This window comes from Mixophyes fleayi, chromosome 5 (assembly GCF_038048845.1).
Source record: "Mixophyes fleayi isolate aMixFle1 chromosome 5, aMixFle1.hap1, whole genome shotgun sequence".
NCBI classification, from domain to species: domain Eukaryota; kingdom Metazoa; phylum Chordata; class Amphibia; order Anura; family Limnodynastidae; genus Mixophyes; species Mixophyes fleayi.
Window position 1 is genome coordinate 231,730,974 of NC_134406.1, and position 288,358 is coordinate 232,019,331.

The 288,358-nt window shown below is 39.4% G+C and overlaps 1 protein-coding gene across 1 annotated transcript; it reads left to right on the forward strand.

Moving 5' to 3' along the window:
• The first annotated feature begins 836 nt into the window (after positions 1 to 836).
• Positions 837 to 216,480, forward strand: C5H8orf34 (chromosome 5 C8orf34 homolog). The gene is made up of 14 exons (XM_075213619.1): positions 837 to 1,214; positions 60,557 to 60,701; positions 68,695 to 68,826; positions 79,317 to 79,445; positions 81,241 to 81,269; positions 86,082 to 86,254; positions 100,276 to 100,442; positions 124,469 to 124,604; positions 130,575 to 130,660; positions 147,436 to 147,509; positions 172,097 to 172,211; positions 178,696 to 179,201; positions 190,841 to 190,934; positions 212,957 to 216,480. The coding sequence occupies exons 1-14, from the start codon at positions 1,146 to 1,148 to the stop codon at positions 212,962 to 212,964; spliced, it is 1,863 nt and encodes a 620-aa protein (XP_075069720.1). The 5' UTR covers positions 837 to 1,145; the 3' UTR covers positions 212,965 to 216,480.
• Positions 216,481 to 288,358: the final 71,878 nt, after the last annotated feature.

Sequence of the window (288,358 nt, forward strand, 5' to 3'; positions counted from 1 at the left end):
ATTCAGTGCAAATGGGACAGGGAGCAGAGAGGAGGGGGCTCCAGCACTGCGATTAGGTCATTTTTTTTCATTATATTTTTTTTAGTACTCTGCTTCGCCCCCTTCAACAAAGATGGCTTTGCCATCAGGCATCGGGGGCTACGGGGAATACGCCGGCGGGCCAGTACGACCCTGCCTGCTGTCAAATTCTATGTTTCAAATTCAATGTTACAGCTATTTATTCAAAATTATCAAAATGCTATCTGTGCCCACTGTACAACCTGATTTCATGCCCAAAACATAGTTGGGTCAGGTAAAAGTCAAGTGTTTGTATGTAACCTACTACCCTGTGTTGATTCCCACTATCAAATGTATGACCCAATGCCATTTAACCCTTGCAAAACTACAACTACTTATTCAGAAAATGCTATCTGTGCCATTTTACTACCTGATTTCATGCCCAAAACGTTGTTGGGCCAGGCTGATTACTATTCCTATGTGTGTAAGGGACACCCTTTATTGATAATCTAATGTGAAATCATTGATCCAACTTAATATAATCCTTTAAAAATAACGTTTTCTAAAGAAGGTAGAGCATGAATGAGAAGGGAACAAGAAGCTAACTTCAGCCTCGTGTTAGCCTGTACATTACCATATACACCTTACACACATATATAATAAATTGCTAGAGAGAAAGACAAAGCACAAACCAATCAGAAAGAGGTGCATACTAGACAATACTGAGCTGTCTACCAGCACCCAATCAGGGATTGCTTTATCTAACTTGCAAGAGCTGCATTACAAGTGAAGTTGTCCTGCATGGAATGATCGCTGGTGCTCTGCCTGTTTCAGCCTGGGAGAGGGCTGGAGCTGTTGTTCTTGTAACCAAGCACCCACAGTAAGAGGGAAGGAGGCGGGGAGAGGAGGGTTTACACCATGCACTTTCCCTTTCCCTGCATCCTTATTACAACTCTTCTTTCACAAAGGAATGCAACTAGAACTCCTTCATTCATCTGATTGATTATATTTGTGCCTGGTGCATTTGCTAAGTTTGGACACTTCCTTGAACCCGAGCAGAGGTGTAGTGGAGAGAGACTGTCAGTGAGAGGTGGTGACAGACACCCCCCAACCCTCCAGGAACAGATCGGAATATATTGGTGGTTCTGATGGCGTCTCGACAGCAAACCCGGATTCAGGTCTACCTGGAAACAAACAGAATTGGTCCTCTCTTTGAGGTGAGTGTATACAGCAGCATGTGCAGCCTAATCAGAAACACTGATATTCCGCTGCAGTACAACACATTGCAGCTCTCTTGGTAGGGAAGGGGTTAATGTGATTTTTGAAACCGCAGCTCAGGGACCCTGCACACCTTATGGACATAAAGAAATGATTTCAAGCCTGACATGTGCTATGAATGGGACCAGTTGGTAGATGCAGACTGCATATCACTTGCACATCTCCTGTATATGGGTCTAGTCGTGTAACGACATTATATTCTACACATTGCATTGATTTACTAGTAGATTTCCTATATTCTACACATTGCATTGATTTACTAGTAGAGACTTCAATAATCTGAACCTTGTTAAGACGTTTTCGTAGCTGGAGATCTGTGTAGAAATCATTGAATGTGTTTAACAGTTTTCAATAAAAAAATATTACATTGATGTGCATATTAGCATATGGATAAAGAGCAATGGTCCTTTTATGTTGATAATAAAAGGGTGATTACAATGAAAGATATAAATTTTAATTGTGAAGCTTGAAATGCACACTGAGTCGGCTTCAGGATCCGTGTTTTTATTTAACCACCTTTGCTAAGCTGTAAAGCATTAGGATTTCCATGCATTCTGATTCGCTGCTGTTAACTGTAAGTTTCGGGAGGGAGCAGCTTTTGTTTAATGTCATATATATAAAGAGCTATTGTGTGCATGAAAATGCTGACTCCAAAGCGTCCTGTTTGTTGCCATAGCGAGGAGAGCAGCACCCAGGTGTGTTAGTTGTGGAGTTACACCAGAGCCCCTAGCGACCATGTGCTGCTAGTAAAGCGTCTGATTATACTGTGCACAGAACGTGCCACACCTGCCTTTCACAGTTGAACTTGTCATTATCAGTCCCTTTAATGTATTCAGTGCACGATATGTTTCGTTGACTCCAAAATGTCGATCTTTCTGAGCATGATAAATATGCAAGTTGCTTTTACACTGTACCTGTGAAACTACAAACTTAAAAATCGTTGTGTTATTATGTTGTATACACCTTGGTTTGCTTATAGCAGTATGTCTACCAGGGGCTGCTAACCATCAGTAAATCTACTGAACCTAAATAAATGGAGATGACCACACACTGTTCTGTAATACAACAGTGATTATAACCTCAATGGTTTCCTGATCGTGTGCAGTTGGCATTCTCCTCGTGTCCCCAACCACATTCCAGATATAAAACAAGTAGTAGTCCTTTTTCATTAGAGGCACATGCGCTGGGAAAATGGGCAATAAAACTAGCACCAGCTTTAATCATGCGTTGTTAACGTGTTTTCATGCAATTTTTATGCACGAGTCTTTCGCCATTACAATCTATTGTACGTGTAGTGAGTTAACGTTTTTTGCATGGAACGGTGGAAACGCAACATTGACTTTTGTTTGTTCTGTATTTAATGCACTTCTCATGCATGCTGTGAAAAGCAGAATGTTGTGAACCAGCCTTGAACTTACAGTGGAGGCACAGACATAATTTAGTGTGCAAAATGTGTTTATAAATGATCACTGTTTTCCAGTTACTAGGTTTTCATGCATGTTTTCTGCAGTTTGTTGTATAATTGACATAACAAAAGGTGAATATTGTTCTAGTCCAGTTTATGGACATGAAGTATAGGAGATTACAAATTATTTTAGGAAGCAGGGACGTCAATTATTCTCATGCTTTAGGCAGTGATTATTAGCAAGTTTGTTTGACAGTATGTATGCTCTTCTAAAATGACCTTTACCATTAGAATCTCAAAAGCCCTGAGGTTAAAACATTTATGTGTTGTTGGCCAATTCTGCTAATAGTGTTAGATAATGTTCACAGGGCATTGATGGTGTTACTATGTTCAGCTGGTAAAATGCCTGTTTCAGAAAGGCAGCCAGCCTATAGGTACAAAATGGTAATCATTTTACTGAAAATAATCAGAAGCATTCAGACTCTTAAAATGTATTATGAGCTATCATGCAAATGTAAAAATGTAACTTTTTGTTAAAAATAGAATTACAGTCTCTTTAATAAAAAGTTGTATTTGTTTAATATAATTTTGCTTTTTTATATTGGTAAAGGATTGTCCTACAGTCTCCTCTGTGTGACTGCCAGCATCTCTGATGACTGTTTGCTAGTGTGGCTGCAACTTTGTTATTTGAAGCAACAGCTGCACCTGTCAATGTTAAGGACATCATAGAAATGTTATCTGGTTTGGCTGGTCTCACTCTCTCCAACAATCCATAGTGATTTTGAATTATTTTACTTTCCCATAAATTAAACTTAATCAGCTGTTAGACCTAATTTAAAGATGTCCTGGACCTCCGCAGCACCCCTCTTCATAATCCACTTCTTCCACACATGTACAGTTCCTTGAAAAACTATATAGTCCTCAAGACTTTGTTATTTTGCTGCTGAAGATTCTGCATGTGCAGTAGAATGATTTAGGATTATGTGGCATTAATCCACATTGTATTATGTACTGTGTTAATGCAAAATAAATATGCGGGTCACACAATTTGTTCATTGTGATGAAAAGTGGGCATGAAGCTCCGTAATAAAAGTCATGCCAGCCTAGACCCTGCCTTTCCCCTTATCGAGTAATAAAGGAGTATGGCAGGCCGAAATGTCTCTGTGTGACCTAGGTCTTATCCATGACTATGAATAGCTGCTCGCGCCTTATCAGATTTACCTGCAGCACCCTGGGTCCTGTTACTCAGGCGCCATAAATATTAAGAGGAGTGTAAATATGACTTAAACTATTTTAGCAATCATCGTGCACAAATAACCTGATTATAGAACTATGTAAACTGTAATAACAAGACTGTAGGAAGATATGTATATTTTCTCTTTATTAGAGTTGAGTACAGAGTTCTTCTTGATATAGGCTTTTCTTGACATGTTCTTCATTACCCCTACGTTCTTTCCTTTCCTCAATCAGTGAATCCGTCCTTGTTTGCTGTGCCCATCCTCCTGGACACAGGATCAGCTTTCGCTGAATTGCTCCCTATTTTGTCCCCCTCTACTCAAGTTCTAGTGAGAGGCTATAAACCACCTTGCCCCTCATTGATACTGGTTCAGCTATTTGTTGCTGTGTTTTGTACTATTTTGTCTATATTGTACTGTAATGTTATGTTCCACTGTTTTGCTGTAGGCTCTCTGTACCGGGTTGCGGACCCTTTGTGACATCTTATAGCTAAAGATAATTATTATCCACCTGAACAAAGTAACTATATTCAGCTTCATAACTAGTGTGTCAAATGGCAGTCTGCTCTACAGGGAAGAATTGGTTTATGTCATAGTTGCCTACTCTTCCGGAATGTCCAGGAGACTCCCGAATTTTTGGGAGTTCTCCCAGACTCCCGAGAGAGCAGACAAAAATCCCGGATCCAACTGTCGCCGTTCTTTAAGATGGCGGGGGGCGGGGCTAAATGCGGCATTGTGGCCCTGCCCCCTGCTGCAATTAGCTAGACTTGCCTAAGATTGACAGGGGTGGAGCCTAACAGCGGCCCGAGTGTGGCCACGCCCCCTTGACGGATCCCCCCTCCCGGCCAGCTGCCTCCAAAAGTAGGCAAGTATGGTTTATGTCTCTTTTCAGCAATATTACTCAAATACATGATAAAAAGGCACGTGAATTAAATGATAACTCCGGTCTACTATAAAATGTCATATACACACCCCTAACAGTCAGTAGTAGAGGTTACTAGGCTCTTTGTGCTAGTGATTTTAAACCTGATGAAGTTGGGCATACTATACAGCGTTTTGGGTTGGCATATGCACATAATGTCCCACTCCTGAAGACGCATGTGCTGCCATAAGTGATGCTTGCAGGGGCGCACGCAGGATTGTCAGGGGGGGGGGGTTGTTTAATAAACAATGGTTAGATACACACTACCAGAGTGCATCTAATCATTGATAAGTTACAGTAGGCATTATACAGTATGTAGAAAATACAGTATACCGTTTTGGGTCTGTTATGCCTATTTAAGTATACATATGTGCAAATATAGACTTATCCTTTAACAAATGAAATGGATAGATTTCTGACTTAAAGGGGCATATTCAATTGTTGACTATGCCCGTGGCGTTAAAACTATTACCGTTATTACGGTAATAGTAAGCCGGATTTCAGCTCCCTGAGCCGCGAGCTGAAATGCAGCGAGAAATGTACCGTAATACCAGTATTTATGCGCACTATCACCGTAATGACTGTAATAGTGCGTGGGGTGCGTTAAATTTGGCTGTAACACCAACAATTAAATATGTCCCAAAGGATTCATATTTAAAAATGATTATCTGGGAGGATTTAACAGAACAGAAAACAAGTTGTTTTACCTAAAGGTAGGTTTCATTAAGATGGAAATTAAAATGAAACCTTTGATTAAGTACATCAATGAAATACAATTATGAAATATATTTTTATATTTGAACAAAGGAAAATGCTAGACCCGGGATGCCCCTTTAATTCTTTAGTCCTATTACAAATACCTTTTTACCCTGTCCCTAAAATCATCCCTGCAAGAACGCTCTTTATAAAAACAAAGTGCTTTAACATATTAGCCATTCAATTTTTTTTTTTTAAGCAGACAACTCTTCACAAAGCAGATAATTTCTTTTGACATTGGAAAGACAAGCCAGATTGGTACTCTTGAACGAATATGAATGTGTGTACTGTAATATAAATTGCACTTTCCACACTGGACATGGTGATGAATTAGTATACAGTATATGTAACTACTGCATCGGACAAAGGTGAAAATGATGCATATAAAACACTATATTTACTACAGAAATTGTGTTCTTCATCAAATGATTATTTCAGAAGCAAACTTCGATCGGCTCTCCTTCTTGGCTTGAGAAATATAATTACTGACTTTGCTATTCATTTGACTACAAATTAAATCACTAGTATTTTGGCCAGAGCTTACCTCAATCAAACTCCATTAAGCATTTCATTGAAATGCTTTTGTCTTTGGAATATTAAGCAGGAATTACTGCTAGTGTTTAATTGAAGAATTTAAGAGTTAATGAGCACAGCGCTAAGGTTATTTTACAAAAGACGCATTTGTTTAAATCAAAGTAATAACACTTAACGCCCTACACACTGTATGAATACAAAGTGTGCAACACAACTCTTTGGTAAATTTAAATATAAAGTGTCAAATACACATTTCAGACTTATTTAAGCACGTTGTAATCTCACGTTCCTGTTTGATCTTTCATGTGCTTTTTTTTATATTCCCCAGTATGTGTATTTAGTTATTTCCCAACATTTTATTGAACTCAATACAACAATAAAAGGGATATATAAAAAAGGAAAGGGGAAAATATATTCAAGGGGAATAACATTTAATAAAGATCAGTGAGCATGACAAGAGAGACCATAAGCCACAAGCACTTAAATGCATGTGTTTGTGTTCCTCAGCACATACCCATTCAGGGTTAAGTTTCTCTGCATAGCAGCCAATATAGTCACTGGAGGTGTCCTAGTCCTCACTATAAATTACACTCCCAAGGGATGCTGGGTCTCTTGTTTCCTGTATCTTTCAGATAAGAAGCAGCTCCAATATCTGGCTTAGGGGTCTATTTATCAAAGGTCCCCCCCCCTGTAAAATCCCCAAAAACAAGATTAAACACTAAATTGCTATTTCTGATTGTAGCATTGCAGCAGATATCATAGATATCTGCTGCTTTGCATCTCTTATCGTTTTACTGAGCATTCCCCATAACAGTGTATGGGGAGTGCTCAGTAACGCTATTTAACAATAAACTAAATTAACTTTTCAATCATGTTAATGTACGCCAGCTTTTCATAATTGAAAAGTTGCAGGGCTGTCAGCTCTGCTCCAAAGAACAGAGCTGAACAGCGCATGTGTGGAGGGATCACATGATCCCTCCCTGTCACTCACCGCTCGCTCTCTGCAACTATAATTGCTGAGAGAGCAGAGATGTCTGTGCGCATTCCTGAGGGTTTCATTAGGCGCATGCGCACTGGAGTGAGAAGAGGAGCCCTGTTGATCGCATACTGCTTCGGGAACGAAGAGGCGTTGGTAAGTATGATTTCCACTTCACAGGAACAGCAGTTTTTCGGAACTGCTGTTCCTGTGTTGCTTTTTTAATAAATATGAGAAATAGTTCAGTCCTTATCAATGCGATAAGGATTGAAAACTATTTTTCATATTTTGTGAGTGTTGATAAATGTGCCCCTTAGTATCCTTGGCCTGTATTCTCCTTGTCTTTGCCTATATTTCCCTGCTCTGCGTATTGCTTGTATTCTCTCCGCTCTCATACTTTTGCTATACTTTGTTTCTCCCTAACCTCCTGCCCTCCCCATTTTTCTTCCTCTCGATGCCCTGCTCTTAGTCATCCATCCCCCTTATCCTGTCCTCCCTGTCCTGTCTCTGTCACCATGCACAGTCCCCACCGTGAGGGGGAATAGGCGAAAAGGCATATCGGACGTTCCCAAATTGGTTGACCGAATATTGTGTCTTTGTTGCGTCCTATTTAGAGACCAGACCAGGGGCTCTTAAAGACGTATGGTGTTGGCTCCATTTACTCAAAGAAATGGTGATTATTGATGGGACTAGTGTCTGGTGCACATACTATGAACGCTTCAGACGCTATTTATCCCCTTTGACTGTAAGAATGTGGAAACATGGATGGTGCCCATGTGTCCGCCCAGAGTGGGTCACTCAAACCTCAACAAGCAACAGGTTTCCAGGTATGGAGAGGCATAGTACTCCCCAAAGAAATAAGAACTAATGTTTGCGTTCAACCACTCCTGTAGATAGACATATCTGCTCCAACTCTCCCATCCTGCATGAGACTGCCCCAGGAACCGGGTGGGTCCCGGTAGAGGTCACGGGCTCCCGTGAAATATTGCTTAAAACCCCACCTCCGAGTTTATATAGCGTTCCCATATTTCAAACAATTTTTTAACCTGTTTGTCTTTATAAATCAGTGCTTCTAACCAGTCCATTTTGAACAGGTATACCAGTTTTTCTTTGAACAGTGCAATAGTAAGAGGTTGCGGGTGTAACCAGGATTGTAAAATACACTTTTTGGCAGCTGCCAAATTAATGAGAAGTAGCTTTTTGCTTGCTTTTGGCTTAATAGTTCTGTTAAGATTCCTTATAAAGCCCATTCTGGATATAAGAGGATGAAATTGACCAGTTCTTCAGTGGCATACTCTTTGATTTGAGACCAACATTTCTTAATATATGGGCAATTCCATAAACAGTGGTATAGAGATGTGTCGGGATTATTGCACTTTGAACACTTGTTTATATATCGATATTATGAGACCTGAAGGGTGATAGGAAACCCCTATAAAAAATTCTCGCTACAAACTCGAATTAGGAATACAAGTAGAATACAAAAAAACTTCTTGTATAGATGATAAGTGCAATTGTGGAAAATGTAATAACTAGAGGTGCGCGCTGACCCTTGTGTTTTGGATGTGGTTTAGGTTCTAAAACGTGTTCGTGTTTTGGTTTTGTGACAGGTTTTGGCAAAAAATCATGAAAGGTTTTCATTTTGGATCTGGATTAATTAAAAATTGTGAAGAATGGGTAAAATATTGTCATTTTGAGCTGTTTTTGCACCAATATTACTATTTATAGCATTATCATTAATTTCCAGTTGTTTTCAATTATCCCTTCACAACTGTTCCAATTTTCACTATTTTTGGCCAAAGTCTGCATAGAGCTGTCTTAATGAAGGATTTTGTAACTTTGCCATTGTTGCATTTGCTTTCTCCTGTTAAAAGAAAAAAAAAACTGCATAGTGTTGATATCTCCCTTTCATTGCACCCGAACCTCCTTTGCATGTTCATACTTACTGTTGCTGTAATTGAATAAACAAATAACCACACAGACACCAATGTAAATTTGGCAGTTTTTATTTAAACAAATATGGTGGTGGAGCGAGCAAACCAAATCAGCTGAAAACACATAGCAAAACCAAACAGAGGAAGGTCATATTGCTATTACACCACTGGTCCCAGGATATAATCCTTTACAATGTTACGGCTTCCTAGTAACTGTCTTAAGTGTTTATAACTAGCAGCAGAGGTCTTCACCTATAGCCAGGGCCGCCAAGAGGAATTTTGGGCCCCGGTACAGCCACTTCATGGGGCTCCCTATAGGCGATTAGCATGTAAACGTATGCGCCGCCGTGTCGTCAAAGGGGGTGTGGCCATACCATTGGGGGTGTGGTTGTGCATCATTGTGGGCGTGTCTAGCAGGTGAAAAGCACTAGGCCACCCTTCTACACTCGTATGCCCTGGATGCCCCCAGGACTTAACTCAACATAGTTAAAGCTTATAAGCAGGAACCGGTAGCATGGAGATAGGAGAAACGGGCCTAGAGTGCGCCCTCCACGTCCACTCAGGAGGCTGCAATAATTTAATTACAGACGGCTGCCCTGGGTGTCTGTTATTAGCTGGCACTCAGTGGCAGTGAGAGAGGTTTCCCGGTTGCCCTGGCATCAGAGTGACTACTCCCCTTCTTGGGGACTACCTTCGCTGCAAGTCTTGGGGCAGTCCCGTTTAACCCAGGGTTTGACAAAGCTTCCCCCGGGTGATTGATGCTTGAGCCCTCCTCTTAAATATGTATGAGCCCCCCCGAGTTTAGTTCAGAAGGGCTGCATTATGGCACGGAGCATATAAATAAATGTAAAGGTATGAAAGCTCTGCTCTTGGAATCCGATGAATGCTATGCCCATTGAAACAATAAATTGTGTGCATAGTTTATGAAGTTTTGTAGTATAGCTGCAGGCTACCTTCGTTTATTTATTTTCATAAATGTCTAACTCTATTCATCATCATCATCATTTATTTCTATAGCGCCACTAATTCCGCAGCGCTGTACAGAGAACTTACTCACATCAGTCCCTGCCCCATTGGGGCTTACAGTCTGAATTCCCTAATATACACACACACAGACAGACACACAGACTAGGGTAAATTTATTAGCAGCCAATTAACCTGCCAGTATGTTTTTGGAGTGTGGGAGTAAACCAGTGCACCACGGAGGAAACCCACGCAAATACGGGGAGAACATACAAACTCCTCACAGATAAGGCCATGGCCATGGCCATGAATTTAACCCATAACCCTAGTGCTGTAAGGCAGAAGTGTTAACCACTTAGCCACCGTGCATACCACTGGCCATCCAACGCCCCGGCCTGATTGTTACTGCCTCTTCCCTCTCAATGATGCGTGCTGTCTAACATTTCAAATTTAGTATGTGCATAGCGTTTCAACACTTTTATATCTTGCACCTTACACTAAATTTTTTGTTATTGTTTAATTGATCTATTGGGCTTGCTTCAGTTGGTGGCATGGCAGATGATTTTTTATTTTTTTCCAGCCTCTGCAATGTTCTACATGACTGAATGTCGAAAATGTCCAGAAAAAAACCCTCATATGCAAACACTTTATTTAATATATATGGCTGTCACTGAAAGACCCTTTCAAAACTGACACGTGTTGAAAAAAAGAAAATATTAGAATATAATATAGCGGTTTTTTTGGAGTGTGCAGCTGCATTGACACTAACATGCAAACACCCAGTTTTTTTTTCAGAATTAATTCAGATGTCATTTCCCACAACAAGATTATATTCACTAGAATAGATTTAAATTTTAAAAGAAATTTATTTGTTTTTTGGATTCTGCTGCTAATAGTCATACAGCAAAAGCACACTGTTTTCCTCCACTATTTAGTTCATTTAGGCCCGATTTTCGGAGCCCCGCCCTCTGCACGCCCACCTTCCTTCTCCAACTCCCGGATCATACTTGCCATAAGTTGGCAAGTATGTCATTATCACAGCCCCTGATGACAGCCAGCACTTCTGACTGAAACGGACATTGGCCTGAATCTCTGTAAAGCTTCTTATGTATATGATTTTTTGTATTGAATTTCAGTTCAGGGTTAAACCCTAAATCACTGGTGCTGGTTTGTTCTGTTTTGTTTAGAATATATGAAATGTATATACTATTGTTTTTAAACAAAAGATTTCAATGTTCTGTCTTGGTCATTTGAAATATGGACGTGTTCTCAATGTCAAATGTCATTGAAACACTCACATGGGCAGCTTCTCTGGTGTGTTACCTCTTCATCTGCACAGATCTTGCATTTAATAGAAATTCTTAAATACTTTAAACCAGTTTGAAATTCAATTGATTGTTCTTAAAAACATTGACGTAAAATTAAAAACAGGGAACATCTATTTAGTTTATTATAAAATTTCCACAGCAATCACTGTGTTCACTGTTTGCCTGGTAATCTATTAAAATAGTATACAATATAGCCATTTCAATGGAACATGTTTGGAACAAAATTAAAGCAAGGAAAGCCAGTTCAATCTTTTAGTTTATCTAAAGTTACAGAATTTCCTACAAAGTTCCGAGCTTTAGAAATGATTCGACATTGTTCAAAAGCCATTTTTTAATAGAGATAAGAGATGCTCAAACTTATCAGTATTTACAGAGATATTTAATTTAAACATTATGATTTGTTATTTTTGAATTGGCATAGGAATAAAAAAAACTATTACAAGAAAGGTTCTATGTTTTGCATATATTCAAGAGAAGTGCCCAGCATAGCCTATGGTTTGGTATTTCTACAGTGCTCTATATAATGGCTTTTTTTTAATTAATTTATAATATTAATAACCATAATATACAGTTAGTCATTAAGTAAGAACGTTGTCAGCAGAACCTGATTATCTAAGATAGCCTACGGTAACATTTAGGGCCAATAAATAATAAGAATGAGATTTGCCAGCACAGAGGCAATGCTGAATTGGTTGCTTATACCTTGAAAGGATCCATTTATATCTTATATTGATCAATAATGGTCATATCTACACTTACATCTAGGATGCGTTCTGTAACTATTCAGTTTGATATTTTGTTGGGCAGCATTTCAGAAGAATAACCGTTCAGGGTCAGGTGCTGTCTTTGGGAAGCAGAGTTTGCTATGCAGCCAATTATCATTAAAGAAGGTTTTGATATTCAGGTTGGTTTGCATGTAACACACCAACACAGCCCTATGTGTGTGGTAATGTTGGCAGTGTTCTCGGTTTGTTCCTTTAGCTCAGATTAATCCAGCTTCTTTTTGCAAGATCCAGAATGATTAATTTAATTTGAGCATTTCAAGCTAGTAGAAGAAGGAGCTTGTAAGTAAACTGAACACCAGCTCCAATGGCCAGAACTTTGTGTCACTCTGGTTTCAGCCCCTCCTTCAGCTCTAGAGCATAAATAAAAAATACTGAGCAGCTCCATGTCTTGGAGCTGGCTCCGAGCTTCAGAGCATCGACCATCCCCCCACTAGGTAGTATCGCAGCAAAGGAACTTGTTTTGTAAGAGTGATCAGGAAAAGTAAATTCAATATTCGGAGCACTGAAAATTATATCTAGCATCTTGTCCTGTCAGAGAACACAGGACATACAGTGATGTCCATGAACAGTGGGGAGAGTTCTGAACACTTCATGTATGTTATATAGTTGACTTAGTAGTTTCTGGAATTTAAATGGAGAAAATGAGTTTCTGACCAGCACATATACTTCATTTCCTTTCCTTCTATACATTTTCTTTTGTAATCCACCTGTTGTACACCGAGCCATGTGCATAAATCTTGGCAAACTGTCAAAGTCATCCCTGTTGCCAAAATGGTGATAAAACATCATATTAATAATGCCTACTTCTAAAGCTAATCATATCTTCTTCAGTGCAGTGATTATAACTAGGATTTCTGGTTTTCAATTAATTTCAGTTTTTTTGTTTTTCTTCCCCCACATGCACACTGCCTTCAGTGGTAACGATTTAAATCAGGGCCTGCTTAAGGGTTCAGGCCACCCTAGGCTATATGCTAGTTGCACCCCCTTGCCTTCCACGCCAGGCTAATGCATGGTAGGTAAAATCAAACTCCTCCTTAATTTAAAATCCAGGTTCCTTCACGCCCGCCCCCCTCCAATGTTCATGTTCCCCTGGTCTCAAATCTCAGCTCCACTTGGCTTTTTAAATAGGGTCACAGCCCTTGTTGTCACTCATTTACTTTTCACTAAAGTAAGAACTGTATAGTGGTACGGAGGCATGAACAAGAACTACTGAGGGAGAGGGGCCGGTCAAGCCAGCGCCGAACAACATCCTTGTCTCTCCTCCTCGCTTATCCACAAGCGCCCCCACTCTCCTCCCCAAAGATGACTCATTGTCTCCAGCCTTTACCATGGCAATACACCAAGATTACAACCTTACTATTCTTTCATGTTTTCTTTTTACTTTGGAAAATAACTATCCTCTTATAATTTCAAATTAATCTCAATTTATATCTCTCACTGTCACAATTTTGCACCCCTAAAAATGTTGCACCCCCGCAAAAAAAAATCCTTGTGCCCTAGCCTGCAGCCTAGTCAGCCTATTGGATAATCAGGTCCTGGATGAAATATACTATGACTAATACTTAGATATAAATTATTTTTTACTTTTACTATATTGCTCCCATTGTAATGGAGAGTGGACACCTTTATATTAATAAGCTTGGTGAGCTCGGCACTGGGAGACCTTCCACATTTTACTGGAAATTCAGCAATGTTCCAATCCCCTTTTGCTTCTCTATTATAGGAGCAGCATATCCAGTTACTGCTTCATCACAGTTTGGGGAAGCACTTGTGGTCTCCTTTTGAATTCTCCATAAGTCCAAGGTACCTCCGTGATTAGTGTGATGATGAGGCAAGAAGTAGATATGTTGCGCCAGTAATAGGTCTGATTAGACTCTCTAGAGTACCAGTGTAGAGTGTAGAAGGTCTCTGAATGCTGCTGACCACAATCAGATTTCAGTATTATTTTAGTGGCCATTGAAGCTGTCAAAGACAGAATGAGGGTCCGGTCTTGGCACTTTTACGCTACAATTGGGCGTCCAGCAACGCCATGTCACCAGCATCTCCCCTACTCTATTGCTGGCGAGGGAGAAGCAGTGGATAACTAATTCAGGCCTCCACTATTAGACTGTAGTAATAGATCTGGGTAAACTGGATTTAATAGCTGGTTTGCCTTTTAATATTAGTCCCAGTTAACGTTAGTGCTAGTAAAATAAAATCATATTCTTTTTCTCCCTGATGTGATGTGTAGTATACATTTTGGTATGTCCTCAGGAAAACTAGTGAATTAAAATCTGGGGTAAATTAATGAATTGATGGGGCCGACTTAAGTGTAACCTTGGGCAGCATCTTGCAAAAGTGTTTTTTTTTTCCTTTCCTCTTGCTTTTGCCTTTGCTTTCCTGTATATTACAATTAAATGAAAACTATACTTATGCTACCAAATAAATGCCCTACGTATCCTTAAGAAAAGAATATTACATTTGCATGGGTCAGTTTGACACATCCAAAAACACGTGTAAATGAGTCTGGCTATTGAGGTGCAAAACATCTCCAGTCATTAAGGGGTTAACGTGGGTTCATGCCGCTGTACCAGTAATTGGATAGTAGTGGTAACCACTGTTCTAAGGGAAATGTGCCTGGGTCAGTCCAACACATCTCAACCACATATAAAGGAGTCTGGTTAATCGGGGTCAAAATATTTCCAGTCATTAAAGGGTTAACATGGGTTCATGCTGCTGTAAGAAGGCGAACTAAAGCAATATGCTGAAAGCGAGACATGAATGTGCATAAATTACATTGACACAAATGCTTATGTGACCAGAAAAAGGTGGGAGCATTGTCACGTTTGTAAGTCATATTATCCGGTTTGATTATAGGCCCTGTGCTTGAGGAAGTGCCTGAGATTCCATTAATAAATGATGAGCATGGCATAGTTCATATGATGTTGTGTGCTGGAATCCGCTCTTACCGTTCCTGTGTGCCTGCACATAATTATACTGCTGCTCTGCAAGGGATATTCCATATCATGCTCTCATGTGGCTCGGCATCCAGCCTCCATTACCATGTTTATTACTGTGTTTGGCACTGGCAGTTAATTAAAGTTTTCTTCTTGCATGCAGAAATGTCAAATTCATTCTCACTGGGACTGACTTGAATATATACTCGCGTTCACACGCCAAGGCTCGAAACTAGCAGACGTTGCATTTTGAACTTCAGATGGTTTTATATTTGGAATATTTTTTTTTTAAACCATGTAATGCTGCAAGTAACTTAATTTTATGTTCAGATTTTTTTCCCTCTAGTTTCATACAAAGTCAAGTGGTGCAATACCCTCGGTAGCTTAAAGGCACACAAAACCTATGTTTTCTATTTGTATTTGGCGAATATAAATATTAATTTAATAATATTCAAATGGTATTAACACTATTTTCCATTCCTTGCTTACCTGAACGTCCAGTCCCCCTCACTTATTGCAGTTTTAAAATCTCGGAAAATAGCTTTGCATAAATTAAGAGCAATGTTGTGTAGGTATCTGGATTGCTGTATAAGATGTACTGTATATGCGCACATAGTTTGTCATGTCCAAACAAAAGAGTTTCACACATATTGGTCTGCAAAGCGACATGTACTTTAGCAGACTATTATAGAATATAGAAGGCACATACACAAGCTCTTTAAATAGTGTTCCAATTTTCCTTACATACTTATCACTTTGTAGCAGAGTAAAATAGCTGAATAGCCTCATATATTTGTGAATATAAAGTATCTGTAGTTTGTAGTCAACTGTGGTATGCGTATCTGTAAGGAACAAACACAGAGAAAAATCCCCAGCACACTGCTATAGCCAGCAAATGAGCTGCCTTTTCTACTCGTATAAAAATGCAAAAGTCTCAGATGCACACATTTGCAACTGAGACTCTTGCATTTTTATGTACAAGTAGAAATAACCTCTCCTTTGCTGGCTATAGCAGTGTGCTGGGGATTTTTCTCTGTGTTTGTTTCTTTCAGGGTAACCCCACCCTTTCAAGCACCTGCTATCAGGGCCGTCTTTCCCATTGGGCACAATGGACAGGTAACCGGGGCCCTGCAGCCCAGGGGACCCCGTCGGAGGCAGCACAAAAAAAAAAAACCTGAAAAAAAAGAAGAAAATACTTACCTTGCTGTCAGCTGGCGATCCGGCTCCCTCCCTGGTCTCCTCCTCCGTGCGGCGTTTGCAGTGCATGTCGGGCGTGACGCCATCACGCCCGCCCGACATCCATTGCGGAGCGCGACGGAGGAGGAGACCAGGGAGGGAGCCGGATCGCCAGCTGACAGCAAGGTAAGTATTTTCTTCTTTTTTTTCAGGTTTTTTTTTTGTGCTGCCTCCGACGGGCCCCCCTATATATATAGCCACATACATATATATATATATATATATATATATATATATATATATATATATATATATATATATATATATATATATATATATATATATGTATATATGGGGCCCCGGTGCACTGCTTGAGCCTATAAGAGGGCCCTGCCTGCTATGAGCCTATAAATTGATTGAGCAACTTCCACTTCTGTATTGTTTGTGTATCTGTGCCAGACCAATAGTAGGTTCAACTCAAGATTTAGAAAAGTTATGTCCACACAAGGGTATTAAACATTGTACAATAGCAGGACACAATTTGTGTATATTTCTCAGTTTGTGGAACTGGTGTATATTAATTTTTAGACTTGTGATTTAATAAATGTCCTTTGAGTATGCATTGTGAACAGGGATTGACTGGGCTGGTGGGCAGGAGGGCACTGCCCCCTGGGCTGGTCTCATAGTCGCCTATCTTTGGCTTTGGTCACTGGGCCACCTGCATTTTTTTTTTCTTTAAAATGTTCCTAAAAGGCTGCTGAGTCGAGTCTTACTCCCTGGGCTAAAATTTGCCAGCTCTCCCCTGAATGAGCCATTTCGCTATTGTGTTATTTACAATTCTGCCACATTTCTCATATATTTTCTATCAATTTGGTAAATCCCACACAAGATACTATATGTTTGATCCCATACTGCTAGATGTCTTCTATATTCTCTAGTAACTAGAGGTGCTCAGGCTCGATTCCCCGAGAACCGAACATACCCAAACTTAGCAGATCCGAGTACAGAGCCACTTTAGCACGCCCTCGGAATTGAAAACGAGGCAAAACGTCATTGTTACGTTGTCGGATCTTGCTAGCTTTGGATTCTATAAGTACAGCCCTTCATGACGATACAGCGCCATTTCACAGAAGGACACAGAAGGGGCGGCACAGTTCTTGCCAGTCTCTAGTTGGACAGCGTTATAGGTAGAACAGAAAGAGGAGGGGTAGCAGTGTTCTTCAACGTCTCCAGTGACATTCAGGAGAGCTCCATTGCTAATTGTCATTGCTGAAATACAAATAATAGGTCTGGCAGGCTTGATCTTCTAAATCTGCAGTCATATTGTACTGTGTTATATAGGCAAAACACACAGAGGAGAGCTACATTGCTAATTGCACCACTTTTCTTTACTGACACTGCTGTGTGGCAGTGTTTCCTAGATGTGCTAGGGTCATTGCTCTAGATGTGTTTGAGTCATTACTCTGTCGCTTAGCACCCAGCCAGCTCGCTACAGTCTTTGTTTGAAAGTGTATGAAAATAATATTGTGACCTCTGAGGTGGTCAAAATTGACTGCAAATGACTTGAAATTAGTGTTATTGAGGTAACAATAATGTAGGGGGGGGGGGGGGGAAGCAAAAATATGTAATTTTAGCAAAAAAATATGAATTTTAGAAAAAAATCAGAAACCAAAACACGCAAGGGCGGTTTTGCCAAAAGAAAAGTTAATTCAGATCCAAAACTAAAACCAGAACACGGGGGTCAGTGAACATCTTAGATGAACTGACTGGCAGTTGTTTTGTTGGGTAATTAGTGTTTATCTGGAAAGTGTTAAACGATAATAATAATTTTTTTAGGAGCGCCTATATTCTGTATGAGACTTAGGTGGTATATTTACTAAACTGCGGGTTTGAAAAAGTGGAGATGATGCCTATAGCAGGCAATCAGATTCTAGTACATTTTGTAGAATGTACTAAATGAGAACTAGAATCTGATTGGTTGCTATAAGCAGCATCTCCACTTTTTCGAACCTGCAGTTTAGTAAATATACCCCTTTGTCTTTGCTCAAGACCTCTACACCATTAATGTTGTTAAATAATTTCAATAAAGTATGAATACCTACTGTTACTTTTATCAAAAGGTAATTTTTAAAACTTACTTGTGTGAATAATGTAATGTAATTCAGGTCAGGTTAGTGTGACATTGGATGCTAGAGTGCGCCAGAGTGTGATTGACAAGTAAAAGAATAATTTGATTTTCTTTTGATCAATATTTTTTCTTATTGTTATTGTTGTTTTTATTGTGCTGCTGCTCAACACTGACAGTCATAAGCTTATTTGTTGAAATACATTGCAGAAAATATTAAGCCATTGAAATTAAATCCTGTTTTTTGGAAAGTCTCTGAAATATAAATTGTAAGCAATAATTTGCCATTTGACCGTTTTTTATTGGACCCAGCCATCGAATAAAAAATGTAACACTTGGTTTCACTGCCATTTTAGGTGTGTTTAACCAAAGATAAAATAACTAAAAACAACAACAGTTCTGTTTTTATGTCAATAATGATACATCTTAAAGGCTGTAAAGACAAATTCCGCTGTAGAATGTACAATAGATTAGTGAAGACAAAAGAACAAAAGTATGTTGTGTGCTACATGAAAAAACAGTCAGTATTTAACTTATGTGCAAAACAGAATACTAATTTGCACCCCTTGCATTGTAACATGGTTTTGTCCAGGAGACTGAAATAAGAAGTTTCTTAAATTAAGATCCTTAATTAATCAGGCCCAAAGCTTTTATTTAACTAATGTTCTTCTGTTATCGCCATCTGGAAATGTTTGTGGACTAGTATTCCCAAAGCAAAAAGTCGGTGAATGATATTGCCTCCAGTATCCCCTTGTGCAGGGCAAAGCCCTGTCCCTGGTTTAAATACCCACTTGGTACTTGGGATAAAAAAAGGAAAAATTTCAACAGGGAAACCTGTGAAATTTTGTGGTCAAAAGCGGAACATTTTTAAAATTTCACTGATCTATAGAAGCACGACATGCATGATCCCGTCCAGTAGTGCTCACTTCCAATGGCAGCTGTGGAATTGCAATTCACCATGGACGTGCTTTGTTGTGCTTCCTGAGAAAACGTGGCAGAGAGAATGAGATGGGAGTTTATTTGTTAAAATGACTATCATTGTGGTAGGTTGGAATTAAAATTAATGGGCTAATGTCAAACTAGCAAGAGTCAGTCTAGCAAGAAACTGCAACAGAGTATTCCCTTGTTTCACAATATTGTATAAAAGTGTTAAACGGCCCAATATCATGCTCAATGACATATCTATAAAGTAACATAATATAATCAACCCTCAAATTCTCATCTAAAATAAGGTGAAATATCCCTTAAAAAGGTCTAACCAGTTTTAAATGAGTGAGGAGTTATATTTTGTTTATTTTTTTTACCCCAAAATGTTATGAAATTCTAACAGACTGGACAATTTTTAACATCAAACAATACAGGCACCCAAAAGAGTCTCCTTCCTACGTTTACAGACAGTGTTCACATTACTGCCATAATTTTCCTAAACTACAGAAGGATGCATTAAAAATTGTCTTAAAGGGGATCAGATTTGCCATACTTCCATAATGCATTTCACCACATAGATTTTTATATACATTCTCTTTAATAGAGGTATTTATAGAGGTTTTAGCGAGACATTGTTTAAATAGTGACCATCCCTCCTGATCCAAGTTTCCTGTATTATTGAATCTGTAAATGTTCATTTGAGGTGCTAGTAATGGTATCTTTTCAAGTGTAACATTGATCTTCCTGGTAGACTTTGCCTCTCATATCTAGATCTTGGCACTAGTTTCTGAGTATGTGTAGGGCTGTGGGCACCAACACGATAGGGTGGATGTACAAAAGGATCACCCACCAGTTATTCTTCTTACAGAATTGCTTTATTTGGAATAAGAACAACATTCTATGAGTTTCTCTTTTACTCTCCAAAACCTCTGTAAACTCGCTTTAAAGGGCAAGAAGTAGCTATTCTTCAGGAGCAGAGCTGGCTTTCTTAGGCTTGGTACAAACTACAGGCTTTTCAGCCAATCATCGGTCCAATTACACGATAAAGGACCGTTTGGCTCGATATCGCATTACTGCGTATGAGCAATTATTGTTCCAAAGCTCATCGTATCGTTTCATTTGATTTGTATTCCGGACTAAAATTGCTATTTTGCAGTGTGTATGCACTTACGACAGGCAGTGTCCATTGATCTCTAAGGGGTGTGCAGCCGATGGTTATGGCCGATGAAGAGCACAGATTTGAAGGTAAATCGTGTAAAACGTGTATAGTGTGTACTCATGAATCATCATGCTGATCGGGACTTTTGTTTTCTTTAAATAGTTAGTAAAATTGTTAAGGATATTCCATCGGAAGAAATTTTGTATAGTATGTGCTCAGCATTAGATAGGTATTGCTCTCTTATCTTCCTTGAGTACTGCAGGGCTTCAACCCAGGGTTAGAGTGAATCAATACAAGAGTGGAACGGCCACTAACTCTTAAACGATGATTGGTCAGCTTAGTTAGTCAAGACTGTTGAGGCAATTCTTGTCCTTGAAACCAACTACCTTCAAATATCGTATGTATCCTTTACTGATTGATCAGGAGTCCAGAAATCATGACATACGCAATTGAGGTCAAGATAAACTGCACTGATGCATCTTTAATCAAAGAGCGTTTTATAGTCAGATCACAAAGCAAGATAATTCTGTTGATTATTGCAAAAAGCACTTATCCTATAACTTGTCCATATATTAAATTGTTTATCACTTCTGTGAGGAAACACATCCCAGTTGTGGTCGGAACAGTTAGAACATCTTATGGGTGTAACATCTTGTGATTTGTTGGATCTCGCATCTTGACTGCAGGGGTAGATGTTATCACCTTTCAGGCTTGTTCCTGTAACAAAGATCTTATCACATTCTTGTCGCCAAACTTGAGTTGCTTATAACTGTATTCTTATATGCATACATATAAGAAATCCTATATCTGAATACATATATTTCAACACACACATTATTTTATAAAGAATCGTATCACACATTATTCCCAAGACATAAGCCACTTTAATGGTGGGATTTGCCCAATGAACACCCTCTTACAGATTTCTATGACCGTACCCTTACAACATAAAGCTATAAACCTGTGCTTCTGTACGCACATTTCAAGCTTGTAAACATTATAAGTAGTTGAGTTCTAAGTTAGATGTTTACTCTCTGAAAAAAAGTTTTGTTATGTATGTACTTTATTGGAGCTGTTACATTTGTAATAATAATTTCAGTAAACATCCTGTCCCTCTTGTGTTTCCACTGAATCACTTTAATTGTTTGGATGTTTGTACCTTTAAATGTAGATGGAAGTAAGTCTGCAGAATGTACAGTACATTTTTATTATGGAAATAGCTAATTGCTATTGCAATATTGTTTCTGGATTTGTGATTGTATATTGAACCATTTCTATCCTATTTGTGCAGCCAGTGCATTTAGAATCTGTTCGTTTGGAAAAAAAAAATCCATCTATTTTATTCCTTGGTGATTTGTGGCATAACAATCTTTTATATGAGTGAAGAGACAATACTATCTCGCTACATAACAGTCTATTCACTTCAATTTTGTGTTATATTTGCTATAAAACGAAGTGCCAATACCTAATAGATTTCATCATATACAATAGTTTCATTTGAATACATCCATTTAGCCGAAAAATATAGACAACCGCATGGGGCGGGGGCTGGTGTTGAGCCTTGTTCTCTTTTGAGATGCTTTTTATAATTTTATATTGTTGGCTATATGACAGTATTACTAAAAGGATTTATTTTTACATAGTTTACACTCCCCTGCAAGTTTATTTTTCTACACTATGGTGAGATGAGCTGACACTCTCTAGGTGCAGTCTTCACAAGTTTATTTTAGCAAAAGTTTAATTGAAACAGCTTGGTATCTCCTGTTCTGTAGTCACTGTCAGCTTGGTTAGATGAGTTTCCTCAGTTGTTACTTATTAAAGTTACTCTCTTCTCTGCCATGTACCAATGCTCTTTTCCAAATAGAGAAGCAGTCTTCAACCATGGACACACATCAGGTTTTGGGCTGTATTGTTCTTTAAACAACATGGCTACAATCAGAGATCCCTGCATCTGGCTAGAGCCCCCTCAGATACTCTCCCTGGGGTCCACTTCCCTTTGAACCTCTTCAACTTTGCACCATGGATCCCCTAAATGGTTCTGTCCTCCAAAATTCTGGAGGACCCCAGGCAGCAGCAGGGATATACCATAGCTACTGGGCAGAGATATGACCTACTCCCACCCTGGGACTTTCAAATTTGGCCACATTATCGAGAAGGCGTTGCAGCGGGAGACTGGATGCCACATTACAGGTAAGGCAGGGGCATTATCTGGGAGTACCCAGGTTCCCATATCATTAATCTAGTCCTATATTGTAGTTAAGATGCTCCGTCATAAATGTTGAATTGACTAATAAAATAATGTGTTATAACTGCTTTCATTACTTGGATACTATTCTACCACTAAGCATGATGTGCTGCCGCTTGTTTTATGCTCTGACAGGGTTCCCTGCCTTGTTCCCACTTTCACACCGCAACATCTGCCATTGCCCAATCACAGGGCTCCCTCTCACGTGGGGTGGAGCTAGAGAACAGCCATGTGACAAACATCTGTGTTTAGTTTCCCTCCTGCATGCGAGTGAACTTAACGTATGACTGTTGTGCAGTCCCCAGGAGCTGCTTCTGAATGAATACAACTTGCTGGATAAGTCGCCACTAATATTATTTACTAGTTCCCCGTTCTGCATATGAGGAGCTGCGGAGGGATTAGAGATTAATAGGCATGCAATATTCGATTTATTAATACAAAAAATGTATAATATACGGATAGTTTCAATCTCGTTATTAGATAACATCTTATACTTTGTGAAGAAGCAACATCCTATGACTCAATCATACATGTTAAATACAGTGAAACTATTTGACTACTGTACAAAAAAGTGTCTATTGCAGTAGGTTTTACTTTAATTTTTTTGCTTCATTCGGAGATGAAGCCACTCTCTAGAAATGCTGTGCTTCCCTTTGTCCGAGTCCACTTTAATAATAATTATGTGTGCTCTTTGCTAGCCACAGGATGGAAAGATCAAACAGTTTGACCAACTTCTTTTTAATCAATATTAAGTAGATTGTGTGACAATTGTTCCTTTAATTGTTATTCAGGTTTCCTCTAAAGCAATGAATGCAATTCCATCAAAACAGAATATTTGTTTAAATAATTTTGGTGGTCACAATGTCTGTTGGGTCATAATTATTTGGGCATGCGCACCTTGATATCTAGAAATGTCGATGCTTAATACTATAAAGATGTGTAACACTCAAGATATGGTTGTTTGTACACGTATATCCCCCTGATGACGTCTTAATTTAGACAAAACGCGTAGGGTGTACTACAATGTATGTTTTAGGTATTGTTATTGTAATGCGATGGAAGTCATTAATTCGGCTTTAACAATTGCATTGTACAGGATTACATTATACAGGCGGCAGGCCGCACTTTGCCGATTTAAAAAACAGCAATCTCACTGTGGTCATTGTAACAGATGTCGTTTCTTGATCGAAACATTTTACAAAGTCGCATAGGGGTGGAATGTTAGATGTCTGTTATACAGTAAGTCTGTATTTACTGCTTGTCGGCCTTATAGTAGTCGCAATTTTGCCATCGCTCAAAGTTTTGTCAGGATTGTTAAAGCCGGAAAAACCTACCACACCCATGTAAAGTATGAATGGTTACTCTTCTTGGACATTATTGGGACATTTTAAACATTTTACTGTTCCTGAGCCACCAGAAATCACAGGAGCCAAAGCATCTTTGTTTGGAACTACTGGAGTACATCCCTGGATGTTTGGTCCAGATAAGCTTTATATTATTTTATGTTATATACCTTTTAACTTGTGTAACCTTTATTAAAGGTGCATGTAGAATACTACGCTATATGGACATCACAAGGTGTTGTTAATACTTTCAAGAAACTTAACAAACATTGCAGATAAGCTTATTAATTTCTCACTATTTGATATGCATCTAATTGCACCTTTTTTCTTTTGATCCACTTGGTTTTCCCATATATATTCTACACTATCAGGTGCTGTTATTTGTCTATTTGTCTACTGAGTTCACTAAACCTGACAAACAAGGGGTCCACTAACGACGGCTGCCACTTTGTATAATTGAAGGGAGTGTTATTTCTATTATTGATCACAAATTAGTTTGAAACTCAAGGGAAGTGCCAGCTTCACAGACACTAGTCAACATTTATAAGACATGTTTTGAAAATTTGACCTTCAGGTCAAGGATATATTGTAAGCACACACATATCTTCATGTCATAGTTTTTATAGACCTTTCACTCCCTACTCTAAAAGTTACTGATGTATTTTTCAGAGTGAAGCTTAGTAGTAGTCATCTGCTTAATGAATACAGTCATTGAATAATAGTGGATATTACTAAAACGGTGGAGGTAATGAATTACTGGAGATCAATTACTTGGTACAATGAACTGTCATTCCGTGACACAGAATAAATATGCAATTAGTGTGGCAGGGGCTAGTAAAGTGTACATTCAATAATGAAAACATATAATTTATCTTAAAATAGACAGTATTGACACACTCTGCTATATCAATTTTCACAAATGAGAGACTATTGCCCTGCTGGAAACATAAATATTTCATAGTTCTCAAGTGCTTTTTTATGCTCCATGTATTATGAATTTAAATTCTGCACCTTGGGGAACATTGCAGATGGGATGATAAGCTTAGTATGTTATATATTTTTATAACCAAGATGATTTAATTCTCCATTTGTCAGCTTGAAGTTAGCAACCCAAACTCTTTTTTTATTTTTTTTTATTTTTCAATTTCGTTATTATTACAGTAAGTCATCATTTTTCCTTAAACGTCTTATTCTAGATTTTAGTTTAGTCAGCAGTTCATGGTTTTTATAAATCATTGCCACATGGGCTCATGACATGTATAATCTGCAACAATAGACTGTGCGGTAAACCCTTTTTGATGTGTTTTTCATGGCAAACATTAATAATTTGTTAGTATATCCTTATGTCTATCCCAAGCATGTTAAAATTGCTCTTGTATTATCCTCTACCACCTCTAATGGGAGGCTATTCAACTTATCCACTACCCTTTCCGTGAAGTAATTTTTCCTCAAATTTCCTCTGAATCTACTTCCCTCCAGATTCAGTACATGTCTTTGTGTCCTAATATTTCTCTTCCTTTGAAGAATGTTTGCCTCCTGTACCTTGTTAAAAACCCTTGATATATTTGAAAGTTTCCATCATGTCCCCCCTTTCCCTTCTCTGCTCTAAACTATACATATTAAGATCTATTAGTCTTTCCGGGTAAGTTTTGTGCTGTAGGCCATGCACCATTTTAGTTGTCCTTCTTTGTACAGATTAATGTATTTATATCTTTCTGGAGATATGGCCTCCAGAACTGAACACAGTATTCTAGATGAGACTGTACCAATGAACTATACAGTGACATTATTACTTCTTTTTTTCTGCTGCTGATTCCTCTCCCTATGCAACCAAGCATCTGACTTGCTTTCCTCATTGCATTGTTACATTGCTACCTTCCCTCCCAGAGACTACCAACTCTGAAATGAAAAGTACTGGGACTCTTTCTACCCCCCTGGGCTCTGGGGGTAAGGTTACTGAGAAACATTGGGCAGTTTTGTTTGTCTGTCTGCAATCTATCACTATAAGCAAGATTAAATATGTATAGTTACTATACTGGAAAGGTGAAGAAATCAGTGTTCACATTAATAGTATAAGTGAAAGATATATTGCAGCCAAAAATACTTAAGGAATCTTCAGTCCTTAATACAGTAGCTTTAGGTAAAAACAATACTAGAAAAACCCGTCGGTAAATTAAAGTGAAATGTAATGACTAAATTACTTTATTAACAGAATTTAATACCCTTTTTATACACCACATTACATGTAGAAATTTTAACAGCAGAGTATAATGAATAAATAACAATATTATCAATCACTATATTAAAGGAACTAAAAAAATTCTTTATACACTACTAGATATGTATAAGTTTTTCCATCGAAAAATTACGTTGCTGGGCATGTTTCCAACAAGACGCGCTGATATGTGGCTGCAAACAACTGTCACAGTTTCCAGACCACCCAGTAGGTCACATGATCCAGGTCACCCAGCAGGTGCACAGGGAGAATTCACTAACTGTCACAGTTTCCAGAGCAATCAGCAGGTGCACAGGTTTATTGCCAACTGTCACATTTTCCAGAGGACAATAGTAATGCATTGGTGGGCGGACGTTTTGTAAAATAACTCAAACTATAAAACGCCAATATTTTTCTGCAAATCTAAAGATCAAAACATTAAATTTGCTAGATGAAGTGCGCTGCTCAGACAACGGCATCATAGAAATAAGTCACTCATAAAAGTTGTACTTCTGCTATTTACGTATAGATTTGCGCAAAAAAACAAAGAAGGGAAGCTGGTAAGGATATAGGGTGTTCATGTAACTAGTGATATCTACACGCTAAAAGCATACTTACCAATGTTTTACATTTTCCATCCAGCTATCCCAGAGGGAAGGTGAAGGGGGGGGGGGGGCGGGGTGAAGACGAAAGGGGGCAGTCCTGGTGAATTGTGTCATTTTGGCCCTGCAACGAAATTATGCAAAAGCACAGTTTGGGGGCCAAATTGACGTTATTCGTCACAAATCATGTCATGGAGGCTCCCATCCTGCCCAATTCACTAGGGAGTGGGCAGGATGTGAGAGAATGCCCTGCTCTCTCAGGAGTCTGGGAGACCTACCCAGTATTTGCGATTCTGCTGGACATTCTGGGAAGAGTGGACAAGTATGGCTATAAGGGATAAGTGTTACCCAAAACAAAATTTCTTTTATTGGAACTTTTATTTATATTATAACCATTATACCACCAAGCATGGAGAGTAACATTTAAAGTCACTAAACTGATCCCAAAAGACTTCTGGGACCAGTAGTGCATCTACCAACTACTCTGGAGCTTTACTCCCTTAGGCCCCAAGATTATTGGCTCAGCATAACCCATTGTTTTTATTTATTTCTATTTTAATTATTTTATTTATCATTCATATCTTTTTTTATCATTAATTTATCATTTGAACCCAACATTATATACTTTTCAATTCTTCTTTGTTTTATGCATCAAATATATATATTTTTTTTAACCTATATATACTATAGTCAATATAAAATGGCAAAATGTTTTAGCTCATGTTCATGGGGCCAAATAATAGTATTTTATGTGGATTGGACTTTTTCCATTATGGTTTGGAATAATTGCAACAGTATACTGATTTATGAATAACTGTAATCTAATGTTTTCCTGTAATGTTTACGAGAACCAGCTGCACAATATAGGATGCTTAGGGTGGATGACAAATGCCCCTGTAGTGCAATAAAAACATTGGTGCTTGCAGCATGGGAGTTGGGGCACCAGGAGGGTATATTTTCAACTGTGGGAATCCCAGTCAATGGGACAAGATTTCAGATAAGATAAGGAGAAAATTATATTTTTGTTTGTGGGTTTGTGGTTGTATGTACAGTTGGAACAGATCATTTTCCAGATGTTCTGTTCATTACATGCCTTGATGCGGTTTAATATCTTTTTCTGTAGGGCTATTATTTAATAATATTTCAGCATAAGGAAATGTATTTTCGTTTGCTCTCAGATCCAGTCCATTAAATATATTGCTTTTTAGAGTCATCCTTTGGCCATCAATTTAATAAAATGTGGAACTTAGTCATAGACCATTAATCACAAGTCCAATTAAATGGAAGCTTTAATTAGCTGTGTGTAAATGTACCTGTAAGGTGTTATGGTAATTAATGACTCTTCATTCTCATAATTGATTAACATAAGGAAACATGTATTCAGCTGAGTTTGTAAAGCAGTTTTATTCTGACCACGGCGTCTGGTAGTGTTTTACATCAAGTGGGGTGTATTGTGTTAATAAAATCTGTCTAAATCAAAGACCTGAAGCTCAGTCATGTCTGATCACGGAAAGGTCTTGAAGGTTTTTGCTAATTTAATATGTAATAATTTACTTGTCTTAAATGAACCGGACAACTCAAGCTGAATTACAATAGGCTGGGGGCTCTGTAGCAATGATATGTGCCTGGCCAAAGAGTCAAATGAGTGAATCTGATACACATGTGATTGGCTCACACCCAATCATGTGACTCCCTCTTTTGCGAAGTACTCCCCGCTGTGGTTGGTCCTTTCAGCTTGTATCCTACTAGATCGTAAGCTCTTGAAAGATGGCCCTCATTAAAGTTATATTCTATACTGTAATCCTGAATTTGCTAATATACACTTACCTCCCAATTGAGCGAAGCTGCAGAGTATGTTGGCGGTTTATAAAAAAGAATATTAGTTTTTAAAAATAGTTGCGCTTTAGATATCATCTGAGTCTGATCGGTAACAGCATGATTTATCTCTCTGCAGGGCTGCCATCAGAAGCTGTGGGGCCCAATACTATTTAATCTGGTAGCCCCCCCCCCCCACCTCATTACAGTAGTCTTAAAAAAATATAAATTATTACGAAAAGTATTTTTTATGGTAAATCTATTTTTATTTATGATATTTTTAAAATAAAAATAAAATTGATAATTAAAGTAAAATAGAAATACAGATCAATAGACATGTAAAATTAAATATAATAAACTATAGGATATATTCGGGATATAAAAAAAAATCAATATTAAAATGTGTACAGAATATAAATATGTATTATACAAATAAATATAGAATTCATTTAAATTATGAAGAGAATTAAAATAAATATAAGGTAGATAATCTGATAAAGTATGGTGATGAATTAGGCTAGAGAAACTATTAAAAAAGAAAAAAGGGAGTGGAAAAAGTGTAAAAGTAGGTAAGGCTTAACTTCAGGCTTCAGTGGTGGTCAGCGGTGTTTATGTAGTGGCGCCAAGTGTCTTCCAGTTCTGGTGCTTGGAACGCAAATGTGCTCCAAAAGCTGAACTCCCTGTTTTCTGTGGAACGCACAGGGGCCGGTGCGTTCCACTGTCTGCTGCCGCGTGTTTCATACTGCCAAAGAGGACTCATCGGGGAGGGGAGGACTAGGTTACCTGGTCAGACCAAGGGGCCCGGACATATGGAGGAAGCTGCCTCCTAGTCTGTCCGGGCCCCTCACAGCCGTACTGGCCATACCCCCCTGATGGCGACCCTCCCTCTCTGGCATGTGCAACCTGTACAGATTAGCTTGGGTGTTTACAGGATTGTTGGTTTAAAAGCAACAGTTTACTATTTTTTTCCATTTACTGCAACAAATTGAGGGACATCTGGGACACAACTTGCCTTTAAAGCCGTTTTAAATTTCCACTGCAAAGTCGCTGAATATTGATGACTTGCAAAATCCGCACTTTAATACATTTTCCCCCTGGTGGCTTCTTATTAGGCCCTCAACCTATTTGTGGTTAGTGTTGACTAAATCATTTACACAGGACTTTATCATAGCTAATACTAGCCCAGGGTCAAGAACTGCCAGCAACTGAACAGTCAAAGGAATTGGTTAACGTATGAAAATAGTAAAAGGTTCTCTAATCTGAACATGGACAAAATAGTCTGTATTGGAGGGACATTGTCCAACTGTCCTTCCAGTTGGACCAAATTCTGACTAAGTGAGACAGTCCCACAAATTCAGGACTGCCCCACCAGATTCAGGACAGTTGGCAGACTTAACTGCTCTCTCCTACCTGTTCTTGTCACTTTCACGACCATCGATATAGCACCCACGTTTAATAATTAGGCCTCCCTCCAGCATCAGAAGTAAAATAATGGTATTCACGGTTAATAAATAGATCTATTTCCCTCCAACCAGCCCAGACATTAAATTAATAGTATTCCTATTTAATAAATAAACCTATTTCCCTCCCTCCAAACAGCCCAACCAATAAATTAAATTGCCCCACCATCACCCCACAAATAAAATGGCACACATTAAATAATTAGTCCCCACCTACACTCCACCATTAAATTAATAGCCTACCTCCCATATTATATTAAAAAAACCCAATTCATATTATGCCACACAGTAGTGCCCACAAATCATTATGCCATACAGAGTAATGCCCTGGCCCCAGTTCAAGAAAGGATGGTCTAAAACACATTGCACCCAAGAAAATATATGAACCTACCTGATTATGGCATCCTGTGTTCTGTGTTCTGTTCTCCGCGCCAAGCGAGGAGGGATCCACAGCTGTCAGCTCACACAGGCAGTCGGGAGCAGGGGACAAATGCAAGAAGCAGGTGAGGATAAGGAGGGGGGGCGGAGCTGATGTAACAAGGTGGCTGGTTCTTGGGGAGTAGCCAGCCACCAGGTAGCCAGTGAGTGTTGGGGCCTGTCACTAATAGGCTAGGGCTGGCCCCATTAGCTTGGCTTCATAGACTTCTGGCATTGCAGTCGGGTCCCAAAACAACGGAGCAATCTAATGGACAAACTGCCTGTGCTTGGGCCAGTCCCTACACCAGACCCTCTAGCCATCGGCCCTTCTGGCAGAAGTGCCAGATGGTCAGTCCACCCCTGCATCCACTGATGTTTAAGACAAAATGATTCTTCATCAGTTCTGAACACTGAAACACTGCCAGCTCCTAATTCCTTGCGTGACATGAACAAGCAGCCACGTTAAGAAGATAGACCTTACTGAAAAGTCTTCAAGCTTGGAGGTATACTTGGCAGCAGTTTAATATTTTCCAGTGGGCATGTGGCTTACTTTCTATAAACTTCAGTAGCCACCATTTGTTTCCATGAGATGTGTCTTAGCAAATGTTTTTTGCTGATTTAGGATATGGCTTGGGAGTGCACCTAAGTTTTGTTTAATAAAGCTATAACCAACTTCCATACAACCAGGTGTCTGCTGCAGTCATTTGAGGTGTTTTTTTTGGAGGCAGGGTTTTAACTCATCAAAGGATCAAAAGACTTACGCTTTACCTAGAGTGTGTATAACTCTATTACTAGAAGACACTATATTGGTCACATGCATATAGTAATAGGGAGTATGTGGACAAATCTGGTTCTAGTTAAAGGCATAGTCACCTACTCTCCCGGAATGTCCGGGAGGCTCCGGCAATGTCCGGGAGACTCATAAATTTTTGGGAGTTCTCCCGGATTCCCAGGAGAGCAGGCAACCTCCCACATCCAGCTATCCTTTCTGATGAAGTGGGTTAGTGGCAAGTATGGTTAAAGGACAGGTTCACCCAAAGGTCTGAAATTGGCTAAGATGTAAGGTCCATCCAAAAGGTCTATCTTGCAAATATAAGCCTTAGCCTATATTTATCTATTGGCTGGATACACTCTCTATCACAGTATGTCTAACTAGATCATTTTAGTGAAGTGCCCTTTGCATAGCAGAAACGATTGCATCATCTGCCCCACGTTAGAGGTTTCAACTGACTAGCATGAAGAACTTTTGACTGTAGTACATTGATACCCCGGTGATGTCAGCACAGTGTTGCAGCTGGGCCCGTGTTATGAACTGCACATTCCTTGACCACTGAAGAAACAAACACTTCACCAAAAGTAATAGTTTAACTCTATAGCAGAATCTATCTAATAACCATTATTTTCAGACATTACACTGCACCACACATCTTTAGGATGGTGTCCCAGTAGTATATGACAAAAACAAAAGAAAACTGAGAATACAGGCATTTGAGTTTCTGTGACATCACTGGATGGAATTGAATTAATCCACCAATCCACACAGTGCACTTGTCAAGCTGTCAATCACTTTGTCTGCTCTTTTAGAGAAGTGCCCCCTACTAACATAGCATCCTGCTACGGGAGTGAATGAGAGCATGGTGGACTTATTTAGTCAAGTATGAACACTCTCCATTGAACATTATATTATTAAGCTCTGCAATATATGATGATTACTAGGTTGGCTTGTTGTTTACATTTTCCTATACTATGTTTTCTCTTGATGCAAATGTAAAGTAATAATAATAATAAATGTGAATACATTTTCTTGGGTCTGTATTTTATTCCTGGTTATTTTAGATGTGTTTTTTCTGGACCATAATTCCTCTTTGAGTACATGCAGTGAACACTTAAATAAAGAAAATCTACACCCCTACACCATATGTTCTTCTAGTGCAGATACGTGTGTCTATCTTTGTATAATGTGTTACTGGCAGCCTTCCTGCAGGTGCACTGATCAGCGGGAGCTGTCATGATGGAGGAGGACAACATGTTCAGTGCAGATGCAGTTACCATAAGGAAGACTGAAAGATAATATTTGTTGCCTTTAGGTGACATTATACTGAAACCTCACTTACACATTTTGTTGAGCTTGACTTCATAAACATGTAAAGGTGTTCCAAAGTATGGGGGATGTTTTGTTCAAAATGCATTGCTGAATTATGCAATTTGAGTATTTCATTACCATTTCTAGTAATTTAGCCACAAGATTCATGTAAAAAGTATACAAAATAGAGAGGGCTAAAAAACAGTACCCACAACATATTCAGTCATTTAATAATCTAAAAGGCAATAATTGGCAGGTGTCACAATCACAACACAAGACTCACATGCCCCATTTTTCCCCGAAAAGTCCCATTTTTTGACTTTGAAAATGTAATTCAGTGGGACAGATTCAGTTGACTGCGTTATTCTCAAGAGTGATTATCGTTAGTGCGGTAATTTCAACACTGATTTTGTTAGCAGCTCAGGGAGCCGCGAGCAGAAATCCAGGTTAACATTACCGTGTTACAGATCATGTTAACCAGAGTGCAGGTCGTGTTACACTCAAGTGTAACGCGGTCAATTGAATTGGGCCCCATTACGTTTGGACTCGTGTATATATACCTCATAAAACCTTGTACTTTGTGCTAGCTGTTGAAAGAACATTCAAATTGAGTTGTCAAAGGCTCTCTGCAGGATAGGATAACTAGCCGTCCCATAGAATTCCATTGTATTGTACAGTGTGTTATTACTCATGAAGGCTGCGGTGGAAGTTAAAATTGATGCAAAGTATTTGCTTGTCAACAGTGGTCCAAGTGGGTCGGTATAAGGTGGTGCCATACTTCATGGTAAACCTGTCAAATTCCATTCACTTATATTTTCCACTGCTTGTCGGAAAGTGTTTGTGTACAGGTCCGTTCTCTTTTCAGAGTGTTTTTGCACTATCCGCATTAAGGTGCATTTAATAAGCTTTAAGTAAATGCATTGAATCTCAGGTGTTTGATTATTTTTGTACCTGATTTGTCTTTGATTTACTGTATTGTCACATAAAAAAGACTTGTGTTGGATATTTTTGTGTTCGGGAATTTAGACTGTAAGTTCCAATGGGGCAGGGACTGATGTGAATGAGTTCTCTGTACAACAATGCGGAATCAGTGGCGCTATATAAATAAATGATGATGATGATGATGATGATTTGATCTTGCCCTTTCTGCTGCTTCTTCTGGTATAAATGAGAAGCTGCCTGACCCTTCCCCATCCAGATTAGTGCCCTTTTCATTTTAACTTTACAATCCTTTTTAAAGTTTTTATGGTGTTCACTGGGCATTCATGGGGTCAAGGGGGAAAGTAGGTAGTATAAATTAGCTGTGTTTGCTGATGTGGTACTTTTTTTTTTTTTTATCACCTCATTCCTCATGGTCTTCATTCCAGTGCATCTTTCAACAAATATTGATCAAAATATCTTTCTACTTCTCCATGCACTTCAAGCAGACTTGACAACCATAAATGGTTTCTCGGTTTGCTCTCTGCAATATCCCACCCAAGTGCTATATGTTATGTTATGGGCAGCACGGTGGCTCGGTGGTTCACATTTCAGCCTCACAGTCATGGGGTCATGAATTTGGCTTTATCTGTGTAAAGTTTGTATGTTCTCCCCATATTTGCATGGGTTTCCTCCGGGTGCTCCAGTTTCCTCCAACACTCCAAAAACATACGCTGCTAACAAAATGAACTCTAGTCTGTTTGTATATTAGATCATTTAAACTGTAAGCTGCAATAGGAAGGGGGGGGGGGGGCTGATGTGAGTGACAGACAGGGCACTTCTGGCAAATGCCAGAAGGGCCCATGGCTAGATGTGCCGGCCCGACTCCTCCTGTCTTCCTGGTGGCTGGTTTCTCCCCAGGAACCAGCTACCTCTGTTGCATGCTCCTCAGCTCCCTCCCCCCTTATGCTGTGCACTGTTACATGTAATCTGGACAGTTTCCAGATTTGTTTTTCTGAATGGGGTGGGGGTTTGCGGAGATGCCGCGATTCTCGGGGGGGGGGAAGGTCTCGGGGTGCAGAGATTCTTGGGGGAGGGGTGGGGTGTTGCTGCCGCGAGGGGGAGGGTCACAAGTGCGGGAGAGCCAGGGGGGGTAGGAGATGCTGCAAGAGGGGTGAGAGAGCCAGGGGGTAGGGAGTGCTGGGATAAGGGTGAGAGAGCCAAGGGACAAGGGGGTGCTGGGAGAGGGGGTGAGAGAGAGCCAGGGGGGAAGGGGGTGAGAGAGCGCCAGGGGGGAAGGGGGTGCTGGGAGAGGGGGTGAGAGCGCCAGGGGGGAAGTGGGTGCTGGGAGAGGGGGTGAGAGAGCGCCAGGGGGGAAGGGGGTGCTGGGAGAGGGGATGAGAGAGAACCAGGGGGGAAGGGGGTTCTGGGAGAGGGGGTGAGAGAGAACCAGGGGGGAAGTGGGTGCTGGGAGAGGGGGTGAGAGAGAGTCAGGGGGGAAGGGGGTGGTAGGAGACGGGGTGAGAGAGAGCCAGGGAGGAAGGGGGTGCTGAGAGAGGGGGTGAGAAAGAGCCAGGGGGGAAAGGGGTGCTGGGAGAGGGGGTGAAAGAGAGCCAGGGGGAAGGGGGTGCTTGGAGAGGCGGTGAGAGAGCCAGGGGGGAAGGGGGTGCAGGGGCATAGGTAAAAGAAACTGTAAAGGGAGAGACATCTTAAGAATGGGAATGTCAGGGATGCAGCCATCATAAAACACAAGTAGTAATGAAGAATGGGAATGCACAGAGGTGACAAGTGTTAAAAAAAAAAATTAAAAAAAATCAAGTCTTCATAATCCATTCACTTATATTTTCCATACCCCTACTTCTAAATTTCCACTTCGACCACTGCCCTCTGTTCCTGCTCCTGACTGGCTTTGTGAGCTGACAGCTGCTGATCCCTCCTCGCCCAGCGCGCCCAGTAGGATAACTGAACACAGAATGCTATAATCCGGTAACTTCATATACATTTTCTCATGTGCAATGTGTTTTTAACCATCCTTTCTTGAACTGGGGGCACTACTGTGTATCCACTATGTATTGCTCATTATTGCGCTGTGATGTTTCTTGCATATTTATCTGTACAGAGAATTTTAATTAAGATGCATGGAGCCCACAACACGTGTGCTTTAAATGCCAGGGCTGATTTTTAGACCCAGTCTCGGCTTTCATTCCCCGGCCATTCTTATGCCTCTGGTAGGTCATGGGGGGGTCTTCTATTCACATATGTTTGAGTGGACATTTCATTTTATTTAAATTTTAAGCATATGTCACAAATGGTGTCCCTATTTTCAACTTGGTATGGTAATAGGCTTGTATGTGGTTAAAATGTCTTTAAAATATTTAAAATTCCTATCTGCTCTATTAAATAGTAGAAATAAGGCTTTTTTGTCTTTCTTTTTAACATGTGTTGAAAGCTTATCGGCGTGTTTTGACCTCTGCACTGAACTATTAATTTTTTTAGTTGTCTCTGGGGCACTCGCTATATTTCTAAACCTACACTAAAGCACTGCACTGACTCTGCAGCACTGGCCATTTAGTAATTCAATTTTCCAGCAGTAGAATTTTAATAAAATAGATATGTGTCTGTGCTGTGGGGTTGACAGTCGTGTGATGAGTAATGATCTGTGAAGAAACAAGAGCTTCCAGCAATAACGGACAGTTACCTCCTTGTTCTACACGATTAAGTTGTCATTATTGCTCATAGTAATGTGTGGCTTTGTTACCTAGGTTATTTTTTATTTGTTAATAACGTGTTGGTGCTCAAATTTTCTCCCTGTCAATTTCACATGGAAGCAGTTACATGTGTAATACAGAGTCTGCTGTAATTACGGCTTTAGAGGAAAGGATTTATTTAATGAAGGGAAGGAGGAGGGTGTAATGCATACTTGCCAACTCTCCCGGAATGTCCGGGAGACTCCCGCATTTTGCGAGAGTCTCCCGGACTCCCGGGCGAGTGTGGCAATCTCCCGAATTCTGCCCACTTCACTAGGAAGTGCCCACTTCCTAGTGAAGTGGGCAGAATTAGATCCCAAACGCCGCGATTCCCGATGAATCGCGGCGTTTAGCTCCGCCCCCCGCTGTCAAATGACGCAATTTGCGTCATGACGTCACAGGGGGCGGGGCCGAAATGCCGCGATTTTGGCCGCCCCGCCCCCTCACGCCCCCCTCCACTGGCTGGCTCCCGGAAGAGAGCTGAAGAAAGTAGGTAAGTATGGTGTAATGCTAATATTAATCCAACATAAAAGGGTGATTAAATACATAAGGAAGACAAACTCTTTATTATTGGTATTAGAGAATACAGTAAATTAATGGTGATTAATAATTGTTGAATATGCCTATATTTAGTAGGATCCATGTTGTAATGTATCCCCCAAAGTAAATGCTTAATTAAGGGGTGTGTACTTCCTGTGGGCAGTATATAGTAAAACTATAGTACTAAACTGGCCGAATAATTCCATAGGGCAGTGGTTCCCAAACTTTTGCAGTTCACGGCACCCTTAGAGTCTCCATAATTTTTTCAAGGCACCCCTCAAAAATAATTACTGAGCAGTCCTGTTTTAGAAGTAGTTGTGTCAAAAAATTGTAATAAGTATTTAGGTCAGGACAGAAATACCTATGTAGTTGTATGCAAAAATGCCCCCTCTGCCCTCAGACACTCTGCCCCCTCTGCATCCAGTCCCTCTGCCCTCTCTTACGCTGTCCCCCCTCCTCTGCCCTCTCTCACGCTGGGACCTAGCATCCTCCTCTCTCATGCAGCTTGTCACTGAATGACAAGCTGCGTGAGAGAGGAGAATGCTGGGTCCCGGCGCCGCGCGGATTGATAACTTGTTGTGGTGGGTTTTTTTTTTCTATAGCTTGCCTGCGGCACCCATGTGACAGCGCCGCGGCACCCCTGGGAGTAGCGGCGCACACTTTGGGAACCGCCGCCATAGGGTGTATAATCTGAGATTAGAATGCATCTAACAGGGTCAGTGCCGGTATGTCCATCTGCCCTTTCAGCCCCCCTGCTAGTGTTTGCTCATGCGCAGCGAAGAAACACTCTTCTCTTCTACCCCATACCCCTGTGCTTATTCTTATTCCTGCTCTCTTCAGAGCAGGGATCCGAAACATAAGGGGACACGTTGCTCCTGCCTTGCTTACCGTGCTACGCAGACACTGGAGCCCGATGAACAATGAGAGGATAAGTTTGGAGTGATTCTTTTTAGTTATTAAAAAAATGGAAGATTTTTTAAAATACTTTATCCAAGGGTGCCAGACTTTGTTGAATTATGTCACTGAATTATGTAATATGCTTTTTATAAATTCCATGTTGTAGGTGAACCAAATCTGATTAATTACCAAGTCTCCATGGCTTCAAGCGTTCTCTGAAAATCCACGTCTTCAGGAAAGCTTTGCTTACCTGAAGAGGTGGACAGCAATATTGATGTGTGATATGGCTATATAGCACACTAAGCACTTTTTACATTTGCAATCTGGCTAGACCGATATGCAATATTAACCTCATGTATCAAACTCGTATTGTTCTATAGATTGTAAGCTTGCAAGCAGAGCCTCTCACTTCTATGGTTGTCTGTAATACCCAGTCTTGTTTTATTATTGTATTTGTTCCCAATTGTAAAGCGCTAAGGCATATGCTGTAGCTATGTAAATGAATGAATATAATAATAATCAATAGTAATGGCAGCACAGTGGCCTAGTGGTTAGCACGTCTGCCTCACAGCACTGGGGTCATGAGTTCGATTCCCGACCATGGCCTTATCTGTGTGGAGTTTGTATGTTCTCCCTGTGTTTGCGTGGGTTTCCTCCGGGTGCTCCGGTTTCCTCCCACACTCCAAAAACATACTGGTACATTAATTGGCTGCAATCAAAAATTGACCCTAGGCTCTCCCTCTTTGTCTGTCTGTCTCCCTCTCGGTCTGTCTGTGTGATTGTGTGTCTATAGTAGGGAATTTAGACTGTAAGCTCCAATGGGGCAGGGACTGGTGTGAATGAGTTCTCTGTACAGCGCTGCGGAATTAGTGGCGCTGTATAAATAAATGATGATGATGATGATGATGAATAATAATCAATAGTAATAGTAAATGGTGGTCCAGGTCCCTCCCATGAGGCTGCTATTTAGTAGGTAGGTAGTTAACTGACATTGTAGAAGTAAAATTTACCCTCAATATCCAAACAAGCTAAAGTCAGCTGTTTAAACTTCCAACCCACTAAGGCCTTCTTGGCCTTCCAATGCCTACACGACGAAGAGAATTTTCCTTTTCTTGCCAATATTAGTTAAGTTTATTGTCTGCCTTGTGTTGTCTAATGTTTGTCATCTAGATTTAAAGCTAATGTGGATTGGACGTATTAGGATGCGTATGACTAGATTTAATGCCAGTTATTTCACAAAGCATTTTAAATCAACATTAAGGAGCACTATATTTTCGGATAACTTGCACAGAAAATCGGATCTTTCTCGGGTTTGTGGATGAAGAGGATTTTGGTGGGAGTTGTGGCAGGTTCAAAGATTGCTTACCGTTCAATGATAGAAAGTGGGTCTACTGTAGAACTATAATGTCCATCTTCTCCTTTTTAAATGTATTCAGGGTGGCTCTTCTTATCTGTGGACATTCATATAGAAAATTGTAATACTCGTGGGGGGATTATAAGGGGGAAACCACTGCAGCTATCCTGCAATGATGGAATATTGGCATTTTGACAGCCAAGGGGGAAGGTGAGGTTGGAGGGGAGAACTGGAAAGGCCACTTTAAGCGAGGACCGATGTGACCCAACACTGAACATCACCTGTAATGTCAGGTGCAAAATTGCAAACACCGGAATATCACGAACAAACATTGCTAGGTAATTGCAGGAGGCGAGCCAGTGTCAACCAAAGGAGGAGAGATTGCATATGGTAGAACTTTGAGACCTATTTCAACCGGAACTGACCTCTCATGTTTAACTTAATTATCTAGTTTAATCTTGATAACTAGGATAGGTACATTAAATTAGTGGGGAGTACCAGATATCGAAGTTGTAGGCCAGCTGTGACAATTTGAAAAAGAGTACATCCCTGCTACCGTGAATGGGTGTTGGATCTCTAAAGGCACCTTCCTCCTTGCTGTCCCTGAAAGGGGGGATCTTGGCCAATTTGTGGGGCCAAGCCGGACCAACAGAATAATGACCACTATTAATTTAATGGTAAACTGCAGCAATACAACATTTTCTATCACTGTAAGCATTGATACAAAATTAGCCCCTTCGCTGCTTGAGGTTGAGGTGATAATTCAAGATGAAATGGTAGAAAGACCCTCTGTAACGGGGTCCGACTCAGAGGGTGAGAGATCCAGAGAGGATAAATTTGGGTATCATCCTATATAGGGGTGATTCTGAAATCTGTAGAAGATTATTAGGTTTCAAGAGAAATGTTATAAAGAAGAGCCGAGAGCCTAACACCAAGCATTATATTATATACAACTGATGGAGGAGTTTGATACAAAGGAACAAACAATCACTGAAGAGTTTAAAATTAGTATGAGAACCAGGGTAGGACAGTGAAAGTCTGACTGAAGAGGGTAGCACAGCGGCACAGCGATTAGCATTGTTTTATATATGAACTTGATCCTCCTCCGTTAATTCAGAAATACTCTGTTTCTGAATGGGTGTGCAATTTTATATTCCATAATAATTTGTATTTGTGTATTTGTAATGCAGGACAAATATACAACCAATCAGCAAAGTCAGACTGTTAATGCTGTTGGCGTAGAATAGAAATAAACAAAATGTCTCAGATTACACAGTGGCAATTATGGCAAATTAGTAACCAATACTATTCTGGCTTCATAGCAAATTGTACGCGCACAGCTAATGGTAAACAGCATAATATCCACTTAGTTAGCAATACCCAATATAAAACATTCATGTTTTAAAATCCACTTATACAATATTGAATTTACTTGATATACAATTGCACTGTGCCTACATGCAACACAGATTGCTTTGCAACATTTGTATCCACTTTGGTATACATTATGCTCAAATCACAACTATAATTCACCATCTAACAAATTAATAGCAGGAGTTTGTTCCTTGAAAGCCCTCAATAATATCAGTGTTCAATACTCCAAATACGGTATTTAAATTATGAGTATGGTGAGGAACAAGTCATGCTTGGAATTTCAGGGAGACAATTCATCCCTAAGGATAGTTTTGAGGCTATCACACCACTTTGTCATAGAGGCCTTGACACGTTGCAATAAATCAGAGTGGTGCACTTGTAGATTTACTAGTACAAAGTTGGATTTCTTTGCAAGGCTATTAGTACTTACAATTGCTTATCTGAAGTGTTTTGAATCTAATTACCTGTTAAAAATTCAATTGAAAGCATATATAGGACAGTTACCCACAGCATATGTTGTTAGGTGCCAAGTATGATTGGTTTGTTTTGCATCTCTTCATGCAATTGATCTTGTCTGTGTCTGTGTCCTTGGCTGTGTGTTTGGGATCATTGTCTTGCTGAAATCCTGGTAGACGGCAGCAGATTTTTTATCAAAAATGTCTTGGTACATTTTTCCATTCATCCTTCACTCAACCATATGCAGTATGTCAGTACCGTGTGCAGAAAAACAGCCCCACACCATGATGTTCCCACCTCCAAACGTCACTGTTAGTATGGTAATTTAGGTATGATGTACAGTGCCATTTCTCCCCCAAACATGGTTTGTATTATGGCATCCAAAGAGTTCAATTTTGCTCTCCTCTGACCACACTATATTCTCCCAGTATTTCACAGGCTTGTCCAAATGTTGTGCAGCAAAGTTTTAACGAGCTTCAAAATGTTTTTTATTCAGCAAAGGAGTCTTGTGTGGTGAGCGTGCATACAGGCCATGGTGGTTGGGTGCATTACTTATTGTTTTCTTTGAAACAATTGTACCTGCTAATTCCAAGTCTTTCTGAAGCTCTCCACAAGTGGTCCTTGGGTCTTGGACAACTCTTCTGATAATTTTTTTCACGCCTCTGTCAGAAATCTTGTGGGGTGCACCTGCTCGTGGCCAGTTTATGGTGAAAATATGTTCTTTCCACTTTCGGATTATGGCCCCAACAGTGCTCACTGGAACATTCAGCAGTTTAGAGTTCGATAAGATCAGTTTAGAGATCAAATGCCATCAGTATGTTTTGCAACAATAAGGTAGCAAAGGTATTGAGAGAGCTCTTTGCTTTTACCCATCAGGAGATGTTTCTTGTGTGACACCTTCGTAATGAGACACCTTTTTATAGGCCATCAGTTGTGGATGAACCAGCTGGCAGGATTGATTTCTAATTACTGATAAATTTCAGCTGGTGTCTTGGCTTTCCATGTCCTTTTGCACCTCCCTTTCTTCATGTGTTCAATACTTTTTTCCTGTGTCATTTCACATTATTACACAAAACTAAATTTATGGACATCTATGGTTTGATTTCTTCGCATGTGTGGATTGCAAGGGTTGATGCTGACAGTTGGTGTAAATTTCAATACAATAGCCACATTAAATATATATGTACTGATAAAAATGTTGATGTACTCAATACTTATTTTAATATAAATTATTTGCATATATATATATATATATATATATATATATATATATATATATATCGTTTATTTGTTAGGCGCCACAAGATTTCCGCAGCGCCGTACACAGTACAGACAGTAGTAGTAGTGTGTATGTGTGTGTGTGTGTATATATATATATATATATATAATTATATGCAAGTGGAACTGAAAGTTTGTGGATGCGCATATCCCCATGGAGTGGTTTGAGTGGTGCTGCTGATCTGCCCCGGGAACATTTTCTTAGCAGTTTGAAGGAGGCTTTACTAAGCTGCCTCCAACCCCCTCCCCGAAATACACCCTTGAATTGCCAATATACCAGCTGTTCTGGCCAAGCATTGAGTTACCTGGGTGCCCCAATTGAATATGTAAGTGAGAACTCTTTGGCCCAAGCAGGTAGATTTTACTGGGGCATGTTAAAGGCAAATTATCCTTCTTCTCCCATAGCGAACATTAAAGCGTGCCAATCAAACTCTGATTTCCTACCAATTTGCTGATATTACAACAGATGTTTTGCCAGCTTTATTCCTGTGAACATCTACATCATTAACAACATTGTTGTACCATATTTTAATATGTTTACTAATTAAAAGTTATTAACTAACTATGCAACTCTTTTCTGCATACACCGTCCTCAGTTGAAATACAACAAAGAAACAAGTTGGTATTAATCAGTATGCATATTACATCTTGCATCTAGACCGTTGTGTTCCGACTTTTTTGTTCCACTTTGGTACTTCAACATTCGATGTGCCTGTGTCATCTTTAATCAGAGAATTTATAACTCTCAAGTGTAGGCTCTGGAAAGAGCAAAAATGTTATTGAAGCACATTGTGCATTAGTGTGGCATCATGGTACACATTCTGTGCTGCAGTCATCTTTATTTTAAAAGAAAATGTGCTTTTGTAACTTTCACACTTGAATGTTCTCTTGTCACTATTTCTGTACACACTGACATGTCAAGGCCATGTGAGACATGTTTGTGGATAATGGACCGTAGAGGTCATTTCTTTTAATGTATTTTACAATTTTCTTTATATACACTTGTTTATAGGATATGTAAAATTGTCAAATGCAATCAGCATAATAAGAATTAGAAATGTGACCATTGAATAAACACTAAAAAGGTTAAGAAGCTGCAATCACACGGCCCGCTGCATGAACACTTGTGATGTCATGTACTTATTTTGCATTAGTGCACCTGTTTGTAGAGTAAAGATCATTGCATAGCGCATTAAGCTGGTGGCAACGTTGGGATTGCAATTCCTTGTTGGATGTAGGAAAGACTCCTGTATTATGTCCAAATGCAAAAATTAGATTTTGCCTTGTGGAACAAGATATGTAAATGAATTTCATGGGGTGGAAAGAAAGCGTTTAGTAGACATTCTAGGTTGTCTAGCTTTATATCCCCAGTAAACTAAATTACTTGATTTTTCAAATAACATTTTCTATGGAACACCTTGTGCAACCAACCAGGTGCGATTTATATGGGTATGCGCCTTCATCGAAACAAATCTACGAATGTAAAATAAGACCCAAATCATTAAACAATACAAATGAAAGCCATAAAGACAGTCATAGTGTCTCATTGCTGACTAGTGTAGGGCAAAAGTTAGGCTCAATCAGTATTTTGTGTTTTTACTTGTGCCGACATCTCTCTGACTGTATAGCAGTAAATAGTCATGAGAACCATCTATATGGTACTTCCAAAGAGTGTCCATGTATTTGTACTAAACTACAAATTCTACATGCCCGTGAACCTTGTGGTTAGATATTATCATACCTGGTATTCTTTTAATATTACACTTTTAATGAAGTGTAAACAAATCAGTGAAGCTTTATGAACACAATGGGGCTTATATATTATAAAACGGCGATAGGACTAGTTTTCTCTCCCAGCGATAGAAAACTTCCTATCACTGCAATGTACCATTACATTTTCGATACTGGCTGGCAGACTTTTGGGAAATCAGTCATCATTGATAAGCAATCTATCTTCCAAGCAACTTTCCTTTAGCACAGTTTATACAATACGTATACAAGTTTTCAACTTTCTCCTTTTTTATTTTACCTGTTTTGCTGTATGTTATGTTATTTTTTATTAATTGATTTTATAATCTGTACGCATTGTACTTTTTTCATATATTAAATTTAAAGTTTAATAAGTGATGTCCTTTATTGCTCTAAACCAGTGTTTCTTAAACCTGGTCCTCAGGACCCCTAACAGTGCAGGTTTTCCATATCTCCTTTCTTTGGCACAGGTGTATTCATTACTGAGGGACATATTGTAACAGATCCACAGGTGGTATAATTATTTTTCTTGTCACCTAGAAAATATTCACTGTTAGGAGTCCTGAGGAATGGGTTTGAGATACACTGCTCTAAACAAATTCACTGCCTGATTAGAAGAGGATGATTGCTTGGCTGTGTTAGTCCTTTAAATACCAGTGTGGGAAGTGTTAACTCTTTTAGCTATCAGAGGGTAGAGTGTGCACAATTGGGTAAGTAAGTCATAAGATTTCTATGGGCCTTTTACGTAGATGGTGGCAGTTGAGAGGTATGGAAGAGGGTGCCTCTGTTAGATCTGTAACCTTAGGGATAGGTGAATGCATGATTGAGCGCTGGAATCCTGTGTCCCTTTACAGTAAAATTCATGAGTGCGTAGAGTGCGGTTTGTGACCGGTTAATATAAGATTCCACAAGACCGGTGGTATGGTAGAGAGGCAAAGGTCCCCCCAGTATCATTGGAATTAAACCAGGGACACAGGGCTAAAACTGTATAAGCTTGTGGGTTTATTCTCTCTACTTGCAGCATAAGGTTCTACTACGGTGGCAGACTGGTAGCAGTAGTGTAGGGAAGTAATACCACAAGGCCTTTAATATGGAAGCTTATTCAACATGCCATTAAATAAATTGGAATCTTGTTTCAACAATATCCGCAATATGCAAGCATAAATCACTACTACACATTGGACCCTGAATATCTCACTTTGAAGTTAGGCACTAGTGCTTCAGTGAAATGAGTTTCACCGTATAAATGCTTTTGAGTGACAACTGGTTGCTAACGAGTTAGGCTATTGCACTAAATGCTGCTGCAGCAGTTTATCTAAACAAATCAATCAGAGTAGACTTTTATTGCAATTATACACATTTATCACACACAATCAGTAGAGATGCAGCAAGAATTAATCCAGCTTGCTCAGGTTAGATGCTTTAGTAGAAATGATTGTATATTAGGGTCACTTTACAGTAGACTGAATCCATGGGGATAAATTGAAATCCACAGGTTTACTTGTACAACATGAAATCAGTAATCGAACTCTCCCAGCAACTGTATTGTTAAACAACTTGCAATTCTCTCCTCAACAACCATTTTATTTGGCAGTTTCACAATAAAATCAAACTTCTGATGCAATATAGACAAACTATTGTAAAAAAGTATTTCCCTCCATGTCCCTTGCATACTGCATCAGCTTGTAGATAAACTTTAAATACAGATAGCACTATGGCACCTCTCAATAGCAATATTACAGTCCCAGTCAGAGATTTTAATCACACAGTTTCATGTCTCACTTGTTTCATTTCAATGACTTGAAAATAGCAAAGTAAAATACACGATAAACTTATCTGTCTTCATATGAGCTCTGCTGACATCTCATGGGCAGTGACAAGCTGGGTCTTTTCCTGTACTCTAAAGATGCTTCCTTCTGGGCTGGCTTTTACATGCTTTTACTGCAAACATCCCTCAGGCAATAGTTCAGCAACACCTTTTTGTGGGAAGATCCTCCACTTTCCCAGCCAGAAGTCCCATGGCATAACTCACTAGCTTCCACCAGTTTGTTTTTGGCTCCTCCTCTTTCCCCCACGAATCTTCTTATCCATTCTAGTACATTCTGGCGCCAAAATGTCCATTTTTCATGGGCTTTTTGTAACTTATTGCAGTGTCTGCCACTGCATGCTTCTAGTGAACAGCCTGAGGTTGTAGTTTGCAGTTTGTCCACAACAAAATGGCTGGCTCAATTTGCAATGAACTTCCCAGAGGCAGGCTTGGGAGATGTAGTTTTCTGAATGAATGCATGCCAAAATATATTTGTGATTTGAAGGGTATTACATATTGTTTGATTGTTTCATTATTTCATAAGTTATCAGATAAGTGAGCCAGCTAGTCTGGTTGCCTTTCCGCATGTATGACTCTATAGTTCCGGTTCACACATGTGCAGTGGAGCTGGAAGCCATAACCTAATGTTTTTGGATTTTAACACATGCTTATTCTATTAAAAGTAAAAAAGAAAAATGCCTCCCCAAAGAAGAGGAAAAAAAATGTGTAAAACAAAACCAAAACTCCATACCATTTATATATAAAAAAAATTTATAACATTCAGCCTGCATAATCTGTAATAAAAGGTATCTCTGTAATAAAGTTAGTAATATATTTGTGGCATCCCAATAACTGTGGCAATGAAGCATGGCTAAATGCTTTTTTTTTTTGCTAATTTTTCCCTGTAATTTCCAAATTAAAAAAAAATATTAATCTTCATTTCGAAAACAAATTTTGGCAATTTTTTTTTAAAATTCACTTGGGTAGACTGCAAACTAAGTTATTTACAGTGACTTATAGAGACAATGTTAAAATGCGTGCCTGGAACTGATGTTTACACAAATGAATAGGCTTCCGAATGTGGTTTACATGGCCTACCACAGAACTGACTTTGCCAAGTTAGCACTAGATGCTGGAAGATAGGATAGTGTCTGTGCAAGGCAAATGGGATTTATAACGTCACAAGTGCAAATCATAAAATGTAAACCGTACTTGCCAGACGCAGCCAACTCCCCTCTGGGAGATTCCAGAGTTGATTTCAACTGTCTAGTGTGGAGTAGGGGGTAGTGGGTTGGAGAGTGATGTGTGGTGCACATGGACTTTTTTTGGCCCTGTCCATGGTGCATTGCTGCAATTGCATCTTTGCACAGTGAGGGCAAGGCCAAAATTACACAGTTTGTGTCGAATCATGTCAATGAGGACCCCCATCCCACCAGGGCCAGATTTACCGCTAGGCAACCTAGGCACCTGCCTAGGGCCTAGCGGCTCCCCAGGGGCCCAGCTGAGGGGGACAAGTGAAAATATAAAGAAAGAAATAAAAAATAAAAAATAAAAAAAATAATTGTGGCCCCTCCCCCGACTCGCGGCACCCCCTTCCCCACTGTTTCTTGTCACCGGGGGCGGGGTTGTGATAGAGCCGGTGGCTGTATTCTTCTGTGATGTCCGGCTTGTGGGACTGCCTGTGCTGACAGCTGCTGTTCCTGTCTCGGCTGGTGCGCTGAGTAGAAGGTGAGTACACAGGGGGTTCCTACACTATGCACATATGTAAATGTAACAAAAATAATATGTATTGAGGATATTATGTGTGGTGTGATATCAACTGGGGGTACTATGTGGGGCATGATATGATCTGGGGGTACTATGTGTGGCTTAATATGATCTGGGGGTACTATGTGGGGCAATATATGATCTGGGGGTACTATGTGTGGCTTAATATGATCTGGGGGTACTATGTGTGGCTTAATATGATCTGGGGGTACTATGTGGGGCATGATATGATCTAAGGGTACTATGTGTGGCTTAATATGATCTGGGGGTACTATGTGCGGCATGATATGATCTGGGGATAATATATGTGGCTTAATATGATCTGGGGGTACTATGTGGGGTATGATATGATCTGGGGGTACTATGTGTGGCTTAATATGATCTGGGGGTACTATGTGGGGCATGATATGATCTGGGGGTACTATGTGTGGCTTAATATGATCTGGGGGTACTATGTGGGGCATGATATGATCTAAGGGTACTATGTGTGGCTTAATATGATCTGGGGGTACTATGTGGGGCATGATATGATCTGGGGTTACTATGTGTGGCTTAATATGATCTGTGGGTACTATGTGGGGCATGATATGATCTGGGGGTACTATGTGGGGCATGATATGATCTGGGGGTACTATGTGTGGCTTAATATGATCTGGGGGTACTATGTGTATGATATGATCTGGGGGTACTATGTGTATGATAATATGATCTGGGGGTACTATGTGTAGCATTATATGATCTGGGGGTACTATGTGTAGCATAATATGATCTGGGGGTACTATGTGTATGATAATATGATCTGGGGGTACTATGTGTAGCATAATATGATCTGGGGGTACTATGTGTGGCTTAATATGGAGTCAATGTAATATACCCCGCACTATACATTGGGAAGGGGGGGGGGGCAAACTTTCGTTTGTACTGGGCCCCACAATTTCTGATGGCAGCCCTGCGTGTGTGTGAGGGGCCACTACTGTGTGTGTGTGAAGGGGAGGGCCCAAACCGATATCTTGCCTAGGGCCCCATGAGGTGTAAACTCGGCTCTGCACCAAACTTCCACAGTCACAAAATACAATAGATAGAGGGTGATGGCGCTAGTGATGAATATAAACACACATAAACCGATTAGATGTGTTCCATGGTATCTTTAGAGTTTTTCCATTAAAGTTCCATAAGCTTAATGTAGCTTCAGGTCTTGTTTCCACTCAAGAAAGAAGATAAATTCAACTAATCTCCAGCTTTTTATCCCATGTGACATAGGAAAACCAAGCACTAAATATAGTGTATTATGTAAAGGAGTAAAGGAAGTCACACCACTATATAACCTATCAATTTAGGGGCTGTGACGATCTAGGTGGTTTTTCATATTGAAATCACCAGTTGTGTCCTCTTTAACTAAGCACTTCTAAACCAGTTTATGTGGGAACAGAAGCCGCCCCCTAAATCTATGCACTTACTAAAAATAATTATATGAGCATATGCCGGGGCTTCTTCTTCTCTTCACATCTCACAACACTGTTGTCTTTAAAAAAAACAAAAAACAAACAAAAAACCTTCTGTTCTTCCCAAGTGCCAGACATAACTCCAAGCTCAATATTATAGATTTGTGTTTGTAAAACAAAACGCAACAGAATAATACAAGTAGTCGTATGTATCGAAAGTATATTCACACCACTGTGAAACACATAAGGGGGGATTCAATTGCTGGAATTGTGCTGCCAGAAATCGACTTTGATGTCCGACTTCGCAGATTGACGGCCATTATGGTGCACAATACCTGCTCACTGTCTCCTCACATCCTATTTATGCGAAAAGGAAAATTAGTGGATATTTGAGTAACAACATCCTTATTCCGTGTTCTGGAGGCACTTCGCTGCACCTCTCTGCCAACTGAATTTCTCCCAAATATATATATATATAAAAAGCTGTGAAACTTTCAATCGTTCAAAGTGAAAAACACTGATTTTCTTCTATTAACTAAAACCTATCCAAAAACAATTTGTGGGATAGGAACCTATCCATATGTGGCCTAGCCATGTTATTGCCTGAGGTGGAGCCTTTTTTCTACCTGTAGACCAGGCATGTCTAGCTCCAAACCCCAATTGGGCCAAATAATCAAAGTCTAAGATTCCGTGGGCCGCAAGAAAACTAAAAAGAAATAAATAACAATCGTCAGCACAAATGGTAAACAATTGACAAACTGTCATATAAACGTACTTGGACACCAACTTACCAAACAAGTAATGATGCTTTGAGCACAGTCACAGATTGCCAAGTACCAAACCGTTTGCTTGAATTACGAAAGCATACTGTTCTGGCTGCGTGTGACAACATACTGCGTAGCTGGAGGGAGACTAGCAGAATCGGCGTGTGTCACGTGTAGAGATGAGTGGGCTCGGATTTCGGTAATCCGAGCCCACCCGAAGAGTGCGGATCCGACGGGATCCGAGCACTGTTCAGGAACTTCCGGACGGCAAATGAAGCCAAACCGAGGCTATGACATCCAAGTCTCGCGTCGGATCTCGCGAGACTCGGATGTCATAAATTCACCGCTCGCGACCGCCATCTTCATTCTGGCTGCGATCACTCGTGAGGGAGGTTGTAGTTAGGGAGCTCCTGTCCTGCTTTTCAGTTTAGAGTTGCTTTGTGCTTTGTCCAGTGCTCTGTTCTGCTGAGTCCAGTGGTGCTTTGTCCAGTGCTCTGTCCTGCTGAGTCCAGTGGTGCTGTGTCCTGTGCTCTGTCCTGCTGAGTCCAGTGGTGCTGCCTGTGTCCTGTGCTCTGTTCTGTTAAGGGCATTGTTATTTCCAAATTATCCAAAAGTTATAAAAAATGTAAAAAAAAATTATAAAAATAAAAATAAAAAAAATATTACAAAAATTATTAAAAAATTATCCAAAAATAATTGAAAAAAAATATAAAAAAATTAGTTAAAAAATACTAGGTACTGCTATTTAAAAGTCAAACTACGTTCTCTGTTGCTGCTGTACCCAAAAATGTTGTGCTGTACATAGTTGGTGTATGAATCTATCTTCTGTGCAATGTGTTTTCTGTAGTTCTATAGAAAAGAAGTGTGCAATAACCACTGTGTCTTGGTCACTAAGAAAGCTTTAATTGAATTATAAGTCACAGACTTAGCGATCACCCTCCCTGCTCCTGTGTATGAATAAACCAAAGCACACAGGTGTATTTATGCAAAGCAAGTCTGCCTGTCAGTCTCACTTTCTGCTGGTTTAGAGAAGAACCTCCCTCCTAACATGGCACCCTGCTGCAGAGAATTGAAAGGCAGCATGGTAAGCTTATATAGGAATACTACATTTATTTTATGAATATTATTCAGCTCAGCAATACACAGCCTTTGATAAATATTAATGTCAAATAGCTCTTAAAATTCCCCCAAATCTTGCTGCCTGAGACAACTGCCTCAGGCTATCTCATTATAGGCACAGCCTTCATACCTTTAATAGACAAGCTGCTATGCAATTGTATGCTCCAATTTTAAAGTAATATACTAGATATAATAAAAAGAAGGAAATGTTGATGACAAAAAAGTGGATATTGTGCTGGCAAAATAATGTTTAAGAATATAGCTTTTATCAAGAGGAAATTAGCTTTAAAGTAGCATTCTACTTTCCACTGCTAGAGATTCAAACTAATCTATTTAAAGAGGGATATCGGAGGTCCCAAGTGATAACACATTCTTCATATTTAGATAAACTCTGCAGAGTCCAAGCTGTACATAATACAGCAGCTTGAATACGGATCAAACAAAAGGGCACTTAAAGTTCTAGGGATCTATTTACCATCAGATGGCGATTCTCTCTTGCCTTAATTTGCTAATAGAATGTTATGGGGCAGCTGATTAATACTCAGCTCTCCGGTTATACTGGCTGGCAGCATTAATAAGAGTCTTACTGCTTCACAAGCCAGTCTTGGGTATGTCTGCACATGCATGACCAGTCTTCTTGACTCTCGCATGTGCACAGTTCTACTTTTGTAAAAAAAAATAAAAATAGGAAAAAAAAACTTTTAATATAAAAAAAGAAAAATGCTTTATTTTTTTTTTCAGCTACTGTACCCCTACTATTGTCTTCCTGTGTGTTACACATATTTGCCAACCCAGGAGACTCCCGCATTTCAGGTGAGGCTCACAGACTCCTAGGAGAGAATGGCAACCTCCTACATCTGCCCACTTCCTAGTGAAGTGGGCAGAATTAGGTCCAAAATGCCACGGTTCTCCGGGAATCGCGGCATTTTGGTCCTGCCCCCACTGTAAAATGACGCATTTGCGTCATTATGTCACGGAGGCGTGTTCAAAATTACCTGATTTTTGGAGCCACGCCCACCTCCCCCGGCAGGCTCCCGGAAGCCAACTCCAAAAAGTTGATAAGTATGGTGTTACATCCGTAACTATCGTTTAAAATGTTCTCAGATTGTTGTGGTTCCAAAGCAAATAGGTTTTATTCACAAATAGAAAACAAGGCAGGGTTTGCTATGCATAAACATGCGCCTGCTAGCACTAGCACAAACTTCTATGAGAACGCTCTGGGTTCCAAAGCAAGAGCTTAACAATTTATACACTGTAGAGTTGTAAAAAGCAGTGACAACACAGAGATACACAGTTACAGTATTATAGTCTTCATTCAATGTTGTTGGGTCATGACCTCCCAGTAACGCAACGTGGCATTGGTGGATTCCTCTGGTCATTGTTCCTTGAAACTGCCATCTGTCCTTCAGTTTCCCGCCTCTAGACCTGTATAAACTGTTTTTTATGATCCCTGTGAGCTGACTTTTTAGTGTATGAAAAAGTGATATTATTTTGCAGAGTTCGAACGCTACACAAATAATACCAGAAATTTTCTCATACAATTGCAAACAGAATGATGCTAAACTCGATGTCATTTGTAAGTTGGAAACATATTTTAGCCTCTTTACCACTTTATTTTATATAAAAAGATTAGAAAACGTTAAGCTTAATAAAAGGTTATTTTGAAAATAATTGTGTTTCGTATAGATCACATCACAACTGATTGTGGCTTTTGTAATAAATGCTTTATTTTCTGTACACTACAAAGTTAATTCTAGTACAAAAGTGGAAGCTGCTCAAATCAATTTATAGGCCATAACAGGTGCTGAAAGGGTGGGGTTATCCTGCAAGGAACATACACACAACATTTTTTCCCCCAGCACACTGCTATAGCCAGCAACAGATCTGCCATTTCTACTGTAGATAAAAATGCAAAAGTCTTTGTTGCACACATTTGCAAATGTATGTTTAAGCCATCCTGCCACGCCAAGGCGCTTTTGCATATAGGATGGTCCTACTCTAAACAATGAGAGTCCCTATATTTGGGCCATACATATGTGTTTTTAAATTGAGAGCTAACTTACCAAAGAGGTACCCCAGAAGCCTCCAAATAGCAATCCAATGTCAGCACTCCCCCTCAGCTACTGACACCAACATGCCTCTCAGACAAATACAAAAGTGGAAGCTGCTCAAATCAATTTATAGGCCATAACAGGTGCTGAAAGGGTGGGGTTATCCTGCAAGGAACATACACACAACATTTTTTCCCCCAGCACACTGCTATAGCCAGCAACAGATCTGCCATTTCTACTGTAGATAAAAATGCAAAAGTCTTTGTTGCACACATTTGCAAATGTATGTTTAAGCCATCCTGCCACGCCAAGGCGCTTTTGCATATAGGATGGTCCTACTCTAAACAATGAGAGTCCCTATATTTGGGCCATACATATGTGTTTTTAAATTGAGAGCTAACTTACCAAAGAGGTACCCCAGAAGCCTCCAAATAGCAATCCAATGTCAGCACTCCCCCTCAGCTACTGACACCAACATGCCTCTCAGACAAATACAAAAGTGGAAGCTGCTCAAATCAATTTATAGGCCATAACAGGTGCTGAAAGGGTGGGGTTATCCTGCAAGGAACATACACACAACATTTTTTCCCCCAGCACACTGCTATAGCCAGCAACAGATCTGCCATTTCTACTGTAGATAAAAATGCAAAAGTCTTTGTTGCACACATTTGCAAATGTATGTTTAAGCCATCCTGCCACGCCAAGGCGCTTTTGCATATAGGATGGTCCTATATCCTATATGCAAAAGCGCCTTGGCGAGGCAGGATGGCTTAAACATACATTTGCAAATGTGTGCAACAAAGACTTTTGCATTTTTATCTACAGTAGAAATGGCAGATCTGTTGCTGGCTATAGCAGTGTGCTGGGGGAAAAAATGTTGTGTGTATGTTCCTTAAAGTTAATTCTAGACCAGATCCGACTGGGTGCTATTAGTACAGTCAGACAGTGACATGGCCACTTAGGCTTAACAGAAGATTAATGACTACTGCAAAAGCCAAGGGAAGCTTGTCCCAAAATTACTGAATGACTGTAAAGCATCATTTTTATGGGAAATCTTGAATGGTCCAGGTGTCACTCCCAAAAGCTATAGATTCATGTATAACAAAGGTATTCCAATCATTACCTGCCCTCTTACGACTATTAGAGGTGCTGCTAAAACATATGAAGACATCCCCTTTTTGGTCCCATCGTTTGTTTATTTTTTGAGAACTGCTCCCCAAAAGTCACTCCCATCCCCATTCTCAAATATCCAGATTTTCCATAAGGTATTACAGGGCAATATAGGCTAGCATGGGGTTGACTACAAGTTGTGAGGTTGTTACTTCTTTGTGCAACAGGCAATATATGACCTGCCCCATTCAAGATGCTCCATGTGGGTCCCATTGGGTTTGAAAACCAGGTTGTCAAGTATACTGCTTGTTAGAACCAGGCAGATAGATTGCTCTGCCTGAATACAACAAACATGGCAAATGGGATATTGATAGAAGCCTCAAATATAAACAGTGGGTACTAATCTTTTCATCATCATCATCATCATCATTATCTATTTATATAGCGCTACTGATTCCGCAGCGCTGTACAGAGAACTCATTCACATCAGTCCCTGCCCCATTGGAGCTTACAGTCTAAATTCCCTAACACAGACACAGACAGACAGACAAGGAGAAAGAGACTAGGGTCAATTTTGATAGCAGCCAATTAACCTACTAATTTGTTTTTGGAGTGTGGGAGGAAACCGGAGCACCCGGAGGAAACCCACGCAAACACGGGGAGAACATACAAACTCCACACAAGATCCTGGGTTGAAGTTTCTCTCTAGATGGTAGTGTGCTCCTGTGGCATTAGAGAAAATATTTCCACATGTGTTGCTGGTCTCCTGGAGATGGAGGCTAGATAGGGGAGTACTCCTTTACAACTTGTCTTTCTTCCCACATCTATACAGGCGGGGCATAATCCCAATCATGAAAGATGTCATAGGTACTGACATTCCTTTGGCTCGGCAAACCTCCTACTCCGTCATAATGAAAAGAAATTGGGCAAATAAAAGAAGTCGCTACTGATCTACCAAATTACAACTGCTAAGCCTGGTGTACCTTCCATGTGAAAGCAGTCCGCTACCCGTCCTCTCAACTCTGGGTGGCCAAAGTAAATTATGTGAAGTATTTGGAGCATCGGAATCTTATTTGATGACTTATCAGCCTATATCGCTGCCTGGTTCCATGGTTACAGTTCAAAGAGTCTGAGATTTACAGGGTGCTGCTGTGACACCCGAGTCCTGACCATCAGCTCATTCTAATTTGGTGCCCGTTTCATTGGAGACTCCTCTCGAAATTTGTAAGATATTTACTTTAATCTGTGCATACTTTTTTTTTTATCTTTTCCTAAACCCACAGTTGTCTTTATGTAGGAACTATTTTTTTTATCTTGTGAGCATTTGCGATATGGTCTCCTATTTTAGGCCCTCATCCTATAGTACAGACATTTGTTCTGCTAGTTGAATGTGTCATTGAATCTATATGCGCTGAATACAGAATATAAAAATCTCAAAGGTCCGTTATGTAGAACAAACATTAGATGAAAATATTTTCCAATTACTGTATAAGAACATCTGTCCTTTTTATAACAGAGACGGCCATTGTCCTGTAGTATAGATATTAAATATCTGCTAGTGATGAAATTTTGTTCAATTACTTTTGGGGCAAATGTCCTCAATGCAAACGAGTGGTGGCCATTTTCTTAGAGTCTCCCAGGCAGGAAATTGGGCTAAACAGCTGCTGAGAGAAAAACAGAAAATAAATTGGACTTGTCTGTGCATGCTCCGCTCCTCCCTCTTTGCTCGCCCCACAGTTTGCTAACCACTATATTATGTATAGTTAATTTGGACAGATAAACAGAGATAAAGAGAGTGTGGTCTTCACCATAAAGTTACAGGTAGCCTACTGCTTTATGGAAGCAAGATAGCAAAATCTAATTTGCATACATAAATAGTGTGTTTGTGGCTCAATGTACTTGTTACAAATGTTTAGATCATAATATTTCAATATTATTAAACATCTCAAAGTTACTTAAATACTATAGGATTCAAAACCTTAAAGGAGCAGGCAGCAATTAGAAACCATTCCCCACACACCATACATATACCTGCCTACTCTACCGGAATGTCCAGGAGAATCCTGAATTTTCTGAAGTACTTAAGTCCTTTCAGACTCCAGGGACAGTAGGCCACCTTCCCGGATTCTGCTTCACTTCCATGTGTAGTGGGCGGACCTTTATTATACGATTTGCATCATCCGGCCCAGCCCCTGCTGTGCATGGACCTGATTCATGCCATTGTGTAGCAGCTGACAGGGTCTGATTATGTGAATTACATCATTATGGCCCCATCCCGCTGATTGATGATGCAAATACACATCATCACGCCCACCGTACGTGTCTCTTGGGAAAGTCAGAAAAGTAAGCAAGTATGCCCATACGATTTATTCACTTAGGCTGGGTACACACTACAGAAAATTTCCCCCAATGCGATATCGTTAACTATTTTACAAATGACTGAAAGTCCCGATCCGCGTGTTGATTCATGTGTGCACACTATACACGATTTACAAGATATACCTTCAGATCTGTGCTCTCCATCTGTCAACCATCGGCTGAAATGATTGTGACTCTAAACTCTATGGAGATCTGCCTACACTGCTGGTCGTGAGAACGTACACACTGCAGAATTTGCCCGTTATCGTTCCAACGCTAATAGAGATTTTTAGTCCATTTATAAAATCAAATGAAACGATTTGGTTTGCTTTGGTGCGATAAAACATGATCGTGGGAATGTATACATTTATGAGATATTAAACCTAATGGTCATTTATTGTGTGATTGTCACGATTATCGGTAGTGTGTATCGTGTATCGGTAGTGGTAAAACCTGTGATGGAGTGAATTGAACAAGGGATAATTCCAGCTACATAAAGCAATCTTACAGATAAGCGCTCTATTATATCTTTCTGGTACACACAATCTAAAGTGGCTGGGTATATATTGGCTCCACTTGTTAGACGCTATTGCACTATTTGGTTTTCTCTTCTCTTCATTTGAGTGCACAAGACTGGAGTGGATCTATATGACTACAGTAAAGTACCTAGGGTTAGTGTACTGATGAGCGTGCTTTCAAGTTTTCATTTGGTATGCATATGTACACACTTTGGTCTTTGGGACTATATTCCCTAAAATACTACACCATCGATGCCCTTCCCTTCTGCTTTGTTCTGTGTGTGTATGTGTGTATGTGTGTGTATATATATATATATATATATAATATATATATATATATATATATATATTACACTTCTGCGGTCCTGCACCGAATTTCTATGTTTATATAGTATCGTATCTGTAGTGGGATATGAATAGATAGTATGTCTGCTGTACAGAAAAAAATAATATCTAAAAATGTCAAACAACTTAATTATATCTTCTCTCTGAGTAAGGGACAGATTTGAAGGAGAATCTCCTATAGAAGTATAAATCTCAGGTTCTTACTGTTCGTAGACCCAACACAACCAATTTATCAGTTTTGAGTTATTGTAGAAGATTTGGCGGGTCTTTATCATGGGGAATTAGACCACATTTCACTCGGAGGTTTGAACAGAGTAGTAATAAACCACTATTATCATTTATTTGTTAGGCGCCACAAGGTATCCGCAGCGCCACTATAACTTTGTTGTCAGTCTCTTTAATAGAAACATTCCTGCAATTGTACTCATTTCTGTACACAGCTATAGTGTCAAAGATAATTAATTCACTGAATAATTTATGATTTCAAACATGCTTCCTACTGTTTGTAACAGAGTGGGAAATATATAATATTATAATATTTTCACCCATGAAGTGAATTTTCAGTAACCAGACCCCTCCCCCAACTATCACCCCTCAAACAATCTGTATATATATATATATATATATATATATATATATATATATATATATATATATATATATATAGTGCATGTAAGAAGAAAAAAGTGATAATAAATATATATTATATATATATATATATATATATATATATATATATATATATATATATATATATATATATATATATATATATAAAAATATATCGCACGGTGGCTAAGTGGTTAGCACTTCTGCCTTGTAGCACTAGGGTCATGAGTTCAATTCCCGACTATGACCTTATCTGTGTGGAGTTTGTATGTTCTTTTTTTTTTTTTTTTTAAAATCCCCCTTAACTTACCTTTCAGTCGCCTTGTTCTCCGAGTTCGATCCCCTTCTTTTCTTCGTCGCTGTCCTGCGCTCTTCCGTGCTACGCTCCTCCGTGCTGTGCTTGCAGTGAATGTCGGGCGTGATGACGTCATCACGCCCAACATGCTAGATTGCCACCTGACCTGAACGGTCAGGTGACCGCAAAAGGTATGGTTTTTTTTTGTTTTGTTTTTTACAGGATTCCTGCCTCTGGCCCTTGTCCCCTGGGCCCCCGGGCACCTGCCCATCGTGCCCAGTTGGAAAGACGGCCCTGGTCAGCGGCAGGGGAGAGCTGGCAAATTTTAGCCCGAGGGACAAGACTCGACTCAGCAGCCTATATTATCTGAGCTATGGCTCTGTGATGTCAATGTCTGTATTAGAAATGAACACAGCGCTGTGCTTATGATAATTTGTACTTCAACAAATATTCCAGTATGTTTTGGTTCTTATTTTTGTGTTCTGGAGGAGCGTTGAGATGAACTTTGCGAGAGGACTCTGTTTATTATTGGGGTCTGGTAACCATCATTATGTATCGCTGCAAATTGCAGCTGAACATAATGATGTACGGTATAGTGCCGTAACCAGACATCTTAGTGCCCTGGATGAGACAGGGCACCGGCACCCCCCATCTAAGTAGGAGTGGCATTTGACAAGTGGGTGTGGCCAACCCAATCTGTGGGTGTGGCTAGCACTTTACTGAAAGAATTCTTATATATATATATATATATATATATATATATATATATATATATATCTTGTAAGTTAATATCTCTCTCTCTTCAGCCCTTAAGCGGAACTTAAGGGCTGAAGGTATGGAGGCAGGTAGCGGGCGGCTGCTGTGCCCCCTTGGCCTTGCGCCCTGGGCTACGGCACCGCCCGCACCACCCTCGTTACGGCCCTGGATATACCGCTGCTATTAACAATGCCGGAGCTGCGCTGGGAGCTCCGGCAAAGACTCCCCCCTAACCCCCGCCCCCCCTCCTGCGTCATGACTTTCTAATTCACTGGCCACCTAGCACTGAATGGAGGAACTGCTGTACGATGACGCATGTGCATAGCGCTGTGTTCAGTTAGGGATCCAGCAACTCCGGAGGGGCTTCAGTTGGATCTTATGCTAAAAAGAATTAACCCCATTCTGGTCAGCTTTATAAATTGCCTAACGCTGCTGTATAATGGTAGAGGTCTATGGGGACAGCTGTAAGTGCTAGTAAGCAGGTTTCTGCTTTCACAAGGAGAAGCTAACGTTGTCTGTGTGATCTCTACTAATGTATAAGAGGGAGAAGTGAGAGAATATTGGTTTAGAATCATTAATATGGGATTGATATCATGATCTCCTTCACAAGTTCAATAAATAAGCAAAGTGCAGTATATGATACATAGTTTAAATATTCTTCTGCTATTGTTTGATCTGTGGCTCCAATATGTATTTGTATTATGTTCTGTTTGTGTATTGCTGACTGTACAGTCAGACATTTATGGTGGAGCAGTGTCTTGCAAGTAACCTGAAGTAGCCTCATTGCCATGGCCAAGGTGTCTTGTACCCATATTGATTTTGACCATGAAGTGATATCTTGGTAATACTTAATAAGACTAAATAAACTACAGTTCCTTGCCTTTGCCATAGGCAGTTAAATATGCGGTTGATGTTGGTGTTCCACACCATCTAGACTTACTAAGAACTTAAAAACAAAGGTAATTTTGTCATGACTGGTACTTATCAAGCATTAAATATAGATCCTGAGTAATTCTTAGTAGTAAAACATCTAACAGCTGCTGAAGGTTCCAAATTCCTTTTGGCAGAAGGTTGATATTGTGTATTCAATGCAATACACAAGCTCACAGTAGGGTATGGAGGGACGTGTGCTGTCAAACATACACAATACAATAGTACAATAGTAAAAATCTTGGGCACATTAACACTTTCATGATAGGAAATATTTGCATTGCATGAAATAAATGAAATTACATGTTGTGTGGAAAATCCAAAATGACTTTACTTCTTAGTTTTCCAGGATGAATTTCATATAATGTATTATTTCTGGTTAGTTGAACACACATGTTTTTTAATTTTAATTTACATTTTTTGGACCAGTGAATCTAATGAGCCAAAGCAGAGTCTTCACTCTTATCGATGTTTTGATACTGGGTATATCGAAATCACGCTTTGTTGTGCATGGAAAACCCTATGCAACTCTAGGACACAATACCTATTAACATGACCACCCGATCATAAAACTATTCCATCAGCAACCAACCTAGCAAGTAATACTGGTCAATATTAAAGAAAACAAGGACAAATCTTTAAATCCTAGGACTGTCCCTGGAAAGAGGGAAATATGGCTACTATGCATTGTTTTTATTTTGTCCACCTCCGTCAAATACATATATATTTTTTTTAATACTTTTATCCCGTTCTTAGGAATTGATGACCAAGCTGATCACAGAGACACCAGACCAGCCGATTCCATTTTTAATTAACCATCTTCAATCAAAAATAGGAAATGTTGGCCAACTTCACAGGACGTTTTCTGGATCAGCTGCTCTGTGGGCAGAAAGTGAATCAGGTAAGTTACTATATTCTCACAATTAACAACAACGTACATTCCTGGTTTAATGTATTTACTTGTTGACTTCTTGACTAGAATACAAGTAACCCAAATCCATGGAGCTGGTAGGGATCCTGGAGGTCAGATATGGCAAATACCTCATTATTGTTGGTGTGAAAAGGTGGAGATAAAAGTGATGGTACCCGTGCTTGTGTTATATTTGGCTCACAGCCTCTTCATGTCCCATTGATAGACCATGATTAATAGTTGATTGATCAGATTTTGAATCTCTTTATGATCCCAGATCTCTGCACTGGGATCATAACTTCAATTACTGACAAGGATCCTCTCTGTGTGAAATCTGTATGTTGTTCCTGGTTTTGTGCAAGTTTATTCCAGGTATTCCGGTTTCATCCCACAGGAACATACTGATACATTAATTGGCTGCTAAATAAAATGGACCCGTGTGTGTGTGTGTGTGTGTGTGTGTGTGTGTGTGTGTGCACACGATATTATAGGGAATTTAGACTGTAGGTTCCAATGGGGCACTGATGTGAATGACAAATATTTTCTGTACAGCGCTGCATAATATGATAGTACTATATAAGTAAATGAAGCTAATAATAACAAATTCTGAGTTTACACAGCCAGCCATTGGCCCTGATCGGTATGTGTTCAGACATCTGCCGATCACACTGATTTATCTCCATGTGATCCTGTCATCTATCCTGACGAAATGACAGGATCTGTCCAATTTTGCCACAGATCCCGTTCATTGGCACTGGGGTTGAATGTGTGGGAAGCCAGCTGCTGACGTGCCAACACTAATCCCAGAAACCATGTTCACATTTTACACAACGGCCAACACGTGTTTAACCATAGAAACAAACAGCAAACAGGTCCGACAGGAACATAACTCATCCTTAAGCCTCTGTTCCAGCTTTCACCTTACATCCTCCACGTTACCTGGAGCAGGTATTCTCCTGAGCAGTGGTACTTACATGTGTACATTTATAATGTATCATCTAAATGTTAGCACTTAACAGTTAATTAAGTTTTTAATATCTTCTATTATATAGAATATATTTTATATGAGACTACTTATTATTACCAGCCCCACCGCAGGGATAAGTATTATTACTTTTTTTTAATTACAGCAATTACAAAAAAAATCACTTCTCGCTTGCATTTATTAAAAAAATCTTGCTGAGTCAACTGTCCTGGGGATACCAGCTCGAATCAATAAGTGAACTTACTGCTCGGCCAGTCTCTGCAGTTGGGCACAAGTGTGAGCCGGTTTGAAACTTATTTAAAGCATTTAAAACAGATTTTATTTAATTTTAAAAATGAAATACATATTTTTTATCACATTAATGCATTAAATAATGCTTTATTTTAAGAATAGAGCATATTTTAAATGCTTTTGTTCTGTTACTACCGTCCCGAGAACAGGCGCTGCCGCAATACTTATTAGGTATTCATTACTAAACAAAGTCAAAGTGTTTTTTGCTGGCTCTCACTCTCCCAATTTCAATAATTAAAATGTTAGCAGGTACAGTATGTGTTTCACTAAGTCTTGTGGGGCTCATTTATGAATGACCTCATCTGTCCCCTATTGATTATCATCTCTTACCACAACAATAAGGGATGATATTACGCTGCCATTTATTACAAAATCATCCCGGACAGGGCATCTGATAAGAGGCTGTCCCAGCGATGACTTTGCTTCGCTAACAACTCTGGGTTCTGACCCGGAGTCTTTACTGTGCATGTGTGACCTTAGAGCTGAGTTCACAGAGCGTCTCTCACCAGTTAAGGCAGGGGAGAGCACAAAGGCTGCTCAAGATGGCGTCGGCCATCAGAGTCAAGCTCTCAAAATCGAGGCTTTTTGGAGCTTGTTAAATTGGCCCAGAGTGCAGTCCCCATTGAAAATTTTAGGGACGGGGATTTAATGCGATACTTAGTCTAATGCAGGAGATATCATAGATATCATTGTTTGTTAAATAGATATGTTACTTAAAAATGCCTGAACCATGTGGAAAAAAACATTTCCACATTAAGGCCTATAAATAGGCCCCTTGATCTGTGGACATAGCAACAAACTTAATTGAAGCGATCTTCTGGCACAACTGAAATTAATCTGCATTTATAGTATTATTTAGCCTTTCCCGAAAATATATATTGTTTTCATATAATATTATATGTTCATTGTACTTTCTACCAGGCTCTGTGCAACAGAATTGCTTTTAATGTGCACTTATCAAATATGCCCAGTAGAGCAACTATTTTCTGGGAAAAACCTAATAGTCCTGAGAATGCAGTTCATCAATTCACTAGGGAGCATTGATTACCCTGCAGCAAGACTCATTTCTCGGTGATAGCTCTGGTTCCCAATGTATTCATAGGCTTTTGTATTACCATAAATATTGTTTCAGGCCACAAAATGGCCTAGTGTACTAGACAACAGGTGCACTTTAAATGGTTAGTTTAGCAATCAATTAAATAAATTAAATGAAGCCAGAGGTCCACGGTCATGGTGAATTTGCATCTATTCATACTGCATTGCTGGCATTGAATTTTGTAAATTAAATAAAATAAATGTGCTTACACAACCGCTGAATACTTTGGTCTAAGCAATTACACACACTGAATTTTCTTACATGAAAAAATGGTGTTTCAAATAAATGCACTGTCCAATCTAAAGGGAATCCATAAATGACCCATTTTCATGTATAATTAATGCAATGATGAGCCTTTGATTACTGGGTGATTTCTACTACTCTGGGTATCCGAATAAAATAATCATTAAATGTGTGTAGCATGGATGGATGAGTTGGAACATACTAGGTAGAAATATTTAAAACTAAAATAGTATTGGTAGGATTCAGGACAATAACCTTCTAGGAGTAGTTAAAAGTCACACACGCACATACACACTTAATTGGCTTCTTTTTTAAACTAATGATTTCTATAAGTGTTGGTCATAACATTTTTTAAGAGGCCACACATTACCTTTGCAGAGAAGGATTAGGTCACATGATGAGAATAAAGCTTGAACAGTCAGGGTGTTATGGCCATGAGGCAATTTGTGTATCTCTCCTCAGGCTGCGTGGGGAGACCATCCTTCTACTCGCTATGCCGCCCTCCATAATCAACTTTCCAAGAACGTGTGGGACACTCCGAAAGATTCCTGACAGATTAGGCCACACCCCTGGATCCTGCTTCACTTTCTTCTGAAGTGGGCAGGGCTTGATGATACAATGCAAATCGTGTAATCCATTGCTCCTTTCCCCACTGCAAGATGACGCACTTGTAACTTGACCTACCCTCTGGGAGGTCTCCAGATAGTAGTGCTCTAGACGCAGATGTATATAATGCCTTCCTCTGCTGGTTTTCACTGCTGCTCCAGCTCCTCCGAAACTGACAAGATGACGCAGGCGGTTATTGATCAGAAAGTCATTCAATCAGTTTTTCACCCTGTGAAGACTCATGGGGCATTCAAATGGGTCCTGAGTGTGGAGTTTGTATGTTCTCCCCGTGTTTGTGTGGGTTTCCTCCGGGTGCTCCGGTTTCCTCCCACACTCCAAAAATATACTAGTAGGTTAATTGGCTGCTATCAAAATTGACCCTAGTCTCTGTCTGTCTGTCGTGTGTGTGTGTATGTTAGGGAATTGTAAGCTCCAATGGGGCAGGGACTGATGTGAGTGAGTTCTCAGTACAGCGCTGTGGAATCAGTGGCGCTATATAAATAAATGGTGATGATGATGAATGGCCCTCTATACTGCTCATCCCGAGGATAACCAGGACTCTTCTCTAATCTTCATTATCTAATTACAAACAAACAAACAAACCTGCTATGTAGATAGGATGTAATAGGGTAGCATTTGCCTTCTTACACACACTTCATCATCATCACCATTTATTTATATAGCGCCATTATTTCTGCAGCGCTGTACAGAGCACTCACTCACATCAGTCCTTACCCCATTGGGCTTACAGTCTAAATTCCCTAACACACACACACCCACAGACAGACAGAGAGACACAAACTAGGGTCATTTTGATAGCAGCCAGTTAACCTACCAGTGTGTTTTTGGAGTGTGAGAGGAAATCGGAGCACCTAGAGGTAACCCACACAAACACGGGGAGAACATACAAATTCCACACAGATAAGGACATGGTCGGGAATTGAACTCATGACCCCAGTGCTGTGAGGCAGAAGTGCTAACCACGGAGCCACCGTGCTGCCTAAAACACTTGAAAGTCCCCATGGTGACAACTATTGGCTCTTTAACTTTTAAAGGTTATTGTGTTAGTGGGCTGAAGTGGCAGCATAATGCAGCAAATTAGCTCACCTGATCATTAGTCCCTCATTAGTCCATCTGTCACTTCTAGACTTGTATATAGGAGAGGACAGTTTTTAAAATATATATATTTATTATTTGCCCTTTCTGGCAAGCGACATTTTTCAAGCTGCATGCAGATTCAGCTATTTTTGCCAGCAAAACCACATTTTCTTAGAATTGATTATTCAGTGGCGGTTTGCCATGCACTGTGACAAACTACCGCTTGATAAATGGGATGTTTTGTATCCCTGCAACATCCCCAAACCGCAAATGCGGTTTCAGACAGTGCAGTTTTGTTTTCTTGAGGTTTTAATGTTTGATTCACGGTTTACAAACTGCACACCCAATTGCATGAAAACTGTCGGTTTAGTAGCACTCTCCCTTAATCCCCTATGTGACTCCTTGGTGGCGGGTGGATTTAATTATATATGGTATTTGTCTCCAGTGTGTGTGCATGTGTGCTGGCTGCTTTATCCACAAGGCCATCTGAGCCCTGTGGTACTGTTGTGGGTTAGTGTTGTATACCTCGGTTGTGGATTGCCTGGCCCTTGAAATATTGTCTGTACTGCACACATTATTTCCAACAGTGTCCCCAGTATGTGATGATAAAGTCACTGCATCCTTTCGATTAAATACCAGCAGAGGTGCTCACTGGTGACATTATAACAGCAGTGCCCGGAGCACTAAGGGTGCCCATATAATTAGATGCCCACTGCCTAGATGATTTCATCAGTGGAGCATAGATTATGCCAGAAGTGCCCAAAGGATTACATCACAGTAGAAGTTCTCACTGCCTAGGTTATACCTCCAGTGCCAACATGTTTAATACCAGTAGAGATACCCAACACCGGGATTATACCAGCCCAGCATGTGTGATTAGATACCACCAGAGGTGCACATAGAGCAGATTATTCCAGCAGTGCCCTATAGCTCCTTGCACAGGTACCCGCGGTTCTGCATTTGGCAGAGCTGAGTGGGCAGGAGGATGGTTTTGTGTTGGGATGAGAAGTGCGGTACAATTTATGAAATCGATGTTATTCCAGAATGTCATCCCATAAGCAAATTTATCATTGACTCCTTGCACTTCAGTACCACCTGCCCTGTTATTTCCGCACACGCTGGCTAGCTAATACATAGAGTCAGACATAGATTTGTACACATAACGATGTGACATTATCCTCTTGGCATAAGGATTAACCTAAAAGGATAGTACTGCTGTAAATGCTGAATTCACGCCTTTGTTTTCTGGCCTTAAGCAAAGAATCAAGCAAAAAACATGTAACACTGTGTCCATGGGAGCCTGTACCTCCATAAACTGAGATTTAAAAAAAAATTACTTTTACCCCCCCCCCCCCACCCCAATTCCATCATCAAATGCTGGTCTTGAAGATGACACTTTTCATGGCACAATAATTACATACACGTTCTAAGATTTTGGGACACAATGACCCCTTCAGCCAAGGTTTTGATAAATGACCAAACTGACCTTGCATCTATTCTGCTAGTTAACCTGTGCGGTGCTCTGACAACATGGTACTATGACACCATGGCACTATGGCACCATGGTACCATGCTCTTCCTGCCCCAAGAACTGCAGAAACCTGACTTTATTGTAAAGTAAATGTAAAGACTAGAACCACACTTTTAATAAGAGAAAACGGTAAACCAAAAAATTGTTGGACATAATACAGCATGAAATAAGTGTATATGTAAGTTTGATAAAGAACAGGTTTTGAATCCTAAATTCTAATAAAGGAATAATAGCACCAGATATATTTTGTTGTATTTTATTACTTACTACTGGTATTGTCCTCACACAAATGTCATTATGGGGGTGCCCGCCTAGAACAATGTACAGTATATCACACAAAATAAGAAGAGAAAGTTCTGATATTGGAGGCACTGCCAAGTTTATACCTGTACTATATTCATCAATGCGGTCAGGATGAGGTTAAAATTGTTCAAAGTACATAAGTACTATGTACTCTGACATCATTAATGAGCTCAGCTTCCAGCATGACTAGTTTTTATTTCATATTGCAAACCATAAAGTGTAACAAAATAACATAATTCTGACAGAATAGATAGTGATATAGGATACTAGTAGCTACTCAAATTTCAGTGCAACAAAGTCCATTTGTATCTTTTATATAAGTAATGCATTATATATTTGTGAAAAATGTATATTACACTAGCAGTGATTATCAAACAGTACTTTACAGCAATAATAATTTTTAGCAAGGATTGATGTAAAAGGATATTTACCATTTGAGAAACTATATGAGATAAATTACTTGACATATGCACATGTAATGGCTACGGTGTATGTAACACCTATAACTCTTAAGCTATGTATACGCTACAGGTTTTTCACCCAACTATCGGGCCAATCACACGATAAACGACTGTTAGGTCTGATATCACATTAGTGTGTACGCTCTAACGATCATGTTTTATTGTTCCAAAGCGCATTGTATTATTTGATTTGATTTTATAACTGAAATAAAAATCTAAATAAATGACAGAGAGATGTCCAGGAAATTCTCCAGTGTGTATTCACCCACCACCAGCAGTGTAGGCAGATCTCCATAGAGTTTACAGAGTCACAATCTTTTCAGCCGATGGTTATGACAGATGAAGAGCACAGATCTGAAGGTAAAACGTGTATAGTGTGTACACATGAATCATCATGCTGAACTGGACTTTCAGTCATTGGTAAAATCATTAACGATGTCGCATTTTCTGTAGTGTGTACTCAGCCTAAGTCAGGGTTTCCCAAACCCAGTCCTCAGGGCACCCCAACAGTGCAGGTTTTCTGGATCACATTTGACATAATTAGGACCACCTGTGGATCTGTTACAATGTGTCAGTCAGTAATGAATACACCTGTGCTCCAGCAAGGAGATATGGAAAACCTGCACTGTTGGGGAGACCTGAAGACTGGGTTTGGGAAACCCTGGCCTAAGTGAATACATCGTATGGGCATACTTGCTTACTTTTCTGACTTCCCCAAGGGGCAAGTACTGTGGGCGTGATGTGTATGCGTGTAATCAGCAGGGTGGAGCCGTGATGACATGATTCGGATAATCAAACTCTGCAATCCTGCAAATTAAGTCCATGCGCATTGATGATGGGGCTTAATGAGGCAAATCGTTTCATCAATCCCTCCCACTACAACAGGAGGTGAAGCAGGATCCCGGAGGGTGTGTAGTCATGAATCGGCAACTCATGAATTGTGTTATATTTTGCGGCAGAGAACTCATTACTATGTTATTGGACATAAAACCTAATACTATTTTTTCAGAAACGTAAATAAAATTTGTTTTATATTATAAAAATAGATAAAATTGTTGCCCTAGTACTGGTAAAGAGTTGACTCCAATATTAGAACTTTCTTTTTGAATCCTACCTTCTCCTATAGGGTTAAATGACAATCATACTATTACATACTATTATTAGTTAGACATTTGCAACCCACAGATCTCCAGGCGATCTTGGGCAATCCCATGCTGTGCTGATTAGTACGGCATGCTACAGTTTGTGGATTGTCAGCGGGTGTCCGCCTTTCTATAAGAGGGTGCCTAGATGTTCTTTTGTTTCTGACATTTCAAACAGCAATGTTACATATGATATGGGAAACTCAGAATGTGTTTTATTTTCCACAGAAAACAAAGGAACCAGGCGGGACTTTAGAAGCTATGATAAACCCTGGCAGGTGAATGCAAAGAAGCCGAAAAAGTCAAAGAGCGATCTTGCCGTTTGCAATATTTCACCACCATCCCCAGAATCCAAGTCTTGTAAGTATAGTGTGAAAGTAAACTACACTAATCCTTCCTTCCGTCTTGTAGCAAATGGAATATAAAAAAGCAATTTATTATAAAGCGTGGACCTGTCGCCATGAATTTACATGATCGAATTCATTAATGCAACACAAACGAAGTCTACATTACATTATATTGTCTATCAACATTTTGTTCCACAATGCTTAGTTTTTATTTTATTTATTTTTTTAAATCCTTTATGAATTTAAATAAAATTAAACCCAACGAGACTGTGAACATGAGAAGCAGGAAGAGGAGTCTGTACAGGAAAACAGAAACTTGTGGTGTCAGCGGATAGGTAAAGCTAGAATACAATGAAGCGCTAGTGGGTGCCCCCAATAAACCTGATATTTGTTTGCTGTACAAAACAATGGAATAAATGTGTTCTGCAACTAACTCAGAATAATAATCAGTTATTAACACAGCTCTATTACGTTCATAAAACCGGACCCCTGTTCCTCAGTGAGATCAAAGACTCCCCTGGTAAGGAATTTGAACAATGACTCAGAAAGAATAATATTTAATTATTCATTGATCATTATCTCATTGTGTTTTCAGTGAGTCATCCTATACTAAGCCAAGGCCTCTGAGGACCCACCAGGTAACAACTAGATTGATGAATAGTGGAAAGCGTAATGTAAATAAATGGCAGAATCCTTCCTAGTGCAGAGTAAGGGAGCGTGTTTCCATGGAACCTTTGAGCGGAACATTAAGAGAAATCAACATTTGATTAGTGCATTAGGTTACAGATATTGGACGAGTAATGAGCAAGAGAGAAAGAAAATTAATGGTGGGTAAGAGAGAGGAAATTATGTCTCCCAAATATAGAAATGTATCAATGTACAAGTTAAATATATAACCAAAATTAAGTTTTAAGGCAGTCAATGAACCATAAAGTAATAAGGCATAAAGAGGTATTTCTACATAATAGTTAACCCCCCCCCCATAAAGAAAAGTAATAAATAATATAGAGGAGGGGGCCTGATACTGAAACTTTTTAATGTTGAAGACTGGACTGCTTTGGAGGATTGAAAAATTGGTCAGAGTGAAATATCTAATAGTGAAGTCCTCGGGTTTGATGAACATGGTCATAGGCAAACCGAGGGGGGTTTTTACTAGTGCCCGGAAACCTCCCTCCAAGCCTGGGGCACTGTATAATTGAGGTGGTTGGACACTGCTCCCACTTTACCCAGCTCTGCATATTATATTATGGGAATAGGAAGAGTTGGAGTGCAGCCAAGCACTGTCTAATATTATAGCCACGCCCCCATGCATGCTGGTCACGCCCACTGGGGGCGTGGTGTGGAAACCTCTGATGGTAGTGGCAACACTTCAGTGTATTGGCTCCACTCTTTACGTGCCAGAAAGAGCTCCTATTAGTTACTAGGACTCCCGTCATGTTCCCTGCAGATACTATTTTCAGACGAGCAGCTCTAAGTAGTTTGTTTTTTTTCTAAAGCAAAGGTTGTTTTGTTGTAGAAATCCTTCAGACTTTAAGTTCTTTTGTTTTAACTTTCTCTGATATTTTAGTTCTTTGTGACTGGAGTCTTTTGCCATTGTTGTAGTTATCTTCCATACACCAAAGGGCTGGTGCAAAATTGGTCCCAAAATTGTAAACTTCTCTTAGAAAAAATAACCACTCAAACATAATGTCCACCCATATGTAGAGTAGTATATGGGCCGGGTTTACCACAAGTCATCATCAGCATGGATTTGCACCAGCCCTGCTGTCTCTGCATTAGCCCCTTACTCTGTACTTATTCTACCTTAGAACGCCCCTTTCCTCCCCTGTCCCGCCTCTCAGGACGCAGACGAACATAAGTGTCAGAAACATGCAAGTCTGCATTGGCGCATATGAGTGCACCTAGTTTCTAAGCATGCACAGAGCGATTTCACACTTGATGCAATAAGCAAACTGCGGTACATCCCACTCTGCATCAGCCCCCAAGTGATCTTCCTGATGATCAACAGAACCAAAGATCTTTTATAAGACGCTACCAACGATATGGATCTACATCAGTTCACATCCAGCCAGTATGGCACCTTTGGTCTGTTTATTTGTCTGCATATCTCCTTTGATGATAGTTCCCCTCCAGCCAATGTTCAAAAGTTAATCTAGTTTGCAATTTGAAGAATATTGCTGGCTATACACCCTGTGACTTCACAGCGTGTGCATCATAAAAGTGATTGGTGCTACAAAATTTAATCTAATCTAATTTCCATGAGGATATTCCTTCACAGCACACAGGGGGATCTAAAAGGTGACTTTTTATATCTACGCTCAGTATACTTTTAAATAATCTATTTAAGAATAATAAATGAACAATTATACCTATATTTTGAATAGTGTCTTGTTTATGTTTAAAATAAATATGGTTCTGCAGTGACCGTCTTTGCTTTGATGTCTATACTATCTATTCATGCAATAGTGGAACTGATTTTAAAGCCTGAATCACTATGTAATGTGTAAATAAAACACATAACAAAATTGGTTCTCTTTAAAAGACAACTTCAGTTAAAATTCCCTTCATGCACCTAGAAGAACTGTAGGGTCCTGCAGATGTGGGCATCAATTGGATGGAGACACGTTGATTTAGCTTTTTTTTTTGCTTTATTGTCTCAAAGGAAAAAACAGTGCTATAAGACCAGGCTGTTAAGGTTACTATTAACCCTTATCCACCTGTTACATTCCTCCCCTGTTATTATTATTATTATTATTATCAATTACTTGTTAGGCGCCACAAGGTATCCGCAGCGCCGCACACAGTACTAACAGTAGACTATACAGGGTGAAACCATACAGAACAATGAACAAAAAGTACCAATACTTCAGAAACTCCGGCCAGTCATATGCAGTAAAGACGGAGCGGAAGAACAGGTATGGAGACAGGAGGGGAGGGGGCCCTGCTCATACAAGCTTACATCCTAAGGGAGGGTAAACAGACCAGGCACAAGAGGAGCCAGTTGAGGCAAGAGGAGAGAAGGGAGGACAAGCAAAAGGGAGGAGATGGGGGTTAAGTAGATGGTTGGCAGGCTTTGAGGAAGAGGTGAGTTTTGAGTGCACGTTTGAAGGAGCACAGAGTAGGAGAGAGACGTATGGAATGAGGGAGGTCGTTCCAGAGAAGGGGGGCTGCATGGGAAACTGGATTATGAACCCCAACCACCCATGGCCAAAGCCCAGCTCTCCCATCTACACTAGGCAAATAAAAATATCAACGTTCATATGAGTGGTCTCTGACTGATGAACTAAATCAATAGAGAAAGGCTGGAGAGCCAGACACAATCTAGTTAAATTATCATTACCATATTTCATGGAGTTTTACCAATTTAGAGGCACATGGTCTGTAACGAACTCAAATCTAACCCGTCAAATAACATCTTAAGGAATCCATGACACTTTGCTGCTCGGCATTCCTTTTGATTACTGAATATTTTGTTTCCTTTGGGAAGAGCGTCCTATTAAAAAAGAGCACTGGGTGCTTCCAGCCATTCTGGACTATGAAATCACCACCCCTAAAACTACATTTGAAATATCTGCTTGTAAGACACAAGGCAATGAAAAGTCAGAACTTCTTACAACAGGACCTCGAGATAAAATCAACTCAATGGAATCAAAATCATTCTGGGCTTATGGGAAGCACTTCAACAAATTAGGTCCTTTTCCTTTGTTTGTTTCTTAACAGAGCCATTAATTAAGTCGCTTTTATTGAGATATGGGGGTATATTTACTAAACTGTGGGTTTGAAAAAAAATGGAGATGTTGCCTATAGCATCCAATCAGATTCTAGCTGTCATTTTGTAGAATGTACTAAATAATTGATAACTAGAATCTGATTGGTTGCTATAGGCAACATCTTCACTTTTTCAAACCCACAGTTTAGTAAATATACCCCATGGTCTCCTGGTAATAAGCTATCCTAAAAGCAACCTTAAATCCTTCTCTATAAGCGGCTCTGCAACTCCCATTACCCAGTAACTATCCCAAATACTTGGTTTCTTTCTTTGCAATATGTATTAACTGGCTGTCAAAATATGCTTGTCTCAGGAGAACAAAACACTGCCTTCATCCTATTTAGATGACTCTCCCAGTGCTTTGCTAAAAATGCCAATGTCATTCAAATAGTCTGCTGCATAGTTTTGATGTGGATGAAGAACCATCCATTATTCACTGAAAGAAAGCTGGTGCTCCATGTAGACTGAAAGGCACAACTCCTCTAAATCAATCTGCAAATATCCCTGTATTAGATCAAAGGTGCTGATAAATCTGGTGGTGATAAGTGTTCTAACAATTCATTCAATCTTGGCATGGAGTAAGCGTCAAGGTGAGAGACTGCATTGACCTTCTGAAAGTCGATACAGAATTACACTCAGATTATTTTTGGGAACAAGAGCTATGAGGCTACATCACTGTCTTCGGATTGCTCAGTTACTCCTAACTAAGGGTGTGCACCGGGCACTTTTAGTGTTTTGTGTTTTGGGTTCTGATTAGCTTGAGGTTTTGGGTTCTGATTTGTTTTGCCAAAACACCTGACGAAAGGTTTTGGTTCTGATTTATGCTTTTGGGTTCCGATTTATTATTAAAAAAGCATAAAAAGTGCTAAAATCTAGTTTTTTGTTGGTTTTTCACTCCTACGCTATTATTAACCTCAATAACATTCAATAACAATCATTTCCACTAATTTCCAGTGTATTTGGAACACCTCACACTTCACAATATTATTTTTAGTCCAAATCGTTGGACCGAGGTAGCTTTCTGGACTGCGTAGTAGAGTGTCCCCGGTACCCAATTTGGTACCGAGGCCACAATAAAAAATAAATAAACTGGTCTCAATTCCACTGCACAGCTATCTGGACTGCGTAGTGTAGTGGCCCCGGTACCCAATTTGGTACCGGGGCCACAATAAAAAATAAATAAACTGGTCTCAATTCCAGAGTTGTTTGCTGTGTTGTTCCTGACAGCATAACTCTTTTTTAAATTTTTTGGAGGGGGGTGGGGAGGAGGGCTTAGATCCTTGGGTGAAGCTGAACCACTAGTGCTGAACACGGGCCAGGGCCTAAGCCGTTGCTTGCCACTCCGTGTCGTAAAGGGCATATTGGCAAGTTTACGTTTCTCCTCAGATGTTTTCAATTTTATTTTTTTACTCATTGTAGTGAACTTTTGCTTTTTGGATTTTATTTTACATGCCCTCTACAAGGAGATTGGGCATCGGCCTTGGCAGACGACGTTGATGGCATTTCATCATCTATGTCATGACTAGTGGCAGCAGCTTCAGCATTAGGAGGAAGTGGGTCTTGGTCTTTCCCTACTTTATCCCCCAAATTTTGGTACTCCATTATATGCAGCACACGTTGTATTACAGTACTATTTTTTAAATACTGCAAGAACAGTGAACACTTTTTAATAGATTGCAGTATTAATGTTAATGGACTGCAATAATTTTTTTTAGACTTTTTAGAATATTTTTTTTTATTTTTTTAAAAGGATTTTTGTTGAATTATAATTTTTTTGTAAAATTTTTTAATACTTTTAAAATAAAGATGCACTTAGCAAAACAAAGCACAGGACAAAAGCACCGCTGGACTCAGCAAGGACAGAGCACTGGACTGATGCACCACTGGACTCAGCAAGGACAGAGCACTGGACTGATGCACCACTGGACTCAGCAAGGACACAGCACTGGACTGATGCACCACTGGACTCAGCAAGGACTTTTTTGATTTTTATTTTTTTTATATTAATTTAAAAGGATTTTGGTAGAATTTTTTTTTTTTTTTATTTTTATGGAAGTATTTTTAATACTTTTGAAAGAAATATGCACTTTGCAGAACAAAGCACAGGACAAAATGCACCGCTGGACTCAGCAAGGACAGAGCACTGGACTGATGCACCACTGGACTCAGCAAGGACAGAGCACTGGACTGATGCACCACTGGACTCAGCAAGGACAGAGCACTGGACTGATGCACCACTGGACTCAGCAGGACACAGCACAGCACAGCACGAGAAATAGCAGGACAGAGGACCACCTAACACACTCTCCCTCTTCCCTGATCAATGCCCGAGTGAAGATGGCGGCGGCAAGCGGGGAATTTAAAGGTTCCGAGTATCGCGAGATCCGACAACGGGATTATGACTCAGAGCCTCGTTTTAAGTTTCTGAATCGGCGGGAATACCCGGACAGTGAAAGTGGGTTGTAACAACTGGCAGTGGCACCAAAGGAGCCAATTAACCCATTGTCACTAGTAAGTTGACATTCAGGGCAGGCTGAACATTATCTGTCAATTTTGGTATATGTTCCACAACAAAATATAGCTAAACTTCAATCCCTAGTTTTATGTTAGCCCCAGGTGTGTCAGTGAAAGTACCTTTATCCTTAGCTCCCTAGGTATGAACAGTTGTTGAAACACCTGTGTCTATCCCAGATCATCTTGTCCTCCTTTATTTCTGGAATATATGGAATCATATCTCCCTAAAGAAAAGGAGTAGATTTTGTAGCATCTACACTAAGGGCTAGATTTACTAAGCTGCAGGTTTGAAAAAGTGGGGATGTTGCCTATAGCAACCAATCAGATTCTAGATATCATTTTGTAGAAGGTACTAAATAAATAAAAGCTCGAATCTGATTGGTTGCTACAGGCAACATCCCCACTTTTTCAAACCCGCAGCTTAGTAAATCTAGCCCTAAGTCTTTTCTGACCCAGGGGTAAATGTATCAAGCTGAGAGTTATCTGGCGGGTTTGAAAAACCAATCAGATTCAAGCTATCATTTTGTAGAAGGTACTAAATAAATGATAGCTAGAATCTGACTGGTTGCTATAGGCAACATCTCCACTTTTCAAACCCGCTGGAAAACTCTCAGCTTGATACATTTACCCCCCAGTGTCTATTATCCCACAGACCTCTTTACCTTATATTGTAACTTTCATAAAAATGGGAGGAACTTGAGTCATGCGTGTTTGGGATGTACACAGCATGACAAAGGCGCATCCATTTGTGGGCATTCTGGCTCTGCAAAGACCAGGTTCTACAGAGGTCACAATACTGTGCAGTGTACATGTCATTAGTATTTTATGAACATTTAGGAGAAAAAAATGGCGTTCTCCCTTAAATTAAGGCCTTTTATTGGCTGAGCAAATATTCTTCAGAATGCAGCCTATCAATTCACAAAGAACTAAGGACATAACTAAGGCATAAAAAATGTAAGTGACAGCACAGGACTAGGAGGTGGGGGGAGAAACTGCTTGTTTTCTACCTAAGAAACATTTTATCATATATTCATGTAAGCATAATTGCATAAAAATATAGGCAATTCTAACATTTCTGTGTGGACTAAGAAAATAGGGTAACGTGTATAGTGGTTATAGAGTAAACAAATCTGTCTTTACATTATGCGCTGAATACACAACATTTTCTAGCCCCTGCAGTAATCTTAAAATAAGAGGTTATCTCATATTTCTATATCTTATTATTTAATAATCTATCATGACAACTGCGCATTATTTATTTTCGGAGGATAGAAACAGACGTGATGGTACTTGACACTTCTAATCTCCTGTATATTGTGAGACTGCTGTTTCTTTTGACTCCGGATACAACCCTCAATCCGACAAACCCATAAAGGAACCTGTCACTTCCAGGAGTTATCTCTTGTGATTGCTTGAAAGGAAAAAAAAAATAATAGCTGTGACATGTGCAATACATTAATTTTGTGCCATCCTTGTTATCTGAAAACATAAAAATGTGACATACACCTGTTCGTAACACAAACATTTATAAAATATATTGTAAAAAATATACCAATATGCACTGTTGACAGCTGATTTGTAATGAAAACATGGTGCATGAAAATTATTTTATTATTTATACAGTAAATATGTATATATTGGTGATAGCTTGAAAAATGCCAGTGAATCTTGGAAATAATGTTTTTTTGCCAAAGTTCCACCAGTGTTACATCTATTTCCGAAGCCAATGTAGAATAAGACACTTAGGGGCATATTCAATTAGGTTTCCGGTCCGAGGGAACGCGCCGAAACGGGGCGTGAAGTAAATTCACGGTACCGCAATAGCGTGGATTTTTGTGCGCACCCCATAGGGTTGCATAGAAAAATCTGCGTTATTGCGGTACCGTATTACTGGCAATACTGCGCAGGTTCCACGGTAACGCGGACCGGAAACCTAATTGAATACCCCCCTTAGGGCTCTTTAGACAGCAACAGAACAGTGCCACCCAGTGGTCAAATTATGACACAGATGCTTTCAGTAAATTAATCAGTCTGTAACTGAAACCTACAATCTACTGTCTGAAAAAAATAAATAAACATACAGCACCTTTATTATCTTCAGAATAGTTAATCATTCACTGTAATGTGCATTTAAGGACCATTATGCAAAGTTTCATTTGTGTCTGCTTTATAGAAGTGAATAATACATGTTTGTAGTGAGCTCCTACCAGGGCCGTCTTTCCGACTGGGCACGATGGGCAGGTGCCTGGGGGCCCAGCGGACAAGGGGCCCCGAGGCAACTTACCTTTTGCGGTCACCTGACCGTTTAGGTCAGGATACGATCCGGCTCCCTCCTGGTTCCCTCTTCTGTGCTGCGCTCGCAGTGAATGTCGGGTGTGATGACATCATCACGCCCGACATTCACTGCGAGCACAGCACGGAGGAGCGCTGAACAGCGATGAAGAGGACCGGACTCGAAGAACAGGGCGATTGAAAGGTAAGTCATGGGGGATTTGAAAAAAAGTGATATATATATATATATATATATATATATATATATATATATATATATATATATATATATATATATGGGCCCCTGGTGCACTGCTTTGCCCGGGGGCCCGTAATGTTGTTAAGATGGCCCTGGCTCCTACACACTGCAATTCACAGTGCTGCAATTATAGTGCTGCAATTCTTTAAACATAGTCTGCAATATTATACTTTGCTACTTGTGCCAATAACAAAACATTGAATGAATGAAATGGAGTAAAGAAACGCCCGCATGTCTTCATTTTCTAAATCTATTCTAATCAATGTTTTAGAAATCCCTATCTGACCATAACCTTAAAGGGATGCACACCCCCTTTAAAATAGTATTTAATAATTGTGTTCCATTTATTTAGTGTTGCACATTCATCGTATCCATGAGTTATCTTTTAATGCATATAATTATTGTAAGTAGCTGATCATCGGTCATGGAATGTTACAAGGGATACTGTATTTGCTATGGACTCTACAATCAGTGACCACATTCTGCGACTTAGAGAAGTGTACCTGGTTTGCACCCACATGAAGCTTCCAGTAACGGAATTAGCTATGCAGTGAAGTGGTTTCCACTGAGATTATCATGTTCCTGGTGATGCAGATCATTAATATATTTATAGGAGAGAACGGTTTGTTGTGTAATACGAGGAACACACTGATAAGAGTATTCTAGTTTCTAGCAGGCTGTCCATGGACTGAACCTGCATTTAGTAATTAGTTATAGTCATAAACATTCTTATCAAAGTTAAACTGACATTCACCTTCAGGTATCCACATCAATACAATCCATAGTCAGCATTGATATTTTTTCAGCAACATCGCTTCCATTTAATACTGTGATTGCTCCCAAGAGTTAGAGTGACTACAATAGACCTGTTATAACAAACTCCATGGGGAAATATACTCTTTATATTAACTGTTGTTTGTATGGCACCCACATATTACTCTGTGCTTTATAGTGAATGTTTTCAATCATTCACACAAATCCCTGCCCTAATGGAGTTTACAACCTTAGAGGCCAATTTAACATTGGTGGGCAGTGTGCGGTGGTTCTTATATGTGTCACCGCTGCATAGGCAAACCGAGGGGGGGGGGGTTACCTAGTGTCTGGAAACCCCCCCCCCACCAAGCCTGGGGCACTGTATAATTGAGGTGGCTGGACACTGCCCCCACTTCACACGGCTCTGCTTGAAAAGGGAGAGCTGTGCGCACCTAACAGTAGTGCACGCAGCATTGCTCATGTATATTATGGGGATAGGAAGAGTTGGAGAGCAGCCAAGCACTGTCTAAAATTATAGCCATGCCCCCATGCATGCTGGTCATGCCCACTGGTGGCGTGGTTTGGAAACCCCCTCTGCAAATCCTGCATTTGCCCCTGCACTGATCGCAGCTATTTGGTACTTACTAGCTGGGAGATCGTCTGTCAAAATCCCTTTCTACAATGAAACTCTTGTTTTGTCGCGAAAGGGACTTGGGGGGGGGGGGGGGGGGAGCAGATTGCATGGTCATTGTTAGACTATTTGCTTGTCTTTACCAAGCATTGACTTTTGAAGAACGCATCCCTCCTACATGGGAGCACTTATGTTCTGGAATACAACAAAATATTGTATTAGTGATATGATTTCCATTGATGTGTGTTTAAATTTTATTTTCAGGGAACGTTCGATTGATGCCAATTTGTTTTTACCGTTTCTCAGTGCCCAGGTCAATTGAACACCCTAATTGGGATTGGCGGACGAAACCTGAAAGTCAAGATTTTGATGAGCTAAATCACATCCTTCAAGAAAGCAAAAAGTTGGGGAAAGCTCTGGAAAATCTGTCGCGCAGTAAGAAATTCTAAAGCACTTATTACAAACTTGTATTTACTTATTCAAAATCTGTCCATTGTTGACTTTTTCTACATAATTGTGAAAATTAACATTATGCTCATCCATTTCATCCCTAGACCAGGTACAATATTCATAAAAACCGACCGACCCTATTGGAAGGAAACAAAAATAGCCAATAACTAGGTGGTAAAAAGTGCACTCCTTTCTCCCAAAGATTAGTATACCAAATTATTCATAAATTATTACTCTGTTTAGATGAAACATATTGCAATAGTGTATTAAAGGGACTTCAAACAGGATAGATATGAACATAGAAGGATTAGTACAGGATAAATATACATAAAAATACAACAGAATCTCATGACCGTAAAATGTCTTATTTCATATAATATCAATAAATGGAGATTCAGCGCTCAGCTAAGGATGTGAATAGGACCAGATAGGGACATTTTCACATTCTTAGATGGGTGCTGAGTCTATATTTATTGGTGTACTAAAGGGAATGCCTACATTTATTTAATGTTTAACCATCTCTCCTCCCTTTTGACTATTGCATTGATAAGGAAGCCCTGCTGATACAGGGGTCTACTTATAAAGGATTGCATTTTCTTCACGTTAATTATCTTTTCTTATCGCAATGATAAGTTATATAATACGATATATAGCCAACAGGCAGGTCATCGGAGTCTGCTGCTGCTGGTGCTACCAGGAGGTAAAGCTTGTAAGTGATGGGGGAAAGGTACAGACTAGATTCAGTCGGTAAGGTAAAACAATGTGTCTGATCACAGGTTATGAGGTGCAAGACAGGACAACCGGAAACCCAGAGATGTCACCCAAACCGTATGAGACAGATCGGAACATGGCAGATATATGTTCCCCGTGCAAAGTGACATGTTTCTATATGGTTACTAATCCTTTATAAGAAGATATAGTGGAAATAGCCCCTTCTAGTAAATTGGGTATACCTATTTTTTTACATTTACTTTAAGATACTAAACTATAATTTAATTGAAATCTTATTTTTTGTGATGAGGAAATCTATTAATTATAGAGTATTTTTCCACAATATATATTTTCTGTCTGAGATATTTGTAAGTGTCGCTGTTTTTATATTAAATTTTTCACAGTGTGGTTCTATATCCTCATCATCATCATCATCATTTTTATTTATATAGCGCCACTGATTCCTCAGCGCTGTAGAGAGAAGTCATTCACATCAGTCCACCATTCAATCACCCATTGGAGCTTACAGTCTAAATTCCCTAAATTACACAGAGAGAGAGAGAGAGAGAGAGAGCCTAGGGTCAATTTTTGATAACAGCCAATTAACCTACTAGTATGTTTTTGGAGTGTGGGAGGAAATCGGAGCACCAGGAGGAAACCCACGCAAACACAGGGAGAACATACAAACTCCACACAGATAAGGCCATGGTCGGGAATTGAACTCACTCACTTCTGCAAACTAAAGTGATATTGGGAGTCACTGAGGAGTTCAAAGGCCATATAAAAGCCCAAGGCTGTAGTGTTATCATACAGCACACAGAAATCCTAGGTGACATATCTGTAATAATTTATAGTAGGGGTGCATTATTCCTACTTATACACAAACTTTTATAATGAACACTGAATCAATGAAATAAGAAGTTAATACAGATATTATGTACAGGATATATTACCATTACTTGTGTGTTATATTACTAGCAATTTACATTAGTCTGTCATTTATGTACCCCAAACATGTGACAAAGTTTATTATGTTTTATATGTTTTTCTTATATTTATTTTTTTATAGGTATTGCTGTTACAGATGAATTGGAACAGGTAATATTAAAACATTCCAGTCAATGATTTAGTAGTGAAATAATAAGTTACTTAACACTACAAACAAATGTAAAACACAAGCACATATTGCATGTATTGTAATGGAAATAACAAAATATTTTGGAGCTCATATTCTAGCTAATGTTGTTCCTGGATGAATCGCAGAATGTCCTAGTGTTAGGTTTGGTTGTTAGCTGAAAACGTCTTTATTTGATCAGATTTATCTGTTGGAATCTTTAAACCCCCAAAAACAGGAAAAGAGTGTTACAAGTAAAAATGCTAACACACAATAGCTGCAATCCTAACACAAACAGGAAATTGAAGATACAGATGGGGCTATGGTTAACACATATTTTTACTGGGTCTAATATCCCAAAACTTAGTTTATCTTAAGTAATTTAGTGCAATTGACTTGCATTAGTTGTCAAGTTAAATAACAACGTGATAACCAGTAAGACTATGGGGTATATTTACTAAGCTGCGGGTTTGAAAAAGTGGAGATGTTGCCTATAGCAACCAATCAGATTCTAGCTGTCATTTTGTAGAGTGCACTAAATAAATGACAGCTAGAATCTGATTGGTTGCTATAGGCAACATCTCCACTTTTTCAAAACCCACAGTTTAGTAAATCTAGCCCTATGTGTAAAATGTAACTTTTAAAATATGTATTTAATAGAGAAGACATGCTTTGTTATTGGCACCAGGGGTGCCAAGAGGTGTAGGGGTGGTGCAGCAGGTACAAAATATTGGGGCCCAGGCCTGTCTGTATAATGGGAGGAGCTACCATCCTGGTGTGGCCACGCCCTGGAAGGGGCCCCAAGAGGATGCTACACCGGGGCCTGAAATTCCTCTTGGTGGCCGTGATTGGGACAGTCCCTAAACAATATGAGGGTGCAGCATTCTAAAGGGATTTTAGTACTAGGTTCAGTTTCATAATCTGCTGTAATATATATTTTTTTTATTATTATACAGTATTTATCCCAAGTATATTTACTTTATTGAAATTTTACGGTGCACAAAAGGAAAATGCTTATTTGAAAGTTGTTTCATTTCTAAGCAAAGCACTTTAAGCACTTTCTGTTTAAGCTGTATTTGCAGCTACAATGTATAGTTTCGCCACCACACTCTTTCATACTATCCTCTGCAGCCCGGGGTTTTGCTTAAATGCTTATGCTGGAGCCATCGAATGCATTAAGGGGATTTCTTGTAAGCATTCCTAACACCTCAAAGTAAAAAAAAGGCGACAAAACATTCTTTGAATACATTTGTGAGAGAACAAACAAAAGTGAATACTAAGGCGAAAGACTGAAGTGGACGAATACGTTGAAGGAGACAATGCCTAAATATATATATAGTTGCTTTATATAAACTGTTGAAGATTCCAAGGGATCAACTGCACTAGATGGGGATAATATGTGGCTTATTGTACTGTAGAATCAAATATATTTAGTACACGAAAGGTGTTGTTTGAACTCTCAAAATTAAAAGTAGATACGTCTACGGATTATGAGGATGTAGATCCTAGAATGATAAACAAACTAAGAGTAATGGTTATAGCATCATTAACCAAATACCTAAGAGGTATTATTCCTGGTTATTGGAGAATGTTCCCTTACACAATAGGGTAGTATTGAGAAATACATTAACTGTAGCAATGTGAGTTTCACATTTAATATAGAGAAAATATTGGAATCCATTAAAAAAGGAATTGTGACTATTTATTTAGAGGCAACCAAAGCTTCATGGATTTACTGTTAGAAAAATCATGTCACACAAATCGTATAATGTAATATTATATTATGTATAATATGTAATATGTAACATCAATCATAGCTCATTGTGGATCAGTGGATATAGATCAGCAATAGACACCTGGAATGCTTCAGGGGCCACATGCTGCAGTCCTCTAACGTTCAAAAGGGCCGCCCAGTACCCTCAGTGAGAAGTTATTACATTTATTCAGACACCTATCTGTAATAACACATCAGAAGACATTTTAAACAAGTGTTACAAGTTATAACAATCAAATCTGACAATAAACCAGGAAAGAGCTGGGGCCATAGGTGAAGGTTCGTAGGACTACATGTGGCCCTAGGGGTGCCTGTTGCCCATCACTGATATCATTTATTTGTTTTCAACATATTTGATACAGTATCCCACAGTAAATTCAGAAAATAACCAACTCAAACATAGTGAAATGGATAAAGTTTTGGCTAAAAGACAGGAGACAGTGTTGTAGTCAGTTTTGTAATCTTAGATGACTGGCTGATAACCTTTAAGGCCTCAGTCCTAGGAGTACTTAAGGCCTCGGTCCTAGGAGTACTTAAGGCCTCTGTCCTAGGAGTACTTAAGGCCTCAGTCCCAGGAGTACTTAAGGCCTCGGTCCCAGGAGTACTTTAGGCCTCTATCCCAGGAGTACTTAAGGCCTCAGTCCTAGGAGTACTTAAGGCCTCTGTCCTAGGAGTACTTAAGGCCTTAGTCCTAGGAGTACTTAAGGCCTTAGTCCCAGGAGTACTTAAGGCCTCGGTCCCAGGAGTACTTAAGGCCTCGGTCCCAGGAGTACTTAAGGCCTCGGTCCCAGGAGTACTTAAGGCCTCGGTCCCAGGAGTACTTAAGGCCTCGGTCCCAGGAGTACTTAAGGCCTCGGTCCCAGGAGTACTAAAGGCCTCGGTCCTAGGAGTACTTAAGGCCTCGGTCCCGGGGGTACTTAAGGCCTCTGTCCCGGGGGTACTTAAGGCCTCTGTCCCGGGGGTACTTAAGGCCTCGGTCCCGGGGGTACTTAAGGCCTCGGTCCTGGGGGTACTTAAGGCCTCGGTCCTAGGAGTACTTAAGGGACTGATTTTTGTTCAATGTATACATTAGTGACATCATTGTGATCTGCAGGGGAAGGTATGATTTTTTGCAGATGATACAAAAATTTGGAACATGATAGATGGCCTTATGGGGTAAAATAAATGTGTAGCGATCTAGAGAAATTAGAGGAATGGATTAAAGTGTAGAATATTTTACATTAAAATGAAAAATAGAGCACTTGAGACAGGCTGAAAGTAGACTACAGAATGAATGGCGATGTAATATCAACAACAGAGGAAAAATGCTTTGGAGTTATGGTTTAAGATGACATGGCTTTAAGTGAGCAGCACAAAAAGCCAGAATACTTGGGCTTATAGGGTAAGAGGCATTAGTAGCAGAGAGAGGAATGTTTTATTGCCACTTTATAGGTCACTGGTAGAACCTTACCTGCAGTGTTCTCCCCACGCTTTATTTGCTGGGCTTTCCACCCGGCAAAAATACCCTGCCGGTCGACACCAGAAACTCACTACTCACTGTGACAAGCCGACCAACAAGCAGTGACCCTTTCCGTCCGGCACTCATGTGATGCGACCGAAAGTAGCGGTGCACTCGGGGGTAAATATGGGAACCTGAGTGGGGCGGTGAATATGGTGAACCTGGGGGCGTGCGGTAGGTGTCAAACACAGGTGGCTTGTCAATTTTGCGTCACGGGAGGGTGTCAAACTTCAGGGGAGAGGGGGAGGGCACCTGTATAAAAGAAAGCGCGTGTTTGCCAGCAGTTCACTTGCTGGTAAACCATAAAGACAATTCTTACTTGGGGGTCTATTGTGTATAGCCAGTATTTGTGCATTATCTGGGCACTTAAAAAAAATATTGGTGCCTAAATAGCATTTGTTCAGTATCTGGGTACTTAAGAAATTATTGGTGTCCAAATAGCAGTTTTGCAGTATCTGGGCACAGAATTTTCTACTCTAAAATGAATTAAAGCCTGTTTAAGGAATCGCATGAAGCAGAGCACACTAATCTGAGGAGGATTTCATTAGAGGGACCAGATCCTACAGACTTTGATTATGAAAACACTGCAGATGACTGGGCCTATAAGAAGAAGAGAAGAATATATAAAATGTTAATCTAGAGGTTAAATTAATATAAGGTCAGAATTTCAACATTTAATTTGGGCAAAGGTCCCCACCCGGCTACTTTTTGATGCCATCTGGCTGGTAACATGTTCTGGGGGGAAAACACTGTACTATGTGTAGTTCTGAAGGCTCTATCTCTAACAAGACATGGGAAAAATTAGAAAAACTTTAGAGAAGGAACATGGGCTGTGTAGCAAAAGTTATCAGGGAACACTTCAAGAGCTAGATAGGAACAGCTTAGAGGAGAGACGGGACCGAGGTGATATGATAGAAGCGCTCAAATATAGCAAAAGTATTACAAGAGTTCAGGACGGCCATGTTTTTAAAAATAAGAGGCTTTCCAGAACAATGGACATTGTGAAATTGGAGGGAGGAAGACTTCAAAGTAACATAAAGAAGACCTTCTTTGCTAAAAGGAAGATAGATTTGTGGAATAGTTGTAGCACGGACTCGTACAGTTAAATAATTAAAAAATACATGGGACAGATGATGTTGCTATTGTTAAAAAAAAAAAAAAAAAAAAAAGAAAACAATTAGAACCCTCCCCAAAACTAAGCAAAAAATCAACACATACAAAACGGGCCTGGGTGGACCTGACATCAAATAATATGTTTCTATTTTTCTTAACGTCAGCCACTCTGTAAACTTATCAGCTATATACACCTTTCACCAAATGCTGCGTTCTGATCTGACACTTCTCTCACAAACACTCTCTTATGTGGTTACAAATTTTAAGCAGTTTTACTTTAAAAGTCATACTGTCCATTTAACAAACATTTTGTAATGATTTCCTTCTGATTCAACTTTTACTTGAATAGGGTTTGCAGGCTTTGAATATATATAGACTCATTTCTTTTGCCCGTGACTTTTTTCCCATTAGGACACACGGGCATTTAACTCCTCCCTTCTAAGACCCTGTGTGATTGGAGAATGGGTTGGACGTGAAGACCATGACATTGACCCTTTGGCTGCTGAAATGATACAACCTCCTGTACCAAGAAATAAAAATGAACAGCGAGAAGGAGATGGAGGCAGCGGCAGTCCTGCTGGGAGGTGGGTAACGTATTTAAATAACATTTACCCGCTAGTTTTAGACATCATCTATGTCGTCATAGGGTCGTAGTGCCAGACTCGCTCAGCACTCATAGCACAGAACAGTCCCAGAACATCCCAATAGAGACCTGTTTATGGTGTCTCCACGTCACTCAGATGATGTCTGGTGGTTTCCACAGTCATTCAGCATTATGATATTGTGCTAATTGACCCGGAACCTCATGACAGCATATATGTGATATGGAGTTTCTGGAAGGATGTGAAGACACCATCATTGTAAGTTTTACATGGTAAGTGTCATGGGACTGGCAGTGGGGGATGCGGACAGGCAAACTGCAACACATTTAGCTGGCATTGGCTGGAAATGGTGAGTATGTGTGTAGCATACATTACCTAGAACCGGTGGTAGTCGGTTTCACGGTACATGACTACCCCGCCAGAGAAGACAACGACATGAGGAGTCTGATTCAATAGTACACCGACCTGCAAAAAATCTACTTACCGGAATGCAGATTACTTCATATCACGACTCGCTCTGTTTCCGACTGGAGAAAATGACGTCATCACCACCCGCGACTTGACTTAAAGCGGTGATGGACGGACCCGCCTGTCATTTATGTCATGTAAATATTATTTTAGCGGTTAAGGTTAGGGTTAGGGTTAACCCTAATCCTAATCCTAATACCCCTAACACTGAGTCATGATATGAAGTAATCTGCTTTCCGGTAAGTAGTTTTTTGGGCAGGTCGGTGTACTATTGAATCGGACTCCTCATGTCGTTGTCTTCTGTGGCGGGGTAGTGAGTACCGTTAATAGGTACTACACCCACCTAGAACGTTAATCCTTCTAGTCTTAGCTTAGGAATCTAACCATATTCCAAGCCAAAGTAAGCTATATTTTTCTATATAGTAATATACTTAAGCTATGAATATGAGGATTCATCTACTAAGTAATGACTACAGAAGGCAGTCATACTGGGTATGATGAGTGGGAGGCCATTGGCTGTGCCGGAGAACGGTGGGTTACTTTGCTGACTAGTAGAATGCCATGTGCTTGGTAGGAGAACATTGGTCATTATTGGGTATTATGTGCTATGTTATGCTGTCCCCTGCCTCTATGCCTTTGAAAGGATTTTTGAAAGGATATTATGAAAAACAAAATACAGTCATACATCAAATAGTCACAACTGCCCGCTCTCACTTTGAAAATTGACCCAAGGGAGCATTTAATATTCCATTCAGGCCTCCAAAAACAAGGCAAACATCGTAATCTGGCTTTAATGGAAAGACCTGTTGACACAATTTTAAATTAAATTCTAACAACCCTATTAATACAGATCGATGGCAGACTAAGCATAAAGCAAACATCAACAAGTTCCTGGATTTCATAAAATATTCATAGTGTAATGCTGTTAAAAATAATTGTGAATAAGTTGTAGAGGCTGCTAGGTTTGCTGTGTTTATTGACTTGAGTCCACAAGGAAAACTGTCTTTGCTATAAAACTCATCATTCATCATCATCATAAACATTTATTTATATAGCTCCAGCAACTTCTGTAGCGCTTTACAATTGGGGAGAAACAGTAATAAACAATACTGGGTAATGCAGACAGACAGACAGGTAAGAAGGCCCAGCTCACAAGCTTACAATCCTGTGGGATAATAGACAAATTGAAGAGTAAGGTAGTGAATTTGCCTCTCATATTTCCTGCTCTGGAGCACCTCTCCCCCCTTCCTCTGTTCTCTCCCCTCCCCCCTGGTCTCTTAAGCCCCTCCCTCTGGTCTCTCAAGCCCCCCCCCCCTGGCCTCTCAAGCCCCCCCCTGGTCTCTTCAGCCTCTATACTCCCCATTTGTCTTTAAACTTTGGGGGGTATTCAATTGTTAGCGAGATCCCCGGAAAAACGAGCGCTCGAAAAATATTAGCGTTAATACGGTAATATGCGTGTAAATACCGTTAATACGGTAGTTTACTCGCTGAATTTCATCTCGCAGCTCAGGGAGCAGGGAGCTGCGAGATGAAATTCAGCGAGTAATTACCGTATTAACGCTAATATTTTCCGAGCGCTCGTTTTCCGGGGATCTCGCTAACAATTAAATACCCCCCTTTGTGTCTAAGTAAATACACATGACATTAACTTTATTATGTGTTACCCATCTATTAATTAGAGCCAAGCAATGTACAGTACCATACCTGTAACCCCAGATAACTTCCTGGAGTCTAGACACCATTTTCTTTTAACAATGTTTATCTTTGATCAGTGACATGATGGTATATGCACTGTAATGATTTGTTTCCCGTCTTTCTGTTAATGAATTCTGTGATAATGAATGTGACTCCTGGCATCTAATCAACTGCTTTTTTTTCTAATCAAAAATCCTTATGTTCTGAAGAAAATCCCCAGTGTTTGATCTGCAGTCTGTCATTGATGCTGATCTATCTTATAATTTGTGAGGGAAATGCTATTTCTTTTGGGATTTGGGTCTTCAGTGAAAGGAATTACAGGTCTTTCCGCTCCAAGAACACTTTGACTAGCTGCCTTCACTATTGATCATGATTACAAGCAACTCGCATATGTTGCTTCTGGTAGACCGTGTTCATGATGTGCAGGGAAAACAGGGAGACTGACCATCTATACCCACATGGCACTTCATGTACGCTTTATGACTACATAATACATTAGTTATTATGATTATTAGTGTCTTCAGTCTGGATATCTTTCTGCCACAACATATAACATTAAGTAGACTTTATTTAGCCACCAGCCTGTGGTGGTCAAATTTCCGATAGAAGAAATCCTGACACTTATTCCGCTGACATGACAATGCTGGCATGGTAAATGCCGACATTTCCATTTGACCTTCACTCGGAAAATGCCGACATTAAATGTATAGCTGCAGGCATTGCTCATCTAATGTCGGCATTGTGATTGTCGGCATTCTCATAGCATTTTCATGCCAGCAGGACAAGTGTCTGTATTTCTTCTGTCGGGATTTTGTACCCAAACCATATTCCTCCTCATCATCATCATCCATTATTTTATATAGCGCCATTAATTCCGCAGCGCTGTACAGAGAATTCACTCACATCAGTTCCTGCCCCATAGGAGCTTACAGTCTAAATTCCGTGACACACACACACACACACACACACACACAGACCAAGAAAGACTAAGGTCAATTTAATAGCAGCCAATTAACCTATCAGTATTTTTTGGAGTGTGGGAGGAAACCCACGCACACACTGGGAGAACATACAAACTCCACACAGATAAGGCCATGGTTGGAAATTAAACTCCTGACCCCAGTGTTGTGAGGCAGAAGTACTAACCACTACACCACCGTGCTGCATATTACCCTACCTGTGACCCTCATTTCCATCTATGGGGCCAATAAAGATTCCAGTTTTGTGAAAAAAGTGATACATTTTAGCTTCACACAATTCTATTGTTCATCTTTTTTGAACTATCATGAACAAAAAATGTATTTTTTGTGCCCGTTAATTTCCCATAGAAAGTATAGAACAAGCAGAAAGAGTCATAGGGGTATATTTACTAATTGGCGGGTTTGGAAAAACTGGAGATGTTGCCTATAGCAACCAATCAGATTCTATCTATCATTTATTTAGTGCATTCTACAAAATGAAAGCTAGAATCTGATTGGTTGCTATAGGCAACATCTCCAATTCTTTAAACCCGCAGTTTAGTAAATCTAGCCCATAGTCTATTATATTTGTGCAATGTTTTCCCTCACGTGAAATGAATTATCATTGCATGAATCAGCCCAGTGGAACAGTACCATTCCTACAATGTAATAACAATTTACTATGGTAATCCAATCGGTGCCATGGGATGAAAATGTCTTGTTGGAGAGCATGTTTGGATTGAATGCAATCTGGGGCAATACAGTGGAAGAATAATTATACAAACATATCACTTTTCAGTATAAAGTTACTTTAAACAATGTATATAGTATAATAGAAGTTTTCAGATGACTTTGCAGTAAAAGTGGTCATGATTTTTGTCCAGTGTGCATTTATGATCAAAATGATAATTTATTATGCTGCATAAATTATTTATTGATATTTTTATTGAATAACTGTACATGTTATTGACTGATTGTAAAGAGACCTTTGTGTTGCAAAGACAATGTAACCTGAGAGCTATAACAATAGCTAGGAGTGAGGGCATTAATTGTGGTTAAAACCCCAGGTGAGGAGACTGGAAGAAGAGGATAGGGGTGAAGAAAATGGGTGCACACTGGCTAATCGGTACTGGCATTATTTAGACATCATACAGTGTATTTTTAATAAACTTTTTGTGTGGATATTATGAAAATAAATGTCTGGAGTGGGGCATTAGGACAACATTGGACCTTGCAGAGCTGAAGGATAGATAGTGTTCGCCAAAGATTTGCAAGTTATATATATTGTATGAAGCATTCCTAAATATGTATATAGATACATCTGTTCTGGAGACTGGGCAAACATGCCTTATGATTGACCATCTCCATTCTGCTGCTACAGCAATAAGGGGACACAAATCTAAATACGGTTGCATTTTGGGACACATGCACAGTATAGAAATGTGTATATGTGTACCACAAAAACTGACGTACAGCCAACTCTAAATAAGCACCGTAACGCATGTTCAGTATTTTGATATTATTATGTAGAGTAATGCAAACAAATTGAAATTTACCGTTTACTATCCAATACCGCCTGTGCACCTTATGTGTATTTTTAATTCAAACCTATTTCTGTGGATAACATAGTGAAGAGAATCCTATGTATGAATAAATTATTCCCTGGTACCTAATATACCTTGTTAAACATTTATTTATCCCACTCGCTTCTTTTGGGGCTTCTAACTCTTTGTTAATCAGTTTTAGCAAAATTACTCTAGTACTTTTTAAAAAAAAATATATACATTTTACTTTGTTATACCTTTGATGTTGTAAAAGGCGTCAGCGGAGTTAGGTGGATGTGAAGCCACAAACACTTTTAACTTAAACAGGTTGCTGTTTATTGAACTTGGTAACAGATGCAGGTACTCACATTTGTATATAGCAGTTGTAGTAAAGCAGCAGCAAGCAATGCACACATGTGTATGTAGCAGAGGATGGTTTCCTTTAGACAGTTGTATGTACAGGTACACTCTTGTATGCAGATGGAGGCAGGTTTACACACTGCACGTCCATGCAGGTTTATATTGTGGTGGTCAGACTTCCTATATTATCACGGGAGCCTCCGGTCACTTAACTAGATGGTTTGAGGGCTTTTTCTTTATAACGGTACGCAGTTAGCAAATACTGCGTCCATCATCTTACAAAGTCTAATGGAAGTAACTTCTCAAAGCCGATCTTCAGGTATGCGCAGTAGCGCATTTAGGACGCTAGGCGTTCTGTCCCACTTCCTGTACACTAGACCAGCTGGGATTACAGGGATGCCATGGAAACAGAGCGTAGCGCTCCTATTCTAACATTTACTGCTGTGTTTTCGTTTTGTTTTTTGTAAAATAAAAGGCACCTGACCCCCCCCCCATAACCTCACCTTCAACATATGGCAGCATGGCGGCTTAGTGGTTAGCACTGCTTCCTCACAGCACTTGGGTCATGAGTTCGATTCCCAAACCTGACCTTATCTATGTGAAGTTTCTATGTGTTTCCCATGTTTGCGTGGGTTTACTCTGGGTGCCCCGGTTTCCTCACACACTCCAAAAACATACTAGTATGTTAATTGGCTGCTATTAAATTGACCGTAGTCTCTCTCGGTCTGTGTGTGTATGTTAGGGAATTTAGACAATGATTATAAATTGAATGGTTCATTCACCTTAAAAATAAATGAAGTGATGTGTTCACTATTGGCTGTGAGGACCATCAGCATCAGTTGATTACAGACAGATTGAAGAAGGGTCATTGATAATAGTTTTTATGTACTTTATTAATAAGGAAGGTTGTTTGTGTGTTTTATTTAATTAACTCTTTTACATATATATCAGGTGGAGCAGTACCTTGAGGATAAATTTAGTACCATTTGTAGGGTTACTGTTCTTTATTAATGGGTGATTCATTTATCTGCTGGCGTAAAGCAAGGGTTATGTTACGGTGCTTTATATCCTGGAACCTCTATATCAGTAGGCCCAGGATTCTCAGGAAATGATGAAACTCGCCGACATTCTGAGCTTTGGTAACTGCAGTTTTCCAATACTGGACATAAAGTTTGGGAACAGAAGCATAGTAAATAGTGGGACTTGGATTAATAGGTTTTGCTTTTTTGAGAGGAGGGTTTGGAACAGAGAAAATGTCTCAGAATGTTTTTACAGTTAAATTCATACAGAAAGAACTGATTTACAATAGATAGATGCAATTTCTAAAACTTGATTTATTTCTTTATCAAGAGAAACTGGAGAAATATACAAAACTATATAGTTATACACTCACATAGTTTTAGGTTGAAAAACCATATATCCATTAAGTTGACTTGTATCATAAAGAACAACTTCATACAAGGTCAGCATACTGTCACGTATACTTACAAATACTTTGCTTTGCTAGGGAGATGCCCAGTTCTTTCTCCAGTCTACTTACAGTGACTGCTAATATGAGTTCCTGTGGGGATGCCTTCCACAATATTACTGCTGTTTTTATAAAGAACTCTCCTTTTCTTTCAACCCAGGGGGCCTTTAGTGAGGATCTTAAGTTGAACAGGTTGTTACAAACTTCACTGTATGGACCACTAAAATGATTATACAAAATTAAAGATTGAAATTGTTTTATATTATTTCTGAAACAAATTCACACAACCTTATGTGTTTCAGTTCAAATTTTCCAAAGATCACACTCTTCATCAAAATACACAACACAGATTTAACCTCTAACATAAAGTACACACCCAAAAACACATTATATATGGCTTATCGTGTAGCCTTTGCAAATTGCATATTGTGACTTAGGCGCTTTTGCATATTCTTGTACGGCGGTATAAAACCCCAAAACGGAAAAAAGTGTATTCTGCAGTGTATCTGCCTTATTTCTGAAGCGTAGTAATACGGTTAGCAGATTACACATGATGATTCATTTGTTTAGCCTGATCTTAAATAGGTAGATCTATGGGCAATTTTTCTACGCAACGGAATACCAAACTGCACAGATCCAAAAGATCATGTGACAATATGCGCTGCTGTGTTCATTTGCTGAAAGACTTTTGGACCTGTCTGACCAAACCAAACCACAATCTGATTGGTTTAAAAAGAAAAAAAGAAAGGAAATATGTTGCACAAAGCCTCATTTTCGCTTCAGTGTTTCATGAAACGTGAAAAACTGTATTTAATATTTTTTAAAAACAATCTGTGCAAATGATTGCAATAGTCAATTGGGAAATATAAACATCAAGTGGCATATTCAATTAGGTTTGGTGATAGCGGCTGCGCGTGCAAAGTGACAGTACGGTACAGCAACATCGCTGATTTCCCTTCGCAAAACCCTATGGGGTGCACACAGAAATCTGCGGTGTTGCGGTAACGGGACTTGTGCAGCCGTACATAATCGCGTTTACCAAACCTAATTGAATATGCTCCTAAGTGTGTCACATTCTACTGCTCATATTTACTCTTATTGTGTACATGCGTTAAAAGGATATCATTTAAAATTTTGGCTTGGAAAAGAAGAAACATTATTTCTTGATTTATGAATTGTATTTAGGTGTCTCCTTGAATTAATATTTTTAAACAAAATTAATTTTATTTAGCATATATGTCAGTGGCAGGCACTTTGAACCATAGCTGTCAGAGCATGATGGGGGTTATAATTTAATAATCTCTCATTGCTGTGTGATATGTTTTACTAAAAGTATAACCTGTGCCTTTATTTAAGATTGATGTTAGAGGAATAATCCAGCAGACTGACTGTTACAGAGTAAGACCATTCTACAGTTTACATCTCTCTTGGAAATGACTTTTCAGTTATTCAGTTGTTGGTGCACGTTACATAAACCTCAATGGAGATATTCATCTTTCTACAGATCAATGGCAGAATAATGAAAATAAAACAATTTTCTACATGTATTATAAGGATTTTGATACAGTTCGCAAATTTTAATTGCTGTGGCTCTTATGTATTAATGTTTTAGGTATGACATTTTTCTTTTTTATACAGTCATGTAACAGTGATGTAATATTATATAGTAGTAATACATTAGTATTCTATGTATTAATATATTATGTAACAAAGGAAGGCATTTAGCTGGCAATATGCAGAGAAAGCAGGCAAGCTTAGCAGCGTAAAACATTTGTGCAGTAATGCACCTAGATTAAAGATAAACAGGTTGAAGACATGTGTGACGAACAATAGTTTAAACTTTGGTTTAACTTTCATGGTTTGCATGTCTTTTCCCACCACAGATTAGAGTGGGCCTGGTCAGAGCAGCTGATGGGAGCGCCCTCTTAAAGAGAAGGTGTGTCACCTGCCCATCAAGCTAGGGCTGTGGGAGGAGTGTCATGTATAAAAGCCTGTCTGTTTCACTATTCAGTGAGACTAATGCTGGGGAAACTGGCTGGTCTTTGTCTAGCGAGTGGTTAAGGGCGCAGGAAAGTGTGTGGAATCTGTTGTGTGGAATCTGTTTGGTGTCAAAAACCTTTACTATTTTGACAATAAAACTAAGTAAAAGCCAGAAGTTGTTTGCCTGTGTTTCAGCTGTAGTGTGCGCATGCTACAATTAGTATTCTGTAGCATTGATATATACTATAGTAGTTGTGAGGAAACGGGGTGCTACTGGACTGAGAACATTGTATTCATCACTCGTTTCTCACGGTTTAATGTACTTTTTAATCCTTGGCCCAGTCTTAGTATACACACTAGAGCATCGGTGTATTATGGGTATTATTATTTCATGTTATTGGGTACATTTTGCCCTTGCTATTACCTGCAACATTGTATGTAGTATAAATATAAAGAATGTTGTCATACTGTGTGAAAATAACAGGACAGCAGCAGTCATTTTGCTGGTGTTAGCTAATGTAATTACCATTTGTCTCAAATGTCCATTGTTATGAGGTGCAGCTTAGATTTGGCTTGTAATCAGAACAATGTCTGAGTTAACTAGCTGGCATCCCATGTTAATTAGCTAGGTCTACAGGTAATCTGAGTGGTAATGAGGTTAGAACTTCTAAATGATATGCAATGTGCCTCCACAGTAATATATTGGGTGAAATAGCATTGGAAAATGTATCAATATAAATGTATCAAAATGTATCACAGATTCAGATGGCATAACACTGCTGATACAATGTGACAAAAGTCTTATTGTTTCATGTAAGCGTACAGTGTCATTCCCTGCTGTAATATTGTAACCCCATGTTTAGTGTATTCAGCCAAAATATCTAATTGACTCAAGCCATTCTATTGTATAATCAAGGTAACAGGGACAGTATGTCTAGCAGCTAAAGTGTCCACTGAGAGACCCCTGCTGTAAGGGGGAGGTTTGAGACATTTGACCCTACTTCCTGTGTGTACAGGGAAGAATATAGGGAGAGCAGAATGCCAAGGGAGCTATTCTAGCTTGGAGGTTCCTGGTGTACAAGACAGCGAAAAGGTCCAGGCATCGTGGTGCCGCTGGAGGGAACCCTACCAGGAAAGGGTCGGTGTGAGCTGGTAACCCAGGCTGGGCGACACCGTAACTGTTTTGCTATTCGGTAGTGGTAATATTGCGGGAGGATAAGACTTTGAAAGAGACCAAGATTATTACTTTGGAGTGCTGACTGCAGGAGGCTGCTGGAGGAAACATTCTACCATTTACCCTGTAACTTGTGAACGTCTTGTGGTGTTGTGCTATCGTAATAAAGTCTTATTTTGGATATATTCTGGTCTACCTGAGTGAATTGAATGCCACAGAGGGTAACTGCCATCCCAGCTAAGGGTGGTATCCTCACAGTAGTAATGTCATCCTCATTAGCAGCTATTTATATAGCGCCACTAATTCTGCAGCGCTGTACAGAGAATGCACTCACATCAGTCCCTGCCCCATTGGAGCTTACAGTCTATATTCTCTAACATACACAGAGAGAGAGACTAGGGTCAATTTGATAGCAGCCAATTAACCTACCAGTATTTTTTTGGCATGTGGGAGGAATCCGGAGCACCAGGAGGAAACCCCAGTGCTGTGAGGCTGGAGTACTAACCACTGAGCCACCGTGCTGCCCATAATATAATTGTATTCTATAGCTGTGATAGAAGATTTTATAGTAGTAATATATTAGTATTCTGTAGCAGTGATAGAAAATGCTCTAATAGTACTATATAAGTATTCTGTACCAGTGATGGAAGATTTTATAGTAGTAATGTATTAGTTTTCTATAGCACTGATAGAAGATTATATAGTAGTAGTATATTAGTACTTTGTAGCAGTGATAGAAAATTATCTAGTAGTAGTATTATTCTATAACAGTAATTGAAGATTCTAATAATAGTAATATATTCGTATTCTATAGCAGTAATTGAAGATTCTACAGTAGTAATATATCAGTATTCTATAGCAGTGATGGAAGATTCTATAATTAGTGATATATTTGTATTCTACAGCAGTAGTTGAAGATTCTCTAGTAGTAATGTATTAGTATTCTATAGCAGTGAGAGATAATTTTCTAGTAGTAATATATTAGTATGCTATAGCATAAATTGGAAATTCTTCAGTAGTTATATATCATTATACTACAGCAGTAATTGAAGATACTATAGTAGTAATATATCCGTATTCCATAGCAGTGATGGAAGATTCTATAGCAGTAATATATTAATATTCTATAGCAATATGAATTTTCTAGTAGTAATATTTTAGTATTCTATAGCAGTGATGGAAGATTCTATAGTTGTGATATATTCGTATTCTACAGCAGTAATTGAAGATTCTATAGAAGTAATATATTAGTATACTATAGCTGTAGTGGAAGTTTCTACGGTAGTAATATATCAGTATTTTATAGCAGTGATGGAAGATTCTATAGCAGTGATATATTCGTATTCTACAGTAGTAATTGATGATTCTCTAGTAGTAATATATTAGTATTCTATAGCAGTAAGAGAGAATTTTCTAGTAGTAATATATTAGTATGCTGAAGCAGTAATTGAAGATTCTACAGTAGTTATATATCATTATTCTATAGCAGTGATAGATGATTCTATAGTAGTGATATATTAGTATTCTACAGCAGTAATTGAAGATTCTATAGTAGTAATATATCCGTATTCCATAGCAGTGATGGAAGATTCTATAGCAGTAATATATTCGTATTCTTCAGCTGTGATTGAAGATTCTATAGTGGTAATGTAATAGTTTTCTATAGCCATGATAGAAAATTCTCTAGTAGTAATATATTAATATTCTATAGCAATAAGAATTTTCTAGTAGTAATATATTAGTATTATATAGCAGTATTTGAAGATTCTATAGTAATAGTATATCAATATTTTATAGCAGTGATGGAATATTGTATAACAATAATAATATATTAGTATTCTATAGCTGTGATGGAAGATTCTATATTAGTAGTATTTTGTAGCAGTGAGTAGAATTTTTTAGTAGTAATATATTAGTATTGTACAGCAGTAATTGAAGATTCTATAATAGTAATATATTAGTATGCTATAGCACTAATTGAAGATTCTACAGTAGTAGTATTTCAGTATTCTACAGCAGTAATTGAATATTCCATAGTAGTAATATAATAGTATTCTATAGCTGTGATAGAATATTTCATGTAGTATTCTATAGTGGTGAGTAAGGATTCTCTAGTAGTAATATATTAGTATTCACTAGCAGTGATGGAAGATTCTATAGTAGTAATATATTGGTGTTCTACAGCAGTTTATAGTATTGATCTATTGATAGTTTAGTTTAGTGATAGACATTTTATTGAAGGTATTTGACACAGCACAAAATTTCTTTTTGGTGGTGCTGTGTGACTCGATTTGCACAGGTGTGCTTTGTTTTCCACCAAAGCTCATGGATTTGTGGAACAAGATGTCTGGGTTTGCAGCGTAAGAGCAACAGCGGTGCTGACCCCACAGTATCATTGACTCCTGCTTGAATCTGCCTCAAACTTGCGGAACAAAGTCTACAACAGCAGAAGAAACACAAATTAAATGGTGTACAGATAGGGTGGGGGTGTATGATAGGGTGGGCGTGTACGATAGGGTGGGGGTGTATGATAGGGTGGGCGTGTACGATAAAAGCTGTCTTTCACCCAAAGACCTCTCTTTAGTGGTAGCATCTAGAGGAACCACAGGTGAGTACCACCTAAACATCCTTCCTCACAACTGAATGAGGGCCGCAAGTTGATATGCATCCCTAACCAACAATACTCACCAAGCTAAGCGTCTGTCCAGGGAATGGCATCCACTTCTTCGCAGGCTTCAGTTTCCACTACTATGTTTCTGCGATACCTACCCACTCTGTCTTACAATACCGTCCCCTGTGTACCTTTAAGAAGCGCACACATACATCCTGCCATCTATGCTATGCTTAAAATGTCTAAATCCTATGCTAACCTGTCTGCCCACGCCTAACTGCTAACTATCACTTTACAGACTAAACTAAAAGTGCTGAAGAGCACAAAAACAACAGTACAATACAATAACAATACGTTAACAACAACATAACAATCAAGGTAGAAAGCAAGTGACAAAGGACCTACTTCAAACTGGGGTCTTGCAGGAGCCCACTAAGAGGGCCCAGAACAGCACAATCTACACAATCTAACAAGGGTGGCAGCCAAAAGGATGTGAATCAACTCTGACAAGTCAGAAGGCCTGTGAGAAGGGGTAACAAGTGTCAGGTGACTTTATGGTATGGCGAATGAGTGAGGTCTGAAGTTTACAAGATAGGCTGTTCTCCTATCGTCATCTCAGGGTTTCAATAGCTGGGTTTACCACCAGAAAAAATGCTTTATTAATGTCACCAGGGAGCAGAGCATCTCGGCTGTCCGGTCACGTTTTCTACATAAATCGGATGAAAGAAGATTTTCTATCACTGCGATAAGTAGCCCCCTGAATGTAAGACGTTCACAGACATCTTACATCCGACCTTTATCCAAGAACTTTGTGTTCATCAGTTGCATAAGAAAGATTTACATTTGGTTTCATTTCTTAAGATTTATATTAAAAGTTAACTGAGCTGCAATTTAACTGTTGCAAGTTATTGAATGCAGTAAGTTATATCTCTACTTCTATATTACACTTTAGAAATAATTAATAAGAAATGAACAAAGCAATATTATAACCATTTTGAATTGGATGAAGCAAAAAAATTCTATATAATAGGAAGATAATATTTTCAGATGTGCTGTAATCATTCTGTGTTACAAGAAAATGCTGTATTCCATAGGAATAAAACATAAATTAACTCCATGGGGTAAATGTATCAAGCTGCGAGCCTCCGGTGGGTTTGAATAGTGGAGATGTACCCTATAGCAGCCAATCAGTTTCTAGCTATTACTTTGTAGAATGTACTAAATAATAACTAGAATCTGATTGGTTGCTATAGGCAACATCTCCACTTTTCAAACTCACAGACTGATACATTTACCACCATAGGTTTGAACTGGTATGAGTGGTTGATGTGAGTTACTGCAGCCATGTGTACATTGTTATTAAATATGCCTTTTGGTGTCCAATTGCTATGAAACCATGGTGCAGACATGAACGTGGTGGAACTACATCCCCCGCACTCCCTGAGGCTCCCTATCAGCTCTGAAAAGAGCAGACCAGAGTCTCCTGATTAAAGTGAAACAGGGAACTTAAGAAATGAATAAATGCCTCAGTGATGTCACTAGTTCCTATTGAATTGATAGGCTCAATATTAATTCTGTTGAAAAAATGTCTGCCTCCAATTAGTATACGGGACTATAACAAATTTTTGATTTTAAGAAATTGTGAAACTGTATACAAATTATTTTTGTTTGCCGCTCTCTCCAAAGTTGTGATTACTCTTAATTGAATTGAAGCATTACGATTGATGTTGATTTATTTTTCTAGCTTGAAGATGGAGCCAAAGAATAAAGGTCTGAAGCAACAGCAGCAGCAGCACAAGAAGCTACTGGCGGCCATGCTCTCCCAAGACTCGTTCGACTCCATACACAGCACTCCGGCCTCTCTCACAGAGGAAGATATCGATAATGAGGATGATGCAATGGAACTGCTCGGTAATTTATGAGGTCACTCACTTATTTATAGAGTGCTTAGATGGAGATGAGATTCGTTCTCTTGTTAACTAGGTACAGAACAGGTAGGGTCACAGGATGTCGTCTTATCCCTTCTGTCTGATTTTTTTTTTTTCCAGGTATATGTTTCACTTTGTTGTAAATTGTGGACTATAAGCTGCAAATGTTTCCTGAAGCAAACTCATGTTGTGAATTGTCTTCAGGGTTTTGTAATGCGCATGTTTCTTAGATTGACAGATCTGGTTCTATGTCCTCAGGGAATATTAGTACTTTGTAGTACTTTCATTTAATATTTTTGTAGCAAAGTCAGTTAAAGTTATTTGCACACGTGCAGACACGACCCCTGCAATACATTTCTCTCTATGTAAATGTATATTTGTACACGTCACACACATATATAGGGGTTCTCCCATACAAGGTTTTGGAACTACCCCAGTAAAATCACCTACTTTTGCAGGATTGTGGTTCAGGTAGAACATATTGTGGTAGTTGACTAAAAATGTCCCACCAGAGTCCTGTCTACGGACCACCCCATTCATTAAATAAAAGGTATTTTTTTTAATTTTCTCTTAAAATGCTTCCCTCGTGTATGTCTGAAATTGAGGGAATATTGGGACTGTCCTTGTTACAGGTGTCATTTTGTCACATGGACAACAATGAAATACGTGGCACAGAGGAGGTCTTGTGTGGAACATCTTTGGTGGCTCACCATAGAGATTATAGATCCGAGTACTGCAATATTTTCCTAGCGCTTTCCATTTGGAAATCGGCCATAGAAATCAATTGGACACTATTTCAGTGTGAGACAAAATGCTGGAAGAATGTGGTCTCCTGTGTCACACAAATCCAGACTCTTTCTCTATCTATAAATTCATTCCTTGCTATTTTTGCAATATATACACCATAGTGCTTATTTCTGTAAATAAAGTTTCAACAACATTTTGCAAATACACCCTAGAAGTAAAAAAGTAGCTGTTGTCTATCTCAAAAGAGATTACACCTCAATATACCATTGAGACCCCATGGCCAGACCAAGGTTCACATTTTGGTTACATGCCAGTTTTAAAGGGAATAACTTCATTATTTCCTAAGTTACCAAACTGCCGGACGGCCATAACTTCCAAATATTAAAGATCTTGCTGTTTGTCTCGCAGGCTAAACGCCTGGATCCAAAACAGCGCTGTTTGTGCGGTCAGATGACGACCCCATATATACGGTCAGGTGCCGTCATCATCTGACCATGTTTAACGTCCATCTCAAATTATATTTTGTTACAGGTCAGATGTAGACCAGAAACAGTGGTCTTTCTGGGTCCACACATGGTGGGCCTAATTTATTAAGGAAAATAAAGCAAAAAAAAGAGTAACTTTTCACTTGGACAAAACAATGTTGCTTTGGAGGGGAAGTAAATTAAAAATGTGGAGACAGATTTATAGCTGGGATAGGGCATGTTCTTTTTCTAACCTGTGGCACTCCAGGTGTTGTGAAACTACAAGCCCCAGCATGCCTTGTCAATATGTAGCAGCTTATTGCTGGAAGGGTATGCTGGGACTTGTAGTTTCACAACACCTGGAGTGCCACAGGTTAGCCAACACTGTCCTAGATTAACTTTAAATTTCAGTGTACAAATAAAGCTATCAAGTATTTGTGTGCTAGATGAAAAAACAGTCAGTATTTAACTTATGTGCAAAATAATAAACTGATTTGCAGCCCTTGCATTGTAACATGGTTTTGTCCAGGAGAAAACTTACTCAATTTTTTGCCTTACTTTCCTTAATGTATCAGGCCCGATATAATTTATGGACAATTATGCCTAATATGGCCTGAATGGACTGACTACCAAATCCCAGCATGTGTGAGCACCTTTTTTTAGAATGTTATATTGTTTTTTGCGACATATAGGGTGTTCTATATTCTATATTGAAATAAAAATATTTTTGTTTTACGGACATTATGTAGATAAAATATAGTGACAAATGGAAAAATAAAATGATCTTTGCGTTCATCAAAATTATTGCAACCTCAGACATCTGCCCTTTAAATGAAATCCACTGTTCACTATAGGGATACCACAGATGTCCCCACAGAGTAGCGATGATTGAATCATAGGTGGTGTGAGATGTGTTGTGGGACTGGCATCATTTGGGGAGTTTGAGGTGACCTTAGTTCTGTGTAACATACATGTATTTTTACTTGTGTGTGCTTCAATGTCACACACAATGGGTGACCTAGTTTTATTGAACTGGTGTGTGGTAACTGAAGGATGGAATTTTTTATTTTATGTTTGAAATTTTTAGCTTTCATAGCTCAAGAAATTTATTTTTTATTTTTTTGTTTTGTTATTTTTATATTACCTTGTTGTATCATATACCAGTAATCTACTTAATGACAATAGTTTTTATTCCATTGTGACATCTGCCGTTTTAGTCTTCTTTGACACGTGGGAACATCCCCTACATCTAATGTACATTGTAACAGTCATCCTCCTCTTCATCAGTAGTTCCCTGAAGCAAATTACATACCAAGTGAATTAAAATGTTATTGAGAATCCATCTGCAAGTGTGTTTAAAATTGTACTGTAATCTGAACCCTGCAGGACTTTCACTGTAATGTGTGTATAAATACTTCATACATAAAGTTTTATTACAGGTACTAAACTCACTGAGTTATTAGTTTATATGTCACAGAATCTTGGTTTCTCTTTTATGTTTTGTGGACATATGGATCATATCAATGCAGTGAATTGATAAACTCTAATGATCCAGATACTTTGTAGTTTTGTGACCCGACTCATTTAAGCATTTTTGCTATGAGCTGGTTAAACAATAGCTTTATTTATTTTCCATGATTTAAATCTCTGGATAATATTACAAATAGGTGTTTTTCTTTCTGTTATAGAAATAGCATTTATTTGCTATAACAAGGTAAAATAAGGTACATTTATGCCCTCTTGTGGGCAAGTAGTATATTGCATGTCTGAAATCTGAAAATTCCATATTGAAAAGTAATTTTTCACAGTGCATTTGTTTCTTTCTTGAACAAGACAAAGTTGCAATAGAAACAAAATCAGATCAGTTGTTTTACTAATTAGTTCAATGCAAATAAAATAGAAAGCTACCTTTTAAAGGGAAGTGTAATTCATTATATAAAATATGTACTCTAAAATAAATTATAATTACATGTAAAGCTCACTTCAATTTCAATTTCAGCAAACATAATGTGTGCCCTGTTCCTCATATACACCAGTCATACATTCATACTACAGTTCAGAAAAAAATAAAACAATAATTAAAGCTAACTTGTCACATAAACACAACAGATAACCAAACATGTGGCACATAAGTATATTTTATTTACAACAACATTTATTGTATGTGGTTGTCTATTTTGTTCTCTATTTACCTTTTGCATCTCTGCCTGAAGTTAGTCATTTTCTGGGCAGCTATGAATCTTCACACGTATTAAAGGAATAGTGGAGAATATAGCTTATTTAACTGAGGTCAGGCATTCAGGCTATCTGGTAGATCCCCTGACTTCATTTGCATGCCTACCTCTGCTCCAGTCTCTCCCTCTTCCAGTGTGTTGTCTGTCTAAAGAAAAAAAGGACAGAGTCCTCAGGGGCGAGGATAGTCCTGTGATATCTGCCTTGATGCTGCCAGTTTGATCATTTCCCAGAAGGGGAGTATGTTAGCCACCTGTAGCACATTTTGAGCTGCAGCACTGGCTGAAGTAAGCTAAGCAGTGGAAGTTAGGGGACCCACCAAATAGCCTGAATGTAAGAACTATTTTTGGGCCCAGGATGGTCTTAGGATTTTCTGCACAAAACTGCCATTATCCTTTAATGAGCGTATGAACAGCACATGTACTGGTAGGACCATACTTTGATTTTTGTAGAGAAACATCTTGTTACATCCTCAAGCTGCCAGCTTTCATTCCATTGGCTTTGAATGATCACATGAGCAGAGTCTCACATAAACATCTGCCCAGTAATAGAATCATGGAGAGTTGTGTTAGTGAAACAAAATGTCTTTATTATAGCAGAGATACATGGGAAATCAAAAAGTGCAGTCAAAAATAGATTCCAATAGCAAAAATAATGGTAAATACAGATTAAAAAAAACAGGGGTGAACTGCAGCACAGGGTAGCAGGATTACCAGGTTTGGCTCTGAGGCAGAAGTGGAAGGGTCCCAGGCACAACAGATGAACTGGTTCAGCCACTGGAGCAGGTAAGAATGGTGTCCTCTAGAGAATCAGAGAAAAGGAGGGTCAGACAAGCCAGAGGTCAAAAGTCGGAAAATCCACAAAAGTATGAAGGAATAGCCAGGAACATGGTCAAAACAAAGCCGGGATTTGGATCACAAGAGGAGGTGCAGAACGTAGAAACAAGCAGGAGTCAATTACCAGGGAGTCAGTCAGGATCAGAACACAGATGTACACTGAGGAAGCAGTAGCAACAAAAACAAATAAACTGGCACAGATTGCTGGGAAAGTCAGTCTCTTAAAGGCCAGACACAGGTGAGCATGATCCAGCTCGGATGAGGGCTTACCCCTTAGCAGGCAAAGAGAACTGTCCAGGTACCACAGCAGCACCTCTGGTAGCACAAAGGTACTGCAGGCCTAATACAGAATGAACGACAAAGTCTTAACAGGGGCACTGTTTTCTATAGCAGTTTTTTCCCCTTGACAATACTATGTGTAAATAGAAAAAGAAAAAATAACTGTGCAAGTTATAGTGTAGTATTCATATACACATTAAAAGCCCTGAGACATAATCATTTTTCCATACTAGACACATAAATTGAATAGGATTATATATAGGTAGGATTGTCATCACTGCATCTCCTTAATGGTAGCGATGTACCAATGATGCAGCTTCTTTGAGGTTAAATAACCATTGATGGTCTGAGATTTGCGAGATAAAAATAGTAGTACTGCACCCAGACTGTGTAGGTTGAGTGGGAACGGAGGGAGGGAGTCATCCTCCCCGTGCTGTTCCGCAATGATCTCAATGGTGCAGCTGCCGATGGCTAAGGACGCCTATAAATATGTGTATTAATAACTTTACTCAGGATGTACTAATATACAGTTCACATTTTTATGAAAACTAAATGAGTGACAAAGATTTCCATGACCCTTTTAAAAAGCCACGTGGAGCTGAGTTTCGAAAACACAAACGTAAACATTGGTTGGAAGTATGAAGATAGCTGGTTTTAAAATTAAGGATGAGTTTGTTTTTATCTACCTCGTATTAGCCTGGTGAGGAAGGTGAGAGGTTGCTATGAGCATATTAGCCTAAGGCGGCCTGAACCCTTAATCAGACCCTGCTTTATTTGATGTTTTAATTAATTTTAACCTATAGTTTTTCTGCTTTACATAACAGATTCTTGGAACATAAGTGGTGTTGTATGTAAGGGGCATTGACCTCAGATATATCTCTCAATGTTACATAAAGGTACAGCGGACTATTTGTTTTTCTTTAGAAAAGTAGCTCAAGTGTCTGTTTATATTACACAATTACACTGCAGATATTGTCATCTGTGTGCAGTTTGTTTGTTCTCCCCGTTTTGCGTGGGTTTCCTCTGGGTGCTTCGATTATCTCCCACACTCCAAAAACATACTAGTAGGTTAATTGGCTGCTATTAAATTGACCTTATTCTCTCTCGATCAGTGTGTGTATGTTAGGGAATTTAGACTATAAGCTTCAAAGGGGCAGGGACTGATGTGAGCGAGTTCTCTGTACAGCGCTGCAGAATTAGTGGCGCTATATATATATATATATAGCTACTGCTGCTGGTGGGTTACCTTGTTGTAAAGCAAATCATACTGTCCAAATGTGAGCTAAGATACATTTACTAATTTTTTATACCCGGGACTTTTGGAGGGTTACTCCTGCGTCCGACCCAGGTAGCCTCCAGTCTGAGCGGTGAGACCTCGGTTGAAAGACCCGGGTCTCACCGAAACCTATTGGAAAGCTAAAAAAAACAAAAAAAAAAAACATCACAAGAGGAGCCAATCAAAGCTCCTCTTGTGATGTTGCCGGTCAACCCTGGAATTTGCCGGGGTGTCCTGCACTGTCCCGGGTAATATCCCGGGTTCATAAACCCGGGAGATTGCCAGGGTTGGCAGTATGAAAGTGGTATAAATGAGGTCTAATATATCTAGCTTTGAATCTTATGGAATAGTAACTCTGAAAAATGTGTGGTAGTCCAAATTCATGGACTTAATGCAGAGCAAAACTGCAGCTCATATCTCTCAGACTAAAACTAATAGGAAGCACAATGCGTTTACTGCAGATTTGTGCTTTGTTGGTAAGTAACCTTAAATGTTTTCCCTTGTTTCTTTATTTTACTTCTTCTATATATGTCTTATTTGTAAGAGTTTACTGTACACGGGAACAATTTTAGATTTAACTATATACTTTCCTTTAATGCTTTTGCAAATGTTATATTTAAAAAGGCATTTTTGGTCAACCCTCATTGCTGTCTGCTACAAACCATACTGTCTAGTTTGTGCTATTGATTCGTTTATGGATTGATCCTTATTGCACATATTTTAATGACTAGTGAAAGCTGAGTATATTGCAGTTTCTGTTTAGGCTGGAATTTTGCATTGCTCATCAACTTTTATATTGTGTTTCAAAGTTAAATTGCCCAATTTAAAAGCCCCATAGTACTGGAAATGTTTCAGCCAAACACAAGTTGGCACCACCTTTGCTTTCAGAGGATTACTTGGCTGTTATGAGATTGGTAGTAAAATTAGTGTAATTTTGTGTAGCTGCCAGTGCCTCTTAATGGAATAAAACACTGGCAAATTCAACAAAGGAAACAAATTAAGTGTTTTGATTCTCATTTCGTCTAATTTTCATTAAGTGGGCATTACATTTATGTAAAATACTGTATTTGAAAAGTGTTTTAATTAAATTTTACTAAGACATATACATAACAGCGACTTATGCAGACTGGGAGTTTGGCAAAGTGATTTTGTATCTCAGAAGGTGGACTTGATCCTCTCCTAATACACCTCCAACAAGCTGTCAGGGTCTTTTATAAACCAAAAAATATATGCACCCACAATGCTTTTCTCTCTGCCCAGCAGCGCCTTCTTGTCCTTCAAGTGGCTTTTAAGGTGCCCACCCATTTCACGTTGTTTGGGAGCACCCACCTGTAAGAGCTTTTTGTGCCTAGGTTTTCATGTTGGCAGATAAACCTGAGAAGACACATCATAAGACCAGCAAAACGTTGCATCCTACTACTCCATAAGTCTGATCTACCACCAATTTAGGAAGCGCACTTTGTTCACTTAAATTTTTACTCCTAAAGTACTGCTGGATTTAGCCTCATTTATAGTTTAAGGTAATTATGACAGTGAGGAGATAGTGGGACTCTCTCTATATGTCACTTTTGAGTTTCTTTTAGAGCTTTTTATTGCATGGGTTAAAGCAATGGTGGTGGTTAAAGCAGTCACTTACTCTCTGCAAGCAGAGAAGAAGAGCGAATGGGAGCGTCTGGCTTCCTCTTCATGTGACCTCCTCTGCACACTGTTAGGAGATGGGAAGTGGTCTGAGGGGAGATCCATGTGGCATGGGGGGGGGGCATATGGGGAGCTCGAGTGGCATGTCGGAGTTTGAAAATGCGTTTTGGGGGTGTTTTGTGGCAAGTGGGGTGGTCTGAGCGCATGTGATGGAATTGTGATGGTTTTTGGGATGAGTAATGTGTTTTGAAGAAGTAGATTTGAAATGAAGGATAATGTGTGGCTGGTTGGAGGTTGAAGGGCCTCGCATGTGGCCCTTGATATATATCGGGTTGTTCGCCACTGAGTTAAAGGGACACTTAGAAATGTGTTTTACAGCAGAAGTGCAAATTGAGGGTGTTAAATGTGTCCCATTGTAAGTAGTGGCGAAAAAATCTACTCTTTCATAATTGAGGTTCTGGTGAATTGAAGACCTTTGGAGAAGAGAAACAAATTGTAGATGACCTCCAGGAAAGCAGGAAGCTCCCCGTAAATGCCCCTTTTCTACCCTTTTATCTCATTTAAATAATCCCATTCCGCAAAATGAAATCTTGTTTCTTGACTTAAATGGAAAAGTAGGTGCGCCCATGTGTCTAGTCAGCACTTAGCAAGAAAGCACAAAGCAAGAGCACTTCCTATCACATCTGTACTGGATTAACAAAATAATTTCACAAACTGTTAGTTTCCCCCAAGTAAATGTTACAGCCACATTATATCTCCATATGCCGGCATTTACAGATGTGGAAAACTCCCAGCAAGCCTCAGGAACTCTCAAAATCTTGAAAAACTACTTAAACTGCAAAGGCACCTGCTTGCTACAAGCCCTGATCCTGACCATGGAGTCCAAACCAACCTACTGCCATAATTATGGCTTCATGGAGACAAGCTTTTTCTCAGATTTTGTTTGGTAAGTCCAAGAGAACAGGTGTGCAATCACACCACCGAAACCTGCAGAGCAGCAGCACATTGTGGGTGCCTCAGGAGAAGAAGAGGGAATAAACAGACAATGTCTTGTGCACTAAAACATATTTAAAGGAGCTGCAAAAGTTCATTCCATGCAGAAAGATCTTACTAAATTTATCAAAGTTTCAGCCCTAGTAGAAGGGTAAACTTAACAGAACTAGCAGGAGTTGTTGATGATGACTTGGGCAACACAGTCGTCTCTTACAGCGAATTTTTTTTAATTATTTGACAGCCATTTGTAGATACCTTTTGATTCAACTTGGCTTGCACTAATGAAGTTTGTGATATAATAGCCCAATAAAATCTGATTAGCTCTTGTAGTCTAGTTACTATATGTGACCCCTGATGTAACTTTTTTTTTCCTTCTTTTTTGGATCCCAAGTCCATAACCAGTGTTCTCTTCTTTTCTTTCAGTGTTTTAAGTGTCCAGGGGAGGAATTGGTGGCACTATGCCAGTAAATTAACATTGTTCTGCAATGTACTGAAATTGTTCACCCCAATGGTCAATGCAAGTCCTGTTACTCTTCATCATCATCATCATTTATTTATATAGTGCCACTAATTCCGCAGCGCTGTACTCATTCACATCAGTCCCTGCCCCATTGAAGCTTACAGTCTAAGACACACACTCACACACAGACACAGACAGACAGGGAGAAAAAGAGGGAGACAGACAGAGAGAGAGACAGAGTCTCGAGTCAATTTTGATAGCAGCCAATTAACCTACTAGTATGTTTTTGGAGTGTGGGAGGAAACCAGAGCACCTGGAGGAAACCCACGCAAACACAGGGAGAACATATACAGACTCCACACAGATAAGGCCATGGTCGGGAATCGAACTCGTGACCCCTGTGCTGTGAGGCAGAAGTGCTAACCATTAGGCCACTTTGCTGCCCTCTACTCTTCATGGATAACTGATGTTTTTTGTTGCATACTGTTAGGGGGTTTAACACTCTGATGACAAGGGCCATAGCTACAATATGTCCTGTTATCACAAATATAAAGCTCAGTTTTTATCCTAATGGAAACCCATTTTAGTCAAACCTAGTATCCTAAAAATTTAGATAAACATTTTAGTGAAATCCATGTTTCCAAGGAGAATAAAGCGGTGTTGCCATTCTAATTCAGAGGTCATTTGCTGTATAAAACTGGGGACTCTGGAGAGTAGGCATTTATTGAACATAGATTGTAAGCTCTCTGCCGAGCAGGGTCCTCCCTGCCCTTTACTTTCACATCTTCATTTATTTTGCCTACGTTGAATGTCACTGTTTAATGTATGCTCTGCATTCCCTACTAGCCAGCGCTGTGGAGCACTGTGGTTCCTTACAAATCAACAACAATATTATGGCTAGATGTTTAGGAGCCCAACACAAACGTCTTCCCAGAAATTCTCAGTAAGCTTTTCCCGTTGCTATATCAGTTTACAGACCACATTTTTGTTCTAGGAGGAGACTTTAACACCTCCATTAATCCACTGCTGGGCAAGACTCACTTTGGAAACACTGTTCATACAAATATTATTTCTGCTGACTCTAAATCCTTCTGTAAATGGATGAAAGAATTAGCCCACATTGATTAATGGAGGAACGGCTCCTCTTTTCTCCAGTGCATTTAGCATAATATAGGATCTTTTTTTTTTCTGGTGTAGGTTTATATCATATAAATGTTCAGGTGAGTATATACCTGTATAATGGTCTGATCCTTCTGTTATCTATTAGGCAGGATGCCGTGGGGTAGTTTTATCAAACCTTCTGAATAGGGAAAGTGAAGGTGTTGCCTATAGCAGCCAATCAGATTCTAGCCATCATTTTCTAGAATGTTCTAAATAAATGATAACTAGAATCTAATTGGGTGCTAAGGCATCTTCACTTTTTCTTTATAGAAAGTTTGATAAATCTACCCCTTGTGTTTTTCATTCAGGCCTATGACAATTAAATTACTCATTTTTAGAGGAATATTGTTATCGGTCCTATCGCTTAGGAAATTAAAAACTTCATATATTTCATTGATCTGGATGAAACTTCCACACTTACTTACTGGTCAGTCTTATGCTCCTCGTAGAAACCTTATAATCTCTAATATTTGCTTTTGCTCAAAACGGAAATTACAAAGTGATTTATTGTCTCAAAACGTTCAGTCCCTCACAGCGACTCGCCAATCCTCAAACTCTGAACCAATAACTCCGGTTCTTTCAATAAACAGGGTGGCTTTGAACAGGAAACTTGAGGAAAAACCTATTAGAAGTTTCAGGAAGGAATATTTTATATGAAGAGGAAGACGCCTGATTCACTACTAGCCTGAAAATGTGAGAGATGAACGTTCTCAGAACAATATCATTTTCAGCAGGCACCTTGATAGGTCCCTAGAATATACCCCTAGTAATATTCAATATTAGTTTTTCAATGTTTACTACTCTTCATTTGATGGGTGAAGGGCCTCAAATTCACACCCTACAAAGATTTCTTCCCAGGAGTGTGTGCTTCCTCAGCTCTTGCCCAAGTCTAGAGAAAACCTGCAGGTTCAGGCCGTATTTTGCGCAAAATCGAACTGCGCTTGTCCAGAGATGGACTATATGCCAGTGAACACAAGAACATCCAATTCATCTTCAAGGGCAAAGGACCGAATTTTTCATGGCTGGAGCGGGGAGGTGACGGGCTGTATGCACTTAGTCAATGTACAGTAAGGGCATGCAAAGCTTGAGCACATGCATCAATGCCCGATTCAAGCTTCTGGCATCTCTCTAAGGTACGTTGTTTTTCTGTCATACCACTTGCACCAGCTGCAGGTCAGGTGTAAGTGCAGAGTGATAGTGCTGACGGTCCAGTATGCGGGATAGAACCTGTGTTTGCAATCAGGAGAAACTGCAAAAATGCATTTTATGTACAGCAGACAATAATAACATCCTGATAAATGTATTTCACTGAAGAAAAAGAATTGTTTTTCATTAATTTCTATATTATTAACCGGTTGACGATAATATTGGAACTTGGAAGCAGACCTCAACTTCCTAATAAAATAACCTTTAAATGCCCATGTCAGATATACCCACTACATTTTCTGATATATGATCTGTATGGGAAGTATACTAAATCACTTTGTGAGGACACAGTCTTCTTTAGATCACTAAGACCGATGGTTCAACAGCAATTTACTAGTACTAAAGGTGTACTTTAATATGGCACAGAAAAATATCAACTTTACAAATATGCCATATACGATAGCCAGGTGAGCAACAGCGCCCCTGCAGATGTCAGTTCAGTGTCTCTGGGTATGTGCTGACAAGGTCTTTGAATAGAAATCTATACTAAAAGAACCACTAGCACTATACCTTATGACAGCATTAGAGGTTAGATGTAGAAAATTTGAAATCTTATATCTAATGATAGTCTTATATTATATTATATTATATTATATTATCTTCTTAGCTGAACTTTTTATGCATATATTATTCCCTCGTGTCATATACTATTTTTAGTAGTTCTACTTTATGGTTTTAGATCAAGAGAGTTTTAAGTGTTTTATGTGTAAAAAAAGCCACTCATTTTATATAATTTTATGTTCTATATGTCTATGCGATAGGGTGTGCACACTTGGGTTGTTATATTTAAGCTCTTTGAATAGGGTAGATCTCCACTCAATAATTCCACACAAGGAATAATAATGATGACATAAATGAACACAGGAACAGACATGCAAGTCCACACAGGAGCTGAAGAGCAATTTCACATAGGAAACTTAGATGCGATCCATAAGGTCCCATGGCAGAGTATCACTCCTTAGCCAAAGTCAGTGACTAACCAACTCACAGCAGGGGGTAAATGTATCACAGTGCGGGTTGTACAAGTCGACGGAAATCGACGAGATGACAGCTTAAATTTAAAGCGGCGCTGCCTTGTAAAGGGAAACTTCCCTTTACAAGGCAGCGCCGCTTTAAATTTAAGCTGTCATCTCGCCGATTTCCGGCAACTTGTACAACCCGCACTATGATACATTTACCCCTAGATGTTCTTCCCTCCAGCTCCCCAGAGTTTACATTGTACCTAACATTAACTTCACTTCTTCCTTTCATGCTTAGATTACCTCTCCCAGGTGCAATTAAATAATTAAGATTGTATTTTAAATAACATTCACATATCACAGATCTTGATTTAGACCTTGTCCTAGACAATAGAATCAGAGACTGCTCACAATAGCCTAATTAGCATATAACTAGAGGTGCAAAGACTGGCTTGCCATGAAGTTAACTGTGGACAATCGTCTATTACCCATTAATTATTATTATTATTATCCTTTATTTGTTAGGCGCCACAAGAGTTCCGCAGTGCCGTACACAGCACAAACAGTAGACTAAACAGGGCGAAACATTACGAACAGTAAACAAACATACCAAAACTTCAGAACCTCCAGGCAGGCTAAGAGACGGAGCAGAAGAACAGGTATGGAGACAAGAGGGCCCCGCTCAAACAAGCTTACATCCTAAGGGAGGGTAGACAGAACTCAGGCACAAAGGGAGCCAGTTGAAGTAAGAGGGAGAGAGCAGGGGGGCAGGTAGGAGAGAGGGGAGGACGGGCGGAGGAGATGAGGGGGGTGGAAGGTTGGTAGGCTTTGAGGAACAGGTGAGTTTTAAGTGCCCGTTTGAAGGAGCACAGATTAGGAGAAAGACGGATGGAGCGATGGAGGTCGTTCCAGTGAAGGGGGGCTGCACGGGAGAAGTCTTGGATACTGGAGTGGGAAGAGGTGATCAGAGTGGAGGAGAGGCGACGGTGATTGGCCGAGTGCAGGGAGCGGGCAGGAATGTGAATGGAGAGGAGGTTAGAGATATAGGGGCAGTATACTGGGAGAGAACCTTGTAAGTGATAGTCAGGATTCTGTAGGGGATGAGGAGCCAATGTAGGGCAAGGCAGAGAGGGGAGGCAGAGGAGGAGCGGCGAGAAAGGAAGATGAGTCTTGCAGCCGCATTGAGTATAGAGCGGAGAGGTGCGACATTAATCTATTGCAATATCACTGACCTGGCCTACAAAGCGTAATCATATTACCCTGGACATTCCTCACACAGTGATACATTTACAATAGGTAGCAACATAAATTACAGGTTACAATTTTAATACAATGGTGCCTTACTCAAAGAAAGTCAGTGCATCTAGACTAGATCTATTTGCAGATTGCAAACGGCACATTTTACCATTTATACTACAACATGTGACTTATACCAGCCAAGTATTAAATACATATTGTCAAGTATATAACTGTTACTAAAAGCATAGGTTTACCTTAGAAATATATCACAATATTGGCATACTGTATATATTGTAAGGATATTTTAATAACTGATCAATGTAATTTGTATGCTATCAGTGTTTATATACACACTGTATTACCTACAAACAAGTTTCAAAAAAGTGTGAGAAGAAGGGGCTGAGGGAGGAAGATACCAAGTTTGTGAGAGGAGAGAAAGCAGAGCTAAAACAGAGAGTGACCCTGTGAAAAGAGAAAAAACAGAACCCTCAAGCTGTCATTTGGGACACAATGGAAGACAGCAGCTATTGAGGGAGAGTTCAAACATGGAGCTTTGGAGTGGAGGAATTGCAGATGAGTATAACTGTTTTTATATTACTTGTTTGATGGTGGACGGAGATACTTCTCTTATAGTAAAGCGATAAGGGATAGTGTGGGGAGTCCTGAAGATGTGGATTTGTGTTTTGCCCTTTTGATAGCGCTGGACTGGGATATCTTTTGCAAGACATCTACATAGATTAGGGAGAGTGGATGGCTAAGTTTGATAGACTGAGTTTGACCTACTTGAAGTGAGATACATGTTTGCTGAGTTAACTAATTGCTACTGCTGTCAGAATTTCTAACACTAAATAAAGCTGCTGAACAAAGAGATGTGAATTTGCCACCCACCATTTTGTGTGAATACAGTTCAGCCCGTGAGGAGCAGACATTTTGAGATTACAGATAAAGTTGTGCTATGGACTTGGACTTTGGAAATCTGTAGCTGCATTTATTTTAAGAGTCAAGTGATTTATCATCTTACCTGCTGAGTGTGATTACACATCATTTAAGTTTCTCATCTGAATAGAGTGAGAGTATTAAACTGTGCTATGGTTACTAGGGCAAAGTAATAACTGGATCACTAGTGATGTAAGACATCTCTATTCAAAAGCCTCCTGAGTAAAATACTCTATCCAATTCACGGATTACCTGCCTAGTTTAGGCATATCATCATCTAGTTATATAACGTTACTAATTCCGTAGTGCTGTACAGAGAACTCAATGACATCAGTTCCTGCCCCATAGGAGCCTACAATCTAAATTCCCTAACATACACACACAAAGACAAAGAGAGATTAGGGTCAAGTTGATAGCATCCAATTAACCTACTAGTATGTTTTTGGAATGTGGGAGGAAACCGGAGCACCCGGAGGAAACCCACGCAAAAATGGGGAGAACATACAAATTCCACACAGATAATGCCATGGTCAGGAATCAAATTCATGACCCCAGCTTGCATAATCTGTGTAAAAAGTTACACTGCTATGGGAAGGCCTGCTGAGCAATCAAACCAGCTAGAGTAATTAGTGTCAGCGGTACCTTATCTATAGGCACTAAGTGAGAGGTAAAGGTAGTAGTGCAAGGGAAATTATAGGAGTTGCTATGCAAAGCTTCTAATATTTAAATGATTGTTGTCTTTATTATTGCATGTTGATTTATTTTATGCCTTGTCAATATTTCATGACAAGGATATATTTTTACTATAAAATACAGAAAAGTTGTTGCTGGCCAATCCTCATCTATGCCATTCTTATGTCCCGCTAAAGTGTTTTCATGTTTGTGGTTATAGTTATAGTGGTGGGCAAGGGATCCCCCAAGTTTCTCCTCGGTGTTCTTGGTTTCGGACTCTCACCGGAAGAGAAGCCAAGTATCAAGATTTGGGTGGAGGCACTGTTCTGAAGGTGACACCCATGCCACTTACATACACCAATTCACAGAGGAACCTGGAAAAGGGATGTTACATTTAAACTTTATATTTTATTTTTTTTATTATATATTTGAAGCATGTTTCATATGCTTCCGAATGAAAAAGGTTAAGGTTGCTCTTTATAGTTATATGTTGTGGGATAGGTTTTTTTCTATATATTCTTTATTCTTCTTTATATCTGATTTATTTGTAGCATTGTACACAGTGCTGAAGAGTATCTTTGTGGTTTTGTAATGTGTAATTTCATAACAACTGACTTGTATTAAGGTTTATGAACAAGGGTTTCCACTAGAGGGCACTAGAGCTTTTCACTATGATGCTTCAACAAAGTGTTTTCTCTAAGAAATTATCAGTATGGTAAATTGAGTAGTTTCAACACCAGGGAAGTGATCTTAAAGATTTATCTCTTACTTCAGCAGTAAAGAAAGGATGACTATTTTAATAGTTTGATTTTCTTCATCGTGTGATTCCCTAAAGGAATATATCTATTTGTGTGAAGCTGTTCCTAAATTGTACTTATGAAGTGTGTGTGGGCTGCATAAATATGTGAAGAAATTAGAATGGTTCAATAATCCAATAGTATCACGGGGCCTCCTCTCGTTTTAATGTGTGTGGTTCAGTAGGCTGCAAATAGAAAAGGAATTGCAACGCTTCTCGTCTATTTTGTTCTGATTTATGCTACACAAAATAAAGCGCATGTCAATGGTCGACCTCTATTGTGTCTCACTTACAAAAGGAACCCAACACTATCACAATCCACTAATTGGATTTAAATGTAAAGTGATATTGGATGACTCTTTACCAACAAGGCTGATTACCATGAACATGTGGAAAAGAGAAAAGTGTTTTAGTCGTCTGTTTTACACCCACACTACTGAAAAACATGTTTACCATAAGAAACTAAATCTTTAACTTTCTTGGTTACTGTTCTAAAATCAGTAATTGCTTTTGTTTCCTGAATATATTTAGTTGTTTTAGGTGTAAGATAGAAGCAAGCTGTGGGTGTATCCTGCTCATATGGAACTACAAATCCCAGCATGCATGGACAGGCGTGCTAGATACACACCTGGAAAGCCACAGGTTGCCCAAGTTTAGAGCAATCTTATCCCCAAGTCTGGCTTAAATTAATTCTGATATTATTAAATAAATAATGTGTGCTTTAACAATTCTTAACCTTTTTCATAAACAATAATAATAATTAAAAAAAGTATTCTAAATATGTTTTTTGCTTTGTTTTGTTTTTTCACCCATAATTTAATTGTTATTTAGTGTTGGGTGAACTATTAGACTGACACTGGAAAAGTGAATTCTATAATTAAAAGAATTGAATATAGGGTCTATTATCCCGAATGCTTGACTTAAGCTTTTCCGGTTCAGGTATTTTTTCATGTCTTGTTTTTTTATTCTTATTATTTTAGAGTATACACAACATTGGAACATTACTTGTTTTTGTCTCATACGTCCTCTGCATTTCCCATCTCATTATATTGTTTAGCAGTGCTCCTCTCAGTGAATTGCACCTTGGCAAAACCATGTTGCATTGGAGGGGGAGGTCAATTTAAAATGTGGGGACAGATTATAGTTGGGGTAGGAAATGTCCTAGATCTACTTTAAATTTCACTGTAAACACTTATTACGCATCCTCTGACAGTAAACAAAGAGGCACTGCCATCCTTATCCACCGCAACATCTTTCTCGCTGGAATCTGCACATCCACTGGATAGATATTTATTCCTTTTGGGCTCTCTTGGCCTTGCTACATTAAGTTTAGTTTCATTATATGCTCCCAATGTTGGACAGGGTACCTTTTTCTCAGCTTTTTCTCGGGTCTCTCTCTTCCCTGGCCCAAGGTTAAGTAATCATAGGTGGCAATATCAATTCCACATTAGACCCCGGTGTGGACCGCTCCTCTATGTCCTCCTTCCATGCCTCCTTTCGCCGGGAATCTAGAACTTTGGCTTCCCTTCTTAAATCTTACGACCTACACGATGCCTGGCATCTATCCCATCCCACTGGTAGACAATACACCCACTTTTCTGCCCCCCATAAGCTTCACACCCGGATTGATTTCATTCTTACTAACCGCTTAACCACCCAACAAATTCAGACATCTTACCAGTTTTCTGGTCCGACCACGCCTTAGTTATCCTAGAAATTGCCTTTCCCCACACATGCTCCTCCCTCTCGAAATGGCGTTTAGACGACCCCCTACTTTTGAAAACCGACCAGATCTCCATTTCTAATTCTATTAAGGAGTTTATCTCCCTGAGCTCCTCTCGGATATCTCCTCTTCCACGTTCTTTAAGGCTTCACAAAGCTACCATACGTGGCACACTTATTGACTTGTCCTCCACTAGATGAAAGGCTGAGCTCACACGTATTGCAGAACTCGAAACGCAAAATGCATCTCTTACAGCACTACACCAGCGCTTCCTGAAATGTAAAACCCGCCTCAAACTGATTACACTACGTGGCCAGCTACAACAACTCCTTAGGCCATCAAAACTCTTCAGTGGTTCCACCAGAAGTTCTACGAGAGAGGAGATCGGGCAGACAGTCTCCTGGCACCGAGACTACGCGATTAGGGAACTCGCAACTATATCTTCCATCAAAACGCCCTCAGACGACCTCACCTATGAGCCTAAATGTGACATTTTTTTAGAGATTTCTACTCTACTCTGTATAATCTCCCATCCCAAATCTCAGACCCCGCCTCTCTGCAATCCAAAATCAAAGTCTTCTTGACCTCATTTGCCGTGCCCTCTTTCTCCCCTATGCAAGCCGACTATCTCAATAATACCATTCCTAAGGATGAGATTTCTCGGACAATCAAGGAACATAAAAATTCTTCAGCCCCTGGACCTGATGGCCTTACAGCCATATATTACAAAACTTTCATAAACCACCTCATGCCCATGCTCCTTGAGCTCTTTAATTCTATACTGCTCGGTTCTAAATTCGAACCGGCCACCACCTCTGCAGACATTGTAGTCATACCCAAACCTGGTCGAGACCCTCAGTGCTGTGGCAATTACAGGCCCATTTCCCTTTTAAACGTCGATCTCAAATTATTCGCAAAACTTCTCGCCATCGCCTGAATGCAGTCATGACATCACTGGTTCATCCTGATCCCCGGCCGACAGGCATCGGATAACACCAAACGAGCCATTGACTTGACCTATGCCTCCAACCCTTGCTTATAGCACAACGCGGAAAAGGCTTTCGACAGGGTGGGCTGGCCCTATATGCAACAGACTCTCTCAGCCATGGGCATAGGGGGACCCTTCTTATGAGGCATCGCCTCCTTTTACTTTAATCCTACTACTTCCGTTCTGGCCAATGGTTTCTAATCCTCTCCTCTCCTTTTGCTATACATAATGACACTTGCCAGGGGTGCCCATTATTCCCACTCATATTTGCTTTAATGATTGAGCCCCTAGCCCATAAAATCCACACTAATCCCGATATCTACGGAGTCCACGTGGGTCCCTAAGAACACAAATTATCCCTCTACGCGAATGACAGTCTTTTGTCAATTACAAACCCCCACATTTCGTTCCCAAATCTTCTTAACAATATATCTCTTTTCAGCACTCTCTTTAACTATAAATTTCAGGGCAAAACATTGCATTAAAATCCTGGGCAAAAAACCCGCTGCCCACGGCCAAAAAGCTCAAACTAGGAAGATATTTCGTCTTTCAACAGGGCAATCATCCCAAGCACACTATAAGAGCAACATTAGAGGGGCTTACAAGGCAGAAAATAAATGTCCTTGAGTGGGCCCGGCTAGAGTTCTGATCTTAAGTCCTTCAAAAATCCCTAATCCGACCTTAAACCTGCTAATTTATACTGCTCCCTGCCCAACTTTACATAACATGAGTAATGTTGCAATTAGGAATGGACAAATATTGTTCCATCTCAGTGTTCACAGTTAATAGAGACTGGCTGTAATAGCTGCTTTATCTAATTATTGGCCAAGGGGGATGAACACATATTAAGCGATTTTAGTTCAGATTTATAATTTTTATTACTTTACGGGTTACAATTGTCTTTCCTTTTTGGGGGAAGGGGTGCTCTGTGAAAACGAATGTATGACTCGCAAATAAAAAATTCGATTTGGGAAAAAAAAAAGAAATTCCAGGCTGTGAGTTTCTTTAGTATGAACACGGGATGGGGTCTGAATACCCTTTTAAAGCGCTGCATACTGCCCATTGAGTGTATATTAAAGTATACATGGACTTATTACAAATATTTGAATGAAAAGCACTTCCTATGTTACTGTTTTGGAAATGTTGCTCCTGTTAGCAGAGAGAGACGGAATTCAGTACTTCCGATCAGAAAAGGATGAGCATGGCAACATGTTTATATTACTTCACATAACTTTTCCAAATGCTTGAACCACTCAGAGATACAGGTCAAACTTTTAAATAGATTTTATCTTACCCTGATAGGATACACAAAATGTTGCTTAGCCAATAGAAAAAGTGTTGGCGTCAGTGCAATGAGATGGGAACTATACTATATATTTTCTGGAACTGCCCAGTGATCCGCCCCGTGGCATGCTGTTTTCAACCTGGTAAGTATGTTCCTTAATATTAAAGTAAAGCCCTCACCAGAGATCGCACTTATACTCATTCTCATCATAACCAGAGCGGCCATAGCCCAAAACTGTGAAAAACCCTTTGCCCCCTAATCAGCATCTAAAATTCAGTTTTTTTTATATGGAAACTTCAGGTATACCCCATCTGACTTCAACTTGCTCACTTATTATTAAATGATCTCCTTAGCATGAACATGTTACTGACCGAGAGAGCTCAACGTCACCTGACCATAGTGCTATTTCTGACCCCCTACCTTTTAGCCTAAACGAATCCCCCAAACCTAATAATACTCAGGTTTTCTTTTGTTCCTGGTTTCATTGTTTGTAACAGTTGAGCAAGTTATGCACATCTTTGTACTATAATGTGTTTACAATCAACGGTTTGTCTCCCCCCTGTACACCACGCGTTTTGTCATCTTTCCCCTCTTTATCTTCTCTACACTTCATGTTTGCAAACCTTTCTTAATAAAAAATCATCGAGGATGGAAAAGGATGAGAATGTAGAATTGCTAATGTAAATTAATACGTTCTAAAACCATTCCCAGGCCATTCTACTTCATTAAAAAGGTTGACAAAAAGAAATAAACAATGAAAATTACCCCTGCATAATAATAATTTCCCTGCCAAAATTCCTTCAGGGTCCTATGAGAAAATGGGAGCTTATATACATGGCCGAAACAAAAGTGAATCATGATTAAAATCCGTTAAAATCAAACGGCGTATATTTGGAAGAACAATCTATGGCGCTGTATTCCGACATCCCAGCTTCTCTTCCTGGCGCCTGTGAAGTGGCTGCTCGGAGTATAATGCAGAATGTGTGACGACTCTCAGACATAATCCCCACATTAACATACCGGACTTGCATTTTGTAATAAGCTTTCTCCTGAGTGGTGGGCGAAAAATGCAGGTTATTTTGTACACTTATATGTAAAACAGCTTTATTCATATCTCCAAACTCTGAATGTACCCTCTATGATATGGTCATCAAACGAACATTATTTGGAATGTCTCATTTTGCTTTTTACAGGTTTTTTTTTTTTACATTAGTGAGTGTCTTAATATGTTAATTTTTGACAGCTAAAATCCATAGAAACTGCTAAGTAGTCTTCTCTGTTTCAGACCTGGATTATCTTTTCTCCTGCTGTCAGTAGATATACCATACCAAAGGGTCTCACTAATTTGCATTGTCGCCACTTGCACTACAACTCAGATTATCAAGGTTCTGAATGGTCTGTCTTTCATAGGGTGTTCTAATATTTAGAAAAATCACAAAAAAATGTTACTTTTAGATTTTATCTATGCACCAATAAACACAAACGCTGTGTTTAAAAAAGAAGACACAGAGGGGGAAAAATGGCTTTTTATCCCTTTTTAGTGTAAATGGTAGTAATGGAATTGTTAGGTCTTAAAGAAGTCTCAGGCCCATTCATAATTAAACAGTGTCTGTCAAAAAGCCAGGTCATTTCAATTGATAGAGAAGCATGGGAAACTGGTATTGCCAAAAGATTCCTTGTTCAGTAGTGTTGAGAAGAGGGCACTCACGATGCTTGGCGATAGGTTACCAAGGTGATGTGGTTGCAAGACATTCATATAGCTGCGGAGGGCACAGGTCCAGAGGATATCTTTATATGCTGTGAAAAGAGGAGCTCACAATTACTTTCCTTTTCTCATTTATATTTTCAAAGGACAGTTGTTCTTCACATAGTACACTGCTACAAAACACAAAGATTTTTGTTTGTTTTTCATGGTGTTTTTTAAAATTAAGCACCTTTTAATTTGAGGCCTACCTGTCTACATTCATGCGCTCTCTTCACAGGGATTATAAAGAGTTTGAAGGCCTACACTGTTCTTCCATGCAGGCTGTTGAATACGCAGTATGGTTGTGTGTTACAAACAATGGCAAATTATTAAGCAATCCATCAAGCGCTGTCCAAATTCTGTTATCGTGATGCATAATGTATGCTGAGGCAGCAAATGCCTAACAGGTTTTTTTTTGTGCGAGTGTGTTTTAAGCTAATCAATTGCTTTGTACGCTGTAAACAAAAGTGACGTTGCCATAGCTACCAATATTTCAAATGACCTAAAAGGGCCCTCAGATGATTGCGAGGAATTTATATACATAACACACTTTTATGTAGAGGGGACACTTTTTTGTGGTTAGTGTACTAGATTAAATCTATTTATCAGAGGCAAAAAAGAGAATTTGAAAGGAGGACCGACAAATTAAAATTAATAAGAGGGATTGCTGGGAAGTATACTGTTATTTGTCTCTTGAAATAAAACTAGTATTAACTTTGTAACTTTGCTTGCATGAACAATCCATTTTGTTGTACATTCTCTACTAATGTTCCTTTAATGACCAAGGGCCTGATTTATTAAGGAAAGTAAAGCAAAATGAAAATGGAGTAACTTTTCACCATGGCAAAACCATGTTGCATTGGAGGGGGAAGTAAATTTAAAATGTGATGGCAGATTTATAGTTGGGTTAGGGCATGTCCTAGATCAACTTTACATTTCAGTGTAAATATTAAGCCAGTATTTAACTTGGGAAAAATAATAAACTAATTTGCACCCCTTGCATTGTAACATGGTTTGTCCAGGAGAAAACTTACTCATTTTTTGCCTTACTTTCCTTAATGAATCAGGCCCCAAATGTTCACTTCTATGTTTATAACTATCATATATTTATGAATTAATGCTTTCTTATCATTGTCTAATTGAGAGAGAGAGAGTGTTAAACGTTACTGCCTACAGAAAGTTCTACTGAGGACTGCACCTGACTGGCTACAGCTACTGACTAATTTTCTTGTAGCTATCATGTGCTGGTCCTACTTTTTCCTTACTGGGGTACTATAATTGACGGACTGCTGAAAGGAAGGGAGTGACGCACTGAAAGGGAGAAAGTACTGTAGTTGTTGACTAGTTACAACGGGCAGTGCAGCTGACTGGTTGCTGAAAGTGTGAAAGTAGATACTGGACTTGAATGGTTATTGGATGGTTAACATGGGGACTGAACCTGACTGTTTACTGCGAGGCTAAAATGGATTTTGAGTTTGTGGGTTCCAGGAAGGCTAAATGGTTACTGGGTAATGGACCTAACTGTTTAAGGCTTGGAAAATAACGCAGCATCACTTTAATGTGAAAAAACTGTATCCATATCAGACCGTCTCAGTGCAAGTCTTTAATACAAAAACATTGCAGTAATCATGTTAGAAATAGCTATAGCAGCTAATAAAACACTAGATTATTATAAAAACACAGGGGGCCTGATTCATCAAAGCACGTATCTGCCGATTTTAAGTGTATAATACGCAAAATCACTCTGCGCGCGCCCTGGAACCGGACCATATGCCAGTAAACGCAGCCATGTCCGCGCCGTCTTCATACGCAAAGGACACTTAATACAGCCTATGATTTTGGGGAGTGGACAGGTGTTTGGCCATAGTGAATTTACAGTGAGGGCGTGCCAAACTTACATTGAGGGCGATCTAAACATTTTGTTAGTAGTGATGCTTAATTATGTTTGTGTTCCCTAATTATTTTAAAGGTGATATTTGTAAAAGCAAACTGTCAACTGGATGGGCTGTAGTGTATTTGGCATAAAAACTGATTATTTTAGCTCATCTTTGATACAATTTTCTAATGAGAATAGACCTCTGATTAAGGGGTATATTTACTAAACTGCGGGTTTGAAAAAGTGGAGATGTTGCCTATAGCAACCAATCAGATTCCAGCTGTCATTTTGTAGAATGCACTAAATAAATGACAGCTAGAATCTGATTGGTTGCTATAGGCAACATCTCCATTTTTTCAAACCCGCAGTTTAGTAAATATACCCCTAAGTGTTATTGCATGAACAAACTTAATGGTAAAAATAATTGCAAATAATTTCTCAATGCAATTATAAGTCGTTGTCATCTATGATGAGGCATCATTGCTCGTTTGTATTTCAGAAGACCTTGATGACCTCCGAATGGAAGGTGTTACCAGCCTCATGCCGTCTGGAAGTAAATTTAGCCAAGGACGTAGCACTTACACCACTGAACCGCAAGCAAAAGTCACGCTGAACATCTGCTCAAGGTGTGCAAGGTAAACATTGTAGATGGCATGTGCCAGTGCAGCATTAATCAGCACGCTATATAATGTCATTTTCCTTTGCATTTGTTTTTTCATTTGTAATACATCTCACCCTTGCTCATAGCTCATATTGTAAAGTTATGTTCAAATTATTTGCAGGTAGGATGTTATTTGGTTCTTCTTTTAAGTGTAATATATTAACTTACTATATAAAAATGTAAAATAATGGCCTTAACGTTTAACCTAAATAATATAAGCATATGATAGTGTATTGGTAAGACTGTGATGCATCGTAGCCCCTATGTATGAGGTTTCCTCACTGCTTTAGAAGTGATCATTTAAGTATTGAATTACTAAAAAAAAAAGTGCGGCATTGATTTGTCCTTAAAGTGGGATTACCAGCATTTTGTGCTTGCCAAATCTTCCCCTATGGCTATCTTCTTAAACTTTCTAGATCTCAATTTACTTTCTGCTAATGGGGTTGGATTTCTAGGTCTGACTAGATGGGGAGCCCCGTTAAGCTCAGGGAGCAATGTGTCTAGTTAATCATTTATCATCCCTCATCTGTTGTTATAAGGGGTTTTAGGATGCAGAGCTTCTCGAGTGATTGCTACTGTACCTATCTGCAAGCAGAGAAGTACAAGAGGATTACCTGCTCAGTGAAGCATCCACTCACCTCACGATGCTTCTCCCCATGTCTGACATATCACTAAGCTATATTTGTAGTTACACCTAAGGTAATGTTATGGAAGAAACACCAGTCTTTAGACACATTTATTGTATGAAAGCACAGAGAACACATAAAAGACATAAAGCCATTTTTTGGTCATTTTCGCAATCCGATCTATAATTGCCACAAAATTATTTCAGAACCAGAAAAAATGGATACTATAGGGATGACTTGTATGCTTTTATATATAAATGCATGATAATAATGTGTAAATATTACGCATATGTTGCTGGAACACTCATCTTTCTACCTTTAGGGCAAAACTATATTCATTGATGTTATGTGTGATATTAGGTTGGATACTACCAGGAAACATATGTGTTAGTGAATGCTAACTACATCTAAAATACAAACCCGTATAATATCAACAGGTATCTATTTTTAACAGTAACAAATGTAAATGTAAAACTTCCCATACCCTGAGAAAAATGTAAAAGTTATCATACCCATAGAACGTTTTTTTATAACGTTGCTTGTATCCTTGTTGTCTCCTCCGTTACTTCCTGCAGTTGTCCATTGTTATCAGTAATGGTAGGTTCTGAATTGACCCATGTATTGGTCCTCAATATATTCATAAAGGGATATTTACTAACCGTAAAATATCACTGCATGTTTAGTTTTGTGCCTATCTGTCTATTTGTCTGCCCAACGCATTGAGGTGCACTTCAACAGTCCACTATTGGGATTTGCCTATATAAAATGGGGTTGCTCCTTATGGACAGAATTGCGGGTCCACATGAAACTTAGGATGTTTGAGAACCCTCTTCAGTAATTAAAATGTTCCAGTTTTCTTATAAAGTACTGCTCCATTGAGCTGCATTATTGTCTTAAATGAACCAAGTGGATATCGGGACTGTCTTTATTATGGTTGTGCTATGTGCTTTTAAATATTTTATCGCATGGGTGTTTATGTGCATATAAATGTGCTTATTCCCCTAAAATAATAATGGTGTTATTTGCATGTGAGTGCAATTTGAGGCCCATGAGTGGGACAAACTCTCATTCAGCAAGAAACTCCCTGATGCTCCCAAATCATCACCAGAAAGTTAAAACTTTTGTATCCACATCAGAGGTTGCCATTCTGGGGGTAAATGGATCAAGCTGAGAGTTTTCCGGCGGCTTTGAAAAACCAATCAGATTCTAGCTATAATTTATTTAGTTCATTCTACAAAATGATAGTTTGAATCTGATTGGTTGCTATAGGCAACATCTCCACTTTTCAAACCCGCAGGCAAACTCTCATCTTGATACATTTATCCCCTGATGTGTAGATCCTGAATGAACAGCTCAGGGCACAAAAAAAGGGGCACACTTTTATAAGTGGTCTTCGATGTGGGGAAAAAGGGGTCTACTTTAATCAAAACTTTACCTTGAATTTCTCTGGTTCTGATATAGTCCTGAAACAGAACATACACTACACGACCAAAAGTATGTGGGCACCCAAACATTACATCTATATGTGCTAGTTGAACATCGCATTTCAAAACCATGGGCATTTATATGGACTTGGTCCTCCCTTTGCTGCTATAGCAGCCTCAACTGTTCTGGATAGACTTCCCACTAGATTACAGAAAATGGCTCTGGAGATTCGTACCTATGCAGCATTAGTGAACTTCGGCAATGATGTTGGGCGTTAAGTCCTGGCTCGCATTCGGCGTTCCAGTTGATCCCAAACGTGTTTGATTGGGTTGATGTCAGGACTCTGAGCCGGCCAGTCAAGTTTCTCCACACTAAACTTGTCAAACCATTTTGTGATGGACCTCGGGCATTCTCATGTTGAAACAGGAAAGGTTCTTTCCCACAATGGTGGCAAGTTCAAAGCACACAATTTTCTAGACTGTCATTGTATGTTGTATCAATAAGATTCCCTTCTCCAGAACGAAGGGGACCAGGCCAACCATGAAGAGCAGTCCCAGACTATTATTCCTCATCCACCAAACCAAATAGTTAGCAGTCGGCATTTGGGTAGAAAGAGTTCTCCTGGCATCAGTCAAACCCAGATATGTCCATCAGACTACCAGATGGTGACGTGTGATTTGTCACCCCAGAGAATGTATTTCCACTACTCCAGAGTCCAATGGGGGGAGGGGGGGGGGTGTGCTTTACCCTTCTCCAGTAGATGTTTGGCATTGCCCATGAAGCTCCGGACAAACAGTTATTGGGTTGTATGTTGTTGTTGATTTTATGCAACTTTCAGCAATAGGTATTGATGTAATGACCAAATACACTGATAGGAATTGGTGTCAACATACTTTTGGTCTTGTACTGTGGATATGTTGGCCATGTACTATGTATATGTGTGTATGTATATGTATATATGTGCATGTATATTTATGTATGTGTGTATGTATATGTGTATATATATATATATATATATATATATATATATATATATATATATACACACACACACATTTTTTTTATATATATATATATATATATATATATATATATATATATATATATATATATATATATATACATGTGGGTTTTTTTTTTACTGTAAAGTGTAACTATTTTGTATAAAGCAAACAACATTTTGGGCTTAGTCAACCTTGGCTTTCTTCCCCAGTCTGTCATTCTAATTAGCGGTGTACTATATGCCCCCAGTCAATCTGTCCATTACCTGGTATCGGCCCAAATCTCAAAATGCACATCCTGTACTATTTTCACATGGATAAAAAAATAAAACTTCACAGAGATGTTATATTAAATATAATGTTCAACATCTTAGAATGTATTTAAAATTTATAAGAAATGGTTGTCAAAATAAATAGTGAATTGAAATCTTTTTTTTTTTTACATCCCTTAAATCTTCCTTTATTTAAATGTTTGTGTTTGTAAGCCATGGTTGCTTTGTATAGTGCTTCTATAAAATGGTTTATTCCATTTGTATCCACTCAATGAAGGAGAGACAAAATCCTAGCTTGTGATGGTGGGTGGGTTGGTTTAGGCCGCCATAGTATTTCTTTCTCCTTCTTCAAGAGGAAAACATGAGTCTTGTATAAATGGTTTCTCTTTACATTTTATGTGAGTCACGCAAGGTGCGGAGAAATGCCTTAAAAACGGATGTTAAAGATTAATTCAGATGTTCAGTTTTTTTTTCTTTTTCTCGAAGTATCTTTTTGGCTTTCCCGACCGTTCTGTCTTTTAGAGATATCCAACAAACAGGTTCTGCTTTTCTGTGTATCATAGCTCAAGTCTGAGATTTTGCTAATGGATTGCAGGAATATCAGTGAGGGAAAACATGCCTGCATATGAGGATCATCTCATACAGTGAATTGCTTATTACATTAAGATGTAATACCATGTATGATTTATGTTTTGCCCTTTATATTTACAGGAATAATGTATTTTCATTCCTTTGTGATTTACGTGTGTCGAAGCCAACTGCACTGGATCACTTTTTCATTTGTTAAAAAGTATTCGTTTCCATTTCTCAGTAAAGCTGCTTATATTTTTTTAATTTTACCCTAGTGTTCACAAAATGGCAAATCTGTCAATCTCAGCCAAAGCATTAGTATCTAGTAAGTAATATTAGTAATGCATTAAAATGTATTATCTCCTATGACCAACATTTATAATGTCTCCCTCTTAGAGAGTGCTAAGTTGCATTAGTCTAAATATATTTGAGAATGGATAGATTTAAACATATTAACCACAATTCTGATAAGCAAGCTTCACCTTTATCATTAGACACATAAAACACACTATCAATCTCTGATTGGTGATCGTTAATTAAATTTGTCAATACAAGCTGAGAGAGGCAGCCTGAAGTTGTGGTTTTATTTGACCATGGTGCACATTTGTTCTACTTTCATGCTACTAACAAACTGTAGATCCATAATTGCTAATGCGTATAACTAGTGGATCACTAGCAGTTGTGGTACTACAAGTCTCAGCAAGGGCATGATGGAACTTGCACCATACTTGCTTACTCTCCCTAAATTTCCAGGAGGCTCATGAATTTCAGGGAAGTGTAGGCACCCTCCTGGATACTGATGGAGGCAGGGCTTAATGTATTACTGGACTCAGCCCTCCCTTCTGGGATCTTCCAGAGGGTAGGTTATAAAAGTTGGCAAATAATAAACAAACCTACATTAGTGCAAATGTTTAACTAGCTAATGTAGTGTTATCTTATTAGATAATATTATATTGGAAATGAGGATTATTGTGGATATGAAAGGTAAAAATACAAAATTTGATGTAGGGTCTCGTACATATGGTTGATGTAGGGGCTTGTGCGTATGGTTGATGTAGGGGCTCGTGCGTATGGTTGATGTAGGGGCTCGTGCGTATGGTTGATGTAGGGGCTCGTGCGTATGGTTGATGTAGGGGCTCGTGCGTATGGTTTAAAAACAATGCTGGTTAAAGCATACAAAAAACTCTGTACTTTGCTCTGTCTTTGACAGAACATTAGAAGTGCGTTCATTAACATGTCTCAAAACTTCTCTGCAGTGTACTAAGTGCTCACATAAAACTCCATGGTATTTTATCAAATATTAGTGCTTCAGAACTCTGCAGTTAATGTTGAAATTGAAGCAGAAAAAAAAGTAAACTTGTCAGAGTGGTTGTGTACATGTCTATATATTACCTATATTACTTTTTGAACTATCAGAATCAAAGCATGTGTAATAGGTTTTGGAAACACGCATTAAATGCTGTTGTATGTGTGTACTATGCCCAAGTCAATCTGTATGACAGTTGTAGATGCACCTGCTCAGTAACAACGTTTACCTGAAAATGTAGTTTAAAAGATTGCCACTTATGGACCTTGGCAGAGACTTTCTGGGACATGTGAACCATTTCCATTTTAGGTGTCAGTCTGGATTGTATTCCAGCTGCCTTAAGCATTGTGAGCGAATGCACCACACATGCCCATACAGTACCTCTCTATCCAACTCCTCCCTCTTTTATTATTTTCCTTTGCGAAAAATAGGTGGTTGATGAAAAACAAGTAGCCAAAAAGTAGTATAAATAGATACAATTAACAGTGCTACTCCTGGAGCTGTACCTCCCTATGCATGTGCCAAGTTTGCCTAAAGGTAAATACAGATCTGTTATAAGTCATAACCCTTTTTGTAACACAACTGAGAGATCAACTGCACAAAAATTCCACACATAGTCTAGGCCTAAATATTGCTTAATTACCTAAAGGGAAAATGAACTCTCACATTGTATAGACGAATATTTATTTGTTGTATTTCACCCTGGATTCCTGGCGTCTCTATAATAGTACTTCTGTGTTTTAGATTGCAAGGAGATAATCTGGCTCAGGGAGTAGAGGAGATGCCAAAGGAATGCTCCTCTCCTGAGAAAGCCGCAGCAGACGCAGGCAGTGAGTACAATTCTTTTTCAACTTTTTTTTGTCTTGGCTTCCAGAAATGAAGAGCTCCTAAATAAGAATAACATATGGTATTTAACCAATGAGGAGTCATGCACTGTCACAGAATTAGTTGTTGTCATCCCACTTGTTAAAATATAATAGTGTTGTATTCCCCTTATTTACCCTGTCAGTGAAATTCTCCACCCAGTTGCATGGCATTCACTTTCATTGTATTATTTAGCAACAGTTAAAGCAAAAATCGGACATAAAGCATATGAAAAAAATATATATATTTTTACTTCTGTAAAACTGCATATCTATCTATCTATCTACCTAACTATCCCTCCGTGAGATACCAGAGGGGAGGTGAAGTGTTTGGACAGAAGGGGGCGGGGCATGGCAAATTGCATCATTTTGGTACGAAAGCATCATCTTGTAGGGGGTGGGTCCAAACTGAAACGTTGCACCACTTATTACATCATGGAGACTCCCATCCTGCCCAATCCACTAGGAAGTTGGCAGGATATAGGAGAATGGCCTGCTCTCCCGGGAGTCTGGTAGACCTACCCGGAATTCTGGAGTCTTCCAGATTTTCTGGGAGAGTGGGCAAATATGATCTATCTATTTCCCCTATCTAGCTAATTTATCTAACTGTACATTTCGGGTCATTTCCACTTTGCCTTCCCTCTCTTTCTCCTCCTTTGCAGTCCACTCAATCCATCTCTTCTCCCCCATCCATCTTTGTGTCTCTGTCATTTGCCGCTCCCCTGACCCCATTTATTTTTTTCTTGACAACTTTCAGCCTGGCTTCCCCATTACCTTTCCTCTGACCTCTCCTCCATCATACTAGGCGATATTAACATCCCTGTTGACAATCCCAATGACCCTGCCTCCATCAAAATTCTTGCCCTTTCTTCCTCCTTTCACCTCATACCCCACCCACTATATTGGTCATTCCCATGAACTTGTGTTCTCTCATCAATGTGCTATCTCTGACTTCTCTAACTCTCTGACCACCATCTCCTCTCCTTCACTCTGTCGTCCTCCCCTGTACCCCCCACCTAAATCTACCTTCATTAGGCACAATCTTTATACTCTAGACCAGTGTTTCCCAACCCTAGTCCTCAAGTACCCCTAACAGTGCATGTTTTCCAGGTGACCGGTGATATAATTATACCACCTGTGGATTTTTCAAAATGTGTCAGTCAGTAATGATTACAACTGTGCTCCTTCAAAGAGATATGGAAAACATGCACTGTTAAGGAGTACTTGAGGACTAGGGTTGGAAAACACTGCTCTAGACCCTACCTCATTCTCCTCTTCTCTCAAAACTGTCCTCACCTCTTTCTACAACCTCTCCCTCACCACAGCACTGGATGCTCTTGCACCCATCTCTTCTGTCCACTGTCGCCGCTTGCTAACCCAACCATGGCACTCCAATTTCACCTGCTTTCTTCAGAAGTGCATTTGTGCTGCTCAAAGCCTCTGGAGGGATCTTGCTCCCTGGCCTATTTCCTTGACTGTAGATTGATCCTCTACTCCTAGTTACACCCTCTCCTTGCCAAACATTTCTTTTTTAAGTAGCTATTTTCTTTGCAGTCCTCCAATCCTCTCCGCCTCTTTGCCATGTTCAACTCTCTCCTCTCCCACTCTCCCTCTCTGCTTATTCTCAATTTTTAAGGAGAAATAAGAGACATCAGACTCGACATTGCCTCCTCGCCTCACCCTCCTGCCATCCTCATTGTTCCACCTTCCTCCAACAACCAACTCTGGTGCTTTTTCCGCCCTACCTTGGGTAAAAAGGTCCACTCCATCATTCTAACCTCTCCCCCGTCTACCAGCCACCTGAATTCATTTCCTCTCACCTTCTTTGCTAGTTCTCCCTCACTGCCTGCTCCTACCTTGCACACCTGCTTTTTAATCTGTCACTCTCCACTGACATTGTCCCCTCTTTCTTTAAACATGCCCTTATCTCCCCCATTCTTAAGAAACCCAATCTTGACCCTACCTCTCTCGCTAACTTCCGCCTCATTTCACTTCTTCCCTATGCCTTTAAACTACTTGAGTGGATTGTCTGTAACCTACTCAACTGGCACCTCTCGGAAAACTCCCTCCTTGACCCCTCCAATCTGGCTTCAGCCCCCTCCACTCTACTTAAACTGCCTTGGCCAAAGTTACTATCTACCACCTCTCAGCTAAGTCCAGAGGTCACTTCACCAGGCTTATCTTCCTAGACTTCTCTGTGGCCTTCGACACCGTGGACCACCCCCTCTTGTTGCAGACCACTCTCTCTGTCGGCTTCACTGTACACTACCTCCCTGGGTGATCTTATCTCTTCCTTCGGTCTCCGGTATCAACTTTATGCCGATGACATTCAACTCCCCTTCTCTTTCGTGTATCTGACTGCCTTTCCACCATCTCTTCTTGGATGTCCAGTTTTCTTAAAATCAACATTGCAAAAAATGAACTCATTGTTTTCCCTCCTTTTAAATCTTCACCCCACCTTGAGCTCTCCATCACTGTTGGCAACTCTACCATCTCTTTCCAACTCCACTGCCTAGGTGTCACCCTTTACTCCTCCCTCTCTTTTGCCCCCCACTTTCAAGCTTACCCAGTTCTTTCGCTTCCAACTATGTAACATTGCCCGCATCCGGCCCTTCCAATTTGAGGATGCCATCAAATCCATTATCCATGCCCTCATCATTTCCGTTTTGATTATTGTAACTTTCTCCTCACCGGCCTCCCCCACTCCCACCTCGCCTCCCTTCACTCTATACTCAACACACTGCAAGACTTATCTTCCTTTCACACCACTCTTCCCCTGCCTCCCCTCTTTGCCTTACCTTACACTGGCTCCCTTTCCCCTACAGAATCCATTTTAAACCTCTCACCCTCATCTACAAGGCTCTCTCCCACTCCACTGCCCCTTCTATCTCTAACCTCCTCCCAGTTCACACTCCCACCCGTTCCCTGCATTTTGACCAATGACTATGGCCTCTCCTCCACATTGATCGCCTCATCCCACGCCAGATTTTTAAGATTTCTTCCAGGCTGCCCTCCTCCACTGGAACAGCCTCTCTCACTCTATTCGACTGTCCCCTAATCTGTGCATCTTCAAACGGCCACTTAAAACTCATCTGTTACTTAAAGCCTACCAGCCATCCACCTAACCTTCACCTTGCTTGTTCTCCTTACCTCCCTCTTCCCTGTATGTGGTCCTCATGTGCTTGATCCCCTCCACTGACTCCTCTTGTGCCTATTGTCTGTTTGCCCTCCCTTTAGTGTGTAAATTGTTTTGAGCAGGGCCCTCTTCCATTCTGTCTCTATACCATTTCTTCTGCTTCAACTTCACTTTATTTGCTATACTTGGAGTTATTGGAGTCTTGGTTTTACTTGTTTTTGTTCTGTACTGTTTGTTTATATTTTGTACATAGGTGCAGAAAATCTTGTGGTGCCATATTAATAAATGAGGATAATAATAATAATCAATCTTATCTTTTTTCCTATCTTAACTTCTCTATCTATCCTATCTTACACTATACTATCTTATCGTGCCCTATCTTATCGATCTCATGTCAAGTTGTCTTTTCATGTTAATTTATTCTGCACGGCCCATGCAGTTTGATTTCTCCAGCTGTAATCTTAACTTTAACACAATAATATTCATAATTAATAATAATATATATTTTTTAAAAATTATAGCCTTTCCCACCCCAAATCCTCAGCCAACACCAGTGTCTGACAGGGGGGGATTGATTTTAACTATAACAGGTAGACTATGAGTGTGGGGTCCCTTTGATAAAGTGAAATCAGGGGATGGTTAAGAGAAGAAGGAAGGAGAACAAGATGAAGGCAGACTCAGAAGGGGAGCCAGCTGGACCATCATTGAGGAGGAATGGTCAGCCTCCTGCCCTGACTGGCTGCACACAAAATAGAGTTTGAAACTCAAAATTAGTATTTATGTGACATTTGGATGTCCTAGTGAGCACTTGTGGTTTAATTATCAGGAAGTGGAAGCTATCAGACCACACAGATGCTGCCTAGAAAAGGTTATCCCCCAAAATCTTTCTACAAACAAGGAGGCTTGTGAGAGAACAGGGTTCAGTAACACTGACATAAGCCAATGCTATGAAAACTGAGGCTTGTGCAAACATTCATCTTTCAGCAGGACAGTAATCCAAAACTCAAGGTCATAATTACATTGGAGGGAAATGTCCTAAAATAGCCCAGCCAAAGCCCTGATCTCAATCCAATTGAAAATCTGCAGCCCTATTTGAATATTGGGGTGCACATGTGTCATCTGAAAAACATGAGAAACCTGTAGCAAAGCTGGTGCATACTTATCCCAAAATATCAGAGAACAACATTTGAGTTTAGGATTTGTTTTTCAGTAGAAGTATAAGAATTTGTAGAATATTGTATGTGCACATCTGAGAAATAGAATGTCAGTAACAGAGATGAGCATGTTCTTTCTACTGGTGACATTCTACTGACTTACTGATAACTAACCCACCCTACTGCTCCTTATGTCCCCCATTGCTCCTAAACCACTGCTAGGATGGCAGTGTTGGGATGGGGTGTATTGGAGACCTTTTAGGTTTAATTTATATAAGTAAAGGATAGTAATAATAACAATCCTCCCACACACCAAAATTGGGCCATTGCTTAATCAAATAGTGGGTGTTGTTTATTTAAGAGAGGGAGTGTGTTTACACAGAAATAACTCTTAACTACAGCAAGATATGCATATAAATATATAATATATAGCTTCTACCATCATTATCTATAACCTGTAAGCAGATGCAGCAGATAAGTATGTACTTTGTTATAGAAATTAATTATTAGTTTCACTTCTTCAGGGAGATCCACGATCCTGGGGGTAAGTTTATCAAGCTGTGGGTTTGAAAAAGTGGAGATGTTGCCTATACTTATCTATTTATTTAGTACATTCTACAAAATGACAGCTAGAATCTGATTGGTTGCTATAGGCAACATCTTCACCTTTTCAAAGCCACAGCTTGATAAATTTACCACCAGGTCTTTTTCATTAAAGTCCTAGGATCCTGCATTACAAACAGTGGAGGCATTATTTTCTGCATTATTCATCCTGTATGATGACCCACATAGTGAAAATTCTAAAAAGGATGTCCTATGTGCTCTGAGACAAGCCAATCATTCTGCTGAAGTATATTGTGCAGACTTTTGTAGGTGGACAGTGGACTTCTCTTGGAATGATCCAGCCCTCTGCAGTGAATTCCATGTTTGCCTATCCAAAGTGATAAAGTATGCCCTTTTGCAATACCCTGCATCCGAGACATTAGACACACTTATGAATCTGTCCATCAAGATTGACCACAGACACTGGGAGAGACGTCAAGAGAGGAGGCAACAGGTACCTCCTAAAACTTTTCCGCATTCCACAGCGTTCTTCCGCATTCTTCAAAACCCATGCAATTAGGGTTATTTTGTCCCGCTCTAGAAAAGAGACACCTTCATAAGACTCTAATATTGAGCTTGTACTGTGGTCTTAGTGAGCATTATGCTGCTTCTTGTCCAAACAAAATTTAGATGACTGGAGACCAAAGGACCTAGGAAATGAGAGAGTGGTTCTTCTAGGTCTCAAATCTGAAACTCTGCACAACTCTGTAAGACTTCCAAAAAGTCTGCTTTTTGTTTCCACTGCAATGCACACCTCAGCCATTGTTGATAGTTGGGCCGCAGGTAAATTCCTCGACTATAGTTTGGATAAGACCCTGAAACTACCACTCATTCCTGTACAGAACAGCATTTCTTTGAATGGGGTGGATGATTTACCTGTTCCTCAAAGTCCAATCGAGTTTTCTACTCCTCCAATGACTGAACATTAGGATGTTTCACTCAGAGCAGGTCACTTTTCTACTAATCAATTCAACAAATTTTAACCCATAGTTAGCTAGACACAATCTGGAAATTCATTGTCAAAACTTGGACTCTCATGACTTACCTGCTCCATACCAAAAGATTGCCGATATTTTCGGCAAAGTTCCGCTGACACTCTGCCTCCTCACAGATCTTATGATTATGCCATTGACCTTGTTCCTGGGGCTTTGCTGCCTAAAGCTAGACTGTATTCTTTATCTGCTACGGAAGCCAAGTATATGGATGAATATATAAAAGTAAATCTTGAGAAAGTTTTGTTCTTCCTTCTAAATCTCCAGTTGGATTATTTTTTCTTTTCAAGAAAGAAGGAGGATTATGCCACTGCATCTATTTCTGTGAATGTAATAGAATAACTATAAGGAATCAATATCCATTTCCATTAATTTCTGAACTTTTTGACTAGCTTTGGGGAGCTACCATCTTCACCAAGTTTGATCTTCGAGGGGCCTAAAATTTGATTAGAATATGGAAATGGAAAACAACCTTTAATACCAATTTGGGACATTATACGTACCTGGTAATGCCATTTAGCCTTTGCAACGCTCCTGCAGTGTTCCAAAGCATCATCTGAGATTTCTTTTCACATTTGGTTGTGCTTTATATTAACGGTATCTTGAAGTATTTCGTTAGTCTCACAGAACATCAAGGGCATTTATGTCAAGTCCTTGAATGCCCAGGACCTAATGCATTGTTTGTCAAAAGGGAGAAATATGAATTAGAGGTAAACCAGGGGGTAAATGTATCAAGCTGAGAGTTTTGCGGCGGGTTTGAAAAAGCAATCGGATTCTAGCTATAATTTATTTAGTTCATTCTACAAAATGATAGCTAGAATCTGATTGGTTGCTATAGGCAACATCTCCACTTTTCAAACCCGCCGGAAAACTCTCAGCTTGATACATTTACTCCCAGGTCTCATTTTGGGCTACATCATATCTGCCCACATTTTCTCTATGGATCCCATCAATGTCCAAACCATATTGGATTGGGCTCTCTTCTTTACCAGATTTAACTTTGTGATTACATAAAAAAGTCTTAAAGCTGATGCACTCTCTAGGACTTTCCTGCCTTTTCATGAGAGCATTCCTGATAACTCCAAACCTTCCATCCACAGTAAAACTGGCTACCCTGATTCATGATCTGTCTGAGACTTTGAGACAAAACCAAGGCATGGCTCTACCCACGTCACATTCCCTAAATTTAAGATTCTGTTACTGGTACCCAAACATCCATGGTCTTACATTTCCTTAGATTATGTTGCTGAGCTTCCAGTTTCCAATGGCTTTACTGTTATCTGGGTATTCATTGATAGATTTAACAAGATGGTCCAAGATGCTGTCAGAGAGTTTTTTGGCAAACATCACAGACCATTTAAATTCCGCAATGGGGACCTAATTTGGCTTTCAACAAAAAACATCTGTATTAGTCAAAATAGTGCTAAATTTGGACTTGGGTGTATTGGTCGATATAAGATCAAGAGAATCTACCAAGTCACTATACAGTTGGCTTTGGCTTTATAGTCTGCTTACAGAACTCAAACCTTTAAGAGAACTCCTTCCAAGGCCCCACCTACAGTGCTTGTTGATAGATCTCCTGAGTATACAGTGGAGAAAATATGAAATTCAAGAAGGGTTCAGAATAAAGTACAATATCTGGTCCATTGAAGAGCTATGTACCTGTATAGAGGTCATGGGTGCTTTCTCAAGACCTCTGTGCGGTAAAACTGAGAGCAATTTCCGAGCAAACCCCGCAAGGGGTCTGCTGACCCTTTCTCAAGGGGCAGTACTGTTAGGTTTTCATCTGCTGTGCATTCTGATATCTGGTTTTGTTTCTTATAGTTTGCTGGTTCCTTTCTCCCCTTTAATGTGTCTCCTTGCAATCTGGCTTTGCCATATACATGCTAGTCATATAGCTCTACACAATATCCCCAGGTAAGAACTAAGGTAATTATCATTTGCTCACTCTACAAGGCTTTGCAGAGGTCACTGGACTCTGTGGTATATTCCTACATTGTCCTAAAGACTGTCAAAATCTGCACCAGCATTGCCTCAGAGACTGGGTTATTGTCCTGCATTGCCTCAGAGACTGTGTTATAGTCCTGCATTGCCACAGAGATTGTGTTATAGTTCTGCATTGACTTAAATACTGTGAGATCTGCACCAACATTGCCTCAGAGATTGTTATATTCCGAATTGTCTTTTGGCTTTGATCTTTCCTGCATTACTTCAGAGCCTGTTTTAGAACCTGTCTACTTTTTGATTACTGCCAAATTCAGTGTGCTTGTGGTTTACTGCAATAAACTCCATTTTGTTTTTACTAAACATCACCTTGTAAATCTTGTGATTTCCTTAAAATGTCTGAAGCGTACAGTGCAAAACCCATATGACCAGTATGCACCATATATCTGCTGTTTTTGTTTGTTTTGTTTTTATAGACATAAAATATGGAAAATAAATACAGAAGCTATTATGAGCCCTGTGTTAATATTTCTTATTAATCGGTCACAACAAATGAAAATGAATAGGAAAAAACTGTGTTTTAATGAAAATCAAGTAATGTAAAGTCAGCATTCACATCGTACAAAAAAACACATAAGTTAAAATTTAGTTGGACACAGAATTATTCAAAGATACTATTACTATGTTTTTTAATCTCACTAATGTGATTCACCGGTAAGGACAGATCACCGCTGAAGTCTTTAGGGGCACTGCACAGGAGAATAGTAAATTAGAACACACAATTTTCCTTCTTGCCTGGCTCTACCAGCATCTCTTGATTCCAGTCCTTAATAATCCAGAAAATCCCTGCCGGCCAGCCACTATAATTATGAGTAAATTAGCAAATAGAAGTACATTCCTTAATTTACACCTGTTAGTGAGCCTGCAGCATAAATCACCTAGCTTTAAATTCTGTCCTCAGCCAATGGTTGAGTTCATTCAAATATTCACAATATAATTATGCATACAGCACTTAGATCTTAAACTTTCTCAGCATGTAAAAAATATTTTTACATAAAAACAGGATGTAAAACTGTAGAAAGTTCAGCCAGCACATCCAAAGCAGTTGTTAGTTAGATATCTATATACTGACAATGAACAGCAACACTTGCTCAATCTTTTTTTCTGTTTGGTGGACACTGCTTCTTTTCACAGGTATGTGCCGCAAAATGCTGGTATTTAATAAATTGGGCAGTTTAAACCTTCAAATTCAACGTAAAACCAGAATCTTACCGTTACAGATGTATCGCTTCAATCATTGTGTCCACTGACATTTCAGTATAAAATCATTACGCGTTATACTAATGCCTGAATGTATTTACACATCTGCTGAAAAGATGACTATAAAATAGCACCCACTACAAAAGCCTTAATTTAAACTCCATGCTACCTGGTACTGAACCAGATCCGACGTTATTGTTTAACATACATACACATTATTTGTAGCTTTCAGCTTTCCAAATAGCAGTGAATATCTTCTCAGATTTCATAACATAGATATGATTTAATATACGTATCATAATGTTTCTTATATACCCTTAAAATAACAATAGACATTATTTTAGTGTGTGAAAAACACATTATATTGCTATACGTACACACATCGCTATTATTGGCTTTCAACTCAGGTAATATTAGATGTAGCGGGACCTGTTATATGGTTCAAGGCATATCTCTTGCTGTTTTATATGTTTTCTTTTTTTGTACAGACATAAAACATGGAGAAAAAATACAGACGGTCCGTCATTTAAGTTTTTCAGTATGTATAGGAGGAACCCAAAAATTAAAATAAGTAACTGTGTATGGGGAGTGTGCGGTGATGGGGAAGGGGGGAAGGTAGGGGGGAAACTACAAGTAGGAACATGAAAAAGGCCACTAAATTGAGATGTAATAGCTGCCCTGGTTCTGCACGAAAGGGGTTTAGACTTTATGATTTAAGTGTCTTTACCTCTGGAGATGGTTATGGGTGGTCTTGCCCTCCTTTAAAAAACCTTTAAAGTACAAACTAATCTAAATTAATTTTCTTTATTGTGTATATAATATACAATTGTTTCCATGCGTGTGATGGACCATGTAAAATTATTAAGGGATAAGACCGAGGGATTCAGATTGGTTTCACTTCTTGACAATTAGGCATTTTGCCGCAGCCAGAATGTGACATACCAACGTCATTGAGTAGCTGCGAAGATTCTGAAGCTGGTAGCCTAAATACAAGGGTCCATGTGGATAGGAACTCCAGCATCAAATTAAAGGTATTGTGTACCTTGTCCTACAACAGATGTCAAGTCCACTATATACGATACAGGGTTTCCCTGCGGTCACAGTTCCTCCACCAAACATCCTACATAGATCCTACTTCATACATCTCTGCTTATCATCCTGGACCTCTCTGCAACCTTTGACACAGTGGACCACCCTCTCCTACTGCGCACCCTTCACACCATTGACCTTTCTAACATTGTCCTATCTTGGCTCACCTCCTACCTCTCCAACCACTTTCTGTCTCCGTTTCTACCTCGGCTTGTCCTCCCATCCCTGGCTTTCCTTAGGAGTACAGAGAATATGTATTCATTCACATACATCCTGCCCCATTTGAGATCACACTCTAAATTCTCTACCCCCCCCCACCCCCTCACACACACACACACACACATATACACATTTTGTCAGAAGTAACCTACCAGTATGTTTTTGGACTGTGAGAGGACACAAAGGCAAACAGGGCCTTGGTTGGACTCACACATGATCCCAGCTTGGTGAGGCTGCAATGCTTAACCATTGTTCTACCAGTATACTTTTTGGGTGTCCTCATTCTATCCATTGTTTTAGATTCTCTTGCTTTTAGATATTGCATTCATATACTACACCATTCTGTTTTATGACATCTGACCCGTACTGGCAACATTGTAGCCATTTACCGAAAGCTTTTGGATGTGTATTTACAGTGGAAATTCAGGGAATGTCTGAATTGGGCATTTTACCGTCAAATATGAAATTTCAATAATTGGGTTTAGATTAACTTTTTTATAGCCAGTGCTTATGGCAATATTTTGTGTTCATATTGAATTTCTATTCCTTCCAGTCCTCAAGAGTCAATTCTTACCACCACCATTGTATGGTATGTAGGTTTTGGCTTGGATTAATAACACTTAAGCATTTGGGTTAGCAATCATAACAGGAAAAGATTTAGAAATATGATTTAGAAATATGTTGCTCCTTAGTTAATAATAATGTCAATGTAGTAAAGAAAAAATAACGTTAGAAACTCGCAATAAGAATAAAACCTTTTTTTCACAGCTGTGTTTCACATGCAAGTCAAGAATTCCCATATAAAAATACTCGCACAATCTGAACAATTATTATTATTATTATCTTTTATTTATAAGGTACCTGTGAATGTTCTGATGCTCAGTGCTCCAACATATTATAATGAATGCAAATATGCATATAATTTAGAATTCCTGTGTAGCCCATGTATGTTCCTGATAGAGATGGGCGGGTCCGGTTCTCCGAGAACCGAACCCACCCGAACTTTGGGTATCCGAGTACCGAGCTGAGCAGCTCGGTACTCTCCCGCCCATTCCGAATCCAAATCAAGGCCGAACGTCATTGTGACGTCGTCGGATCTCGGGGCTCGGTTCTCGCGATACTTCAACTTTATAAATACACGCCTCCACAGCAATCCATCGCCATTTGACAGAGGGAGAGAGCAGGGTGTAGTCATAGGCTAATTAGAGCAGGGACAGAGAATACAATATTGTTCTTGCAATTGCTCTAACCAAAATCGCTAGTGCAGAGAGGAGGATAGAGGTTTATTATTTTTTCTTCATATTTGGCACTCCCCAGCGCTTTTGGGGTGTCCCCCATAATTGTGCATAAATATTTCTGGCTGTCAAAAGTCATATCTGTCAGCAGTATCTACTAAATAATTTTTAGCACTCCTCAGTGCTTTTGGGGTGTCCTCCCTAATTGTGCATTAATATTTCTGGCTGTCAAAAGTCATATCTGTCAGCAGTATCTACTAAATAATTTTTAGCACTCCTCAGTGCTTTTGGGGTGTCCTCCCTAATTGTGCATTAATATTTCTGGCTGTCAAAAGTCATATCTGTCAGCAGTATCTACTAAATAATTTTTAGCACTCCTCAGTGCTTTTGGGGTGTCCTCCCTAATTGTGCATTAATATTTCTGGCTGTCAAAAGTCATATCTGTCAGCAGTATCTACTAAATAATTTGTAGCACTCCTCAGTGCTTTTGGGGTGTCCTCCCTAATTGTGCATTAATATTTCTGGCTGTCAAAAGTCATATCTGTCAGCAGTATCTACTAAATAATTTTTAGCACTCCTCAGTGCTTTTGGGGTGTCCTCCCTAATTGTGCATTAATATTTCTGGCTGTCAAAAGTCATATCTGTCAGCAGTATCTACTAAATAATTTTTAGCACTCCTCAGTGCTTTTGGGGTGTCCTCCCTAATTGTGCATTAATATTTCTGGCTGTCAAAAGTCATATCTGTCAGCAGTATCTACCAAATAATTTTTAGCACTCCTCAGTGCTTTTGGGGTGTCCTCCCTAATTGTGCATTAATATTTCTGGCTGTCAAAAGTCATATCTGTCAGCAGTATCTACTAAATAATTTTTAGCACTCCTCAGTGCTTTTGGGGTGTCCTCCCTAATTGTGCATTAATATTTCTGGCTGTCAAAAGTCATATCTGTCAGCAGTATCTACTAAATAATTTTTAGCACTCCCCAGTGGTTTGCGCTCAGAATGGATTCAAAGCAGTCCACATATGATCTGAATGAGCAACCAGGTTCTGTCACCAGTCCTGATGTTAGTGTTCCCAGTACGTCATCTGGCCAAGGCGATGTCAAACAACAGAGTGTTTCCAAATTAGTGCAAAAAACAAAAAACAAAAAAAAATTTACTGTATTGAAGCGAAAAAGAAGTGTAACTGAGCAAAAGTTAAGTGACTATAAAAAAAAAATTGCAGGCATGCCATTCTACACACGCAGTGGCAAAGAGAGAATGAGGCCTTCACCTTTGGGTATTAGTGGCAGATCCCAAAAAGTTACCCAGCCTACAATTGGTGCACAACTACTGTTACGCGTCAAAGCCGAGCTGCAAGATAACAGTGAGGCATTACAGGAGAATATTTGCTCTGATTCACAAATGACAACAATCCCTGGAGAGTCCATCCAACAGTGGGATGTCTAATCGTGAGCATTCTGCTAATGTGTGCCTTAATAGCCCGAGTGTAGCCGGTGATACCCAAATTGAGGATGCCACTTTGGAATTAGAAGAGGATGAGGGGGAGATTTGTGTAGGCGACGAGGGCGCTAATGATGATGTTGATGACTATGATGCAGACAGATACCAAATTGCCTTTCTCAATTTCTATTTATATTCTAGATTATATAACGGCTGAATAGTTTTCTATTTTACTCCTAGTGGAGAGAGGATCTGATGCAGACAGATACCAAACTGCCTTTGTCCATTTCAATTTATATTGTACAGTATATAACGGCTGAATTTATTAGTATTTTATACAAGTGGAGGGGGGCCTAGAGAGACAGAATCCAAACTGGCTTTCTCCATGTCAATTAATATTGTACAGTCTATAATGGCTGAATTTTTTGTTTTTTTAAAAAAGTGGAGGGGGGCCTATAGAGACAGAAAGCAAACTGTCTTTTTCCATTTCTTTACATATTTAACTATAAGTGTAGGGTGTAATATACATCCAAAGACGATGGCTGCATTGCCAATATGCATAGATGGAGATGAAGACAATCTGTTTTGTGTGTAGAATAAATGAAGGCCTACCAACGAAGAATTAAACAGTTTTTTTGGATGATTTATTACCTCAACAATTAGATTACTTATCTCTAAAACAGTTGGAGCACTAAATTGGGTTATTTTAGGCACAAAAACATGTATTTTCCAACAAAATAGCAAAACAAAACCAAACAAAACCAAAACCAAAACCAAAACACGCAATGGCGGTTTTGCAAAACCAAAACCAAAACACGACGGTAATCCAGATCCAAAACCGAATCCAAAACCAAAACACGGGGGTCAGTGACCATCTCTAGTTCCTGAACACTAATTGGAAAAAGACGTAAAAGTAAACCTTACTTGTAAATATGGTATATGTTATGTTCAAGGCTCATGCTACCATTAGGTGAACATAGGCACATGCCTAGTGTGCCAGTGGTTAGGAGGAGTTTAAAACACTGGATGAGACATAATGTCATTCATCCAGTATTTTGAGTGGCCCAACAGCGCCGCCACATGGAGCGCCAGCTGATGACATGAAGGAGAAGCAGCCAGTAGCTGCTTACATGTGAAGCTTCGAGCTGCTGCTCTTTGATGTCAGTGTTATGCTGAAGTGTGGCGCTTGGTTATGATGTCACAGCCAAGCACCACATTACCAGTCTGAAGAGCAGAAGTGTTCGCCCCCACCTCCCCCTGCTGAAGTAAGCATCAGCGGGTATGGGGGCGCCACTTCTGAATATGTCTGTCAATAAGATAATTAGGCGCTAGTAATAAGACATTGTCAGAATGAAAACTTCTCATGTGCTGTATCAATGTAAAACGGACATTGTACTTGTGACTTCTGATGGACCCAGATTAGCAGTATTAGTGGGAATAGGTTTATTTAACTGTTCTACTGTATTTCACATTAAAAAGCTAACATGGTGGCTTTTGGGGACCATGCATTCTTTATGTCACATAGTGTCCTGGCTTTAAGTTAATTATGGGAAGTTCAGGTAATGTTTACTGTTTTTGTGCTCCGCTAACATATGACCTGCTTACATTGATGGCCAGAGAGAGCCAATATGCAATATATCTGCACTGGAATTGTTCCCAATTGAAAATAAGGAGTCTTTTTATCAAATAGGAAAAAGTTATAAATCCATGAATGACACTGGAACTGGAAGCCTGGACTTTATGGACACAACGCAGCGTTAAGCATATTACCGTTAATACGGTAATATTAACACTGATTTCTGCTCGCGGCTCAGGAAGCCGTGAGAAAAAAAGTCAGCATTGAAATGACCGTACTAATGGTAATTAAGTGCACTATTACCATATAACAGTAATAATACGCCATATTCAATTGGTCGCGTTACTTACTGTCAAAAGTAACGCGGCCAATTGAATATGCCCTTATGAATAAAGCATTTTTTCTGGTGGTAACCCCTGGAAATCACCAATCTGAGATTGAGATAGCGATAGGAGTACAGCAGTGGTACTTAGACTGCCACTGTTCATGTTAAATAGTCAGACAGACACGGCAATAACTAACGGAAAGCTATCACCGGCAGGGAAGGATTCACAAATTTATCCTTTTTTGCTGGATTTCATAATTTTTCCTTTTTGATAAATAGACCTTAATATTTAGGGGTCTATCTTTGAAAGAAGCATGTGATTCAGGACTCACCATTTTAGATTTCTGTTAGAGATCTTGCGTTATCACCCAGGAACATAAAATTCTAACTATTAAGATATGTATATTGCCCAATAATAGTGTAAAAGTGTTTTTTTGTTTGTAGGGGAAAAAAACGTAATTAAGCCTTTTTTAGACTTGTAGAGGTCAGCAACTGCTGTCTGAAACATTTGCAAGATTTTTTATTTAGTCAAATTAAGAGAATATGCCTGAATGGACACATATCATCACTTGCAGACGTCTATGACTGTGCTGTGAGACCTGTTCATCAAGGGGGAAGAAGAAATCAAATGCCTTCAGGGGAAAGGAAAACGTTTATCGGGGAGATTTCAGCTGCGCATATCGTCAAATTAATTATATTCTATTTGTAAAATACTCAAATACTCTACAAATTATAAAATGATACATAGTACAGCATACAATGCAGCAAATATTAAATATATTTAAATATATATATATATATATATATATATATATATATATATATATATTACATTATATTATAATAAAAAGGAGCAAAGCAAATCCTATGCAGTACAAGACATGGAGGTAAATGTATCAATCTCCGGTTTTGTCAACTCGCGGGAGTTCGGCGAGATGACAGCTAAAATGTAAAGCGGCGCTGCCTTGTAAAGGAAAGTTTCATTGAAATGAAGGGAAGTTTCCCTTTACAAGGCAGCGCCGCTTTAAATTTAAGCTGTCATCTCGCCGAACTCCCGCGAGTTGACAAAACCGGAGATTGATACATTTACCCCCATGGTATTATGTTAGCTGGTGAGTTCTCCTTTATGAATGTGTATAGCTAGAATAGGTCTTGGTAAGTGTTTCCAAGAGCAGCTCAATTTATTTTCCTTTTAATAACCAAATAGCTCTCTAGTCATTCCTCCATTCCCTGACATTAGTCAATTATATCAGTTAACCACAAACTTTAAATAAGCACGACATAAAGCAAATTTAAACATGCCCTGTTACATAGAAATGATACATCCAGTGTTTATTTGTAAATGGAATACTGATGCTGATCACTTGATAAGTCTAAAGATAACTTCAAGAAGAAGACGACAGATGATAGACTGTCATTTAAACTACAAGCTGAACTCCTGCTACCTTAAATATCCTACAGGCATCAATTATTTTACAACAATATTGGGCTTAACCACTGGTAATTCTTGGCACTACATATCAGCCTTTTTGTTTTCATCATGATCAAATAAGATACACTGCTTCAGTCCATTAAGACATCACTCATCAAAATATGTTCATTGGCAGACAAGATACAAAACATATTACCTGTGTAATTCAAAACCTGCTCTTAAACCTAGTTATATACTTTTGGCAAGAAACATAGAGGTTTACATATTTCAGGAGATTAATTATTCCAAAGTAATTACATGAACGTGAAACTATTTTTTTTTTCTGTTTCCCTGGACCAGATTCATTGCCTGGAGCAGAAACATTAATGGAAGATGATGAAGAATTCGAAAGTGCATCTCAAGTGACAGGACCTGTAAGTAAATGAAATTGACATGAATGACTATATGAGAAATGCATTCGAATGACACAGGAAATTTGGATACAGAATGACAGGGAATATGTTGCTGTTGTCAGGACGTCACATTCTCTGCAGAAAATTGTGGATTACACTATTATTACACTGAAGATTTGCAATTAATGCAATAATCTGTAAATTGTAGGAATTATAATATTACTTGTATATTACTTGTAAGATTTTGATGAAGCCAGTGAACTGTTTTTTTTTGGGGATAGAAAACCCAGTGTTGATATTTCCTATTGTATAAATAATAATGAAAAAAGATGGACATGCTATGGTACCGGTGGTCCACCGGTATGTCCACCTATGTTGCTTAGTTATTATGACATGTACTCTCTTTTTTCATAAAGCAACATGTATGGTGGCAATAATAAAACTAGCTAGAAGCACAAAATAATATATATATATATTTATATTATTTATTATATATATATATATATATATATATATATTAGATATTTTATATGTATATATTATATATTTTTTATATATATATATATATATATATATACAAGTTAACCCGTGCATGATACTCATGCATTCTAGTCAAATCACGCTACTTAAGGTCTTAAAAAGGTTCTTGTCATGCATTTGGGCCTAGCCCAGGCCTCCTCAGGGGAAGAGCGTTACTTCCCGACGCAAGCGCCCTTTTTAATGTGTGTTCATGAGGTAAAATTACCTCACGAAAATGAGTTTGACCCCTCAACTCGTAAATTTAGCCTTTACTACCCCTCCCACGGGGGGAAGGGGGGATGATGGAAGTTAACTGACTTCACTATTCTAATTTTTTTGTCAAATAATGTCAGTATACCAAATTTCAGGTCAATTGGATGAGCCCTTTCTGAGAAAATAGTTTTTTCCACACACACACACACACTAACACACACCGCTAGGCTTTTACTTTTATAATATTAGATAATGCTAAGAATTTAGTAGGTCAGTGTATAACTCCGCCCAGCAGGTGGCGCTGCAGCTTGTTTTTTTTTCCCACACACAGACTAACACAAGCCACTAGGCTTATATATATTCGATATATATATTATATTTTATATATATATATATATATATATATATATATATATTATAATATATTGGTGTGTAGACACAGTCTAACAATCTTAAGTAATGCCTGCAACACAGTAAGTCGGCATGTTCAAAATCAACTTTCAGACACCATGGGTAGATATTTATATTTAGTGTTCATATTTGGTAGACTAAGCAAATCTTAGAGATGGCTTCTTTATCATTGTATGGCAAAAACTGGAATCCTTGTAAAGTAAGGGCTGAAAGTCACAGTTGTGAATGTTTTCATGTGTGATAACTTGAAAACTGACATAAAATTATCACGTTGTAGTTATTGGTATTTAACTTCTTTCAGCGTTTATGGTCCTTTGATGTCTTGAAAAAGAAATCTGAGCTTATGTGCCGATTCATGACAAGTGACCTTGTATAATGTGCTAATGATATCCTAGGTAGTGCCCTACACTGTGTAATTGGCATTTACTTTGGATGGATGTGTTTGTCTTGGCTGGACATGTACTTTACGTACAGAAGACACTGATTGTGGGAACGACCACTTATAAGAAAGTGTTCAGTTGAATAGTTCAGCAGGGTGAGCGGGTAAAGCTAGAGCAGGAATTGGTGATTAGATCTCTGGGGATTTTCTCATGGCACTCTGTGACCTTCAACAACTCACTTTCCTTCCGCTGTGCCTCCTGCAATTAAACTTTGTGCTAGAACCAACATAACCAAGTAGAACATCCACTGCCTTGATGTTATTGTTGAACATTGTTATCGCTTATTTCCGTAATTACCCAATTAGAAGCATGCAACATTCACTATGAATTGTTGTGTAGAAATTGGAACCAAATGTTTAGCAGCGCGCTGCTGGAGTTTTTGTTTTTAAATTATACTAATTTTTTTCCTGTGATGGTGCTATTGTAGCTTCAAAGCGGCTCATTCAGTGCTGCTCTTTCCTCAGACAGACGTTTTGAACTCCACAGTGGTGTAATAAATATATTTGTTGACTAATTTTTTTTTTTTCCTGCTGATCTTGGCACATTATCAGATATGCTGAGAAAGTGAAAGGAATGAGCAAGATGGTCATCGATGTTGTGTTTGGATGTCATTCCGGCGTACGTCAAATCTTGATTGAGCTATAGCCTATTACCCAACAAAATTATAATGCTTCAAGAGCTTCAGTACTTATTGGACTGTGTATCAGGTCTCCAGTTCTTTGACATACCAGTGTCTGAAGACAGTCTGTTGGTCACCAAACCTGAGTAGACCTAGCGTCATTATTGGCTCACGCCAAATTTTAAATTATAATGAATTCTTATAGACCGTTTCTCTACCGTCTATTAAACTAAATTTGTTTCTGTATAAAAGACAACACATGTAGTTACGCCATTCGCACCATTCCCAGGTCACTATCTCATGAGAATCTCTTCTATTACATAGTGCTTTTTATATTCTGCAATTGTACATACTTGACAGGTATTGCAACTTTTTCGGTGTATTTGTTCATTGTACATATTAAAAAGCAGGCACTTTTTTTTATTATTACCGATCAAGATTTTAGTTGACAGCCATAATACTGCAACTTATTAAGACATTACTCCTGCTGGTAGTTTATAACATAGGTGAGTTTATACACACATTTCCTTTTTCCTTAATTGATGATAAACATTCTGCATTACCTTCAGTGTTCCAGCACAAGCAATTCAAGTGCTATGAACGACGGCAGCTTTCCTAGCTATAAAAGTGTTAGTGTTGAAAGCACACCAGTATGACACCACCTTTACAGTTGTGGTGTTATGTTTTTGTCCGCTATCAGTGTAGTAATACTGATACATGATAATGATAGTAAATTCTTGAATTCAAGCACTATAATGGTTTTTGCTTTAAATATTGTCTTTGATGATGATGGCAGGATGACATTCCATCCAGTGTTTTTGCAGTCTGTGGGTGAAGATATAATGCACAGAGTTGACATAATGAAATGTGACATTTTAATCTCAGGAATGCAGATGTACGAGGTGAGACATATGAGCCCACTTAAGTGTCACAGCTTAAGCATGGGAACATTGCAAATATAGTGTTTTTCTTTTAAATCTAAGAAAACAACTTTTTCTCTTTTTCTTTTTTAGTGGTAAGTGTAGAGCAGACGGAGGCTTACATTAGTTGTGAAAAGAGAAAATATACAAAAAGTGAATGTGCCTTGTGGGCTCGTGCACATGTATGCACTGGGAACATGTGTAAAATGCATGAAAATTCATTAGTGATGGTCTATAATGTATATTCCATGCACTTGTTATTGGTGGTAGGGCATCCTGAGTTATACATTTTTAACCCCAACATTTAAAATATTACCACATAATAGCTGGAATAAGCCCATATGCTACCAGGGGCGCACGCAGGATTTAAAAAAATAAAAAAATAAAAAAACCCCAGAGAGAGCATGCGCAGCAGCTCCGTTTTCGGCAGCACTCTACTATACAGCAGCCTCAGCGCTGTCAAAGAAGCGTCCGCAGCGGTGCTGTATTGAAAGTGCATTAACAGAGGATGGGCATGAACAAGCCCTATATGTTACAAGACTTGGGATAGAGCTTATAAATATTGATATTTATTAGTGAACAAAACCATTGGCAAATGATTGAGGAGTGTTTTACACGGCTGAATCCTATCTCTCAAGTAACGTTAATGTCAATGGAAATATATTTTATAATAAAGACTCAGGGAGGCACAGGGCTAGTAGCATATAAAAGTTTTAAATGCTGTATAAACAAAATTATTGTTGTTGTTGTTATTATTATTATTATTATTATTATTATTATTTGTTGTTGTTTTGTTGCTTGTTTTCTGTGCCAGTTACCTATTTATATAACAAAAATAACAGATTTAAGGGGAGATTCAGTTGTCGACCATATGCCACATAGTGCTTTCGGAACAGTCCATGATAGTGCGCGCCATTGAGGTGTCCAGAAAAGTCAGCGATGTTCCAGGTAAGGTAGTACTCGGGTCATCATCATCATTTATTTATATAGTGCCACTAATTCCGCAGCGCTGTACAGAGAACTCATTCACATCAGTCCCTGCCCCATTGGAGCTTACAGTCTTCTGCAGTAGCCATCTTTAAACAGGATGCACAGCATAACATTTAAATTTTTTCCATCAGTAAGCTAAATCTTTGGGTCCTTGATTAGTTTCCGGGTTTGGATCCCATCCGGAGTGTGTGTAAGTTATGTAGCAAATAGGAATTTAGATTGGTTTCTTCAGGAAATTAATTCATAATGCAGGTAGAACAAAGTACCTATAGTCTTTGTTTCCAATGTTTTTTTTTTTTAATAAACTATTAAATTACAGACATAAGAAGCTGGCAACAGCTCATAGCAAAGCAGCTGCAAGAGCAGGTATTCATTGGATGATCTTTTATGTTGGACTAAGATATTATGTTATCTTTCTATACTAATAACTATTGCACATCTTTGAATATATGAATTACCTTACATCTTTTTCTGAATGAATGTGCGAGTGATTTAATGGAGACAGATTCTCTGTGTATAGTAATATTTAGTGTATTCCTGAAATTTGTAAACTGTGCTTTCATATGTTGTCACTTTGTGTTTTTTTTTAGATTTGTTAATATTATAATGTTGTGCTAATAATATATGTTGTTACTATAATTAATGCCAAATTGCACCTGGGCTCCTAGACGCCTTAGTATGTTTAGGAGATGTGGGAGCAAATTGCCAAGAATCCTCGAAAGCCAACATATAATGTCCAAACCATACTGCTCTAAAATCCTGTATATATTTCACTTTTCTAAAGCAAGTTAGAATAAAACAATCCTTCAAGGCATGCATACCAAGCGCAAGCTTCGTTTGGTTTAAAATGCACATATTTCGGCTTTACGCACGCCTTAATTCATCAAGGCACGGATCTCAAGATACATACCCTGTTGAATTCAGGTGTAGGTCTGCTGTGCTCTACCGTAGAAGATGCTGCAGGATACGTCCAATACCTATGTGGATTATAAATTTACAAAAGAATGCACATAAAAAAATAGAATTAATGTCACCTGTTAATAATATAGGCATTAATGCTGTAACAGTAAAAAGAAAAACAAGTGTTTTTCATTCCCCCCCCCCCCCCTTAATATACATTTATTAGGATGTTCTTAATGTCTATTGAGCATAAAAACATTTTTACAGTTGCTTGTGATTACAAACACATGTTATAGCATGCCAGCAAGACTGTCATCATTACTGATCAGGACTTGGACTAACTTTGTAGTTGGGGTAAGAGATGCGACAGTAAACAAGTAACTTTAAGATGCTCAGAGCTCCAGAGCTTGATTAGGGCGTAGCTGCTGCGCTTGTGTATGGCGTGCCCAAACTGTACAGTGACTACGGCCCCTTCCCCGCCCCGTACAGTCCCCGGAATCATAGGCTGTAGTAAGTGTACTTTGTGTTCGAAGACGAAACGGACAGGGTTGCTTTTACTGGCGTATGTCCCAGTTCTGGGCGTGTGCAGAGTCATTTTAAATACGATATGCTCAAAATCGTCAAATACGTGCCTCAATTAATCAGGCCCCTTGTGTTTAAGGTGCGCTGCAGTACTTTTTTTTTCAAGAGAGAGATATTAAGATCCCTCTCCGGCAGCTTTCACGCTCTCCCCTGCATTGATTGTTGGATTTGTCAACTGTGACCCTAGATCACACATGCGCAGAAAGGTCTCCAGGGGCCTGATTCATTAAGGATCTTAACTTAAGAAACTTCTTATTTCAGTCTCCTGGACAAAACCATGTTACAATGCAAGGGGTGCAAATTAGTATTCTGTTTTGCACATAAGTTAAATACTGAATGTTTTTTCATGTAGCACACAAATATCAACTTTAAATTTCAGTGTACAAATAAGCTATCAAGTATTTGTGTGCTACATGAAAAAACAGTTATGTGCAAAACAGAATGCTAATTTGCACCCCTTGCATCATCGCTGTACAGAGAACTCATTCACATCAGTCCCTGCCCCATTGGAGTTCACAGTCTACATTCCCTAACATACACACACAGACACAGAGAGAAAGAGAGACAGACAGACTAAGGTCAATTTTGATAGCAGCCAATTAACCTACCAGTATGCTTTTGGAGTGTGGGGGGAAAACCGGAGCACCCGGAGGAAACCCATGCAAACACGCGGAAAACATACAAACTCCACACAGATATGGCCATGGTTGAGAATTGAACTCATGACCCCAGTGCTGTGAGGCAGAAGTGCTAACCACTTAGCCACCATGCTGCCCCACTATTTTGATAAATGCCCATGGTATTTCATCCCTGACAATGTATGTGCCCGTTTTGCACTGGGTCATAAATAGACACCATACAATGTTTGTTAAGTATGTCTTCTACTAAACTAGGCGTTGCTACCTTTTATTGGGAACCTTAATCACGATGTAAGTAGACCTGGTCTACTTGAAGATTACTCCTAGAAAGCACATTGGCAGCACAAAGATCAGTATTGTGGCTTTAAAGCAGTCCGTAAGTTAATGGTGTTTACGGATCGGTAGATATGATCATTCAGCCTGATTCCTGATAGCAGGTTAGTGCCCAATTTAGCCACACACATGGTAAATCATGTTGCAAAGATTTCAGTCATTTAGCGCTTAGGGTAAATATTTTTAAAATTTATTAACAGTTTTGTATATAGTGTAAATATTACGCCACTCTTTACAGAGAATATTTAATCAGTCCCTAGCCCCAGTGTAGTGTACCATATATTTTCCTTAAAACACAGACATACACACACACAGACATACACACACACAGACATACACACACACAGACATACACACACACACAGACATACACACACACAGACATACACTCACACACACACACTCTCACACTCACACAGACACACTCACACTCACACAGACACACACACACACACACACACACACACACACACACACACACACTAGTGTTACTTTTGTCTGAAGTCTTTTGGAAATAACCGTATCATGTGGAGACCAGTCAGTGCAGTCGGCTGATGACCTTACCCACACTTGTATATTGCATAAATCAGCTGAACAAATTTGCCAGCATATTGTATTTGAAATAAGCAAAAAAAGATAAATTCTTATCAGATTTTGCTTATCTATGTCAATGAAAATCCCAAATTTCCTGACCTGATTTGCTCAATGTATGACCAAAAATTAATTCATAAAAAAATTAAACTTTCATGTAAAAACAATTAAAATGTGCATAGAGAATTTCACATTCACAATACAGGGAAATGTAACTAATATTTGGGCATATACAGTGTGTATTGCAGGGCATGTGGCTAAACAATATTTGTAAAACTATGGAGCTATAATTCAGTTCTGTCCTGAGAGGAATAAAAGAAGTGTACCATAGTACAACATGATGTGTCATCAGTCTGATTTTTTTTTTTTTTTCAAATGTCACTGGAAAGTTTCCTGCATTGGTTCCTGTTTTACTTACTCATCATGGCACAGACAGCGAACCTGGTTCCAAACAACCACTTTATGAAACAGACTGCAGCGTGTTGCTGACTATATACAGAAAACACTTCCGAGAAACCTTACCCAACTAAGACATCTGCTTTTTCTCCAATAGACGGTCCAGCATCTTTTAAGACATGTTGTCAGCCAGAAATTCTTTTTTTTTTTTCGTTTGCATTCTCATCAAAGCAGAAGAACGGAAGTATATAAACGTCAGGTAAATGGCCTTCTCTATCAAGTATCTCATAATATTAAACGTAGAAAAAGTGTTCACTTGATCACTTGCACTTTTTTCACTTATATCAAAGCAAAATATCTTTATATCTGAACCCCTAAAAAACAACTATGCTATACCTTGAAATTTACATCCATCAGGCCCAGCTAAAAGGCCTGTTATGCTGTGGCTCATAGGATTTGGTTATCAGTCAGTGTATTGCCAGTTTGTTTCTGGGTGCACCACCATACATGTCTAAAACACTTAGCTGTACGATTTCCTGCTTTAAATATATAGAATAATAAAATTGTTTCCAGCAGTTAAATAATGTTTTGATCTGCATGTCTATATGTCTTGAGATGTCTGTTTTGTCCATATTTAATATATAACTGGTTGCCAGGTCATCAAAATCTGTTTTCTGATTTCGGAGATTACTGAAATAATTCTGTATGTCCATTTATTTATTTTTACCTCTCTGTACGTGTTGGAGGTACAGAGTCTTTTTCGACCTAGGATTCACCTCAGTAAGATTCTTATTAGTTAAAGTAATACTTAGTTTCACAAGACCAACCTAGGCTTGCATTACATGTGGCTGTGAAAATGTTAATCAAACAAAACTACCTGGTCTGTCTAAAACACCTTAAAATCTCACACTCACTATTAAACACACACTCATTATTAAACACACACTCACTATTAAACACAAAAATCCTGTCACTACTAGGCTTTAGTTCAAGTCACCTTTAGGAAATTCTTCAGTTACTCCCTGATTTATCGCAAAATGCAATCATAACCTAAATTAATCAGAGATACTGTAAACCAAACAGTCCCTTGCACCTCCTTTAAGTTCTTAAAATTGACCCAGATGACTAACATCAGTCGCCTCTTTGCCACCATAAATTCACTTCTCTGCACACAGCCACCACCTTCCCCTCGCTGCTCATGACACTTCTCATGCCACCTACTTGAAAAGCAAAATCGGCACCATCTGTCAGGAAATCTCCTCTCCTGTTACTGAGAATAGATTATTCACACCCCTCTCTTCCTCTTCCCCCTCAACATGATCCCTTCCTATTCCCCCAGCCCCCCACCAAAATAAAATATTGGCCCGCATCTAGCTCACACCTTTAACGTGTACCTCTCCACTGCTGGCACTTTCCCTTCCATCTTCAAATACACTCTCATCTCTCCTGTCCTCAAGAGACCATCTCTCGACCCTACCTCTCTACAGCTGCTGCCCCATTTCTCTCCTTAACTTTGCAGCTGAACTAATGTCTCCAAATGGCTGTTATACTTGTCAAAGTTAATATTGGAGACAAGAAGAAAAGAAAGAAGTGTGTTTAAACAAACGAGGCACTCACATGGTCTGAAATTAAAACTTTAATTTTTATTGGTATATATTAAAAATTCTCAATGTATTGAGTCCATAAAAGGACCTATAGCGAAAATATTAAAAATAGAAACATGAGCTTAATGACTGAATCACCAGTCATTAAGCTCATGTTTCTATTTTTAATATTTTCGCTATAGGTCCTTTTATGGACTCAATACATTGAGAATTTTTAATATATACTAATAAAAATGAAAGTTTTAATTTCAGACCATGTGAGTGCCTAGTTTGTTTAAACATACTTCTTTCTTGTCTTCTTGTCTCCAATATTGACTCTAGTACAGTGTGTGAGTGCACCCTCTAATATAGGTGATATAAAATCTACCCATTACATATTATACAGGAGCATTAATGGTCTACCTGGTACGGTGTAAAATAATCATTCGACTATACTTGTCAAAGTTGACAGGATCATTATTGGGTTAATGCAGTTGGAAGATGACCATTATTTGGCCTGTTTGTGTGGTATTATTCTAACAGCACTAACAAGCCACAATGAACCCAGAAGTGATCCAGCCAAGAGACAAATGAGAAAGTCTTGTCTGATTTGTCCACGTATATGTTTGGTTAAATTATACAATGATCCTGTCACTTTACGCTCAGGACTAGCTTCAGGGCTGGCCCCTCACTTGCTGCCTTAAAGTGGGCAATCTTAGAGTAGTTCAAAGGGATTTTCCAACTTTAGATTACCTTAATTTTGAGGCGCTAGTCTGTGTAGGTGTCAGAAATGGTTTGTTTTACTCTCCATGGCTGTGTTTCTGTGGTGGGGATTTAGTGCATGTTTTAGATGAAATTAAGCTAGAGTGGAAAGTATCTTTTAAACCTTCTTCTTAATCTAAATAACATGGTATGGCAAGCAGGGATGAAGCTTGGATCATTTCTAGATTTGCAGGATAGACAATAACATAATTGTCAAGTGAAAACGTCCAACTTGTATGTATAAAAAAATGTGTTCTAAATCAATGTTAATATATACTACTTATATACTACTTAGCTGTTCGCTTCCTTCTTACACTTTTATTCTTCAGGTGGACCCTACATTCCTAAACATTATGAATATGAATATTTTGGTGCACACAGGATACATCTTTGTTGTATGTACTGGATTAATTACTATAAACAAACTGACAGCATCTGTTTTTGTGAAAATTAGTACATTCTTGCTGTGTGAGAGAAAATAAAATAAGTAGTGTTTTGCATCTTAAATAACCCTTATTCTTTATAAAAAGGATAATGAAGTAATTATCATATATATACATTTTGCTTTTATGTCTCTGCGGCATCCGGTCAATTTAGTTCTGCTTTTTTTTGTTTAGGTTGATATAGTTTTGATAGTTGATATATGTCTAAGCCACTTGTTTGTATACCCTGTTTGTGCTGCACTTCTTTACTAGAGACCATTCTATAGCTTCACTGGTTTACCTCAGAACAGAATATATTGTACTATTCCCTGCTCTGATAATCAGTTGATTTTTTCCCTTTCATTTAGACAGTTTATTAAATTGATGAGACACAAATCTTCCATGTACACTTTGCACAGAGTCATCTCTCAGTGTCTACCACCCATAGGCCTGCTGTGCCTAATGTTACATATGGCCTGATCCTTGTGTACGGTTTTAAATGGCTTAAGCGTGGGTTCTCAACCTTTTCCAATGTTGTGACTCATCTGCCGACCACATGGTTGGTAATTAAATTGTTTTCATTGCTCACTATGCTAAATAAAACTGAAATAACCAAATATGGGAAACCAAGAACAATTTTAGCTATTCCATTTACATTTCTATTAAAATATCCCACATATCATTGCTGTTGTATGCCTGAAGTATTTGATTTTATGTAAAGTCTTTTTTTCACATCCAGTATACATTCCTCCCAGCACTTTTCTTGGAATCTGGACATTATGCTCCTGCTGCTGCATAGGGGTCATGGGCAGACCAAGTTGGGGGAGTGGGCACACTATGTGTGGCATGCCCCATCCCCCAGGCCCATGCTTAATGCTTCAGAACTGCATGGCCACCCCTATCCCTCCTCCCCTTCCCTGATGATAACACCCTTGAATTACCCTGCAATACCTCCCAACTTCCTGGAAGTCGGTACAAATGGGCCGACTGTTGGGACAGAGGCAAAGTCCCCTCAAATCAAGACTGTCCATCTGTATAAATCAGGACATTCGGGTGGTAGGAGTGTAGCTCTGTACTACAGAAATGGGACCTATGGGTTAATGTATCAAGCTGAGAATTTTTCGGCGGATTTGAAAAGTGGAGATGTTCCCTATAGCAACCAATCAGATTCTAGCTGTCATTTTGTAGAATGTACTAAATAAATGATAGCTAGAATCTGATTGGTTTTTCAAACCCGCCGGAAAACTCTCAGCTTGATACATTTATCCCCTGGTGTTCGGAGATCACATTTAAAGTATGAACTACACGTAATTGAACTAAGGGTATCTCTGTTGTTATCTATTGGTTTTTTTAGAGGACAAATACAATAATTTAGTCCTCAACTAATAGCTGCTTACACTTTACTTTCAAGCTTATGCTGCCCAACATAAATTGTTATGTTGTCTAATATATATTTAACACTTCAATCTATCATACTTGCACAACTGTTTTTTAAACACTGCCCAGTTACCTGATAAGGTCAAGCTGGGTAGTAAAATTAATAGGGTCATAAAATTATAGTTTCATTTACTGACACATGGCCGACCTTACAAATTGGCACATTCCTCATAGCCATATTAATAAATTGACCCAACACTGTTTAAATGAGCCCGTGTGATCGGATGCTTTTTTTTTTTCTAAAAGCTGAGGTGTAACGTGCCATTAATAAACTGGAAAGAAACATGAAACAGCAGGTGTTCATTTGAATCTTAATGCCTATCAAAACTTTAAATAAACTTTGAACGTTGAAATTTAAGTGTAGATATGAATAAAGCAGTGTTGGCAGTTGTCACAGTTCATTAAAGACTCAGCTAAAGGAAACCAGAGTATTTAGATAAAAGACTATATTTTTGCAAGTTGACCTAGAACTTAATGTCAATTTTGTAATTTTACGGCTTCGGAACCTGATCTTATTTTTGGAACTAAATCCAGTTTATTTTCAGGTGATCTCACTGATCTCATGCTGATAACACTTTTCATTGGAAGTGCTGCTTGAAACTATTTACCATATTGTTTATAAAACTTTACTTGATTGAGGAACATTATGATTTTTTTGGGCATATGGTGAAGAATATTAAAAGAAGTGGCAATAGAATTTACCATAGAACGCAATGCTCCCAGTGGCTGTCCTGTACTCTAGTTTAAGTGTCATCTGACCATGGTTATTGCTCCATGGTTATAGCCTATATATTTGAATTTTTAATGTTCTGAAATGTCCTAAAAAATGTATATATTTGAAAACTTGTGATCACATTTGGAAAAATGATGTCATGCACTTAATGGCGCATCCAGAACCGCCTCTGTTTTGCACCTCTCCACCTAGATGGTATGTCGAACGTGCCTATCCTCCACTCTTGGAAATTGTAAATGTGACTTTCAAAGTCTAACCTCCTGCAACTTCAGAACCAGCCAATATGTTTCCATTTCCCTCCTAAAATATTTCTTAGTTTACTCTTACTTATATCTTAAATTATTCTAGAGAGCAGGGGGGACACTGGGACTGGTTTTTTTTATATGTGGCACATAAGTTTTATTTTATGTTGGACAAAGTGTGGCTAGAAAAATGTTTCTCCACTGAAGTGCAAATAGAAGGTGCACTTGTGCGCCCACTCTGTTCTAGCAAGGAACACCCTCACTCTACCCAGCCCCTCACTCACATTGGCCAATGAAAACTTGCTCCTCCGCAATAGCCGCCTTCTTGCTTCTCAAACCTGTGCACTTTGACAGAAGTGGAGATGCTTTTGTGCAATTTCCAAAAAGATGCTGCTGCTGTCAGTGGGTTAATCTGAGATATGATGGGCCGAACTGGCTTTGTTGTTCAGCAGCTGGACAAGACCCAATTAGCATGGTTAGCCATTAGACACATATATAGATTGTGATGACTGAATAACCCATTTTCCAGCCTTGAGGATACAAATCTGATCACATTATGACCTTACAACTCAAATTCTTAAGATAACGGGCCTCATTTAGAGTTGGAAATGCACCTTTTTTTTTTTTTTTTACTCTTATGAGGCATATTTCTTGTAGGAACAGGTGGTATGTTGCAAAGATGCACAATGATGATGATGACGAGCAGCAACACTATGTGATATCAAGTTGCGGCTATCTGTTTGCTTTACTCATTTGACGCTCCAGTTTGGACTATTGCAGGAAATTACCATTGGATTTTTAAAAGGGTAAACAACGCATGAGGAGAGGGTTTTATATTTTGTTACATTTTATATGAAAAATGTGAATTGCACATTTATTAATAACATTCAAGACACTATTCTCTTGTGTAAATTTATATATTAATATCATCAGTACAGCTTTTATGAGTGACTCGTTTCTTTGACGCCGTTGTCTGAGCAGGGCTCATATTCCAAATTAAAGGTCTTGGTCTGTAGATTTTCTTGGCATTGTTATCGGTTGAAACATTTCAGAGTTATTACACAAAACGCCTGTCTGCCAATTACAGCAATGCATTACCATTGTCCTCTGTAAAAGGTGACAGTTAGCAATACGTGTACACCTGTGCACCTGCTGGTAATCTGGAAGCTGTGACAGTTAGTGAACTCTCCCTGTGCATCTGCTGAGTGACCTAGAACATGTGACCTGCTGGGTGGTCTGGAAACTGTGACAGTTATTTGCAGTCATATATATCAGCGCGTCTTCCTGGGATCTCAATCACGGACTGCTGTGTTATTTCATTATTCACTTATATTCACTTTGTTTACAACAAACATGCCAAGAGGCCACCCTCGAGGACATCGACATGGTGGAACCATTACAGGTCACCCAGAGCGCGCAGTTCAAAGATCTTGCAGTCAGGAATATTAATGTCACAATCAACATATAACGCAAACAACTGGTGCGCCGCTTGCATTGGACATGTCATATTCGCCCCACAATACTACTATTTGGATCCTATGGGTGTGCAATGTGTGAACTGTTGTGCCCTACACTTTTTGGTAGAGGAGATTAATGTATATTTTTCAGACTGTGCTGTCACATTATTTATTCATTATACTCCATTGTTAACATTTCTACATGTAATGTAGTGTTTAAAAAAAGTTATTGAATTCTGTTACTAAAGTAATTTAGTCATTACATTTCAGTTTGAATTTAAAACAGTTACTGCCGGGCTCACTTAATTACACTATATTGTGTACAAGTAGAATAATGCGACTTTTACATTTACTACTAACACTGTCAAGCTGCACCTCTACCATATCGTTAGGCATCTATAAATGCACTTGCGCTACTATTTGTTAGTTGGACACCTCTTGAGATACATGTGACTCAACATGCACACATAAGTACTCTTATTATACAACCAACTTTTTACGCATACGTTTGGCGTACAGATATGTTAAACTCTAACAATGCAACTCTAAATGTAGTCATTTATGCATTTTTTTCTAGTAGTAGTGGACATATTTTTACTAATAGGATAATAAGGTATATACATTTTTTTTTATATAGATTTTTATATAACGCTGCACAGTGTTCCCATTTTGTGAAAGCACCATCAAAATACCCAGGTCATACATTTCATTCCTTTGCAGTTTAAACTGTGTTACTTTCAATAAGTATGTTTAGTATTTTTTACAACAAGATCTCTTTGTGTTCCTTATCCAGATAATCCTTAATGTGTTGAACAATCCTGAGAACACCACAACTAACTATCAAACAATATATTGTGCAGTTTTCAATAAATGTGACCCCATCAAGTATAATTTTTAGCACCAATGATTTTTTTTCAGTGATATAATCCCTTTAGGATGCAAGTGGGAAAAGACCCCCAAAAGAGATCTTTGTCCAATTTCTCGCCAGTGTCCTAATGCCGGCTGTATTAGGATTTTCTCCTGGGTATATGGAACTAATAAACCGCTATAGCAGTCAGATAATTGTCTCTGTGGATTTTTTTTTTGTTGGCTTTACTGTTTAAAACTTATCTTCTTGTTTTTTGTTTTCTAAAATTAAACCAGTTAATTTGGGCATATAACATAGATATCTGGGAACTGTGGAGCACAGAAAAAAACTCACTTTCCCCTGTCTGCCCTTAAGAGATCTGGAAAGTCGGTATCTACTGTATCTTCAAATTGATGGTTTGGAATAAGCACAAAGCATATTGAAATGGCGTTCAAAAGAAATGAAATAAAACTGCGTATCATCTGTGCACCAGCTGTACTAATATGGATTCAAAGAGGGTTGTAAATTCCTGAACTTTCTCCTCTATGATTGTCAGTATGCACGATTGGCTGCCACCCTTTAAAAAATAAATTAGTTTTTTTTTATTTCCAAAAATGTAGGCAAGGAGCTCATTAAGTGTAGGTGCCAATTAAAGGGTTATAGTAATGCATGTTATGTGTAGATTGCTTTCTCTAAAATTCTCACTTGTTCACACCACCAATGTGGTTCAAAGTCTTGTCCATAATTTAAAGACGTTTCTGTTAGTGTTTTAATGCTAGCAAAGTGTTTTGGTTGTACTACTTTTATTAGCTGCTTGTCATCTTTGCTGGCTGGATCTCAGAAACCGTAACTACAGAGCATATTGTGGCAGCTGCATTTTGCTTGCAATATACTTTTTCTTGTAGTAGAACAGAAAATAGAATAAATAATTTACAATGAAAAATGAGTGGGTGAAAATACTGTGGTAAGTGGCTTTAGGAAATGCTTGAACAGTATTCCCGTATTTAAAGGGAATGTCACTTTAAACCCCTTGGTCATCTGGTTGCATAGTGTTGGCTAGCTTGTCATGTGCAGTGCATTTCTGATCCATTATGATCATGGTCCTAGTTCCACAGGCCTAAATAGGAGTTTAGTTCTCTAGTCACCAGGAAGGGGTGATTATTGTTCATTAGCCACCAGAAAGAGGGTCTGTGTTGTGCAGCAGGCACCAAGAGGATCTCTACATTGACCACTAGCCACCAAGAAGCGTTCTGTAGGTAATGTGGTAAATAAAATGCCTGTGCATGAAACAAAGCTCATCCAATGTCTGACAGATGGAGGGGCCTTATAACGCTTGAAATGAGTTCCTAGATAGCTTGCCATTAAATGCATCACATTGTAATTACTGTTATTATTTCTATGTGCAGAAGTATGTAACTCTTTTTAATCCAAATAATTTAGTGAATACATATTTATTCCAATATGCTACAAAAATCAGGACTTATATGTTCATTAGGAAAACTTTCCTAAATCACAAGTTTGTTAAAAAGTCTATATGCACATTCATTATAAGGGAGGAGAATTGGGAAAGACAAAACTTACAGCTATGATCACTCACAAGCGCAGAGCAAGCAGCATGGTAGTGGTCTGAGCTGGAGAGTGTTTAGAACAGTAGTAGACACCCCACATCCTGCTGTTCCCTATCTTACCTATCCTCTGCAAGCAGAGCATAATGGGATGGGAACAGCTGGCTTCCTCGTCACTTTGCAGGGAGGTCATGCAGCAGAACCAATCAGTGGAGGCGTTGGAGTTACTGCAGTGCATTGTGGACCACATCCACTCCCTCTTTCCTCTTTGGGCTCTGGCTCTGCAGATACGTATGGGGGAGTTATGGAATGAATATGAGAGCATGTGGGTGAATTTTGGGATGAGTGCTGTGGGGATGCAGAAGTTTATTTTAAAATTAAGGGTAATGTGCAGGTCTTTTGGAGGTTGGTAGGCCGCACTAGCAGCCTTTGAAGTATATCTGGTTGCCCATCGTCATGATAAATATGGCTGTTCGTTTTCAATAACACACGTCCCAACATTTGGAGGGAAGAAATCCAGAACTAACTTTGGACATGCTCAGGTCCGTCCCAAGCATCCCAAGATCTGTGCAACCACATCCTACACACTGAGTTCTATGGCTACCTTGATTCTGGACTATCCTGTAGAGATTAGCACTATCTGGTTTTATAAGTAAGGTTCTCTCCAAAGAAGATGGCATAGGATAATCAAAGTCCTGTAAGAAATTGAAACCTTCTAATTTATGCCCATAATGTGAGATGTGCAGCAGTTTAGGTTGGTCCAAACAATATGCATGAGAACACAAACTGTTAATTAGGAACCAGTGACATCACAAAGTGTCAAGAAGAGCATGCAGATGAAAAGTAAGCAGTAGTTAGTTATACACTTCTCCCAAGAGAGGTAAACCCTGTCCCAGAACAAGCACAATGCCAGGATTATGTGTTACATGTTGAGCATTTTACCCTAATATTCGAACATTGTGTCTAGCACCTTTTGCATTTTGCAATGTGAAGAAGGTTTGCGAACAGACAGAACTAACACTGGAATGCGCTTTGACAGCCAAATTGGAGAGGATCCAACTTGTGGGAGTTCAGAAAGTTAATCTTGCAGAATCAAAAAAATGATAAAAATAAAATTCAAGAAATAACTGCAATATTACATAAAATCACAGCGGGTGTCCAGGATATTCTTCCAAATAATTCAGCTTGTGGAAGACAATATAGCGTAAGCTACTGTATACAACACATGGTATAATAGAAGCTTTTGAACTTTTCTCAAACGTAAAAATAGATGGAAAAATTGGGGTGGGCTAGTACATAATTTGTTATTTACAAATAATTTTGCCACAATCTGTCTCTGGCTACTTATTATGCAGCAAGGATCACCCTGACCCAACATCTTCTCCCATGAAAAGATGCAAAATGCTGCTCCTGTACAGTCAGAGACTGATTCATTAAAGCATGCAAAGCTGACATAGATTTTTTTTAAATACGAACATAAATCGGGCATATTCCCATATTCCACAATGAATGAGTCTGTTGATGAATCTGGGTCTACGTTCGCTCTGCTCCAACAGACAATACACTGCAGGATATGTCTAAAACATATATGAAATTTAAAGTCCCAAAAGAATGCACAGGAAAAACATCTCAACTAATGTCACCTTGTTAATTATTTTGGGACTATATATTTCACATACGTATTGGACATACCCTGCAGTGTATTGGCTGTCCGAGCAGAGCGTTTGACAAAACATTAAAAAAATTCACCCTACAAAATACATTTACTATACATAAAATGCATTTTTGCAGGCTCACAGTTTTGCAGTTTCGTATATATAAAGCTTGTTGCAAATTAGCTTGTTTATTACTGTTATTGGAAGTAAAAAACCTAGTTGGCACATGCAAAAACATAAGTTTAGCAAACTCTGCAACATTAGGTTCGAAGTTCACATTTTGTTAAATTTATGGCTGCCCATCAACTGCGACAAAGTGACCTCACTCAGTTGAGTATGTAATTTATTTCTATGACAGGGAACTTGCTTCTCTTTCTGGCATTTGTGTGCTTCTCTAATTAAACACACTGGTGGGATAGATAAATGGGCAGCAAGAACCTAATTTATTCCCAGATATTATATTACCTAGTAGTGTTGCAGAATTTACTGTACATATGTTTCCAATCATGGTTAGTATGTTTTTAGTGCTTTAACTGTGCTTACACTTCAGTTGTATGTTATATAACCAGTCACTTCAGTGTAGCAACTTTCCATAAATTTAATGAATTCGGTGTGCAAACCAAACCTCCCTGTTACCTTAATAGAAATTCTACATTTTAGCAAATTTAACATTTTTGTAGTTTTCTTATCAATGTCTTGGAATTCTATTTTAATAATAGAATTGATAATCTCTTTCAAGCCATTTTTTCTCATTTTATTCTGCATATCGAGAACTGTTCTGCTCATCACTTTACAAATAAGCACTGGTAATTGGCTGTGTGCTAGGGTATGGCTGTAATTTGGGCTGTGTGAGAGGGTGCAAACCTGAAAGGGGCGCAGGGAAATATATATATTTTAGGTTAATTTGGTGAAACTTGAGGACAAGGGGGTGTCCGATTTCCTTCTTCACCCAAGCACTAAAATGTATTTTTGTGTCTCTGGCTATGAGGGTAATAGGGTAAAAGAGAAGAGTCTCTGTTTTAGTAAAGCTATCCTATCTGTTCTGCAGACAGATGGGAGTGAGATTCTTTTCCCCCAGACCTGTTGCCCATTTGGGTTTGGTTGCACTAGATCCTGGACTTTCTGTCCTATGCCTGATGACCTTCTATATACTTATACACTTATTTGTATTGCATTGTTTGTATTGCTGTTTAACAGAGGTGGTTTATTGAGTTTACTCTATCCTTTTATAACTTTTTTTTTTTTAAACAAGTGTTTATTGACGGTCTTAGAGTTAACAATGCAAAATGGATACATAATATATCACACAGAATATAATCAAAACAAAAAGTAGATAAGCAGAGCTCTCCGTGCGTTGGAGAGAAAATACGTCAGATTCTATGAGAGAAAGGACCGGTATATTTTTATATTTGAAGGAGAAGAAAGAAAAGAGAAGAAGAAGGAAGAAATAGAGAAGGATGAATGAGAAAATGAGAGATGAGGGGGGGGAGATGGGGAGATGAGGGAGAGAACACTCTTGAGTCAAAGACAATGAACTAAGAGGGGAGGGGATTACAAGTAGAAGGGGGGGGGGGAAGGATTAGGTAATGGGGGAGCGGTATTGGAAGTATGACATCCAGGGATCCCAAACCTTATTAAAAGATTTGGCCGTGTTTCGCATAATACTAGTAATGTATTCAATCTTGTACGTTTGCCAAGTCCTGTTAGTTACGGCAGAAAATGAAGGAGGGGCAACCTGTTTTCAATCTATGGCAATTTGACAAGTGGCCGCTGAAATAATGTGACGAGCAAGTTTATTTTGGTGTTTAGTGGCCATGGGAAAACCAAGGGGTAGAAGAAAAAATTTAGGGTCAAAGAGTAAGGGAATTTGAATTAACATTTCTATCAAAGCTTGAATTTCACGCCAGAAGGGAATCAATTTCGGACAGTCCCACCATGTATGTAGGAAAGAGCCTGCCCCAGAGCATAGACGCCAGCATCTATCGGAGGAATCGGGCAGTATCTTTTGTCTTTTATAACTTTTTAATCTCCAAAGCTGTTTACCTAACAACTTGTACAATACAAATATCTGAATTAAAATCTCAGTTTTGCTTATGTAACTTTCATTTACGCATTAAGGTTACTTTCATTTGAAAGCAAATTTGTGAGATACATTTTCCAGAAAAAGAATTTGAGTTTTTGTAATCTTGTGTTTCTTCTGCAAAGATAAGGATAGAAAACCTCAACACAAAGTGAGCTGTTGTAAGACATTGAACAAAGTTACTGTTTTGCTTGAACAGATTGTCCAAGTATATTTACCAATATTCAATGACCTAGCTGTGAAATTGGCCTTAACGAACTACAATTTAACTGCATTTATTTTCTATGGTGATCAAGCGGATATATGGCAGAGTGGTTAGCGATGCTGTCTTACAGCACTGGGGCCATGGGTTCGATTCCAGCCATGTCTGCATGGAGTTTGTATGTTCTTCTTGTGTCCCCATGGGTTTCCTCCAGGTAGACCGTAGTGCGTGTGGCAGGGAATTTAAACTGTAAGTTCCAATGGGTCAGGACTGAAATGAGTGACTCTTATATATTGGTAAAATGTCTCTGGGCCATATAATTCCATCATATCTAATCCACCTATTTGGTATCTCTATACTATCCGGTGAAATTGTGAGTTTATAAGGTTATACTAATTACATGAATGTAGTTGTGGAAGTAATTATAGAAAAGTTATAGAATCTCCAAAACCGACCCTCTGGGTCATAACATAACAAACATAATCTGGTCATTAAACAGCTGTATATACAAAGCAAAACATGTTTAGACGTTACCATATTATTTTGTCTCTCTTAGTCTTCACTAACAAGTTCTGTGTGGCCTTATAATAACTTGGGCTAAGGAGACCTACTTCTTGTGAGAATTATTCACAGTCATTTTTGCTGCTATGTTATCTCACAGTATTGAAGCACCATTACATGTCCAGACTTTGGAGCTAGTACAATTATGTGGCTTGAACATAAACACACAAACTATCATTACATTTAAAAAAAGTAAAACCAGTTCCCTCCACACTTCCAGAAGCTCAGTCACCAAAGCATTCACATAAAGCCTTACATTAACTAAGCTTATGTAACACAGGGTGAGACATGTCTGGATACCTCAAGCCTAAGGGGTAAAAACGTGTTATATATTTCCTTCTGAACAGTATTCTTCTGAGAACTAAAGTACAATGTATTGCCTACCTAAATGGATTATACTGGTAGCTGCATATCCATAAGATAGAGTTTATCAACAACCCCACTAGCGAAGTACTCGTTTTCTGGAAATTTGGGACGGGAGAACATATATTTGTTTATATGTGAGTTTAACCTTGTCGCTGCAGATGACATAGCATCTACATCATAGGCTGCCCCTACTTGGGTGGCCAATGATTTAGATTCTGTATTGATTGACAATGTTCCAACCTCCAGCGACCACAGCCAACAATTTCTGTAAGCTGGGTGCTGCTTTGACACCTGCTTGATAATTAGACGCAGGGGGAAAGTGATCTTATCATGGCAATTGTGGACCCACACTGACTCTGTATTAGCGCATGTGTGACTACTTGTCCACCTTTCACATTTTAAGGTGCACACAGTCCTTGGAAAATGTAATCTGCGCTAGCTTGGCGGATTTGCAAATGTGTATGGCGGTAGAAACGTATCAAAGACAAACCTCCTAACACTTTAGGATCACCCCTTCATTAAACGTTTCCATGTTTTATTTTCATTCCTAGAACACAGCTCTATTTAGTCTTATATTTGTTTTAAATTAATCATGAGAATCAGGAAACATAGAAACCATCTTTACTACATGTGTGACTTTTGTGTTTGCCGGTTTTTATTACATTGGTTGAATATTAATGAATCATTTAAATATGTATATCATGTGATATAGGTGCAATAACTGGATATTTTGTATTTTTTTTTGCAATAAGATGCTGTAATCATGTGTGTTTCATGTACATATTAAGAACTATAGAAATCCTGAGTTAGAAACCTGAGCGACGGATCATATGTGATGTCATCTGAAAGCTCAGTATGGTCGCTAACCATTCTCTATGATATGTAAAAATGTGCTACACATTTAATATTAAATATAATTAAAGCAATTAAAGGATCAATAAACGTCAGATAGACATTAGCTTTTATAATATATATATATATATATATATATATATATATATATATACAAACATATGATACAGAGTAGAGATGAGCGCAATTTCACACAAATTGAGTTTTCACTGGGGAACAGTCTGTTTAGGAGAGGTACAATGTGATGTTCGTGTTCCCATTTAGCAGAATTTATATTCTATGAATCGATCTAGGACATTGCCAGTCAATTCATTCTGCTGTGGTGTGATTGGGGTAGGACTGGCGACACTTGAAACTCAGCCGCGGAAATGTACAGAATTTCACTGCCAAATTCAGAACAAGGTGAATATTTTGTGGAATTGTTTTGACAATTTCGCTCCACCCTATTTCTCAGTATTATCAGAAGTCGAAGCTATTTGAGATAAAAATGTGAGTTTGCTATGTAAAGGAAGATATCTTTTTCCAATGTTCTTACAAGCAACCCATGTCATCATCTTCATCATCATTTATTTATATAGCGCCACTAATTCCGCAGCGCTGTACAGAGAACTCATTCACATCAGTCCCTGCCCTATTTGGAGCTTACAGTCTAAATTCCCTAATATAGACACACACTCACAGACAGACACAGACAGATAGAGAGGGAGACAGACAGACTAGGGGGTCAATTTTTTTTTTTTTTATTAGCAGCCAATTAACCTACCAGTATGTATTTTTTGGAGTGTGGGAGGAAACCGGAGCACCCGGAGGAAACCCACGCAAACACAGGGAAAACATACAAACTCCACACAGATGGACAGGAATCGAACTCATGACCCCAGTGCTGTGAGGCAGAAGTGCTAACCACTTCGCCACTGTGCTGCCCTATCAAATTTCTGATACAGAAAATAACTTTCATTCAGCTACATGCCTAATGGAACCATCATGTCAAATATCTCAACCCCTGGTAGTTTAAACATATATTTGTGAATGTTATTGATAGCTGCTTTTGCCAGCTGAGCTAGTGTCTGATCTTTTGCCTAATCCATGAAGGGAGCAAGTATGTATCCCAGAAGAGGGATAAAGCAATCTAATATTGATACATACTTTTACTGGTTTCTGTGTTCTCCTGATCCCTGGGAATATTGATGATGATGATAATAGTGATTATAATAAACAATAATAATAATAAAGTATTTATGGTAATATATAGGTTCTCTGTTTAATGGCCTCTATTTAAACCTCAATTACTATAAATTGTATAACCTTTAATGTATATGCACTATCCCAACAGTATTAAAAGATGTTCTTGATACGTTAACAAAACCACAACTATCTTTCTACAGATGAATTGATGTCTTACTATATCATCATCACCATTTATTTATATAGCGCCACTGATTCCGCAGCGCTGTACAGAGAACTCACTGACCTTTGTCCCTGTTCGATTGTAGCTTACAGTCTAAATTCCCTAACATACATACATACATACATACATACATACATACATACATACATACACAGACAGACAGAAACACAGACTAGGGTCAATTTGATAGCAGCCAATTAACCTACTAGTATGTTTTTGGAGTGTGGGAGGAAACCGGAGCACCCGGAGGAAACCCACGCAAACACGGGGAGAACATACAAACTCCGCACAGATAAGGCCATGGTCAGGAATTGAATGCATGACCCCAGTGCTGTGAGGCAGAAGTGCTAACCACTAAGCCACTATGCTGCCCCACACTAACCATTACATGATTCATGTATCATGTACATAGTCATATATATTACTTATATTAATATACTAATAGCCCTTGTAAACCAGGGCTGAAGTATCCATTATTGTGTGTAAATATGTTCAAAGTACCCCTAATTTTTTAAAAATATCCCTTCTGATGTGTGTTCTGTTTGAATATGACATTGCTTTTCAAGAAAACAAGATCTGTACAGTCTGTACAGCTGGCAGGTTTGATTGGCAAGATGTGATGTAATTGTACATAGTGATAATGTTGAATTAGTTATTACTGGTTTAACCTGATGATTCCACACTGTCGCTGACCAGACATCCTTTTACTGATGTCTTTAGAGAGTTAACATCCTGTTCCTGAAAGTGGTTAAGACACCAGACACTCCTAATAGGAAACAACTCCAAAAATCTCAATGTACACGGAACATAAAATGATTGCTTTCCTATTTTCATTTTTAATTTGTTTGTAAAAGTACATTCTCTCACTTTTTGAACTTCTTTAGCGTCAACCAGTCTGGGATGCCCTGTCTGCCAGAAGTGGGGGCTCGCACAACCAAAAACTCCTGAAAGAAGCTTTAACCGCAAAGGAACTGCAGAGCATGGAAAAGCATCTCGCTGGTATGTGCTGGGAACTGCTTTACTGTGTGCTAGGTGAATGGGAATGCTCACCAGACTTGGGTTAAAGGAGGAAATACATAAAATATCCAGCTGCATTTTGTCAAGTAGCTTTCAGTCTCTTCTGTAAGATGCTTATTATGTGTTATCAGTAGACTGGGCAATGGGACTTTAACATCTTTCAGCTGTTTGTCCATTTTATATCCACAGGCTTCTTCCCAGACTTTATATCAGTATATCGGTTTATGAATTTTTGCAGCAGTCATAAGCAGCAGACGGCCCTTCTGAGCCTTTACTTGCGGCCCGCAGCTCCTTCCTGCTTTATTGTCCGATTTGTTTGTTATAGCTTGTGTCGAATCTAAATCAGATTGTTCACCTGTAAGTGTCAGTTTATCAGTTAAGAGCTCATCAGCTGAAGAGAATTAAATACACTGCATGGTTTGCGTGTACAATTAGCTCTGCTTTATTAGTTACAAGTCCCTATCTATATAGCAAAACTTACGTATTACAGAAAACAACGCCCCAAAAGGTTTTAACCACTCAGGCTCCCTTTACACAGATGTTGCTACATTCTCTAATTTTCACACAGGAATACTCCCCAGGGGGGAGTCGTTTATCTCCTGTGCTGCCATATTCAAGGTCATGAGCACAGTCTCCTGCAAACAATGAATAACTCTTACAAACTAGCTGTATCTAATCTGTATTTAAGCTATAAAAGAACAAGATGGCGTCAGCTTAGCAAAATCACATTTCTCACTTGTAACATTTGTTTAAAATGTTATTACAGATAGGTGTCTCTTTCTTTAATTAAATAAATTGTTTTAACTTATTACTGAGAATAAGGTATCATGCGGCTCTTTTGATGGTTAGAGGGAGGCAACATGAGGCCCCTGAAGTGTTTCAGGTTGCTGATCGCTGTCTTTACAGTATTGCGACAGTTGTGGATTGTATTTCTCACAGACTAGTACATGTTCCACAATTCTCAAAATACCATGTCTTGACATGGTCACAAATCAGCAATTTCTGATACAATATAACATGCTGTCCAATTGTCAGAAAATAATATCCAATTACACACATTCTGACCCATTATGTTTACGTAAAATAGCACATTTAATACATGGAGTTCGTCCAGTCAACAAATGCCATTTGCTTTCTTTTGGGTGTTAAGTGCCGTAAATTATGCATATGTGACAATTCTCGCAAATATGGTTTATTCAGGTAAATATAAGGGTGCAATTATAGGAAAATCATTTCAGGTGAAAGATAAATGGGAATGCAGATCACCTGAAAGGCTTCACATGCTATAAGATTGAAGAATGACTTATAAATTAAGGAGGATGTTCAATATAAAAAAAAGTAGGATATGGTCAAATATAAAACTAGCCCAAAATTATTACCAGATTTTATAAAAATGTCTTAAAATATGGAGTTCATTCATCTTTTAAAATAATTGTATTACTGTTTACACAACAGATTAATTAGTCCATTTTCTGAAAAAAAAAGTTACATTTGTGTAGTAAAAGGAAAAGTTACTTTGAAAAAGTTGTTTTTGCGCCACAAAGTTAGATAGATAATTACATTCTCCATTTCCCTTTTGCTATAGCTATTTTTTCTTCATTTTGTGATGCAAGTTTTAAAACAATATTTATGAACCGGTTGGTATTTTTGCTTAATTGAAACAGAAACACTAATGTCCATGTGTTTGTTTTTTTAGCTGTTTTTTTAAATAAAAATATTGTTTATATAACAACAATTTTAAACATGATTTTAGTTTCTATAAGAGTACATTGAATGCCCTTGTAGGATAATGCTAATGTCAGGTTGACACAGTTGTTCGTGTGGTAGATAATTTAGACTGTTAATATTAAGAACACTAATAATAAGACAGTTCTAATGTGCAGTAACCCATAGCAACCAATCTGCCGTTTGTTATCTAACTTGTACTAAATGCTCACATTTTCTCTTCTGCCCATTTATTTAAATATTAATCTCCAAAGAAAAGGGAATTACTAGCCTGGCTGGAGGAATTGAAGGTATGAGCGGATTATTACTATTATAGGATAAATATATGCAGTTATTGAGATATCAATTTAGTCTGGGTGGCCACCCTCCATTTAGTTCTCCCTAATCAGCTTCGTACAAGGAGGCAGTTCCAACTATTATTAATTCAATTCAATTGGTCTGTGATGTATGTGTGACAGCATGAGATGGTTGACTATTATTCAGTATGGGTGCCCATCCTCCATTTACTCCTCACTTGGGTCAGAACAGCCCTAGTGAGGGACACAGCAAGATGCACTGAACCCGGTTTGGTAACAATTGCAGTGGCTGTCATTGTGACAGCACTCTCTGAGCTGGCTCTGAGCTTGGGTGGCTGCAAAAATGTCCAGGTATTATTAATAGTATAGGGCCCACAAGTCATCAACTTAGAGCTGCATACAATAAGCCAGCTAGCCTATGATAGTAAATAAGTCCCCAAAGGTTGTCTCTAGATGTATACGTTGGCGTAGCTCAGCATTTAATCATATTGCCAATGTCCATGCAAACTTTATAAGTGATAATAATACTGTGGTATAATGTGGCATTGTCTGTTCTTCATTTCCTGGATCAAATACTATTGTAAAAATGTTGTCATATACTGTAGTAGGGACTGCAAGGGACACAAACACAGCCTTGACTTAAAACATGCTTGTGTGAACCCACACCCCATCGCTCTCTTCAATCCCGGCTACGGCGTGGGTCTGGCATCTGGGACCAATGGGCCCTGAATACATGGGTGCTTGGCACAAGGTGCAAAGTCAATAAGTTGGGCACCAGGCCATCTAATGTACAAACAAGAAATACAACTTCACTTCCTCCAGCAGATAAAGTTTAACAGTGACCATGAAATAATGAACGTTTACACATCGCCAACTCCTCCATCACACTCTTTAGCAGGTGGTAAATTGATATATTTTAAAGTACAACACTTGCAATGAACAGCACCACACTACATAGCCGGTGTCTTTGTAGCGTTATAGCTCCATAGCGTCCGCAGTTTCCAGTCTCTCCCTGCGCAGACAAACAATGAGTAACTTATCAGAGGTTCTTGCACTCATCCCATAACCAAGGTCTCTTCTCCTCATCTCAGTCACCAGGCACTCTTCTTATCTGTTCACACCATTCCAATATACAGAACCCTGCTACTCATTGTCACACTGTGGCTAGCGACATTACTCCCTCTGTCTGAGGTCCTTCCCCACTTTTACTCCCTGGAGCTCATCTTTATGGTTAAGACGCAAGGGGTGTTACACTTCACACCCCAGGCATAATGCCCCTGGCTGACATATTTCGGCTCAACATTAATTAGGGAGCCACAGGATTTTTTTATTCCCCTTTGTTGTTCATTAATAAGATACCCATCTGCACTTCCACAAACACACCACAATTCCAAGACCCATTGTGGACGTCATGGGTTAAAAGTTGATTTTGAAACTTGCGTGAAATATTTTACCGTTACTGCTGATGTCCAGGGGGATTGTGCCCATGTTAATAAAAACAGGTCTCTAAAAGGATTCCCTTGTTATTCTGCACAGGGGGGGCAAGACTTCTTTATCTTGTATTACTCTGATGTTGGGTAGACATGTGTATGAGGACAGCATGGAACCCGGTGTCTGACAGATTGTCTTGCAATATCCTAAGTAACAGACATGCTTTGTTTAATGAATTCACACAGGAACATATATGTCTATAGAGCTTATTGCCCATGTTAGTAGACTTCTGGCCTGTGGAATGTGTCTTGATGTTTGTGGTGGAAGAAAGTAGAAGTAATCCATCATATAATTTAACAAAGATGAAGATAAAACTTTTTATTTTTACCTTCATGGTTCATAAATGAAAAGATTGATCTTGCTGTTAGTCTTTAAGGTTATATATTGGTCAGGATAACACACTTGTTTTCTCTTTTGCAGTTCACTATTGTTTTAATATGAGATAACTATGCTCAGTATTGCTCATGTTTTCTGTACCTGCATCTTGGAGTAATGCAATAGTTCACAAGTCTTTTTTGGATGTACAACACTGCCCTCACTCTTTATGTTTTTTCTCCTTTGGATTCTAGGGCGTAATAAAATATTCCATTTGGAACCCAATTGTTATTAAACACAGCCTGTGCTAATATATTTTGTTTAAATCATTCCTGTTATGTGTGCCTTCCTGCATTATTAGATGCTCTGTTCACCTTTTCATCTGCACCTTCATTTTAAACACAGTATTATTAAAATAGGTTTCCAGACACCTACTGTATTTTTATAGTAAACCCCTTCCCCAGAGGTACAATACCCATAATCCACCCATCCCTAGTGACTCACTAAGGGTTGGTTATGTTTTAAGTAACGCACTACTGACACATAAAAGAGGGGGGGGGGGGCTTGTAATGCAATGAGACCACTGATCAGTCACGGCTCTGGACATGTGATACATTCTCTGTTGGCAGCTCTCTGTGGGTTTACTATTAAACTATGTCTTTGTGTGGACATCTACTTCTAATAGTATATTTATCACCCTGCATGTCTCCTTGCTGGAGAACTATTGACTAAATTTTAGCAGCTTTTGCAAAGCGCCAGAATTGCAATAAGATACGCAGCCACACTGGCTACTAAACGCCTTTGGAGTATGTCACATACTTTACATTTTTTCTATTAAGCTGGATACAAAATTGTTGCTCAAATAAAGCCCTTGTGGCTTGAGGTTCTGTTTCATTTTTTTAAATATGGAGTTAAGAAGAACTGCACCCAGCATAAACTCATTTGCTTCTGTCTGGATTACAGTCTAGTTAGGGTCTGCCCTAGTATTAGACTGGTGTCTGTCTGACAGCTGGAGAAGTCTAGCTATGGCGGTGGAAGTGATTGCATGCAGGTACCTCTTTGGCCCAAATGGTATGTTCATCCTATTGTAGTTGTGACACATGCCGCTGCCTCTACTTTCATTAACTTTTATGGAAAAAGCCACATACATGTTATGGCTAGATGCTTGCAGGTATTTTACCTATCGGTGTATCATAGCAAACATTCTGGGCCTGATTCAGAGTGGAACGTAAGCGTAACTTGCGATTGAAAAAGTCACAAGCAAGTCAAAAGTGCTACGGAATTTGCTGGCACTATATAAATAAATGTTGATGATGATGAAGCAAGTATATGTGTATGTACTCCGTATTCAGAGTTGAAGAAGCTTGCAGATCTCAGTGAGTAGCAGATGCATCACCAGAAACAAACAAGTAGTGTTTTTATTATATTGCAATACATGAAATACATATATTTTAAGGCTTTGTATTCTAAACAAATACAAAATGTTAATGCCATTTTTATTTTCTAGACAGTCCAATATATTTGTGACAGCTACATAGCATTGCACACCTAGGGTCTGATTCATTAAGGATCTTATCTTAAGAAACTTCTTATTTCAGTCTCCTGGACAAAACCATGTTACAATGTAAGGGGTGCAAATTAGTATTCTGTTTTGCACATAAGTTAAATACTGACTGTTTTTTCATGTAGCACACAAATACTTGATAGCTTATTTGTACACTGAAATTTAAAGTTGATATTTGTGTGATACATGAAAAAACAGCCAGTATTTAAGTTATGTGCAAAACAGAATACTAATTTGCACCCCTTGCATTGTAACATGGTTTTGTCCAGGAGACTGAAATAAGACGTTTCTTAAGATAAGATCCTTAATGAATCAGGCCCCTAATTATTAAGTATGAAATTATTTTGGAATGTTCTTGAAATTCTCAGGTCTCAGACAAGGCTGTTTTGCAAATACTTGTATTTTATATGCATTTTTGTTTTTATCAAATGTTCCTGTTGCTTGTAATGCTTTGATGGAGGTGGTCCCATAGAACCTCATTATAATTTACTGAACGTTATTGATAGTGAACGATGCAGGAAGTTAAATTTGATGCAATGTGAAGCAAAATTCTGTGAGAAATCGTATAGATCCAAATAATTTTTTTGGAGCCTTGAAGTTGGAGAGTGTTTTGTGCACACAGCTGGGATAATTCTTCTATTATTACATGACATTTCCAGAAATATTATTGAAAAATTGTTGTAGATCCCGCAATGTACAAGAAAATAGCATGCTGTGCAATGGAGAAGGTTTCTAATTGCCCTGATTGTGTACTGGTAAAGTCTGTTGCCTTGGCAACAATTTTTTGGACATATTTTTAGAATTCTATCCGTGTTGTATTGTTTATTGTCATATGCTGTCAATTAGTATTGACTGCTGTTATAGACTGAATTTGTGCCTTTAAAGTTAATACCACCAGAACCTTCATGTTTCATCAGACCTCAGAGGTTTGTGGCACAGACTACAAAGACCTGCTCTGTAAGAAATACATAATTTAAGATGTGACACAAAAAGAATGTAAAAATAGTAAACTTCTAGTATATTTCAAAGAGTATTCATTGCATCTATAAAAATTCCATTTATTTTGGTGTTGCAGATATTGAAAAAGACTTGGCACTAATGGCAGAAGCAAGTATGTCACGGAGTCCAGGAAACCAACATGGAACTGGCACAGTTGCAAGTGATCATCAAGGAACTTACCATGTATCAAATGTACAGAACCCAAAACCACAAGTGCCAAATCAAACCGCAAAAAACTTACAGCTTCATCTTCAAGGGAACAAATCGCCTCCTCAAGCGAACAGCAGAACACATGGCCCAAATCCACCAAACAGCAGGCCACAGACTCCAAATTCACAGTCAAGTAAACTTCAAACACCTGTAACTCCATTGGGCAGACCTAGTACTCCAAACAGCATGTTGTCACGACCCCTCACCCCAAGTACTCAGGGGAACAAAGATGGACTCACTGCTGCACCAAGGAGTAGGTCTGTAACTGTTAAAAGTCAAATGGGATTGACTTCTAGTACTCTATCTGGAGTCCCGGCTCAGATTGCTTCGGACACCCTAGGAATTCCCTTTCAGCGGAACAGTGTCACAGAGGTAATAATCAGTCCCATTATATTGCAAATATGCCTAGTTTTACTGGCTTACAGTTAGCAGAGAAATAAAAGATGTTGATCCACAGCCCAACCCTGGTAAAAGTTAAGCATATATAGTTGTGTCTGAGAGGCTGGTTTGCCACCAGGCCAAGATGTGTGGAAAGTGGCAGGCTTAGTTATATGTATCATTACTTTTCCTGGTGGTGGAAGAGTAGCTGTGCTTGGAACACGTGGCACCTATAATCATTTTATATTACTGGTTGAATCCATTAATTTCTTTCATATAGATCGCAAGTGGAAAAAGATAGGTGGGCGAGGGGGTACACAAAAAATTAGCCAACATTTTCCTTACCTGCAAAATAATAAAGTAATTTACACCCCTTGAATTGTAACATGGTTTGTCCAGGAGAAGATTTACTCCTTTTTTTTGCCTTGCGCTCAGTAATGACTCAGGCCCAAGATGTGAATTCAGGTCTGTTTGCCAGTGATATGCAATATTGCCTCCATCATAGGATTTTATGCATCCTTTATTGCTTACATTAATTTCTTTTATTTCGTTACCCCATCTAGTCACTCACCACAAACTGTAATATTGCGTTTATCTCCTGTAAAATACTTACGCTTGATTTTTGACCTAAGCTCTGTGTACAAGGATTGGTAAATGGACAGCTCCAGCTGCAGTGCCATGGTCAACTCAGTAACTTTTCTTCCTGAAGGCGTTTTATTTCTTCTTATTGTGCTACAAACAATAAATAGCTATATTAACATATCATGTGGCTATAGCAGAAATACAATTGATCGGAATAGCCTCGCAAGCCGTGCTTGGTCCAGCTGCTTGGATTTCTCATTAAAGTGACAACCAGCACTAGGCTATGCCTGGCTGGACTGATCACATTATGAGATGGAGGCTCCATGGGATTCCCCTATAGTAATGGGTGCCAGCACAGTCTGTTCAGCATGGGGTAGAATTCCCTAGGGAGATCAGGCACACAAAAAATGTGCTCCCCTCACCTACGAGGCCAGCTACCCCTATGTTGAGTGCCAATGGGCTGTGGAGGGCAAGGTAATGTTTAACAGTTAGAAAAATATTAAGTTTGTCAACTGCAAGTAACAACAAGCCCTGACAGCCATTAATTGAGATTGCTGGTGCTTGTAAAACTACAAGTGTGATTATGCGCATTGCTACCAGTGGATGTTTGAGAATGCTGCCAACATACCCTTACAGTCAGGGCCCACTGGAACATATAATTCAACAAATTTAACTAAAGGTAAAAAAACATATATAAACAGAATGTATACATTCTTTCTTAGAAATAAATACCCAAATTCCTTTTTTTCCAATTTATATTACTCCTAAATTCATAGTAAATTCATAATGTATCTTCTTTACTTCTGTCCTGTAGTAATGCAATAATTTAAAAAACAATAATTTAAAACATCCTGATATACGCCAAGTACCTGCACTTAGCAGTGCAGTGACACAAATGAATGAAAGGACCTATCCACAAATAGTCAATCAAAGCAGTTGCCTATGGCTGGAGTGTGAGAAAACCGTGCTGATTGGCTTATTCATGCATAGAACCTTCGCGTTCTATGAATGAATCACATTGTATCAAAGAACTCTTATTTGCTTCTTCTTTTATGATCAGTAGAGATGCTAGAACTCGCTACATATTGATTCTCAAACCAGTTAGGAAATTAGCTGACATTTCTTGAATATTGGCTCGATTACAAAAATTGAACATGTTTCACAATGTTTGAACCAGTTCAATCATGTTCGGGCATGCATGTATGACTAACACATTCAAGCTAAATTTAATACATTTGGGGGGTTTTAATTGTCAGTGAACATTGAATGGTGACTTCATATATTAGTGTTTTGAAGTTTGATTTAAAAAATATGTTAAAATAGTTTTTTATTAATTGAAAATATTATTTAAGATGAATTTAAAAATGGTGAAGTGGGCGTCTCAAATATAATTGGTAAACGTGAACTGCATATGGCAACCGCGAGCTGCTAATTTCAAACTACAAGTTTGAATTGGGGTCTATTGAAAATTGTACCGTGAACATGTTTCCTAAGAGGTGTATGTAGAGATCTCCAGAGGGCGTAAAACATTTGCATGTGCTTCCCTTACTGTAAATATTATTATCTAAGATTTGTAAGGCACCACAATGCTCCACATTGCCGGACAGTGGAGAAAACAGGACATACATAAAATGGGAACATACAAAATAGACAAAATAAATGTCCAAATTAAAACAAAGGATAGACAGGGCCCTGCTCAATCTGAATGGAAGAGGGCATTGCAGAAACGAGAGGAACACGTGTGGCTCAGTGAAGATGGGGCGGTTGTAAGGGTGTATAGTGCTGTGGGTTGTATGTATAGGTGGTAAGCTCTAATAAAGATATATGTTTTCAGACAGCATTTAAAGATTTGAAAGCGGTAGGAAAGTATGTTCGGCATGGTGTGGAATTCCATAAATGGGTAGCGGCACAGGAGAAGTGCTGCTATCCACTAAACAATCTTCCTTCTTCCACTAGGTGGTAGCCAACTTATGTGAATCCAGGAACCAATTCTAAAATTCTAAAAATACTTTTGGCAATTAAATAAAGTGCTCTGCCCCAGTTATACCAAAATGCAAATTCTGAATGAAGCTTATCCGGATCAACATAGGATAAATCTTCCACATCTACTTCTTCATAAGAATCACAAACTTCCACAAAGCTCCAAAATGCAAAACATAAGAACATACAATAAACTTAGTATAATACATTATTTATAAATTTTAATGGCCAAGGTAAAAGTAACAAACATACATTAAAATATAATAAAAAAACATCTTATCAGTTAGGATGTAGTTTCCACCCAGTAGAAAATATACCAGATTTCTTAGTAGAAGTAATATCATAAGAGTCAAAGGAAATCTTCAAAATAGCTGCATGCAATCAAATTACCACTATTTCTCAACGATACGTTTCATCTAGCCTGGCATGGCGTATCTGACTTCATCATATGTACAGTGTGTATGTGTATATATACACCGATCAGCCACAACATTAAGACCACCTGCCTAATCTTGTGTAGATCCCCCTCGTGCCACCAAAACAACTCTGACCCATGGAGACATGGACTTCACAAGACCTCTGAAGGTGTCCTGTGATATCTGACACCGAGATAATAGCAGCAGATCCTTTAAGTTATGTAAGTTGTGAGGTGGGACCTCCATGTTTGGACTCATTTTTCCAGCTCATCCCAAAGATGCTCGATCAGATTGAGATCTGGGGAATTTGGAGTCCAAATCTACACCTTGAACTCTTTGTCATGTTCCTTGCTCAGCAACAATGTTTAGGTAAGTGGTACATGTCAAATTAACATCCACATGAATGCCAGGACCCAATATTTCCCAGAGCATTGAACATCGCCCATCTTTGTTTGAGCACATTAAACCCTTGACTTACGGTTCCAAAGGGAAATTGAGAATATCACGCTACTGACTTTATGATCCCTTCAAGAACACCCATACCAAGTCATTGTTAACTTTTAACATTCAAGTTTTTTACTTCAGGATTTTGGCAACATAATTGGGCATACATCTTCCTTTCTCCTCCTTTGGAAACCATTGGTTCTTATGAGCCGGACATTGACTATATACATTCTGTTCGGCTAGAAGCCATTTCACCTTGACATTTCATCCATTGATGTTGGTTTTAGGTACTATAGTATATGGTTATGAAGTGCCACTGTCAGATTAATCACTTTTGTACTTTAATTTATTAATGTTCTAAGTTTATGATATCCAGCTGCATGACCATAGACCAGCCCTATTTGCATTACCTTGAATTGTCATTTTTTAGTTAGCATACGTTAATATTACTGTGAGTTCATTTGGGACATTTTTGTTTATTTTTGTTGGTTATGGAGGGATACCTTGGTCCCACTGCTGCTGTGGTAATATCGTTTAGCCTGGAATTGAGTGCAGTCTGCACATCTATTCTAATTGCCCAGAGCATCACACCGACTCCGCCAGCTTGCCCTTTTCCCATAGTTCATCCTAGTGCCATCTCTTCCCCAGGTAAATAATGGACATGCATCCAGCCATCCACATGATGTAAAGGGAAATGTGATTCATCAGACCAGGCCACCTTCTTCCACTGCTCCAGTTCTGGCGCTCACGTGCCCATTGTAGGCACTTTCAGCGGTGGACAGGGGTCAGCATGGGCACTCTGACTGGTCTCTGTGTCTATGCACCCCCATTCGCAGCAAGCAATTATGCACTGTGTGTTCTGACATCTTCTGTCATAGCCAGCATTACCATTTTCAGCAATTTATGCTTCAGAAGGTCTTCTGTGGGATTGGAAAAGACAGGCTAGCGTTTGCTCCCCACATGCATTAATGAGCCTTAGGTGCTTATGACCCTGTCCTTCCTTGAACCACTTTTGGTAGGAACTAACCACAGCATACCGAGAATGCCCCACAGGATTGCCATTTTGGAGATGCTCTGACCCAGTCACCTAGCCATCACAACTTTGACTCTTGTCAAAGTTGCTCAGATTCTTATGCTTGCCCATTTTTCCTGTAAATGCACCTTCTCTACCATTCAATCACTTTGAAATATCCTGGGTTTCAAAACGAATCGTATTTTCATGTGGGAGTAAAATGAAGTGCATCTAGCTCGTATTTAGTTACAAGCCCTCCCAGTCTGTCCAGCTCTTTTTTTCGGAACGTGCAACATTTTGCACCTCTGCGGTCGCCATATTGTGGTGTGCAAACTCCATTCGCTTTGTATAAAATCAGGTGGTGAATATGCTGTGGGGGACATAAATAACCTTTACTGTATCATAAAACAGATCGAATAAAGATAGACATTAGATACAAGATTAAAGCAGAAATAGACCTTTAAACCTTGGGGCTGCTCTCCAACTAAGAGGAGATGTCAGCACAGATTCCCTTCACTTTGTACTGACACTCACACAGCTTCAGGCTTTCTTGTTTTTCTGCAGACAATGTGTGATGGCTGCGCTGACATTTCAACACAACACAGCTGGATCGCAGCACTTGTCTTACGTAAAGTGATTACATTGCGAAGGCATTTCCACCTGGTTGGCCTGTTTGAAATTAAATGATGTGTTCACTTGGTACAGAGGGTGACTTATTGGATGTGACAAATCTGGTCACTGTAGCTGTTCATGTCAAATAGCAAAAAATGGAAACAAAACTAAAATTATAAAATAAATTATTTTACTGTACACAGTCCTGCCAGGCAGGCTTTTTTTGTAACATTTTTTAATTTAATGAATTGTTTATATGTAAAATATTTGCCTTGAGGGCTGGTTCACACTTTTATGTAGGGCTTTTGAAGTAAAATATAACATGTGTTTTTGACATGTCTTAAACATACTTGCCAACTCTCACGGAATGTCCGGGAGACTCCCGCATTTTGCTTGAGTCTCACGGACTCCCGGGAGAGTGTGGCAGTCTCCCGGATCTGCCCACTTCCTAGTGAAGTGGGCAGAAGTAGGTCCAAAACGCCGCGATTCACCATGAATCGCGGCGTTTGGCGGGGCCAAAATGACCCGATTTTCGGAGCCCCGCCCCCTGCACGCCCACCTTCCCCGGCAGGCTCCCGGATCATACTTGCCATAAGTTGGCAAGTATGGTCTTAAACTGCATTTTTAGCATGTTAAAAACGCTTTTTCAGTGCGATAAACTAATTCCCCTTGGTTTTGCATAACCTCAAGTTTCTTGGCTGCTTGTCTTCCAAGATATAGAGAAGAGAGAAGCTGCTGGATTTCATTTGCTTTGATTGCAATATTTAATTGGCCAAATGGATAAAACAAACGTAATACTTGTTGCTTCCGTCCTAATATTGTTATGGAGAACAGACAGTATTGGGTATATCCACTTGTGCCACTAAGGCCCAGCAAGGGTATGTTCGAACTCCATTATGGAGCGTTAAGGATTTACCCACGGAAATTCAGCGATAATACGAATATGTCACCAAATGGTGAATTTAATTTTATGTTATGTTAATAATATATTTTTCATTTTATTTCTTTTATAATTTTCTTTATTTTCCATCCTTTTTTTCTTCCCTTCAGTTTCAGTAAACTACTTACCATATTAACACCTGTTGTGGAACAGTGAAAGACCTTTTTTAAGCCCATAATATCTGCAGATGTTTGCCTGAATCCCTCTCAGGTAAAATCTCATGACTTGTCAGCTTTCTAAAGCAAAAGTAACTTAATGTACTAGTAAGTATAATGTTACCCTTAGGTAAGTGTAGAAGAAAGCTGCCCATCTTGTGGCATAGAGGAGATTTATTTGGGAAGAAAGTAAGTACAACAAGAATTTTTTTTTTAAGTTTCTCTTAATTTATTTTAGATTTTTGCCTACGGGACGTTCAATAATGCACTTCACATGTCTGCTGGGAAAAATGACAATCCGCACCATAGTTTAGTAGAACCACAAAATGATTTGGCCCCTGGCTGAAGAGAATTGTAAGGCCATCTCCATCAGAAGAAAAATGATGGGAAATTTCAGGAGTTTTTTTTAAAATGATGCCATTCCCCGACTGCATTGCAGCTTTTGATAGCAAACATGTAAGAGTGACTATGCGTCCATGTGGGTGGCTATGCGTCCATGTGGGTGGCTATGCATCCATGTGGGTGGCTATGTGGCCATGTGGGTGGCTATGCAACCATGTGGGTGGCTATGCGGCCATGTGGGTGACTATGCGTCCATGTGGGTGGCTATGCAACCATGTGGGTGACTATGCGTCCATGTGGGTGGCCATGTGGCCATGTGGGTGGCTATGCATCCATGTGGGTGGCTATGCGGCCATGTGGGTGACTATGTGTCCATGTGGGTGGCTATGCGGCCATGTGGGTGGCTATGCAACCATGTGGGTGGCTATGCGGCCATGTGGGTGGCTATGCGGCCATGTGGGTGGCTATGTGGCCATGTGGGTGGCTATGCAACCATGTGGGTGGCTATGTGGCCTTGCAGTACAAGCAGATATTTTTATTATAAAAAAATAAGGTTTTCCTTTGTTTTTATAGCAGTTATAGATTTACCTACTATACCTGTATTGTAGGTAAGTTATCTTGAAATTATCTTTGTTTATCATCTAGCTTTTTAGCTTTTCACTGAAAAGAAATAATTGACCACTTGACATTCTTTTATGCAATAAACAACATTGTTTTATTTTGTTAAAAAGAGCGCAGCAGTATTTATACACAGCTATTCCTTATTAGAACAAACATATCCGGTTCTATAGACTGCACAGAAGTATTTGTATTAAATTATACAGTAATACATTCTGGGGAAGGATTCCTTTTAAAATGTTTTAGGGGATGAATAAAATTTCCAAATTGGCGGAAATGATAAAACATACAGATAATATACAGTTATGTACATAGCCTGCACAATTCTGGTCATACAGTTCTGGATTTTTTCTGTTTCCTGGGACCAACCCACTGTCTGACAACCGTGTATAAAGCTTGGCGAATAGCATCATTTTGGTCCCGCCCGCGTGACGCAATGATGCAATGCAGGAGAATGGTCTGCTCTCCTGGGAGTCCGGGAGACCTACCCAGAATTCGGGAGTCTCCCGGACATTCTGGGAGAGTGGTCAAATATGGCCTAGTAGATATTGTTTACATCCGCTGCATACAGTGTTCCTTTTGTGCTTTCCTTCATCTGAATAAAGCTATTGTGAAAAATAATACTTGCCTACTTTCGGCAAGTGCAGTCGGGAGAGGAGCGCGATTAGAGGGCGGGAGGGGGCGGGGCGAGGCCAAACGTGTCATTTTGGCCTCGTCCACTGCGACGGAAATGCCGCTTTGACGTGGGGGCTGGCGCAATAATCGCGTCATTTAGGCTAGGCAGCTGTGGGATGCGGGAGATTTGCCTGCTCTCCCGGGAGTCCGTGAGACCGTCCCGAATTTCGGGAGTCTCCCAGACATTCCGGGAGACTTGGCAAGTATGTGAAAAATACACGCACAAAAAATCTCCTTATTTCATGTTACAGGCTTTATTGAGTACAAAAGCATAAACCTACTTATCTATGTAGATGTGTGGATGTATTTTTCTCTCTCTTTCCATAGTGACCTGTTGATGAACCACAGCAACTCTGGCCTCCCCATCTTACATGTTGTGTCCATATTGCAACATTTACTCTGTACATGAAATAAAATAGTAACATGGTCAACATTATCTTCATGACCATCCAACAACACTTAGGATTTGCAGGAAGCAGCAAATACATTTTCGATGATTTGATTTGCATAAAAATGTAGATATCATGTTAGCTAGTGGTTGGAAATCTGGAAGTCATAGACAAACTCCCACGCGCCTTCCAGCCCAGATAAAGCGTCATTATTTTTTTAAAGGATATGCCAAGATCTCAATTAAAGATTAAGTAGAACACACACATGCAAATAACGTAAAGCACAAGCCAAATTGTGTAATTTGTGGTCTGTAAGATGTTACCTGGCTCAGAGTCACATACTTTAATTTATCAGTGAACTTTGACTGCAAGGTGTATTGTGCTACAGCAATGGATGTTTCATATGATACATGTAGTAACCATGACAACACATTTTAGTGGTGCTTTAAAGTGCACGTGATAAGAAAGAAATGTTTTCGTTTTTTTTCCTCAGAAATTGGAATATGTTGAATCACATTTATTATTACTATTATTATTTATTTGTTTATAAGGCATTACAGATTCCATAGCGCTGGATACAGAGGCAGATAACAAATAGATCATCATCATCATCATTTATTTATATAGCGCCACTGATTCCGCAGCTCTGTACAGAGAACTCATTCACATCAGTCCCTGCCCCATTGGAGCTTACAGTCTAAATTTCCTAACATACACAGACAGAGAGAGATAGAGACTACTAGGGTCAATTTTTGATAGCAGCTAGTATGTTTTTGGAGTGTAGGAGGAAACCGGAGCACCCGGAGGAATCCCACGCAAACACGGGGAGAACATACAAACTCCACACAGATAAGGCCATGGTCGGGAATTGAACTTATGACCCCGGTGCTGTGAGGCAGAAGTGCTAGCCACTGTATACTGTATGAGGTAATATACATAAGTAGCACAGATGACTGTGAATAATGCTATGGGGACTCACACGGAGTGCAGCAAAATACAGGACAGAACGTACAAGGGAGGCAGACAGTAGACAGACATGGGGCAAATGGTAGAGAGGACCCTGCCCGCGAGAGCTTACATTCTAGAGGGGGGGGGGTGAGAGACAAAAAGACCCAACTGGAAGAAGAGGGGATGGCAGGTGAAGAAAGGAGGTGATGGTTAAAATGGTCAGGAGGTGGTAGGATAAGCGAGCTTGAAAAGGTGAGTTTTGAGTGAGCTGCTAAAGGTTGGGGGAGAGTCGAGTAAGATGAGGCAGGGAGTTCCAACGAATGGGGGCAGCACGGCAGAAGGAGGCGAACATGGGAGGAGGTAATTAGATGTGTACTGAGGCGAAGGTCAGAGGCAGAGTGGAGTGGCCGGGTACCTATGTACCTTGAGACAAGGTGAGAGATGTAAGTCGAAAAAGCATTGGTAAGGGCTTTGTAAGTGAGGGTAAAGCTTGTGAACTGAATTCCGAAACAGTTTATTATACGGATTTAATGATGTATGCATCAAAGATTAAAGTATGAAACTGGTGGTGCATTTTACAGGTAGGGGCTAAGTGGCTGGACGAATTTGCATAACTTAAATGTTGTTACTTGGTCCTTGTTATTTGCCTTAGGGTGGTGTCATATGGGGTGTTGGAAATTGCAACTGTATTCAAACGTGAATAATGTCTTTCCTGGAGCTTTCTGAGTCACAAATGAATAGAGTACTGTAGATCAGCATAAAGTCACCATACAAGTTGGGTGATGGAATGAACAGAATAGAATAGTACACTTAGGAATTGCTACTAACTTTTTATAAGTGAAAATGAGTGTCTTACTTTGCAAATGTCCAAGTTGTGGGGTGATGTGATTGGCTCTCTCACTGGCAGGTGCACGCAGCAATAAATAGGTGTTAAGAGGGAAGGGGAGGAACAGCCTACTGCTTAATAAGTGCTACACATGACCTGGGTTGTGACCATGACTCCATCCCAATTCCCAGCACTCCAAATTTGTAAGGCATGCAGTAATATGGTATCCGCTCTCACTCCACAGTCACTGCCAGGGATTCCTCTTCTTCTGTTGACTCGCTACTAGTAGCGCCGTGCTCGCTATTACATGTTACTCTCTGTGGTGTGAGGGTTGCACCGCTTGCTTGTAGAAATCAGAATGTCCGTCTGACCCTAATCTTCCTTATCTGGCGGGTGGAGGGAATAAAAAAAGAAATTAAAAAGATATCAGTATTAAATAAATAAATAAATATATACGTACGTACGTACGTACGTACGTACGTACGTACGTACGTGTGTCTGATACTGCTTACAACCAATTGCAGAATCCGATTGGTTGATATGTGTAACACATTGTTTTCCTATTCATCAATTTTCATAAATGTCCAGACACTACTAGGTGTGTATGTACAAACCACCACATTAATGCTGTGAAATTGAACCAGGAGCCTCACTGTGTAAAAGTGAATTTGTGCATACACATGCATTTACTCTATAACCAACATAAGGTGTTATACCACATGGACACGAGTATATATGAAGAATTTCATGTTTGATAAATTTAATCAACTAAGGAGTAAGTGCACTTTGATATGTATAGTAAATAGTCTGCTCCAAGGTCAACAGTGTACAGGGACCATTGTAGACTTAACATGTAGTGGAAAGACAGACATCAGACGGGTGGGGTTTGCGTCACTGATAATGGAAAATCTGATGCTTTGGACACCTGCAAAAGAAAAATGATTTCAAAAGACAACGACAAAAATATACACAGACTTACCTGATCAGCGACTGTCCAGATATCCGATCGTACCAGAACACTGTCAGCAGCTTCTTCCGAATGCACAGGTATCCGGCAGTAGTGCCTGATGTCAGTGCGCCCTTAATGAATTTTTATCTAAAGCGGCAATGTCGGGACCCCTCTCAACAGTTAATCTGTGTGGTCCCGAGATTGCCGCTTTTTTTTACTGCCGGACACCTGTGCATTCGGAAGAAGCTGCTGTCAGTGTTCTGGTACGATCAGATATCTGGACAGTTGCTGATCAGGTAAGTCTGTGTATATTCATGTCATTGTCTTCTGAAATCGTTTTTCTTTTGTAGGCGTCCTCAGTGTCGGATTTACTAGCATCGGTGAAGAGACTACCACCGAATCAGACTGTAGTCAAAGAAAGATTCTTTATTTCATTAATAAAATACAGAATGATGATGTGTAGTGTTTGATCAGCTCTGTGCCCATTCTCAAGCACCCAGAGGTGGCATCCTGATATATCATTACGAGCCTGCACAATTCTATTCACTTAATGTATTTGGGAATATTGTGCTGCAACACGCAGGAATAGCTGTGAATACATATAGTTATGTATTTGCATTGACATTCCTTGCACAGTTATGTTTTATATCAAACATTAATTGTTTTTAATTATTTTTGGCGCAGATGTAGGAAATAACACGTTTCTATGAATAAACATTTTTCTTCTTTCTGCTTCCTTTGCTAGGAGGAATCTTATGAACAACTCCAGGGTTCTCGTCAGCCGTGGATACTCCCAAGTGACACAGACAGTGAAGGAGTGGAGGCAGAGAAGGAGAAGCGTGAGTTTTAACATTAGCATGAGGAAAACATCTTTTCTGCTTTGCTTATTGAAGTCAATAAATAATCTTGAAGCTATTTATTTCTGTAGTAACTTCCTACTTACAGATGTTCAGCCATGTCTCCATTTAGGATACATACATAGGGATCTCTGCTGCATGCAGGAATAAAACATCCAGTAGATTGCAAGCTCACGGGTTGTTACACAGAGCATATTAATCAGATGTGAAATAATATCATTGACATCCTTAGTTCTGATGAAATAAGGCAATATAAGCCATTGCTCCTACTCTGGGAGAGAAGTGTGTGTTTCTACCAATCAGAGAGCGACAGTACAGTTATCTGTTAGGTGAATTCCATTAATTCATTGACTTTACGGTTTTCAACTCGACCATATTAAACAATACTGACACAAGATACATATATAGTCATGGCCAAAAGTTTTGAGAATAACACAAGTATTGGTTTTCACAAAGGTTGCTGCTTCAGTGTTTTTAGACCTGTTTGTCAGATGTTGCTATGGTATACTGAAGTAACATTACAAGCATTTCATAGGTGTCAAAGGCTTTTATTGACAATTACATTAAGTTTATGCAATGAGTCAATAGTTACAGTGTTGACCCTTCTTTTTAAAGACCTCTTCAATTCGCCCTGGCATACTGTCAATCAACTTCTGGGCCAAATACTGATGATGACCACCCATTCTTGTCTAATCAATGCTTGGAGTTTGTCAGAATTTGTTGGTTTTTGTTTGTCCAACCGCCTCTTGAGGATTGAACACAAGTTCTTAATGGGATTAAGGTCTGGGGAGTTTCCTGGCCATGGACCCAACATTTCTATGTTTTGATCCCTGAGCTACTTAGTTATCACTTTTACCTTATGGCAAGGTGCTCCATCATGCTGGAAAAGGCTTTGTTCGTCATCAAACTGTTCTTGGATGGTTGGGATAAGTTGCTCCTTGAGGATATTTTGGTACCATTCTTTATTCATGGCTGTGTTCTTAGGCAAAATTGTGAGTGAACCCACTCCCTTTACTGAGAAGCACCCCCACACATGAATGGTCTCATGATGCTTTACTGTTGGCATGACACAGGACTGATGGTAGTGCTCACCTTTCCTTCTCTGGACAAGCGTTTTTTACAGATGCCTCAAACAATCTGAATGGGGATTGATCAGAGAAAATGACTTTACCCCAGTCCTCAGCAGTCCAATCCCTGTACCTTTTGCAGAATATCTGATGTTTTGCAGGAGAAAAGTGGCTTCTTTGCTGGCCTTCTTGACACAAGGCCGTCCTCAAAAAGTCTTCGCCTCACTGTGCATGCAGATGCACTCACACCTGCCTGCTGTCATCTCCGAGCAAGCTCTACACTGGTGGTGCCCCGATCCCACAGCTGAATCAACTTTAGGAGATGGTCCTGGTGCTTGCTTGGACGTTCTTGGGCGCCCTGAAGCCTTCTTCACAACTATTGAACCTCTCTCCATGAAGTTCTTGATGATCCGATAAATGGTTGATTTAGGTGCAGGTAACAATGGTTAACAGAGGAAGAACAATGATTTGAAGCACCACCACCCTCCTTTTAAAGCTTCCAGTCTGTTATTCTACCTTAATCAGCATGACAGCGTGATCTCCAACCTTGTCCTTGTCAACACTCTCACCTGTGTTAACGAGAGAACCAGTGACCTGATGTCAGTCGGTTCTTTTTCTGGCAGGGCTGAAATGAAGTGGAAATGTTTTTGGGATATAGTTCATTGTCATGGCAAAGAGGGACTCTAAAATTAATTGCAGTTCATCTGATCACTCTTCATGACATTCTGGAGTATATGCAAATTGCCATTATAAAAACTGAGGTAGCTGACTTTGTGAAAATGAATGTGTGTGTCATTCTCAAAACATTTGCCCATGACTATATGTTATATGGCTTTGTTTAGGTTACTTAAAGGGTAACGCTCATTAAAAACGTCTCTTGGCACCGTAGTCTTTACAGTTTGTTATTATTGTAGATAGTGGTCGTAGTGGCAGCACGGTGGCTAAGTGGTTAACACTTCTGCCTCACATCACTGGGTTCATGAGTTCAATTCCCGACAATGGCCTTATATGTGTTGAGTTTGTATGTTCTCCCCGTGTTTGCGTGGGTTTTCTCCGGGTGCTCCGGTTTCCTCTCACACTCCAAAAAACATACTGGTAGGTTAATTGGCTGCTATCAAAATTGACCCTAGTCTCTCTCTCTCTCTCTGTCTGTCTCTCTGTCTGTGTGTCTATGTTAGGGAATTTAGACTGTAAGCTCCAATGGGGCAGGGACTGATGTGAATGAGTTCTATGTACAGCACTGCGGAATCAGTGGTGCTATATAAATAAATGGTGATGATGATGATGTGGTGGTATGGAAAATGATAAGTAAATGGAATTACAATGAGGGCAGTAAGAGAAGTGGTGGTATAGCATACCACTGTATACCAGCCCACTTCAGCCACTGATTATAGACTTAACTTTATCCTCGTCTTTATCTATAGCCTATTTCTGCACTGGCCAAGAGGTGAAATAGCAGGGGAGAGTACAGGACATCTGGCTATAACAGCTCTGGACCCTTATGACTCCTATATATCAGACTTGGCCAACATCTGGCTCTCCAGGTGAAACTACAAGACCCATCATGACCTGTCAGCCACAAGCTGGCTATCTACTGGCAAAGCATGCTGGGGCTTGTAGTTTCACAACACCCGGAGAGCCACAGGTTGGACAGGCCTGCTATATGTGATCACATGCAATAGCACTGTGCTGTACTTTTTTGTTCTACATAATATTATAGCAATTAATATTGAATAAGGGACAGTCGGCAGCACCTTGGAGATGTGAGGATCCAGATCTGTTATATTGCTGCTTGTTAGAGGATATGTTACAACTGTAAAGGGAGGGGGTGAGAAATGTAGTTTCCGATGCTTGCTGCAAACAGGTACAGTTAAAGGTGACCTTCATGTGCCCTGGAGACACTTGTATCTAAACAACAGAACTGTTGTAGCTAAGGGCAAAAGAAAGATCACAAAACAAATGTCACAGGACAATAGAATTCTCTGCACATGAAGTTTGACTGGGACTGTACAGCATGTAAAACTTCTTGCAGCCTTCAAGAAAATCCTAGATATTTTAACATATAATATTATTTATCTATTTAATATTTTGATTGAATAGGCTAATCCACTACTTCTGTTTTATTTGTGAGGTATAAAAAAATGTTTGATTCATCTATAACTGTTAATATAGGTAATATAGTTGCTGGATTTATTGATGTAATGTAACATAATGTTAGTCTGTTCAGCTATGCTGTTGTTCAGGGCCGGACTGGGACTAAAAATCAGCCCTGGCATTTAAAGCACATAGGCCCAGCTCTGTTCAAGATTAATAATAATTACAGTACATTTTGCAAAGCTCATTGTTATATGGTGTGCCGTGAGATATTAATGTATTACGTGCAGCTTGACTCTCTAATTGCAGCATAGGGCGCACCAGTATCAGATAATGATATGCACAGGACTGGCAAGAGAAATTTGGGGCTGGGGTACAGTGAAGTTTTGCCCTCCCCCACCCCCACAGGTGCACAAGAAGAGAGATGTATACCGACACGCAGCGGCGTCGGTGAAGGGGTGAGGTCGCATTATGTTGGGGGCGTGGTCAATATGTGGCATAACAAATTGGGGAAGACTCAATTGCTGGTGATGTGATACATGGGTATCGCGCAGCCCACATTGCTGGCAATTACGGTAGGAATCTCTGCTTATTTTTCCTTGAGAGGAAAAATGAACAGGGATTTCTGTCAAATTTCAGCCGCAAAGTGTCTCGCGGATGTTCACTTTGCAGCTAATTGAATTCCCCCATTATGTATTAAAATGGTGCTGCTCTCACCTACCGGTTATTGCAGCTTTCACAACCTGGTACTGGATTCTTGCATAGATCCTGGAATGTTGGGACCTGTTGGAAAATGTATATATGGAAAACCGAGCAATAAGTGAACATCGTACATGACACAGATCACACAGTATAAAATATATACATTATAATAAAATATTACATTTATCACCAGCTACATAACGCCACCCCTCAGACACATCACGCCACATCCTGCATCACGCTACCCCCTGCCACATCACCCATCACACCACAATACTCCCCCAGACAAATCACACCATGCCACCCAGGCCCGGCGCTCCCATTAGGCAAGGTTAGGCAATTGCCTAGGGCTCTGCAGGGCATTTAAAATGGAAATCCACGGGGAGGAGAGGAGGGAAGGGGCTATGAATCTTACCTGCATGAAGCTGCTCCTCTCTGCTCTGTCTTCTCCCCTCCGCTCACTGACAGTGACAGGCCGTGATGATGTCATCATCACGGCCCGACAGTGTCTGTGAGTGGAGGGAAGAAGACAGAGCAGAGAGGAGCAGCTTCATGCAGGTAAGTTAAAGAAAGACATGGGGAGCTGAGGGGAGGGAAGCGCAGCGCCAATTTTGACAGGGGGGCGCTGATTTTTAAAGGGGGGGCGCCGATTTTCACACTGTGCCTATGGTGCCAAGGACCCTAGCACCGGTGCTGATGCCACCCCGCAGACAAATCAGGCTAACACCCAGTCACATTATCATGCCACCCCCAAGGCACATTATCATGCCACACAAGACATATTATAACCCCCCGAGACACATTATGACAACCCCCCAGTGTGCTGTACTTACCTATGCAGCTGACATCAGAGTAAAAAAGAACGCCTTGCAGAGTGAGCAGGTAACTCTTAGTCTCGTGAGATTTGGAGCTCCAGGCCTGCTTTGCAGGCTGCTGGACAGTATATGATGACATACACTGTCACCACACACTGTCCGTGGACAGCTCCCCCCAGAGTTGCATTAAGGCTTTGGGGGGCCTGGGGCACTTAAGACAGCGGGCACTATGGTCTAAAATTAAGAGCATAGTATCATAATTCACAAAAGAGAGAGTTACTAACTAATACACAATGTAGAAAATATTTACCATTCAGTCGCTTATCAAAAATTATTAAAATCAGAATTTTGAGGTTCAGGTTCAGTTAGGTGGCATCAATATTATTATTTATTATCGTAGATTTCTAAGGCACCACAGTGCTTCACAGAGCCATACAGTAGGGAAAATAGTACATTCATAAAACAGGGACATACTAGGTAGACTAAATAAATGAAGACTTGAAAACAAAGGGTATGGAGGACCCTGCTCATTAGAGAAGAACAAGAGGAGCGAGTGTTGTTCAGATTGGAGATTATGACAGTTGTGAGGGTGCATTAGTGTGAATAGTGTTTTCGAGGATAAGGTCACCTCTAAAAAAAAAAAGATAGGTTTTCAGAGAGTGTCTAAAGATTTGAAGACTGTGGGAAAGCTGGATTGAGCGTAGTAAGGAATTCCATAAGTGGGGAGCAGCACAAGAGAAGCCTTGTAGGCGGGAGTGAGAGGTGGCATTGGACATGGTTGCACAGGGGAAAAATAGATACTGGGAAATGGTAGAAAAAAGTGAGGGGAAACGTGATAATAGGGGCAAAGAGAGACAGACACATAAAGGGGGTGAAGGAAAGGACAGACACCCACAATGCGAAGACAAAGAGACACAAAGGGTATAGAGGTGGGGTTAGAGGGTGCACATCGTATGTATACATATATATGGCATTGTGCAATCCTTTGGGCAGAGGAATGGAGGTGGTCCTGCTGGTGCCACCTATGTGGTCACCCTGACTGACTGTGCCTTCAGCATCTAGTGTGTTTTACAGAACTGGCAGAGCCCCAGAAACAAAAATATACATATAGCTGCCCTGGGTGGTAGTGCAGCTCTAAAACCAACATTTTAAGAATATCACTAACCCCAGCTTACAAACAACCCTGACGGATTATACAGATCATATACAGCTTTAAATACTGGAGACCAGTAACTTCATAATAATCAATAACAAGTTTATTCTAACTTATAAAGTAAAGCAAAATAGATATAACTGTATATTTCAATATCTCAATATATCAGTTAAGTTCAGTGCTAAATAACCATTATAAAAATGAGCTAATCAGTTCATTCTATTCCTTAGTGTTTGCTCGTATATAAAAAGAATGCCATCAGATGGTTTGTGTGCAGTATATTACAGTCCTCTTTTTTTAATTTACCTTACCTGTTGTATGCTCCAGGCTTCCTCCTTCAGACACTGCAGGCGGTCCTCAGCAGCATATAGGTCCACCCTGCCATGTACGTGGCACTGGAACGCCGGCTCCTTCACTTTTTAAAATGGGTGCCCAGTTCCTGGACTGTGCCCCCTGTAACTCTCCCCCCACTCGCGGGTGCGCCACCTGCTGGAGGAAAAAAAAGTTTTTTTTGTTGTTTTTTTTTTAAAAACACTGCTTGCCCCGGCCCATTTAGCCACCGGCCCTTCTGGCATTTGCCAGAAGTGCCAGATGCCCAGTCTGGCCCTGCTGTTGTTGTATTAATGGGGAACTACAGACCAGAGAAAGAGAGCAACGGATGGGACTACTTGATGCAAAAATTCAAAATCCTGCACCGTGGACTAAACAGACAGGAGTTTTATGTCATTGTGAATTTAGTACAGTGTTATCTTTATTTTGATTGGAGATCTACTCCGCTCCTAAACATCTGGTCAATGACTGATTAACATTTAACTCAGCCATCATCATATGTATTTACTGAACCTAATCAATATCTGAATCCATAATTGTACAATAGCTTACATTTATATATGTGTCAAAAAAGATAATTTCTTTGCTTTGTATTTGTGTTTATAAATATGTGACATTTCAGGTTATATTCAGATACATTGTATCATACCTAATGAAGGGACCTAGGTATTCTGGGTCACTCCCTTATATGGCACATGTGGCACCGTCCGAAACGTGACAGAGACACGGTTTTTACATCACCTTCTGCCCCCCAGCATGCCAAGCCCTTCCACTCCCCTCACACCAGCCACTGGCAGCTCATTGCAGGAGATATATATATGCTTTAAAGTCTGTTTATGAAAATGACTGGCAAGTACATAATACAAAACAATGGACCTTAGTTAAACAAAACATGGAGATACTTCTAACATGGTACCAAAATAATGATTTGTGTGTCCTGTAAAAATTCTAGAAATTTTTCTTGGGTAAGTTAAAGCTAATTGAGAGCAAAAGCGTGGCACGTGGTTAGTATTGCTGCCACACAAGCGTTTGGGTCAAAGGTACAATCCCAGCCAGGGCCCTATCTGTGTGTGTATTCTCCCTGTGTTTGCGTGGGTTTCCTCCGGGTGCTCCAGGTTTTCTACCACAGTCCAAAAACATACTGGAAGGTTAATTGGCTTCTGACTAAATGGATCCTGATGTATGTGATTGGTGATATACAATAATAATAAAAATAAGACTTTTTACCCTTTGATAAATTTATACTCTGTACTGGAGCCTGATTTAATATTTCTATTAGAAATGCAATGAAATTTGACATTGTGTGCAACACCTACTTACGGGTGATATGTACCTCTGCCTTATACTATGTACAATGCAGTACTCAGCATGACCGCTGTCGTTTGGTGAGTGTTCTAATAGATCATCTTTTGTACTAAGGTATGGGATGGAAGAATGATTCAGTCCGTTTGCAGGTGGCATGTAAACACAGCAAATTACTACAAATCAGATATAATTGTTTGGTAATACGAACCACCTGGAATCACAATGTGTGTATTGTGGCCGATAGTTCAAACGATGTCCTGCAAATGTCTGCCTAGTAACATTCACATGCAATGTTTTTCTGATAAATATGCCAGCAGACATGGACTATATTCTTGTATTTGGATTTACCATACTACACTCTTTTTGTGATCCTGTATTCTGGGAGCCTGATATTTAGAATTTATGAGCTTCAGATCACAAGAAAATAAACGCTAACCAACACCTGTTTTCTGCCTTAACTTGCCATAGATTACTGTGGAAATAATACAGACTTCATAATTTGCTGTGCAATAATAATACGAAAATGAAAACATTTTGCAGCTGGAGAAATGTCATCATCTTATAAAGTGTATATCTGAAATAAGTGTGGTGACGCGATTGCTTATATTAAGTTAACAAGAACCACTTTAGAGACTTTAGCATCACAGCATCCTTCACAGTTTATCAGAGTAGATATTGTATCTGGTCTGTTTGAACATTACAGGAACTGCACAGTCACGAAGACGTCTTAGAGACATGGTTTGCAAAGGAAAAAGGATGATCTATTACTCTAATTGGTTCATGTATCATAGACAAGAGCATTGTTCCAAAAAAATGATACAGCTTCTGTCATTATGAATGTTAGTCCCTTTGCTCAAGAATGTCATTAATAATAGTAGCACTGCCTGCCAAGAATCAATCCAAGCAATCTATGCAATAGATTATGCAGTGTTCAATATGCATAAAAGGATTTTTATCAGCCTGGTTCTGGGATGATGTTGCCAAGATAATCCCCGACGTCACCAACATCCCAATCATTAAGTGCCTTTTCCCCTTGGTCTCCCTCTGGAGGCGTTGGGTATGAACCCTGACAAACTGTCTGAGTGGAAATGCCCAAACCTAGCAGCAGCTCCTTCATAAAATCTGGTCCCTGGCAACCAGGGCCATCTTAAGAACATCTTGGGCCCCCGGGCACATCAGTGCACCGGGGCCCCTATATATACAAAAAAAAATAATTATTATATATATGGGCCCTGCAGCCCAGGGGGCTGACCGTTGAGGCAGAAAAAAAAAAAAAAACCTGAAAAAAAAGAAGAAATACTTACCTTGCGGTCAGCTGGCGATCCGGCTCCCTCCCTGGTCTCCTCCTCCGTCGCGCTCCGCAATGGATTTCGGGCGGGCGTGATGACGTCATGCCCGACATGCACTGCGAGCGCCGCACAGAGAAGGAGACCATGGAGGGAGCCGGATCGCCAGCTGACCGCAAGGTAAGTATTTCTTCTTTTTTTTCAGTTTTGTAGTCATAACTAAACATTAAACACTATAGCCGATCATTAGCTTATACTAGCATTTTGGAATTGTGGACCTGTCCTTGACTTCAGTCCCCCTTCCCTCCATCCGCTCCCTATTCCCTCTCTCCCACTTTGCTTTTTATTAAGTTGACCTCATATGATGAAATATTGCAACCAAGGAAATTGTCCCGATATCACAACATGTGGGGCTCACATCAGGGAGAATGGGCAGGGTCCAGGGAAGGTTTTGAAAGGTTTTGGTAATTAAGGCAGTATTCAGCTTTTAAAAGGCTAACCATGCCCTCTTTAGGCTAGGCAGTTGTTCAGTAGATTGGCCACCTGTAGCACACAACCACTGCATGGTAGTGCTAACTATCATTCTTACCAACATGGGAAATATCTAGTTATGGCTCTATGCATGTGTAGCCCAAGTTCCACAATGTACAGCAGCATACCGGGAGGGAGAAGAGGAGTGTTATATTTTCAGTGCTAGGTTAGCCTGACCTCTTCTCAAATGTAATGCCTCCACCGGAGTTGTGTTCTCACTTTGGGGTTGCAGATCTTCGCAAGGTCTACCAGGGGTTGATTCTGGAAAACCCTGCCCGACTCACAATAGATGGCTGGTGATGACTCTCACACACACCAAGTAAATAGGAAAAAAGCCAAATGGCAGAATTATTAAGTAGCCTGATAACAGCAGAGATAAAATATCTTAAATTACTAACTATGAAATACAGGCATGTAATAAGACAATATAATGCAATATCTGTTGAGCAGATTAGCATTACAATAACACAATTGTATGGCATTCAATAAGGACACTATGATAATAATGATAATAATAATTATTATACATTGTATCCATTTAAGCAAATAAGAGGAATTTTATTGTTCTCATGGATATTATTGAAAAATAGGGAAATTTCCATGTTAAAATCTTTAAATTACTCGGATATCAATGAAAGATAAGGGGATTGCTATGGTATATTTCCACATGCTTTTTGTGGATTGTAAGTCCACTAATAGCTCCATTCTGGTTTCCTGGAATGAGGTATCTCTCAAATAAGTAATTTCACAAATGAAGAAAATATTATCAAATATTTCTGTGGGAGAACTTGAGAATCAACTTATTATCAGTTAGTGGGTTTTAAAATGTATACACAGAAGTTGAGATTAACCACACCACCGTGAATGAGAATACAATTTACATGGTAGCACTTTCAGCTAATGCACTGCTATTTAGAGCATGATAAAGGTTAATTACCGAGGCAGAATCTCAGCTATAGTTAGACTGTTTCACTGTTTGGGGCCCACAGTGTAGATTAGGGATGTTCCATTCAAGAGTATGAATTGCTTTAGTGATTGCCTCACTGAGAAAGTGAAAGGACTTTAAAGCTAATAATTCTATGTATATAAAATGACCTAATCCAGGAACTGTCACTTCTGAGCCACTCTCAGCTTGTCATGGGTTACTCAACAAAATATGGAGTTTAAGATCAAAAGAACATGAGTATCCCTCCTGTTTTCTCCTTCCCAGTTGCCTAGCCTCAACCTTCCTATTTATTTCAAACTATTAACAGAAAAAGCCATTACTCATTGAGAAATACATATATATTTTATACATTTACTGCTATAACTTTACAAATTAAAAAGTTTTACTTGAATGTTTTAAAATGTACTGATCATTAAGTATATACAGTATATCGGGAACAAAGGGCTGCAAGGCTTAAATATCATTTTGTCAAGAATGCATGTGAATACAAACACAGTGAAATTGTCTTTCATATAAAAATAAGTTATATAGTGCCAATATATTACACAGCACTTTACAAAGAATGTTTAAACATCCTCATTAGTCCCTGTTGCAGTGATACTTACTGTCTTTACCCTAACACAGTTTACTAGGGTCTATTTCTTCACCTACCAGTATATTTTTTTGGACTGGTGGAAGAAACCAGAGCACACAAAGGAAACCCACATGAACATGGAGAGAGCACACAAATTCCACACATGCCCACCGTGCTGTGAGACAGCAATGCAGCCACTATATAACCAGCAATGCAACCACAACCCTTTCTGCTTTCACAACCCGCAAGGTTAGCTCAGTACACATTTTGGTTGGTTGGTTGGTTGGTCTGTTTTCTCTTTTTTTTTTTTTTTATTTCTGATCTTGAGCCTGGATCTGTGTACCCATTGTGGACACTTTTGGTGTAGTAAAATAAATAGTCCTGAAAACATTAATAATATAATTCTATTGCAAAATAAATCACTGAAACAGAAAAACTTTGAAAATATATAGCACATCACTTTCTCATCATCATCATCATCATCATCATTTATTTATATAGCGCCAACATATTCCGTAGCGCTTTACAATTGGGGACAAACGTAATAAACTAATAAACAAACTGGGTAAAACAGACAAAGAGGTGAGAAGGCCCTGCTCGCAAGCTTACAATCTATGGGACAATGGGAGATTGACACATGAGGTTAAGTATACATTTTGCATCTTGGCCCAGCCAGACTGCAAAGGTAGGGTGACTCATAAGCTAAATGATCCTGTCACACAACAATGTTGGTCCGGGGGTAGTTGTCTTGTGTGAAATTGTGTAACAGGCTAAAGGTAGTGAGGTTAAGATGGTGGTTGAGGAATATTATAAGCTTGTCTGAATAGGTAGGTTTTCAGAGAACGCTTGAAAGTTTGTAGAACAGAGGAGAGTCTTATTGTGCGAGGGAGAGAGTTCCATAGAGTGGGTGCAGCCCGAAAAAAGTCCTGTAACCGGGAATGGGAGGATGTAATGAGGGTGGATGAGAGACGCAGATCTTTTGCAGAACGGAGTTGCCGAGTTGGGAGATATTTTGAGACAAGAGAGGAGATGTATGTTGGTGCAGCTTTGTTGATGGCCTTGTAGGTTAGTAAAAGTATTTTATATTGGATTCGGTAGAAGACAGGCAGCCAGTGTAGAGACATACAGAGTGATTCAACAGAGGAATAGCTATTTGCAAGGAAAATCAGTCTTGCCGAAGCATGCAAAATAGATTTTAGGGGTTTGAGTCTGTTTTTGGGAAGACCAGTAAGGAGGGAATTGCAATAGTCAATGCGGGAGATGATTAGTGCATGAATTAAGGTTTTAGCAGTGTCTTGTGTGAGATATGTGCGTATTCTGGAAATGTTCTTTAGATGTATGTAACATGATTTAGATATAGAGTCAATGTGGGGAACAAAGGATAGGCGTGAATCAAGGATTACACCTAGGCAGCGAGCTTGTGGGGTGGGATTTATGGTCATGTTATCAACAGAGATAGAAATGTCAGGTATGCTCTTGTTGGCGGGTGGGAATATTATTAACTCTGTTTTAGAAAGATTAAGTTTGAGTTGACGAGAGGACATCCAAGATGAAATGGCAGAAAGACAGTCAGTTACACGGGACAACACAGATGTCGAGATATCAGGAGAGGATAGATAGACTTGGGTATAGATTCTCAATATCATTTAAAATGTGTTATAAGGCACACTTTGCTATCTTTACAATAGATAGACACATACACACCATTCAACAAACATTCAATAAATTACCAAAATTCAGCAAGGAAACAAATAATCCTTCATGTCAGTGTTGAGACTGCCAAATTTAATTATCTCAGTGGGCTTAAAAAAGAAGAGCTGCAGGAGATGGTGCCACTCTGCACATCAAACCCTCCCTCGTTATCTACCAATAATTCATGAGAGTAAAAATAAATGTGCCAGAAGACTGATGTTACCATGGACATGTTAAACCTGTCCCAGTATATAAACTGTTTTATAGAACCACTTGTCAAGACACTCTTGTGATTTGTGAACTACATAACTCTTATTGAGTAAACTAAATTACGTATAATAGCAATAAAGTTACATTCTGTGCAACATGGATGTAATCTCTCTATGTCATCAAAAAAAAGCAGGGATGAAAAACTATCCATATATTATACTCTCCTATTCTGGATCTCTTCTCAACAAGCAGATACGATGTTTAATCCCTTATACTGAGCATATTTAACTCAGAATTCCTTCAATATTAAGTGTCCTTTTTATAAACAAAACTTTGGAACCAGCATGGGAACAAAGTTTGGTCCCAAATATGGCAATTTCCTCATGGTAAATTGGAAGGATAAATTCATCTAGCATACATCTAACCCCTTTGCAGAAAATCTGGTAAACTAGTGAAGCTTGATTGCTTACGGTATTCTTGTTTGGATGGCAAAACTATTACCTTAAAGAAGTTTATCAAATATCTTAACCAAAATGACTACAATTTGAAGATCACAGCCAATTATACTGAACCAGCACTGACTTCCAGGACTTCCTGAACAGATAACTACATTACATTTTCAAAAAAGTGTACTGTAACAGCATTATGTACATGGAGAGCTGCCACTTTGAAAGATTGCTAACTAATGTACCATAAGGATAGTTCAAGTGTCTATGAAGCTATTGTAATGGTATTACAGTTTTCTGTAGTTAAATGTTAAAAATAAAAAAATATTTTCTAAATTCAATCCAACAGATGTGAAGGAATTACGGCAAAGAAAAAGTGATGTCAACAGACTTGAACTCATAGACAAAACTAAACAAGATTTCCTATGGATTTCAGTATAGAACAGAATAACAATTAGTAAACAAACCAAAACTTTAACAGGATCTTGCCACCACAAACGATTTTCAGAAAGGCCCCAAATATTGGCCTCCTAGTAGCTTCTGGTGCCACTGATCCTACTCCGGCAAATCCCATATCCAATTTGCTAACCCACAAACAACCAGCACTTCACAGTGAAGGTTGCTACAATTGCATCAGCTGTTTAAAAGCCCAAATTAGAATTTCAATTATTTAAAAACATCATCATCACCATTTATTTATATAGCACCACTGATTTCGCAGCACTGTATAGAGAACTCATTCACATCAGTCCCTGCTCTATTGGAGCTTACAGTCTAAATTCCCTAACATACACACACACAGACAGAGAGAGAGAGAGAGACTAGGGTCAATTTTGTTTTTGATAGCAGACAATTAACCTACTAGTATGCTTTTGGAGTGTGGGAGAAAACCGGAGCACCCGGAGGAAACCCACGCAAACACAGGGAGAACAAATCTCCTGAGGTTTTGTCCAATAGGCAAGAACCTCCGTTCTATTTACAGTTTGTTCTGACCCAGAGACAAAAAGGAAAGGAAGTGGAAGGTGGCGCAATTTAGTAACATCTCTTCTTAATATAATTTCTAGAAAGTAGAAGAATTATCAAACATCAGCACAGTGACCATGTACAGGAGTGAAGTGTCCTTTTAATGAACAATGGCAATTACCACTCTCGCTCACCACTCCTTTTTGCTGGTTATTGGAGTGGTAGTTTGCTAACAACTGACAAACTTCCTTTTAGAGCTGGGCCCACCCAGCACCAGAGGAGGCTGTGGCCATCACAGCCAAGTTCCACACCACTTCCAGAATGGGCTTATTTTTACACTGCAATTTAGAGTTGAACAAAGATACCAACGCTTCCCAACTTTAAATCCGCACATTTTAAATCCCCTTGGTGTAAAATGGTTTTGGTGCAAAATTGCTCTTTTTGTTTGCTTTGCCCATTGTGTTTAGAAGGAAAATGTGAATGACAATAGGGAGTTGAATTGCACTCACTATCATCTCCTTACAGTCTTTTATTAAAAAGAATGGATTATTTATACTGTTGGGAGACTTATTAATCAGGGATAGCCCACTGAATTGTGCCACCTGAGATGAGTTCATTACTCCCAGGGGATAAACACTTGGCTGTGGTAACTATCAGAGACACACTATGTCTGACCAAGCCTTTTAGTCCTGAGGGGACAGGGTTGTAAGGGTACAAGTCTGAAGTTGGTGGTTTGATGGAGGTAAAATCGTGAGGGATGGCTTACCTGAGGTGCGAAGTCTAACGATCTCCCCGGTATTCACCAAGAACCACCGCAAGGCGGGATGGGCTGCCAGGAGTCGCAGGTCGCGGTCCTCAGGTTTGCCTCAAGATGTAGTTCAGCGGAATAGGAGCAGGATGAGAATAGTCGGACAGGCCGGGTTGGTACACAGGTAAGCAATGCAGGCAGAATCAGGAGACAATTTCGGAGTCAATCAAACCGGGTCGGTACACGGGTCACCAGAACAGTTGTGAAGTCAGCTAGCCGAGTCGGTACACAGAAATCGCAGATAAACGTATAGAGGAAGGAACGTGAGACAATCCGGATCATGAGCACAGGCAATCAGGGAGGACAGCAAGCCGGGTCGGTACACAAGAGAAACAGAATCCAGAAGGGTCAGCAAGCCGGGTCGGTACACAGGAGATCAATACACACAGGAAGCAGGAACCAGGAGGACACAGGAATCAGGAGCCAGGAACAGGTAAGTTGCTCTGACACTCCTAGAGTATCAGAGCGCTGTTTAAATAGGAAGTCCCAGATTTGAATTCCCCACTCTAGGTCTGGCGGTCCGGGTCTGACGGAGCAGCGGGGGAGCGAGGAGAAGTAAGTATCGTTACAGTACCCCCTACCTTAAAGGTGTACTCCGGACACCTACACAGGTTTACAGGGAAATTTCTTATGAAAAAGTTTGAGTAGACGGGGGGCATGAAGGTCAGCCGCTCTTACCCAGGAGCGTTCTTCAGGACCATATACTTTCCAGTCTACCAAGAATTGTACGGAACCTCTGACTTTACGAGAGTCTAGGATTTGTTTCACCTCATATTCACCCTGGTTCTGAATAATAACAGGAGGAGGAACTCTGGGAGGAGTGAAAAATTCGTTATTAACCACTGGTTTCAGCAAGGAAACATGAAAAACATCTGTAATACGAAGAGAACGTGGTAATTTTAGTCTGAAGGCTACTGGATTGATGATCTTGGAAATGGAAAAGGGGCCAATGAACCTGGCAGCAAATTTTTTGCTGGGAACCTTTAAACGAATGTTCTGTGTAGACAGCTATACTTGGTCCCCGATGGAGAAATTAGGACCAGCTCTTCTCCTTTTATCGTAGGCTTGTTTAGAGCGAGTGATGACCTTACTAAGACTTAATTTGGTTTGTTCCCAGATGTGGGAAAAATTGCGAAATAGTATGTTCACTGCTGGAACCTCGGAAGAAGAAATTTGGGAAAAGGTGGGTAATCTGGGATGACAGCCATAGAGAACAAAAAAAGGAGAGTTGGAGATAGCCTTGTGGAAATGGTTATTATGGGCAAACTCAGCCCATGGAAGGAGATCCACCCAGTTGCCTTGATTGGCAGAGATGAATATTCTCAAGAATTTCTCCAGCTCCTGGTTAGTTCTCTCTGTGAGGCCGTTGGACTGGGGATGATATGCGGAGGAAAAATCAAGTTTGATTCCAGACAAAAGGATATTCAAAACTTGGATATAAACTGAGAACCACGGTCAGAGACAATGTGATGAGGACACCCATGAAGACGAAATATCTCCTTAAGGAAAATATCAGCCAAAGAGGAGGAAGAAGGAAGACCTTTCAGTGGAATGAAATGAGCGGTTTTGGAAAAACGGTCCGTGACCACTAGGATTACAGTACAAGACTTGGAGGAAGGTAGGTCCGTAATGAAATCCATGGAGATTTGTGACTACGGGTATTCAGGAACTGGCAATGGAAGCAAATGGCCATAAGGTCTCCTCCTAGGAGTCTTGTGTTGGGCACATGTGGAACAAGAAGACACAAACTTCCTTACATCCTCTTGTAGGGAAGGCCACCAGTAGTTGCGAGATAGCAATGCCAAAGTCTTGCGAATGCCAGCGTGACCCAAGAAGAGGGAACGATGAGCCCATCGTAAAAGTTTAATGCGGAGAGGAGCAGAAATGAAGGTCTTGTCTGGAGGACAGCTTCTCTTGAGATGTGTTGCTGACAAAATTCGGCTAGGGTCCAGAATAAATTTATTCTCCTCCAATGGTTCAGAGTCAGCAGGATCAAATGAGCGAGATAGAGCATCCGCCTTAATATTCTTAGATCCAGAACGGAAGGAGATGTTGAAATCAAATCGAGAGAAGAATAAGGACCATCTTGCCTGCCGAGGATTTAGACAGCGAGCAGTACGCAAATATAACAAGTTCTTGTGATCGGTGTATATAGTAATGGGAAACTGAGCTCCTTCTAGGAGATGCCTCCATTCAAAAAGAGCCAAGAGCTCTTTGTCACCAATACCGTAGTTCCTCTCAGCAGGTAGGAGGCGACGGGAAAAGAAACCACATGGACGTAGTTTACCCGTAGAATCTCGTTGAGAGAGAACTGCTCCTGTACCTACGGAGAATGCGTCCACCTCCAGAATGAAAGGACGAGAACAGTCAGGTTGTTGGAGGATGGGAGCTGAGGAAAAGAGAGATTTTAAGGTAGCAAAGGCCTGAGTAGCTTCCACAGACCATACCTTGGCATTCGCAGACTTCCGCGTCAGGGTGGTGATAGGTGCCACAAGAGTAGAGTATCCATTAATAAACTGGCGGTAATAATTGGAAAAGCCTAGGAACCGTTGTGTAGCCTTCAGGCCAGAGGGTTGAGGCCAATCTAGAATGGCCTTTAACTTGGTGGGATCCATTTGCAATCATGTGCCAGAAATTATGTAGCCTAAGAAAGGAACTTGTCTCTGTTCAAAGGTACATTTTTCTAGTTTGCCGTATAAATGGTTTTCCCTGATCCGAGACAGAACTTCCAGGACATGTTTGCGATGTGATACCAAATCTTGGGAGAAGATGAGGATATCATCTAGGTAGATGACCACAAACTGATACAACAGGTCTTGAAAGAGATCATTCATAAAACCTTGAAAGACAGCGGGAGCATAGCACAACCCAAGGGGCATGACCAAATATTGAAAGTGACCGTCCCGGGTGTTGAAGGCAGTCTTCCACTCATCTCCCTCCTTAATACGCACCAGGTTATAGGCTCCTCTGAGGTCCAATTTCGAGAAGATGGTAGCCCCCTTAATCCGATCAAACAATTCTGAGATTAATGGTAAAGGGTACCGATTCTTTCCGGTGATGGCATTTAGACCTCGGTAGTCGATATAGAGGCGGAGGCCCCATCTTTATTTTTCACAAAGAAGAAGCCTGCCCCAGCAGGGGAAGAAGATTTTTGGATGAAGCCCTTTCTCAGATTATCGTGGACATAGTCCTCCATAGCCTTGGACTCGGGACGGAGAGAGGGTACACTCGGCCTCGAGGTACTGGTTTGCCAGGAATCAAGTCGATGCTACAATCCCAAATTCTATGTGGAGGAAGTTTCGTAACCTCCTGTTCACAAAAGACATCGGAAAAGATTTGGTAGGCCTCAGGAAGAAGGGCCAATGGTAATCTCTTGTGGCATTTGGAATCTCCTAGAGGGACCACCTTAGAAAGGCAATGAGAAAAACAATGTTGTCCCCAAGATAAGATATGACCAGACTGCCAGTCAAGATTAGGGGAATGGAGACGAAGCCACGGTAGTCCAAGGATGACTGGATTAGTAGATCTGTGAATCACAAAGAGAGAGATATTCTCCTGGTGGAGTGCTCCAATCTGAAGAAGAAGAGGAGTGGTGCGTACAAGGATGGATCCTTCAGGAATTCTTCCTCCATCGATGGCTAAAAGGGAGATAGGTTGTTCTAATGCTTGCGTGAGAATGGAGAATTGCTTTACCAAGGCAGCAGCAATGAAGTTTCCTGCAGCCCCAGAGTCTAGGAGGGCTGACTGAGAAAAGGTATGATGTCCTGACTGTAAAGAAATAGGGATGGTGAGACAATCACTATTATAAGGGATTGAGGGAGACTGAGAAAGGAATCCTAACGATACAGCTCCCAAACACGTCAGGCCTTGTCATTTCCTGGACGCTTGGAACAAGAATTCAGAAGGTGGCCGATAGGCGGGTCCTTCCCAATTGCATCGGTTCCTCGGGCGGAAGAAGAACAGGTGTTTGGAAGTTGGGGGTTAAACGGATCATACTGCGTCGAGACTGTTCCTTTTTTTAGAATTACGCTCCTTGAAACGTAAGTCAATCTTTACGCAGAGGGAGATGAGATCGTCCAAAGATACAGGGAGTTCTTGAGACACCAGCTCCTCTTTAATCCAATCTGAAAGACCCTGCCAGAATGTAGCCACAAGAGCCTCATCGTTCCACCGGAGTTCTGAGGCCATGGTTCTGAAGTGAACAGCATACTGACCCACGGACTGGTTTCCTTGGCGAAGACGCAACAACACAGCAGTGGCATTGGAGACCCTTCCTGGCTCGTCAAAAACCTTTCTAAAAGAGGACAAGAAGGTGGAGAAATTATGCAGGATGGGATCATTCCGCTCCCATAACGGGGATGCCCATGCCAAAAGCTTGACCAGAGAGCAGCGATATCACATAGGCTGCTTTAGCCTTCTCAGAAGGAAAATTCCCCGGCAACAGTACAAATTGAATGGAGCATTGGTTCAGGAATCCTCTGCAAAGTTTAGAGTCTCCATCAAACGTAGGCGGATTAGGTATCCGCAATTGGGAGGAAGAAGCTACTGCTGCAGAAGGAGGATCCGGAGCCGCAACCACTGGTGCAGGAGGTCCGGTGGCCACTAAAGTGTTCTGAACAACGTCCAGCCGAGTGGATAAGCTCTGGAGGAATTTTAAAAGTTGCTCTTGGTTCGCCTCCTGTTTGTCCATTCTTCCCACTAAATGCTCCAGTAGATCTTTAGCTGCTGAATCCATGGTCAGAGCAAACTGTAACGGATTACTGGATACACTACTAATCTTGATTAGCGTTGGCTTACCTGAGGTGCGGAGTCTAACGAATTATAAAACAGGCAGAGTGCAATCAGACTGTACAAAAATTCTCAATTCTCAACCAACTCTAGGCAGCCAGATTATTCAGCACAAGGCTGATGCCTATATAAGGAGGGGTGTGTGCATAAAACATGTCCCACCCTTGGGGTGAAAAGCACTGGCGCTCTTCAAGGCCCCCATGGGGTGTGTATGCTGGTGTAATTAACAAGAGTGGAAATTTTTTAATCGAAAATTTGCCTTCCTGTTTGACCCAGTATAGTGGCCCCTAAGACCTTTGCCAATTAGGCCAATACCGTAAAAAAAAAAAAAATCAAACAAAGTTTAATTAAATAAGATTCTACATTCATCACTTTATTGAACATGAAATAAAAAACAATCTTTTTATATCATATCAAGTTTCCAACACTTTCCTAAAACACAGAGACATGTGAGGCTTGCATTTTATTTATATCTCTTCAAGCGCATGCACAGATATATATAAGAATTTTATCAGAAGTTTCACTCCAAAAACAAACTGGTAGGTTAATTGGCTGCTTGGCTGCTATCAAAATTGACCGTAGTCTTTCTGTGTGTGTGTGTGTGTGTGTGTGTGTGTATATGTTAGGGAATTTAGACTGTAAGCTCCAATGGGCAGGGACTGATATGAATGAGTTCTCTGTACAGCGCTGCGGAATTAGTGGCGCTATATAAATAACATGATGATGATGATGATGATGAAGTTTGTTTAATTAAATTACACCTCAAGATTTTTAGGTGAGCGTTCCAAGGATCAGAAGGGTCTCGCAAATAAAACACCCAAAATACAAAATAACATGTAACATTCATATATATCAAACCATAAAAATATAGGTCTGGTGGTGATCATCGGTTTGGACAATGTGGCTTTCCAGCTCTTGTAGAACTACAAACATCAGCATGTTCCATCAGCCAAGAGAGAGACAGGTTGCCCAGGACTTGGATTTTACAAATGTTTTAATGTGATGTTACTTTCACCTTCTTGAACTATCCAGTGCGCTGTCTGTTTTTTTTTTACTAACTCTGTGTTCAGCTTCCCCAGAACTCCGCTATGTGAAAGTTAAACCTGCTAAGTAAACACGTCCTTTGTTTCAGATACGTAATGTTCCCCCTCCAGTTGTGGTTAGGAATCCTGAAGGACTTTCTTTCCCACACACTCTTCACATCGGAGTGGTTACAGCTACTGTGCTTAACATTCTCTAATTTCATAGCAAAGTGTGAAGTACAAAGTATGTTTTCACATGTTAATCCTATTACTGACACTCTGCATATTTTCTGCAATCTGAAACAGTATCTGAATAAAAAGAAATAGCTGACATTTTGACAATAAGATGCATAGGTTAATTCCATACACAGAAAGCCCTTACATAAGCATTGCAGAGACATAACCCTACAGATCGGATAATGTGTCTCATCCATTTTAAATTAATTTCCTAAAATCTTTTAAGGTTTAAAGCTGCGAAATAATATATTGCTCAAACATTATATATCAAATAAACTGAATTTAAAGGCAGTGAAATGTAATTACAGTATGACTAATATATTTTTGCATGCTTTCTTTGGAATATCAAAATTATATTCCAATTTAGATAATATTTTAGATAAGTGATCTGAGTTTAATTAACCTTCTGCCATGTTTCAATAGTGCTGACGCAAACGGATACCTGACTTGTTCTACATTTATTTTTTTCTCTTTGTGTCTATTGTCCAAGCTGCAGCACCATCTAGGTAAAAATTTTTACGAAGGTTCCCGTCCCCTGCTACATCAGTTGTTTTTCCTGGGTTTCTGCTGATTCTGTAATGCAGAACTTGCAAATGTATTCTGTCAGCCACTCTAAAATTGTGGCAGAGGGGGTGTGTTAGCAGGAGGACCAATCACAAGCTGCAGTCTCCTTTCCACTGCCAATTATCCACCAATAAGAGATTACGGCTTGTGATTGGTCTTGCTGCTCACCCAAACATGATTTTTTGGCGGGGCCTGTAGGAGGAATGGCTAGGAGGAGGGACACCTTAGTAAAATCTTTAACAGCTTTAAAATAGATTTTCGCCTATTTTTCGGGAATTCATATTTTCCAACTTTAAGATGTAAATAATTTTTTAAGCTATAGTGACCAGTCAGATATTTATTTTGATTGTCTTACTATATTAAAACTAAATTGTTTATTGAGCAATAGTATAATATATTAAATATAATCACCATTTGAAATGTCTGGATCCCTAATGTAAATAATATAACTACATTTGTTTTCTCTTGTAGGTTTGTGATGGCACCAGAGAAATGGCGAACCAATGAACAATATATACTGGAACAGGAGGCAGTTTTTGCAATGTACTGATGTGCAATAAATTGGAAGAACAATTATTTTTATAGTGTGTTTAATAATATGATCAATCGTATTAATCATCAATTAAATCAAGTGTTTCTTATTCACTAACCTACAGTATGGTAAGAAATTTCCCAGTTGATTTACTAACCTAAAACATTTTTATTGTATGTTTGGACTGGAAATTCACACTGAAGTGTGTGTTCTTGGAATGTTTTACTCCTTGAGCTGTTTCAGACATGTTGTGATTATATTAACCCTTTTCGGTCAAGGAGTACTCTGCTGCCTTGTTTTAAAAGATGTTTGTAACGAAAATGTTCATTGCATGTTGCACTTAATGGATTTATACTAATTTATTTTTTTTATTTTTTATTTTAAAAAACACATTTCTAGCATAATTAAACCATAAGCAAACAAATGAAAGAATTGTGTTTCCCAAGAATCTAGAAATACTACAACATATTCTACACATTGGATACATAAATCATGGCTTTTTGCATTGATCATCTTTTTGTTATTTAAAGTAATACATTTGTCTATGCATCCTCCTCTATGGTGGTTTATTGTGGCTATAGGAATAACTGTCACCTGTCTGATTATAGCACTGCATTATGCAAGATATGGAAACAAATCTATGTTGCTACAAATATAACCCATATTAAGCAATGTGCAAATAATAGAGGTTATTTAGTAACACACCATTTGCACAAAAGCCATCTACCGACCGACCAGTGAGATACTGGCTTTCCTTATCTAACTTGCACTAGGCAGAATAAAGCTAATTAGTTGCTCTGATTGAATGAAAACATTGCACCTAAATACAGTATTGATACTGTAAATAAGACCTTAAGTATATTATGTAATTAGCAGTCAATTATACTTGCATTGTATAAGTCTAGGGGCAATATTGGTATCACATATTGATAAACAGTATTTTTTACATTTTGATAAGAATCAATGCCATCCTTTCTACCCATTACTACACCCATTCCACATTATTGAGTGGTTTAGCAGAGGGAAATCAGTAATATTACATTTCATCTCTCTGCATGCTTGCCAATGTTTTATATGAAAGTATAATATGAGCATAGTAATTGTTTTCTGATAAAAAAAAAAAATCTACATTGTAGCACAAAGACGCTACTTGATGAATTCAGTGCTTGGGATGCAAGATCCATAGGTATTTAATAAACAGAAATAAAGTTATCCAACATGATTTTAGGTTATCTATTACATTTTTATTGTACTGTAGTTTATACTGCTTTTTACCGTATATTTACAAATTAAATTTGGAAGGGATTTATTGAGTGGCAAACATACAGCATGGAATCATAAAGTACCTGATCTTTTATACTTCTGGGGGTAAATGTATTAATCTGCGCATTCTGCAATGTCTGTACAGGCAAGTTTTACCTGTAAGGACTTTGCCATTTTGAATCTGCCCTGCAAAGTCTCCAAATATCGGCGACTTGCAGAATGCCCAGATTGATACATTTAACCCCTTCAATGGTACATTATCCTCTATATATTACCGTTCAGAATTTTGAACGGTAATATGCTCTAAAGTTAAATGTAAAAGATATTAACAGGAGCTCAAACTAGATACATGAATTAATTTTTATGAGGAACATTTCCCCAAACTATTGAATTTTCGAAGCCTTAAATTCAGCATGTGTGCATGTTTTCTTGCATGTAGGCCAAAAAATGGCTATCCTAAACATTACAAATAAGGACGGATTGTAAGCTACTCCCAAGAAACAACAGGCAAAATCATCACTCCTATTCACAAGACTATTTACATGGCAGCCTTTTAAACCAGTGGTTTGCACACTGGGTTTTTACAGCATGATACATTGTTGCTGAGACATATTTCACACCTACAGAATGTTTTGCCAGTATCTGGGCTTGTCAGTGCCAGACAGGCTTACTGCTTACCATGTAAAATACTGTGGAGACACCCCAACACTGACCCATGGGTCTTTTGTATGAAGCAGTAATACTACCCAGTGACAAATAGCCTATGCACCAATCATCCAATAGTGCATTGTGCTGTTTTGTATCTGTATCTTACATGTTACCAAACAGACTAGGGGATCATTGAGGAGCCATTTAAAAATAGCTTTTTAAACATGAAGATATTTAGTACAGAATGACATATGTCTTACCATAGGAACATCACAAGCATCTTGATCATGTAAACATGCTTTGTTGCATTGTGTTTGATATGTTGCATGTATACTGCTGCTCATAAATGAGACAGTAGGTAGGAGATTGTCCCTGGTAACGAGTGGTCAACTTTAGAAAACTGCTTTACTCATATAACATGAGATGCAAGTTCTCTTTGTTTTACACCATCGACTCCTGTTCTAGTAAAGGGAATTTACAGATGAATTATGTGCTAAGACCCCCTGCATGCTTATAACTTTATAAATATGCAGTTTTTTTCACAGTGACTAATGCATGACATGTAATGAAAGATATGTTGTATATATTTCAGAGAATTGACCTTCAAATATTTGGAACACCCAAAAGTAACAATTTCAGTTTTAGATGAAGTATTGTATGTAAACCCCCAGTTGCAAAAGATTTTGAACCCCAAACATCAAATGTAATGTTTGTGGATAACACACTGTCGAAAAAAGGCTGGGTCGGCAGAGGCAAGGAGAGTGCATCAGACATCGGTGGACTATCCTCACTCCCATCAGACATCGGTGGACTATCCTCACTCCTGCCGATCCAGGCTTTTTTTTTTTCAAACTGGTAACATGTAGTCCACTGACTGCATGCTTCCACCAGCAGGTGGCTGAGGGTCTCACCATACCCCAAATAGGAAACTTTTTGGGTTCTGACTTTTCTTAGTATATTCCATAAAGGCTGTATTTTCAGCATTGATGGATTTATCTGTTTTAAAATCCATTAATATAATTCAACCAAGAAAAAAAATCAAAACCAAAATATGATGACAACATCTTAAAAAATGTTTGTACTTAAATATTATTAAATATAAAGATTGAATTTATTAAATTGTACTAGAATGTAGGCCCACAAATATTTTATAAATTAAATACACTTTTTACACAAGTTTTTTTATGTACTAAATTAATATCTTTTTTGGAAAAGCTTATTAAAATACAATTTTTTTCCTAACAATCATCAAGAATATAAAAAAAATCTCAAAACATGTAATCAAAGTTTCTATGCCTAAATATTTACTAATGTCACATATAATACATCATTAACAATACTGAATGTTTAGTATTTTTTCAGTGACTGAAATACTTTATTTCATAATTTAAAATGATTGACCATTCAAATTAAAATAATAGTCAAATATTATGTGTAATACTAAAATTACAATGCTTATTTTAAAAGGGTGTGTTCCTTTTTTTAAGTGTCTAAAGTAACTAGGAAAAGGGAATATATATTGCAAAATGAGGAAACCTGATGTAGTACGTCAATGACTCATTGCCTTGTACTATTTATTGTATAGTAAAAAAAAAATGACATTTACATGATTTCTGATCTGCAAATAATTGTCATTTGCCTTAATTCATTATTTCTGTGTTCAGATATGTACTATGGCAAAATAAAAAAATGCATTGTACTTTTTAATGTAGCACAATGTATACCTTACTGTAAAGTAGTACACTTAATTATTTTTCAACGTATTTGTAGCTTTAAAAAGAAAATGTTGCTTACACATATTTTTTGCATGGTATTAAGAAAAAGTACAACTGATTTAAACTGTATATGTTATAAACATCTAATACAGCCACAGAATAAAACCATGTAAGATTCCAGTTAAAATATTCTCAAATTAATGCTCTGTATTGTGTTTGCACTGAAATTTTGAAAACATTTGTAAAACAATAAAAATCTTTATACTGATTTAAGAAATAAATGTGATGCATTGTACAGCTCAGTACACAAAATATAAAAAAGTTATCTGAAATGGAAATTGCATCAAAAATACTTGTCTCTTAAGCAGCTTGGTTTATAAATTATTTAGTGCATTTCTATTCAAGCATTACATTTCAATAATATTTTTTATTTGCACTTATATTATAAGGCATGTTGTCCTTACTACATGTTTTTCAAAGGATGAATGCTTTTTTCAGATATTGATTTTTATTAAATGAATGTGCTTGCTACTTCTAATTATTAAAACGGGAAATAGTTTTTTGGGGGAAAATTGGCTTTGTCGCATACACAGTGACTTTACAAACTGAACGCAAAGTGCTATGATTAAGGTGAATGTGAATGCCCATGTAAGTATGGCAAAATCTAATTAAAAAAATATTTTGGAGAGACTAGGGTGATCTTGTTCGGAGTTTTGTTGATCAATGTGTCTTGGAATTCACACTAATTCCCGCAGAGAGCCGCGTTCTCCATTGATGCGCAAGCCAATGATCCACCACTAAGATTAGTCATCTTGTCTGTCCCCTGGGGAACTCGTCTCGGTCATCGGCAAGGTGACTCATTGAAAAAAAATAAAGGGAACGACAGGTCCATGCAAAAATACAGGTGCACAGCTCACTGTTTGAGAAGTGTGTATTTTAAGTTTTAACAGCAGTGTTTTGCTATACATTGCAAAAATAATTGTAGCAAAGACTACAGTACAAGTGTCTTGTTTCCAACAAGAACATCACATAATTTGCAAGATATCAAAAGATATAAAATATATTGCAATGTGATATGTCAGTCATTGTTCTTTAAGGTGCGCTTGAATATGTTTCAAGGCTTTAACTGGACAGCGCATCCTATAGCTAACGCATACATTGCAAAGCAGTGTGGTACAGGCACGCTTGATTAAATTGCCATGCATATTGTTCCCAGCCATGCTACCACAACTGGGAAATGTTCACTATTCATGAGTTCAGCTTAGGATTCAGCAGAGTTGGATATTCAGAACAATACCTTTAAGAAATGCAGATGACTCTTGTAAGATAAATCTAGCAGATACAGTACATGTATTCATGGCTTTGGCAGTTAACATACATTTACTGAAACAAAAAGTTTAATACTATGGAAAAGAGACAAAAATAAGGAAGAACTATAGAATAGAAGAACTCTAAGAATATGTGACAAATTAGAAGGAGCATTTATAGTAGAAGAGGAGGACACAATATGGTTCTGAATAGTAATATAGTGACCTTAAAGGCTGTAAATAGGGATGAAATCAGGGGAGAATGCTTTAAAAAATTAGATCCCTAGGTAATACTGAACTAAATTAAAGATGCAATTTATGTACATGCTATTGATTTTTAACTTTGTATTTTATTTTATGAAAAAAACTAATTGTGTTGTTTTAGCTACATTTGTTATGTGTTTTCTCTTTTTAGGCACAGTCTAAACTGCTTTATCAACCATAATAATGACAGTGACATCTGTAGGCTATAAGAAGGTACTACACAACTAAAAGAGTAGGAGATAAATCTACTGGTTTACTATTTATTACTTAATTTTCACAAAATATTTTCTATCTTCACAAAAAATATACAAATGTAAAATTTCCCTAGCACTCTGAAAGAGGTGGTGAAATGTTGTCTCTCACTCTCTTCAGTGCCTCCACCTGAGTCTTCCACACAGTATGGTGGAATGCAGAGTGTGACTGAATCCACCAGGGTTGACTCGGGAAGCCCCTTGTACCTGACAACACTAACCCTCTGAATAATATTGGACCACACACCCTGGTTACAAACAATAAACTGGGTGTTTATTTTGGGAAAAGTAAATGGGTAAGGCAGATTTAAATATTGGGAGATTATGCATTGGATAAGTGGGAAAATGGGTAAGATAACAATCAAGGGCAACAGTACAGTGAATAGTAATAACGAACAAACAAGATGGCCACCACATGTGCATTCACTGGTGCTCAAACTCTCCCACAATGCACTCACACAAAGTGTGAAAATATATAAATCAACAATGATTTAAGACAATAATCACAGTCCTGCCAATATTAAATAGTTTGTGGGATTAACTAGTTAACATTAGTGCACTTGTAGAAATGTTGGTAACTTGCATTAGGTCTCTGGACTTGAAATGACTTTATATCTCTGACAGGTAACACAATCTATGGTACATGTACAGATTTATGTAAGGAGGTCTAACTTGTGGAATTAGAGGTATAGTGTTATTTTCTTAATGCAGCAATAATGGTGTCACAGTGTTTGGCGTGTTATTACTTATCTCTTTCCCTTCTCAGCCACATTTGGGTCGTGGATTAATGGCAAGCCTGATCTTGCTAGCTGTCCCTCTCTGCTCACATGCAATTAGTTAATAGCTGGAGTCTTTTTCTACACACATAGGCTTGCTTTGCTGTGTAATCTCCCTCCGGCTGCTTGATAGTTGATTTTCTACAGTGATCCAGCTACAAGACTTGCTGTGCAAAGCTACACACAGCATCTCTTTTGATAGCTTTGATGTCTCTCTCTTTGTTTGCACACTATGCCTTTCCCTCAGACACTCTTATCTGACCTTCTCCTTCCCCTGCTGTGGTCACACAAACCTCAGGCTGCCAGCACCTCTTCCTGTGAGCTTTCTCCTTCCTTCCTGTCTCTCCTCCCAGCTCAGACTCACTGGCTGTCCTCTGCTTCACTGTGCGTTTTCAGAGCAACACAAGCTCCTGGCTGTTCCACATGAGGCTGATTACATAAATAAAATATGTAGTACAGTAAATGGTGATCTAGATACATTTTGCATTTTATATTCATATAACTAATAACTGAATTCGGAAAATAGTTTTTTAATGAAATAGAAATATACCACTTCAATTACTGGTTATTTGCCCTACCTAAAATATTTTTTACTGCTAAATTCAAACTGGTTATTCATGAGTCTTTGTATACACTTAAACATATACAAATCCTAAATAATTAAATAGATTTAAATAAAAGAGGATAATATAAATTAAAATAATTATTCAAGAGAAATTTGTTAAATTTTTGTCTACTAATTTATAAGAACCTTGCTGAGACCCATATACAACAATCAGCCACAACATTAAAACTACTTACAAGTGAAGTGAATGACATTGATTATCTCATTACAATGGCACCTGTCAAGGGGTGGGATATATTAGGCAGCAAGTGAGCAGCCAGTTCTTGACGTTTATGTGGTCAAAGCAGGAAAGATGGTCAAGCGTAAGGATCTGAGTGACTTAGATAAGGGACAAATTGTGATGTCTAGACTGGGTCAGAGGTGTTGACTTGGCCTGAAAATTCTTAATCCAATTGAGCATCTGTGGGATGTGCTGGAAAAACAAGTCCAAGCCATGGAGGTCCCACCTCGCAACTTACAGGACTTAAAGGATCTGCCAGATACCACAGGACACCTGCAGAGCTCTTGTGGAGTCCAGGACTCAATGGGTCAGAGTTGTTTTGGAGGCACGAGGGGGGCCTACACAATATTTGGCAGTTGATTTATTTTGTGTCTATCTCTATTTGTCTTGTATTATCTAATTGGAGAACAAATTGCATTGTACATTGTGTTATATCAGTGAATGTACATACATACTTTTCTAAAATATCTAACATTTTTTTCATTAGCAAAAATAAAATATACCTAATTTACTACAGCCATAGTACTAAATGAATTGTGCATCACAAATCCAAAGCACAAAGGGAGGCCAAGATAGAACTATAACACATATGGGGTCACCCCATAGATTGTAAGCTTGCGAGCAGGGCCGTCTCACCTCTTTGTCTGTTTTACCCAGTTTGGTTATTAGTTTATTATGTTTGTCCCCAATTGTAAAGCGCTACGGAATATGTTGGCGCTATATAAATAAATGATGATGATGATGATGTATGAGTAGCAAAGCAGCTGCTCTGCAGTGCTCCTTGGTTTGTACAAGTACACCTAGATTTCAGCGGCCTGCAATGTGGACGGAGCAAGAATGCAGAGTTTGAGCAAGAGCATTAGTTTCCACAGACAGAGGAGAGGAGTTTAGCTGCGTGTAGGTGTTCCTATACAAATATGATTGTGCATCATTTTGCAGAGCAATACAGAAATGAGATTTCATATGGCTGAGCAAGATTATTGTAATGAGATAAAAAGTGAAGATTAAAAAGTTTAGACCAGCAGTTCCCAAAGTGTGCGCCGCGGCTCCCAGGGGTGCCGCGGCGCTGTCACAGGGGTGCCGTGGTCAGGAAAAAAAAACAAACAAAACAAACAAAACTTGCCAATCCGGCAGCACCCTGGACCCAGCATCCTCCTCCCTCCTCGCTTCTCACTGAATGTCGGGCGTGACGTCACTAATCACACATTTCTGAATCTTACACATTCTATTTGAAAATAAAATAAACCTATCATCAAGAAGAATAGATGATATACCTTAGCATTATTTATGTGTTCACAGTTGATGCATCTTTGCAATCCATGGAGCGAATGTTGTTGTTTTAAGTGCAAAAATACCTAATTTATATTAATTAGACATAATACAACATAATTGTTTTGCTTGGCCTCACACACATTTTCTAAACTTAAGATCTGTCTCTCCTCGAAATGGGAATACACTGGTCTGATTCTGAACCTATGGAAGAAATTCAAGTGCACTGTGCCAATCAATAATATCCTCATGGACAATCTAACATGCCAGAACTTTTGAGGGAAATTATAACAATCACAAGTGTTTCTGCTATAAGAGAGATGAGCAACTAACCTTTAAATATATTCAGATTTTAATAATGTACTAAGCCTTAGCAAATTGAATTTAAAATTGTTAAAGTAGGACTTATTTGGTGCAATAAGAAATAATGTACAATAATGCATAGATATATATAGTCAGATATGAGATTTTTAGCAGTTTAGTGGATTTAGATAAATATAAGTTGATATCTCCTTTTTTATTAGGTTACAGCACACTGTTGCTATTTGCACCATGTTGTTACATAAACCCCAATGAATGTAATAAAGACGCAGAACCTGTAGCAACCAAATTTTTTGCTGTTAGTCCATTTCATAAATTCACACAAGATTTATTAAGTTTTCTTCTTTTGAAACCTGCAAGGCGAGTCCTTAATTCATCAGGAACAGAGAGACATACACAAGAGTTGACAGAAGGGAATCCACCAGAATTGACTGCCGTACCGGGGAGCCCACCAGTTTTAACAAAGGTAATATTAATGTATCTGAAGGTGCAGAAAATGTATAAAATCCCTTGCGTGTTTCATTACTACAAATAATGACTTCAGAGGGAAAATTTAATAAAAGAAAATCTAGCCACGTACTTCTTAGTATACATTGGGACCTTTAATTAGTGTGTCTACGTCAGCCGATGGTAATTCAGTGGTCCATGGTAACCTGTAAAATAAAAAAATATATATATTACATGATATACAAAAAATAATTTTCATATAAATTTGTATAAAGGCAATGAAATCATGGTATACCGAAAACCAAGAGAAATAAAAGAATAAATATAAACAAAATACATGAGGTAATTCCTGTCTCTGAATCATATAGTTGTTTCAGCTGCTGCTATCTCAATGCATAAGCTGTCTATTTAGATAGGTGCAATTTTATATTCAAATGAGATGGCAACAATCTAAAGATAAAAACCATTACGGCGGGTTCAAAAAAATGTTGCAGTTTTTTATTTCGATATTTTTTTTTTACGCGTGTCAGAAAGTACACTACAGCCATACTTTCCAACTAAAAATAGCCTAATGTTCTTTTGGTTTGCATCTGACTAGTCTTGCTATTTATGTGGTCTATCTTACTCTTTGTATACCTAGTCATTCACACTATTTAGTGCACAGGGGTTAGTCTCTAATATATCTTTGTTCATGAGGATCAGAACAGCAAAGAATTGGAATTATCATATTGTTACTCTAGGGTGATTCCCAATCTTGGTCATCCAATCTTGAGCCTCATAACAGTGCATTTAAGTCAGTGGATTCTTTTTTGAGCAGTTAGGATTGTTGTATGGGGACCCAGATGAAGTTTCCTCAGCAGAGATTATCCTCGGTTCCTAGTGAATGGGGCATAGACCTTTAGAACACTTTTGTGCTGCATTCCGGCAGTACTCCATTTAACAGGGTTGGAATGATCCAGCTCTTAAAAGTCCGTTTTGGCTATGTCTAGTTAGAAAATTCAAATTTAACTACACATTCTATCCAAACAATCATTTTATCATATCAGATGGCCTCCATGATATGTTTTCACCTCCATCCATTCCTTTTATTTGGCCAATTCAGTATTCTGAGTCTCTGAATGGTGGGGTGAGCAGAGATGGTGATTATGCCAATCCATAAATGCCTTTGCAGGTGCTTTGAAGGAAGAGAACATAAAAAATATATAAAAAGTTCTTGATATCAGTGACCTGTATCTTTATTTTTCAACCAAATCATGTCTTTAAATAGATTCAGATAATCCAACTGGTTTTTAATGTCAGACTAACTACCCATTCCTTGTGGCTAGTGTCTTAGTAAAGTCAGAGAGTTAGGTGGATAGCTGTATTGTAATCTAATTTTAAGAAAATACCTTTTCGTTTGGACCGGACTAAAATTTTCTTATCATTTTTTAACACACAATGTTATCCTATCATTTTATAAGTGAATTTCTAAATAATGAAACATTTACTGCCTTTTAATAACAAATAATATTCACCCTGTATATACAGATCCATACTCTTTATATGCAAAGTATGAATACACACTGTTTGGAGGAGATCTCAGCTGGGCAAAAGTCTTTCTTGGCCAACATGAAGGTGGTGAAATGTTTGATGTTTCAGTCTACTAACATTGAGTGCTGGGACAGTTTCTTGGTATAATAGATGTGTGTGTGTGTGTGTGTATGTGTGTGTGTGTGTGTGTATATATATATATATATATATGTGTGTATCTCTTTGAAGGTAATTTAATAATTTAATGATTGTACTCAAAATTATGTAAAGACCACTTATACAGAGAATCTCTTGCCCCAAGCTTTCTGAATATACCTCCCTGTATGTATATGGGCATATATATTCATTCATTATTATTCATTTTAAATGTGCTTTCCCACCCATAGTGCAAAAAATAATGTAGTGAATGGATCTCTACATAAGCAAGTGTTATTCTTTGATTGTCTGTAATTATAGCTTCGCCTGCAACATTCATTAGCATTACTTCCCATTCTTACTACTTAGTACTCACTATGCTGTTGGTTGGCTTTGAGAACCTCCTCACTGTGATGTGGGGTGGCTTTGAGAACCTCCTTACTATACTGTGGGGTGACTTTGAGAACCTCCTTACTATACTGTGGGAGGGTTTTGAGAACCTCTTCAATATGCTGTGGGGTGGCTTTGAGAACCTATTTACTATACTGTGGGGTGACTTTGAGAACCTCCTCACTATACTGTGGGATGGCTTTGAGAACCCCCTCAATATGCTGTGGGGTGGCTTTGAGATCCTGCTCACTATGTTGTAGGGTGGCTTTGAGAACCTCCTCACTATGGTGCGGTGTGGCTGTGAGAACCTTCTCACTATGTTGTGGGTGGATTTGAGAACCTCCTCACTATGCTGTGGGGTGGCTTTGAGAACGTCCTCACTATGTTGTGGGGTAGCTTTGAGAGCCTCCTCATTATGATGTGGGGTGGCTTTGAAAACCTTCTCACTACGTTGTGGGGTGGCTTTGAAAACCTCCCACACTATACTGTGGGATGGCTTTGAGAACCTCCTCACTATGTTGTAGGGTGGCTTTGAGAACCTGTTCATTATGTTGTGGGGTGGCTTTGAAAACCTCCTCACTATGATGTAGGGTGGCTTTGAGAACCTCCTCACTATACTGTGGGGTGGCTTTGAGGACCTCCTCACTATAATGTGGGTGGCTTTGCAAACCTCCTCACTATGATTTGGGGTGGCCTTGAGAACCTCCTCACTATGTTGTGGGGTGGCTTTGAGAACATCCTCACTATGTTGTGGGGTGACTTTGAGAACCTCCTCACTATGTTGTAGGGTGGCTTTCAGATTCTCCTCACTATGATGTGTGGTGGTTTTGAGAACCTGCTCACTCAGCTGTGGGGTGACTTTGCGATCCTCTTCACCATTTTTGGGGTGACTTTGAGAACCTGCTGTTAAAACGAAGGACAAAGTATAAAGTTTTGTCTTCACTTTTAATCTGTGGGCACATGACCTAAAGCACTTTGCAAACCAGAGTTTGAGATAATTACAAATGAATAGAAAATATTTTCTTCAAACACTTAATCGCCTGTAAAGCATATAGAGCCTAAAAATACCCCATTCAAAAACACTGATCTTAGAAATTATTTTCACTAATTCATACTGTGCCACCTCTGCAGTCTAGGGTCCAATACTAATTCTAATAAGCTAAAATTTGCAAAGAGAAAATGTAAAAGCAGGAACCAAAGTTACATAATATGGAATATATATGTATAAACCACTTTAAATCATCTGCCATTGTGATAGGTAGGTTTCAATTATTTTCAATGAGAGCACTATATATATTTATCAATAGGGGGTAAAACACATTATAAAAAATTCTCTCATCTGCCAAAACGCACTGTACTTCCTGGGAGAATAACAGGTCAATCACATACCCTTTGAGTCCACAGCAAAGTTCATAGAGAGGTTAATATTCAGTGCAGAGATTTGTGCCTATGTAATTGATTTCCAACAGACTAGCAAAGTATACAGATCTACCAGGTGAAATAGCATTATATGGTATATATTATACTAAAAATAAAGATCTGCTTTTCTCTAGATTTTTAAATATGTACAAATATTTTAAAGTTTCTTTAAGAGAATTAATGAAATACATTGTCAGTATTTCTCCAAAACATCTTAATATGAGTAAAAACACATGGTATAGCCTTAAAAAATATGACACAAGATTTGTAATAACTTTATTTAAAGATCAAACACATTTCTACCCTATGCAGAACTCAAGACTTGACTGAAGTTTTCCTTGGGTTGCGTCATAAAACAGTCATATATTTTCATATAGGTCAACCTCACTGGGGTTTAGCCCTTTTTTTTTCCCAGTGTACAACATAGACTTTGTCTTTCTCCCATATCTGAACAGAGGTGTTGGAAATACAAGCCAGCAGCAACAAGTCTTAATGTTAATCCTCACATGCTATATTTAATGCAGCATATTGCCAAGTAAAAGTGTTATAATTGTGGTAAAAATGTTCTGCAGCCTTAAGAAAATATAAGATACATTACATTGAAGCTTTTTAAGGATCTGGTGGTGATTCTTCCCTATTCCTGCTCTGCCTGCAGTCATTTCAGTTAATGACTATCTGTCGTTCCAGGGAGGGAAGAGGTGAGAGAGATTGTTTTTGTCCCCACACCTTCCTCTATGCAGCTGCACAACACACATTGAGATTTACAACTTGGAGCGTAGTCACCAACCCAATTAAAGGTGTATGCTTTATATTGCTGATGTGAAAAAATAAACTTGCTAACCCATATTATCCAGTTACAGTACTCAGCATCTTAAGAAGAGCAAAACACTGCCAACTTTGTACCTTCAGCTGTAAACCTTTTGGTTGGAAGTCTATCTATATAGCATTTTCTTGTACGCTCCAGACGGGTTGGGTATGATATGGTGACGAGGAATCTGCCGACTGTCAGTCCCCACACACATTAAGCACAACAACCCCCCCCCCCATCCAAACACATTGACCCTAGTGCTGCCAGCCAAGGGTGTTACTAGCAAAATAGTGAGTACGAAAAGGGGACAAAAAGCATGGGATTCCCGATTTTACTAGAACCAGTATATGCTGTGCCAGCAGCAGCTGGTGGCACTATAGCAGGGAATTCCGAAGCGCGGCATTCCCCTGCCATAATGACAACCATATATTGTGATTTCCTAATTAGCTATTCTGCTGACAGTCTGCAGAGCAAGTCTGCAGACATTACTCACCTATACAGCAGTGTACCTAGTTCAAAGATGAACAGATGGAGAACATGGGTATGACAAAGTAAAAGTATAAAGTGTGTTTTAACTTGAATGGTGGAGATGGATATGTTTTCTTTTACAGCTGACTGGGTGTGTCTGCTGTGAGACAGATCAAAGCAACACCTGATAAGATCTCCTTCTCTTATGACCAGGTGGGAGTGTCACCTGTCAATCAAGCTAATGCTATGGGAGAAATCCCAAGACTCTCAAGTATAAAAACCTGTATTGTGCTGCTATGCAGCAACATGGATGTCAAACAGTGGCCAGTGACTAGAGAGGAGGAATTTGTCTAGTCAGTATTAGGTTGCCTGGTGTCCTCCTGACGGAAGTGTATGCTGTTTATTGTGATGTAACATTAAAAGCACCGTTTACACAGCAAGTTGGCTGTTTGTGCATCACCAGAAGGGTGTCTGTATCACAAGTGGCCAGGGCCGGATTAACCATAGGGCTAACTGGGCTACAGGGGCCTATGGCATCCAGGGGGCCCTTAGAAGTGCTCAGCAGCAGTATTGATCAGTCGGGGCGCCCCCGGCGCGATCAGTGCTGCTGAGCACTTTCACTGCAGTCCTTCTCCGTCGCGCTGTAGTCTCCTTACTGAGGAGATCTCGTGAGTCTCACTCTCACGAGATCTCCTCAGTAAAGAGAGCACAGTGCGCCGGAGAAGGAGGTAAGTGCTGGGGGGGGCGCGCAGGCAGCTCGGGCAGCTCCGATCATGGGGGGGGGGGCTCACGGGGGAATGGAGGCCCCCTTAGCCCAGGGGCCTCCATTCCTTTAATCCGGCCCTGCAAGTGGCGTTAGCAGTGAGATCGCAAAGGACAGCCAAACGATAGTCAAAGTACAGCATAGCCAAAGTACAGCTATCCACCCAGCCAGCCAGATGCAATGGTGGTGAGTGAAATGTATTGAGCACCACTATCACGTACCAAACTATTATAAAGCTGTCAGTTGCAGTTCGGAAAATGCTGTATTTCAGAAAAAGCAAACATTTTGTCTGTGGAGAGACAAATTATGATATTACTGTGTTCAGCACCTGTTTTTATTTTTAAGAGAAAGCAAACTTTTTTTAAAAATTGATTGGTTTTGTAGTGCCAGACCTGGTTACTCACTGAGTTGTGAGCTGGATGTGGTCAGCTTCCTGTTTGCCTGTGTGGTATGCTAAAGCACCTGTTTGTTTTCCTAATTGCCTGTGGAATGTGTTGGATATATGTAAAGATCAAGTTTGTTGTTTAAACGCTGAAATAGAACAAGAAGTAATTATTGCCAGTGCAAATTTTCTTTGTTTTAGCAAAGATGGGCAAGAGAAAAAATAAAATAAGCCAAAAAGAAAGTTTGCAAGTTGGTGGGTCTGAAATTCAGTCCCACCAGGAAAAATTGGAAAACCTGCACAAGAGTTTGCAGAGTGGCGATGAAGGTGGAAAATCTCATGCTCTCTGCACATACGTGGTGTTACCTGTGTCAAATTATGTGGCCAGGTAAGAGTATGATTGCTTGGTGAAAAAGTTTAGAGAAGAAAACCGTTAGAGCAAGTGTGGAATTTAAATCAACAGTATTATGAAAAGATAAAATATAGCGGGATTCTGAATTCTGATAACATCTATGTGATATGCTCGCCTTTCATATGGATCTGGTATGAGTACCTGCATATTTCAGCTCTTTACTTGGATTTTAACATTTTTATGATGTTTTTTTCTAGTGTCTAATAAATATTGTTAATTTAAAAAACATATTGAACTGGATTTAATTTTTCTTGAATTTGCATGGACGATTTCATGAGATTACCGCTTCCATGAATTGGCATAAACTTCTCTGTATACATCATTGGAAGATTACAGAGATCTCAGTTGTGTGAAAGAGCTCAGGATTGGTTCTAATAAGTGTGTTATCCTAAGGGGAATACTTATGTGAAACGTTGTTCACAACTCTGTGATTTTGATGTGTGATTCACAAGTCTTTTTTTTGTAAGTTTATTCACAAGAGGGGACCCACAAATAGGGTGCACAGATTAAATCACTGGATTCATTAAAAAGTTTCTTTCATTTTAGGCAGTATCAATTTCATATACAGTGTTGCACTATTGTTTGTTAATCTTTGTCTTTCATGTTTTGAACCACATTGTGAAGAAAATATTGGAGAATATTTGAGATTGAATAGAAGTATTTCATTTGTGTTCACATTTTTATTTTTGCTTAACATGGTATAACTTTTTTAGATATCTGAATGACTTATGAATATTTTTCAATGTGTGTATGGTTGATTTAGAAAAGTTTCTAGCTGTCATTGAAAGTGAAGGGCTTTAAAGTACTCCCACTCTTTCATTACACTTTTCTCCTAATGGCTTACCTTCCTATGAGCTTCTTCTCTTAAGTCTTCTTCTCTTCTGGCAGTGACTCCTCTCTGCGTGGCTTCTCAATGATAGCGCTGGGACATGCTGATGACATCATGCCCGACAGTCAATGAAAAGGAGGAAGCAGGGCTCCGGAGTGCATGACACCCATGGATGCAGAAGGGTGAGCGAGGCACTGTCTGACCTTTGAGCTGTACCTAGGGGCCAACCTCTGCCTTAGGTGCTGAATATCTGTGCAACGGGCAGGGTGCACCCTATTTCTCAACACCTAATGCAGTTGCACTTGTCGATTTTGCCTTCAGCCAGCAGTGGTTTACAGTTTGGTTGTGAGGAGAATATAAGGTTAGGCTGCAGTGGGAGTACATTCAGCTTAGGCTGCATGGCAGGGGAGAGATTAGTGTAGGTTGTGTAAGGTATTCGAGTTAGATTGTGTCAGCTCTGTTTAGGAGCTTCCAGTGAGTTTAAGGTTAGAGTAGGGTGTGAGAGAAGGGTCATCTACAAGCATCCAGCAGCAAGCTCCACCACATTAGAGCAATTGAAGCCACAAGAAATTACTAGACTGCAAGTTTCTGCAGCCAGCAATACAAAAGGATATATTTTTCAGCAGGCAGTATTCCAGTAACATTGCATTTGTATGATACCAGGAGGCATATAAATTAAGTGTGAAGAAGGCACCAATATATGTTTGAACAATGTTAGAGAAAATTAGCCTTACTATTGGGAACAGGGATTATTCCAGTTTACAGCAAAATAAATTGAAACTTTATCAGCAATAGTTTGATAAAAGCTACTTACAGGATAATCTATCAGCACAAATACATGGGGACCTGTTACAGAGATGATTTATTTGCCACCATATGTTCTCCTTGTGAATATAGAGATTCCTGGGATGATTCTGAAGTATAGATTTTATAGACCAGATAATGACTATATAATCTCTACATACATCCATAAAAACGCAGTTGAAACTGTTGTTGGAATTAAAGAGGTCAACTATACTGATAAAGTTACTGAATAGACAATAGGCTTGGCTACATCCGTTTCTAGCAATAAGTTATTTTAAGGCTTGCTTAGGAAAGCCAGACAAATTCCTCCTTTTGATCATGGATATATATTTACCTATTTGTGACCCTTCCTACCCTACGATCGCTATATAAATTGTCCAGCCTCTACTGTGTGTTTTATGCTGTGTTTCCTAAAGTCTTCCTCAGATTTGTTATTTGTTTAGGTCTGCGTTCTCCTTTTTCCCATTGTTGTTGTCTGTGCCTTTTCTTTTGGTGTGTTGTTGTTGCTTTTATGAGATATGTTCCATAATAAAAATAAGACAATAATAATAATAATAATAATAATAATAATAATAAAAAACAAATACTACCAACAAATAAAACATAGGATTTGTGGTAGTAATAATAATGGTGGATAAATGTGTGTTTTTATGTTTTAAAGACACCAGCTGGATTTTCTGTGAGGCTAAAACTATTTGATGATATATATTTATTATTGATTCAGTTTTGCGTGGTAGTTTTTTCACAACAGCCTAACAGACAAACCCACCAGCATATTTATTTTTAATCTGTTAGGATGCATACTGAATCTCTCTCCCCATATACCAATATACCACCATCATACCATCAGTATCATAAGAAGGCTGTATTTAAAGGTAAGTTAATAATAATGTAATAATTTTTGACCAAATGGCTAGCATTATATGCAATCTGCTGAGAAAGGCTGCAAACAGAGTTACACATTTGTACAGTAGTTCACCTAAGTTAAAAAATACAAGCGGAGGACATGTGTTATAAAATATTAATAGCCTGATTCAACTTACTTATTTTGAAGTGATTTTAAAAAAAATCTTTTCCATGGCAAGCAGCAGCCTGATAGTGTGTGTCTGCAATCAAACAGAGACCCTGCAATTAACTCCCTTTTAAAGACAAGGTGTGGGAGTGTCATCTGTCCATCAAGTTAGGACTGTGGGAGGAGTGTAAACTATTTAAAACTGTCTGTTTCATCGCTTAGTTGTGACCGATGCCAGATAGTGGCCGGTGGCTATGGAGTTGATCTCTGTCTATCTAACCTTAGGGTAACAAGAAATAGTGTGGAAAAGTCAATTTACTTTACCATCCTGACAATAAAAGTAAAGTAAAAAACCAAGAAAGTGTTTGTGTTTGCATCACCTGAAGTGTGTCCTTGTCACAATATTTATACAGAGGTTGGACAATGAATTAGGAATTTATAAACTTTTGCGTTTTTTTAAGGTTTGTTCCTCAAAAACAATGACTATATAGTGAATCTGTTCTGATTTATAGTCTATGATGTAAACATACAACATAATAGTTTCATTTAGGCAGTTTGTTGACATATTGTTCCTCCAGGTGGCAGCACAGCCTGGCTAAATCACCTTCCCGACACGAAAGTAGTCGTAAAACTATGCCTAGACAGGACAGACTGCTCAAGAAAATTGTAACAGAGAACTGAAAATTGCTAGGAAAACGTGTGATGATGAAGTGGAAGGAAGCAGGAGCTAACGTTTCTTTAAAAACTGTTCGGAGCGCCTTGCAGAGTTTGGGTTTAGAGCTTGTCGACCAGTCAAGAAATTAAAGCCAACACCAACGATGAAGAAAAAACACCTAGCATGGGCCAATAAATAAAAAATAAGTTGATATAAAATATTAAATACTAGTTAAAGGCCCATCAAGATCACGCAAAAATAAGAGTAAGATCATGTTGGACCCTTTTACACGCAATTTGACTTTCCCCTGTGTCAGCATTGATTGAATAGTTTGTCAGATGACTGCTTAGCCGCAAAATGCTTAGTGCGGCAAAATTCACAAATACTGTTCATGGGACGACAGTTGTGAGCATTAATATTTGTTTCCTCAAAGTTACCGACATCAAGAATGGCGCGGCCTCTTGTTCGCTGACTTTGTAGGTGTTGACATGATATTACCGCTGTCCTGTTTGCTCTTTAGTTGTTTTCTATGTGACGGGCAATCTGCTGAGGAGTCATATTTGAATAATGATGATGATCACGTTCGCGTTCTCTTTGGTCATCAGTTTTAGTTTGTCATCTGGCTTTACCCCGCTCCGCCCTTTGTCCTTTTACTTCTTCTTGCTGTGTAGTTACCCCCTCAGCAGACATTTGCCTTTTAGGTGACATCACAGTTACACAATGTTGCTTTAATTAATTAGTATATTCTTATCAATTAAATAAAACAAATGGATAGAAAATTAAGTCAATTTAAATAACAAAGGTCATTATAAATGGTAAATGCCACACAGGGCCTGATTAAGGGTTCTGGACACCCTAGGGTAATGCACCTGTAGAGCCCCCCCTCTCCCCCATTTCCCCCTTAAATCATTAAAGGACAATTCAGGCATATTTTCCAGCAAACAAATTTAGACAGATTCTCTTACCTGTACTTGCTTTTCTTTTTTGTATGTTCTTGCAGCTTGTTGTCGTTTAGCTGTCTTCTGGAAAGTTGGGGTTCTGTGCAAACATTACAAACCCTCAATGGTTAGGCACTATAGAGAGCATCATCATGAACGCCACACAATACAGAGATCATACCCCCCCCAGCAGACATTCCCTCAACCACCAGCGACCTTCATTATTTCCTTGGCAATTTCATCACCCACCTACCAAGTTACATCATCACCTACCCCCCCCAGAAAATTCATCACCCACCTTAACTCTATTAGATCACCGTGCCCATTATCACACACTGCCCCCTCAATACACTGTGCCCTATATCACACCCTGCCCCCCCTTCAGCACACCCTGCACCTCCTTCAGCACACACTGCCCCTTCTTCAGCACAAATTGTCCCCCTTATAACACACTACCACCCCTTCAGTGCAAACACTACCCCCACTCAGTGTACACACTACCTCCCTCAATGCATACTCTACCCCTCTTCAGCACACAATGTCCTCCCTCAGCACAGAATGTCCCCCCCCCCTCAGCACACATGTCCCCCCTTCAGTGCACTTACTTACATACAATTAACTTAAACTGTATTGGAATTGATTAAAATTGTGTAGTTAAAAAGCGAAATATTATAAAGTTTAGCGTAGTGCTGTATATTAAAATTAATAGCAAGGTGTCAGGCATTGATCCATACTTTGTGTCTCATATGTCATATTTATTCACAGAAGGATTACATCTAAATTAAACTGGCAGTAGACAAGATTATTAGTCCGTATTTTGTAACTTTCTGAATTAATCAGTATCAGCTATATCTGTCGAGCTGGACAAATGTCACATTATTTGGATGATCTCATAGCAGCATGATTCGTATTATAAATATAATAATACTCTATTTTAGGGTTATTAAATTCAGATTTTGTTGGATTTTAGTGTGTCATAAAGATATGTATTTCTATTATATTTATTTCTATTAATATATTTATAATAAGACCCATGCTGCTGTGAGATCATCCAAATGATCTGAATGGGACATTTGTCGAGGGTGATTGATATATCTGATACAGATTTATTCATAGTTACAAAACATGGATTTATAATCTTGTCTGCTGCCAAGTTAATTTAAAAGAAATCCTTCTGTGAGTAGATATGACATATTAGACACAAAGGGACTGACGCCGAGTTGGATGCATGTTGGGAGTAATTTATGCTCAAAAAAGCTGCCAGTAAAAATAGTATATTTACGCCCATATGCCGAGTGACACACATTGCATTCAGCTATGCACTTGTAGCATATATGTGAGATTCACGTCAGGCTTTCGTACATACGCATACACACAATCAGGTCATAAGCACAAGAAAAGTTTGTTTTGCTAGTGAAAAACACATTCGACATTAGGCTTAAATAGCTGAAGATGTAATAGTCCTTCTTGCATATGAATGACAGTAGCAAAAAAAACCTTTTTAAAATACACCCACAACATCCTCTAATATATACATGATTAATGATGAAAGCACCGATAAGCTTCAGAGGTGAATTCGCGATCAGCCAAACAGAAGCGTTGCTAGTGCCTGTTATCATCATCAGTGTGTATTTGCAATGCGGTGGCTAAGTGGTTAGCACTTCTGCCTCACAGCGCTGGGGTCATGAGTTCAATTCCCAACCATGGCCTTATCTGTGTGGAGTTTGTATGTTCTCCCCGTGTTTGCGTGGGTTTCCTCCAGGTACTCTCGTTTCCTCCCACACTCCAAAAACATACTGATAGGTTAATTGGCTGCTATCAAATTGACCCTAGTCTCTCCCTCTCTGTCTGTCTGTCTGTCTGTCTGTGTGTGTGTGTGTGTGTGTGTGTTAGGGAATTTAGACTGTAAGCTCCAATGAGGCAGGGACTGATGTGAATGAGTTCTCTGTACAGCGCTGCAGAATTAGTGGCGCTATATAAATAACTGATGATAATAATTTGCAATGAGTGAACACTCCAGTTACCATCAGCCCCAACATTAAATCACCGGCACCCATGTTTAATAATTAGACCTCCCATCCTGCCAATACATGAAATAATTAGTAGGTTTATTTCTTAAATGTGAATATCTTCCCAGACTGAGCCCCATATTCAATTATTAGCCCCAAACACCCCAGAATTAAATAGTCCCATCAACCCAATTTAAGTTAATAGGCACCACCATTAAATAGCCTCCACCATCACCCTGAGAATTGTTATTTAAGAACTAAAAATAGCAAAACAGCATAATACACGAAAATGTTATTTGACTGATGCAAGGTTTGTTTTTATAGATTAGATTTCACTTTATTTCAGGAGTGACCCTGTGGGGAATATTTATACAGTACTTGTAGCTCCAGCAGCAGAGAAAATAAAAAAATAATATAAGTTTTAATTATTTTTTTTAACATTGTTCCTAATGTTTGATTTGCAGTGTGCAATAAGCAACAGTGTCACACAACCCAGAGTAATTCACTTTCTTATATAGAATTTGGCTTTAATTTGCGTTGTAGTGTGCATTATGATAGGGACTGCAATGTGTGTGCTAACTTGTAAGGAGAACAAAACTAATATAATTATGTTATAAATTAAAGTCTCCCACCCACTATAATATTTTAACCCTCGCCCTTAAAATAATAAACCCTTGCCCCATCTATACTACATTAAAATCAGGCAGTGGGGCCCACTAGGGATTTCCCCGATATATCCGCGGGCCAGCAGTCCAACACTTCAATCATTTTGTGTGACAGAGGCAGAGTCTTTTGTCTTCTCTTTCTGGCTGCACAACTGGGGCAAAGTCAGCAGAGGACACAGGAGGCATAGAAGGGGAGGAACAGGTCGTAATATTGATGCACAACCACAAGCATAGACTGGTTCTGGAGGGAGGGTCCAGAGCAATCAGGCAGCGGGACCCACATATGTGTGTGGCTTTATTTGTGGGTGTGCACAGTAAATTTGCAGAGTGTACACTATGCAACGGGACATAAATCCAATCAGCAACAGGCCCAAACTATGAATTGTTGCCTGACTCCCTGCTATTAATTCTAATACCCAGCACAACAATTCACTTTTCAATATTTTACTATTAAACTACACTATTTTAATCAATTCCAATAAAATTTTAAGTTATTAATTGTCTTTTTATGTTATGTCTGATATGTGCACTCCTTGGAAGACTATGGGGGGTATTCAATTATTAGTGAGGTTTTTTTTGACCGTGTTAAGTCATTTTAACGTTTTTTTTTATTATTTTCGAGCGGGTTTACCCGCGATTTAATTCCATTTTTAACGCTCAGTTTTTTCATGAAACGGTCCTCTCGCGCTCCAGTAGAAGGTCTATTGAAAGTATAGGGTGTGTGAGAGGCAGCCGCGCTAAAAGCTATTCAATTGTTTTTTAACGCTTGTGGGTAAAGCAGGCAAATATTCTGTTTTATCTCGCACCTCCTTGGGGTGTGTTAAAAATAACAAACCTCTGAAAAGCATTTGAAATCATGTAATAATGTAGAAAAATAAAGTTAAACTTATGTTTATCACTAATACCTATCTGATTTTCTTGTGAAAAAATAATGAAATTTAATAATGAAGTTTTTGGTACAAATATGAATGTAGTAATGTGTTTTGACATGGTATAGATGATTGTATGGTAAAAAATAGTTCAATTAAAAAATATGCTAAATAAAGTACTGTAATGTAGATATTATCAATGTGTAATGCAATCTAATGTATGGAAATGTATGCAAAACCTTTCTTTTGTGTTATACATGACCACGTTAAAACTCCCCTTCCCTCCCCAAAAATCTCGCAAACACAATTTGTAACGCGCAGGGTCAGCGCTCCCTCTTTTTCAATTGAATTGCACGAGTTTTCCCGCTGCGCTAACTCAAAACGGTCGCTATTACCTTCAAAAACCACAGGATTTTTTTTTTATGTGGCATGAAAAAAAAAAACGCGCTTACAATTGAATACCCCCCTATAGGATGGTCCCTTTCTTCTCTCTAAGTCTAACAACTGAGGAAATCTCAGAGGTTGCAACAGAACTCTCATGACTGTGAAAAAAGGATTATGTGGAATTTAATTACCATTTTAATTCAGTCTCTTTGCAGAGAAATCATCCAAGTAGAGTCATATGACAAGTATATATGGCAGACAGAGACCCTGGATAATTTGTATCTTCCAACATTATATTTATGAATCCAGCTGTACAGGTCATTGACTGAGATATATTGCCACTTTTTTGTCCTAACTGGTATTTATCAACGTGCCATTTTGAAGTAGACTTTAGACAATGGTAATATGTCAATCTAATTATTTAATGAGTTATTGTTATTTGACCTTCCCCTGGTAATAAGATTTTATTCTGCATAGACTTCATTCATGTTGGGATGAAACTGATATTAACCCTTTCACTGAAATACCTGCACTATTCCATGCTAACTATAACCACTTTATCACTTACTTTTCTAAAAAATATGTCTCATTATTAAATATTTAGAAAAAAGCTACAATTTTTTTTATAAACCAATAAAGAAAAAATCTATTTGTTTTGTTGCTACTGAGATGCAAGTGTGAAAGTATCACCTACCTCTAATGCAGTCCTGTTATGAATGAAATGGTCGTCTCCCTCAATTGGTCTTATATAGTGTTTGATGAGATGAGTGGTGTCAGGTGTGCAGGTGAGTTGACAATCATCCCATTAGACTGTGAGAGGCAGTGCCCTGGTTGGTCATTACCATCATCCATCAATTACACGTGCCTTGGTGCAGGTGGAAACCTTATGTCTGGAATGAAGCGCACTCCTAACTACATCAGGACTTGGATCGGCAACATCTGCAACTTTACCAGGGCTACATTAGCTTGATCCTTCCCTTCTTTGTTCCGTCCTTCAAATGTAGGCAGTTGTAACTGTCATTTGCTTTCAGACTTGAGTTGTATGCAGTTGTATTGATTGGTGTAAGGTCAGTTTCTGAGCATGCACATAGCTACTTCACACAGGATACAGCATGCAAACGGACTTACATCCTACATGAATCATGCAACATATGCTTACTTTCCAAGCGTCTACTGACATTACGTAATTCAGAACAATATGGTCTGATTTTAGTGGTGGATGACCCCTACTCATGGATATCAGAATCATGGAGTGCTTTGGTTTTCCATAATTTACCTGGCCCTTTATACAATGTTAAAGGGTATATATGAGAACCTCTCATTTGGAGGATTTTCCATTTACATACAACTGCACTATAGGGGAAAAGAATATCATTAGCGTTATTTACAATACTCGGTAGAAGTGTGGTGGTTGGTTTGTGGCACTCGTCAAAACAGGTATTAAATATATTGTGACAACCCCACTGTCCAATGAGTTCTGTAACTAGCAGCCAATATTATTTGCTGCTGGACCCCCTGAGTGAGCAGGTGCTATGTAGGATGAAAGTTAACTGCCGGTCAACAATTCTCTTGCTGACCATGAGTTGACACTCCATGACCAAGGTATTTACAGGTGGAGGTGATCCCCATTTCTGGACACTTTGAAAAGATCTTAAAAGAAAATGAAAAGTCCCTCTTAATAAGAAATGTATGTGTACAGTGGAATCTACTAACATCCTGCTGAGCTACAGACAGGCATTAGTGGACCAGGTGCAGTCTTTTAAAAGATTGAATCTTATATCCACATTCAATTACAGTAGTTTAACTTCCTTTAACATTCCTCAGGGAAAGTACAGCCGCCTGGTGTTGCAGGTGTTTTCCTGTCCTGCTTCCTGTTGGGTCCATTCCATTTAATGGATGAACATTCTGTATTAATGGTTACAATGAAGATATGAGATACAATTTTGTATATAGTTTTGTAAATGATAGCAGTTTTGGTGAATTGGTGTGGTTTGAAGTTTCAATGTAATAAAGTAGTAGTACCAATTTACAAATTCTTTAACGTTGGCTAAAAGAAAATTGATCCTATGTGGAACATGTTAGACATTAGAAGGAATATAGGAAACATGGTATGAAAGGTTTAACTGGGCAACATGATGTGGGAAATAAATTGCATAGTTTGAAAAGATGAAGTAAGTTGGCAGCACTGTAGCTCTGTGATAGGCACTTCTGTCTCACAGCGCTAGGGTCATGATCTGTGCCCAGGGCCTTATCTGGGTGGAGTTTGTATGGTCTTTCTGTGTTTGAATGGGTTTCCTCCAGATGCTCCTCTTTTCTCCCACACTCCAAAACATAGTGGTAGGTTAATGGGCTGCTGACAATATTAACACTAGTCTGTGTGTGTGTTGGGGAATTTAGACTTTACTGTCCAAATGGGCAAATTTTTTATACTTTCATTGAAAACTCCAAGAAGTGCTTTCTTCATCTCTCCATTTGGATTGTTGGTTGACCCCGTTATACCAGCACCCGGGCCAATACATACATAGCGCCTTTCCTTCTTCTATTGGTCCTGTTACATGCAGTCTGTGGTGACTAACAATTACACGAGTGGACAACCTCTCACCAGATTAGCTCCTGAAATGTTTTGTGCTGCTGTGAGCATTATGATAATTTGATTGGTTACAGTTTCTATTCCGTCACGCTTCAAAACTGGAGACGTATAGATAAATTTCAACAAATGAGCAAAAGGTGCTATCAAATTGTTTTGAAAAGTGCCAGTGCGGTGTTAGAAAATAGTGTATAATGAAAAAAAGTGTACAATAAAAGTGGCACAGGTCTCTATGAAAATGATGTACATACAAAATGGCACAGATTTTGACTTAAATGATTAAAGCATAGTCACTTCCCCTCAGTATTGATGTGGTAGCCCTCTCTTGAATACATCTGTTGTTAGCAGGTGCCAAGTCTGTAAGTCAATATTAAAAGAAAAGTGCCATATAGTCAGGGGCTGCTGGCAGACTTTAGCCCGCAGGGGCAAGGACACAGCACTGGCCCATAAGCGCAGTCCATCCTTAAATGGTGGTTTTCAGCACAATGTATATTTATCAATATACAAAGAGGCTATTCTAGTGTTGCTTAACCCAGCGATACTTTATTATAAATGATAAATCCTAAGTAATGAAAACAAATAATGCAACAAAATGCAAAGGTCACTTTATATTGCATTTTATTTTATATGTTCCTTCTTTCTACGGCACTTTATTTATTTTTTTACACATACCTGGCTAATTATAATGGGTATAAATCATATACCAACAGATTAATAATAATGTTCTATTACAGTACTGAACATAGGGGCTGATTTATCAAAATGCAAAAAGCCTTTTTGCTTTAAAAACCCGGGGATGTATTTACTAAACTGCAGGTTTGAAAAAGTGGAGATGTTGCCTTTAGCAACCAATCACATTCTAGCGGTCATTTTGTGGAATGTACTAAATAAATGATAACTAGAATCTGATTGGTTGCTATAGGTGACATATCCACTTTTTCAAACCCGCAGTTTAGTAAATATACCCACTGATGTTTTTGTCAGCAAAATGACTTGTTTATTGCTTAGCACTATATACTAATAGGGCTATTATTTGTTTTAGGGTTAATCTAAAACAAATAATATGAGGGGGGTGCTACTGGGAGGAGGAGCAGAGCACTAGGTGTCAATCTGACACCCTGGCCCAGAGCTGGATTAAGGATCTGGGGGGCCTGGAGTACTTTAGCCAGGGGGGCCCTTTATGATGTATCATGGTTATCATTTTAGACAAATACGCAGACAATACTGTGTGCACTACTGTTAGGTGCACGCAGCTCTGCCTTCACGGGTAGTACAGTGTGAAGCAAGACATACCTCCCAACTGTCCTTCCAGTCAGACCAAATCCTGACTAACTGAGAGAGTCACCCAAATTCGGGATTGCCCCACTAGATTCAGGACAGTTGGCAGACTGTCTTGCTCTCTCCTACTTGTTCTTGTCACTTTCACCACCTGTGGCTGCTGGTATCTTTAGATTAGTTGCTGTTTGTTTGGATCCTGGAATGTTGGGGGCCCTAATGGAAAAAAATGGGTACATGAAATTTAGAAACCCCCTCCAACCTGCCCTGATGTTAAATCAAAATAGCACCCACATTTTATAATTAGGCCTCCCTCCAGCCACAACATTAAAATAATATTATTCACATTTGATAAATAGATCTATTTCCCTCCAACTAGCCTTAACATTAAATGAATAGCATACACATTTAATAAATAGACCTATTTCCCTCCCTCCAAACAGCAATAATTTAAATAGCATTTACGTTTAAGAAATATAACCATTTCCTGCAACAATCCGACATTAAATAATTCAAAATCACTTTTTTTTTTTAAATCCAGTATTTTTATTGGAATTTTTCAAGATATAAACATACCAAACAACAAAAAGAAAAGAAAAAACAATCGCATACATATCAGAATAAAATTACGGAATTTACTAAATCACTTTTAATAAATGGGCCTTAATTCATAGGCCCCACTATTAAATTAAATTGCCCCACCATTACCGCATAAATAAAATAGCACCCAATAATCAGCCCCCACCTGCACTCCTCGATTAAATTAATAGCCTACCCCCCACATTATATTAAGACCCCCCTCCCTCACACACACACACACACGCACACACACACACACACACATTACATTCATATACTGGCCCCCTCTCACACACACACATACATTCATATATTGGCCTGTTTTCACACACACATACATTCATATACTGGCCCCTTCTCACACACATACATTCATATACTGGCTCCTTTTCACACACACACACACACATACATTCATATACCGGCCCCTTCTCACACACACATACATTCATATACTGGCCCCCTCTCACACACACACATACATTCATATACCGGCCCCTTCTCACACACATACATTCATATACTGGCCACTTCTCACACACACATACGTTGGGTTGGGTACTGTTCAACGGTGCAGATAATTCCGACACCAAGGAGTACTACACTTAAATTCTGAATGTGGTAAAAAACGATTGTAATATAAGCAGACTTAACTTCAAACCGACGCTGTAGATCTTCGATCGCAGCAGGATGGTGACTCGAAGTTATTCTGACTAGTGAGGCGTCCGTCAGTAGATTTTCACGCGACCTGTATCACTTTTAATTTAAAGCGTCAATGTCAGGACCCCACAGGTTAGGTGTTTAAACACTTAACCCGACATTGCCGCTTTAAATTAAAAGTGATACAGGTCGCGATTACGTGAAAATCTACTGACGGACACCTGACTAGTCGGAATAACTTCGAGTCACTATCCTGTTGCGATCGGAGATCTACAGTGTCGGTTTGGAGGTAAGTCTGCTTATATTACAATCGTTTTTTCACTCATCCGGAATTTAAGTGTAGTACTCCTCGGTGTCGGAATGGTGGTAATCGTGAAAATATTCATATACTGGCCTCTTCTCAAGCACACTATATTCATATACTGATCCCTTCTCACACACTTCATTCATACACTGGCCCCCTAACATACACACATTAAGTTAGCATATTGACACAAACACACTCTATATTAATATACTACTACCCCCCCGGACACTCACCTGGTGCATCGGCGAGCGCTGTGCAGTTCTTCATCTCTTCGAACATGGGACGGCACCTATCAAGTGGTGCGCGTCCCATGTGACACTAATAGAGGTCAAATAGTTGAAGGGAGGGAGATCCGCGCCGCGGCCAATTAGAGAAGGTGGCTGGCCTGGTGGATGAGCCAGCCACTAAGTACAGGCAGCAGGGACTGGCCCGAAATCATCTTTTTTGGCCCGGCCCAGCCTGCCCCTGCTTATAGTGTGGTATATAAGTGTGCTTGAAGTATTTAAACTTTACTGGAACTTCAACTTCAAGCACACTTACATGATACTAGCTGAAGTACCTGCCACTTAAATCTTCAATTTATTAAGTTATCAATGAGTTGTATGTAACTGTCAACATTTTAAAAATTATTGGCAGGTTAGCAGCTCTTCAAACACACCCAAGAGGTGGCTGCCCAGTGTCATTTTTGTTTTTATATTAAAGTTCATACAAATCCATCCAGTGGAAGACCCAAAACAGGCTCCCCAGGTCAAAGTTTTGGTCAGCGTACACCAACGAGAGGTCTGACCAAGACCTTAACACCCTAAAACCTGGCCAGGATCCAACTGGACCACCTCGGATTGGTTTTATCCCAATTGGTGCAGGTGTGTCCAAATGCATAACTGGACAAACAAACAAACAAACAGAACAATGAATTTTAGGTACAAGATTTGATGACCTTGCTGACATAAGTCAACCTGGTGAAAGATCACATTAGGAAAGTAACTTCCATGTTAAATTTACATTTTAGCTGCAGACAAACAGATACAATGGTTTTTACTTGCCATTGCTCCACTACATGTATATAGACACAAGCAGGGTTCCCCGGCGTTCCGCAGGTCCGATTTGTAATGTGTAGCAGTTTTTATATATTAGCAAATTATTTGGTAAATAGACCAAAAATGTTATTAAGAAAATAAGATTTATTGCTTTGTCACGTTGACGTTATGTCGCGAGGTCTCCTGCCAGCAGTCAAAAAATTGTTTAGAACCCAAAAAATTATGTTTTCAACATTTGTCGCGCTGTCGCTTTGTCGCATTGTTACCATGTGGTCTAATAATACCCCATTCATACTGCACCAAAATCCCGGGTTTTTGCCAGGGCGAGCTCAAACGACCCGGGTCTTGGTGCAGTATGAATGGTACAAGTCAAAAATCCCGGGTCTAAAAACCCGGGTCTTCAACCCGGGATTTATCGAGGGGTGATTCCCGGGTCGGACCCGGGTTGCCTGCACTATGAATGGTGCAGCCCGGGTTTTTCAACCCGGGTTGCACAGAAAACAAGCTGATTGGCTGTCTGCCTGTCTCTGGAGGATGTTGTTATCGGTGGGAGCCCGCGGAAGATTCGAGAAGGAGTTTAGGAGAAATGGTGGATGGTGGAGTGCAGATCAAGCTGAAGCAGAATCGGAGTTTGTTGGAGAATGACGGCCATGATGAAAAGTAATGTGGTAAACAATCACCACCCACTTTTGCATCATCTTTATGCGTCAAAAAACCAGTCACCTTTCAATGACATCACCATTTTTCAGCCAATGAAAACTGCTCTGGTGATGACTTCCACAAATTGCCAGGGCACAGACTTGTGCAGTGTGAATGGGGTCAACCCGGGAATTTCCAGGGTCCGAGGTGCAGTATGAATGGTGTTTCTGAGCTGGAACGCTCCGAGCCCCGGCAAAAACCCGGCTTGAAAAACCCGGGATATTGCCGGGGCGACAGTATGAAAGCGGTATAACTAACGTTTTCTATACTAAATAGCTATGTAATATTTGCCAGCTTTACCTTGAGAGCTGTGTAAGATATTTGCCAATAAACAAATAAACAAAGTTCTTCTTTTATATATATAAGATAAGGGCACTTTTTTTGTTTATTATTTCTTGACATATGGACAACCACGACATTAAAATAAAACATGGCCCTAATCAAACAAAACTTAAAAAGTAAGTCATTGTTAACAGTTAGAATTTTTTTTGTAAGTGACAAACCTGGTCAAACAGGGTGACGTTTGCTTGATGTCTCATTGGTGGAAAGGGTGGGAGCAGTCTAGCCTAGTAGTCTATAGATTTAATGGAAGGCAGTTTCTCTTGGCAACACTGGTTTAATTAATAAAGGATCCACCAAAACCGAAACACTTATTCAGTGTTTAGGGCGCCCCCTAAACATTGGCATCCTAGGATGGTGCACTTCACCTACTTGTGGCACCAGCTCTGATTACAACATTGTGCTTTAGCTCCTGCCTTGATTTGTAAACATTTGTCTGCAGAAGCAGTTCACAGTGATGCAATGCATCATTATTCACTTATTTTTCATTTAGAAAATTGCACAATACAACATATGGTGTAAGTTTCTGAAAATTCACAGAGCAATATCCTTTCTTTCATCTTATATATTTAAAATACATAGAATCTCACAGCAAAGTAATCACAGAGTTTCCTTTCTGAGATTAAGTTGTCTGATTTTACAGTATAATAAAGTAAGCTAAGCTCAAGCCTATTTGGTTTAACTTTTCATTCAGCCTGTGATGATATATTAATTATAATCAAAGCATACTTCTGAAATAGAATTTAATTGTGCTTGTGATCTGGCACCTGAACAATAAACTTTCTCTGTAATACCACTTTATTAGGGATTAGTAGAAGTTCAGAGCTACATACTTTAGGTCATATTTAAGGTAGGAAACAATTTTCTGAAAATTATTTTTTGGTCTTCAGAATTTGCATATTTGGCATAGATTTACTGGTATTTTCACCAGCTGGTTGCTGTGTTTTAGAAAACATCACTCTTTTGCTCTCAAATACAGGGCGTTTAACATTGCAGAGGAAACTGCTTGGCAAATTATTTTGGAAACCACGGTTTATTATGTATTTTTCCCTAATTCACAAGGTGTTAGTTCATTTACTGTCTGAAAGTGTGTGTGAATTGGCAGCCTTTATAATATCCAGAGGAAGTCACATTCAAACACTTTTAACTGCATTTTAATGTATTGATGCATTATTAATTAATAAGGTAAAGGAAACCACTTGATACATTTGTATCAAATAAGACATATCTATGGAGATGGGGATCATATTGTTGACTAATACTGCATTATATGATGTGTTTCAGTTCTGAATCTTTTAGAATGCTTTTTATAGTACATTATAAACTGTCTGGGTAAAAGCATGTGACTAGTGTAGTTGGCAAACATGCATTTACTGTATACTGTGACTATAGATAGCTACAGAACATTTTCCCGTTACTTATGGTTATAGCGCAGAATACCTAAATAAAAAATATACATTTTGTGTAAAAACAACAATAATGTATTGAAATCTAAAAATATAATTATGATCTCACTCAATGATTACAGGTCAACCTTAATAAAGGTGGATTTCAAAGAGCAGTGAAACCAAAGCACGCTTCTTTAAATTAATACAATGTGAATTCAATCATTTGAAAAAGTGCAACCAGGACAATTAAGACCACTGCCATGTGCAAACAAAGCAAAATATAGTCTGGTGCTCTAAAACAAACAATATACAAATCACTAGGTGTCAGCAGATATATAAATAGGAGAATTCTGTGCACAATAAAGCTATATTGGGATAAGCTCACCTGGCAACATCAGGGCATCTCCTGAATTTGAGATTTCAGTTCATTAAAGTACAGGTTGCTCCATTCTTTGCCATAACTTTGGAAAGTCACAACACCAATATAACGTTATGCAGAGCGTAAAAGTGACCCCATGCCTCCTTTATCGTGCAATTTAAAGAAAAACACATTCAGGTGCATTGAGAGCCTAAATTCTGTAAATAGAAGCAATTCAAACTAAGACTTAGCAGCATGGTCGTCCTAGCAAAAAAACATGCCCATATTGGTGGTCTAAAAGGTACTTTATACTTGGTATTATGTCATTCAACACAGTCTATTATAGATTCACAAACAGTGAACAATTTATTTATTTTATATATTTGTCTCACAAGCTATGGCGGGGGCCACAAGTATGACCTCTGCCGGCCCAACTGGGTGAGTTGATAAAGAAGGATTTGCTGGTGTTAATTGATGGCATGAGCAGAGGACCTATGTGACGCTTCTCTGAGTCAGTCAGGTTTAGATATCAGGGTTGATAGAATGGAAGAGGCCCATATTGAATATAGGATGTTAACATCCAGAGAGATGTCAGGGGCGTTGGTTAACAAGAATGGCAAAGGTCTCAGAAAGAGAGTACAACCCCTGGCACAGGGCACAATATGACAAATAAGCGTGGCTAGGAATCCAGCAAGATGGAGCCTAAACTGGGTTAAGGTCCCAGTTGACAGTAAAAGCACCTTGTTTTCACAAAAGAAAGCACGGGTTCATCTTTCTGGTGTCTGGTTGAGTATAGACTTAGGTGGTGCACAAGTTATATTTGGCATGTTGCTGTTCGTTGTTTTTTACTTGCAGGCCAGGAAGTCTCTGACAATGGCAGAGGCTGGAGTGCCCACTTCATAGAGGGAACCAAGGGTGGGAGTTACAGCTGTGATGCTATGATCATTTTAATTAGTGAATCCAGGATATTTTATGATAAACATTAATAAAAAAAAAAAAGGAAAGGAAAAGTCAGCTGGTTGTCAGTGGTGCGCAGTCTTTACATAACTGGGGAAAATATGCTGCTTTTTCAGATCCTGGGCCATGTAAAGTATGGATATGTGGGGACTCATACGTACATTGGGCAGGAATAAGGGCCATGGAGCTGACATTGGGACAGAACATAGGAAATCATGCAGAACAAGTAAAGCTCCATTGGTTCAGACTGAGAGACATATGATGGGCCCAGTTGGCCCCAGATGTGGCAAGTATCCGCAGGGAAGAGCAATGCCCTGATGTGATTATTTAGCAAGTGTGGGACAAATAAAGTCTATGGAGTTGTTCCTTAAGATTTTTAGGAGATATTTATAGAACGTGATATGTGCTTTGAGATGATGCAGTGCCTAGCTTGGTGATTGGTGGCTAATCTAGTAGCTCTGAACCAGAGCCTTAAATTAGTGAATAAAAAGATGTCTGATTACATAGGAAAGATGGGGTCTTTTACAATAAGACTCTGAGGTTATGTAGGCCAGATGGGGCTCACTTATCAGATATTGGGGTGGCATATCTGTAATGTATATGTACAAGAAGTATTGGAGAAGGCAGATGATCTGAGTGGTAGCATGGTTCAAGGAAGAGGGCTTTTGGTTGTTATGGGAAAAGGCAGGACTGTGTGGTTATTTGGAGGGAACCTTTCTACAAACTCCACCTCTGTGAAGGTAGTTAGTGGAACATGTGTTTCTGAACATAGTTAAGTTAAATAAAGTGAGAGGGAGCATCTTCATGTCCGGGGCTTATGCAACACATAAAAAGAAAAACTTGCTCACCTCTCCATTTTTCCAGAAAAGCAAGTTGAAGTATCCACATCCAGGTTATGAATTGTGAAATTGCTTGTGATAGAATGAGATATGATGTGAAATGTTTGTAAAAAAAAAAAGAGAGAAAAGTTTGACAGAAATACTGGCATTTTCTTCGCAATGTATAGATCCACACCTTGGTAAAAAAACAAACCATAAGTAACAACGCAAGACTAGATCCGCCAAGCGCTCCCGTTGTGATTGAGCTCTTAGTGGTTATGTAATCCTATTTATTACCAGGGTGTTTCCCATGCCCTGATTCAGATCATGAGAATTCCACTAGTTATAAATATGAGTTAGCATTACGTCGTTCGTTATGGTTTGTTTGCCTTTCTGAAGATATGTGCAGCTTTCAATAATGAGTACACTACGGGATGCAATTTACTCTTACATTGTAAGCATAAATTGTGTCCAACTCTACGTAAGGCCCTGAGTATTTATTTACATTGTTCTATGTGTGCATATTAATGCACCTCAGCAGACACATTAAAGAAAAATTACACCAAAAATACACATTCTACACAGCTACTTATTAGAATATATTGCCCCCCAAAAATGTATATAGCATTTAACTATTAGACAACATTTTCTGAATTAATAACATGTAGTAAGGTTGTTGCATAATTTAGCCTCCCTTCTGTCATATGACTTTCCATAAAACTTTGAATATTTATGAACAGAACTACACCCCACAAATAATTAACTCATCAAAGTGAATGACTAACGGTATTTGATCCGAGGCATCAATGAGGAAATCTAAAGACCTGGGCCAGCAATATAATCTTCTGCAATAAACCTAGAGACTCTCTTGTTACAAGTCATGTTTGGAATAATATCAAAGCAATGCTATAGAAGTAATACTTGACAACTCTCCCGGAATGTCCGGGAGACTCCCGAAATTCAGGTTGGTCTCACGGACTCCCGGGAGAGCAGGCAAGTCTGCCTAGCCTAAATGACGCGATTTGCGGTGATCGTGTCATTTTGGCCCCGCCCCCACGACAAAACGGCATTTTCGTCATGGGGCGGGGCCAAAATGATACGTTTGGCCAAGTCCAGCCCCCTCCTGCCCTCTAGCCACGCCCCTCTCCCGGACTACACTTGCCGAAAGTAGGCAAGTATGGTAGAAGTGTCTATAATATTAAGCAAGCTAGGTGGCAAGCTGATTGTTTGGCCACACAACACACAGTGAGCAGCTCAATTTTCCTAATTTTCTTTTCTGAAATATTCTAAGAAATGTAAGAACATTTCTGTCCTCGCAGCTCTACCATTACTTCCCTTCCTGATGCTAAGATAATATTGTTATAAAATATTGTGGGTTAGGGACCATGTCATAAGCTTCCCTACTCATGTAGCCATCTCTTCTCTGCTTAGGAATCATAGATTATTCACCAAATGTTATTCTGTCTGTACCTTAGTGCGGACACACAGGGAGGATATATATTTATTTATTTTTACGTCATTGTCTCATTTTTGGTGGGAGGTATGTTACTTTTTGCTGTCGTTTTATGATGTTTTAATTAATACTCTCTTGTGAATTGTGTGCATCTTGTGGAATTTCAGCATTTAAACAAATAATGTCCCAGGCATTTACATGCAGATATATTTTGATAGACGCTGCCTCTGTAACCTTCTCCATCTGTGAAATGTAAGAGGGAAAATGTTGTAAAGTATAAATGAAATCCAGGTGATAAATGCAAATTTACAGCTATTTTACTCAGGCCAACAAAAGCTCATTTTGTGGCTTGTTTGTGCATTAATTATAGATAAAAATAATCATTATTTCTTCAAATACTGACATTTTTATATCACAGTAAATACCTTAAGGAGGCAAAGAGATAGCTGTGGAATGGGAGCAATGTTATAGCATAAATAGTTTTGCTTTATGTTAAAAGAATATTTATTTTGCTTTTTTTAGTATGCTTACCCTGAAGAGAGATATTGCTCTTTTTTAACAGAAGATGAGTCACTTTAATCAATTAGTAAAACAATGGTGTCGGAGTCAACTAGCTTGCTTATACCTATTAAATAAATATTATTTCTTAGTGTATTTCTCATTTAGACAAGAATATTTGAAAAGTACAGCTACAGCCCAAAGTAGTTAATGTGATCTCAATAAGTTTACTATAGTAATCTGCTAGACAGAGGATATAATATGCTGCTTTATTTTTAACATGTGTTCTCTACCTCTACAAAACCATTCCACAAAATCAGTATAGTATGTAGAGTAGACTCTTATTCATGTATATCCAGACACATTAATATAACCACAGGAGGACAGATCTGGCCTTTTGGATGTTCTGGCAAAGTGTCTGGATCACAGTGTGGTCAGTAGATGACTAGACATACAGGCAGATTGAGTTCATCTGCTGAATATATTTATTGACTTTAGAGGTTATCAGGGATTGTGTTTGTTTTTGGACCTCACCCCTACCATATGATGAGATCTATTTGCTGATAATGGGCCTCCTTTAAGAAGCACATCATAGTGCACCTCAATTTATGCAAATGTGCCTAGATGTCTGCCAGTATGCATGCATTTGTGGCACAAGATGGCAGCACTTGCAGAGGAGAGGTCTATGAGAGGTCAATAGTAGGAGTCAGATGAAGTGAGGGTGTTCCTTGCAAATCATGGAACAGAAGCACCAGTTTCCAAGTTGTTCAGAACATTGCAAAATTGCATTTAGTTCTGTGGACTGAGATTACCGAAATTAGGTAAAGATGTGAAGATGGCACATTTTTAAATAAAAATGTGACAGCTACTGTAATAACCAATAAATAACATAATTATAAGTCAGTATAGTTGTAATTTTAGTTCTAGTTATTATTACACTAATACTATACTATTTTTAATAGATAGACCAGTATATATGACATATATCGAGGTATTTGAATCTGATTAGTGAAATATCAAACAAAGTTTGACTGACTGAGATTTTGTCTCTACCAACTTATTGTATCATTGATGACTATTGTGACTATAGAGGTCAAAAAAATTGTCACAAACTTTTCCACAATGTCATAGATTACGCCTGTATATGGTTATAGATTATAGTAATCCCCAATGATTAAACACCTGTATATCAATATCATCATCATTATTACGTTTTTAAGATGGAGCTCAGATAACGCAATGCAGTACAGTCAGCAGTAAAAATATAGACCATAATAAAAATAAATATTGGAGAAAGGTACAAACATTAAAATAATAATTAAAAGATCACTAAACCCTAAAATTGAAATGTTCATATATGACCATAATTGTAAAATACATTGTGCAGTGGGTAAAGTATTTCCACTCTAGTCCACTAAATTGATGATGCTCCTCCCACGGGTGTAGGACAGTGTCTAACCCTAAAGGAGAATATAAACAGGTTGCAATACTAATTATTTAAGTACTATCAGCTGGAGAGGTCAATGTGCAGTCAGCCAATCAGAATCATCTGGATAATGTTGCTGATAGTCGTCATCATCAATGCGTATCATCTGCATCTTTAAAAGGTGTATCTGCAGATGCATTCCCATTTAGTTGTTTGATTTACGTGTATTTGCCTTTACTGTACTTGGCCTACACTTACCCAACCTTGTCTGCTCCCATTACCCCTCTCCAGACTTAGGTAGATTTAAACTGTACATGTGGACTCTTCTACCTATACCGTGTGTCCAATTGTTTCCCTACCATCTCCACCATCTTCAAACTTACCATGTCCAAATCTGAGCTTATCATCTTTCCCCCTACTAATGCCTCTACCCATCCCCACAGCTCCCTCACAAATGACAAATTCACTCTTTCCCCTGCTCCCCACTCATGGTGCCACCATCAGCTTCTCTTCTCACATCCAGTCCCTCTCGTAGTCTTGTCACCTTCCCTTTTCTCCACAACATTGCCAAAATATGCCTCTTCCTCCCTCAGGACGTAACTAAAACCCTGGTCCATTACCTCATTGTATCCTGCTTTGACTACTGTAATCTCCTCCTTCCTGGCCGTCTATCACCCACCTTTTCCCTCTGCAATACATCCTGAATTTTCTTCCTCTACTGCAGCTCCTCATCCATTGCTGCACTCTATATATCTCTTCTCTGGCTCCCCATTGTTTCCAGAATTCAGTTTATACTGCTCTTCCCCACCTATAAGCTCCCATAACACTTGCCCTGCATATATGTCTGACCTTGTCACAAGATACACTGCACTTCAACCACGTAATTCATCCTCTGACCTTCCCCTCTCATAACCTCCTCCAAATCTTATCACCAATACTTCTCCCACCTATGGAACCCCTTGTCTCACCCTACCAAGCTCTCCATAAACATAAAATTCTTCAAAAACTCCGTCAAAGCTCACATCTTCATGCCTGCCTCCTAGTTTCTCATGCCCACTACCTCTACTTACTCCATCCACCACATCCATTTGTTTTTTATTTGCACCTACTGTCTTTCCTTACCCCCTACTCTAGAATGTAAGCTCTCACAGGTAGGGTCCACCTCATATGACTCTGATGTCATGTCTTAAGCTGAATCATCATCATCATCATCATCATCATCATTTATTTATATAGCGCCAACATATTCCGTAGCGCTTTACAATTGGGGACAAACGTAATAAACTAATAAACAAACTGGGTAAAACAGACAAAGAGGTGAGAAGGCCCTGCTCGCAAGCTTACAATCTATGGGACAATGGGAGATTGACACATGAGGTTAAGTATACATTTTGCATCTTGGCCCAGCCAGACTGCAAAGGTAGGGTGACTCATAAGCTAAATGATCCTGTCACACAACAATGTTATTCCGGGGGTAGTTGTCTTGTGTGAAATTGTGTAACAGGCTAAAGGTAGTGAGGTTAAGATGGTGGTTGAGGAATATTATAAGCTTGTCTGAATAGGTAGGTTTTCAGAGAACGCTTGAAAGTTTGTAGAACAGAGGAGAGTCTTATTGTGCGAGGGAGAGAGTTCCATAGAGTGGGTGCAGCCCGAAAAAAGTCCTGTAACCGGGAATGGGAGGATGTAATGAGGGTGGATGAGAGACGCAGATCTTTTGCAGAACGGAGTTGCCGAGTTGGGAGATATTTTGAGACAAGAGAGGAGATGTATGTTGGTGCAGCTTTGTTGATGGCCTTGTAGGTTAGTAAAAGTATTTTATATTGGATTCGGTAGAAGACAGGCAGCCAGTGTAGAGACATACAGAGTGATTCAACAGAGGAATAGCTATTTGCAAGGAAAATCAGTCTTGCCGAAGCATGTAAAATAGATTTTAGGGGTTTGAGTCTGTTTTTGGGAAGACCAGTAAGGAGGGAATTGCAATAGTCAATGCGGGAGATGATTAGTGCATGAATTAAGGTTTTAGCAGTGTCTTGTGTGAGATATGTGCGGATTCTGGAAATGTTCTTTAGATGTATGTAACATGATTTAGATATAGAGTCAATGTGGGGAACAAAGGATAGGCGTGAATCAAGGATTACACCTAGGCAGCGAGCTTGTGGGGTGGGATTTATGGTCATGTTATCAACAGAGATAGAAATGTCAGGTATGCTCTTGTTGGCGGGTGGGAATATTATTAACTCTGTTTTAGAAAGATTAAGTTTGAGTTGACGAGAGGCCATCCAAGATGAAATGGCAGAAAGACAGTCAGTTACACGGGACAACACAGATGTCGAGATATCAGGAGAGGATAGATAGATTTGGGTATCATCCGCATAGAGATGATACTGAAAGCCAAAGGAACTTATTAGATTTCCAAGAGAAGCGGTATAGATAGAGAACAGCAGAGGACCTAGCACCGAGCCTTGTGGTACTCCAACTGATAGGGGAAGCGGAGCAGAGGTGGCTCCAGAGAAATTAACAGTGAAAGAGCGATTAGAGAGGTAAGATGAGAACCAGGATAGAACTGTGTCTTGAAGACCTAGAGATTGCAGCGTTTGTATGAGAAGAGAGTGGTCAACGGTGTCAAATGCAGCCGAGAGATCAAGGAGAATTAGGAGAGAGTAATGGCGTTCAGTCTTAGCAGTGATCAGATCATTAACAACCTTGGTCAGCGCAGTCTCTGTGGAGTGTTGAGAACGAAAGCCAGACTGAAGAGGATCCAACAGGTTGTTTGCGGAAAGAAAGCGTGTGAGGCGAGTGTAGGCAAGTCTCTCTAGAAGCTTGGAGGGGCAAGGGAGCTGAGAGATGGGACGGTAATTTGAGAGAGAGTTTGGGTCGGAGTTTTGTTTTTTTAGAATAGGAGTAATCACTGCATGCTTGTATAGTGATGGAAAGATGCCAGTAGAGAGTGAGAGATTACAGATTTGAGTTAGAGGTGAAATGAGCACAGAAGACAGGGATCTACCAATTTGCGAGGGAATAGGATCAAGAGGACAGGAGGTAGAGTAGGAAGATAAGAAGAGCGTAGAAATTTCCTCTTCATTTGTGGGGTCAAATGAAGAAAGGGTGTCAGAGGGTAGTGGGAAGGAAATGAGCTGATGGCTTGTTGAGGAAGAGGATACCATTTCTAGTCTGATCTTGTCAATCTTGTCCTTGAAGTAGGAAGCAAGATCCTGAGCACTGATAGTAGATGGAGGGTTCGGGGTGGGAGGATTGAGAAGATGATTAAATGTATTGAAAAGGCGTTTGGGGTTAGAAGCCTGAGCATAGATAAGAGATTGAAAGTATGTTTGTTTTGCAGTGTCCAGAGCATTTCGATAGGAGTGGTAGACAGAAGTATATGTGAAGAAGTCATTAGAGCTTCGAGATTTACGCCAGTGACGTTCTGCTTTACGGGACAGTTTTTGAAGATTTCGTGTTGCTTTGGTGTGCCACGGTTGACATCGAAGTCGACGTGTAGTATGAAGTGTCGCTGGAGCCACTTGATCAAGGGCCGTTGCTAAGGTTAGGTGAAAATGAGGTACTGCCATCTCAGGGGATGAGAATGTAGAGATAGGGGAGAGAAGGTGTTGGAGAGAGGTGGAAAATTGTTGAAGATTAATAGAATTAAGATTTCTACGAGTATGAGGAGGCTTGGTTGAATCAGACAGTAGAGAGGTTAGAGCAGTGGGGGTGAGAGTGTAGCTGATAAGGTGATGATCCGAGAGGGGGAAGGGTGTATTAATAAAATTAGAAACTGAGCATAGTCTAGAGAAAACAAGATCAAGGCAGTGGCCATCCTTATGAGTAGATGATTCAATCCACTGGGAGAGGTCAAGTGAGGATGTTAGAGAGAGTAGTTTGGAAGCAGCTTTGGAAGGTGGGTTATCAATGGGGATGTTGAAGTCACCCATGATGATGGTGGGGATGTCTGAAGATAAGAAGTGAGGGAGCCATGCAGAGAAATCCTCAATAAATTGTTGGTGTGCTCCAGGGGGACGATAGATCACCGCAACACGTAGGGAGAATGGATTAAAAATGCGAATAGCATGTACTTCAAAAGATGTGAACGTGAGTGATGGGACATTTGGTAGAACTGTGTATGTGCACTGTGGGGAGAGAAGTAGTCCAACCCCACCTCCTTGTCTGCCTTCAGGTCTGGAGGTGTGGGTGAGATGGAGGCCACCATGTGAAAGTGCTGCAGGTGAGGCAGTGTCTGATTGCATAAGCCATGTTTCTGTTATTGCCAGAAGGTTGAGGTTTTTTGAGAGGAAGAGATCATGAACGGAGGTAAGTTTGTTACAAACAGAGCGTGCATTCCAAAGGGCACATTTAAAGGACTTGGGAAGAGAGGGGAGACAGGTGATGTGTTTGAGGTTTGCTATAGAACGGTAGTGTTCTGATGTATGTGTGTATGAGGAGTGTGGGGGACCTGGATTAGGTGATATATCACCAGCTAATAGAAGCAGAGTGAGCGAAAGATAGGCAAGGGGATTGTAAGATGTGTGGCCTTTTATTTTCTGGCGACAGGTGGAGGCTGTACTTGTTAGAGATAATAAATAGGACAACAGTTCATGGGTGTTAAATAGAGGTGAGTGGAGTAATGCAGGTGCAATATGAACAAATTTGTGTGTTGGTGGAGGGGTGAAAGATGACACAGTCCTAAAGATCATGCCATGAAATGAGACTAAGAAAAGCAATTTGTGAAACATTGTGATAAAAGGGGTAAAAGCAAAAAGCAAGGGTATTTTAAGAATTACCTCTTAGCAGTATTCCATATAAATAGACAAGTAGTGCTGAAATAGGCTGTGGCAGATGTTGCTTATTGCTGGGAGTAAAATCAAGTCAAATGTAGTCCAATGTTTGTCCAACTGTGTTGTCTAACTGTGCATTTTCGTCCACTTTGTGAGAAAATCCCACTTAGTGCAGAAATCACACACGTCTAACCAAACATACGTCTCCCCATAGAATCTTCTGCTGTTTGTTCACTCACACGCATGGAATTTGTATTGATATATGTGCTAACTCTAACTGTTAGTTCATGACTATGCAGGTGTTAATAATTGTTTTTATTAATGTATATGTTGGTATGTTTATATATATTATAAGATGTATGTCATATACGGACATACACTGATCAGCCTTAACATTAAAACCACTGACAGGTGATGTGAACAACATTGATTATCACGTTACAATAGCACCTGGAAAGTGGTTATATTAGGCAGTAAGTGAACAGTCAGTTCATGAAGTTTATATGTTCAAATGAGATAAAATGGGCAACCATAAAGATCTGAGCGACGTTGACAAGGGCAAAATTGTGATGGCTAGCTGACTGTGTCAGGGGATTTCCAATATGGCAGGTCTTGAGTGGTGTTCTTGGTCCAATCCCACAGAAGAGCTACTGTAGTACAAATTGCTGAAAAAGTTAATGTTGACTATGATAGACAGGTGTCAGTACACAGTGTACTGACACCCATAGGCAGCATAGGTCAAAGTGCCCATGCTGACCCCTGTCCACTGCCAAAGGCACCTACGATGGGCACATAATCATCGGAACTGGACATGGAGAAATAGAAGAAGATGGCCTGGTTTAATGAATTACTCTTTTATATCAAGTGGGTGGCCGGGTGCATGTGCGTCATTTACCTGGGAAGAGATAGCACCAGAATGTACTATGGGAAAAAGGCAAGCCGGCGGAGGCAGTGTGATGCTCTGGGCAATGTTCTTCTGGAAATCCTTGGGTCCTGACATTCATGTGGATGTAACTTTGACATGTACCAGCTACCTAAACATTGTTGCAGGACAAGTACACCCCTTCAACGGTACTCTCTGATGGCAGAGGCCTCTTTTAGCAGGATAATGCGTCCTGCCACACTGCAAAAATTGTTCAGCAATAGTTGGAGGAACATGACAAAGAGTTGAAGGTGTTGACTTCGCTTCCAAATTCACCAGATCTCAATCTGATTGAGCATCTGTGGGATGTTCTGGAAAAATGAGCAAGAGCCATGGAGCCATGGTCCCCCTTTAGCAGTGATACAGGGCTTCCATTCTTTTTCCACAAGATGTTGGAATGTTTATGTGAAAATTTGAGCCCATTCATTTTGTAGAGCATTTATGAGGTCAGGCACTGATGTTGGACGAGAAGGCCTGGCTCGAAATCTCCTTTCCAGTTTGTCCCAAAGGTGTTCAATGGCGTTAAGGTTAGGGCTCTGTGTAGGCCAATCAAGTTCTTCCACATCAAACTCCTCAAACCATGTCTTTGTAGTCCTTGTAATCCAAGCTGAAATAGAAAAGGGTCTTCCCAAAACTGTTGCCACAAAGTTGGAAGCAATGCATTGTCCAAAATGACTTGGTATGCTGAAGCATTAAGATTGCCCTCCACTGGAGATAAGGGGCCTAGCCCAAACCTTGAAAAATAGCCCCATACAATTATCCCTCCTCGACCAAACTTCACAGTTGGCATAATGCAGTCAGACAGGTAACGGTCTCCTGGCATCCGCCAAACCCAAACTCGCTCATCTAACTGCCACAGAAGAGTGATTCAGCACTCCACAGAACATGTTTCCACTGCTCCATAGTCCAATGTCGGTGTGCTATATACTACTCCATCCAACGTTTGACATTAGTCTTGGTCATGTGAGGCATGCATGCAGCTGCTCGGCCATGGAAACTCATTCCATTAAGCTCCCACTGCACAGTTTTTGTGCTTACGTTAATGCCAGTGGAAGTTCAGAACTCTTCACCTATGGTACCAGCAGAGCGATGACGACTTTTGCGCAACATGCATCTTAGCAGTCATTGATTTTACATGGTCTTATGCTTCGTGGCTGAGTTGCTGGTGTTCCTAAACCCTTCCACTTTCTAATAACATCCCTTACAGCTGACCGGGGAATATTCAACAGGGATGAAATTTCACGAACTGTCTTATTGGAAAGCTGGCATCCTATCACAGTACCATGCTTGAAGTCACAGAGCTCTTCAGATCTACCCATTTTGTATCACAAATATTTGTAAATGAAGACTACATAACTAGGTGCTTGATTTTATACACCTCGGCAACGAGTCTTATTGAAACACCTCAATTCAATAATTAACAGGTGTGACCAAATACTTTCTATTTCAAATAGATTAATGTAGACTTTTTTTTACTCTAATCCACAAAGAATGGCCTACAAATCAAACTACAGATTCTAAATCCTAAATTATGGAAATTACTAAAAATCAAAAAGTTTGAAATGATTCAATGTAAAAGTATACATATCCCTTTTATTACAGAGCCGTAACTTAGAATTCTAGCGCCTGGGGCGAGAAAGACAAATGCCGCCCCCCTAGCCCTCAATTTTAACCAAATGAACCTAAAATATTCCTAAATTGCGCCCCCTTCAGCGTTGCGCCCTGGGCTGTCGCCCCTGTCGCACAGCCCTAGTTACGGCCCTGCCTTTTAAATGTAAGCTCCAATTTGCACAGATGCAATACGTTACCCCAAAAGTCACTCAATCTATTAATGGACAACCTGTGTAATAAATTAGTGGATCATCTCTCTGTCAGGTACTATATGATAGAGTCTTTCCACAAAAACAATTCAAAATGATGATTAAAGAACATTACAAACAATATTATAATATGAATGTGATTATCGAGAGGCACTGAGGTGGTGCTCTAATAGGGGTTTTTCTCTGCTTAATAATTAGAGCCCAACATGTTATTCTCTCTGTACCTTAGTGCGGACACAGAGAGGATTTTTAGTCTTTTATTTTTCCGTCATTATTTCTTTTTTAGTTTCTGCCGTCGTTTTATGATGTTTTAATGAATATCCCCTTCTAAATTGTTTACATCTTGAAAAATAAAATTCCAGGCTGGGAGATTCTTGGGTGTGAAAAAAGGATGTAAACTGAATACATTTTCAAGGCACTTTAAAATATGTTGTATAATACATATTAAATATACATTTTATAACAAAATCAATGCATTCACTGATATAAAGGGTTAAATAAACACAAAGTGGACTCACATGTATCAAACGGTTAATACATCACATACTGTTTCATCTCTTATAGAGCTTTTAAATTACTACAGGGTAATATGTTTGGAGTTCATCCAAAAAATTAGATGGTTCATGCCTCTCAGCTGTTTTCACTGGTTGTCATTTATTTAATGATCCCTTCTGTTTTCTTTCTGTGTATCTATCCCATTTAGTTACTAAAATTCATAGGATGATGGGGTTTTAACTCATTTCTAGTTCTGTTTGTAGAGAGTCATTGATAAATGCTTTGGATAGGGTATAAGCATTTGCTTGAGCTTTGGATTCAAAATAAACTATTATGAATTCCAATTTGTATTATTATTATCATCACTTAAATGGCGACAGTGTTTGCATCTGAACTTTCCCTTATCTTTAAGGGGTTAACTACAGTCCGACCAACGATGGGTGGAGTGGAAGGCTCCTGGTTTTCATATAGAAGGCTGCACTTCCTGGTTGTCTCACTCTTCTTCACGAGATCCCGCCCACCCACGCCTGGTGCACTGTTGTTTTATTTGAGTCTGTTTTAACCAGTTTTTCCCGATTCGCCACAGAGTAGGCACAGTTGGTAGTAAGGCACTGCGGTCAGCGACTGATAATTAAGGCACTAGTGTTGTTTGGCTGCAGGTCACTGTCCCCTTCAAGGCAGCAGTAACTCTTTGGTCCTTCGGTGAGGAGGGTCCCTTGTCCGGCTCGGTGAGGGGGGCATCGTGAGTTTAGAGGAGGTACAGTCACTCTGACGCCAAGTTAGCGCATACCAGTTATTTAAGGATGAGATACCCCGTTAAGTGGATGTACAGTGGTTTTGCCATTTTTCCACGTTTCTTTGTTTCCATCAGCTTGGTAGCTGTCCCGCAGTGTCCTTTCTCTGCCACCAAAAGGTTATTTAAATTAATAAACTGTGACCTCCATTTTCAGCCAACTTATACTTGTCTCTGTGTGTTTATTTTAGTTAAGTAGATAAGCTAAATAAAGGGTGGTGAGGGGAGGGGGCATACACAGGGAGATATTTATTTAATTATCACCATTTATTTATATAGCGCCACTAATTCCGCAGCGCTGTACAGAGAACTCACTCACATCAGTCCCTGCCCCATTGGGGCTTACAGTCTAAATTCCCTAACATACACACACATACACACAGACAGACAGAGAGACACACAATTTGTTAGCAGCTAATTAACCTATCAGTATGTTTTTGGAGTGTGGGGAGGAAAACGGAGCACCCGGAGGAAACCCATGTAAACACGGGGAGAACATACAAACTCCACACAGATAAGGCCATGGTCAGGAATTGAACTCATGACCCCAGTGCTGTAAGCAGACGTGCTAACCACTATGCCACCGTGCTGCCCCACCAACAACACTGTACAGAGAATATATGTCATGTACAGTCCCTGCTCCCATTTGAGCTTACAGTCTAAGTTCCCTAACACATGCAAACACAGACACAATGGTCAGAATCGAACCCATGACCCAAGTGCCATGAGGCAGCAATGCTACCTACTGTGAGATCACGCCGTCTCGAGTTGAATTTTGCACTAGCTCAGATGGAAAGATCGGAACCTGTACTTTTAAGGGGGCCTGTTTTGTGCCTACATGTTGCACTTTGGTGGAGATGTACATGTACAGGCCCATTCCGAAAAATGTAATAAAACAAATAGAAACATAGAAACATAGTATTTGACGTCCGATAAGAACCACTTGGCCCATCTAATCTGTCCAATTTTTAACCTATGGTAACCTCAAACCATATTTGATCTTTTATTCTTTGTAAGGATATCCTTATGTCTATCCCAAGCATGTTTAAATTGTTCTACTGTATTAGCCTCAACCACCTCTGATGGGAGGCTATTCCACTTATCCACTACCCTTTCTGTGAAGTAGTTTTTCCTCAGCTTTCCTCTGAACCTGCTTCCCTCCAGTTTCAGTTGGTTCAGTAGGTTCAAATACACACATAATTGCCACCTGTAATAAAGACAATCTTCGTGTTCCCACACTGTCATGATGAATATAAGTCATGCTGGAGGTAAATCATGCATTATTTTAGGAGAAAAGTTACAATTTTTATTTAAAGGCATGGTGCTTAAGGGGTGGAATGCTTTGATGTGAAGTTTCCACTGTTGCACAGAGTGGAGCTGATGCAGAGCTGTTGGCAAAATGGTCATAAATTATTCTTAAAAAAAGAGCATAAAAAGAGCATATTTCCATGAATATACAGAGCCCTACACATCTTGAGTTGTGTCCACCTCTGCATTAGCATTAGCAGCACATGAGTCTGGCTTATGACAAGTCATCATCATCACTGTGTATTTGCACCTGCCCCGCAGAGGGTACAAGATATATACCTCCTGACAGGTATATTCATATTTATGCAGGTCTGCATCAGCTGCATTTGCATAACCGTTACTGTACTTGGACGACGTTAGAATGCCTATCTCCTCCCTAGTCCCACTTCTCCAGGCACAGGTGGGCATAAGTACCGGAATTGCGCAAGTCTGCATAGGCACGTATGCATGCACCCATTTTCTGGGCATGGGCAGAGCAATTTCACGAAAGGTACGCTATGCAAACTGGCGTCCATCCCATTCTGCATCAACCCCTGTGTCTCTAAATATTTTCCTCAAGATCTTAAAACTCTCATTAAACTGCTGTGGAAAGAATGTGATGTCAAATGTAACTTTAAATGAGTTCAAATATTTATATTGTTACATAGGGTCTTACTACAGTACAATGAAATTTATCTATTTCAGATATGACAAGTTATTCATTAATGAACTTCAAATGCATTTAGAACTTCTATTTCAGCAGACAACAACAGAGCTGCTCCCCCGGATGTCAGGCGGTGCAAGCGGCTCTGTGTCTAACTGCAGTCATGTGACCAATAGGCGGGGATTAGTAATCCCTACTTTATTTAGTGCAGCTCTGACACTGAACCAATATCAGTGCACCAGGTTATTCCTTGGTATCTGACTCCAGCGTTTCCTGCTCCTAGTGCTATTACTTTGTCTCCCTGTGCTATTATTCTGCCTCCCAGTGTATGACCCTTGCTAAGCCTGACCACGATTTGGATTCTACCTGGCACAGTCTCCCATTGTTTTTGATTATCTGCATTGATCTTGACTCCCTTTTTGACCACGACTCCTCACTCTCCTGTGTACCACGCAGACAGTTTGTGTACCAGACCTCAGCTATCCTCCAAAAATCAATAAACATACACTTCAAAGCAGAGGTCGAAGTGTAAATTTAGAAGTGGGGGTATGAAAAATGTAATGGGAATGTTAGTGTATTACATACCACTGTATGCACATATTTTCGGTGGACATGTCAGATGTATGTGATGTGCTTTTTGGAGACATTTATCTCTGCATCAATAGATCATTTGTGCAAGGGATTTAATACTAGCTAATAGCCAGCTAGCAATGAGATCACTTTTATCAGTTATCTAGTAATGAAAGTTATTGATTAAAAGTGATCTTCCAACCCCCTGTTCCTCCTAAGCTGAAGTCCCTTTCCACTGTTGGGGACCTTCACAGAGGAGTGGCCAGTTTGCAGATGTCGGGAGAGGTGTCAGCCTGTAATCATGCCACCTGAGTACACAGACATTCATAGTTCCAGTGCCAGTGATTACTGTACATGACTTTAAAATGTTATTGTACATTTAAGTTTAAATTTTTTTGAAGCACAAGCATCACAAGAATAATCACAATTCAGGCATGGTAAATTGAGGGGTTTCTTTCTTAAAAAATATTGGTTCATAAGGTGGCTTATATAAAATAAAATAAAAAACTCTTAAACCCCCTCCTCCCCCTCGACTTTTCAGAATCCTCTTCACAGGCGCCTAATCCACCATCCGTGCACGAAGAGGGAGCAGTGTGACGGATGACAGGTCACACTGTTGCATCGCTAGAGCCCCGCCCCGTCCCACCCACTCTGATGCCTCATTCGCACTCACACTGTAGACCAAGTACCAGCTGAAACTGACAGCCCCCCCTCCCGGCGCTGGGAAACGTTCACTCTGTATGCACTTTTTTGTTGTTGCGGGTCACTCATTAGTAGAGATGCTCGGGCTCGGTTTTCTGAAAACGGAGTCCACCCGAACTTAGGGGATCTAAGTAGGCTCGCGAGCCTGCTTGGTACTTTCGCACGTCCTCGGATTTGAATCGAGGCAAATCGTCATTGTTGCGTTGTCGGATCTCGCGGGTTTTGGATTCCATAAGTACCTCTCTCCCCAGGAGATCCAGAGCCATTGCTCACACAGACACAGGGGTAGCAGTGTTCTTGTCACTCTCCATTCTCCAGTGACATTGCTCAGTGCCATTGCTCACACAGAAATAGGAGGGGTAGCAGTGTTCCTGTCACTCTCCAGTCTCCAGTGCCATTGCTCAGTGCCATTGCTCATACAGAAACAGGGGTAGCGGTGTTCTTGCCACTCTCCAGTCTCCAGTGCCATTGCTCAGTGCCATTGCTCATACAGAAACAGGAGGGGTAGTAATGTTCTTGTCACTTGACAAAAATTGACTGGAAATGGCTGGAAATTAATGTTATTGAGGTCAATAATAATGTAGGAACAAAAAAAGAGCCACATTATGTGCTTTTAGAAAAAAAATAGGGATTTTAGAGAAAAATAGGGCTCCAAAACCAAAACACACAAGGGCGGTTTTGCCAAAACCAAAACACAATCCAGATCCAGATCCAAAACCAAAACTCGGGAGTCAGTGAACATCTCTACTCATTAGATAGTTTACAAATACTGATGGGAAGTACACTATAGAGTAATGTCTGTCAGATATTCTTTCACTATTAGGTGGGATGTTGTGATCTTGACAAAGGTGCCTGATGTAGACCAAAACATTGATGTGAACTTGTGTAATTAAAACAAGATATTTTTGAAGATTGTTCAGTGAATGCCCTCTCTAATGTTATATATATGTATATTGATATTTACTTGAAGGTCAACCTTAGATTAGGCTCTTAAATAGAATGTAAATCAATATTTTCTGTACTGTCTTCAGGTTCTTTATTTCAACTGATATATGTGAGCATGTTTTGTCATAATCATTTTGAGCCTGGGATTTACCAGTACTCGGAGAGCACATTACCACGCTGGGTATATCAAAAGCAATTATTTTATGTTGGTCACAGCTATCAGAATTAACAGTAATTTAATCATTTTATTAGTTTCTATTAAACCTAAACAGGAAGAATATAACCTGTTAATGATTTAGTACATCAGATGCATTAATCCCTATAGTTCTGCAACAATCAGGACAAGATGGAAATAACATGAGAGGCAGAGCTGGGAGTTTAATATCTTTGTTGGCCTGGCTGACATCCATGATCAGCACACCAGGAAGCAAAAGCAGCATTTATGTTTACCAGATGCCCAAGTTTGGGACTTATTTATCACCTTTCTGAGACAACTTCTGTTTAAAGCACCAAACAGAATCAGAAAGTGATGCAGTAGCATTGGATATGTTGCCTGGAACATGTGCACAGCAGGTTCTCTAGAATTTCATGTGCTGCCACTATGCTATATATATATATATATATATATATATATATATATATATATATATATATATATATCTCCATATATTCTCTGAACTTCCGTGAATAACCGAAAACCACCCATATTGGACAATATTATATAATAAGGAGGGTACACTAATGTATTTCCAATAAGATTAAAAATTCCAGACACCAAGCTTCCACTTCCTCAGGGGGGTTACTATATTTTTCTTCTTAAGATGAGTAAATTTAACACATGTACTCATAGGCCAGGGATAACGGCCAATCAGAATCTTTTTTCGTTTTGTTACACTCCTTGTGTTCTACATCAGTTACCTGAATACCAAGGTCTGGTTGGGTCTCTGATAGCTTTCCATGCTATTGGTGCTGACAGACTGGGTGAACCTCTCTATAAAGATTCATGTACATTTGTATTTCTGTTAGCAGGCCTTGGATCTCCAGAAACATCTAAATTATATTACAAGTGTTAAAGAATAACAACAATATTTTTGCTCAAGTTTGTACACTTGGACATAAAAACTTGTGTCTGAAATCAATTGGAATTCAAAGTAGGGATCATCGGTCCACATGCCAAATTCATTGTCAGTACAAATTCCTAACATGCAATAACTGCTTTGTTCATGCATCTGCTTTTCCTGCTATAAATAAATATACTTAAAAGTAAGATTTGTTTTAATTTTTCAGTTTTAGTCTATGCAAAAGAATCTTGGACATTACTCTTAGTAAACTGTAGACTCTACTTATAGGGATGTTGAGTTTTTATAATGGTATCCAACATCCCCAGGATCTTGTCCCTGGGAGTGAAGGAAGGCTTGTAAAAATATAGTGTTCAGGTTAAGAGATAAATTGATAAACACAGCTCTTAATAAGTTTCCTTTAGTTACACTATAAAACTCCTCTCTATTATTTCCAGGATTCCACATATTTCATTATTAGCAACAGAAGGGAAGGAACAGATAAGTGACAGTTTGGGAATTATTTTCTTAGCCTAGACAACTTCACAGAGCAAAATGCAGTTTTGTACAGCTATCTGGTGGACTAAACAGTGGTTCACGTGGGGGTGTATACAGTGGTATGTCACACCGTTATTTCTCCTACTGCCTTCATACTAAGACTATCACATTCCATTCACTGACATTTTCCATACCACCACTTCAAAATTTCCAATTCGACCACTGTATTGGAATATCTAGAAATGTCTTTAGTCCCTTTCTATACAGTAAAACAAGAACTAACAAGTTCAAAGAGAACATGATGTAAACAGATACAAATATTACACATGAATGGTTATCAATTTGTGAAAAACCCGAATAATGTGGAACAAGTAATAAATAATATCCAATAAAGCTGTTTTTGTCTGAATCATAAGCACATCATTTTGCAATAAATATTTAGCTACAATTAGTTTCTACTTATTAGTAATCACATTTCTTTCACCTATGCTACATATAGTTTACTTCTACTTTTTAACCATTAATTGATAGCAGCAGTGCTCTGGGGAATTCTCTGTAACGTATCCTTTATGCTTGGTTTACAAGCAGAGTTTGCACCCTTATCCTACCATGAAATGGTGACAAGCTGTGGTAATGTAAAGCATTTAATAAGCAAGACCTCCCTGTGGGAACCTGTGATAAATGACTGTTTCACATTGAGCAGCAGACAGAACTGTTGACATTGGCTGTCAAAAAGGCTTCACGTCTTTGAAAGAAAATCTTAATCTTCTTTATTCATGTGTGAACAGGTCCCGGCCTTCATCCTGCAGATCATATGCATTGACTGCCTAACCCTTGGGTTGCTAAGCTTTCAGTACGGTTTGTTTGTCTTTGTCTGCATTATACAAATGGATGAGGATGGAAAATTAAAATCTGTCTGAAACAGAGGACCGTCTTTTCTGTCTCTGTTTGAAAAGACATGGCAACCCGGCTTGGATTGAAAAGGAATTTTACACAGTCCAGAAAAGCGCTAAGTGTTTGGATGTTGGGTGTAGGAGCTGAATGGTCAGTTTAGAAGACACCAGAGCTGTTTGTAGAAAACCGAATGGCTGTCAAGCAAGACACAAAGGGAAATTTGTGGCTGTAAAAAGTCTTTCTTTAAAAAAAAACCTTGTCTTGTGTTAACCTATTCAACAAACAAATACAGTTTTTATAGATAGAATAACAAATATGTTCTTAATTGTAAAACTTATATATAAGTGTAAGATAATGAGAGTGATCAGCAGTAGTTCACAGCAGAGCTTTTTCATTGACACTTTCCCTATAATACAGAATAGACATCTATATATATAAATGAAGAAGTTTGTTTGCTTGTGTGTTTGTTGGCGAATATCTTTGTCACCCATACGCCGATTGGGATGAAACCAACATGAGGTGGTCCACTTGGATCCTGGCCAGGTTTTCGGGGGATGGGATGGGAGGGGGGGGTAGTGGGGGGTTAGGGTTCTGTTGGTGTATGCTGGGCAGATCTTTGACCCGGGGAGTCTACTCTAGGCCTTTTAGTGGATGGATTTGGTTTGTTTGTCTGTCCGATTGTGCTTTCTGACTCCCCTGCACCGATTGTGATGAAACCACTGCAAGGTAGTCCAGTTGGATCCTGGCCAGAATTTAGGGGGTTAGGGTCCCAGTCAGACTTCCCGTTGGTGTACATTGGGCAGATCTTTTGACCCGGGGAGCCTGTACTGAGCCACCCACTGGATGAATTTGGTTCAAAACTTCACAGCCTCGAAACATTGGATCCCAGAAGACAAATTAGGGGATTGAGGTCCAGGATGGACCTCCTGTTGGATTACGCTGGGCAGAACTTTGACCAGCGTAGCCTGTTCTGAGCCTCTCACTGAATTGATTTGGCCAAAAACTTTACAGTCTGGTAACGTTAGATTCCAAAAGACATACTAGGGGTTTGAAGTCCCAGTCAGACCTCCCATTGGTGTATGCTGGGCAGAACGTTGACCCGCGGAGCCTTCCACTGGATAGAGTTGGTTTGTTTGTCTGTCCGATTATGCATTTAGACACCCCTGCACCGATTGGGATGAAACCAATGTGAGGTGGTCCAGTTGGATCCTGACCAGATTTTAGGGGGGCTAGGGTCCCGATCATACCCCCCGGTTGGTGTACACTGGCCAGAACTTTCACCCTGAATGCTTGTTCAGAGTAGAGATGTTCACTGACCCCCGTATTCTGGTTTTGGTTCTAGATTAACTGTGTGTTTTGGTTTTGGATCCCTCTTTTGGGTTTTGGATCCCTATTTTTTTTTCAAAAATTCCTATTTTATTTTTTTCTAAAATCACATAACTTTGCTCTTTTTTCCCCCTACATTATTATTAACCTCAATAACACTAATTTCAAGTCATTTTCAGTCAATTTTGACCACCTCACAGGTCACAATATTATTCTCATACACTTTCAAACAAAGACTGCAGCAACCTGGCTGGATGCTAAGTGACAGAGCAATGACACAAACACACGGCAGTTCATAGCACATCTAGGAAACATTGCCACACAGCAGTGACAGAAAGGAAAAGTGGTGCAAGATAGAATTGTCCTTGAGTCCACCCACCCTTATGTAAGATATTGAAAAGGACATGTACAGTTTCACAAAGCAAGCACTCCAGCGACAAGCAGTGCCACTTTTGTAGCTGAAGTGCTTGGTTTGTTTGGGCCCCCACAAAACAAGCTAGCAATGGGCTTAACATACCTAAGCAAAAGGTGCTGTTAATGAACTCTACTGTGGCAAGTCATGCACCAGTAGAAGCAGTTCTTGCCAGTGATAAGAAGTAGGCCATTGTCATGCCTCGGCATAAGGCCAAAAAATCGACCTCTTATGTGTGGAATTATTTTTACACAAATCCTGACAACAGTTGTCTAGCCATTTGTAGCATTGTAAAGCCACAGTCAGTAGAGCTAGGGACCTTAACCATCTAGGAACCTCATCTATATTATGTAATTTGAAGCGAGTTCATGGAAAGTTTTGTGAAAATCAGCTACCTCCCTTCTCTCCGCTAGATCCCAGCACCTGCAATTTACACCCCCCAACACCTTCATCATCAATATCCTCACAAGTGATCGGAGTTAGTCCTGCATCAAAGTTTCTAAGGTGAGATGACTCCTCCCCTATCCAGGACTCCTCGGAAGAATCCTTGAGTGTTAGGCCCACTGCTGCTGCTCCTGCTGCTGGGGGTGGATTTTCAACCCAGAAGCAGACCAAGAAGAAGACTACTAGTAGTTTTAAAATAATTGACTGTTAAACAATCCTTTGCTTCAAGTCGCAAAGCTGATCACAGACACTATGGCGACTATGCTAGTATTAGATCTGCGTCCAATATCCACTATTAATGTCGCTGATTTTAGACAGTTACTTGAGGTCTTGTGTCCTCGTTACCAAATTCCATCGCAACACCATTTTACTAGAAAAGCTATTCCTCACCTCTACCAGAAGGTTCGTAAAAATGTAATTATTGGGCTGCAAAATGCCATTCTACCCACTGTACACTTAACCACAGATATGTAGACAAACAGAACTGGACAAACTAAAGAACATATGATTGTGACAGCCCACTGGGTTGGTGATTCGCCTTCAGCAGAGACAGCAGCAACATGAACCCAAGAACATCACATTTTTCAGAGGTAGGCTACTCTGTATATCATCTGTTTCACTAAGAGGCATATTATTATTATTATTATAATTATTATTATCGTAGATTTGTAATGCACCACAGTGCTCCACAGTGCGCCGTACAGTAGGGAAGACAAGGACATACAAAAAACAGGACATATGTAAAACAAGAACAGACAAGGCAGACAAAATGAATGGAGAAAGGAAAAAAAAGAGTATGGAGGACCCTGCTCATTAGAGAGCTTACATTCTAAAGGGAAGAGGGCACAGCTGAAACAAGAGGAGCAATTGTGGTTCAGAGTGGAGATTGGGATAGTTGTGAGGGTGCATTAGTGTGAATAGTGTTATTGAGGATAAGGTCACCCCTAAAAAAGAGATGCGTTTTCAAAGAGCATCTAAAGATTTGAAGGCTGTGGGAAAGTCTGATTGAGTGTGGTAGGGAATTCCATAAGTGAGGAGCAGCACGGGAAAAGTCTTGAAGGCGGGAGTGAGAGGTGGTCCGAGGTAATACCGCTGACAACCTGTTTAAAACACTAAGGGATGTCATTACAACATGGCTTATCCTGCTTGGACTCTTCTGAGGATATGTGATTTCTGATAACGCCACCAATATTGTTAGAGCATTACAGCAGGGAGAATTCCACCGCATTCCCTGTTTTGCTCACACAATCAACTTGGTGGCAGAGAACTTTTTAAAAAATGGCAATGACATGCAGGCAATGCTGTCTGTGTTCCTAAATATTTAGGGTCATTTTCGGCATTCTGCAACAGCATGTAGGAGAATGCAGCAGCTGCAAGAAGAATAGAATTTAGGGGGAATGTACTTTAGACCAGCACAGTGGAGAATACTTTCAGTGTTGTGCAAGGTGCTGAAATCACTTGAAGTAGTCACCTGTGAAGAGAGTGCAGACACTGTTAGATTGAGTCAAGTGATTCCCCTAATTCGACCTTTTGAAAAGCAGCAAGAGAAATTATAGGAGGAAATGATGCAAAGCAATTCTGCTAATTATGTTGGAATTGTAGATTAAGTACTATATTCGCTTTGCCAGGATCCAAGAGTTATCAACATCTTGAAATCGGATCATTACATTTTGACAACCGTGCTTGATTCTAGGTTTAAGAGATATGTCTTCGCTTTCTTTCCAACTGACCCAGATCTCAAGAGATGCAATGAGCTCCTGGTCAGCAAGTTGACAGTTCAAGTGGTACATGACACAATGACGTCTCCACCTTCAGTTTCTCTGGAAATTGCTGCTAGGAAAAACCTTAGCTTTCCCAGATACCCAGTGGTGATGCAGATGAGTCTGCACAACATTTTGACGTTTGGTTTAAAAGAATTGCTCATAAACCGTGACAGCTCTTCTGTAAAATGAACTAAAAATTCCACAAGGAAGGCCATTACTGGCAATTACATCAAAGTACACAGACTTTTGTGATGGTGGATTCCAGCGGGGATGAATTAGTATTGTTTGACTGCAGATTTAGACCAAGACTGCCAGCCCTATTATTTCTATTTCAGCAATGACAATTATCAATGGAGGAATGGAGCTCTCCTCTTTGTGTGTTGTCTATATAAAACAGTACAATGTGACTGCAGATTTAGACCAAGACTGCCAGCCCTATTATTTCTATTTCAGCAATGACAATTATCAATGGAGGAATGGAGCTCTCCTCTTTGTGTGTTGTCTATATAAAACAGTACAATGTGACTGCAGATTTAGACCAAGACTGCCAGCCCTATTATTTCTATTTTGGCAATGACAATTAGCAATGGAGCAATAGAACTCTTCGGAATGTCACTGGAGACTTTGAAGAACACTGCTACCCCATCTATTTCTTTTCTACCTATGATGCTACCCAACTGCACTAGAGACTGCCAAGAACTGTGCTACCCCTTCTGTGTCCCTCTGTGAAATGGCGCTGGATCACTGTGGAGGACGGTACTTATAGAATCCAAAACTTGCGAGATCCGACGATGTGACAATGACGTTTTGCCTTGTTTTTAATTTTGAGTGTGCGCGAAAGTATCGAACAGAGCCGGCTCGGTACTCGGATCTGCCAAGTTCGGTTCTCGGGGAACCGAGCCTGAGCATCTCTAGTTCTGAGCCTTCCACTCAATGGATTTGGACAAAACTTCAAAGACTGGTAAGATTGGATCACAGAAGACATGGTATGGGTTTGAAGTCCCAGTTGAACCTTCTGTTGGTGTACACTGGCCAGAACTTTGACCCGGGGAACCTATTCTGGGCCTTCCACTGGATGGATTTGGTTTGTTTTGCTGTCCGGTTGTGCATTCAGATACCCCTGCACCGATTGGGATGAAACCAATGCAAGGTGGTCCAGTTGGATCCTGGACAGATTTTAGGGGGCTTAGGTTCCTGGTCGGACCTCCCATTGGTATATGCTGGGCAGAACTGTGACCCCAAAAACCAGTTCTGAGCCTTTCACTGGATGGTTTTGGGCGAAAGATTGGTAACATTCGATCCCAGAAGACATACTAGGGGGTTGAGGTCCCAGTTGGACCTCCCGTTGGTGTATGCTGGCCAGAACTTTGACCCAGGGAGGCTGTCCTGGGCCTTCCATTGACTGGATTTGGATAACATTTAATATAAAAGCAAAAATGACACTGAGCAGCCACATCATGGATGTGTTGGAAGAGCTACTAATCTGCTAATTATTTGTAAAATGTTGACAGTTACATCCACCTCATTGATAGCTTAATAACTTGGAAGATTTAAACCCGGGCAATGCCGGGTACTTCAGCTAGTATACATATAAAATCATTCTGTATAAGAATGAATACAGATGTCATCCCTCTGGTATTCGAATGAACATTTAAACAGTTATGGGCAAAAATATGGCATCCATGCACTTTTTCTTATGTCTGTCTTTCTCTCTCTCTCAGCAGTGCGACCCTCATGGGCCTTATACCAAATAATTTTGCGTTGGCTACATATGGTGCAAGTTGAAGCTGTTGTACTTTGTGTCTGAAGATCAGCTTGAATCTGTTTGACAGTTGAACAAGGTGCTTTCTCCATTGCACTGCAGTATTTGATCATTTTCTCTTGCAGCCACATTGGGTACAGTCCCATGGGCCTTAAAGTTCTTAATCATATTACGTATGGTTGACACTGGAACATCAAGGTCTCTGGAGACTGATTTGTAGCATTGAGGTTGCTGCTTGGCTACAATGTGACCTCCTCAGACAATTCTCTGGCTTTATGTATTTTCTCCATGCTCTTTGCAGTAAACACACACAAAACTGGAGAATCAGTTCTCTTTTCTACCCTAGTTTGTATAAAGAGTAATGTTCATATTGCTGACATCAACTACTCACCATAGGTAAGTTCATGTCCAAAGTGAAATAGAACCACCTACTTGATATCTAATTATTTCTAATTGTTTCTGTGTGGAATAAGCTACAACTTGCTTTTCTATTCCACACAAACCAAAGAAATACATATATAGATACCAAAATATTTTTTTGCCCAACACCTAAATCTACCTCTCTTGCTCTGACCACTGCACCACAACTGCTGCAGCAACACTGGTCTTCTTTCTTGCAGCTCCACATGTGCCACACTGCTTTCAAAATCCATACTCTGGCTCCTTGTGTCCCGTAGAATCCAAATTAAATTACTCATCCTCCCCTACAAAGCCATAAAAGCAACATTCCTTCATATGTGTCAAATCTAATCAGGCCGCCTCTTTAACAAAACACTCACTCACTTCAGCCCCAGACAATGCAGCTCCAGCTACCAAATACAGTCTTCGACGATCCAAACCCCAACCAAGGCACTCAGAAGAGACCCGCTACCTGCAAAAGTGCTCCCTCAATGGAGGAAATTTTGTTCTTATCCCGATTTTCTCCACTATAAATTCATCCTTTCATCTTACAGCACTGCCCTTTTAATTGCCAAGCAAACATTCTTCAAATCTCTAGTATCCACACCAGTCTTCGTTCTAACCCATGTTGCTTCTTTGCCCCTGTCGTCTCACTTCTCTGCCCACCCTGCACCTCCTTCCCCTTCCTCCCTCACAGCCCATGATTTTTCCACCTATTGCAAAGAAAACATTGACACCATACACCATGCTCGAACAGGTGTATGCAGTAACAACTGTAAAAATGTATTTTATGTACAGTAGACATTTATGACATCCTAATAAATGTGTTTTATGGAAAAATAAAAACTAAAGAAAAGCTTTTGTTTATTTTTAATATTTTGTCATTAATGTTTTGACCTTATATCAATATTTTTTTTCCTGTGCGTTCTTTTGTAAATTTATATTCCAGATAGGTATTGGGACATATCCTGCAGTGTCCTGTGTAGTAGAGCAGACCTACACCCATATTCATCAGCGCACGTGTCTTCAGATCCATTCCTTGTTGAATTCGGTGGGCCTGAGTCATTAAGGAGAGTAAAGCATAAAAAAGGAGTAACATTTGCACCTGGGCAAAACCATGTTGTATTGGAGGGGGAGGTAAATTTAAAATGTGAGGCAGATTTATAGTTTGGGTAGGGCATGTCCTAGATCAACTTTATATTTCAATGTAATAATAAAGCTAGCAAGTATTTATGTGCTAGATGAAAAAAACAGCCAGTATTTAACTTATGTACAAAATAATAAACTGATTTGCACCCCTTACATTGTAAACATGGTTTGTCCCAGAGAACATTTACTCCTTTGCTTGCCTTAATGACTCAGGCCCCGGTGTGTGCAAACCCAAATTACGTGCGTTTTGCGTTTGCCTAGCCTGTCTGCAGAATAGCCATTCTGCACTGTATTTGTGAATAAATAGTCTATACATAAATTCATTCTGTTCTGTGGTTTAGTTTTAAACTCCAAGCAGAATGAAAATGACAGGAGGAATTCCGCACCGAACACTTAAGGCCAAATTCCACTGGAGGTATGTGTGAAATTCTGTGCCCTTTATATGCACAAGGAAACATTTTAAATCTGTATATGTCTATACAGGTTTTAGATATTCAATAATATCAAACCACTAAGAGAATAGGGGTTATTTTTGCCAAACTGTGGGATTAAAAAAAATGAAGATGTTGCCGATAGCAACCAATCAGATTCTAGCTGTTATTTTGTAGAATGTACTAAATAAATGATAACTAGAATCTGATTGATGCTATAGGCCAACATCTCCATTTTTTCAAACCCGCAGTTTAGTAAATATAGCCCTAGGGCTTTCACACCCTTTATGTATTATATAAAATTTAAGGAAAATAAATTAAGATGACTGAGGGTAACAACAGAGTGACAGGCAGCTGGCTAGTGCTACCAATCAACATCACCTATCTCATTAAGTCTCTGTAGGCCTCCCTACGAGCAGACAAATAGCCCTTCCAACTTTGCTCTCCCCCTTGCTTCTGCTCCTTGCTTCACCAGCCCTTACTTTATCCCTTCAGTACCAGCACAGTGCTCTAGTACTACTATACCCTGAAATGGCATTGATGCCTGTGTTAAGGAAAGGTTGTTAAAAGATGAACTACTGTATTGTGATTTATTCCTGTATTCTCATAGGCTGTTTTTCATTTCTTGTATGTTTTACTAAACTTTTTTGGCTCCACATTGCAAAACACTAAAATTTGAAGAAACCTGAAACATTTGGCAACACTTATCTGCTCTCAGGTTATAGACAAATATATTTACAGATATCGGTTTTCTTCACACTCTTTCCTTTTGTTTTAAACATTTAAGGTGAAATACACTTTAACTATTGTAAATGTTATGAAAGTAATTTTTATTTGTGTTAAAAAAAATACAGACAAAACTAGTATGAGAATTCAGCATTCTTTTTGGTTGGGGTTTAAATAAATTCCTTATAACCACAGACTAGTATATTGGTGTATTGATGAGTGTCTCTCCCAAAGAAACCTGCAGCAACTGTGTGATGTTATTGATGGCATCATGTCAACATGGACCAGAATTTCTCCTAGTGGAATACATGTCACAAAGAATCCGGTCTGTACTAGAGCTGTGTATATATATATATATATATATATATATATATATATATATATATATATATATATATATATATATGTCACTTAGCCTGTGTTTGGAATAGGCCTCGGGGCCCAGCTCTAGATAGACTTACCCCCAGAGAGGTGCGGAGTGTAACGGTAGAGAGGTATTCACCAAGGATCCCCGCAAGGGAATATGGACTTAGCTGCTTTCTGGCCGCAGGTTGCAGACCTCTAAGGGGGGTTAGAGCAGGGTGAGATGGAACCGTGGAGTGGAGCAGGACTGCTGGATGATAAATGTAGAGGTTCAGGTGAATGGCAGTGAACCAAAGCTTTAAGGTCTTTAGAAAATGAATAGCTGAGAACAGGACGGATTATGAGGCACAATATTTCCTTGACAAAAATATTTGCTAAACAGGTCGCTGATGGAAGGCCCTCAAGAGGGATAAAATGCGCCATCTTCGAGAAATGGTCTACAACTACCCAGGTGGTGTTAAACTTTCTGCAGGGAGGGTGGACAGTCACAAAATCCATGGATATATGTGACCATGGTTTGGATTGAATAGGAAGCGGCATGAGAGGACCAGCAGGACACTGGCGAGAGGTCTTATGTTGTGCACAAAGATAACAAGTCGCCACAAACCGTTTAACATCTGGCCACCAATAATACCAAGATGAGTTCAATGATTTTGGCAGATCTGGCATGACCGGAAAATCGAGAGCAGTGAAACCAACGCAAAAGCTTTTTTCAAAGATTCTGAGACACAAACTTCTCCCAGGAGGCGGTACTGGGTCAGGAGACAACGACGTGAACTGAAGAAATTTGGGTTCCAAAATAGGCCAATTCATAACATCCGGAGATTCAAGTTCACAAGGGAATGCTCTTGATAGGGCATCAGCTTTTTTATTTCTTGACCCCGGCCGAAAAGTGACACGTAAATTAAAATGAGAAAAGAAGAGAGACCAACGGGCCTGGTGGGGGTTAAGACATTGCGCTGACTGGAGATACAGCAGGTTGTTGTCGTGGTTAAAAATGGTCACTGGAAAACGTGCCCCTTCCAGGAGATACCTCCATTCAGAAAGTGCCAACTTCATAGCTAGGAGTTCTCTTTCACCGATGGTATAGTTCTTTTCAGCCGGCAGAAATTTGCGTGAAAAAAATGCGCACGGATGAAGCTGTTTCCCAGCAGAGGAGTACTGTGAAAAAACTGCGCCAATTCCCACTGTTGAAGAGTCTACTTCAAATAAGAACAGTTGAGAGGGATCAGGTTGTTTGAGAACTGGAGCTGCGGAGAATGCCTTCTTGCGGGTGCTAAAAGTAGACAGAGCCAGCTGGGACCAATACTTAGTGTCAGCCCCTTTTTTGATCAAGGCAACAATGGGAGTCACAATAGAAGAATAACTTCAAATAAACTGTCTATAATAGTTGACCCTAAGAAGCATTGAATGGCCTTCAGGTCTACGGAATAGGCCACTCAATGATGGCTCGAACTTTCTCAGGGTTCATACGTAAGTTGTCTCTGGAAACAATTTATCCTAAAAAAAGTATCTGTGACTTCAAAGACACATTTCTCGAGCCTGCAATAGAGGTGACTGGTCCTGAGTCTTGAGAGAACATCAGCAACAAGGTTTTCTGTGACATAATCTGCCATGGCGTCCATCTCGGGAACCGACAGAGTATAGACACAGCCCCTGGGTGGCATCTTGCCAGGAAGGAGATCAATGGGGCAGTCCCAGATACAATGCAGATGTAAGACTTGTATGTGTATTAGGGAATTTAGACTGTAAGCCCCTATGGGGCAGGGACTGATGTGAGTGAGTTCTCTGTACAGCACTGCGGAATTAGTGGCGCTATATAAATGATGATGATGATGATGATGATGATGAAGACATCAGCCTTCTGTTTATCAAAAACATCAACAAACGAGGAGTATTGGGAAGGAAAAACCGCTTTGGTTGATTCCTCAATAGTAGCAACATAAGAACAACAGTAGCACGTAAGGGCTTAACATATAGCAAGCACTTGGAATGACAGGATGGATCCCAAGACAGAACTTGAATGGATGGCCAATCAATATGAGGGGAATGCAGGCAGAGCCAAGGTAAATCAAGAATAACCGGACTGGAGGTGTGCGACAACACATAGAAAGATATTTTTTCGAAATGCAGAGCCTCAACTTAGAGAGACAATGGTTCCGTTTTTGTTAGAATTCTCCTATTAGGAATCTGACTCCCATCAGTGGCTGTGAGCACCACAGTAACGTAACGTAGTAACATGGTAGGGAGTGACAAGGATTCCACTAGATCGGAAGAAACAAAGTTCTCGGCTGCCCCAGAGTCCAGAAGAGCAGGCAGTTGTTTAGATTCTCTGGGAACATGAACGGTAATAGGAATAAAACAAGCAGACAATTTAATAAATTCTGGAGAAAACTTGAAACTCCCCAATCTGACCACTCGATCACAGATTAGGGTTTGTCATTTCCCTGGCGTTTAGAGCATGAGACCAAGCGATGCCCGGGTTCAGCACAATAGAGACAAAGTCTACTTACCCCCTTCAACCCATTTCCCCATCACTGTTTGCAGTTTTGTTGAATGTCCTGCTTTAATTTATGCACCCTTCCCTATATTTGTGTCTGTCTCAATAAAGCTTTGGTCTCTGTACTGCTGTGAATCCATTTTGATAACACAGTACAATGTGACTGCAGATTTAGACCAAGACTGCCAGCCCTAGTATTTGTATTTTAGCAATGACAATTAGCAATGGAGCATTGGAGTTCTCCTGAATGTCACTGGAGACTTTGAAGAACACTGCTACCCCCTCCTCTTTCTATTCTACCTATGATTCTGCCCAACTGCTCTACAGACTGCCAAGAACTGTGCTACCCCTTCAGTGTCCCTCTCTCAAATGGCGCTCGATCGACGTGGAGGGCGGTACTTATAGAATCCAAAACTCTCGAGATCCGACGACGTAACTCTGAAGTTTTGCCTCGTTTTCAATTCCGAGAACACGCGAAAGTACCGGGCCGAGATTCTGCTAAATTCGGGTGTGTTCAGTTCTCGGGGAACCGAGCCTGAGCTTCTTTAGTTATAACCTTTTCAGTCTATTAAATAAAACAGTATAATATGGGACATTTCCAATCTAGGATGTGACTGACTTAAATTTCTATTGTCTGTCCAAGGCCAATCATTTAAGAATGCTGCTACAGAAAGTAAAACGATTGATGAAAAAAGGTTTTGGTAGGTTGAGATGGAAGACTTTGGGAATTTGCAAAGTTGTGGACAATTTAAGTAGGAAATAAACTGTATTGACTGTTTTAAAAATCATGGAGCAAACTTCATAGCCACTTCAAACTGATGCTTCAAGCTATTAGTAAAGCTGGGTAGATACTACAGAAAATTCCTGCAGATAGGATTTCTGTGACGAAATTACCAAAGACAGAAAGTTCCGATGAGCATGCAGATTTTTGTATATACACCTACACGATTTACCTGCATATCTGTGCTCTTCATCTCTCATAACCATCTACTGAAAAGATTGTGATTCTGCATGCTGCTGGTCGTGAGTGCCTACACACTTCCACATTTTCCTGACATCGTTCCATTGATAATAGTTTTTAGTTAGTTTATTATGAAATGATACGATTTGCTTTGGTCCAATAAAACATGATCATAAGAGCCTACACACTAAGCCTAGGTACACACTACAGGTTTTTCAGCCAATTATCGGGCCAAACACCAGATAAACAACCATTGGGTCCGATTTTGCATTAGTGTGTATACTTGTATGATGAACAACAGTCATTCCAAAGTACCAATCCCTGTTTAACTTGTTTGTTTCTTCTGCTTAAAAGTCTCGCTCCAACCGCCTTCCGGTCCTGCAGTGTGTATGCACTCACACGACTGTCTGCCCAGAGAGACAATAGGAACCTGTCACTGTTTCTGTACAGTTAACTATAGAGAGTGCTGTAGGTGGATTCATTTTTCCGTTTGTTCTGAGACTGAATATTTTGTTTGAGTCACAGAAGCTAACGAAATTTATACTGACATTGTGGAAAAGTTAAAAGTTTATATTTTCTGTTATAATCAGTGTGACAGGAATAACCGTCAACATTGTTCCTATACCAGATGAAGAGCGCAGATCAGAAGATAAATGATAATTTTGGACGGATTGATTAGCTTCTCTTAAATCGCATGGATATAAATGTGTACACAAAGATTTTGCTTATAGATATTACATATGTTATATTTCATACTTGCCAACTCTCCTGGAATGTCCGGGAGACTCCCGCATTTTCCGAGAGTCTCCCGGACTCCCGGGCGAGTGTGGCAATCTCCCGAATTCTGCCCACTTCACTAGGAAGTACCCCAATTCCTAGTGAAGTGGGCAAAATTAGATCCCAAACGCCGCGATTCCCGGTTACTGTCAAATGACGCGTTTGCGTCATGACGTCACAGGGGGCGGGGCCAAAATGACGCGATTTTGACCGTCCCGCCCCCCTCACGCCCCCCTCCACTGGCTGGCTCCTGGAAGGGAGCTGAAGAAAGTCGGCAAGTATGTTATATTTGATATAGGCAGCTACCTGTGAAAAACCACAGAAGCCATCCATTAATTATTCTCTGGCACAGTATATTTGGCGCTCACATTTAAGTGACTACAGTTTGGACCACTAACTATACATGCAATAGATGTATAAATATATTGTGGTAGAGTAATTGTCATTGTTTAATTATTTATTTATTATTGTTTATTTGAATGAAACTAATGTCATCAATAAGAGCTGATTATAAATCTGGATTACTTATTAGTTAGTTAAGCTTGTTATACTGTAGCTGAAATGTCCAGCTCCAAGTCTCATGTTTAACTTAACTTGCATGTATGTTTACATGTGACAAACAGCTTATTGTATAAGTAAAAAAAATCCTCCCCTCCTCACTTCCTGTCACTAGCAGCTGCTGGCTAGCCTGTTTCTTCAGACCATCTGCACATCAGCTGACACTGGGATAAATTGGTAGTGAGAAAGTTGACAGAGTCTGTAACAGATGTTAAGCAGAGTTCTTACATTCTTCCTGTGCACTATGGAAATACTGGTCCATTAGAGACATGAAGATCAATGACTCCACAAAGGATTAGCTGCAATGATTTTATCACACAACACCACTTCCCAGTGAGCATCACAACAGTCAATTTTTGTTTACAAGAAATGCATTATTGCATTTCATATATGAATTACTTGTATATAATTATTGTTTTGAATCATACTTGCCAACTTTAAAAATCTGAACAAGTAACGGGGGCTGTGGCACCGCAAATCACGTCATTCAGGCCCCTGCCCCACCCACTTCTCTAGGGTGTAACTTGGAACCAGAAGAAAGGCCGGTGGTCTGGGAGAACGAACTGAAATGCGTGAGTCTCACTGACATACAGGGATAGTAGGCAAGTCTCTTTTGAATTGGTATATATACTGTTCTCAAAATTTGTCCTAAAACATCAAGGTACCAGTAACTTGGATCCAAGATTCAGGAGTGGAAAGAGAGAAGGAGCGGTTGGCAGGGTAAGAGGTCATCCATGTCAGCACGGTGGCTAAGTGGTTAGCACTTCTGCCTTACACCACTGGGGTCATGAGCTCAATTCCCAACCATGGCCTTATGTGTGAGGAATCTATATGTTCTCTCCGTGTTTGCGTGGGTTTCCTCCCACACTCCCAAAACATACTGGTAGGTCAATTGGCTGCTAATAAATTGACCCTAGTATGTCTGTCTCTGTGTGTGTATGTTAGGGAATTTAGACTGTAAGCCCCAATAGGGCCGGGACTAATGTGAATGAGTTCTCTGCACAGCGCTGTGGAATTAGTGGCACTATATAAAAAAATGGTAATAATAATAAAAATAAAATAATGTCAGGACATAGTTTTATACAGCCCTCTGTGCAGACTATGACCACATTTAGACAGTTGTGTCTCTCACCATTGTGCTTACACTCGCGTCATATTTCAGGATCATGACAACACCTTAAATAAAGTCATACCTTGCCTCTAGGCCATGCCCCCAGTTTAGTTTTAATGACAGCATTATTACACATGAATAAGATTGACATGAGGGCTCTGGTAGGAGATATTGTGACTATGGAAAAGAGAGACAAATTATGGCAAGTCCTTTAATAATAATAATATTTAGCCCTTAATATCCCTTGATGTGTACATTAGATAAATGTACAGAGGAAATAATATTGAGATAGAGAGCAGAGAAAACAAGAAGAATAGCATGTGCTTTTTATTACAAACATTCATCTCCATTGTGGGAGAGCTCTAACTGGAACAAGGTTTTTCTCTTTTGCTGGTCCCCCTTTGCTGCTGGTTCCTACAGCCGTTGCACGGTCTGCTATGGTTATAATTATGCCCTTGGCTCAGATCAGGCCTTGACATAGTTATTCTTCAGGACCAGTTGGTAACTAAAATTGGACTCTTCCATATATTTATGTTAATATACGTACATTGTTTGCAATGATTTAGAACAAATTTTTCCCTTTAATGATGTGCACTGCGCACTGTTGTTTTGTAATTTTACTCCTTGTGATGTTTATTATTATCATCATCTATATATTTTGCCTAAATACGACTTTTATGAGTGACTTATTTCTATGATGCCATTGTCTGAGCAGGGTACATCATATACCAAATTAAAGGTCTGTAGATTTGCGGAAAAATATTGGCATTTTAATCGGTTGCGTCATTTTGGACTTATTTCGCCCGCCATTTACAACAATACATTACCATTTTCCCCTAGAAAATGTCACAGTTGATGAATTCTACCTGTGAACCTGCTGTGGGACCTGGATGCCATGATCTGCTAGGTAGTCTGGAAACTGTGACAGTTATTAGCAGCCATATATATCAGCCTGTTTTGAGGGGACCTCAATCGTGTCTGTTGTGTTTTTTCTTTATTCACTTATCCTCGCTTTGTTTATAACAAACAAGCCAAGAGGCTGCCCTAAAGGATGTCAGCTTGGTGGACATCCAGAATCAGTGTTTACACATGGACAGCTTTACCTTGCATTATCCCAAGTGAAAACAGAAGCATCTGTAAAAATTAAAGTTGACCATGCCAAGCAATGTGACTTCGATGGAAGAACTTGGAAGAATCGGTCTCTGCAACTATAGTTGAAGAGAGAGCGGTGGAGAGCAGTGAGTGACAGGGAGGGTGATCCCTCCACACATGAGCTGTCCAGCTCTGTTCTTCGGAGCAGAGCTGTCAGCACTGAAATCTTCCAATTATGATAATGTACGCCAGCTTCAACTGGCATTCATTATCATGACAAGTTACAGAAAAATAACTTTTTTTCGTAACTTGTTAGATTGCGGTTGGGAGCAGTCACCATACTGTAGAATGGTGACTGCTCCCAAAAATGAAAAGGAATGCAAATTCCTCATCGTCAAAAACACTACAATTTCCTCAGTCTCCCAAACCAGCTGCCTTGGTGTCACACTTGACTCCACCCTCTGCTTTTTTCCTTACAGACTATCTCCCATTCCCATCGACTCCACCTTAAAAACATTGCCAGAGAGCGCCCTTTTCTTACTCAACATGCTACCAAAACTCTTATCAATTCTCTCATCATCTCCCGTCTTGACTACTGCAACCTCCTGCTATCTGACATTCCTGACACCCATATATCCCCACTTCAATCCATCCTAAATACTACTGCAACCTCCTGCTATCTGACATTCCTGACACCCATATATCCCCACTTCAATCCATCCTAAATGCTACTGCAAGACTGAACTTCCTCTCTCACCGCTCCACATCTGCTGAAACCCTTTGCAAAACCCTGCACTGGCTCTCTGTGTCCTCAAGAGTCCAATACAAATTACTCACCTTTACCTACAAACCCCTCAACAACACCACCATTTCATATATCTCAAATCTCATAAAAATACTTTCCCACCTGTCCTCCTAGATCTACCTCTGACCCACACCTTGTCTCGTTTCTGTTAACCACCTCTCACTCCCACCAACAAGACTTCTCCCATGCTGCTCCTCACTCATGGAATCCCCCATCACGCCCAATCAGACTCTCTCAAATCTTTAGATGCTCTCTGAAAACCCAACTCTTTTTTAGAACTCCCAAGACATACAAGTGATTCTACTAAGAATATTATTAGCAATTGAAATGACTTAGGCTGCTGTCTGTAAAGACTGCCAAATTGTAGGAAAATATCAAACATTGAATGACTATGCTCAAAAGTCACGATTTACAATAATAAATACACTATATACATGGCTGACAGATACCATTGCATTCGGTTTGTAAAAATCAGCAAAAATAATTTTATTTATTGAAAAACAAGGAAAATACATTAAAGTGAATAAAACAACACATTAATCACTTTACACATAAAGTGGTTATAATATTCTTAAGTAAATCTACTTAGATCTTGTTGGACTTGCTGTACCTTTGAAACACACTTTTTCCGATTTAAAAGGAGGACCTAACACAAGATAATATCTTTCGCTATCTCAGTCTTGTGTTCAGGAACAAAGTCCCACAAAAAGGAAATGAAAAGCCACTGTATATTAATTACCCACTCCGTGGTATCCTCTGTGGAAAATAATGTGGTCAAATCCTAAGGTCACATACATGCTGTGTTTTAAATAATGAACTGTTGGCCACCTGGTATTACTGTTCACAAATGGAGCTATGATTCTCTATGAAATCATGCAGGGATACAACTGTATGCAAGTAACTCTAAGCAAGTAATAGTATCATAACTTCCCTTTGTTGTCGACGCGTTTCAGTCAGGCTGAACTTTATCAAAAGCATAGTATCACAATGTGCTTAGCTGTTCTTTTATATTGTAGCTTTCAGAGGAAAGGTGTTTCATCATATTGAGATCATTAATATTTATAAATTAAGCATCATCTGTGTCGTTACTTGATTTATACTCAATGTGAGAAAAGGAAGAATATGTCCTAAATTGGGGCACTCAGTGAATTGATTGATAATTGAAGTATAAAATACAAATGCTATTATTTTTGTTATTAAAAGAAAATTCCCAACTAAATCCAACATGACAGCTTGTAGCGAAATATTCTAGTCTATTCTAAGATATTAACTGTGCTTCAATAGGAAATCACAATCTCTCTTAATCAGAGGAAAGTATTCCATAGTATGTACTATATGTACTGCCATAAATATAATAGCAATTACTAAAAATCAATACTCTGCGACCGCTAAATCCAGCCGACCAGTGAGAATAACCTACGCGGTGTAAAAACGTCTTTCTCAAAATACAATGAAGCTCTCTTGCAATAGGTTAAATTTTAATTGCGTTATCTCTCTAGGAATGCGATCTCATTAGTATGTGTTAATCCTATAAAGATTATTGCCTTATTTAAAAATACTTAAAAACATATTGCTATGCTGGTATACTGATATCTAATTAGAACGTGGTCTCTTCTAAAATGTTACCTGTACTTCAATCAGTTATAAGCTCTTTAAATACGAGGCAAGTGACCCTCAATATGCCTTTATTGTAATGCCGCAGAGATACTCGCAGTTAATGGAATTCAATTGCAATGCAGCTGCTAGATCCAGCTCACATGTTGAGAGTAGGCCAATTAATATCAAACTAACTAACTAGTGGTTCATCTGTCTAAACTATCTATCTGCAAAACTATCTGTTGATATCACACAGCGAGGCGAATGTCGATGCGCGTTTCGCTGCTCACTTTTTCAAGACATTAAATCATTAATGATTTTTGCACCAATTTCCTATGGATTTAAATCAGTGAAGCAAGATTTTGCTATCATTCGATATATGTAACTAACTAACTAACTAACTAACTAACTAACTAACGGATTTCAAGTGGTAATAAAGACTGTCACTATACCTTGAAATAAAATGCAAGATGTGGTTGTTTAAATATATTTTATTATAATTGATAATAAAGAGATATGTTATTAAAGACAATTATATAATACCTCTCACATAGCAAGGCATGGTGTTATATTCACTATTTTAATGGGTTTCTTCTTCTTTTTATCCGGCTGGGTCTATTTACTTCCTTTGTTTTTAAAATAGTTTGCTACAAGCTACCATGTTGGATTGAGCTGGGAATTTTCTTTTAATAACAATAATAATAAAATTTATATTTTATACTTCACTTATCAATCAATTTACTGAGTGCCCAAATTTAGGACATTTTCTCACTTTTTCTCATATTGAGCAGGGGCAAACGCAGGATTTGTAGAGAGGGGTTTCCATGCCACACCGCCAGTGGGTGTGGCCAGCATGCTTCGGGGCGTTGCTATAATATTAGACAGTGCTTGGCTGCTCTCCAATTCTTCCTATCCCCATAATATACACGGGCAATGCTGCATGCGCTACTGCTAGGGTACACATCTCTCCCTTTTCGAGCAGAGCCGTGTGAAGCGGGATATAACACCTAACTGTCCCTACAATCAGGACAAAGTCCTGACTGAGTGTCTCAGAACAGTTGACAGACTGTCCTGCTCTCTCCTACCTGTTCTTGCTGCTTTCAATACTTGTTGGGGAGAGATGCCTGTGAACAGTGCAGACAGAAATGATCTGCACACAAGCTAAAAAGTGGCTGGTCCCGGGGCAGGGTCCAGCCACTTCAAGCATACAGTACCTCAGGCTGGGAGGGGGATTTCCAGACACTAGGAAACCCCCCTAATTTTTACTCACCCGTCCTAGAGGATGAGAAGCACACAGAGGGTTAAGAGGACATGTGATGGCCGGGAAGAGAGGGGGGCGCAGCACACATCATTAACAGCAGTGTCTTTGGCCGGAGAGAGAGAGGGGTGCAGTCCATACCACTGGTACCTCCACTGACACTGACAGACGCAGACAGTTAACAGAGACTGTAGATCATGATAAAGACAGTGGGGCAAGATCAGCAGCAGACAGACAAGGTGGATGAGAACTGACAATCTGAGATCTACTGTTGGCCTACAGGCATGTGCATACACACTACATGATCAGAAGGTAATTGGTCGGAAAATATTATACAGTACGATCAGTCACATGAAACGATGATCGGCACTTTGGGATGACTTTAGATCATCGTGTCCCTATACACACTCACACGATATCTGACCAAACGGTTGGATGTCGGCTGATTGGAGGTTTTTCTCTCAATAATTGGGCTAGTGTGCATCTAGCCTAAGGCAGGAAAATAGACAGTAAAACATTCTCTGGTGTTGCAGGATGAAGATAAGTACAGATAGAGCATCAGTTATCCTATCATATCCCATAATATTTCAGAATATTGTGCACCATCAAAATGTCATTTACATTTGGAATAGAGCTAAACAGTTGGTTCCAGCTAAACTGGATTTCTTTTTAGCATAAATAATACTGTCTCTGTATTGTTCTCTTGTTGATGTTGCAAACAACAGTGTAAACTGGAACAGTGATGCATAACAACTAATCCATTCAAATTATTAATACTATTGTTGTCAGTTTGTAAGGTGTCACAGAGCTCCGCAGCGCCAGATACTGGCGCTGTGGACACAAAACGGTAAAACACGATAGACAAAATAAATGCTGACGTGACAACCAATGTTAGAGAGGACTCTGCTCATACAATCCAGCTTACAATCCAGTATTGTCATTGCCTGTAGATGAGCATTTTTATGTGAATCCCTATTCTGTGTAAGGAGCATGGCCCGAAGTATTGTATTAGTTATTGTCTCCCATATAAGAATATCCTTTAAGATCAGTGATCAGTTATTCCTGAGCAGACGATACATAGACTTTGATACAATGTATAATGTTGTTGATACTATCTATTGTACTATTATCCACATAGAGGGCCTGATTCATTACCAAATGCAAAACGAACATAATGTGTGCTTTTTAAAAAACCGCAGGTGCATTGAGTATATGAAAATCCGTATTGAACAACAAGTAGATGTTAAAGTACGTTTGGTGATGAATTCGGGTCTAGGTCCTCTCATCTGTAATAGACAGGACACTGCAGGTATGTCTAATACATATGTGCAATATCAAGTCACAAAACTACACATAGAAAAAAATAAAAGCTATTCAATTAGTGTCATGTGTTAATAATATTCTCATTAATGAAAAAAAGAAAAAAATGCTATTTGTTTTTTGTTTTTTTTCTCTCCATGAAATACATTTATTAAGATGTATATAATGTCTACTGTAAATAAAATATTTTTTTACAGTTGCTTCTGACTGCAAGCAAATGTTCTAGCATTCACACTCAGCCTTCATCACTAGTAATCGGCGCTTAGAGTAGACCTGTAGCTGGAGCAAGAGATCTGGCTGAAAATAACGCACCATAGAGATGCCCAAAGGTTGAATCGGACGCTGTTGGGTGCGCTTGAGCTTGGCCCTTACTGTACATTGAATACATACAGTCAGCCTCTGAAATCGTAGGTGGTAGTATGTGTCCTTTGGACTGGGAGATGAAATGAATGTTGCTGTGCTCTGTGGTGTATGGTCTGGTTCTGAGCATGCCCAGAGAAGTTGTGCGCATTATACGCAACTAATAGCCAGTTACATTCCTTAATGGATGAGGTCCACAGGGACTTATTATCTCAGGTCTAAAAATGTAATATTCTATTTCTAAAGCTGGGTACACACTACACTGTTTTCATCCAATAATCGTCTCAAACAGCCGGCATACGACCGCTCGTTCAAAAGTCGGGTCAGTGTGTGCAGTGACACGATGGTCGAAAGTCTGCCCAAATGGACGATTGTCGCCTCATTAAACAAGGCTAGTGTGTATGCAGTCCATGGACCGAGCGATCGGATCATTGATCGCATGTAAAATCGCTCTGCATAAAAAGTTGGTCAAAATTTCTGTAGTGTGTACCCAGCTTAACTGTGTCCATTGACAGCAGGAGCTGGAGGGCAGGGGGGCATCTGCTCCCCAGGCTAGTCCAATAGTGGACTAGCTTGGGCTGGGTCAATGGGCTACTACTACGTTCCTAATAGATTGCTGAGCCGAGTTTTGCCCCCTGGGCTAAAATTTACCTGCTAGTCCCTGGTTGTCAGCATGTCCTCTTTTATTATCTTTTTATTTCCTCATAGACAGAAGCAGAACTTCTTTAGAGTGATGTGGGAAAATCGACTGGAAAACAAACCACAGCGGACAGTACATCCCGGCACTCCTATTAAACACACAAATTGTTAACTAAATTCTTCCCAGATTTACCATATTTATTAATTTCT

Excerpts from the sequence above, each read along its gene's own strand:
- C5H8orf34 (XM_075213619.1), top strand. The coding sequence starts at position 1,146 with ATGGCGTCTCGACAGCAAACCCGGATTCAGGTCTACCTGGAAACAAAC. Across the intron at positions 86,255-100,275 it reads AGCGGCAGTCCTGCTGGGAG|CTTGAAGATGGAGCCAAAGA; the intron begins GTGGGTAACGTA and ends TTATTTTTCTAG. Across the intron at positions 124,605-130,574 it reads ATCTGCTCAAGGTGTGCAAG|ATTGCAAGGAGATAATCTGG; the intron begins GTAAACATTGTA and ends TCTGTGTTTTAG.